Source organism: Pan troglodytes, chromosome 2, assembly GCF_028858775.2.
Source record: "Pan troglodytes isolate AG18354 chromosome 2, NHGRI_mPanTro3-v2.0_pri, whole genome shotgun sequence".
In the NCBI taxonomy this organism is placed as follows: Eukaryota; Metazoa; Chordata; class Mammalia; order Primates; family Hominidae; genus Pan; species Pan troglodytes.
This window is the reverse complement of record NC_086015.1, coordinates 61,763,458-62,051,815: the sequence shown is the minus strand read 5'-3', so window position 1 is coordinate 62,051,815 and position 288,358 is coordinate 61,763,458. Positions and strand designations below refer to the sequence as shown.

At 42.1% G+C, this 288,358-nt stretch overlaps 2 protein-coding genes and 2 pseudogenes across 63 annotated transcripts in view; 1 reads left to right on the top strand and 3 right to left on the bottom strand.

Annotated features, from left to right (window-relative positions):
- Positions 1-24,358, bottom strand: part of FLNB (filamin B) — a 163,653-nt gene extending 139,295 nt beyond the window's left edge. For all 13 annotated transcript variants that reach the window (XR_010155254.1, XR_010155255.1, XR_010155256.1 and 10 more), the window contains exon 1: positions 23,861-24,358. Coding sequence is in view for 10 of the 13 variants with exons in the window: in XM_001174012.7 (XP_001174012.2) it covers positions 23,861-24,152 (292 nt within the window). In the remaining 3 variants the exon portion in view is untranslated. The remainder of the gene's footprint in view (positions 1-23,860) is intronic.
- A 66,558-nt stretch (positions 24,359-90,916) lies between these two features.
- On the bottom strand, positions 90,917-91,604 carry LOC134809449 (peptidyl-prolyl cis-trans isomerase A-like; annotated as a pseudogene).
- A 12,562-nt stretch (positions 91,605-104,166) lies between these two features.
- SLMAP (sarcolemma associated protein) lies at positions 104,167-276,631 on the bottom strand. Of its 50 annotated transcripts, XM_054680702.2 has the most exons (25): positions 276,504-276,627; positions 274,997-276,298; positions 201,706-201,853; positions 191,860-191,932; positions 186,012-186,048; positions 183,456-183,518; positions 175,494-175,589; positions 175,163-175,234; positions 172,481-172,621; positions 171,231-171,368; positions 168,611-168,779; positions 168,470-168,520; positions 168,035-168,085; positions 161,644-161,706; positions 143,270-143,329; positions 136,782-136,862; positions 136,441-136,500; positions 125,356-125,478; positions 124,213-124,287; positions 120,648-120,968; positions 120,074-120,191; positions 116,257-116,428; positions 110,316-110,450; positions 107,406-107,495; positions 104,167-106,045 (listed from the first exon to the last, which is right to left on the bottom strand). In XM_054680702.2, exons 2-24 carry the CDS (start codon positions 275,192-275,194, stop codon positions 107,412-107,414), a joined length of 2,529 nt encoding a protein of 842 aa, XP_054536677.1. In that variant the 5' UTR covers positions 275,195-276,298; positions 276,504-276,627; the 3' UTR covers positions 104,167-106,045; positions 107,406-107,411. The 50 variants fall into 50 exon arrangements, with proteins under 50 accessions (XP_054536677.1, XP_009443979.1, XP_054536688.1 ...); XM_009445704.5 differs by lacking the exon at positions 107,406-107,495; XM_054680713.2 differs by lacking the exon at positions 125,356-125,478.
- Positions 212,452-232,740, top strand: LOC129143452 (pyruvate dehydrogenase E1 component subunit alpha, somatic form, mitochondrial-like; annotated as a pseudogene).
- Positions 276,632-288,358: the final 11,727 nt, after the last annotated feature.

Below are 288,358 nucleotides of genomic sequence, written 5' to 3'. Positions count from 1 at the left end.
ACCTAGCTTTTTTTTGGCGGGGAGGGGGGTAGAGATGGGGATCTCTCAGTGTTGCCCAGGCTGGTCCTGAATTCCCAGGCTCAAGAGATCCTCCTGCCTTGGCCTCCCAAAATGTTGGGATTACAGGCATGAGCTACCACACCCAGCCAATAAAGCAGTTTTTCAAAAATTAAACCCATCTGAGCTCATATATTCAGGTGCCTGGGATACCAGACCACATCCCGCTAGATGGGGACCACCAAACCACAAAATGGACCTGCTTGAATTTGGCCACATTGTAAAGGTGTTCTTAGAATGCAACTCTCTCTTAACACTCATTCCACTGTTGAACCAGTCCTACTCTAGACTTTTACCTACTTTTAGAGACAATGCAACTGATTCAGCAGTCCCTTGAGATGGTACCTTAAGCAATATCTCCTTCTGCTCAGACAAAAAGCTATTGACTGGACGCTCCCAGAGGCAAGCTTCTGAAGCCCTCTGTCTCTGAGAATCCCAAGTCTGCCATGTTCACAAGCAACAGAGGAAGCCTTACATTCTAAGGTAATTAGCTCAGGCGTTTCAACACTTGGGGTGGGGGTAGGGGGAGAGAAATCCTGCTAAGCATGAATGCCTTTGTCAAAATATCATCCTGACACCCTAAGGATGGTCTGTTTTCTTTTCTTATAAACTGGGCCCAAACTTGTCTTTAAAACAAACAAACAGGCCGGGCACAGTGGCTCATACTTGTAATCCCAGCACTTTGGGAGGCTGAAGAGAGGATTGCTTGAGCTCAGGAGTTCAAGACCAGCCTGGGCAACCCTGTCTCTACCAAAAATACAAAAAAAATTAAAAAAGAAAAATTAGTCAGGTATGGTGGCACACACCTGTAATCCCAGCTACTTGGGAGGCTGAAGTGGGAGGATGGCTTGACCCTGGGAAGTGGAGGCTGCAGTGAGCCATGTTCATGCCACTGCACTCTAGCCTGGGAGAAAGAGCAACACCCTGTCTCAAACAAACAAACAAACAAAATAATAAACACAAGGTATTTTTTTTTCTCTTCCCCTGGTCAAGCTTAGTAATGCAGTATGTCAGCATTAAAATGACACTTTTGGGTGGGGGTGCAGTGGTTCACGTCTATAGTCCCAGCAATTTGGGAGGCCAAAGTGGGAGGATGGCTTGAACCCAGGGGTTCGAGACCAGCCTGGGCAACATGGCAAAACCTTTAAAAATGGAAAAATTAGCCAGGCTTGGTGGCATATACCTGTAGTCCCAGCTACTCGGGAGGCTGAGGTGGGAGGATTGCTTGAGCCTGGGAGGTGGAGGCTGCAGTGAGCCATTATCAGGCCACTGCACTGCAGCCTGGCCAACAGGGCAAGACTCTGCCTTAAAAAAAAAAAAAAAAAAAAAAAGGCAGGGCACGGTGGCTCACATCTGTAATCCCCTAGCACTTTGGGAGGCCGAGGCAGGCAGATCACAAGGTCAGGAGATTGAGACCATCCTGGCTAACACAGTGAAACCCCGTCTCTACTAAAAATACAAAAAATTAGCCGGGCATGGTGGCGGGCACCCGTAGTCCCAGCTACTCGGGAGGCTGAGGCAGGAGAATGGCGTGAACCCGGGAGGCGGAGCTTGAAGTGAGCCGAGATCGCAACACTGCACTCCAGCCTGGGCGACAGAGTGAGACTCCACGTGAAAAAATAAAATAAATAAATAAATAAAAGACACACTTTTTATAAGAAAAATATTCCACACAAAAAAGGGGGAGTGAAGAATCATATAACCACCATGGGACTGAAGAAATAAAACACTACAAAGAGTTGAAAGCCCCTATACACCTCTTCATGACTGTATAGCCCTCTCTGCCCATCCCCAGAAACCATTATCCAAAAGTTTGGTATGATCATTCCCCTAAAGGTTATCTGTATTTTTATGACATATGTAAAACTTCATATAAACGGTATCATAGCATATGGAAATCTCTGCAATTTGCTTTTTCTAATTTTTAACTGTTGTGGATACACAGTAGGTGTATATATTTATGGGGTACATAAGATTTTGTTGTTGTTTTTGAGACAGGGTCTCACTCTGTTGCCCAGGCTGGAGGGCAGCGGCGCAACCACAGCTCACCACAACCTCACCGCAACCTCTGCGCCCAGGCTCAAGTGATCCTCCCACCTCAGCCACCCGAGTAGCTGGGACAACAGGCACCTGCTACCACGCCTAGCTAATTTTTGTATTTTTAGTAGAGATGGGGTTTCACCATACTGGCCAGGCTGATCTGGAACTCCTGGCCTCAAGTGATCTGTCCACCTTGGCCTCATGAAGTGCTGGGATTACAGGCATGAGCCACCACGCCCGGCCCCTCCTAGATTCCTGATAGGAGTCTGGATCCATCCCCTCCGGATAGGACCCATGGGCCTCAAAAGAAGCGACTCCATCCATCCCTGGCTCTGGGAAGGCCTGATTGGTCAGAGTGGAGTTCTCACAGGAACTCTACTATGGTAAACCACAGGAGAACCAGCTTTAGGATGAAAGAAACCAACAGAGCAGAGACCCAAAAAACTTGGGTTCTTGATGACATCATTTAGATGCTGGATCCCTGAAACCCATAACTTGCTCTGCATCTAGGCTTGCTAACATGAGCCAATCATTTTCCTTCTATGTGAGCCAGTTTTCAGTTCCTTGCAGCTGAAAGGATTCTAACTGCCCTACTTCCCTCCTTGAAGTCTATTCTTGCTATCCGATTCACCCCATACATAATGTCTCAGCGCTCATGGTGCCATTTGTCTCAAACTCTGTATCTCTTCTGAGTGTCCTGGTGCCATTAGCATGTTCTAACCAAGCTGAAACCTGATATCTCCTTTGCCTCGCTTACTACCAGCCTAGAGTAACATAAACCTGGCCCTTTCCATTGGGGAAGTGTAAGATTACCCATTAGCACATCCTGACTTCTTCCCATGTCTCAGGCACTTTACAACTTAGCTCGTTAAATCTTCACACCCACTCTTTCAGATAGAAACTATGATTATTCCCAGTTTATAGATGAGAGCAGTGAGGACGGAGGCCTCAGAGAAAGCATGTCACTCAGTCAATTCCAGATTCAGTCCCAGAGCTGCCTGACTCCCAAATTCTCATTCTTGGCTGGACGCAGTGGCTCCCGCCTATAATCCCAGCACTTTGGGAGGCCGGGGAGGTGGGGGGGTTGGGATCACGAGGTCAGTAGTTCGAGACCAGCCTGGCCAACATGGTGAAACCCCATCTTTACTAAAAATACAAAAAATTAGCCAGGCATGGTGGCAGGTGCCTGTATTCCCAGCTACTTGGAGGCTAAGGCAGGAGAATCGCTTGACACCAGGAGGTGAAGACTGCAGTGAGCCGAGATCGAGCCATTGCACTCCAGCCTGGGCGACAGAGCAAGACTCTTGAGACAAAAAAAAAAAAGAATTCTCATTCTTAATCACAACTTCCCTTCTCCCGAAAAACCCAACAGAAGAAAGGGGGCCCTAAGCTACCAGCAGAACAGAAAAATCAGACTGAGCTTCATATCCCATTATCCCAAAGAACACCATTCATTCCCAGAGATTAGCAGTATGAGGCTTTTTAGAGGCCTAATTCTGGTGTATATCTTGCTTTGCAGAGAATATAGAACATGCTAATCTGAGGGGGGAAATATGAGTGTTGCAAGAGTATTTCAGGCCATTTTGTTATATCTTATCTATTTACAATTGTCACAGACTCCAAGAGAACCTAAAACTCAAATCAGCTTTTAGGAAAAGAGAAAGTTAGTTACCACTACATAAAGGGTTAAGATGGATCATTGTCATAACACCATAAAAACAACAAACAATGACACAAATTTATTTTAAGAGACAAGGTCTCACTCTGTCACTCTGGCTTCAGTGCAGTGACCTGATTATAGTTCACTGCAGCTTGGAATTCCTGGGCTCAAGGGATCCTCCTGCCCCAGCCTCCCAAGTAGCTAGGATTACAGGCACATACCACCATACCCAGCTAATTTATTAAAATGTTTTTGGCCAGGTGCAGTGGCTAGCGCCTGTAATCCCAACACTTTGTGAGACTGAGGTGGGTGGATCACCTGAGGTCAGGAGTTCAAGACCAGCCTGATCAACATGGTGAAATCCCACCTCCACTAAAAAAAATACAAAATTAGCTGGGTGTGGTGGTACATGCCTGTAATCCCAGCTACTTGGGAGGCTGAGGCAGGAGAATTGCTTGAACCAGGGAGGCGGAGGTTGCAGTGAGCTGAGATCGTGCCATTGCACTCTAGCCTGGGCAACAAGAGCGAAACTTTGTCTCAAAAAAAAAAAAAGAAAGAAAAGAAAAAAAATTTTTTTTTGGTAGAGATAAGGTCTCCCATGTTGCCCAGGCTGGTCTCAAACTCCTGGCCACAAGTGATCCTCCTGCCTCAGCCTCCCAAAGTGCTGGGATTACAGGCATGAGCCACTGCACCCAGCCAACACAACTTTAATGTATTTAGAGCTTCTCTAGAATCATTCTGGAATGAAATAGATTATATATTTCATGGGAAATTTAAATTTAAAAAAATTCTAAACAACTCTTATTTGTAGACCCCATACACACATGACAGAATTTAGTTCTGTGATTTTCCTATTAAACCCCTGCAGCCTGTTCGATCTTCGTTTGTATTCAATATTCTATGACCACCTCCCCACTACTAGACCACAAGCAACCAGAAGTCAGTGAACAAGTCCCAATCCCCTCTATACTCCTAGCCCCTCTACACCCCTGGCACATGGTAATGGCTGCATAAGTATCCAAACAAAGCATCTATACATTACTACTCTGAGCTCTTGGTCACACTCAGGCACTTTGCATCACAAAAAGACGTTATTCTCTTCCCAGTTCTCCTAGTTCTTTCTCAATCCTCTTGAGCAGGTCAAGGAAAAGGCTCAATGTAGTGCTAGGTTACCTTCAACACCTCTCCATCTCTTGCTAATTTCCCTTTTTAACCAAAAGAGAGTATGCCTCATGCTGTGAACAGGCAACAGTGCTGGCTGGAATTTAATAACTGTTTGGGGTTTATTTATGGTTACCTTCCATTTACCTAGTGACGCTGTTTTTCCGTTATTATAGTGACACAAAGTCTCCTTTTCAAATACATTTGTTTTACAAGTGAGTCAACTGCAGGGGAAAATAATATTAAGTGAAAAATGAAATAGAGACAGCCGTGGGATATGGCAAAATAGTGAAGGTGGTTCCTTTACAAATGATTGAAGCTTGGGGGACACAGACCTAGTCTAGTTCTCCCATTTTATAGATGGGGGAAAAGGTTCAGGCGAGGGCCCCAGTGATGGTAGAGGTAGACCTAGGAGTAAGAGCCAGGGTCTGGGCCAGGCGCGGTGGCTCATGCCTGTAATCCCAGCACTTTGGGAGGCCGAGGTGGGCAGATCAATTGAGGCCAGGAATTCAAAGCCAGCCTGGCCAACACGGTGAAACCTCATTGATACTAAAAACACAAAAGTTAGCTGAGGCCAGGCACGGTGGCTCACACCTGTAATCCTAACACTTAGGGAGGCCGAGGCAGGCGGACCGGGCCACCGCACTCCAACCTGGGTGACAGTGAGCCTCTATCTCAAAAAAAAAAAGAATTAGCTGGGCATAGTGGTGCACGCCTGTAATCCCAGCTACTCAGGGGGCTGAGGCAGGAGAATCCCTTGAACCTGGGAGGCGGAGGTTGTGGTGAGCCGAGATCGTGCCACTGCACTCCAGACTGGGTGACAGAGGGAGACCCTGTCTGGAACAAAAAAAAAAAAGAGCCAGAGTCTAAGTCCGGACATCTGCCTGGGACCTGCAATCTTGCCAAATCCAGCATGTCCTACACCTTTCCCAGAAACAGAAACGGGTCTCCAGAAGGGGAGTGGGTTAACATCAGCTGATCATACTGATAATGCCTAAATGACAGTCACCTTTAGTAGCTGGAGAAACAAAAGCCGTTGTGCAAGTGTTTTAAATTTTTGCCCCATCACATGGAAAAAGTACCCAGGCTGACGAATTTCTTCCCATCATTAAAACATAAAGATCTGCATTAGTCACCCAGTGAAGTAAAACCCACACAAATTCTACCTTTGGGAAAGGTGTTGGGCGTTCCCTGGCTACACCAGAGATGGCCTAAAACTGACATTCGGTAGCGCTGCAGTATTAGAAATCTGGCCCAATTATGAACAGCAGGCAGCTGGCGTCCAAGGAGTAACTGGGGGAAGTACACGGTTCATGCAAGACACAGACAGATTCCTTCTATCCATCAGGGCAAAGACTAATACTCGCCAACTCCTCAAGAGAACTGAAAATACTGGCCCCCAACCTCCCATATCCATTCCTGTCCCAGGAGCCACAGAATTCCCTGTTGGCAGCCTCCTCTGTCACCCTAGCCCAGCGACTTTGATGCTGTTTGTACAGGGCATAACCCAGAAGTCCAGTTTCCAAGCACTAACCACTGTAAAAATATTGTCGCCAGCTCCATGACACCAAGTTGGATAGTGCGGGGGTTTAACACCACACCCAGGGCAGCAAAAATTTTGACAGATGGCAGGCGGCCCCACCATGACCCCAGATGCCAAAGAGCTAGGAGGGAAAGTGCTGCCCAGGGCCAAGGCAGGGACGAGTCAGACTCCTGGGGGATGGGAGCAGCTGGCACAGCCACCCTTTACTCCAGGTTGAAAGCACACAAGGCAGTCAGCACAGCCTCAGCCTCATGGAGGATGTAACCCTGGCAGTCCCCCACCTGTCTCTCCATCTCCACCCTCCTCCAAGAAGCCCTGAAAAGAGAAGCGGTAGCCCATGGCATTAACGTGAAGACTTATTTTTCCAAGGCTAAGTGGGAAGTGCAGGGTCTCACAGCAACAATGCTGATACTAACACCACAACAGCAGCAGCTGACGTTTACCGAGCACTTACTATAAGCCAGGCACAGTGCCAAGAGCTTTAGATGCACCTTCTCTTTTATACCTAAGAACTCTATAAGGCAGAACATTTTTTGTTTGTTTGTTTGAGACAGTCTCGCTCTGTTGATCAGGCTGGAGTGCAGTGGCATGATCTCGGCTCACTGCAACCTCCGCCTCCCAGGTTCTAGCGATTTTCTTGCCTCAGCCTTCCAAGTAGCTGGAATTAAAGGCACACACTACCACCTCCGGCTAATTTTTGTATTTTTAGTAGAGACAGGGTTTCGCCATGTTGGCCAGGCTGGTCTCAAACTCCTGGCCTCAAGTGATCTGCACGCCTCAGCCCCCTGAAGTGCATGAGCCACAATGTCTGGCCCCTGTAAGACAGAGCATTTAAGGATCACATTCAGCATATGGACGACAGGCTCCTGGAGGGAAGCAGCTCCCCGGTGTCAGCCAGCTAGCTACAAAGCAGCAAAGCCAAGACTCAGGCCCAGGAGCAAACGCAAGACCAGGACCTTACCGCCGCTGCTGGGAGAGCATCTTTCCAAGAGGGTGGTCTGGGACAGGCAAAACCAGGAAAGAAAAAAAAATGAGAGGGAAGGCCAGGTGCAGAGGCTTATGCCTGTAATCTCAGCAATTTGGGAGGCTGAGGAGGGAGTATCACTTGAGCCCATGAGTTCAAGACCAGCCTGGGAAACATGGCAAAACACTACCTCTACAAAAAATGCAAAAGTTAGCCGGGTGTGGTGGTGTGTGCCTGTGGTCCCAGCTACTCGGGAGGCTGAGATGTGAGGATCACCTGAGTCCTGGAGGTCGAGGCTGCAATGAGCCGTGAATGTGCCACTACACTCCAGCCTTTGCCACAGAATGAGGCGGGCAGAGTATGAGGTCAAGAGATGGAGACCATCCTGGCCAATATGATGAAACCCCGTCCCTACTAAAAATACAAAAATTAGCTGGGCGTTGTGGCGGCACCTGTAGTACCAGCTACTCAGGAGGCTGAGGCAGGAGAATCGCTTGAACCTGGGAGATGGAGGTTGCAGTGAGCCAAGACTGCACCATTGCAATCCAGCCTGGCAACAAAGCAAGACTGTCTCAAGGTAAAAAAAAAAAAAAAAAAAAAAAAAAAGGAGGCTTGGCCAGAAGACCAGAAATGCAGAAATGCCACTCATGATGGTTCCTACTCAACAGTTATCCAAAAACCCAGGTTGCCTCTTCTTCTAAAAAGAGTCTTTTAGGTAGGAGGCGGTACCTTTGACCTATTTCTGGGAGTATTCCCAACCACCTTTCACCTTCCTAGATAATTAGATTGCTTCTTCATCTAGTCTGGAGAGACCACCCCCAGGTCCAGGAATTAGGGGTGTGAAAGACGGGAAAGGAGAAGAGAGAAAGGAGGTTGGTGGGGAGCATGATGACCACCATTCATGGGGCACTTACCCCAGCCCCCACCACCACCTCCAAGGACTGGGTCAAGTGATTTATCAGGATTATATCATTTTATCTTCGATAACGCCAGTAAGGGGGTACTGCTATAGTCTGGGACACAAACTCAGAGAGGTCAAACAACCTTCCCCAAGTCTGCCAGCTAGAAAGCAGCAAGGTCTATCTGACCCATGCTCTGAAGCACTCCGGAAGTGGCTGGATCTGTATCCAGAAGTGGTTTCCATTCCATCTCCTCTGCCTCCTGGCTGAGACAGGATGGCTTCATGGGCCTGGTGTCCTGAGGGCTATTGGGAAATGGTGCCTCCAAAAAAACAATACCATGAAGACCTTAGGGCTACATATAATTTTCAGACTTCTCAAAGTTCCCAGGCCAAGGGTGAACCAAGCTGCCCAAGTACATTGTCAGGCTCACATCTGAAACATGTTTAAACAGCTAATGGAGCTGAGCAACTAAAAGCTAAATGAGTTTCTATGCTGGGCTGCCTATGAGACAAGGTCACAATAGTTACCAAGTATAATAACTATTATTAAGAGACCCTGGCAGTCCCAATAAAAGTAGGTCCTAAAAACTTTTAAGAGACAGAAAGTGGCTGGAACACCTCCATGCCGTGGTTGACCAAACATATTTCTAGACCAAGGGAGACTTGCAAACCACAATGAGACTCAAATGAGACCTTTCATTTTAATGTTGGACAAAGCTCAGCAATAACTCAATTGAAGACGAATCTTGTTATAACCATCAGTATGACCAAAATTATTTCACAAAGCATTTCCAGTCCACAGTCACTTTTTTCCTGAGAAAGGAATCTCTTTCTTCCCTATTCTGATTAAAAGGCAGCTGTAAGCAAAATTCCCTAAAAGTAGAAAAAGATTCATTAAACTTCTTCACAGGTGATTTTTTTTCTTTATATTTTTCTGTGTTCTTGCAATTTTTTGCAAAGAGTAACAACTACAGATGTAACTTTTTAATGCTCCAATAAAAATTTATTAGAATTGAATTTCAGGCTGGGCACAGGGGCTCACTCCTGTAATCCCAGCACTTTGGGAGGGCCAGGCAGGTGGATCACTTGAGGTCAGGAGTTCAAGACAAGCTTGGCCTGTCTCTATAAAAATACAAAAATTAGCTGGGCATGGTGGCACGTGCCTGTAGTCCCAGCTACTCGGGAGGCTGAGGCAGGAGAATCACTTGAACCCAGGAGGCAGAAGTTGCAGTGAGCCAAGATTGCAGTTTGGGCAACAAAAGGAGACATCATTTCAAAAAAAAAAAAAAGGCCGAGTTTGGTGGCTCAAGCCTGATCCCAGCACTTTAGGAGGCCGAGGCAGGTGGATCTCGAGGTCAGGAGTTCAGGACCAGGCTGGCCAACATGGTGAAACCCCGTCTCTACTAAAAATACAAAATAGCCAGGTGTGGTGGCATGCAACTGTATTCCCAGCTACTCGGGAGGCTGAGGCAAGAGAATCACTTGAACCCAGGAGGCGGAGGTTGCAGTGAGCCAAGATTGCGCCACTGTACTCCAGCCTGGGAGACACAGCAAGACTCTGTCTCAAAAAAAAAAAAAGAAGCAAATTTCAAAGACATGCTGAGCTGATGGCTTTCCTTGGGAAAGCAGTAAAATATGAAGATTAAAATCTCAGACAAGAATCTGAGTAATAACCACACACTCACTGGCCAATCTGGGTGTGCCTCAGTTTTCTCATCTGCATAACGGGAATTACAACAATAACTACTTCTCAGAATTGCAATGATGTTTTGTATAGCTATTAGTAAGAAGCGTTTATCACAATGCCTGGTACTTTGTATGGGCTCTCTCTATATTCACTATAACTAATGAAACTGTTACTATGATTGTGACTTTCAGTAATTTCCTATTAAATTCATTTTCTGAGCTTCACCTGGAAAAGGCCTTGTTCTCTAACAGTTGTTGAAGCAAATCACAGATGTCCAGAGAATGAACATGAACTGCTGAGTTCTTTAAGTTCAGCATCACAGTCCAAAAACGAAGTGTTCCACTGGGACCCCAGACCCAGTTGTCTACTACATATAATTCCCACTTCACTAAAGGCAGCAAAGAACCACTGTTTTGCATTTTCTGAATTGCAAATAAGTCAAAGTACCAGACTTAATACTCAAGCTATTATACTAGAGACTGTTTATTTAACAAGTTATTTATTAAATTCCTATTAAGTGCCAAGGTCAGAGCCACAGAGGTAAACAAGAGACACAGCGCCTGCCCCTGGAGCACTGATGACCCGCGGGAGAGTAAGAAGGCCATTTAGAACACCAATACGGTTCAGTAAGAGGGCAGTGTGGCCAAGTGAGGTGGCTCATGCCTGTAATCCCCACACTTTGGGAGGCTGAGGCAGGCAGATCGCTTGAGCCCAGGAGTTCAAGACCAGCCTGGGCAACATAGCAAACCGAATCTACAAAAAATACAAAATTAGCCAGCAGTGTTGGTGTGTGTGCCTGTAATTCTGACTACGTGGGAGGCTGAGGTGGGAGGATCGCTTGAGCCAAGGAGGTCGAGGCTGCAGTGAGCTGTGATGGCACCACTGCACTCTAGCCTGGGTGACAGAGCAAGACTCCACCTCCAAAAAAAACAAAAACAAAAAAACAAGGTGTTGGGTGCCCAGGAGAGGACCTCATGCCCAACTTTGGGTGTGACTCCCCATGGATGTCAGGCAATAGTGCTGAGAAAAAGGGATAGGAGAGACAATTAGGTAAGAGGTGCACACCTGCAGGAAGTGTAATGTGACACCTGGATCACATCCTGTAAAGGACTCCCTGATGGGAGAGCCATCCCCCAGGTGCTAGCTTGCCTCCTTTGGTGGAGATAAGGAATGTGACAAGCCACTGCCTAGGTGCTTTCAAGCCAACTCTGCCAAGGCGCCTCACTCAGAACACATTCTGGGTTCTGCCTCCAGATGGCTAGAAGCTCCACCGAGGGCCCCCATCCCAGCGGCAGCACATTCCTGGTCTTCCAGCAGGTACCCCTCCCTGCCTCTGCTGAGAGGGAATCTTGTAAACAGAACCCTGAACTCTGCTCAACTGATAGCACTACAGACTCACAAAGGCCTTTTAGGGTCTCAGCTCAAAGACCTTGCACCTCAGGTCCCCTGGGAGGCAGGGCCTGGTCCCATACTCTGGCCTGCTTTACCCCACACCAAGGGAACAATCAGTTTGTTCCTGGGCAAGAAGCACCAGGCCGGGCCCCTGCTCCCACAATAGGCTGTAGATGCCAAACCATTCTTGTGTCCCTGGAATCTGATAAACCACTTCAAGGAGGTGCAGGGAAACCAGGGTGATACGCACAAGAAGTGTGGTACAAGCATGATAAGAACTTATTTTCTTGGGACACGGGGGAAACTGAGAAATCCTATTTTAGCCACCAAGAAACCTTTCCTGCCCCGGCCTCCCTAGGAGGCCTGCCTCTCCCTCAATCACACTCAGCACAGGCGGAAGGTAGCACCGCTCCTGCCTGTTGAAGGAAAGCTGACTGCTGCTTGCCATTTTTCGTCTTAAAGTCTGAATTTATGGGCTGTGGCAAATTTACATAGTGCCTGCCACAAATCCCCACCCGTTTCCCTATAGCTCGAATGCCAAAATTCCACCCTGTGTTCCAAATAACTCCAACGTCTTTAGTAGCCTTTTTTTTTTTTTTCTGGAAAGGAAATTCCAGAAAACTTGTCTGGCATGGTAAAGGCTGACAGCCTTATGAAAATACTCAGAAAGGTGACCCATTTAGTCAAAAGAGCTTTCAGATCTCTATGAGAAAAGGAATTCATGCCAGCATAAAGGGCCTTCAGAGAGAGAGAACAGGAGTGCTGTGTTAACACCCAGACCTTTCAGCAAGCCAGCCCTGCGACGGCTGGGGAGGCTGAGCCCTGAATGGGCTGGACGGACCAGCTTTCTCTCTCAGGAGAGGTGCGCCTCAGGAGATGCCCGTGGGGATCACAAGTTCAGCTCTGGCTCACACAACTTTGTGCTGCCACAGCACGAGGCTACCTGCAGATGAGCGGAAAGCCGCCTGCTTGGATTGGAAGCAGGCTGCCCACTTGTGCCAGGGCCATGAGACTGATAAAGGCTGGGTGCTAGGCCTGGAAAGAAGGGTGCAGTTGTTGGGCTCACCAGCAAACACAACCCAGCACACCCTCCCACCAGTTAAACAAGGTAGCAGAAGAAAAGGGTGTGGGTGAACTCATTCCTGACAGAGCATAGCTGTGCCTATGTCCGCTGTCACCAAGGATCTCCTGGCATAGTTGGCTCTCAACAACACTCCCCTCAACACACACACACACACACACCCCTGTGGTGTCATGGTGTGTGCTGTGAGCCCTGCAGCCAGGGGGAGTTCCAGGGACACCTCCTTCCTCACCTCTGGTTTCTAGACCTCACAAACAAAAGCCCTGCCCACCTCCTCCAAAGCAACCTTTAGCTGGTCCCTACTGTCCACACCTGCGGTGACATTACTGCCCCCTGGAAACCAAAGGCAGGGAAAGAACTGGAGCAATGTCTCCAAAAACTGGAAAAAGTCCCAGTCAGAGCTCCACGGTGTGGGAAAAGTAGCCCCCAAAAAGTTTTGTTCTGTAGAAGGAAATTTCAGTTTCACATGAATCAAGCGCAAATGAGTAAAGTTTGGAGCAAAGCAAAACAGGAAGAAAAAAAATCCACAGAAGCAGAAAACAGTCTCTTCTACACCCTCTCACTACAATGTATCTATTTTACTTTACAGAGTGTGAAACTCAGCTTTGACACAAAAGTCCTTTACAGCATGATGCAGGCAGGGATTAGGGATTAAGCCTGACCTGTAAAGTGAGGCAGAGCTGAGCCTCAGTTTTCTCATCTGTAAAATGGAAACAGATGTCAACCTAAAAGAAAGAGGCGGAGGCTTAAAATTTAAACTATTAAAGAGTTTACTTGAGCCAAAGTGAAGACAGCTGCCTGAAAGACTCAGGCCCAAGTAACCTTGGATATGAGCTCTGTTTGGCCTTTGTTACAAGCAGGTTTTTAAAAGCAAAAGAGGGGACAGACAAGGAGTGGGGCTGATACAAAGTTTTTTGTCAGGAATTCTCATTGGCGTACAGAAATAGCATTGATTAGTGGTTGGCCATCCATCGTTAAGCTATAGGGTGTGGATTATGGTACTGCGTGCAGCATTATTAGATTAATTTATAACTAATTGTGACAATAGCAATTTCTTTGTTTTAGAAACGGGTCTCACTCTGTCGCCCAGGCTAGAGTGCAGTGACGCAATCATAGCTCACTGCAGACTCAAACTCCTGGGCTCAAGCTATCCTCCCAACTCAGCCTCCCAAGGAGCTACAACTATGTAGGCTTGTGCCACTGCATCCAGATAATTTTTTTTTTTTTTTTTTTTTTTTTTTTTTGTACAGATGTGATCTCACCCAGGCTGGTCTTAAACTCCTGGCCTCAATAGATCCTCCAGCCCCGGCCTTCCAAAGTGCTGCGATTATAAGACAGGCATGTACCACCGCACCTAGCCAGCAACCAATTTTAAGAAATGAATACATAGGCGGGGCACAATGGCTCACACTCGTAATCCCAGCACTTTGGGAGACCAAAGCGGGCGGATTACCTGAGGTTGGGAGTTCGAGACCAGCCTGGCCAACATGCTGAAACCCCGTTTCTACTAAAAATACAAAAAATTAACTGGCTGTGGTGCCAAGGCGCCTGTAATCCCAGCTACTGGAGAGGTTGAGGCAGGAGAATTGCTGGAACCCGGGAGGCAGAGGTTGCAGTGAGCCAAGATCGCGCCACTGTACTCCAGCCTGGGTGACAGAGTGAGACCCTGTCTTAAAATAAATAAATAAATAAATAAAAATAAAAATACCAAAACTAGCCAGGCAAGGTGGCAGGCGCCTGTAATCCCAGCTACTCAGGAGGCTGTGGTATGAGAATCACTTGAACCCCGGAGGTGGAGGTTGCAGTGAGCCAAGATTGCACCACTACACTCCAGCCTGGTGACAAAGCAAAACTGTGCCTCAAAAAAAAAAAAAAAGTCAATGAATACATAGCTCAAAGAGGGTAGCAGGATGTGTTCGCTGTCTCATTTAATGTCTTCCCAGGCCTGATACTTTAAAAGGACTCACCTTCTTCCGATAAAAGTTCTTTTCTTTTCTCATAGATGTAAAGCCACTAGTTTTGCAGAGTTCACGAGGCTTAGAAGTAGTATAAGTAAGATAGACCAATGCTCAGCAGACGGAAGGTGTGAGAAATACTAGATGTTATATTAGAGGATGAATATCCTCAACAGTGCACACCTCAACATTCAGTACACAGCCAGCATTATTTGTATCTATTCTTGGTACCAAGAAGAGCCAAAGAATAATATGTAGGAGGACAAGGGTCCTCCTTGCCAAGCTTTTTACATGCGCTGCTTAGAAAAGCCAGATTTTGATAATGGGGAAAGGGAGAGAGTCAGCAGCTCTGTCACAATAACTCAGTCTGATAGGCAGTCTTGCCTAAGTGAAAAACCAAACTGCTTCTTTGCTTATAGTACAAGAAAATTTTGGCCAAGGGCATTCTACTGCATGGGATCTGGCCAAAATTGTTCTTTGGTAAATGCTGTACTCAAACAATGGGCATAAGTAAAATCTCATCAAATTGTTTTTAAAAATAAACAGTTTGCAGAAGAGTTACAACAACCATCTACAGTTTATCAAAGGAACACATTTAAGTCAGCTGCTCTAAGGCTCTTAGAGGGCAGGAGCTTCAAACATAGCTCAGTATTTTTCTTTGTCCTCCTCCCCTCCCACAGAATAAATCCTGATACTGGCCAGGCGCGATGGCTCACACCTGCAATCCCAGCACTTTGAGAGGCCAAAGCGGGCGGATCACCTGAGGTCGGCAGTTCGAGACCAGCCTGACCAACATGGAGAAACCTCATCTCTACTAAAAATGCAAAAAAATTATCCAGGTGTGATGGTGCATGCCTGTAATCCCAGCTACTTGGGAGGCTGAGGCAGGAGAATCTCTTGAACCCGGGAGGCGGAGGTTGCAGTGAGCTGAGATAGCGCCACTGCACTCCAGCCTGGATGACAAGAGCGAAACTCCATCTAAAAAAAAATAATAAAAATAAAATAGAATAATAAATTGTGATACTAAGTGGGCCTGATTAAAATACCCAGTAATTCCGTCCTCTGTACCATCTATACCTACTCTCACCTACTGGTTCATCACTTCAGTCATAAAGAGACCCATTTGGTTTTCTAATCATTTTCCCCAAAAAGCTTTCTTCCCAGTACATGGACTCAGTTTCCCATGAAAAGTTAGTTAGGCACCTTAAAAATACAAGATCACTTCTCAAGCTCCTGAAGAAGAAAGTATTGTTGTTTATTATACAATAACCTGAGCCAATTTAGGGATTACTGTGCCCGTTTAATGAATAACTAGATTTACAACAGTAATGTAAGATGGCTTCTAGTAGAATGTCATGAAAAGCAATTGTAATCATTATAAAAGCAGGAAATAGCCCCATTTAGATTAAAATGGCTCATTCCATTGAATATTTTCATTAGTTAAACTTATTGTTGGGGGAAGGTGTTACAATTACAGATCCAGCTCCTTAATTTAGAATACTCAAAGATGAAAATTAAAAGCAGAATAACAAGAATATGGAAAAAAGAAAAAACTAAATGTAGAAACACAAACCTTCACAGGAGCCTCCAAAAGAGGTATGTCCACCCCAAGGGGACATAAGATAATCCGTTAGAGCCAGGAAAAAAACAGATTTTATATTTGGATTTGTCATCTAAAAAGAAACTAAGATTTACTAATATTTAATATACAAATTGACAGTAGAGTATGTTTATAGCTTATAAATATATATAAATACATATATAAATATATATATATATGAGGAAGGGGCACATACAAAACTTTCTGCTAATAGGAATGACTGGAGCAACAGGTGAGACCCCTGAGATAAACGACCCCTTTTGGCTGGGTTTACTACCCTACACTAAACAAGGGGCTGGATGCCGTGGCTCACGCCTGTAATCCCAGCACTTTGGGAGGCTAGGTGGGTGGATCACCTGAGGTCAGGAGTTCGAGGCCAGCCTGACCAACATGGTGAAACCCCATATCTACTAAAAATACAAAATTAGCCAGGTGTGCACATGCCTATAATTCCAGCTACTTGGGAGGCTCAGGCAGGAGAATCTCTTGAACCCGGGAGATGGAGGCTGCAGTGAGCCGAGATCATGCCACTGTACTGCACTCCAGCCTAGGAAACAAGATTGAAACTCCAACTCAAAAAAACAAACAAACAAACAAACTCAAGGAGCATACCCCATAGGCAGCCTCCAGTTTCAGAAAGCCCTTGGTAAGCCAGCCCTGCCCACCCCTCCACTGCCCCTTTGACCTGAGCATCAAGACCTCTAAACTGACACACTCGTCTGCTCCTGTGTAAATGTCCGTTTGCCTGCCTAATTCTAGTCACACTTTAGGTCTTAGCTGAAAGGTCCCTTCCTCCAGGGAACCTTCTAGATTACCCATACCCAGCCTAGGGGCAGGTGCTCCTCCTTTTCAGAGGGCTTGGCACCTAGATCCTTGCTACTTACAGCACGGTGCACAGACAGCAGGATCTGAAGCTGACTGGAAATGCAGAATCCCAACCTACACCCCAGCACCTACTCAATCAGACCTGCATTTTTAACAAAGTCCCCAGGTGATGAGCATGGGCCTGAAGGTTTGAGCAGCTCTCCTCTGCATGGCTCTCCCTGCTTGCTTGTCTCTTCTCCTCTGAGCAGTATCTGAGGCAAGCAAAGGACATGATCCTCTCATTCCTGTTGTCCTAGCACCCAGCACAGGGCCTGGTTCAGAGATGGGCTTTCATGTATTTGTTGAATGAGGAAAGGAAGAAAGGATCTTGGGAGACATCTTCATCAGACGTTCTGGACTTGGAGAAAGGGAACAGCTAACACACCAGATGACAGCAATAGGATTCCAAAAATATCTGGACTGGCCAGAGAATAGACAGAAGACAAGACAAAGTCCTGGACTTGGGTCCAAAAGCACAATATTCATAGTGATAATGACAACACTGTGCTATAACTTAACCTAATCAAATATAATGCTCCCAGCAACTCTAAGATAGCAACTATTTTGCTCTTGCATTTTATAGATAGGGAAGCAGGCACAGAAAGGTTAAAGCAGTGGACTAGAGTTGCACAGCTGGTATCAGGCAGAGTGCGGATTAGAATCCAGACAGTCTAGCTTCAGACCGAGGCCCTGAATCACTAGGCTACATCCAGTTTTGCCTAGGATGTGCTACCTGGAAACTGACGTAGCAAAGTTGGCTGGGTCCGGTGGCTCACGCCTGTAATCCCAGCACTTTGGGAGGCCGAGGCAGGTGGATCACGAGGTTGGGAGTTCGAGACCAGCCTGACCAACAAGGTGAAACCCCATCTCTACTAAAAATACAAAAATTAGCCAGACATGGTGGCGCACGCCTGTAATCCCAGCTACTCAGGAGGCTGAGGCAGGAGAATTGCTTGACCCCGGGAGACAGAGGTTGCAGTGAGCCGAGATCACGCCACTGCACTCCAACCTGGGCGACAGAGCAAGACTCCATCTCAAAAAAAAAGAAAAAGCAAGGTGACTGGCACCCTGACCATGGAGCTACTGGAGGCAGGGCCTAAAGACTCCAGGCCCTGGGTATCTGCTCCCCTAAGGAGCAGGGCAGCCATCCTCAACTAAGCCAGCAGCCCACTCCATGGTACCTGCCTCACAGCACAAAACCAGGACCCAAGAGACACAATTTGGCTCCAAATCAAAGCCCTCCTTTAGCTCAGACTCTCCAAGAACGAAGGCGGCCACCGACTGGCATGCTGGCTCCGCCGTTGCTGGGAGAACTCCACAGAGGCCCAACCACCATCTGGAAGTGATTTGGCCCAGAGATTCCTGAAAGGGGTGGGAGGTTGGAATGACCAGACGCCTGGAGCTCCCTGTCCAGCTTGGAAACAAAGCTGGTGTGAATGGGCCCTGGAGGCAGCCATAACATAGCAGGGGGCAGCCCCTTTCAAGGAGGTGACACCCTCTAGGCAATCCATAGCCGTATTTTAGCAAGTAGGATCAACCTTAGCCAACCAAGCTGTTCTCCCCAGAGCGCGCTGATTTCAAATGCCCTTTCAGTGTGCAAACCTTTCCGGCATGACTTTTGAGATTATTAAACAGTGCCTTATTTAATTAACAGGCATTCACAGAGCACTTACTATGTACCATAAACTGTGCCAAGCACTTTAAAAATTATTAACTTGTTTAATCTTTATAAGGCTTTTAAGAAGGTAGTTATTATCCCCATTTTAGTGATAAGGAAACCAAGGCACAGAAGTTTCTAATAGCTACTTAGTGGCAAGTGGGATTTGAACCAAGAATCCTTGCTCTTAACTACTACACAAGTGACATTGAATGCTAATGTGCCACCTTGTACATGGCCCACAACTTGTTATTAATAATTCTGACAAAGCATGCTACTTTGCTACTTTTTTTTGAGATGGAGTTTTGCTCCTGTTGCCCAAGCTGGAGTGCAATGGCATGATCTCAGCTCAACACAACCTCTGCCTCTTGGATTCAAGCTATTATCCTGCCTCAGCCTCCCACATAGCTGGGATTACAGGCATGCACCACCACGGCCATCTAATTTTGTATTTTTAGTAGAGATGGGGTTTCTCCATGTTGGTCAGGCTGGTCTCAAACTCCAGACCTCAGGTGATCCACCCACCTTGGCCTCCCAGGGTGCTGGGATTACAGGCATGAGCCACCACGCCCGGCCAACTTTGCTACTTTTTAAGCACTCTCTGTACTACCCAAAAGACATGCTGGCATCTGCTAGACGTGCAAGAAAGAGCAGAACTTGAGGTTATTTGGAAATTATTTTGGTAGAAGTAGCACAAAAGGGAGAGGAAGGAAAAGGAGCTGACTGGACCAGTGACCCGCCACCCTGGAAGCTGCCTAGTGACCCGAAGTCTTGGGAACACGCACCCTGCCTGCTCTGGCGCTGGCCTGGTTTAAGTCAGTCAAGTAAACTTTAGGGTTAGACCACATCCTCTGAAAAGGAAACAATTCCTTTCTCTAAAGGCCCAAAACAAAACACACCACCCAAACTTCTAGGCCTTGATCATCATTCTTGGGCTGAGAGACCCCTTTTCCTCCCAGCTGGCTGGACTGCCCCATGTCAGAAAGGTTTTTGGAAAAACAAGTAAATAAAACTGCCAACTCCTGGCAAACAGCTGGAATTAAAGACACTGAGTCCTCACTATGAACTGCCCACCACATAACAAGAAACGTAAGGAAATTTTCAACTTTTGGATGGCGCCTAGGGGCCTACCTTACAATGAACCACAAATGTGAATCAATAGCCAGGGTTGTCTTTCAGTGAATTCTAGGCAGAAAAGCCAGAGTCCTCTGGCAGCTGTTGAACCACCACCTATCTCAGAGCTGGAGGCATGTACACAATTGAATGACTCCACAACTGTCTGGTCTTATCCAAAGCATACAAAACCCTGTATTCATTCAATGATACCTTCCCTGACGATGGAATAAAACATCATCCATTGGGTAGTAGGAAATCTCAACCAACCAACCAAAACACAATGAGAAAAACACAAGAGGCAAACTGATCCCACTTAATTCCCGGCTGACTCTCAACTTGTGAGACCTTCATCACAGCCCAGAGGATTCATCCTGCCAATCATGGAAGGCCCTGACATCCCTATTTTGTCCAAGGTCAGAGGTTCAGAGTGTGGGTATCCAGCCACCACCCTAACACCTAAGACTTGCAAACCTAGTGTTGCAGGGACCCTCTGATGTGGAGAGAAAAGCTGTATTTTACTCATCTCTGAAACTGGAAGGCAAGTCAGTTAAGGCTCCAATTCAACAGCTGGGCAGACCTGGGTTTCAGACACCATTTACTAGCTAGCTGGGTCACCTCCACAAGTGGCTTCACTCCTGTTTCCCATTTTTAAATAAAGATAATAATACTAACCATGGCAAGAGTATGATCAACCAAACAGAAACAAACAACCAGGCTGTTCTCCCCTGATTTTGAACGTCCCTTCGGTGTGCAAACCATTCGGGCATGACTTTTTTTTTTTGAGTCAGAGTCTCGCTCTCCCAGGCTGGAGTGCAGTTACACAAAGACCTCGGCTCACTGCAACCTCCACCTCCCGGGTTCAAGCAATTCTCTTGCCTCAGCCTCCCGAGTAGCTGGGACTACAGGTGTGCACCACCATGCCCAGCTAATTTTTGTATTTTTAGTAGAGCTAGGGTTTCACCATGTTGTCCAGGCTGGTCTCGAACTCCTGACCTCAGGTGATCCACCCACCTTGGCCTCCTAAAGTGCTGGGATTACAGGCGTGAGCCACGGCATCCAGCCCTGGCATTACTTTTGAGATAATTATTAGACAGCACCTTATTTAATTAACAGGCGCCATTTTCTAAGCAACACATGCCCAGGACAGTGTTAAGCCCTGAACTCTCTAAGTGACTTGCAGAAGCAGATCATTAGAGATAGGGCAGTAGTTGCTGTCAATCAATGATTGGCATGAAAATTCAATGGGGTGATCAACAGAACACACTTAACACCCAGTAGGTGCCCCCAAATTGAAGCTAGTGTCATTGTCAGCACAATGTAACACAACCTAAGCAGTGAATATATGAACCTTAGTCCAAGCTGGAGGTAACTTTGCCTTGAAGGATGAAGGACCATTACCCACCCACCTATTACCTACCACCCATTACCTACCCACCCACCATTACCCTAAGCCTCAAGAGCTTAGGGAAGAAGCCTCCTGCTTTATCCCCACAGCAGTCCTGGCACTTGCCAGGGCTCTCTGTGGTCTCCAGAGGCTGGAAAACCTGTTTGTTGCAAGATCTCTCGGGAGAGCAATTAGGCAGCCAATGATACAAGTCATAAATGTGGTCACACCCTTTAACCCAGGAATGTCACTCTGGGGAATATGATCCAAGAAATCATTAAAAAGGAAAAAAATAGAATGCAAGTTGTGGTAGGAACAGGAAGAAGCTGCCAACAGCCCACAGGCCCAGCACAGAGGAAGGGAAGCTAACTAACCCTGGAACGTCGGGACAATGGGAGTAGCTAGGGCCTGAGTGGATTCGAAAATAAAAATCAGGAGGACCGGGCTGGGCGCGGTGGCTCAGGGCTGTAACCCCCGCACTTGGGAGGCCGAGGCGGGCATATCATGAGGTCAAGAGTTCGAGACCAGCCTGGCCAACATGGTGAAACCCCATCTCTACTAAGAATACAAAAATTAGCCGGGCGTGGTGGCATGTGCCTGTAATTCTAGCTACTCAGGAGGCTGAGGCAGAAGAATCGCTTGAACCCGGGAGGTGGAGGTTGCAGTGAGCAGAGACGGCACCATTGTACTCCAGCCTGGAGACAGAGCAAGGCTCCATCTCAGGGCGGGGCGGTGGTGGGGAGGGGGAGCAGGGAATCAGGAGAACCATGTAAAAAAATGTAGACAAAATCTAGAATGAGACCCACAGCCCCGGGCACTGATGAGAGACAGTGCTGGAAGTAGCTGCTGCCTCTGTAAACAGTGGGTAGATCAGGCAGTCTGTGATTTGCTAGTGCTGTGGTTTGGTTTGGTTTTGTTGTTGTTTTAGAGATTTCATGTCGTATCTGGATACTTCTGGTTTACTTTAAGTTTCTTTATTCAGTTAATTAAATAAATACACATTTTTAAAACAAAGAACAGATCCAAATTGAGCCCAGCTGGGCCTTGGGATTCTTCAGAGGGGAGGCTGGTTTCTGAATGGTAAAGAATTCCAGGAGATTCTGAGGTTCTCCCTCCCCAGTACAGGAGATGGACCCCAGAAAGAAGACAACAGTGTGCCATGCAGATTCTTCTGCAGGGAAGCCACCCTTGGGGAGGGGGAGGGCTGCTGGAGATCAGCTGGGTGGTGCGGCTGCCATCTGGGCCCAGGAAGCAGGAAGCAGTCTTACCTGCCAGGACAGGTGTGGGGGAAGGGAAGGGTGAAGCCCTAAGGCCTAGGGGAGGCTCAGCCTAGAGGGAATCCCTTTTCCACTGGAGAAAGTCCTGGCAGCCACACCCATCTCCCTTTCTTCCTGTCACTAGGGTCACTATAGTGACCTGGTTTCCTCAGGAAGAGACCCAAATCACAGGCCAGGGCCAGTCCCTGGTTCTCCTTAGGAAGAGATCCAGACCCAGAACCCTCCTCCGCCCCAACCCACACCCACCCACCCACATACACACACACACATACACACACCCATACACACGTGTAGGTGGATACACATTCTCTGCATACATTCCGTGTACATGCAAACTCTTTGCATATGCACATGCTATACACACATGCTATGTGTGTACACACGTTCTCTGCACAAACGCCCACATGCACACACACATCACAGCCCCTACCATCACAGCCCACACTCTCAGTAGCCTTGTGGCCCTCTGGGAAGCCTCCAACTATCTCAGACCACAAGGGAGACTTCATCCTTATTCTTCCTCCCCAGACCAGAAGGCCCAGTCCAGCAAGAGACACCAATTCCCTCCCTCCTTTCAGGAAGACCCTGGTGTAGGTTTGGGAGAGGAGAGGAAAACAAAGCCTCCTTCTAACTGTTGCCCACTTCCTTCAATTCTCAGCTGGGCCCTACTTGCTGACCTTGGACAGGTCAATTAACCCTCCGGACCACCTTATCTGTAAAATGGGTCTAGCCTCACCCCAGATGGCAGGATGCGTAGGGACGGAGATAACTTAGAAGGCTGACGGTACACAGTGGACGCTAGTTGGGCTCCCTACAAGACAGCAATTACTGTTACCACCACCATCTCTAAATTATAACTTCGTCAGCAAGGAGTGGGTTCAACCTGCGGCGCGCGGCCAGAGCTGAGCTGGGAGCAGAGAGAGCGAGGACACACACCCGCGCCTACCCTTGCAACCTCGGGGCCCACACCCATTCCAGCGACGGCAGGGGAAGGTACCAGGTCTCTGTCTCCACCTGGGCGGGGAGGCCCCAGGCGCAGAGAACGGTTCCTCCTCAGGTCTCACGGCCCGGCCTCCGAGCCAACGCCCATTCAGCTGCCTCTGAGAGCACCAACCTGGGCGCAGCAGGGAGAGCACTCCGCGGAGCATCTGACCCTAGGGCCCGCCCCCGGGGACAGCGAACGAGGGTTTCTAGTCCCCTAGCTCCCATAGGGGCGCCCCAGGTGCAGAGAAATGCAACAACTCCACCTCTCCTCCTGTGACCCCAGCCCAAACCCTCAACCCTTAGCCAGCCAAAGGTGCACTGCTGGGGCGGATGGCGGGGAGCGATCACAACAGGTCCCATCCCAGGGGAGGACACCGGGGAGGGGGTCTAGGCCCCCTATATCCCACCCCTGGGGACGACTCCCCCTTATCTCCGAGGTGGGGGCGCGCTGCGGGAAGTCCTCGACCTCCGCAGGGGTGCACGCGCGGGGGCGGGTCGGCACCACAGTGGGCGCCTGGGCCCGGCCAGAGAACTCACCGATGGACACCAGCTTGATGCTCTCACGGTCCAGGAACTCGAGCGCCACGGACACATTCTCGAGCTGCATCTGGCGAAAGGTGGGCCGCTGATGGTACTTGCGGTACATGCGCTTCTGGCTGAGCACCTCGAGCAGAGCGATGAGCCGCAGCCCGTCGCTCAGGTCGGTCTGCAGGTTGCCGATGCGTTTGTTCACGCACTTGAGGTGCTCGTTGCACCAGCGTGTGAACGTGTTCTGCTGGATCTTCTTCCAAGGCGCGTCCTCAGCCAGATCCTTCTCGGTTACCGGCATCCTGGTGGCGGGGAGAGCGCAATGCGCAACGAGCTGCCGGGGACTGGTGTTTGGAGGCCCAAGGGCCGAAGGAGCGAGAACCGAAGCGGAGCGGGAGCGGGGTTCGAACTTGCTGCTACCGGAGCCACAGCCGGTGCTGCTCTGCGGCCGCCCGCCCCTGGCCGCGCGAGGCGCCTGGCCCCGCGCCTGCGCGCTGAGCCGCCCCGCCCCCAAGCCCCGCCCCGTCCCGACCCTCCCGCGGGAGTTCCTGGGCCACGCTCGCCTCCTGCCGCCTGCCGCAGGCACTGCGCCCCACTGCGTCCTGGGACCCGCGCTCGAAGCCCACCACCCCAGCAGGATGTAGGGCTGCCTGAATCACCCGGTCAGCCCGGGGGTGGGGGGACCCGCGGGGGCTGGGAGCCGGACAGAATGGGTCGGGCCTCAGTGGGACTTGCGGGAGGGGCGCGCGGGGCGGAGGTCTTCATCCACATATAGATTCAATAAAATTCAGTAAGGGCTTTTATTGAGCTCCACCTGTGTACCAGCCATTCTTCTCAGCCTGCTAACCAGTAGTAAATCGGACAAACGTATTGCACAACCTCAAGGAGTTCACAGCCTAATGGAAGAGAAAAGTGTAATTCCACCATAACCAACAGCCCAGCAGTGGTGGTAAAAATGAACAATAAGGCTTGTTGCATGTCTTAGTTTCCAGTTACTGCTGTAACAAGTTACCAAAACTTAGTGTCTTTGAAAACACACACCCACAAATGTATTATCCTTCAGTTCTGTAGGTTCGATGGCCCACACAGGTCTCGCTGAGCTAAAAACAAAGTGTTGGCAGGATGCATTCCCTTCTGGAGGCTGTAGGGAAGAATCTGTTTCCTTGTGTTTTCTAACTTCCAGAAGCTGCCTGCGCGCCTGACTCCTGCCCCTTCTCTCTGTGAAAGCCTGCAATGGGCTGGGCACAATGGCTCACACCTGTAATCCCAGCACTTTGGGAGGCCAAGGTGGGTGGATCACCTGAGGTCAGGAGTTCGAGACCAGCCTGGCCAACATGGTGAAACCCCATCTCTACTTAAAATACAAAAATTAGCCAGGTGTGGTGGCGCGTACCTGTAATCCCAGCTACTGGGAAGGCTGAGATAGGAGAATCGCTTGAACCTGGGAGGCAGAGGTTACAGTGAGCTGAGATGGTGCCATTGCACTCCAGCCTGGGCGACAGAGCAAAACTCCGTCTCAAAAAAAAAAAAAAAAAAAAAAAACAGAAAAGCAAGCCTGCAATGTCAGGTGGAGTCTCTCAGACAGTCCTCTCTCCATAGGCACATCTTCCTCTTTTTTTTTTTTTTTTTTTCCTGCGATGGAGTCTTACTCCGTTGCCCAGGCTAGAGTCCAGTGGTGCAATCTCAGCTCACTGCAACCTCCTCCTCCTGGGTTCAAGCAATTCTCTTGCCTCAACCTCCTGAGTGGCTGGGATTACAGGCACCCGCCACCACGCTCCGCTAATTTTTGTATTTTTAATACAGACGGGCTTTCACCATGTTGGCCAGGCTGGTCTTGAACTCCTGACCTCAAGCGATCCACCAGCCTCTGCCTCCCAAAGTGATGGAATTACAGGCATGAGCCACCTTGCCCAGCCTTTTTTTTTGTCTCACTCCATCTCCCAAACTGGAGTGCTATGACTCAGTCTCGGCTCCCTGCAGCTTCAACCTCCCCACACCTGGCCCTTTTAAGGACTCTTAAGATGACATTGGGCCAGCTGGTTAGTCCAACATGATCTCCCTATTTTAAAATCAGCCGATTAAGAACCCTAATCCTGTTTGCAACCTTAATTCCCCTTTGCCATTTAAGGGAATGTTCACAGGTCCTGGGAGTTAGGATGTGAACGTCTTTGGGGGCTGTTATTCTGCCTACCACAGCATACCTTGAGCACTTACTCTGTACTCATCCAGGTTCTGTGCTAGGTTCTGAGATATGGCAGAGTCTCAGGCCAGCCCTCTGTTGATAAAAGCCTGAATAATTACAACAGCAAGCATTGAATGAACACCTGCTGTTCCTCTGTGCCAAGCACAGTGCAAAGCACTTTCTTTCAAGTCGGGTGCAGTGGCTCACACCTGTAATCCCAGCACCTTGGGAGGCCAAGGTGGGCAGATCACCTGAGGTCAGGAGTTCGAGACCAGCCTGACCAACATGAAAAAACCCTAGCTCTACTAAAAATACAAAAAATTAGCTGGGCGTGGTGGCGCATGCCTGTAATCCCAGCTACTTGGGAGGCTGAGGCAGGAGAATCGCTTGAACGCAGGAGGCAGAGGTTGCGGTGAGCCAAGATCGCGCCATTGCACTCCAGCCTGGGCAATAACAGTGAAACTCTGTCTCAAAAAAAAAAAAAAGAAGAAATAACCGAGTGGTTGAGCGGCTTGCCCAGGCCACACAGCACAGTTAGAACCATAATGCAAGTCTGTAAGAGAGGTACAGGGTGCCCTGATACCAGCGAAGGGGCTCCTAACCCGGTTTGGGAGAGGAGTTCAGAGCAGGCAAGCTTCTGAGGAAGAGAGGTTGACCAGGACAGAGGGCAAGGGCTTGCAACTTTGAGGGTTGCTCAAGAGAGGCCAGCCAGTTTATGGGTAGAACCATTCTGTAACAGGTTATTTGCATACAATCAATGCCAAAGTGCTTTGTTCAGACAGATGAACTGACTCACTGGAAATGGTCACAACAGCCTGGGGGAGAGAATATATTACCCGGCCCTGGCTCACAATAGGGACTCAGTAACTACACTCATGTGTTGCTTAACAACAGGAATGCTAGAGGATTTTGTCATGATAGGAACACCAGAGAGTGTGTTCACACAGACCTAGATGGTACAGGCGACCACACATCCAGGTTAGAGGGGATCACCTGTTGCCCCGGGCTACAAACCTGTACAGCAAGTTACTATATTGATACTGTAGGCAATTGTTACAATAAGTATTTGTGAATCTAAACATTAAAAGGGTATAATAAAAATATGATATAAAAGATAAAATTGGGCGGGGCATGGTGGCTCACACCTGTAATCCCAGCTCTTTGGGAGGCCAAGGCGGGTGGATCACTTGAGATCAGGAGTTCGAGACCAGCCTAACCAACATGGCAAAACTCGGTCTCTACTAAAAATACAAAAATTAGCCAGGCATGGTGGCAGGCGCCTATAATCCCAGCTACTCGGGAGGCTTGGGTAGGAGAATTGCTTGAACCCAGGAGGCAGAGGTTACAGTGAGCCAAGATCGCACCACTGCGCTCCAGCCTGGAAGACAGAGAGAGACTCCATCTCAAAAATTAATTAAATAAATAAATAAATAAAAAGATAAAAATAGTCTACCTGTATGGGCACTTGCCATGAATGGAGCTTGCAGCACTGGAATTTGCTCTGGGTGAGTCAGTGAGTGAGTGGTACGTGACTGTGAAGGCCTAGGACATTACTGTGCACTACTGTAGACTTTATAAACACTGTACACTGAGGCTATACTAAGTTTATTTTTTTAATCTTTTTCTTCTGCAATAAGAAATTAACCTTAGAGGCCGGGCACGGTGGCTCACCCCTGTAATCCCAGCACTTTAGGAGGCTGAGGCGGGTGGATCATGAGGTCAAGAGATCAAGACCATCCTGGCCAACGTGGTGAAACCCCGTCTCTACTGAAAATACAAAAACTAGCTGGGTGTGGTGGCACGCACCTGTAGTCCCAGCTACTCGGAAGGCTGAGGCAGGAGAGTTGCTTGAATCCGGGAGGTGGAGGTTACAGTGAGCCGAGATCGCGCCACTGCACTCCAGCCTGCCAATAGAGTGAGACTCCGTCTCAAAAAAAAAAAAAAAAGAAAAAAGAAAAATAAAAAAGAAATTAACCTTAGCTTACTGTAATTTTTAAATTTTATATATTTTTTAATTCTTTGACTTTTTGGCTTTTGTAATAACAGCTTAAAACACAAACACATTATAAGCTGTACAAAAATTCTTTCTTTCTTTAAATCCTTATTCTGTAAGCTTTTTTCTGTATTTAAAACTTTTTATTGGCCAGGCACAGTGGGTTATGCCTGTAATCCCAGCACTTTGGGAGGCTGAGGTAGGCGGATCACCTGAGGTCAGGAGTTCGAGACCAGCCTGGCCAACATGGTGGAACCCCATCTCTACAAAAATACAAAAAAAATTAGTGGGGCATGATGGCGAGTGCCTGTAATCTCAGCTACTTGGGAGGCTGAGGCGGGAGAATGGTTTGAACCCAGGAGGCAGAGGTTGCAGTGAGCTAAGATGGTGCCATTGCACTCCAGCCTGGGTGACAGAGCAAGACTCTGTCTCAAAAAAAAAAAAAAAAAAAAGAATATATATATATATATATAGACACACACACACACACACATACATATATAAAACATACAGTTATGTACAGTATATAATATTTCATAAACAAGTATGTTGGCTGGGCACAGTGGCTCACGCTTGTAATCCCAGCATTTTGGGAGGTCGAGGTGCACAGATCACCTGAGGCCAGGAGTTCGAGATCAGCCTGGTCCAACACGGTGAAATCCCATCTCTACTAAAAATTTTTAAAATTTTATTATCGACCTCCCTGGGCTCAGGTTATCTTCCCACTTCAGCCTCCTGAGTAGCTGGGACTATAGGGGCGCACCACCATGCCCAGCTAATTTTTGTATTTTTTGTAGAGACGGGGTTTCGCCATGTTGCCCAGGCTGGTCTAAAATTCCTGGGCTCAAGCAATCCTCCTGCCTCAGCCTCCCAAAGTGCTGGGATTACAGGCGTGAGCCACCACACCCAGGCAATAAAAAGTGTTTTTTTGTTTGTTTGTTTGTTTTATTTTTTTGAGATGGAGTTTCACTCTTGTTGCCCAGGCTGGAGTGCAGTGGTGCGATCTCAGCTCACTGCAACTTGTGGAGGTGGCCCTCCACAAGTGTGAGCCACCGCCCCCGGCCTGTGCTATATTTTTACTGGACTGCAGCACAGAAGGTTATGATTACACCAGCATCACCACAAACACAACAGTAATGTGTTGTGCTGTCTGTTGTTGACAGAAATGTCATTATGTGCACATGACTATATTTGAATGCTTGTTCCCCTCATTAGTGATTAAGTGATAAGATTTGCTATTGGTCAGCTGGTAATGACTGGACAAAGCTGGACTTGAACCTGGGTCTAACTCCAAAGGCTGTATTTTGCCCAAGGGTCCCCGTGGTCTCCCCAAGCCTGGGACATGGTTTTGTCCATTCCGTGGGCCCCCTGAGCAGCAGATTCACTCCAGGCAGAGTTGGTAACCTCTTCCTCCCCCACGACCAAGGCCCTCAGTTCCTCATACTTTCCTCCATTCGCACTCATCCATCAAAACTTATCAGCCAGTGTGACTCCCAGGGCCCTCCTCCCTGCTAGGTGAAATGAGCAAATGTGATCAACTCCGCCCAACAGCCACTAATGTGCTAAGGCTCCCCTCTAAGTGTCATTCAAAAAGTAAAAAGGTGCCAGGCACGGTGGCTCACACCTGTAATCCCAGCACTTTGCGAGGCCAAGGCAGGTGGATCACCTGAGGTCAGGAGTTCGAGACCAGCCTGGCCAACATGGTGAAATCCCATCTCTACTAAAAATACAAAAATTAGCCGGGCATGGTGGTGCATGCCTGTAACCCCAGCTACTCCGGAGACTGAGGCAGGAGAATCACTTGAACCCAGGAGGCTGTGGTTGCAGTGAGCCGAGATTGCGCCATCACACCCTGGGTGGCAGAGCAAGACTCCATCTCAAAAAAAGAAAAAAAAAGTAAAAAGAAACAGGTAAAATTAATGACAATTATATACTTAACCCGATAGTAGGGTGACCAAATGACCAGGTTTGCCCAGGACTAAGGTATCTCCTGGGATGCAGACCTATCAGTGTTGCAACCAGTAAAGTCCCTGACAAACCAGAACAAGTTGATCGCCCTACCCAGAAGATCTAAAATGGTATCATTTCAAAATGCAATTGATATTTTAAAGTATTTTTATATTTTTACTTTGTTTGGGTACTGTCTTTGAAATCCAATATGTATTTCGTACTTAAAAAACATCTCAGCTTAGACTGGCACATTTCAAGTGCTCAACAGCCACCTTTGGCTACTGGTGGCTTTCCTGTGGGTCAGTGCAGGAGTAGAGATAGGCTTGATGTTGAAATAAACCAGTGAATAAGTTGGCAACCCATAGTGGTCTCACCAAGATCCTAACCTTGGGACCTCCATTTCTTTCTTTCTTTTTTTTCTTTTATTTATTTATTTATTTATTTTTTAATCTATTTTTTTAAAACAGAATTTCACTCTTTTTGCCCAGGCTGGAGTGCAATGGCATGATCTCAGCTCACCTCCGCCTTCCAGGTTCAAGCAATTCTGCCTCAGGCCCCCAAGTAGCTGGAATTACAGGTAAGTGCCACCACACCCAGTTACTTTTTTTTTTTTTTTTTTTTTTGAGACGGAATCTCTCTCAGCCCCCTAGGCTGCAGTGCAGTGGCATGATCTCCGCTCACTGCAACCACTGTCTCCTGGGTTCAAGCGATTATCCTGTCTCAGCCTCCCGAGTAGCTGGGATTACAGGCACCTGCCATCATGCCCGGCTAATTTTTGTATTTTAGTAGAGACAGGGTTTCACCCTGTTGGCTAGGCTGGTCTTGAACTCCTGACCTCACGTGATCTGCCCTCCTCAGCCTACCAAAGTGCTAAGATTACAGGCATGAGCCACCGCGCCCAGCCTAATTTTGTATTTTTGGTAGAGACGGGGTTTCACCATGTTGGTCAGGCTGGTCTCGAACTCCTAACCTCAGGTAATCTACCTGCCTCGGCCTCCCAAAGTGCTGGGATTACAGGCATGAGCCACTGCACCTGGCCTATTTATTTATTTATTATTTATTTTTATTTTAAGTTGCAGGGTACATATGCAGATGTGCAGGTTTGTTACATAGGTAAACATGTGCCATGATGGTTTGCTGCACCTATCAACCCATCACCTAGGTATTAAGCCCAGTATGCATTAGTTATTTTTCCTAATGCTTGGACTTCCATTTCTATATGTGAAACCCACTTGCACAATTCAGGAATCCCAGCTCTGTGAGAGGGGTCCCAGGTGAACCTTCATTCTGTGGTTTCTCAGTGTCCTGGGGTCCACTATTGTAGTCATTATATTAATGTCAGGATATTTGTAATAGTAAAAGTAGTGGTGGCCATAGTAATAGAAGCTTCCATTTCTGGAGTACTGATGTTATCTCATTTAGTCTTCACAAGAACCCTAGGAGGTGTTGTTATTATCCCCATTTTACAGGTAAGGCAACTGAGGCTGAAAGGGGTAGTCATATGCCTGAGATCACAGAGTGGCAGAGCGTGGATACTAAAAAAGTCCCCCGGCAACAGTTATGATTAACTGCAAGGACCTGGAGCTACCCGGAGTTTGTTTCCTTACAGGTAACCGCCATTGTTAACATGTCTTCCAGGAGTTTCTGATAAATGAGAAACTGGGGGCATAGCACTTAGCAAATAAGTATCAACTGAGGGAGTTAATACTGCTATTATCATGATCATCACTGCACCTTCATGACTGAACATCCAAAGAATGCAGGCTGAAGGTTCCAGATTAAGAAGCCCGCTTTCCAAAGGAAATAGAGATAGAGAGTCAGGACTTGCAAAATGAATTCATGTCCTCCCCAGGGTGGGGCCCCAGGAGTCCTCACCCCAGGGCGGGGGCCTTCTCAGTTGTAATTTTACACCAATGTCCACACCCTGCCACCAAGAAAGAGAAGCAAGATATAAAGAAGCATATTTCCTTTGCCTCCACCCTGAGAGGAAGGAGGAGCCGGTTTCTCAACAGCTCCCTAGACAGGTGGGTGTGCTCACCCCCCAGCCCCAGTCTGGCTGTGAAGGTCCTGAGACCATCTGGGTAGGGTGCTGGGAAGAAGCCCACTCAGGTGGGAAGAAGAGGAGGAGTGCTGGGAGGGCAGGCCTTCCCCCCCGGGTAGCAAAAGATAATGGCATTTTGCAGTTCCAAATTCAAAATGGCGCCACCAGCCAGCCTTGACCTGAGATAAAGCAGGGGCTGCTGGCAGGCAGGCTGCTTGAAGAAGGCATGGGAGTCCGGCCGGGGGGCTCATCCTTGCAATCCCAGCCATTCGGGAGGCTGAGGTGGAAGGATTTCTTGAGCGCAGGAGTTGGAGACCAGCCTGGGCAACATAGTGAGACTCTGACTCAAAAAATAAAAAAGAAGGCACAGGCCTTCTCTCCAACCCTCCCACTCTTAATCCAGCAGCCAAGGTGGAGATCAGAAGGGGCAGGGCAGAGCAATTTTCATGACAGCAATTCTCTACTCTCTGTTTATTCACACAGTGGGCTAAGTGATTGTATCTATAGTCTCTCCTTTGATCCTCACAGATGTAAGAAATGCCACACTAAGTATCTTAACATGGGTTATCTTTTTTCTTTTCTTTTTTCTTTTTTTTCTTTTTTTTTTTTTTTTTGGAGACAGGGTCTCACTCCGTTACCAAGGCAGATTGCGAAGGTGTCATGGCAGCTCACTGCAGCCTGGACCTCCCAGGCTTAAGCGATCCTTCCACCTCAGCCTTGTGAGTAGCTGGGACCACAGGTGCACATCACCACCACACCCAAATATTTGTATTTTTTGTAGAGATAGGGGTCTTTCCATGTTGCTCAGGCTGGTCTCAAACTCCTGGACTCAAGTGATCTGCCTGCCTCTGCCTCCCAATGTGTTGGGATTACATACGTGAGCCACTGCATCCTTTTTTAAATCTCAAGAATACTGTGTGTGTTACTGAGTGTGACACAATAGTCCCCCCTTATCTGTGACACACATGTTCTAAGACCTCCAGTGAATGCGTGAGGCTGCCCACAGTGCTGAATCCTGTATTTCCCAGGCTTTTTCAATCTGATAACTAAGAGGACTATGAGCAGGTGGCGTAGACAGCATGTGTACACACTGGACAAAGGGATGATTCACGTCCCAGGCAGGACAGGGTGGGACAGGGTGAGATTTTATCATGCTACTCAGAACGGTGTGCAATGTAAAACATGAATTCTTTCTGGAATTTTCCATGTTTTTTAATTGTAGTTAGCTGTAGCAAACTGAAACCATGGAGAGTGAAACAGTGGACAAAGGAGAACTACTGTACTAACATTATCATCCCTGTAGCACAAGTTGGGAAACTGAGGCTCAAAGAGAAAGTCCCCTATGCAAGCTCCTGTAGGTATTAAGTGTCAGAATCTGAATTTGAACCCTAGTCTAACCAACTCTAGAAGCCAGCTCTGGATCTTAGAGATCTCTTCAATCCTTCAGAACACACAGCCCTAACTGCCCAAAGCACAGCTTACCTTTCTGTGGTAAGAGAATGAAGGCGGCAGCCACCCTTCACTCCACATCTGCGTGTTGTTCCTCAGCAGAGGTGGGGAATCAGGGCCTGCTAAGGGCCTCGACTTCCTCCCACTGGCCCTTTCCAGCCCAAGGTGGAACCCATGGCCAGAGCATGCCTCACACCCCACCTTAGTCTCACTAGAATCTCACATGTGCAATTTGCAAATGAGTGGGCTGTCTTCCTCCACCGAGTCTTTCACTTCTTTAGAAGATTTTTGTGTGACTCTGTTTTATTTTGTTTTAACTGCAGACAAATGCCACAGAGCACTTTTCTGCTAAAGAAAACTGTCTAGCTACTGCTCACCTGGCAAAGCCAGTCTGCCTTCCAACTGGAACAGAGCTTCCCCTTTGCGAATGGCTTTACGCTGACAAAGCCCTTTTCCGTCCTTATCTCATCTACTCCTCCGCCAGCCAGGGTTAGCAGTATTATTCTCAGAGCACCCGAGAACAGAGTGTTTATTCTTATCCCTATTATCTAAAAGAGTGGAGGCGTTTATGATCACTCACTGAATTGCTATGGAGTGGGGAGAGCTCGGAAAGGTGAAGTGACTTGCTCAAGGTCACACAGTGACAGCATCAGAACTCAACTTTTGCTTTTCTTTCTTTCTTTCTTTCTTCCTTTTCTTTCTCTCTTTCTTTGTCTCTTTCTTTTTCGTTCTTTTCCTTTCTCTTTTCTTTCTCTTTCTTTCTTTTTCTTTTCTTTCTCTTTCTCTTTCTTTCCTTTTCTTTCTCTTTTCTTTCTCTCTCTTTTTCTTTCTTTCTCTTTCTTTTCTTTCTTCTTTCTTCCTCTTTCTTTCTTTCCTTTTTTTGTTGACAGGGTCTCTGTCACCCAGGTTGGAGTGCAGTGGTACGATCTTGGCTCACTGCAACCTCCACCTCGCGGGTTCAAGCAATTATCCTGCCTCAGCCTCCCAAGTAGCTGGGATTACAGGCACCCACCAACACACCTGGCTAATTTTTGTATTTTTAGTAGAGACAGGGTTTCATCATGTTGGCCAGGCTTGTCTGGAACTCCTGGCCTCAAGTGATCCACCCGCCTCGGCCTCCCAAAGTGCTGGGATTATTGGCGTGAGCCACCATGCCCAGCCACCCTTTTGCTTTCTAACTCCAAAACCTATTCTGTAGCACTCCAGAATGTATCTTCAAGGAAGTTTATTGCAGCACTTTTTACAGCAAGCTAAATATCCCTCACTAGTGGACTGATAACATGTGGTCCCACTAGGGCCGGGCGAGGTGACTCACACCTGTAATCCCAGCACTTTGGGAGTCCGAGGTAGGCGGATCACTTGAGGTCAGGAGCTCAAGACCAGCCTGGCCAACATGGTGAAACCCGCCTCTACTAAAAATACAAAAATTAGCTGGGCATGATGGCAGATGCCTGTAATCCCAGCTGTTCGGGAGGCTGAGACAGGAGAATTGCTTGAATCTGGGGCAGAGGTTGCACTGAGCCAAGATAGCACCACTGTACTCCAGCCTGGGTGACAGAGCAAGACTCTGTCTCAAAAAAAAAAAAAAAAAATGTGGTCCCACTAGCAGCCTGGGCGTCACCTGGGAGTGTGCAGAATCTCAGGTGCCACCCAGACCCACTGAATCAGAGGCTGCAGTTTAACAAGACCCCTAAGGTGATCCATGTGCTCATTCAAGTTTGAAAGGAGCTGCATTACAGTACATCCATCAGATGGGCTACTTTGGCACTTTTAAAAGAATTTTTTTTTTTTTTTTTTTTTTTTTAGAGATGGGGTCTTATTATGTCACCTAGGCTGGTCTCCATCTCCTGGGTTCAAGTGATCCTCCCACCTTGGTCTCCCAAAGTGCTGAGATTACAGGGATGAACCACTGCACTCAGCTGTACTTCTTAAAAGAATGTAATGGATCTATATAGGCTTATCTGAATATTTATTGTAAAGCAGGAGGAGGGGAGAAGCAAGTTACAGACCAGCATGAATTTGTATGATTTAATTTGTGTGCACATTTTAGAAACAAAAATAGCAGTTGGGTGCAGTGGCTCACACCTGTAATCCCAGCACTTTGGGAGGCAGAGGTGGGCAGATTGTTTGAGCTCAGGAGTTCGAGGCCAGCCTGGACAACATAGCAAAATCCCATCTCTACAAAAAGTACAGGGCATGGTGGTGTGCACTTGTAGCCCCTGCTACTCAGGAGGCTGAGGTGGGAAGATGGCTTGAGCATAGGATGTGGAGATTGCAGTGAGCTGAGATGGCACCACTGCATTCCAGACTGGGTGACAGAGCCAGATCCTGTCTCAGAAAAATTAAAAGTAAAGTTAAAACAATTTAAAAAGCACTAACAGCCAAGTGTGGTGGCTCACACCTATAATCCAGTGCTTTGGGAGGCTGAGGCAGGAGGATTGTTTCAGCCCAGGAGTTTGAGACCAGCCTGGGCAATATAGCAAGACCCCCATCTCTACAACTACTTGGAAGGCTGAGAGGCTGAGGTAGGAGGATCACTGGAGCCCAGGAGTTTAAGACCAGCATGGGCAACATAGTGAGATTCTGTCTGTAAATTTAAAAAAAAAAAAAGCACTAATATATGTTAATGTATGGATTAATGTATGTTAATGTATGTATGGATTAAGTTGCTCATCAGCTGGGCAGCCTCCCAGGGAACCAGTCTAGGAGGGGAGCCAAAACAGGACTGAAAGAAATGGAAACACAGTGCCAGGTAACTCAGGTTTCCACATGAGGTGGACCTGTAACCCCCGGTGATCAGAGGTATATAGCACCCACTGGGGGAAACGAAAACACCCTCCTCCCCAGCACTAGAGTCCAGCTACAGATTCTCTCAGGACTTGTCAGTTCACGTCAGTTTAGTCTTTGGTCCAGGCTGCATGCTGCGCCCAAGACCTAGTGATTTGTTAGCGCAGCTCCTGATCCTATTCCCTTTAGGACAGCTCCGCCGGGTGCTGTGGCTCATGCCTGTAATCCTAGCACTTTGGGAGGCCGAGGAAGGTGGATCACCTGAGGTTGGGAGTTCAAGACCAGCCTGACCAACATGGAGAAACCCTGTCTCTACTAATAATACAAAATTAGCTGGGCGTGGTGGCATGCCTGCAATCCCAACTACTCGGGAGGCTGAGTCAGGAGAATCGCTTGAACCCAGGAGGCAGAGGTTGCAGTAAACTGAGATCGTGCCATTGCACTCCAGCCTGGGCAACAAGAGCGAAACTCCTTCTCAAAAAAAAAAAAAAAAAAAAAAAGGCAGCTCCGAGAAGCTGACTGGCTTGGAGAACTACAATTCCAAGACAATTCCAAATAAGTCAAAAGGCCAGCTTACATTCTGTGCCTGTAATAAATCCTTTATTTTGAAAAGAAAGAGGAATGTTATTTTTCATTAACAGAAAATTGGTTTCTCCACATTCTGCCTAAATACATTTTGAAAAACTATCTTACAAATATCAGGTTGAGGGGATGCCAACTTTTTAGGCTGCCCAGGGCACCTATATGTCTCAGTCCAGTTCTGTACATGGATAAAAAAAAAAATAAACCCTGAAAGGATTTATAGCAGTGGGCCAAGACAATCATGATGAGGTAAAATGGTAAGTTTTACTTTTTTTTTTTTCAAGACAGTTTCACTCTGTCGCCCAGGCTGGAGTGCAGTGGCTCGATCTTGTCTCACTGCAACCTCCACCTCCCAGGTTCAAGCAATTCTCGTGCCTCAGCCTCCCGAGTAACGGGGATTACAGGCACATGCCACCACACCTGGCTAATATTTGTATTATTAGTGGATATGGGGTTTTACCATGTTGACCAGGCTGGCCTCAAACTCCTGACCTCAGATGATCCACCCACCTCGGCCTCCCAAAGTGCTGGGATTACAGGGGTGAACCAACACACCCGGCCAACTTTTACTTTTTACCTTAAGGACTTTATTTCTACCTTAAATGTTTCTCTAATGTTTTGAAAACATACACTGTTGGTAGGGATGCATCATAGCACACACCCAATTTGGAAAACAGGTTGTTTGTTTGTTTGTTTTTGAGACAGAATCTTGCTCTGTCGCCCAGGCTGGAGTGCAGTGGCATGATCTCAGGTCACTCCAACCTCTGCCTCCTGGGTTCAAGCAATTCTTGTGCCTCAGCCTCCCGAGTACCTGTGGTTATAGGCATGAGCCACCTCACCTGGCCTGGTTTTTTTGTTTTGGTTTTTTGAGATGGAGTTTCACTCTTGTCACCCAGGCTGGAGTGCAGTGGCATGATCTCAGCTCACTGCAACCTCCACCTCCCAGGTTCAAGTGATTCTCCTGCCTCAGCCTCCCAAGTAGCTGGGATTACAGGCACTCGTCACCATGATTAGCTAATTTTTGTATTTTTAGTAGAGACAGGGTTTCACCATGTTGGCCAGGCTAGTCTCAAACTCCTGACCTCAGGTGATCCACCCTCCTTGGCCCCTCAAAGTGCAGAGATTACAGGTGTGAGCCACTGTGCCCGCCTGGCCTAATTTTTTTTTTTTTTTTTTTTTGATACAGAGTCTCACTCTGTGGCCAGGCTGAAGTGCAGTGGCGCAGTCTCAGCTCACTGCAACCTCTGCCTCCCAGGTTCAAGCGATTCTCCTGCCTCAGCCTCCCAAGTAGCTGGGACTACAGGTGTGCACCACCATGCCCAGCTAATTTTTGTATTTTTAGTAGAGACAGGGTTTCACCATGTTGGCCAGGATGATCTCGATCTCTTGACCTCGTGAACCGCCTGCCTCAGCCTCCCAAAGTGCTGGGTTTACAGGCATGAGCCACTGCGCCCTGCCCTAATTTTTTTCTTAATGGGGTATCACTCTGTTGCCCAGGCTAGTCTCTAACTCCTGGACTCAAGCAATCCTCCCGCCTTGGCCTTCCAAAGTACTAGGATTACAGTCATTAGCCTCCACACCTGGCCAGGGAAACAGTTTCTTAAAAAGTTAAACATACCCTACTCTATGATCCAACCATTCCACTTCTAGGTAATGACCCAAGGGAAATAAAAGCATGTGTACTTGGATGTTCATACCAGCTTTGTTTATAATTGCCAAGATGTAGAAACAACCCAAAGGTCCATTAACAAGTGAATGGATGAACAAACTGGAGCATCCAGACAATGGAATCAACCTGAGCAGTGGAAAGGAACTACCTACCACGCACACAATGACACGGACACAGACGAATCTCACAATAATTATGCTAAGTGAAGGGGGCAAGGCCAGTTAAAAAAAAAAGTGCATACTGTATGATTCCATCTTATATAAAATTCTAGAAAATGCCACCTACTCTATAGTGACAGAAGGCAGATCAGTGTTTGCCTGGAGATGTAGGGGGTAAGCAGAGAGAGATGGAAGGAGGAGATTACAAAAGAATATAAGGAAACTTTCTTTTTTCTTTTTGAGGCAGGGTCTCCCGCTGTCATCCAGGCTGGAGTGCAGTGGTGCCATCACGGCAGACTGCAGCCTCCGTCTCCTGGGTGCAAGTGATCTTCTGGCCTTAGCCTCCCGAGTAGCTGGGCCTACAGACATGCACCACCATACCCAGCTAATTTTTGTATTATTAATAGAGATGGGGTTTCACCATGTTTCTCAGGCTGGTCTGAAACTCCTGAGCTTAAGCAATCCTCCCTCCTTGGCCTCCCAAAATGTTGGGATTATAGGTGTGAGCTATTGTGCCTGGCCTGGAAACTTTCTGGGGTGATGAATATGTTCACTGTTTTGATTGTAGTAATGGTTTCATGGATACACACATACATGCATGCCCACACACACACACACACACACATATATATGCTCCTGTGTGTGTATATACATACATGGGTGGGTATCAAAACTTATAAAATTGTACATTTCAAATATGTACAGTTTACTGTATGTCAATTACATCAAAACAAAATTACATCAAAAGGAAGAAGGAAGGAAGGAAGAACAAGTGTGTTTCAATTTTTTTTTTCTTTTTTGAGATGGAGTCTCCCTGTGCCACCCAGGCTGGAATGCAGTGGTGTGATCTTGGCTCACTGCAACCTCTGCCTCCTGGGCTCTGATGATTCTCCTGCCTCACCCTCCTGAGTAGCTGGGACTACAGGCACTCACCACCACGCCCGGCTAATTTTTGTATTTTCAGTAGAGACAGGGTTTCGCCATGTTGGCCAGGCTGGGCTCAAACTCCTGACCTTAAGTGATCCACCAGCCTCGGCCTCCCAAAGTACTGGAATTACAGGCATGAGCCACCGCGCCCAGCCTACAAGTCTGTTTGACTTTTATGAGCAGAAAAAAGGCAATAAGGATAAATTCAAAGGCACACCCACGAAAAAAAAATGCATGCTCTTTCACTACATAAAAGGTTTGTCTTCTAAATCTCATCGCCCCTACCTATCACTGCAGAGGATAAGTGCACCAAGGTGCTCTTTTGTTCAACTCATTTAAGATGATCTATTCCTTTTTCTCCCCCATGTCTTCCCTGAAGAGTATATGAAGTGGGATCCTGCTGAAATGGAGTGAGATAAGGTTTCTTCACCTCCCTTGCTCCACAATGGCCCAGCTTCTCCCTGTGGAGGTTACAGGCTGTGAGGAATGTGATGACATGTTTACTTTGGAGCAGACCTTGGCCAGTAAATACACTCCCAGCTCAGACCAGAATCAGCCCCCGATAGGAGATAGGTCCTTCCAAAATAGCTGGAGGTCAGGCCTTCCTCCAAATGCTGGGCTGGTCTTTAATAGTGAGGGGAGGGGAGGGGAGGGGAGGGTGAGAGTCAACACAGTGCATTTTTCCTGGGTTTCCCTAGATCCTAAACTAGGAGAGCTGTTGGTGCAGAAGCTCATTGATAAATATCAAGAGAACAATTACAACATGGTTGGTCAAGTTTAATGAAGTATTGGCCAGCCCCCCCTATATTTTTAGAGTGATTGGTTCACCATTTTTATTTTAGTACCTTTGTTGGCTTGGATGGCTGACTAGTCACAGGGTCCCAAGTTGGTTAGAACTAGAGGGAATCTACTGGATCAAATGGCTTTCCAGAATGCAAGACTTCTCTAGTAATTACAATAATAATCATAACAACAACTACTCCATGTACTTTATGTGTGTTGCCACATTTAATCTTTTTTTTTTTTTGAGACGGAGTCTCGCTCTGTTGCCCAGGCTGGAGTGCAGTGGGGTGACCTTGGCACTGCAACCTCTGCCTCCCAGGTTCAAGTGATTCTCCTGCCTCAGCCTCCTGGGTAGCTGGGATTACAGGCACATGCCACCATGCCCAGCTAATTTTTGTATTTTTAGTAGAGATGGGGTTTCACCACGTTGGCCAGGCTGGTCTTGAACTCCTGACCTCGTGATCCGCCTGCCTTGGCCTCCAAAAGTGCTGGGATTACAGGCATGAGCCACCGCACCCAGCACCACATTTAATCTTTACATAACCCCACGAGGTAGGAACTGAGGCCCAGTGAGATTAAGCAAGTAGTTAATAGGTCTGACTCCAAAAGCCAAGCTCGGAACCACAGCACCATACTACCTCCCAGGAAACCATGGGAAGTCCAGGCATGGTGAGGTACTGGAGTCAGATTCAAGTTCAAATCCTTATTCTGCATTGATGAGTTGTACGGGAATAATAGTAATATTTAGATCACATGGCTGTGCTGAGGTGATCATGTAGTAATGTCAGTAATGTGTTCTGGGCACAAAGCAGGTAACCAAGAAGTGGTAGCTGTCATCATCATCATCATCATTGTTAAGAAAGATCTTCAGCTGGGTGCAGTGGCTCATGCCTGTAATCCCAGCTCTTTGGTAGGCTGAAGCGGGCGGATCACCTGAGGTCAGGAGTTTGAGACCATCCTGGCCAACATGGTGAAACCCCATCTGTACTAAAAATACAAAAATTAGCCCGGCGTGGTGGTGCCCACCTGTAATCCCAGCTATTCGGGAGGTTGAGGCAGGAGAATCACTTGAACTCAAGAAGCAGAGGTTGCAGTGAGCCAAGATCGCGCCATTGCACTGCAGCCTGGGTGACAAGAGCGAAACTCTGGCTCAGAAAAAAAAAAAAAAAAGAAGAAGAAGAAGAAAGAAAGATCTTCAGCTGGGTGCAGTGGCTGTAATCCCAACACTTTGGGAGGCTGAGGCAGGCAGATCGCTTAAGCCCAGAATTTCGAGACCAGCCTGGGAAACATGGCAAAACCTTGTCTCTACAAAAAACACAAAAATTAGGCATAATGGTGTCTGTCTGTGGTCCCAGCTACTAGGGAAGCTGAGGTGGGAGGCTCACTTGAGCCTGGGAGGACGAGGCTGCAGTTAGCTATGATTGTGCCACTGCACTCCAACATGGGCAAGAGATTGAGACCCTGTCTCAAAAAAAGAGAGAGAAAGAGAGAAAGAAAAGAAATCTTCATTCAAATCTACTTCTGGTTTGATCCTACTGAGTCACAGTTACAGACATTCATATGCTTCACCCTCTCCCTTCCTCTAATCCACACTCAAAAGTCCAGGCTGGACACAGTGGCTCTCACCTGTAATCTCAGCACTTTGGGAGGCTGAGGTGGGAGGACCACTTGAGCCCAGGAGGTCAAGGCTACACTGAGACATGATCCCACCACTGCATTCCAGCCTGGGTGACAGAGCGAGACCCCATCTCTAAAAAAAAAAAGTCCTGGGCTGGGCACAGTGGCTCACACCTGTAATCCTAGCAATTTGGGAGGCCGAGGTGGGCGGATTGCCTGAGCTCAGGAGTTCGAGACCAGCCTGGGCAATATGGTGAAACCCCATCTCTACTAAAATACAAAAAATTAGCCAGACATGGTGGTGTGCGCCTGTAATCCCAGCTACTCGGGAGGCTGAGGCAGGAGAATCACTTGAACCTGAGAGGCAGAGGTTGCAGTGAGCCAAGATCACGCCACTGCACTCTAGCCTGGGCGACAGAGCCAGACTCCGTCTCCAAAAAAAAAAAAAAAAAAAAAGTCCTGTTCTCTGTGAGGCATACACTGACTATCCCATATAAATTGAAAGGTTCTTGTTCCTCCCTTGGCAACTCCCTATCCTCCTTCTCTGCCTTATTTTTCTCCTTGGTACATATCATTTTCTGGTGTGTAGTCTATCACCTATATACACTATATACTTTATTTATCTTGTTTATATTCTGCCTTCTCAAATAGCTGATGAAGATACCACTGCCTACAACATCCCTGGCATTCAACAAGTGCTCAGGATATATTAAGGTGGAATAAATGAACCCTTGCTTGAAGTTTTAGATTGGAGGTCAGGGTCTACTTCTCTTTAGTCCTGTGACATGAATCAAGTTATTCAACCTCAGGGAACCTCATTTTCCTCAGTGGCTGAAAAAGAGCAATAATATTTGTGTTTCTCTTGTCCCTGTTAGAGCCTAAGGGGAAGGCAAGGCCATGCATGGGAAAGAATCACCTCCAAATACTCCAGAGACAGCTATTGAATGTCTGCTCCATGCCAGGCAGGATGCCAGGCCCTGGAGGGTGCAGCCCGCAGAAAGCCCCTGCCCTCCAGGAACCTGCAGTCTACCTCGAGAGACAGACATGTCAACAAATACAACCTAACTTGAGTCACAGTTCTTTTTTTTGAGACAGAATTTCACTCTTGTTGCCCAGGCTGGAGTGCAATGGAGCGATCTTGGCTCACCGCAACCTCTGCCTCCCGAGTTCAAGCAATTCTCCTGCCTCAGCCTCCCCAGTAGCTGTGATTACAGGCATGTGCCACCATGCCTGGGTAATTTTGTATGTTTGTTAGTAGAGACAGGGTTTCTCCATGTTGGTTAGGCTGGACTCGAACTCCCGACTTCAGGTGATCCACCCACCTCGGCCTCCCAAAGTGCTTGGATTACAGGCGTGAGCCACCACGCCCAGCTTGAGTCACAATTCTGATCTACAGCAACCGTTTAACAAGCTAAGCACTTTGCATTGTCTCATGTAACCCTATAAATTAGGTACCACCACCAGCACTATTTTACAGACAAGGAAACTGCAGCAAGACCTTAAGAAACAAAGACTTGAACCCGGGAGGTGGAGGTTGCAGTGAGCCAAGATCACACCATTGCACTCCAGCCTGGGTGACAGAGTGAGACTCTGTCTCAAAAAAAAAAAAAAAAAAAAAAGGAACAAAGACTTACTCCACACCCAGGTATATACCCAAGAAATGAAAATGTATGCACACACAGAAACTTGTACACGAATGTTTATAGCAACATTATTCATACTAGCCAAAACACAGAAACGACCCAGATGTTCATCAATGGATGAATGGATAAACAAAACATGGTATAGCTGTACAATGAAATATTATTGAAATATTATTCAGCCACAAAAAGGAATGAAATACTGATACATGCTACAACATGGATGAACCTGAAAAACATGCTAAGTGAAAGAAGCCAAACACAAAAAGTCACATATTATGTGTTTATTTTATTTTATTTATTTATTATTATTTTTTAATAAATAGGCTGGAGTACAGTGGCGCAATCTCAACTCACTGCAACTTCTGACTCCTTAGTTCAAGCAATTCTCCTGCCTCAGCTTCCCGAGTAGCTGGGATTACAGGCGTGCGCCACCACACCTTGCTAATTTTTGTATTTTTAGTAGAGATGGGGTTTCACCGTGTTGATCAGGCTGGTCTCCAACTCCTGACATTGTGATCCGCCTGCCTTGGCCTCCCAAAGTGCTGGGATTACAGGCGTGAGCCACCTCACGCAGCCATATTTTTTTTTTTTTTTTTTTTTGAGACAGAGTCTTGCTCTTGTCGCCCAGGCTGGAGTGCAGTGTCACGATCTCAGCTCACTGCAACCTCTGCTTCCCGGGTTCAAGTGATTCTCCTGCCCCAGCTTCCTGAGTAGTTGGGATTACAGGCACCTGCCACTACACCTGGCTAATTTTTGTACTTTTTGTATTTTTTGTACTTTTAGTAGAGACAGCCACCGCGCCTGGCCAAATTGTACATTTCAAAATGATTTATTGTGTTATGTGAGTTTTACCTCGATTAAAAAAAAAAAAAAGAAAGAAAGAAACAGGTGTGGCATTGTACATGGCAGAGACCGGAGCCTGGACTTAAACCTGGGCAGTGTGGCTCACAGTCTGTGATTTTAATAACTGCAAATCTTAATTTCAGTATCATATTTTTCAGTTCTGGAATTTCCATATGATTCTTTTTTATAGTTCCTAGTTTTCTGCTGACATTCTTGTCATGTTATTCCCTGAATGCATTAATCATGGTTATTAGAGTCCCACCTCAAAGCCTGAGGTCAACTTCAAATTTCACCTCATCTTTCTAGGCCATGTCTAGGTGTTCTCAGTGCGAAGGTTGACTTGGTATGTCCACCAGGGTGAGAAGCAGGAAATATTTGCCCCAACCCTCTCACCTCTGCCCTAGCTCTTCTGCCTATGTGAGTAAAGACTTTAATGTTTCTGTCTGGGAGCAGTGGCTCACACCTGTAATCCCAGTACTTTGGGAGGCCAAGGTGGGTGGATCACCTGAGGTCAGGAGTTCGAGACCAGCCTGACCAACATGGTGAAATCCCGTCTGTACTAAAAAAACATACAAAATTAGCCGGGCGTGGTGGCGCATGCCTGTAATCACAAGTACTCGAGAGGCTGAAGCAGGAGAATCACTTGAACCTGGGAGGCAGAGGTTGCAGTGAGCCAAGATGGCGCCATTGCCCTCCAAGCTGGGCAGTAAGAGTGAAATTCTGCCTTAAAAAAAACCAAAAAAAACAGTATTCAACATTTCAAAGCAAAACATGAGAATTTAGGTTGGTGAAACTGCAGTTTTCTAAGTTGTGTTATTTATTTAATGATTTTGGGGACATTTCTCCCTATTTAATTCCAAGAGATACTACACAGTATAATTTCTTAAGGAAATTAATGTTTCAGATAATAATAAAAGCCACCATTTGCTGAGTGCTTCAAAAGGGCCTACTTGGGAGGCCGAGGCAGTAGAATCGCTAGAACCTGGGAGGCGGAGGTTACAGTGAGCCGAGATCGCACCACTGCACTCCAGCCTGGGCGACAGAGCGAGATTTCATCTCAAGAAACAAACAAACAACAACAAAAAGGGGCTTACTGCTTTAAGTATTTTACATGTATTAACTCACTTAGTCCTCAAAAAAGGCTAAGATCAGGTTTTGCCATCTCCACAACCATGGTTGAAAGAACCAAGGCCCAGAGAGGTGAAGACGTTAGCCCAAGGACATGCAGCTTGTACAGCATAAAGCAGAGACACAAAGCAGGTCCAGCCAACTCCCAGGCATTCTTCTCGTTGACCTAAGAACAAGGAGTGAGTAATTATAAGAAATCAGAGTATCCAGCCAGGCGCCGTGGCTCATGCCTGTAATCCCAGCACTTTGGGAGGCTGAGGCGGGGGGATTGCCTGGGGTCAGGAGTTCGAGACCAGCCTGGCCAATATGGTGAAACCCGTCTCTACTAAAAATACAAAAATTAGCTGGGCGTGGTGGCGCCTGTAATCCCAGCTACTCGGGAGGCTGAAGCAGGAGAATCACTTGAACCCGGGAGGCGGAGGTTGCAGTGAACCAAGATTGCGCCACTGCACTCCAGCCTGGGCGACAGAGCGACACTCTATCTCAAAAAACAAAAAACAAACAAACAAACAAAAACAGAGTATCCAAATATGACAGGGCAAGAAAGCCAGGAAAAAAAACGCCAACACCAGATGGAAAATGGCTAAGGAGGAGGAAGCAGTGGTTTGGAAGCAAGGATAGAGTTGAGTTCTGTTTGGTGGGCCCTGGGTTTGAAGACAGATAACTTCGGCTCTCTGGCCTCAGTGTCTTCATCTGTAAAATGGGACTAATAAAGGCCCTTATTTCCTGGGCTGTTGCTTTGGACTCTAGCAGCCAGCCTCTTTCCCATCTCCCCTCTCCAAGTGGAGCTGAGACCTCGCTGTTTGGGGAAATTTGGGTCAGAGAGAAGAAAACAGGGATTTGGCCTCCTGGGCCAGGTGCACAGTACCTCCGCCTTCTCTTGAAGGAACCTAGACTTCGATGCCAAGCCCTGCAAGCGGGGAGGACGAAGAGGGCATCTTCCCAAGTCAAATGAAGGATCCCCTGCAAGTCCCTATGGTCCTACAGGAAGGCGAGACACTTACCACACAATCATCCCAAAATTTACTGGGCTCAGGACAGTGCCAGAGCCCTGAATGCTCACTCAGTCACTCAATCAACATGTGTTCATTGAGTCCCTGTCTATCAGTCAGGACTCTCCTGGTTGTGAGTGGCAGAAACCCAGATAAAACTCCTAAAGCAAAAAGGGGTAGTGATTGGTTCCTGGAACCAGACAGTCCAAGGGGTGGTTCAGGCAAGTCTGGATCTAGGGCCTTGGTGACGTCATCAAGAGCTGCCCTGCTCCATCCTGGTCTCCACCTTCCTTCCTGTTGGCTTCCTTCTCAGGCAGGCTGTCCCCTCCTGGTGACAAAAATGCCCGCCATCTTCTCCAGGCCGAGCTCCTCGAGAATCCCAACAAGATCCCAACAGGGAGAGAGCACCTCTTTCCCAGAACTTCCAGCCAAAGTCCAGGGCTGATGTGAGTTGGTTCTGGTGACCATGGCTGATCCCCCAGTCAAGGAGACGTGGGCCTCTCATTGGCCAGCCCCAGATCCCAGCCTCACTCCACCACGAGGGCTGTGGCCAGCCACCTAGCTGCTGACATGGGGAGGCATAAATGACAGATTTACTGAGCCCTTGTAAATTACTCTGTGCCAGACATTGTTCCAAGAGCCATAGATACATATAAACCTCACAAAATCCTGTTATCTCATCAGGCAGGTGAGGTGAGATCCAGTTACTTGGTCCAAATCACACAGCTGGGAGATAGCAAGGCTGGGCCTCAAACCCAAGCACTCAGGACGCCTGTTGCTTAGTGATGTTCTCTGCCAGGCATCAGCTCCACAAGGCTGGCTTCCTCCTTGCTGTTGTCTGGAATCATGCTGCACCTGACCAGGCTGTGGGGACTGGCTCCGTGGTTGTGTTAATTTGCTGTGGCTACTTTAATAAAAAAAATTACCACAAATTTCATGACATAAAAGAACACAACTAGGCCAGGTGTGGTGGCTTCAACACCTATAATCCCATCACTTTGGGAGGCCGAGGCGGGTGGATCACTTGAGGCCAGGAGTTTGAGACCAGTCTGGCCAACATAGTGAAATACTAAAAAATAGAAAAATTAGCTGGGCATGGTGGTGTGCACCTGTAGTCCCAGCTACTCAGGAGGCTGAGGCACGAGAATCACTTGAACCCAGGAGGCGGAGGTTGCAGTAAGCTGATATCACGCCACTGCACTCTAGCCTGGGTGACAGAGCAAGACTCTGTCTTGACAAAAAAAAAAAAAAAAAAAACCTGTAATCCCAGCACTTTAGGAGGCAAGGCAGAAGGATCCTTTGAGCTCAGGAGTTTGAGACCAGCCCTGGCACCATAGGGAGACCCCATCTATAAAAAAAAATTAGCCGGGTGTAGTGGTGTGCACCTGTGGTCCCAGCTATTCGAGAGGCTAAGGTGGGAGGATCACTTGAGCCTGGGAGGTAGTGGCTTCAGGGAGCCAAGATGGACCCACTCACTCCAGCCTGGGTGACAGAGCAAGACCCTGTCTCAAAACAAACAAACAAGAAAACACAACTGTATTCTCTTATCATTCTGGAGGCCAGAAGTCAGCAATCAGTTTCACTAGGCTAAAGTCAAGGCGTCGGCAGGGCTGGCTCCTTCTGGAGGCTCCAGGGGCTATCCTTGCCTTTACCTGCTTCCAAAAGCCACATACACCTCTTGGCTCATGGCCCTTGCTTCCATTTCCAAAGCCAGCAGGGTAGCATCTTGAAATCTCTTTCTCTCTGGTCTTCTGCTTTGTCATCCTATCTTCTTTTGTCTGAAAGACAGACGGGAGGAGGAGTTCCTCTTACGGAGCCTGCTGTGATTACATGGGGCCCATCTGGATAATCCAGGATACTCTCCTCATCTCAGGTGCCCTAACTGAATCACATCTGTGAAGTCTCTTTTTTGCCATGTAAGGTCACATTTACAGGTTACAGGGATTGGGACTTGGATACCTTGAGGGGCCAATATTTTGCTTACCACAGTGGCAGAGTATGTGGGCTCTGAGCCTGGAGATGGCTCTTGAATCTGGGTAGCTCAGCCTCTAAATTGCTGTGTCACCAAGTGATTTAACCTCCCTGTGCCCCAGAGTGCAGAGATCAAGAGGTGTGGGAGCCCAGCATTTTGAGGAAATGAAAGCAATTCAGGCTGATGGAGGATGGGTGGAGTGGAAGAGGCCTTTGGCCTCAAGCCCATGCTCTGAGTCAGTTTCCACGTCTGTACAACGGAAATGATAACGGTCTCTTCTTCATAGTGCTGGCTGTCATAGGATTAAATAAGTTAAGACTTGTGAAATGCTGAGCACGATGCTTAGCACAGAGACAGTGCTCAATAAATGTTGGCAATTTGATATTGTCTTAGTTTGGGTTTCCTCAAAAGCAGACCCAAGTCCAGGATTCAAATAGGAGTTATTCATTTGGGAAATGATTCCAAGAAGTGCTGGCAAGGGAGGTGGGAGGTGAGGCTGGAAAGACAGGAAGCCCACAAAAGGTGCATTCATGAGTGGGCTGCTCCTGCGGGCAGCTGGAGCTCCATCCTGCAGGGGAACCTAAGGGCCAGGTAGAGTGTACCCTCCAAGGCATCTGAAGGGCTGGGGCCTGCATTTACCAGTAGTCATTGGTTGAGGGCTAACTGAGGAGGGGCTGTTAACTCACCACCCTCCGGCCGACCATATGTGCAAGCACAGCCAGCTCCTGTGATCAGAAAAAGTCACGGCTGCATGGCCAGATGTGGTGGCTCAGGCCTGTAATCCCAGCATTTTGGGAGGCCAAGATGGGTGGATCTCTTGAGGCCAGGAGTTTGAGACCAGCCTGGGCAACATGGTGAAACCCCCTCTCTACGAAAAATACAAAAATAAGCTGGGTGTGGTGGCGTGCTCCTGTAGTCCCAGCTACTTGGGGTGCTGAGGCAGGAGGATCGCTTGAGCCTTGGAGGTCGAGGATACAGTGAGCCATGTTCCTGCCACTGCATTCCAGCCTGGGTGACAAAGCAAGACCCTGTCTCAAGAAAGAAAGAAGAGAGAGAGAGCGAGAAAGAGAGGAGAGAAGAAAGAAAAAGAAAGAAGGAAGGAAGGAAGGAGAAAAAAATCAAAGAAAAGGAAAGGAAAGAAAAAAGAAAAGAAAAAAGTCATGGCTGCTGGCGGCTAAGGTGAGTGGTGTAGGCTGAAGGGGCATGGGGGGGCATTGAGTGTGCTGCATACATCACACAGGACCATTCCCACCCAGAAGCCTTGATCGCTGGGACCAGGATCTGGTGACTATAAATAAAGGGACATCCGCAGAAGAGTCTGGCTCCTTCTGTCTTGGAAATGGGGCCTGAGCCTTCTGAACAGTTGGGAGAGGTTTTAAACCAGTTTCATTTCCTTTTTCCAAGATGTAGCTGTTGTCTAGGGAGGCTGAAGTGGGGGTGTTAACAGATTTAACAGAGTCCCACTGGTCCAGGTGAGGTTTTCATGGCAGGTGGCTGGGAGGCCGGCTCTGTAGTCCAGCACCTCAGGGCCTGAGAGGAAAATGGTGTCTGTGGACAAATGCTGGGAACACCAGTCACATCTCTGCTTTGTCCAGGGAAGCAGAGGGGCCATGAGGGGCCATGGACGGCAAGTGATGGAGGGCAGGAAGGAAGACGACCTTTTAAAAGAACACAGGCGGCCGGGCGCGGTAGCTCACGCCTATAATCCCAACACTTTGGGAGGTCGAGGCAGGCGGATCACGAGGTCAAGAGATTGCGACCATCTTGGCCAACATGGTGAAACCCCGTCTCTACTAAAAAAAAAAAAAAAAAAAAAAAAGTGGCTGGGCACGGTGGCTCACCCCTGTAATCCCAGCACTTTGGGAGGCCGAGATGAGCGGATCACGAGGTCAGGAGATCAAGACCATCCTGGCTAACACGGTGAAACCTCGTCTCTACTAAAAATACAAAAAAAAAAAAAAATTAGCCGGGTGTAGCGGCGGGCGCCTGTAGTCCCAGCTACTTGGGAGGCTGAGGCAGGAGAATGTTGTGAACCCGGGAGGTGGAGCTTGCAGTGAGCTGAGATCACACCACTGCACTCCAGCCTGGCAACAGAGTGAGACTCCATCTCAAATAATAATAATAAATAAAAATAAATAAATAAAAGAACACAGGCCAACAGACTATAGTCCTGGGTGGAGAGCAGGGCTGTTGTGGCTTTCTGAGATATTTTGGGCATGAATAATGCTCGGACTGTAGGGTGGACACAAAAAGGGAAGTGGGGAGAGGTCCTCAGAGACAGGGAAAGGTCAGCTACCCTGCACAGCCAAAACCTGAAGAGGCCTTACCCACGTCTCCCTGCAGCAGAGAGGCAAAGGTCGCTTCTGGTTCAGGAAACCTGCAGGGGCCCCGGGCCCCCGGGAACAGGGTTGGTTTGGACATGAGGACAAAACTCTGGGGTAGTGCACCCCCAGCGCTTCCCAGTCCTCGCTCTGCTCTACACCCTGGCGGAACGCTGCTGACAGGATGTGGCCAGAGCTTAGAGCCTGAGATTTGGGACAGACCTTGACTTCATTTGAAGTTCCCAAAACAGGTCTTCCTGGAGGGGCTCCTTCAACCCTGGGACCCCCCTGCCCCCATGATAGTAAACATGACTTCATCTGTCCTATGTGGGGCAGAGGAGGAGAATTCAGTGTCACCTGCCAGTCTCCCTGATCCAGGAGATCCTATGGTCAAGAGCCCATCAGCCTGCGTTCTGGTCCCAGACCTGCTAGCTGTGTGATTTTTTTGTTTTGTTTTGTTTTTTTGATACAGAGTCTCACTGTGTCGCCCAGGCTGGAGTGCAGTGCAACAATCTAGGCTCACTGCAGCCTTTGCTTCCTAGGTTCAAGCGATTCTCATGCCTTATCCACTGGAGTAGCTGGGATTACAGGCGCCTGACATTGCTCCCAGCTAATTTTTTTTTTTTTTTTTTTTTTTGAGATGGAGTTTCACTCTTATTGCCCAGGCTGGAGTGCAACGGCATGATATCGGCTCACTGCAACCTCCGCCTCCCGGGTTCAAGAAATTCTCCTGCCACAGCCTCCCAAGTAACTGGAATTACAGGCATGCGCCACCACACCCGGCTAATTTTGTATTTTTAGTAGAGATGGGGTTTCACCATGTTGGTCAGGCTGGTTTTGAACTCCTAACCTCAGGTGGTCCGCCCTCCTCGGCCTCCCAAAGTTTGGGATTACAGATGAGCCAGTGCGCCCGGCCTAGCTGTGTGCCTTTGCAAGTTATCTAACCCCTCTGAGCCTCCACCATCTTCCTCTCATTAAACGGGCTGATCATAATGGTACCCACCTGATGAAATTGTAAGGCCCAAATAAGTTTCTGCAAAGCACTCACACAGTGCCTGGCACACAGGAAACCACCAACTTCTCTATCCGGTATGTGTTATGCCATTCATCCTGATAATAGCCCAACTGCATGCACCTTGTACCCTGTATGGTCCCCATCAGAGCAAATCATCCTGCTGTGACAGATTACAACATTCTGGTAACTTCTCAGACTCTTCCCTTGAAACTCCCTGTGCCAGGCACTCTTACTGCTCTGCTGTTGTTTTAGAGCACATGGGTGCTCTAAAAATATTCATGTTGAAAGAACTCTTGTTTGACGGACCATGAAGCTGTGGGTGGAGGGTTTCAGGGACATATACATGGTTCCTAGCAATGGGCAGGGGACATTCAATATGCAGAGTCTAGCCCATGCTACTATGTCATTTTTTTTTTCTTTTTTTTAAGACAGAGTCTCACTCTGTTACCCAGGCTGGAGTGCAGTGGTGCGATCTCGGCTCACTGCAACCTCCACCTCTCGGGTTCAAGTGATTCTCCTGCCTCAGCCTCCTGAGTAGCTGGGACTACAAGCGCGTGCCACCACACTCGGCTAATTTTTTGTATTTTTAGTAGAGACGGGGTTTCACCGTGTTAGACAGGAAGGTCTCGATCTCTTGACCTCGTGATCCGCCCGCCTTGGCCTCCCAAAGTGCTGGGATTACAGGCGTGAGCCACCACGCCCAGCCGCTACTATGTCTTATCTGCAATGTTTGAGTGCCTTCTGTACGTCAGGACTTGGGCTGAGCACTGGGGAGACACACAAAAAAACAAGGAAACCCTCAGCTTTGTCTTTGAGGCGCTGAATTTTGCAGGGAGGATAAATTCACAAATGTCTGGAATACATCAGGCATTCTACACAGGGGCCTTGTGGCCCTATGTCCTGGCACATGGTGCTCAAGAAATATTCATTAAATCAGGTAGGGTGCAGTGGCTCAAGCCCGTAGCCAGCACTTTGGGAGGCCAAGGCAGGCAGATCACGAAGTCAGGAGTTTGAGACCAAACTGGCCAACATAGTGAAACCCCCCTCTCTACTAAAAATACAAAAATTAGCCGGGCATGGTGGCGGGCGCCTGTAGTCCCAGCTACTTGGGAGGCTGAGGCAGGAGAATCGCTCAAACCCGGGAGGCGGAGGTTGCAGTGAACTGAGATCGCACGACTGTACTCCAGCCTGGGCTACAGAGTAAGACTCCGTCTCAAAAAAAAAAAAAAAATAGAGATGGGGTCTCACTCTGTTGCCTAGACTGGTCAGAACTCCTGGGCTCAAGTGATCTTCCCATCTCAGCCTCCCAAAGTGTTGGGATTATAGGCATGAGCCACCATACCCAGCCTTCATCCTATCTTTAGAAAGGGCATGATAGGCCAGGCACAGTGGCTCATGCCTATAATCTCAGCACTTTGGGAGGCCGAGGCAGGCGGATCACGAGGTCAGGAGTTTGAGACCAGCCTTGCCAACAAGGTGAAACCGTCTCTACTAAAAATACAAAAATTAGCCAGGCGTGGTGGTGCATACCTGTAATCCCAGCTACTTGGGAGGCTGAGGCATGAGAATCGCTTGAACCTGGGAGGCAGGGGTTGCAGTGAGCCAAGATCATGCCACTGCACTCCAGTCTAGGCGACAGCGAGACTCCGTCTCGAAAGAATAAATAAATACTTTTTTTTTTTAAAGGGCATGATAATTATCTTGCTCAAAAGGCTACTATGGAGATGAAATGAAATCGTGACTGCCAGGCGCCAGTCACAGGGTGCAGCTGAGGAAAAGACTTGGTGAATGGATGCTGGTACTGGTCTGTGAGCCTTTTCTTGTCCCCATTCACCTGGAGTGTCCCCTTTTTTCCCCTGAGCCCCCCAAGCCTAGCTCACTCCTGCTTAGCTTGGTCTTTGCCTCCTCCACAAAGCTGCCCTGCTCCCCAGGGTGGGGAAGTACATGGAGATCTCAGGGCATTGCTGGAGCACAGATGTATGCCCCACACCTGGTTAGTTCTGTACCAGACCTTCCACTCCATGCGGAGGATCTGTATCCATCTCAACCACAGCCATATCCCTGCACCTGCCACAAGGTCAGGCACACAATAAACGCTGAGTGAATAAAGGAAATAAGCTAGTGGATGGATGGATGGATGGATGGATGGATGGATGGACAGACAGGTACCAGGCTGAGGGACAGCGTTCATCCTGCAGGCTGTGAGTAGCACCAGGGTGTGGGGCATCCACAAGTGTGTGGCCTCGAGCCTGACAGTTCAGGCCTGAGGAATCTACATCCTGTCCCTGCCCTGGGTGGGGTGTTTGCTCTGCTCTTATTTCCACAAAACAATTAACTGCAAACACCCTCAATCCAGGGAGACAATTCTAGAAAGTCAAACGGCCCTTCCCTCCCTGACCAGGAAAGGGCGACGGGGTCTTTGCCACCCATATGTGGTTGGCTTCAGGATCCTGGAAACTGCATTCCCAAAAGCTCACAGTCTCATCTTTTAGTTTTTCTTTTACATGTAACAAAACATGCCACTCACAAGCCTTCCACTTTATCTCAGTGATTTACAGTTTCCTGCGGCCTCTCCTGAAAGATAACTTCCACCTAATTGAAATGATTACGTACTCTGCACTCGATTTTATTGTCATTTGACATCTTACTTTTTCATGAGACCAGAAGCTACTTATCTGTGTCACTGCTCCTAGCTGTGGCCAGGCCCTTGCTATACAGAATGTCATTTACTGACCCATCCCCTCAGAGTCAGACATCTGAAACCGAGGTGCTTACAGAATCTCATAATTCAAGCAGCCCCGTGGTTGGGTGCAGAACAGCATGGCCAGGGTACCGCCCTTGTGTAAAAAAGGTGGAGCAAGGTACACATATTTGCCTGTCTGTGCATAAAATACCTCTGGAATGATTCACAAGAAAATGGTAACATTGCTACTTTTGGGGACAGAGATAGGAGGACTTAACACCATGTATGCTTTGGTATCTTTTGCATTTTACCACTAGGATAGGTTTTCTTTTTTTTCCTTTTCTTTCTTTCTTTTTTTTTTTTTTTTTGAGACAGAGTCTCACTCTGTCACCAAGCATGATCTCGGCTCACTGCAACCTCTGCCTCCCAGGTTCAAGCAATTCTCCTGCCTCAGCTTCCCAAGTAGCTGGGATTACAGGTGCGTGCCAGCACACCCAGCTAATTTTTGTATTTTTAGTAGAGACAGGGTTTCACCATGTTGGCCAGAATGGTCTCCATCTCTTGACCTCGTGATCCGTCCGCCTCTGCCTCCCAAAGTGCTAGGATTACAGGCATGAGCCACTGTGCCTGGCCGGGTTTTCTTTTTTAAAGGTAATTAACATTTTAAAAATCAAGATTTCCTCCTGGAGGAGAAGCCTAATTCCTGTCCTTCCTTACTTGAGGGTAGGCTAGACTTATTGACTCGCTTCCAAAGAATAGAGTATGGAAAGTGAAAAATAGTGGCTTTCCAGCAGAGAAGCCCAAGGGACACCTCCTTAACCATGTGATAAGGTGAGCCTCGCCAGTGGTACCCTGTGATGTGGCAGACTCCCTCTCAGGATGTGATGAAAGGGACGCTTCATCTCTGTGCTGTTATTTCTGCCAGGTGTGGTGTCTCACACCTGTAATCCCACTACTTGGGAGGCTCAGCCAGGAGGACTGCTTGAGCCCAGGACATTGAGGCTGCAGTGCACTATGATCGTGTCTGTCAATAGCCACTGCACTCCAGCCTGGGCAACATAGCAAGACTCCATCTCTAAAAAACGAAAATATTCCATGCAGGGAACCACATGGCATTTGATGTCATGTCTCCCCTCCACTCTTTGGCAATTTCTCATTGCTTTTCTTTTTTAAAACAAAGTTTTGCCCAGGTGTGGTAACTAACACCTGTAATCCCAGCACTTTGGGAAGCCAAGGTGGGCAGATCACAAGGTCAGGAGTTTGAGACCAGCCTGGCCAATGTGGTGAAACCCTGTCTCTACTAAAAATACAAAAATTAGCCAGGCATGGTGGTGGGCACCTGTAGTCCCAGCTACTCGGGAGGCTGAGGCAAGAGTATTGCTTGAACCCTGCCTCAGTGAACCTAGACTGTGCCATTGCAGTGAACCTAGACTGTGCCATTGGCCTGGGCAACAGAGCAAGACTCCAGCTCAAAAAAAAAATTTTGGCCGGGTGTGGTGGCTTATGCCTGTAATCCCAGCACTTTGGGAGGTCGAGGTGGGTGGATCACCTGAGGTCAGGAGTTTGAGACCAGCCTGGCCAACATGGTGAAACCCTGTCTCAACTAAAATGACAAAAAAAAAAAATTAGGCTGGGCATGGTGGCTCACACCTGTAATCCCAGCACTTTGGGAGGCTGAGGTGGGTGGGTCATGAGGTCAGCCAGCCTGACCAACATGGCAAAACCCTATCTCTACTAAAAATACAAAAATTAGCGGGGTGTGGTGTTGTGCACCTGTAGTCCTAGCTACTCAGGAGGGTGAGGCAGGAGAATCACTTGAACCTGGGAGGTGGAGGTTGCAGTGAGCTGAGATCTCGCCACTGCACTCCAGCCTGGATGACAGAGTGAGACTCCATCTAAAAAAAAAAAAAAAAAAAAAAAAATTAGCCAGGCATGATGGCGCGCACCTGTAATCCCATCTACTCAAGAGGCTGAGGCAGGAGAATCGCTTGAACCCAGGAGGTGGAGGTTGCAGTGAGCCAAGATCGTGCCATTGCACTCCAGCCTGGGTGACAAGAGTGAAACTCCATCTCAAAAACAAAACAAAAAAACAAAAATGTTTTTTGAGACAGGGTCTAACTCTTTTGTCCAGGCTAGAATGCAGTGGGACGATCATAGCTCACTGCAGCTCAAACTTCTGGGCTTGAGCGATCCTCCCAATTCAGCCTCCAAAGTAGCTAGGATTACAGATGCCCATCATCATGCCCAGCAATTTTTTTTTCTGAAACAGAATCTTGCTTTGTTGCCCAGGTGGGACTTCAATTCCTGATTTCAAGTGATCCTCTTGCCTTGGCCTCCCAAAGTGTTGGGATTCCAGGCATGAGCCACCGCACCAGGCCTCTCCTTGTTTCATGACTTTGATAGTATTGAGAATTGGCCTGGTATCCTATAGAATATTCCCTACACTGGGTTCATCTGCTGGATCTAATTTTCTCATAAATAGGCCTGGCTAATAGCTTTTTTTTTTTTTTTTTTTTTTTTTTGAGACAGAGTTTTGCTCTGTCACCCAGGCTGATGTGCAGTGGCATGAACACAGCTCACTGCGGCCTTGACCTCCCACCTCAGCCTCCCGAGTAGCTGGGACTACAGGCGTGTTTTCATTTTGGTAGAGACAGTCTCGCCATTTTGCCCAGGCTGGTCTCAAACTCCTGGGCTCAAGCGATCCTCCCATCTCGACCTCCCAAAGTGCTGGGATTATAGGCGTGAGCCACCGCGCCCGACCCAGCCTTACCTTTATGACCCCTTTACGGTTTCTCTTATAAACTACCCACATGTCCTCTAGGAAGATGACACCAATATGTGTAGCTACCAGCAATGTACCTCCCTGCCTGATTTTTTGTGGCCTCAGACTAACTTCCTTCCAGGCATGGGCCTATTTGCTGCTGGATTCGACTGCAAAGCCCCATTCCTCTTCCTCACCCTCACCCCCAGTTTGGTTTTCTGGCTCCACTCACTTACTGCTAAATCAGCATGACCATCTTTTATTGTAGTTATTGTAACAGCCGTTTCCCATGTTGAAACGGCTCCACCCAATCCTAGACGAACACCAGACCCCCACGAGACCTCTATCAGCAGAACTGCTGGTGAAAATGTGAGGAATGTCTGTCCTCCCCTGACTCATCAGACCTCAGGATGACCTTCCTTCCTGTGAGTTATCTGCATTGACTTTTGCATCATCTGAGTGTTGGCTTTGGATGATGTCTGGGTGCTTTCTGTAGTGGAAATGGCTGCGGGCGGAGGACGTCTGGAGGTCAGAGCTGGTACCACCTATGCTACTAGCCAGCAAGGTGTCAGCTCAGGGAGGGAATCTCTTTTTCTTTTTTCTTTTTTTTTATTGACCCGGAGTCTCGCTCTGTCGCCCAGGCTGGAGTGGAGTGGCGTGATCTTGGCTCACTGCAACCTCTGCCTTCCAGGTTCAAGCATATTCTCCCGTCTCATCCTCCTGAGTAGCTGGGATTACAGGCGCCTGCCACCATGCCTGGCTAATTTTTGTATTTTTTAGTAGAGACAGGGTTTCACCATGTTAGCCAGGCTGGTCTTGAACTCCTGACTTCGTTGATCCACCCGCCTCAGCCTCCCAAAGTGCTGGGATTACAGGTGTGAGCCACCACGCCCGGCCGGGAATTTCTTTTCTTTTCCTTTTTAAAATAGAGACAAGGTCTTGCTCTGTTGTCCAGGCTGGAGTGCAGTGGTGCAATCATAGCTCACTGCAGCCTTGAACTCCTGGGCTCTAGTGATTCTCCTGCCTCGGCTTCCCAAAGCACTGGGATTACAGGCATGAGCCACCACACCTGGCCCAGGTGGGAGTTTCTAAATCTCAGTTTGCCCAGCTGTAAAATGGGATGATAACTTCTCTCTCATAAAGAACAGCTTAAAGTACTTTGCGAAAAGTACAATCACTTCAACTATGAGACCTCAAACCTTCTACTGAGGGCCTAAGGGCAAGATGAAAAGCGAAGGGGTGAGTGTGAGGTGAGTGTAGTCCAGAGCAGCCCTTCTCAAAATATGCTTTTTTGGGAGTGGAGTGGGGGGAGGGGATGGGATCTCAGACCTTAGCTTTAAAATTCTTGAAAACTTGACATTCTATGTGCTAAGGGCAAGGACAGCTTTAGGGCTTGTGACCCATGCTCAGCTGTCGCCGAAATTCTTTAAAAAAATTTTTGAGACAAGGTCTCGCTCTATTGCCCTGGCTGGAGTGCAGTGGTGCGATCACAGCTCACTGCAGCATTGACAGCCCAGGCTCAAGCAATCCTCCCACCCCCTGCATCCCAAGGAGCTGGGACCACCAGCAGCACCACCAGGCCCGGCTAATTTGTTTGTTTGTTTGTTTGTTTCTTTCTTTCTTTCTTTGAGACAGAGTCTTACTCTGTCGCCCAGGCTGGAGTGCAGTGGAATGATCTCGGCTCACTGCAACCTCTGCCTCCCAAGTTCAAGCGATTCTCCTGCTTCACCCTCCCGAATAGCTGGGATTACAGGCACTCACCACCACGCCCAGCTAATCTTTGTATTTTTAGTAGAGACGGAGTTTCATCATGTTAGCCAGGCTGGTCTTGAACTCCTGACCTCAGGCAATCCGCCTGTCTCAGCCTCCTAAAATGCTGGGATTGTAGGTGTGAGCCACCGAGCCCAGCCTAATATTTTTATTATTTGTAGAGATGAGGTCTCACTCTATTGCCCAGGCTGATCTCTAACTCCTGGTCTCAAGCAATCCTCCTGTTTCAGCCTCCTAAAATGCTGGGATTACAGGTGTGAGCCACCATGCCCAGCTGAAATTCTTCGTAATTTCTGAAAAAGGGCCTCACATTTTCATTCTGCACCAGGCAGATCCTGCTAATGGCACTTAGTTTAAGAATGTGAGGGCTGTGGGCCACAGACTGGGATTCATCTGGAGAGGCAAAGAGGAGGCTGTGATTTGGGAGGAGGGCTGAAGCTGGGGCCCTAGGGAAAAAAGTCCCTGGGATGGGAGGTGAGCTTTTCAGAAAGTCTTGCTAAACTGGGAAGGAACCTTGCCTTTTAAATTCCTAAGAAACCTTCAGTGAAACTTCCGTTTCTGAGGTGGGGGTGGATGTGGTTTTAGAGGGGCAGTGAGTCTGTGTCGGGACTGGGTCCCACTCCATACCTGCAAGGGGAGGAAGGACAGGAACATGTACTGGGTGTGCCTGGATGCCTGCCACAGGCTGGGCATATTTGCTGTGAGAAGAAAATAAACCAATAAAATAGGCTAAAGCCCTCCTCCGACTCCCCTTGTTGCTGGCTCGAGGCTGAATCTGAGCAGGGGGACCTGTTATTTCCTTGGTGTGGAGGAGTCCTGATGAGGGAAAGGGAGTCAGGCTGGTGGGACCGGGGAAAGCAAAAGCAGAAGCAGATGAGCTACAAGTCTGCCTTTCTTCGTGGTCCAGGACACAGCCCTCCTGCGCAAGTAACTCACCATCTTCCTGTGCCCAGCTATCACCAGACACCTGCAGGTGAGCTCACTGCAAGCTTGGCGTCGTGGTGCTGCGCACAGCCCTCTTCAGCACACAGTGTCAGCACCGTCCTATAAAATCTCCAGCCAGCCTTTGTTTCTTTGCAGTCGGCATCTCTCATGCAGGCTGCCCTGTCTCCTTGCAACCTATTTTTCTACTTTCTCCAATAAATCAGCCTTTTTCTGCCTACAACTGTCTTGGTAAATTATTTTACCCCCATGCCACTGGCCCAGAGAGCCATTGCTCCCCTTTGACATTTGGGCCTCCAAACTGGGATTTTGAGGGGGCAGGGACAATAGCTTCTAGTTAAGAGCTTATTCTGTGGGTCCCTGAGGAAGGGAAATGAGGCTAACAGGAAAAGGAGGTGCTCGGCTCCTGGCCTGAGCCTCAGCCCTGCCTTATGCCTCAATTCCACTTGGAAGCTGGCCAGCCGCCCTCCCTGCCCCTGACTTTACCCCAGACACCGCCTCTAAGTGGGGCCCCACCCAGCCCTACTTCCACACCTTTGTCCCCACCTGAAACCACACCCCTCCCAATGCACTAATCCAAGTCTCACCTCCTCTTCAAGGTCCAAGGCCAGACCATGTCCTCCCTGGGTCGTTCCAGCTTTATTCTCTCCTCTGAACACCTACAACACAACTGACATGGCACAGTCAGTGTCTCGTGGGCCACTGCCTCAGGGTCTTATTGTTTTATGAGGATCTATGTATTGAGCTCAGAGCTGTTCCTTAAGTGCCATATATAATAGTAAATGGCCACACATGTGGGCCCTCGAGTCAGAGACCTGAGTTCAAATCCTGGCTGCACCGGTGTGATCTCAAGCACCTTACCCAGCATTCCTGAGCCTCAGTTTCTCCACCTATAGGGTAAGGATAGTGTCTTGGGTTTGTTGAGATAATTTATTTTTTATTTTTATTTATTTTTGAGACAGAGTGTTGCTCTGTCACCCAGGCTGGAGTGCAGTGGCATGATCTCAGCTCACTCCAACCTCTGCCTCAGCTCCCTGAATAGCAGGGATTACAGGTGTGTGCCACCACACCTGGCTGATTTTTGTGTTTTTAGTAGAGACAGGATTTCACCATGTTGGCCAGGCTGGTCTCGAACTCCTGTCCTCAAGTGGTCCTCAGCCTCCCAAAGTGCTGGGATTATAGGCGTGAGCCACCATTCCTGTTGGGATAATTTATAAAGTGAGAGGATAACCAACAGTGGCTGCTGATATTATTGCTGTTGTTATTGTTATGACTGGGAATGGAGGAAGAAGACTCTGGATAGACACAAGTAATACAGATGGTTGGAGCCGTCGCACATGTAGGATTTACCGTGTTCCAGGCACTGCTCTGAGTGTTTTACATAGAAGTCATTTAATCTTCATGATATCCCTGTGAAGCTGACATTACTATTTCCTCCACTGTGGAGAGGAGGAAACTGAGATACACGGAAGGTTATTAAGTGACTTGCCCAACATCACGCAATCTATAGCATAGCTGGTATCTGAACCCACACAGTCTGGCCTCAGAGCCTATACCTTGCCCACTAGCTACGTGAGCCCTCAGCCCCCACTACGCTGCCCCCTCCCTTGAGAGCCTCGGCTGTGGCACTACTAGTTTCGATGGAGCTGGTGATAGGTGACGCTCTACCTAAAGAAAAATGCCCTATTTATTTATTTAGAGACTGAGTATTGCTCTGTCACCCAGGCTGAAGTGCAGTGGCACGATCTCGGCTCACTGCAACCTCCACCTCCTGGGTTCAAGCGATTCTCGTGCCTCAGCTTCCCAAGTAGCTGGGATTACAGGTGTCCACTACCATGCCCAGCTATTTTTTTGTTTGTTTTTGAGACAGAGTCTCGCTCTGTCGCCCAGGCTGGAGTGCAGTGGTGAATCTCAGCTCACTGCAACCTCTGTCTCCCAGGTTCAAGCGATTCTCCTGCCTCAGCCTCCTAAGTAGCTGGGATTACAGGTGCCTGCCACCACCCCTGGCTAATTTTTTCTTTGTATTTTTAGTAGAGATGGTGTTTCACTATGTTGGCCAGCCTGGTTTTGAACTTCTGACCTCAAGTGATCCGCAGCACTCTCAAAGTGCTGGGATTACCGGCGTGAGCCACCTCACTGGCCCCCTTTGCCTTTAAATGCTCTTGCTTTCCAGGTAGCTAATATTTACTGAACAAAAACCATGCCCCCAGGAATAATGCAAAGGATAAAGGTACCTCATTTAATCCTCAAAACAGCCCTGTGAGTTAGGTGCCATTGTTATCCCCATTTCACAGGAAAGGACTGTGCTCAGCTTAAATAACTTGCTCAGTGTGACACAGTAGGAAACAGCAGTGCAGGGACTTGAGCCTAGGTTTTCACCATTTTCCTTCCCAAATGGAGGCAGACAGGTCCCTTCCTACAGTGTGTTCCTGGGGCCAATTCCATTCTTACCCTGCCTGGAAGCCAGCCCACAAATCACAGCAGCAGGCTTCAGGAGGCTGGACCTGGGGATGGCTCACCAGGCTTCCGCTCTCCTGTCCAAGAATGTGATGAGGTCAGAGTGAACCAGCCCCTCGCCCCATCCTCTAACCCAACCCCCTCATCCCACCCTGGGCAGGAAGAGGCAAGCTCTAGCCTCTGGGCTTCCGGAAAGCCTGGCTTTCCTGGAAGGCAGGATGAGGAGGGAGCTGCCTAACTTTCCAGTGAATAGCTGGGGGTGAGTCAGCCTCTGACCTGGATGGGGTGCAGTCCTGTCCCGAGTCAGGGGGCTGAACAAGATGACTTCATGGGCTACTCCTCTCCGGGCCTGGCCTCATCAACAGCCTGAGACCTGAGAGACATAGGGGTGGCTTTAGCCATGATGGTGGGGGCATCCCATCTATTTTAGGGGGCCAATCCCTCTCCAACTTTAGGGATGTTTTAGATTTTGCATGACTATTCTACTCATTCCCACCCCTGCTCCAAATCACCCGAGTAGATATTGGGCTCTACAGACAACTTTGTTAGATTGGCTGTGTTTGTTTGTTTGTTTGTTTGTTTTTGAGACGGAGTCTTACACTGTCGCCCAGGCTGGAGTGCATTGGCATGAACTCAACTCACTGCCACCTCCACCTCCCAGATTCAAGCGATTCGCCTGCCTCAGCCTCCTGAGTAGCTGGGATTACAAGCGCCTGCCACCATGCCTGGCTAATTTTTGTATTTTTAGTAGAGAGGGGGATTCACCATGTTGGCCAGGCTGGTCTCAAACTCCTGACCTCAGGTGATCCGCCCACCTTGGCCTCCCAAAGTGCTGGGATTATAGGCATGAGCCACCAAGCCCGGCCCTGAGTTGCTGTTTTGATTTATAAAGACCAAAGAAAGTCCGGAGATGGGCAGTGGTGATGGTTGCACAATAATACGAATGCCACTGAATTGTACATTCAAAAAGGGTTAAAATGATAAACTTTATATTACGGATATTTTATCACAAAAAATCAAAAAAGAAAATAAATTATTATTAAAAGATTTAAATACACACAATAATAGAAAAAATGATTCAATTAATTCACATATACCCATCAACCCAATTCAACCATCAACAAGATTTGCTGTATTTACTTCATTTATCCTTCTTTTTTCTCTCTTCTTTATCGTGTGTGTGTGTGTGTGAAATATTTTAAAGCAAATCCTAGACATTATTCAGCTCTTTAAATGTGGATATCTCCATATGTAATGTTTAGGGAAAATGCTTAAATTGTGTTTTTACTCTGCTCTCACACCAACACAACAATCAACACAGAAGACTTCCGTAATCCCAAAATATGAGAATATTTCTTCCCACAAGTAAGCAAGCAAGCAGTTCAGCAGCAGACACAAGCTGGGTGTCCTCAATTCTGACACCATCTACCTGGAGATAGCATCAGATTCCAAAGGTTGAGGGCTCGGTCCCCAAGACTGGCCCCGTTTCGGACACGAGTCGCAAGTCCAGGCCTCTGGAACCTCTGACTGAGCAGCTTCAAGTTGGGGTTCCCACAACCCCTTATTTGGGTTCAATTAATTTGCTGGAGCTCACAGAACTCAGGGAAACACTTTTACTGGTTTATTATAAAGGATATTACAAAGGTTCCAGATGAAGAGCACGTAGGGCCAGCTACTGGGGAAGGGGCATGGAGCTCCATGCCCTGCCTGGGGCACCCTCCAGGACCCTCCCAATGTTCAGCTGTCCAGAAGCTCTCCAAACCCAGTCCTCTTGGGCCTTTTTTTTTTTTTTTTTTGAGACGGAGTCTTGCTCTGTTGCCAGGCTGGAGTGCAGAGTGGCATGATCTGGGCTCACTGCAACCTCTGCCTCCCGGGTTCAAGCGATTCCCCTGCCTCAGCCTCCTGATAAGCTGGGACTACAAGCACGCACCACCACGCCCAGCTAATTTTTTTGTATTTTAGCAGAGACGGGGTTTCACCATGTTGACCAGGATGGTCTTGATCTCCTGACCTCGTGATCTGCTTGCCTCAGCCTCCCAAAGTGCTGGGATTACAGGCGTGAGCCACCACACCAGCCTTCTCTTGGGCTTTTGTGGAAGCTCAGCATTCCTTCCCCCAGAGTATGGGGCAGGACCCTCTCTGGAATGAGGGTCTATGACCCAAGTGAGAAAGGTGGGGGAAGATTGGAGTCTTTCCTTGGGGCAGGTGAAAAGGGAGCAGGGAGCGGGAGAAGATCAGAGAGATTCTGTTTCCTGAGGCCTGTCCCCGAGGCCCAACACACCCAACATTCTAACAAAGGGAAGAATCAGGGAAGAAGAGATGCAAGACTCCAGAAGCACGCCAACATATAAAACCCCACATCAAAGGTCAAATCGTGCACTTGATCTCTCAAGACACCTGCTTGGCCCTCTTCCAGGTGTACTTTACTTCCTGTCGTTCCTGCTCTGAAACTTTTTAATAAACTTTCACTCCTGCTCTAAAACTTGCCTCGGTCTCTCCTTCTTGCCTTTTGCCCCTCAGTCAAATTCTTTCTTCCGAAGAGGCAAGAATTGGCGATGCTGCAGACCTATACAGATTTGCCACTGCTAACATGAGGAGGTGACACTTGAGAGATGTAGTGGTTTGAATTACGGCTCCCAAAAGATCTGTCCACCAGGAACCTCAGAATGTGACCTTTTTTGGAATAAGGGTCTTTGTAGATGTGATTAAGGTAAAGGACCTCAAATTGAGATCATTCTACATTAGCATGGGCCCTAAATCCAATGGTAAATATCCTTACAACAGACAGAAAAGGAGAAGACCATGTGAAAATAGACGCAGAGATCAGAGTTATGGAGCCCTAAGCCAAGCAATGCCAAGGGCTGCCAGCAGCCTCCAGAAGCCAGGAGACAGGCAAGGAACAGATTCTCCCTCAGGGTCTGCAGAAGGAATTAACCCTGTCAACATCTTGATTTTGGACTTCTGGCCTTCAGAACTGTAAGAGGAGATTTCTGTTGCATTAAACCACCAAATATGTGATAATTTGTTTTGGCAGCTCTCGGAAGTTAATGCAAGACCTAAACAATGAGAAGGAGCTGGCTCTAGGAGGACCTGGTCATAGAGTCTTCCAGATAGAGGGAACACAGGCAAAGGCCCTGAGATTAATTACTTCACTGATTCTCAGCCCTGGCACAAGGTCTCATTCTGTCACTGAGGCTGGAGTGCAGTGGCACAATCACGGCTCACTACAGCCTCGACCTCCCAGGCTCAAGCAATCCTCCTGCCTTAACTCCCTAGTAACTGGGACTATAAGCATGTGCACCATGCCCAACTAAGTTTTGTATTTTTTGTAGGACAGGGTTTCACCATGTTGCCCAGGCTGGTCTCAAACTGCCAGGCTCAAGCTATTCATACACCTCAGTCTCCCAAAGTGCTGGGATTATGGGCGTGAGTCACTGCACCTGGCCCACTAGAAATGTTTTTTTCTTTCTTTCTTTCTTTCTTTTTTTTTTTTTTTTTGAGACAGGGTCTCACTCTGTTGCTCAGGCTGGAGTGCAGTGGCAGGATCTTGGCTCACTGCAACCTCCGCCTCCCAGGTTCAAGTGATTCTCATGCCTCAACCTCCCAAGTAGCTGGGACTACAGGTGCCTGTCACCACACCTGGCTAATTTTTGTATTTTTAGTAGAGATGGGGTTTCACCATGTTGGCCAAGCTGGTCTTGAACTCCTGAACTCAAGTGATCCACCTGCCTCAGCCTCTCAAAGTGCTGGAATTATAGGCATGAGCCACAGTGCCCAGCCTAGAAAATTTGTTTAAAAGCTCCTGATGCTCATCTCTACCCCAGAACAATTGAATTGGAATCTCTGGAAGTGGAGCCCAGGCATCAGTATTTTTGCTCCCCAGGTAATTCTAACATACAGACAGGAGTCTATTGCTGAGTTTCCTGATTCACAATCTCCTTAAGGCAAAATCAATTCATTAAAAAACACTATTATGCTAGGCGTGGTGGCTCACGCCTGTAATCACAGCACTTTGGGAGGCAGAGGTGGGCGGATCACCTGAGGTCAAGAGTTTAAGACCAGCCTGGCCAACATGGTAAAACCCCATTTCTACTAAAAATGGAAAATTTAGCTGGGCGTGGTGGCACACACCTGTAATCCCAGCTAGAGGCTGAGGAAGCAGAATTGCTTGAACCCAGGAGGCAGAGGTGGCAGTGAGCTGAGACTGCACCACTGCACTCCAGCCTGGGCGACAGAGCAAGACTCCATATCAAAACACAAAAACAAAATACTATTAAATTATTATTATTATTATTTTTTGAGACAGAGTCTCGCTCTGTCACCCAGGCTGGAGTGCAGTGGCGCTATCTTGGCTCACTGCAAGCTCCGCCTCCCAGGTTCATGCCATTCTCCTGCCTCAGCCTCCCGAGTAGCTGGGACTACAGGCACCCACCACCACGCCCAGCTAATTTTTTGTATTTTTTAATAGAGACAGGGTTTCACCATGTTAGCCAGGATGATCTCGATCTCCTGACCTCGTGGTCCACCCGCCTCGGACAAACAAAGTGCTGGGATTACAGGTGTGAGCCACTGCGCCCAGCCTAAATTATTTTAAAAAGAGAGAGAGATAGAGTCTTGCTCTGTCACCCAGGCTGGAATGCTGTGGTGCACTCTCAGCTCACTGCCACCTTTGCCTCCAGGGCTCAAGTGATCCTCCTGCCTCATCCTCCCAAGTAGCTGGGACCACAGGACCAGCTAATTTTTGTAAAGATGCGGTTTCACCATGTTGTCCAGGATGGTCTTGAACCCCTGAGCTCAAGCGATCCACCCCACTTTGGCCTCCCAAAGCGCTGCGATTACAAGCCCAAACCCACTTTCCATTGACAGCAAATGGTCACTCCATGTAGCAGCGGTCTGGGAAATACATTCTGGCTGGTGCCCAAGAAGAGGAGACCATGGATGTTGATGAATACCTTGGGTTCTGCCAGACTATTGCCATTAGAATTCTGTTTTACAGATGAAGAAAGAAAGTAAGGCTTGACTAATAAGTGGAGGAGCCAGGGATTGAACCCATGTCTTTCTGACCCAGAGCCACCCACTTACCTGTAGACTCACAGCCTCATGAGTGGGTGGTGATTCTGCTGCACCTGGCATTTGCCCTTTACCACCTGTGGCTAGGTCACATTATTCATACACTGTCCTTTTCCATGGACCATATTTCCCCTCCAGAGGGTGAAAAGCACAGCCCTCACTCTAATCAAGTCTTTTTTTTTGAGACGGGGTCTTGCTTTGTCACCCAGGCTAGATTACAGTGGTACGATCTCGGCTCACTGCAACCTCCCTTCCTGGGTTCAAGCAATTCTCCTGCCTCAGCCTCCCTAGTAGCTAGGACTACAGGCATGTGCTACCACGCCCGGCTAATTTTTGTATTTTTAGTAGATACAGGGTTTCATCATGTTGGCCAGGCTGGTCTCGAACTCCCAACCTTAGGTGATCCATCTGCCTCGGCCACCCAAAGTCCTGGGATTACAGGCGTGAGCCACTAAGCCTGGCCTCTAATCAAGTCTTTAATGAGGACCAGTATCTGATAGGAGTGAGGGACAGCATCCTTCTATAACCCATCCCCATCACTGGAATTTCACTCCTGTCTGTCCTGGGTTTTGTGGGGAGTCTGGAAACCCTCACACTCTGTCTCCTAACGAGAGAGAGCAGAAAGCCCACCCCAGGACCTTATGCGGGGCCCTGGACAGACCCCAAAAATCACCTTGAATCAGCCAGAGAAGAGCAGATGGCTGTCAACAGGATGGAAGCAGTAAACCCTGGGGGTGCTGGAGAGTGGAAGTCAGATGGACTCAGCAGGAGACCCAGGCCTGGGATCACCTAAAATAGAAATATAAAAAGGGCCAATGTGTAGTATACATTGCCATGGGCTGGGCCCTTTATATGGGTTGTCTGGTTCAATACTCATGACAACCAAGTCAGTGTCATTATATTATCACCCCCATTTCACAGATGGGGAAACGAAAGCACACAAGGAGGCTGTGTCACTTGCCCAAGGTTAGGTAGCTGGAAATAGGCAGTGTTGGGACTTAAGCCCTGACATGTCTGAGCCAAAATTCTTACATATTCCACGGATTCTACCGCCTCCCTGGGGCTGGGAGCTGAGCCCAGGCAGGCGAGGGGCCAGGAAGACATAAGCGTGCACTAGACAGTCCTGCCTCTGTGAATAACACAGACAACCGCAGGCTGAGGCCGTGGGACTTGCCCAGGTCCTACCTGGTTCTGTGGCCTGGAAAGTCACCCCCTACTGTTAACCCTCTGGCACATGGAGCAACTTTGTTTTTTTGCCCTAGCACTCAAGAGATCAATGATTGGAAGAGACCTTGGTGTGGGGTTCAGGAAACAGGGACCCACATTCTGAACTTCCATATCCCCACCTCACTCCCATCCCAGCCTTCCGTCTTTATGGCTCCTAGTTCTCTTTGGGGACAGTTCTTGGTACAGAGTGTACGCTCAATAAATGGATGTGTTAACAAACAAAGGAAAGAGGCAGAGCACGGTGGCTCATGCCTGTAACCCCAGCACTTTGGGAGGCTGAGGCAGGAGGATCGCTTGAGACCGGGAATTCAAGACCAGGCTGGGCAACATAGCAAGATTCTGTCCCTACAAAATTTTTAAAAAATCAGCCAGCCATGGTGGTGTGCACCTGTAGTCTCGGCTACTCAGGAAGGAGGCTGAGGCAGGAGGATGGATTAAGCCCAGGAGTTTGAGACTGCAGTGAACTGTAATTGCACCATTCTACTCCAGCCTAGGTGACAGAACGAGACCCTGTCTCAAAAAAAGAAAGAAAGAAAGAAAGAACGATAAAGGAAAAGATATGGTCTTTTCTTTCAACTTTTTTTTTTTTTTTGAGAGGGAGTCTCACTTTGTAGCCCAAGCTGGAGTGCAGTGGTGTGATTGCGGCTCACTGCAACCTCTGCCTCCCGGGTTCAAGTGATTCTCCTGCCTCAGCCTCCCGAGTAGCTGGGATTACAGGTGTCTGCCACCACAGCCAGCTAATTTTTGTATTTTTAGTAGAGACAGGGTTTCACCATGTTGGCCAGGCTGGTCTCGAACTCCTGCCCTCAAGTGATCTGCTGCCTCAGCCTCCCAAAGTGCTGGGATTACAGGCGTGAGCCACCGCACCCGGCCCTAAAAAATATCTTGGTTCACTTATTTCACCATAGTTTTCTTCTTATGTCACATAGATGGTATGTTATATGATAAAAGAACTTTCTCAGAGAGAAGAAAAACATCATCCTAAGTGACAAGAGCTTTCTATCAGTCTTTTTCTTTCTTGGTGGCACATAAAATAGTGCTGTGTTCTTGTGATCGATGACATCTTAGAGTCGATGAAACATGGCATGTAATGAGCACCCAACTACCAAGAATGAGAAGAGCTAACAAGCACTGAGCTCTTCCAGACAAAGAGCTTTACGTTCACTAATCTAACCCAGAAAATTACACCCGGGATGTTACTACTATTCCCATTTTACCAATGGGAAGATTATGGCACAGAAAGGTCAAGGAACTTCCCCAAGGTCACCCAGCCAGTGAAAAGTAGAGCGGAGACCTGACCAGCAACCGTTGTTCCTGCCACGGCAGGAGTGCCAACCACCAGCCTACCTTCCTCCCAGCCTCCTACTCAATGAGTGAACAGAAGTACTGGAGTTATCATTTCCATTTTCTACACCTGGGGTGGTGATTTTCTCAGTCTGTCAGTGTTTATTGAGCACGTACTGTGTCTGGTGAGGGCTGCTCTCTGATGCCTCGTTGCTATCCCCTCACCTGTGGAGGGCAGAAGAGCACAGGGCCTAGCTGGTTCCTTCCCACCCTTTTATTTGGCACAAATCCCTCCAGGAGGACTCAAAGCCTAATCAGCTCCCAAAGGCCTATCTCTCTACTGTTGAACTGAGGATTAAGTTGCAACATGAATTTTGGAGGGAACATGAATATTTAAACCACAGCACCCCCTAAAGCATGTGTCAGGTATCATCGGCCCCGTTTTATACAGAAATCCAAGCCCTGAGAGGTTAAGAAATCTGCCTGAAGTCACACAGCTTAGACATAGCAGGGTCAGGATTCTAACCCAGGTCCAGGGCTGGGGTGGTGGGAAAGACAATGGCAAACTTGGAGACCTTGGAAGAAACCACTGGAAGGGGTCTGAGGGCATGGCAGGCCCACAGGCCCTCCTCAGAGGCAAATCCTTGCATGGGTACATTGGCTGGAAAGGAAAAAACCAAGAAGAAGGAGTAGGAAACCACTGGGGGTTATTGAATGTGCTCCCATCTTCCCCTGCCCTCCCAGTGTCCACTGCCCACATTTCAGCAGACAGTGTTGCAGCAGGTAGCCAGGCAGACATGAGCACAGCAGGAGAGGCCCCCACCGGGAATGTCAGGTGACCATCCCGCGATGGTCAGGCGCCGTATCTCTAAAATAATTGGTTGCAGCCGGCGCCAGAGAAAGGCAGTCTCCCAACAGAAACACCTGAACCTGGTGAGCAGCAGCTTCCAGATAAGATCTCAGGAGTTAGGCGAGTGGGGTCAAGCATGTGCACTAAGAGGCAAAACATTGGAGTTTGACTGGTATGACCTTCCTCTAGGAACCCTTGGCTGGTAAGGGAAAAACACCTCAGTGAGCATGAGTACGACCCCAGTAAACACACTGGGCATGGGGCCCCGCCCAAGCGCTGGCAGGCTACTGCGCATGCGGAATGCCATTGTATAAGACCCCAAGTCAAAGGTCAAAGTGTGCACTTGATCTCTCAAGTCGCCCACTTGGCCCTCTTCCAAGTGTACTTCCTTTTGTTCCTGCTCTAAAGCTTTTTAATAAACTTTCACTCCTGCTCAAAAACCTGCCTTGGTCGGGCTGGGTGTGGTGGCTCACACCTGTAATCCCAGTACGTTGGGAGGCCAAGGCGGGTGGATCACTTGAGGTCAGGAGTTCGAGACCAGCCTGGCCCAACATGGTGAAACCCCGTCTCTACTAAAAATATAAAAAAAAATAGCCAGGAGTGGTGGCAGGCGCCTGTAAGTCCAGCTACTCATGAGGCTGAGGCAGGATAATAGCTTGAACCCGGGAGGCAGAGGTTGCAGTGAGCCGAGATCGCGCCAGTGCACTCCAGCCTGGGCGACAGAGCAAGACTCCATCTCAAACAAACAAACAAACAAAAAACCATTTACCTTGGTCTCTCATTCTGCCTTATGCCCCTTGGTGGAATTCTTTCTTCTGAGGTGGCAAGAATTGGGGTTGCTGCAGACCCTTACGGATTCACCATCGCCAACATACTTTGGTGGCACGTGAGTCGGATACGTTCTGCTGCTAACCACAGCACCTGCCTTCTCTGAGTGGCCAGGGTCCTCTCTACACCACACTGCAGGCCTCACGTGCCCTGGAATTAACACCCCTCTATCCCAGCAGCTTCCAGTGTGCTCTCTTGTTTGTCGGTCTGGGCAATGCTAAGTTGCATGTTCCAGCATGTTCCCCAGGGCTCCCCTGTGGGATCAAGCCCCAGCTGCCCACAGTGATAGCCTGCTCATGAGCACACCTGCATCAGCTGCCTTCTCTCCCTGTCTCACTTCCCCACTCCTCCTGAGATCCTCATCTCAAAATCTGCTTCTGGGATCACCTAAACCAATATTTATTTATTTATTTATTTTAGACTGAGTCTTGCTCTGTCGTCCAGACTGGAGTGCAGTGGCGCGATCTCTGCTCACTGCAACCTCCACCTCCCGGGTTAAAGAGATTCTCCTGCCTCAGCCTCCCAAGTAGCTGGGATTACAGGTGCCCACCACCACACCTGGCTAACTTTTGTATTTTTTTTTTTTAGAAGAGATGGGGTTTCACCATGTTGGCCAGGCTGGTCTCAAACTCCTGACTTCAGGTGATCTGCCTGCCTCAGCCTCCCAAAGTGCTGGAATTACAGGCATGAGCCACCGTGCCTGGCCCTAAATCAATAGTTCTCAACCAGGGGTGATTTTGTCCCCCAGGGACATATGGCAAGGTCTGGAGACATTTTCGATGGTCACAATGGAAGAGGGAGCAGTTGCTACTGGCTTTTAGTGGGTAGAGGCCAGGGATGCTGCTAAACACCCTACAATGCAGAGGACAGCCCCCCTCAGCAAATAATTATCAGCCCCAAATATCAATAGTGCTGAGGTTCAAAATCCCTGACCTAAACTAAGACACTGAGTGGCTCCTTCTTGGTGATGACCCTCTAGCATCCTTGGCCTGACAAGAATGGCCTAGCAAAGCCTGGGTGTGGAAAGACTGGCTGGGTGAGGAGCTAGCCCCCGGATGGCTGGGGTCTCATGGCTTTTGCCTGCCTCCACCTCTTCCTCTTCCATCTCCACCTAATCCATGTGGGGCTGCTGGCTCGCCCCACAGCAAGATCCACTGAGAGGGTAGGCAGGCTGTGCTGGCTTGGCCAATAGCAAACTCCCTCTCCAGACCATGGTGACTGGTTCAGGGATGGCAGGTGACTCAAAACAAACCAATCAGGATTTTCTCTGAGACTTCTCAGCCAGAGACTCTTTCCACTAGGGCCAGAGCTGGTGAGATGTGAACTTGGGGAGTCTAGTGGACACCTTGGTAGCCATGGAAGAAGCAACATCCAAGCTGACTGATCAGTGCTGAAAGGGCAGAGTCCTGCTGATACATGGCTCAGCGACATGAGTCAGAAACTTCCCTTTTTTGGAATTGCTTTGCTGTCTTGACTAATAGGGTCTCTCCCACTGGGCTGGGAATTTCATGTTCTTTTCTCTTATCCCCAAGCACCACACCCTGCTCCCCATTTAAGAGCCTGGAAGAGGAGCCCGCCCAACTGCTCATTTATGAACTCAGGTTACTCACTTAATAACTGGCTGTGGAGAACACCTGATCCAGTCTCTCATCCCATCACGCAGGTGACGGAACTGTGGCTGGGGAGGAACCATTTTCATCTTGGTAGAATCTCTTGGGCAGTGGTTGGCTCGGGCTCCTTTGAGCACCCGATGTAAGCTCTGCACAGCTCCCAGGGGACTCACAACCCTCCTGAAGCCACCCCGTCTGGCCCTGTTCTCTCTCTCTTTTGGCTTTTCAAGGGAGTGAATTATGATTTTGGATTGGGCTTGAATCCTGATCTGTTGCTTCCTAGCTGGGTGAACCTGAGCAATTTACTTCCTCTCTCTGAGTCTCAGTTTCCTCTTCTGCAAAATGTGGACAGTGATAACACCCACGATGAGCCCTGAGGGCCGTTGTTACTGAGGTGAAGCTGAAAGGAGATGGTGTAGGCAAAGCACTCATTCTAGTGTCTCGCACATTTGGGGAATAATATATTCTGGAAGTGTTTTCTGCTTGAAAAGTAAAGAAAGAGGAGACGCCCTGGGGTGAGGAATCCTCCCTCTGTGGCCAGCTGTCAGGAGGCGGATGTGGAGGCTGGACACACTCCCACGGCGGCCTCCCAGCGGCTGGCCTGTCGGTGATGGGTGGTGCAGGGCCTGGTGTTTGGGGGCTCCCCCAGGCACACCCAGCCCCCCACCCTGGTGAATCAACCCCACTGCTTAAGCCACAGCAAAACCAAGTCACTTCCTGGCGGTCCCAAACAAAGGCCTAGAACCCACAGTCCAGGAACTGGCCCCTTATCGCTCCTCGGGCCCGATAAGAAGGGCAAGAGGGTCTGAGTCGGCCAGGAGTAGCTCTTGCAGGACTCTCCCCTGGCCTTCTACCTGCACCTTAGCCCGCCCTGGGGGTTCAGGCCCTCCCCTTCTCATGGCGCCCCCACAGGCATGCTGTCCCGTGTGCCCACCATGCAGCCCCTGCACCATCTCCAGAAGAAACCAGTTAAAGACTGCCAGGAGCAGCAGGCCATGAAGTGGGCACTCCCCAGAGCTTATCAGATAGGCAGGCTCTTCTGGGCCCCAGAAAGTGGGGCAGGGGACAGAAAAAGAATGAGGAAGGAGGGACAGAGAAAAGGTGAAAGGAGGGTTGGTGCCACACCCTCCCCTGGAGGCCCCACAGAAGGAGCTCCAGCTGCAGCCTCCTGGCTGGTCCCCTGTCCTCCCACTCAACACCACTGGGAGCTGACCATCCTCCACTCCACAGCTACAGCCACTCTTTTTTTTTTTTCCTTTTCTTTTTTGAGACGGAGTCTCGCTCTATCACCAAGGTTGGAGTGCAGTGGCGACCACGCCCAGCCGAGCCACCTTCTTTTAAGTCACATCTGCTTGTCCCACCCTTGTTCAGAACCCTACTGTGAGGCTGGGTGCAGTGGCTCATGCCTGTAATCCTAGCACTTTGGGAGGCTGAGGCAGGTAGATCATTTGAGTTCAGGAGTTCGAGACCAGCCTGGCCAACATGGTGAAACCCTGTCTCTACTAAAAATACAAAAAATTAGCCAGGCATGGTGGCAAGTGCCTGTAATCCCAGCTACTAGGGAGGCTGAGGCAGCAGAATTGTTTGAACCTGGAGGTGGGGGTTGTAGTGAGCCAAGATTGTGCCACTGCACTCCAGCCTGGGCGACAGAGCGAGACTTTATCCCCACCACTTGGCCAGGTGTCTTAGTCTATTGGGGCTGCTATATAACAATAGAACATAAACTGGGAGGCTTACAAACAATAGAAATTTATTTCTTACAGTTCTGGAGGCTAGAAATCCAAGACTAAGGTCCCAGCAGATTCTGTGTCTGGTGAGGGCCCTTCCTCATAGGCAGTACCTGCTTGCTATGTCCTCACAGGTGGAAGAGGCTGCTAGCTCTCTGAACATGATAAGGGCACTAATCCCATCTGTGAGAGCTCCACGCTTATGACCTAATCACTTCCCAAAGGCCCTACCTTCTAATACCATCTCCTTGGGGCTTAGGGTAGGAATTTTGTGGGGACACAAACGTTCAGATTATAGCACCAGATTTTCTTCTTTTCTAATTTTTTTTTTTTTTTGAGATGGGGTCTTGCTCTCTTGCTCAGACTGAAGTACAGTGGCAAAATCACAGCTCACTGCAGCCTCAACCTCCCAGGCTCAAGGGATCCTCCCACCTCTGCCTCCTGAGTAGCTGGAACCACAGGTGCACACCACTACACCTGGCTAATACATATATATATATATATTTTTTTTTTTTTTTGGCTCACTACAGCCTCCACCTCCTGGGTTCAGGTGATTTTCTTGCCTCAGCCTCCCAAGTAGCAGGGATTACAGGCACATGCCACCACACCTGGCTAATTTTTGTATTTTTAGTAGAGACAGGGTTTCACCATGTTGGCCAGGCTGGTTGGTCTCGAGCTCCTGACCTACAGTGATCCACCCACCTCAGTCTCCCAAAGTGTCGGCTAATTTTTAAAAATTTTTTTGTAGAGATGGGGGTCTCACTATGTTGCCCAGACTAATCTCACACTCCTGGGCTCAAGTGATCCTACTGTCTCAGCCTCCAAAATGCTGGGACTAGAGGAATGAGCCACCACGCTAGGCCAGCAAGTGGTCTTCTGACTCCCAAGGCCTCATTCCTTCCATGCTCCTAAATGGAGCTACTCACAGTCCCTGGGTCTCAAGCCTCTGGGTCTCTGCTGCTGGGACCCAGAAGAAGGTGAGTCTCAGCACTTGCTGGGTGAGTGGGAGGTTTGCAGGAAGTCTTCCTGGAGGAGTGGCATTTTAGCTATCCTGGTGTTCTGACCCGATTGGGAGAGGCAGAAGAAGAGAAGGTCAGGTGATTCCCAAATAAGCCAATTTGCCCAGCTCTCACCTGAGCAAGGTGACTGGCCTCTTTGCAGGCAGGGGGGTCTAGTGGAAAGAGCAGGAAGCTCAGTGCTTACCAGCTACGTTACCTTGAACAAATGTCTCTCTGTGTGTGAGCCTCTGTTTCCTCCTCTGTAAAATGGGCTGAGGCTGCCCATCAGGGCTGCATACATTTATGCAAAGTGTGTAAATGCCCAGCAGGTGCTCCATGCATTCCATCCAAGATGGGAGTTTTCTCCAGGGCAGTGTCTTGGCTGCTTCCCTGGTCTAGGTCAAAGAAAGGGCCAGGATTGGAGAAAACGAAGCTAGGCCAATCCAGATTTTCCAGCTGTTCCTGGCTGCTCCATGTGGCTGGAGGAAGGAAATTCTCTGTACAAAGACAGGAAGGCAGAGGTGCTCCTGTGGCAAAGACAAAGCTCACAGTGGTGCCTGGTATGACCTGAAGGTCCAATGCACCTTTGGAGCCGGGCACAGAAACCACAGCAGAGGCTCCATCACCCTGGCATCCCTCATCTCCTCCAAAAGCATCGGGGTATCACAGATGGGGAAACCAAGGCCCAAAGAGGATATGATTCTACCCTAGGTCACATAAAGGCCATGGCTTCCAATTCAGCTCCCCTACCTCTTCTTTTTCAAGTTCAGAATCACTGAGGATGTCCTATAAAGTACCTAAAAGACGGTAATCTCTCACTGATTGTGGTTTTAAGAGAATTCATTTTATATATACAGTCATGCATTGCTTAACAACAAGGATAAATTCTGAGAAATGTGTCATTAGGTGATTTCAACATTGTGTGAACATCATAGAGGGCACTTACACAAACCTAGATGGTCTAGCCTACTACACCCCTAGGCTAAATGGTGTAGTCTATTTCTCCTAGGCTACAGATCTGTATAGCATGTTACTGTACTGGATACTGTAGGCAACTGTAACACAATGGTAAGTAATTGTATATTTAAACATCTAAACATAGAAAGGGTAAAATAAAAATATAGTATTATAATTTTGTGGGATCACCGTGGCAGGTGAGGTATGTCATCAACTGAAACATTTTTTGTTGTTTGTTTGTTTGTTTGTTTGTTTTTTAGTAGAGATGGGGTTTCATCATGTTGGCCAGGCTGGTCTTGAACTCCTGGCCTCAAGTGATCCTCTAGCCTCGGCCTCCCAGAGTGCTGGGATTACAGGCATCAGCCACTGTGCTGGCTCCATTTTTTTTTTTTTTTTGGAGACGGGTTTCACTCTTGTCACCCAGGCTACAGTGCAGTGGTGCAATCTTGGCTCACTGAAACCTCCGCCTCCCGGGTTCAAGCGATTCTCCTGCCTCAGCCTCCCAAGTAGCTGGGATTACAGGCATGCACCACCATGCCTGGCTACTTTTTGTATTTTTAGTAGAGATGAGGTTTCACCATGTTGCCCAGGCTGGTCTCAAACTCCTGACCTCAAGTGATCTGCTGGCTTTGGCCTCCCAAAGTGTTGGGATTACAGGCATGAGCCACTGTGCCCAGCCTGTTTTGTTTTGTTTGGCTTGTTTTTTTGTTTTTTTGAGACGGAGTCTCACTGTCTCCCAGGCTGGAGTACAGTGGCACTATGTTGGCTCACTGCAACCTCAGAATCCTGGGTTCAAGCAATTCTCCTGCCTCAGCCTCCCAAGTAGCTGAGATTACAGGCACCTGCCACCATGCCCGGCTAATTTTTGTATTTTTAGTAGAGGCAGGGTTTTACCATCTTAGCCAGGCTGGTCTCTAACTCCTGGTCTCAAGTGATCCACCAGCCTCAGCCTCCAAAATTGCTGGGATTACAGGTGTGAACCACTGCGCTGTCTGAAACATTGTTATATGGCACATAACTGCATATGTACATTTTTTTAATCTTTATTTTTTGAGACAGTCTCACTCTGTCACCCAGGCTGGACTGCAGCAGCACCATCTTGGCTCACTTGCAATCTCTGCCTCCCAGGTTCAAGCGATTCTCCTGCCTCAGCCTCTGAGTAACTAGGATTATAGGTGTGCACCACCACATCCGGCTAATTTTTGTATTTTCAGTAGAGATGGGGTTTCACCATGTTGGCCAGGCTGGTCTGGAATTTCTGAGTTCAAATGATCTGCCCAACTTGGCCTCCCAAAGTGCTGGGATTACAGGTGTGAGCCACTGCACAATCACAGCTAACTACAGCCTCAAACTCCTAGGCTCAAGCCATTCTCCTGCCTCAGGCCCACAAGTAGCTGGGACTACAGGCATTCACCACTACGCCCGGCTATATATATTTTTTAATTTTTTGTAGAGATGGGATTTTGCCATATTGCCCAGGCTGGTCTGAAACTCCTGGGCTCAAGTGATCCACCCGCCTCAGCCTCCCAAAGTTCTGGGATTACAGGTTCAATCCACTGTGCCCCAACTATATACGTTTTAAGTAGCTTTATTGAAGAATCATTTGCATGCCATACGATTCACCCATAATAAGTGTATTGTTCAACAAGTTTTAGTAAATTTACACACTAGTGCAACCACCACTACAAACTAGTTTTCAAACATGTCCATTTTGTCATTTGCCCATCTGCAGTCAACCCCAACTCCAGGCAAACAATGGTCTGCTTTTTGTCTCCATAATTATGCCTTTCCTAGAAATCTCCACTCCCTTAAAGAAAAGCAAAAGCAACAAAACAAAACAAAACAAAACAGAAAGATGGCCAGGTGTGGTGGCTCACACCTGTAATCCCAGCACTTTGGGAGGCCAATGTGAGCAGATCACCTGATGTTAGGAGTTTGAGACCAGCCTGGACAACATGGTGAAACCCCACCTCTACAAAAATACAAAAATTAGCCAAGCGTGATGGTGGGCGCCTGTAATTCCAGCTACTCAGGAGGCTGAGGCAGAATAATTGCTTGAGCCCTGGAGGTGGAGGTTGCAGTGAGCGGAGATGGTGCTGCTGTGGTCCAGCCTGGGTGACAGAGCAAGACTGTCTCAAAAAAATAAAGATAAAAAAAATAAGTAAAACATACATATACAGTTATGTGCCATATAACAATGTTTCAGGCCGGGCACGGTGGCTCATGCCTGTAATCCCAGCACTTTGGGAGGCCGAGGCAGGTGGATCACTTGAGGCCAGGAGTTCAAGACCAGCCTGGCCAACACGGTGAAACCCCGTGGAGACTTCATCAAAACAAAACAAAACAAAACAAAACAAAACAAAAAACAAAAAGAAGCCTTGTTCTCTTCCAGGCCTGAAAAGGGGAAGACTCGAAGTCAGGGAGGGTGTGTCTGAAAAGGGGCCTAGAGAGTCTGGGCCTGACCCCTCCTGGTTCAACGCAGAGCACTCTCAGATGCACTTAGGGTCAGGCTTGGGCAGGGAATGGCTGCAGCGGTCCCGCCAGCCTCTACCTTTATTCTACAGACAATAATGTCAAAAGCAGCTGCAGCAGCAGCAACAGTCGCCACTCAGGGCCTGGCCTGGCCAGGCCATGTGTGGTCCACCTGAGAATGGAGAAGTCTGGACGCAGATGACAGGAGCCCCTTGCTTCCCAAAGATCAACGTGCAAGGCACTTCCTAAGTGCTGACAGTCTTGCTCCACCCAGCAGGGATGTGGAAGGCCAGACCTGGTGTCTGCTTAGGCCTCTAACCTCAGGGAGGCCTTCTGTTTCTCACCAAGCCAGCTCTAGTTCTAGCTGGAAAGGCTGTTGTTCCCAACTTTTGTTTCTGGGCCTCTAACTGCCCTGTCAAGCTTACCCTGGGTTATGAGTGTTCATAAAGGAAACTGCCACCTGCGTCAACTCAAAAGTGACTGAGAAATTACCTTCCAAACTAGACCCAGGATGAGCAGCTAGGAAAGAGCTCATTCACAAAAGCAGGGCAAGTTGGGAAGTGGGGACAGGAAGCAGGGCTGGCCTCTGCCTACAAGTCACCTGGGCATGTGACCATCAGGGAGGCTTCCTTTATCCTAATCAGGAACTGCCCTTGCCATGTTTTCTGGGGACTGGAAATTTTCCAGTGTGTCCATCAGGAACAGCCTATCTCACCAAAAAAGCGGCAAAGCTGTGTCTGCAGGTGAGAGTGATTCGGATAATCATCATCATCGTCAGCAGGAAACATTTATTCAGAGCTTCCCATATGCTGCTCTAAGCACTCTCTGATAGGCTGTGTACCATTATCACCCCCATTTCACAGATGAGGTAACTGAGGCCCAGAGAGGTGAAGAAATGTCAGGAGTCACACACAGTGGCGGACAGAATTGGGAACTGAATCCTGGAAGTTGATTCCAAGGTCTCTCTTTATACCCTACATGGTACTGACTTCGGAGGTGGAGATGCCCTGTCTTTCACTGAGCCTTCACTGGCTGACACTGAATCCCAGAATGCTGGGGACAGATCAAAGCTGACATCAACGTTGCCTGTTGCTCTGTTCTTTCCAGCACCCCAAATGCCCCTATCAAGCCAGGGGTCTGTGGTGCTGAGTAATGAGAAATGAGTTTGGTAATGTAGGTGTTAAAAGTTGAGTTGTGTCCCCAGCAAAAAGATATGTTTAAGTCCTAATTCCCCAGTACCTGAGAATGTGACTTTATTTGGAAATAGAGACTTTGCAGATGTAATCAAGTTAAAATGAGGTCATACTAGATTAAGATGGCTCTAAATCCAATCACTGGTGTCCTTATAAGGAGAGAGTTGGAGCCTACAGATACACAAGGAAGATGGCCATGTGACCACAGAGGCGGAGACTGGAGTGATGCTGCTGCAGGCCAAGAATGCCGAGGACTGCCCGCAACCATCAGGAGCTGGGGGAGAGGCATGGACAGATTCCCTCCAGTGCCTCTCAGAGGAGCCAACCTTTCCGACACCTTGATTTTGGACTTCTGTCCTCATGAACTGCAGAAGAATGGATTTCTGCTGTTCTAAGCCACTTAGTTGGCGGTAATTTCTTATGGCAGCCCTAGCAAACTAAAAGAGCCACTTTTTCAAATCATCTCTTAAACCAGCTTTGTCCTTTTGTTGGTTTCCTTGTTAATGAATTAAATCAATCTTTGACATGTGGTCACTCTATACTTGTATGAGACCCCTTCTGAAAATTATACTTTGCTGTAGCGCAGACCCAGAGCTACTATTTCAGTTTACTCTGCCAATTTGCTGGCAAGCAACGTCCTCCACCAGCCATGCCTCTGTCCTAGGCACTGGGAAAATCCAGGCTGAGCCCCCAGCTCCCCCTGGATGGTGGTCCAACCAGAGCTTGGCAGGAGCAAACAGCTTTTGCAGCTTGGGCTGTTTTTACCAGCTGGAGGGGCAGAGGCAGCCTGGCAACAGAAAGCTGAGAGGTGGAGGGCAAGGGGAAGGGTGACCTTTTCAAACCTAGCCACATTCGAGGAGTGGAGCAGAGAAAATACTCGTAAATCCATATCTGACATGCTGGGTGCTGGGGCTCAGTGACATGAAGCAGGCGGCCAAACAGCCCACTGAGGACAGTGAGGTCATCTTGAGGCTGAGTCACTCAGATTGGCAGAGCAGTGTGTGCATGGAGGAAGTCAGTTTCCTTTGCACCAGACAGAGCGGGATTCGCAGGGTGGGCCTCAGAGCCCGGGCCTCAGCCCTTTTGTCCTTTGATTCCCCAGGCTTCTGGGAGGAGGCTTAGGTTCCAACCTGGCTCCTTTCTCAGGACAGCTTTAGAGCTGAGGCATGTGGTGAGAAGAGGGGAGCGGGGGCTCAGCAGCTGAGTTTGAACCGCCTCTCCTTCACTTACTGAACTGCATGATCAGCAACACCAATCTGACCTTCAGTTTCCTTCCTTGCAAAATTACTCCTTTTCCATAAGTGGTAATTTTATTTGGGCTTATCATTCTCATAAGGCCTCCATGGGGTCAGGGATGAGAAAGCACAGGGTCTAGCAAGAAACTGGCACATAAACATTAAAAAAAAATTTCCTCATCTTCAAATGTGACTCCCTTGGCTTTTTTGAGGAAATCATTCTGAGCAGGAGAGTGGAATGCAAAAGCAATTTAAATAATTTTTTTCCAAAAATGGAAAATATCTTTTTTTTTTTTTTCCTCTGTCTCACTCTGTTCACCACAATACAATCTCCACCTCCAGGTTCAAGCGATTCTCCTGCCTCAGCCTCCTGAGTAGCTGGGATTACAGGTGCCCACCACCACAACCAGCTAATTTTTGTATTTTTAGTAGAGACGAAGTTTCACCATGTTGGCCAGGCTGGTCTCGAATTCCTGACCTCAGGTGATCCACCCGCCTCAGCCTCCCAAAGTGCTGGGATTACAGGCGTGAGCCACTGCACTCAGCTGAAAATATCTTTTAATTGAAAAAGTTACTTCATTCTGTCAATTCGAAGACGCACATTTTTTTCACATTTCAACATCTCAAAAATGCAGATGTGTCTAATAGATGACACATTGTAGCAGTTTGCTTTCAGGGGAGTACAGAAAATAATTGTCTTTCAATCAATGGCATCTTAGACTCAGGAAATGTGGTCTAAAAGGGATATATGTTCATTGTGTAAAGTTTTTCTAATTATTATTATTATTATTTTATTTTTGAGACAAGGTCTCCCTCTGTTGCCCAGGCTGGAGTGTAGTGGCCTGATCACAGGTCACTGAAATCTCAACTTCCCCAGCTCAAGCAATCCTCTCGCCTCAGCCTCCTGAGTAGCTGGGGCCACAGGTGCACATCACCATGCCCAGTTAATTTAAAAAAATTTCTTTTTTTGTAGAGACGAGGCCTGTGTTGTCCAGGCAGATCTTAAACTCCTGAGCTCAACTGATCCTCCCGCCTCAGCCTCCCAAAGTGGGGATTACAGGCGTGAGCCACGGCACCCAGCACTGTATAAAGTTTAGACACACAGAAGTATACATAATAAAGACTCCCTGAGTTCAGCTCTCCAGAGAATACCACCACCCTAGAGAAAGTCCATTTTGTGTGCAAGAGCATGCTTCTGTTTTTGTTCTAATTGCCCAGAAACTCTCCTCAGACCAGTCACCCACACCTTCTCCTATTTCTGAGAGCCAAATTAATGCTCAACTAAGGATAGCAACACATTATAAATTAGGATTTCATGATTAGTCACTTTCCCCACCCCCAGCCCACGTGGCTGGCACCTTTCCTCACTGCCCAGGCCTGTCTGGAGCGGCAGTGCAGTGCCCTGTGCTGACCAGAAGGTGTGGGGCTGAGGAAGTCAATGATTCAAGCCTTTACAAAAGTGTACGTGCAGTGCAGTTTGTAGTTTTATTATTTGCAGGTGACAAAAATCAGGGTGGTGTGGGGCCTGAAGGGTTTGGAAAGCTGGAAAGTACTGGGAAATTAGAAAGGTATGTCTTGCTCAAGAACTGGTTTTGTTTCTTGTTTTTGAGATGGGCTCACTCTGTCACCCAGGCTGGAGTGCAGTGGTTCGATCACTGCTCACTGCAGCCTGAGATTCCCGGGCTTAAGTGACCCTCTTGCCTCTCAGCCTCCAGAGAAGCTGGGACTATAGGCGTGCACCACCATGCCTGGCTAAGTTTTTTATTTTTTGTAGAGGTTTCACTATCTTGACCAGGCTGGTCTCCAACTCCTGGCCTCCCACCTTGGCCTCACAAAGTGCTGGGATTACAGGCGTGAGCTACCACACCCAGCCTCAAGGACAGTTTTTTTTTTTTTTTAACCATCATACAATTTAGTAGAACCACCAGCAGCACCATGCTCAGCTCTATGCCAACATAACCAAACCAGGAAGAAGGCGTTCACTTGGCCCACAGGAGGTCAAGGGCTGTGTGAGCTTGTGCCGACTCTGCTGAACAGGTACTAGCTATCAGGAGCAAAGCGTTGTGAAGGATTCTGAGATCCACGTCTTTCCAAGAAGACAGAGTCAATGACTTGTCCAAGGTCATTTGACTACCAATCGGTGGAACCAATCTGGAATGCAGTAGTCTATTGTCAAGCAAATCCAGGGCTCTTTCCACCATGCCATGTGGTGGCCTTCCGAGGGCCACCCTCTCCTCACCCCCATCAGCAACATTAAAAACTCTTCTTTGCCCTGAGTCTACCTCTGTGGCTTCATGTGGATCGCAACTTCAGCAGGAGACTGAGATGAGGGGGAAGGGGAAGGAGGCGTGGAAACCCCAGCCTGAGGGACCTCTGGCTATGAATGAGGCTTCTGTCTGCCTGCGCTGTGCGTCTGGAATTTTGTATGAAAACAACGAACTGGAAGGAGGTGAAAGCATGTTCACAAAAGCAAGGCCACCACAGGCCCCCTCCCTCGCTTATAAAAGACTTGCTTTGTTTCAGGCAAAGCAAAGGAGAAGCTAGGGATATGCTGAGGTTTAGGGGCGCTCAGGTGTTTGAGGTTAACGTGCCAATGACTAGGAGGAGGTGGCCATCAGAAAAATCAGGAGCCCAACCCGAACCTGAGGTTTCGGACTCCTAATCATCTTCACAGCCATGCTCATATTTGTGTAATGCTTTAGAGTGTGCAGAATGCTTTCTCAGACATTTTCTCAACAGAAGGAGAGCTTAGGGAGGGATGAAGAGCGCCGATTCATGCAGCCTTCTATCTTGCTGTCTGGGTGACTGTGGTGTGCCAGGCACTGTGGATGCTGTGCTTTGTTCATCACTGTCCCCATCCTTAGGAGTCTGACGGATGGGTAGAAGTCCTGGCCTCCCTGCCTGCCAGCTTCAGGACCTTGCACAAGTTAATCAATCGTTGTAGCAGCTGCAAAAGGGAGAATGACAGTGGCTGCCTAGCAGGGTGGCTGTGAGGATTAAAGGAGCTCTGGGGGTGAGGGGCCTGGCTTATGACAAGGCCTGAATCGATGGTGGCTATTAGCTGTCATGGCCAGTGAGATGCAAACAGTAAGGCTGGGCACAATACGGTCTAGCCTGGAAGCATCTGGGTATGCCTGGATGTCATTCCCACCTAGAAAAACGGTATGGTGGTGGGCAGCAGGGGGTTACAGGGAGTTGCTGCATCGTGTCAGGCAGGCTGTGGACTCCTGGTGGGAGGGGCCCACAGGGCTGGGGAATGCTGGTTAATAGAGTCCAAGGAACTGTGCGGCTTTCCACTTTAACCACAATATACAAGTACTGAGATCGAATGAGGGTCAAATTGTATCATTCCTCTCCTCCATCCCTCCCCTAGGTCCCCATCTCACTCAGAGGAATAGCTACAATCCTCAGAATGACCTACAAGGTCCTACACAATTGGGTCCCCACTACCTCCGTGACCTCTGCTCCTCCGGTTCTCTTTCTTCCTCTCTTTGCTGGCCACGAGGGCCTCCTTGACCATCCTCAAATATGCCAAGCACGCTGTGGTCTCGGGGCCCTTGCACATGCTGTTCCCACTGCCAGATATGTTCTTCCCCCAGATATTTATTTTATAGTTCCCTCATTTCCTTCAGACTTCTCAAACGCCACCTTTTTAAAGAGGCCTTCTTTGACTACTTTATATAAAATAGCAACCCGCTGATGGTGGTCCCTATCCACCACACATGCTGAATCTCCCCCCACCAGAGCACTTATTAACCTATGACATATTTAATTAATTAATTTATTTTGAGATGGAGTCTTGCTCTATCACCCAGGCTGGAGTACTGTGGTGCAGTCTTGGCTCACTGCAACCTCTGCCTCCCAGGTTCAAGTGATTTTCCTGACTCAGCCTCCCGAGTAGCTGGGACTACAGGCATGCACCACGCCTGGCTAATTTTTGTATTTTTAGCAGAGATGGGGTTTTGCCATGTTGTCCAGGCTAGTCTTGAACTCTTGACCTCAAGTGATCCACCCACCTCGGCCTTCCAAAGTGCTGGAATTACACGTGTGAGCCACTGTGCCCGGCCCTGTGACATATTTTATAACATATACAAGCATGTTATCTGTCTCTTTCTCCACCAGAAATGTAAGTTCCGTAAGGGCAAGGATTTTGTTTGTTTAAGTGTTAGGACTTAGCACTATGTTTGGCATGCAACGGGTGCTCAAAAAATATTATTGAATGAATCAATTACTGTTGAGAGAAAACAGCAGGCTGCTATACAGTGGTATAGCGTGAGTCCTTTTTCATCACCTAGAACTAATATTTGTTTGCGATTGCTTCATGTAAGCATTGACTAAACCCTTTACATGCATTAGCTTATTTAAGCAGGTACTATTATTATTATTATTTTTAGATGGAGTCTCGCTCTGTTGCTTAGGTTGGAGTGCAATGGCATAATCTCAGCTCACTGCAACCTCCACCTCCCGGGTTCAAGCGATTTTCCTGTCTCAGCCTCCTGAGTAGCTGGATTACAGGCTCCTGCCACCATGCCCGGCTAATTTTTGTATTTTTATTAGAGACGGCGTTTCACCATGTTGGTCAGGCTGGTCTTGAACTCTTGACCTCGTGATCCACCCACCTCAGCCTGCCAAAGTGCTGAGATTACAGGCATGAGCCAACGCGCCCAGCCCAGGTACTATTATTATCTCATATTTATTTATTTATTTATTTTAGAGGGAGTCTTACTCTGTTGCCCAGGCTGGAGTGCAATGGCGCAATCTCGGATCACTGCAACCTCTGCCTCCTGGGTTCAAGTGATTCTCCTGCCTCAGCCTCCAGAGTGGCTGGGACTATAGGCGCCCACGACCACGCCTGGCTAATTTTTGCATTTTTAGTAGAGATGGGGTTTCACCATGTTAGCCAGGATGGTCTCGATCTCCTGACCTCATGATACGCCCGCCTCGGCCTCCCAAAGTCCTGGGATTACAGGCATGAGCCACCGCGCCCGCCCTATTTTTTATTTTTTAACACAGAGTCTCACTCTGTTGCCTAGGCTGGAGTGGAGTGGTGCAATCTTGGCTCACTGTAACCTCTGCTTCCTGGGTTCAAGCGATTCTCCTGCCTCAGCCTTCTGAGTAGCTGGGATGACAGGTGCCTGCCACCACGCCTGGCTTTTTTTTTCTTTTTACTTTTTAAATTTTTTTGAGCCAGAGTCTTGCTCTGTCACCCAGGCTGGAGTGCAGTGGCGCGATCTCGATACACTGCAACCTCCGCCTCCTGGGTTCAAGTGATTCTCCTGCCTCAGCCTCTCGAGTAGCTGGGATTATAGGCATGCACCATGTCCGGCTAATTTTTGTATTTTTAGTAACGAGATTTCACCATGTTGGCCAGGCTGGTCTTGAACTCCTGACTTCAGGTGATCCACCTACCTTAGCCTCCCAAAGTGCTCGGATTATAGGCGTGAGCCACCGCACTCAGCTGCCTGGCAAATTTTTGTATTTTTTGGTAGAGACAGAATTTCACCATGTTGGCCAGGCTGGTCTCAAACTCCTGACCCCAAGTGATCCGCCTGCCTCGGCCTCCCAGAGTGCAGGGATTACAGGTGTGAGCCACTGTGCCCAGCCTTATCTTGTTTTATTGAAGAGGAAACTGGATCTCAAAGAAGTTAGTTATCTTACTTCAGTTAGTAATGGCACAGCCAGAACTGTGTCTAGTCCTGATGACCCGAGTATGGGCTCTTAGCCATCACACAATGTTCATTCCTGATGGAATCTGAAAGGGTGGATACCAGAACTATAGTAAGTTTACAGGTGATCTGTATCCCTTCTTCATATTTTTCTATACTTTTTTCCCCAAGAAGCATGTATTAATTTTATATTAGGAAAAAAAGTTGTTCCACTTGTCCATCTATCCACTAGGCATAACCAAAAGAGTGGGGACTCAATTGAGGAAGGTTGCCCACAGCTGTTTTGGGAGCCCCTGAATCCCAGAATCTCTCGGAACTTGGTTAAGAGCAGGAAGGTTTGGGGGACCCCAGGCTCAGATGATGATGGCAGGAAGATGATGTCCAGGTAGGATGTTAGGATTGCGACTGTTAGCACAGGCAGCAAGGACTGAGATGGAAGACAAAGCTTCTCTGCAAGTGCAATGGTACGACGTCTTTTCCTTCTCGATTCTTGTGTTGCACAGACCGTAAAAATGCCTCAAGGTCTGAGGCTGGCTGGGTTAATTGATGTCACCTTTCCCAAAATGTGTTTGGCTTTGGACCTGTGACAACAATCACAGTTTCATCCAGAAAGAACAGGCAGACTTATCTTAGATGACCCAGCCTCATACTTCTCAGAGTGGGTTTCTGTCCCTGCAGGGTCTAGTTAGGAGGAAAGAGATGCTGTGACAACTTCTTGACTAATTCCTTCAGATCCATAAGATCCTTGTCCCCCCGACCCTCCAGTTGCCAGTAAACACTATATTAGGGCAAGAAACCAGCACTCCTGGTACAAAGTAAAGAGAATATCCTTCTTCCACGGAAATACACACTAAAGTGTGTAGGGGCAAAGGAAAAAAATGAATGAGTTGACATTCTCAAACAGTTCAGAAAAAAAATACGCACGTGTGTGTGTGTGTGTGTGTGTGTGTATACACACACAGAGAGAAAGCAAATGAGGTGAGGTGTAAACTGGAAAATCTGGGTGAAGGGCAAATGTGAGTTCCTTGTGCTATTCTTGCAACTCTTCTGCAAATTTAAAATCATATCAAAGTAAAAAGTTTCCAAAAAAAAAAAAAGTTTCAAAAAAAAAAAGTATATGTATGCCGAATTAACTAAAGTGCTCAGAGGAGACGCTGAGCAAAGGATCCAAGTCCTTTTCTTGTGTTAAATCAATGCAAGAACTTGAGAAAATTACGATCACCCCATTCTTCCCATGGTTCACTGTGGACTCTCTTAAGCTTCCCGGTATGGAAAATATCCTGCTCGGAAGAGAGCTTTGATCAGAAAAATGCAATAAATGCCTGGAGCCAGAGATCTGAATCTTTGCAAGGGACTGTAGGAGATAACACAGAAAAGGAAACTTGAGTACCTCCCCATGGGAAGGCCAAGGCAGGGTCAACATGGAGAAAATCTGAAAGCCTGCAGGCCACACTTTCCAGAGCAGTGGGGGGCTGGAAGGTGGCACAGGCAAGTAAGGCACAGCCCTGCTGTTAGGGGTTTATAGTTTAATAGGAGAGAGAAATGACACCAGGCAACTGGGTCATTTGGGGTAGAAAATGCCCCAAATGGGGTAGAAAATGCTCAGGGTAAGAGGAGGGTCACAGAAGAAATCCTCCAGGGGCTGAGAGCAGGGAGAGGAATTTCTGACGTAGAATGGGATGAAGACAGAGAGGCAGATACAGCAATACCCTGCACTGTAGCCTCATGATAAGTTCTCTTCCTGCTTAAGCCAGCCAGCTGGCTCATCACAACCAAAAGTGTGAATCCTCTCCTGCAGTGGGGGCAGTTTTTGTACAGTGCAGGCACACACACAGCGAGCTCCCTCTTGCCTCAACCATTTCTTTTGCCTGAAATGTCCTCTTCCTGATGTGCTTTCCAAATGCTGCTCTTCCACCAGGCCTAGCTCCAGCCAGCATGAAACCACTCATTCACACCTGACATGTTCCCACCTTCCCCTTGCAATGTCTTTCTGTTATATCCACAATAAGCCCAAATCTTTCCAGTCCTTCGAGGCCTGCCTCCAATGTCTCATCCCCTTCCAGTTTCTCAGGCTGCTTTCTGGAGAAGTCATTTAATTCCGAGTCAGTGCAAACCATCGATATAACTTGGTTGTTCAAACTTGTTTTTTTGAGACAGGGTCTCCTGTTGCCCAGGCTGGAGTGCAGTAGTGTGACCATGGCTCACTGCAGCCTCAACCTCCCGGGCTCAAGTGATTCTCCTGCCTCAGCCATCCAAGTAGCTGGGACTACAGGCATGTGCCACCACACCCAGCTAATTTTAAATTTTTTTGTACAGACAGGGTCTCATTATGTTGCCCAGGCTGATCTAGAACTTCTGGGCTCAAGCCATCCTCCTGCCTCAGCCTCCCAAAGTGTAAGATTACAGGTGTGAGCCACTGTGCCCGGCCACATGGGAGCCATTCTTGAAAGCCCTGAAGGCACTTGGCATGGAAGGCAAGCTTGTCACATGACAAGGACAGCTAAGGGAGCCAAGCTCATTGGGCCTTATGCCAGCTTGGAGAGGTACATTCCAGAGGAGTCTCATAAAAGCAGGAGTTGAGTTCTGGGTAGCACAGCAATTAGAACTAGGACCAATGCAGCTATGAAACACTAGAAAACAGATTTAGGAACACTTAACATTATGAAATGCTGCCATGTGCGGTGGCATGCTACCAGTTGCAAGAGGGAGTCAGATGAAACTGGGGAAGTTGTATAAAGATTTGCTTTGGCTTAGATCAGACGCTCCTAAATGTCCAACCATTAGTGCAATCTCCAGTGGGCTAGGGTGACCTGAGGAAAATAAGGCCATAGCCCTAAAGCTGGTCCATTTAAAAGACTTTTCCTTTCTTGATAACAGTCCATATGCAAAGGGCTCTGAAAACCAAGTTTTTTTTTTTTTTTTTTTTTTTTTTGGTTTGGTATAAAAACTCATTTTGCAGAAAACTCTGACCTGAACTGAAATAGTTATTTATAGCCTTTACTTATTCCACTTAGTTGAATATTCACATGGTTCACTGGAAATTTTGCATTTTACTATGAAGTGTTACATTCACCATATTAACCTTTCAAAAATGTAAATACATTGCAATTCCAAAATACATCTGGCCTCCAGGGTTTCATAAGAAACTGTGGATTAGGTGTATCCTTTTTTGTTGTTGCTGTTAGTTTTTATTTCATAATCATAAGCTTAACTCTGCAATCCAGCTAGGCATGAAAGGAATAAGGAAAACATGGAACCCAAAGGGAACTGCAGTGAAAGCACAAAGATTCTAGGATACTGCGAGCAAATGGGGTGGAGGGGTGCTCCCCTGAGCTACAGAAGAAATGGTCTGGTGGTTAAGATAAAACACAAGTCAAACTTAGTAGAGCTGTCCACAGTCAGCAATGGTGATCTTCTTGCTGGTCTTGCCATTCCTGGACCCAAAGCGCTCCATGGCCTCCACAATATTCATGGCTTCACCATGCCAAAGGCCACATGCTTGCCATCCAACCACTCAGTCTTGGCAGGGCACATGAAAACTGGGAACCACTTGTGTTGGGTCCAGCATTTGCCATGGACAGGATGCCAGGACCTGTATGCTTCAGGATGAAGTTCTTGCAATCAAATTTCTCCCTGTAGATGGACGTGCCACCAGTGCCATTATGGCATGTGAAGTCACCACCCTGACATACAAACCCTGGAATAATTCTGTGAAAGCAGGAACCCTTACACCCAAATCTTTTCTCTCCAGTGCTCAGAGCATGAAAGTTCTCTGCTGTCTTTGGAAACTTGTCTGCAAACAGCTCGAAGGAGATGTGGCCCAAGGGCTTGTTGTTGACAGCAATATCGAAGACCATGGTGGGGCTGACCATGGCTGGTAATATGGGGCTCCCAGTGGCAGCAGCATCTGCAAACCTGGTGTATCCTATTTTTCAAGTATTGTAATGGCCTTTCTTTAATTAAATGGTGAGTTAATAGTAGCGTTTGGTATGTTTTTTACACTAAAAACTGTTATAGCTTGGTGATATGGTTTGAATACTGCTTGTTTGTCCCACCAAGTCATGGTGAAACCTGATCCCCAATGTGACAATGTTGGGAGGAGAAGCCTAGTGGGAGGTTCTAGGGTCACGGGGGTGGATCCTTCACGAGTGGCTTGGTGCCTTTCTTGCCATAGTGATTGAGTTCTTGCTCTGAGGAAACTGGATTAGTTCTCACAGGAATCAATTAGTTCTGGGGAGAGTGGGTTGTTATGAAGCCAGGGCGTGCCTTGGGTTTTGCCTCTCTTTGCAGGTGTCTGCTTTCCCTTTGACCTTCATGTTGTGACCTAGCATGTGGCCCTCACCAGAAGCAAGAATATGCTGGTGCCATGCTCCTTGGACTTCCCAGCCTGCAGAACTGTGAGCTAAATAAACCTCTTTTCTTTTTTTTTTTTTTTTTTTTTTTGAGACGGAGTCTAGCTCTGTTGCCCAGGCTGGAGTGCAGTGGTGTGCTCTGCTCCCTGTAAGCTCCGCCTCCCAGGTTCACGCCATTCTCCTGCCTCAGCCTCCCAAGTAGCTGGGACTACAGACGTCTGCCACCACACCCGGCTAATTTTTTTTTGTATTTTTAGTAGAGACCGGGTTTCACCCTGTTAGGATGGTCTCGATCTCCTGACCTCGTGATCCACCTGCCTTGGCCTCCCAAAGTGCTGGGATTACAGGCGTGAGCCACTGCAACTGGCAATAAACCTCTTTTCTTTATAAATTACTCAGTCCCAGGTATTCTGTTAAAGCAATACAAAATGGACTAAGACATTCAGTAAAATAAAATGTTTGGCAACCTGAGTCTAGCTCCAAAATTTCTGGAACATTTTATTGGTCTGTGAAGTCCAACCCCAGCATAAGGCACCTCTAGTGCTTTAGAATTCTAGGCTTAATTAGACCAGAGGTTGCCAGTTGGTAGCCCCACTGACCAAACTGGGCCTGCAGGTATGTTTTGCTTGCCTCACACAGGGCCTTCTTCCCCCTTTTTAATCTGGAAAGTGAACATAAAGTCCAGTTTCCAGTTTCTGGGTTTTTTGTTTGTTTGTTTTGGTTTTTTTTTGAGACAGACTCTCATTCTGTCACCCAGGCTGGAGTGCAGTGATGTGATCTCGGCTCACTGTAACCTCTGGCTTCTGGGTTCAAGTGATTCTCCTGCCTTGGCCTCCCGAGCAGCTGGGATCACAGACACGTGCCACCATGCCCAGCTAATTTTTTTTTGTTTGTTTGTATTTTTAATGGAGATGGGTTTTCGCCATGTTGGCCAGGCTGGTCTCAAACTCCTGACCTCAGGTGATCCACCCACCTTGGCCTCCCAAAGTGCTGCAATTACAGGCGTGAGCCACTGTGCCCAGCCTGGTTTCCAGTTTCTCTTGAAAATTCAGAAGATGTTGGCAACAGACTTGCATGGCATACAATCAACTGAAGCCAAGAAGCAGGTGGCCCCCTCTGCTTTCCAGCTGACCCCTTTGTGCTGACTGGAACACCCAGTGTGCTTCACTGCCACAGAACACAGGGCTAGAAAAGGCTGCTTTTCTTAGGTGAGGACTGCTGATCATCGGCTCTATATAGGAATAGTGCCCTACCCAGTAACTCCACACAAAATTAAGAGTCTGATGCTGCTCCAGGGAAGGCCTGCCCAGAAACAGGCCTGCAGCAGACCCAGGGTACCAGAAGACTAGGAGGTCAAGAACAACTTGTTTGACTCAGTGAGCTCCTTAGCTGATGACAAAGAATTTGCTTGATTAGGAATTCCTGCTGGGTGCGGTAGCTCATGCCTGTGATCCCAGCACTTAAAGAGGCCAAGGCAGGAAGATTGCTTCAGCCCAGGAGTTTGAGAGTGTAAATTTCCTTTGCATGTCACGTTGGAGCTTAAAAAGTTTTGGGCCAGGCACGGTGGCTCATGTTTGTAATGCCAGTACTTTGGGAGGCAGAAGCAGGAGGATCACTTGAGCCCAGGAGTTCAAGACCAGCCTGGGCAACACAGCGAAACTCCATCTCTACAAAAAAAAAAAAAAAAAAAAAAAAGCCAGTTCTGGTGGCGTGTGCCTATAGTCCCATCTATCTGAGAGGCTGAGGTGGGAGAATCACCTGAGCCTGGGAGGCCGAGGCTGCAGTAAGCCGTGATCATGCCACTGTACTCCAGCCTGGGTGACAGAGTGAGCATTAGCTAGTTCAATGCTGAGGAGTTGGAATGAGAATGGGTATCTACGTCCAGTCCTTGACTTCAATAAAAATGCTACCAAAGTCATCCCATTAAGTATGATGATTGCTGTACATTTTAAAAAACACTTAAACTATTGTAGGAAATTTGAAACATATGCCAAAGTATAACAAATAATATAATAAACTCCCATTTGCCCTTCCCAGCTTTGACAAATGGTGTTATTTTTTTCCATCTACTTGGGATATCTGTGGTGTTTTTCTTTCTTTGTTTTTAGAGATAGGGTCTTGCTCTGCTGCTCAGGCTGGAGTTCAGTGGCACCATCACAGCTCACTTGCAGTCTTGATATCCTGGGCTCAAGGGATCTCCTCATCTCAGCCTCCTGAGTAGCTGGGACTAGAGTTGTGTACCACCACACTTGAATAATTTTTTAATTTTTAGTTTTGTAGACAGGGTCTTGCTATGTTGCCTAGGTTTGTCTTGAACTCCTGGCCTCAAGGGATCCTCCCACCTTGGCCTCGACTTAGGATACTTTTGAAAAGAAGATATTCAAGACACCCTATATCATGCTTTAAGCATGCTTATACAGCATGCTCTTTTTTTTTTTTTTTTAGAGAGAGAATTTTAGAGGAGTTTTAGTTCAAAGCAACACTGTGTAGAGCCAGCATGCATTTAAAAAGAAGAACCCTGGCCAGGCATGGTGGCTCAGGCCTGAAATCCCAGCAATTTGGGAGACTGAAGCAGGAGGATTGCTTGAATCCAGGAGTTTGGGACCAGCCTGGGCAACACAGGGAGACCCAGTCTCTACAGAATATAAAAAATAAAAAAATAAGCCGGGCATGGTGGCACACATTTGCAGTCTCAGCTTCTCAGGAGGCTGAGACAAAGATTGCTTGAGCCTAGGAGTTTGAGGCTGCAGTGAGCTATGATCCTGTCATTGCACTCCAGCCTAGGTGACAGAGACCATCTCCAAATAAATAGCCCTGATAGAAATTCCTAGCCTTCATATTTTTCAATAATTTATTATTAATTTTATGGACGATGACTTTGGTAACTGTCTAGGATTTTGATTATTAGAAAGTATGTGCAAGGTGGCATGGGGTAATTTTTCCTCCTCAGTCGTGGCCCAATTTTATTTTACTTATTTGGCTCAATTTTATATTCTCTTATTTTACTTTCTTTTCTCCCCCCCACCCCCCGATTTAAGCCATGATATTCTATATTTTATCTAACAGGGTCTCCTTATGTTGCCCAGGCTGGAGTGCAGTGGCATGATCTTGGCTCACGCAGCCTCAACCTCCTGAGCTCAAGTGATCCTTACCTCAGTCTCCCGAGTAGCTGGGACCACAGTTGTGCACCACCACGCGTGGCTAATTTTAAAATTTTTTAAATTTTAAAATTTAACATAGCTCTCGCTATGTTGCCCAGGCTGGTTTTGAACTCAGGGATTCAGCTATTCTCCTGCCTCAGACTCCCAGAGTGCTGGGATTACAAGCATGAGCCACTGTGCCCAGCCTATTCCATATTTTATATATCTGTGTAGGCCACCTTAAAGCTTTACTGAAACGAGGCAGGCATAAATAAATGTTTATTCAGTCTTTCTATCTAGTAATTGGTGAAAACTAGGTTCCGCTTTTCTCATTAAGTGTATGCTTTAAGAAAGTCTAAAATTTGGTAAGAAATAAGGTCCTTTGCCGCAGTCAAATTTACATTCGTGGTAACAATGTTTACTGCCACTAAGTGATTTTATTCCAGACCAGAGGGCACACCATCATACTATCTATGAATGGCCACTGTTAGCAACCAGAAAGTATTGATTCAAGTCCACCTTCAGACCAGGGTTCTACTCCCTTTCTGCAACAAATATTTATTAAATATCTAAAATGTACTAGGCCAGGCATGGTGGCTCACGCCTGTAATCCCAGTACTTTGGGAGGCGGAGGTGGGTGGATCACCTGAGGTCAGGAGTTCGAGACCAGCCTGGCCAACATGGTGAAACCCGTCTCCACTAAAAATACAAAAAATTAGCCAGGCATGGTGGCATATGCCTGTAATCCCAGCTACTCAGAAGGCTGAGGTGCAAGAACAGCTTGAAGTCAGGAGGCAGAGCTTGCAGTGAACCAAGACACCACCATTGCACTCCAGCCTGGGCAACAAGGGCGAGACTCCGTCTCATTCATAAATAAATAAATAAACAAATAAACAAACAGATGTTCTAGGAACTGTACTAGGTTTCAGTTATACTAAAGTGAGTAAAGACCCAGTATTTAGTTGCCCTCTGGGAACTCTGGGAACTTACTATCTCATAGAGAAGACAGAGAAGCAACCAACAATTATAGCCTAGGGAAGGAGGGGTAAACTATGAGGAGAGGTGCACCTAGCCTAGTGCCCAGTAAAAAATGTCCGGCCAGGAACGGTGGCTCACGCCTGTAATCCCAGCACTTTGGAAGGCTGACGTAGAAGGATGGCTTGAACCCAGGAGTTTATGTGACCAGCCTGAGCAACATAGGGAGACCCTATCTCTACAAAAAATACAAAAATTAGCTGGGCATGGTGGCACGTGCCTGTAGTTTCAGCAACTCGGGAGGCTGAGGTGGGAGGACTGCTTGAGCCTGGAAGGTCAAGGCTGCAGTGAGCCGTGATTATACCACTGCATTCCAGCCTGGGTGACAGAGTGAGACCCAGTCTCAAAAATCAAAATAAAACAAAACAAAAACAAAAAAGCAAAGACCACCAAAAAACAAACAAACAAAAAAACAACACCCTGTCCCTGTAGCTTTTCTTTTTTCTTTCTTTTTTTTTTTTTTTTGAGACGGAGTTCCACTCTGTCACCCAGGCTGGAGTGCAATGGTGTGATCTTGGCTCACTGAAACCTCTGCCTCCCCGGTTCAAGCGATTCTCCTGCCTCAGCCTCCTGAGTAGCTGGGATTAGAGGCCTATAGCTTTTCAAATAGTGGTTGAAGACACAGTTTTAAGAAAATTATCTACTTTGATCAATTTTGAAAACAATTTCTAAATTTAAATTGTGAGTATGACAGTAATCCTAAGTGCTCTCTTGTTTTGGACTTCTTATAACTTTAGAATCAGTATCAATGACTTACTGATATTAGGGAATCAATAGATTGGGGAAGTACGTAATTCTTTTGTTTTTGTTTTTTGAGACGGAGTCTCACTCTGTTGCCCAGGCTGGACTGCAGTGGCGCGATCTAGGCTCACTGCAACCTCTGCCTCCTGGGTTCAAGTGATTCTCCTGCCTTAGCCTCCCGAGTAGCTAGGATTACAGGCACGTGCCACTGCGCCCGGCTAATTTTTTGTATTTTTAGTAGAGACGGGGTTTCACCGTGTTAGCCAGGATGGTCTCGATCTCCTGACCTCGTGATCCACCCGCCTCAGCCTCCCAAAATGTTGGGATTACAGGCGTGAGCCACCGCGCCCAGCCAGGATGTAATTTATAGAAGTCATTTAGTTTGTCTGTTTTGATATACTTCATTAAAAGAAGCTTATCAACAATTCAAAAGTTTCCTAATGGGAAATTAGTTGAAGAACCAGTCTGTAACCTGGCTCTCTCCTGCTGCCTGTTAGTATCCATGCCCTTGGTTATTACCTTCCTCACTGTATCAGAGTTAGTTTGTGTGACCAACAGAATTTTGCACAGTGATGGTATGTCACTTCAGAGATTAGGTTATGAAAGATATGGTGGCTTCCATCCCTCTGCCCTTCTCTTGAATCACTTGCTCTGAGGGAAGCCAGCTGCTTTATCTGAGCAGCCTTATGGCGAGACCCACGTGGTGAGGAACTGAAGATTCCGGTTAATACCATCTGAATGAGCAAAGAAAATCCTCCAGGCCTAGTCAATAGCTTGACAGCAACTCCAGGAGAGTCTTTGACCTAGAACCACTCAGCTAAGCTGCTCCTAGATTCCTGACCCTTAGAAACTGTGTAAGATACTAAATATTTGCATGTTTATTTATTTATGTATTTTTAGATGGAGTCTCGCTCTTGTCACTCAGGCTGGAGTGCAATGGCACCATCTCAGCTCACTGCAACCTCCACCTCCCGGGTTCAAGCGATTCTCCTGCCTCAGCCTCCCAAGTAGCTGGAATTACAGGCACCCACCACCACACCCAGCTAATTTTTCTATTTTTAGATGGGGTTTCGCCATGTTGACCAGGCTGGTCTTGAACTCCTGACCTCAGGTGATCTGCCCACCTTGGCCTCCCAAAGTGCTAGGATTATAGGCGTGAGCCACCACCCCCAGCCTATTTGCTGTTTTAAACTGCTAAAGTTTTGGGGGTAATCTGTTACACAGCAATGGATAACTTTTTTTAAAATTTAAAACATTATTATTTTAGAGACCCTGTGCAAGCATAGCTCACTGCAGTCTTGAACTCCTGGACTCAAGTGATCCTCCTGCCTTAACCTTCTGAGGAGCTGAGACTCCAGGCATGTGCCACTACACCTGGCTACTTTACTTTTAATTTTTTTAGAGATGGAGGTCTCACTATGTTGCCCAGGCTGGTCTCAAACTCCTGGGCTAAAGCGACCCTCCTGCTTCGGCCTCCAGAGTTGCTGGGATTTTGAGGACTTTGCTATAACATGAGGCCAGAAAAATAAATGTATTTTATTAATATTATTTTTTGAGATGGAGTCTTGCTCTGTCGCCCAGCCTGGAGTGCAGTGGCAAGATCTTGGCTCACTGCAACCTCCGCCTCCCAGGTTCAAGCGATTCTTCTGCCTCAGCCGCCCAAGTAGCTGGAATTACACCATGTGCCACCACGTCTGGCTAATTTGTTTGTATTATTATTATTCCTTTTTTAAGTAGAGATGAGGTTTCGCCATGTTGGCCAGTCTGGTCTTGAATTCCTGACCTTAGGTGATTCAACTGCCTCGGCCTCCTGAAGTGCTGGGATTACAGGCATGAGCCGCTGTGCCCGGCCAATAAATGTATTTTAGGTATTCAAAGACAGATGACTTAGGCAGAAGGTTCTATTTATTCCAGGTGATATCACAGTACTTACTCATCTTCATTGATAAAAAGGGCTATATGTGCACATAGCACATATGTATTTACCACCTAATTTTGGCAAAAGTATTTAAAATATAGAACTTTATTTGCCAAAGTTGCATGACTGAATAAACTCTTATGGATTTTTTAAAAAATGTGATTAGGTACATAAAGTGCTAAATTAGAATGCTCAACTTTAAAACTATCCCAAATTTACTTCGTAGAAGAAAATGTAAATGTAATGAGCTCTATAAACACTATTTAAAGAAAATAAGGCCTTGCATGGTGGTTCATGCCTATAATTTCAGTACTGAGGCAGGAGGATCGCTTGAGGCCAGGAGTTCAGGACCAGCCTGATCAACAGAACTAGACCCAGTCCCTAAAAATAAAAAATAAAACAAAAATTTGGTTTAAGATATTCAAAACACATTAACTCTTTGAAGATTAGCTATGAAGTGCAGGAGGAGGGGTAATGGGGGAGGCTAAATAAGCATGGGCTAATTATCTCAGAGCAAGTTTTCAACCCAAAACAAAATGACATAACTATGCAAAGATTACACAGTGAAGTAATTTATGGCAGAAGCCTGAGATTCAAAAAATTGAAATCGTTGGTATTTTTAGTGCCTTTGCAGCTCCTCCCTTGTTTGCTTGTAGAACCTGCCATGAGGAAGGATCCTCAGTCTAGCAGGAAGGGATCCCGCCATTTAAGAGTGAAAAGAATGCTATTCCAAGCAGGCACACCTGCTTCCAATTCTATGTGGAGCACGATGCTCATGCTGATGGGATAAATGAGTACACAGACTTTAGGATAAAGAAAAATCCTAGGATGAAATTTCATAAAGTAGAAGTTTGAATCTCTGCTAAATGAAGTCTGGTTGCCCAGATATTCTCTGGCCAGTTCAAAAGGTGAAAATGACAAGGAGCACAACCAGCAACAGTTTCTCTACTTGTTCCTTTCTCCCTCCCCTGGTCCCTTTGCCTTTCTTATTCGTAATGCTCATGATGTCTTTTTCTTTCTCTTTCTTTTCTTTTCTTTTTCTTTCTCTCTCCCTCTCTCTTTCTCTTTCTCTCTTTTGAGACAGTTTCACTCTTGTTGCCAGGATGGAGTGCAATGGCGTGATCTTGGCTCACTGCAAACTCCACCCCTTGGGTTCAAGCGATTCTCCTGCCTCAGCCTCCCGAGTAGCTGGGATTACAGGCATGTGCCACCATGCCCGGCTAATTTTGTATTTTTAGTAGAGACAAGGTTTCCCCATGTTGGTCAGGCTGGTCTCGAACTCTCGACCTCAGGTGATCTGCCCGCCTCAGCCTCCCAAAGTGCTGGGATTACAAGTGTGAGCCACCGCACTTGGCGTCTTTTTCATAGGCTTTATAGGTTTTATCTCAGTGTCCTTGCATGACAGGGTAACAGATCACATAATTTTAAGATTTGGGCTGAAAGGCGCTGAATCTTTAGGGAAAAAAAAAGGTCCTGCTCAATCTACTGAATGAAACAGCACGATAAACACAAACAATAAGACATGGTGGACACTTGCCTCCATGTGCAAGGGATTTAGATCCATCCAATCCATGCCCCAGCTCATCAGTAGGAGACGCCTTTCAAAGAGCCTGTCTGGCTAAAACACTTTTTCTTGGCTTAAAAAAAAAAAATCCTTAGGCCGGGCGCAGTGACTCACGCCTGTAATCCCAGCACTTTGGAAGGCTGAGGCGGGCAGATCACGAAGTCAGGAGATGGAGACCATCCTGGCCAAGATGGTGAAACCTGTCTCTACTAAAATACAAAAAATTAGCCAGTCGTGGTGGTGCACACCTGTAGTCCCAGCTACTCAGGAGGCTGAGGCAGGGGAATCCCTTGAACCCGGGAGGCGGAGGTTGCAGTGAGCTGAGATGGTGCCACTGCACTCCAGCCTGGAGACAGAGTGAGACTCCGTCTCAAAAAAACAAACAAAAAACCAAAAACCTTCACTAGTTACCCATTACTCGCAAGTTACAGTTCAAACCATTTAACAGGGGAAAACTCCAGGAGAGTACACACAAAGCCTTAAAAATGCTTCCCAGTCATAATGCCTTTTTAAAGAAAATCAAGATCAGATCTTAATGGTTTTCAATGACATGTGCTTCAAGAGAAACCAGACCTGTTCCTTAGACGATCTAGAAGGGAAACTTACCTTTGGCTCTGTAGCCAGATATCCCCAGCTTGGAAGGTTGAGTGGTTGAAGGTGAGAGGAAATGCACCCAATGCTTCTATGGTTCCATAGTCTCCAGTGTCTTCTTCTATTACACTGTATTTTAATTGCCAGCCTCCTTGCCTGTATTTCACCTCCATACCAAAAGCTCTATGAAGATAGGGACTGAGTATTGTCAGGATCTGGCACGGTGCCTCATATCAGACACTCAATAAGTATTTGCTAAATGAATGCATATGAAACCACTGAAACCTGGAGACACAACATGGAGTAGCAGAAAAAGAAACAGGCCAGGCGTGGTAGCTCACACCTGTAATCCCAGCACTTTGGGAGGCTGAGGCAGGCGGGTCACCTGAGGTCGGGAGTTCAAGACCAGCCTGACCAACATGGAGAAACCCCATCTCTATAAAAATACAAAATTAGCCAAGCATGGTGCACATGCCTGTAATCCCAGCTACTTGGGAGGCTGAGGCAGAAGAATCACTTGAACCCGGGAGGCAGAGGTTGTGGTGAGCCGAGATCGCGCCATTGCACTCCAGCCTGGGTAACAACAGAGGAACTCCGTCTCAGGAAAAAAAAAAAAAAAGAAAGAAACATCTTGGTTCTCAACTTTATTATTACGATTCCAAGTAAAAAATTTTCTGGATTTTTCCTGGATAAACAAAAAGATGGGATAGGATTGTTAAGGGTTTCTCCAGCATTATAGTTCTATGAATATATGTACAAAGCATTTTTAACATTATAAGACTGACTGTTGAGTGAACACACCAGAATTCCTCAGTGCAAATGAACATTAGCCCCTTTAAAGATGGGGGTGGGTACTCTGACAAGTTAATTACTCATTCAACTATGAAAGCCAATTTGGAATTTATTTTAGCTTGAAAAAATTTATACAAGCAATACATATTTGTTAATTACTAAAAATAAATTAGAAATCACAAAAGGGAGGCTGAGGCGAACAATAGCTTGAGTCCAGAAGGTTCGAAACCAGCCTGGGCAATATAGGGAAACTCCATCTCTACAAAAAAATATAAAAATTAGCTGGGTGCGGTGGCACATGCCTATAGTTCCAGCTACTTGGGAGGCTGAGATAGGAGGATTGTTTGAGCCCAGGAGGCAGAGGTTGCAGTGAGCCGAGATTCATGCCACTGCACTCCAGCCTGGTCAATAGTGTGGGACTCTGTCTCAGAAAAAAAAAAAAAAAAGGAAAATCATAAAGGTGGAAGGGAATTTAAATTTACCCACAATCATACAAAGACAACCACTACTACCAGTCTGGGTATAAATCTTCCTAAGTTCTCCTGTTACAAACATATCTTGTATGTTTACATTTATTTTCCTTTATAAAACCAGGGTTATTTTACTCTGGTAACCTGTTTCTTTTACTTAATATAGTATGAATATCTTTCTACATACTTTGTAACCACAGTAATCTATAGAGTGGTAATACTAATTTATTTAACCAATGACCCACTTAGGTTGTTTATGTCACTATGATAAAAATGCTGCACTACATGTCCTAGTAAATTTTTATGCACATAATTATGTTCTCAAAATAATTATCCAGAAGTGAACTTTTTGGAGCAAGGCTGTAATTTTTAAGTCAGAAGCAAGGCTGCATTTTTTTTTCGAGAAGGAGTTTCGCTCTTGTCGCCCAGGATGGAGTGCAGTGGTGCGATCTCGGCTCACTGTAACCTCCGCCTCCCAGGTTCAAGCAATTCTCCTGCCTCAGCCTCCTGAGTAGCTGGTATTACAGGCACCCACCACCATGCCCGGTTAATTTTTGTATTTTTAGTAGAGATAGGGTTTCACCATGTTGGCCAGGCTGGTCTCCAACTCCTGACCTCAGGTGATCCACCTGCCTCGGCCTCCCAAAGTGCTGAGATTACAGGTGTGAGCCATTGCACCCAGCCAAGACTGCAGTTTTAACTCAGTTGATTTGCATGCAGTTTTTTCTCTTTGGTAGCAGATTCCCATCCTTTTGATAGTAGATAAATAGTCACTGGAAGCAGCCAAGAGTCACCAGATTTTGGTCAAGTGTAGTGATTAAAGTGAGAGATCAAGTAGGCAATACTAGTTTTGGTTGAAAGCCTCTGACTATAGGGCAACGTGAATGGTTTTCACATGTGACTCAAAAGTGGCTCTAAAGGCAATAACAACAGGAATTCCAAAACCATTGTGGGCAATTGGTTCATCACCAAACCAAGCATATTACTTCCAAAAGAGTGAACTATGAAGGCGACAAACAGAGCTAGGTGATAATGCTTTCTCAGGATTCATAATGTTACACACATATCTCACTCATACACAGAAATTCTGAATGGTTGAGTCAATCAACTCATTTAATTAAAGTAGATTAAAGTTTAGGCTTACCTAAAACTTTAATATTTGCAATATTTTTTCAGTATGACATTCTCATAAAAACGTATTCACCACTCGAATGGTACTTCACATACATTATCTTTTTAATGTTCACACTACTACCACAAATATAAGTATTATTCTCCGCATGTTATAAATGAGAAAATGGAGACTCAGAGAAAATGTGATTTGCACAAGGCAACAACATCTGATAAAAGGTAGAACCAAGATGCCAATACAGATCTCTTTTGCTTCAAACACCACGTTCTTTTTATTCTCTAACCCTGCCATGTAGCACCTTTGAATAATTCTTAAATGTATCATTACAGGGTTGTTCAATTTTTAGCTGCAATGCTTAATATTTCTTAATGACTCTATTATTACCAGTGAATAATCCTATTCTTTATTTAACGTGGAAGTGAACTGAACAAAACTGAAGGTATTGCTTATGAACAGACTTATTTCTATTCTTGAGGAAAACTGGAAGTAACTACAAAAAGCCATTTATTCCACTTGAATGAAGTAAATATTGATACTAGACCTTACATTTAAAGAGACCAGTCTAGCAAGTGACTCTCATTTTAACAATAACCATATTAAAAGAGAAAAAAATAGAGCAGTAAGTTAAATAAAAGGTTAATAAAACTTGGAGGAAACAGCTAAGTGTTTTCTTTTAAACCCTGAAGAATACCAAATGTATGTTATGTTGCATAAAGAGTCATGTCAAGAGAAGACTATTAACAACCCAATAGTAGAGTCAGCATTAAGAACTTCAATGATATTCAACTCAAACATGCGTAGGGAGAGTAAAGTTATTTTATTAAATCATGCACGTCACGTGTGTTAGTGCAAATAGTTTAATCTGTACTCCAGAAATTCTATTGTACTTTATATCTTTACAAAATAGATTTAAAACAATTATTTACTTTAAAAAATGTAATTCTGAAGTTAAGCATTTCAGAACAATATTTGCAATAACCTATATACAAGAGGTACTGGGTACCACTGGCATATTAGCATTCTGTGGTGGAGTGGCTTCCTGCAACAGAAAATGATGAAATGAACTATATGACAGTATTTTCTACAAGTCATTTGTGACTAATTCCTCCATAAATCTAGTGATCTTCCCAAAAGCAATCTCAAATAGCTTAAAATATAACCTTTAAAGTATAAACAGTGACTGCCAAACATCACAAGGCAAATTATACCCTAAACTCCTATTTCAATATTTGGCTAGACCTGTGGATTGCCACAGAACATTCAAGCCAATTCACTGACATTCCCTCCCGGTCTTCACTGACTGAAAAATTTAACTATGTGATACTTTAGGATATTCTATGACCTAAATAAACTTTATTGACATAACTATGATGCCGCACAAAACCATGGCTAAACTTTCACTTGTGTTTTAAATTTATAATATCAAGCAGTGTTTTTAGGTGCTTCATTGTGCATAGAACACTATTAATCTTGGGAATAGTGCTTTTCATTAACAGAAAGTCCCAATTAACCACAATAAAAAGAAAATAACCATTTGCATACCCAACCAGGAAATTTGTTGGTAGGTACAACAGCTCACCCTGAACATGAATTAGCTCTGACACATCATAAACCAAATTAGGTCAATACAAGCTTATCTAAAGAGATATTAATACTTTCTTCAATTAAACATGCTTGGAGGAATAGATGATAGAAAAAAAAAATCATGCTTCCTAAAATGCTGTATATGAGAAAGTAACTTGGCTTTTAAAGAAAAATATCTCTTTAAATACATGGTTTAATAAATTACATTCCAATTGACTCAACATTTTGGTTGACTGCACTGAAATTGTGTAATTACTATGTTTTTGCTCCCAGAAATACTTCAGTTTGCTCAAGAAAATACACTCTCATGGAAAGTTTTTCAAAGTTGATGTCCTCCACATCTTCAAGTCACATTAAGGCTGAACAAGCGTGCACATATTCCCCAAATTATCACCATAACAGTTTATTTTCCAAATGTATTTTTCCTTAAAAAAAAAAAAAATCCACGCAAATAGTTGTCTCTAAGTCTTGTTCCCAATAGCTCAGTGGTTTCATAACAAGTAAAAATGGCGTAAGTATGTAAAAAATATATATATATGTGTGTATATATTTCAAACTGATAGGCACTGAGCACACAGGGCCTCTCTTCCCATGTATGTATTGGTTGTTTGGTTTGGGTAGTTATCAAATCAGAAAAATGAATTATCTGGTGATCAGAATTCAGAGTAAAATACTCATAAATTTAATGTTATAAATAATCTGGTGTACCAAGAAGCCTACTTTAGGCCACCATAATATTCAGAATCTTAACATACTAATTTAAAAATTACATGAAAAATTGCAAGCAAATTATTGCTTACAGTAGAATAAAGTCACAATTTTATATCTTCTTTATAGACAGATACATTTTATATAATTTAAAGCAATGACCCTACAGCTGTATTCTTGTACTTCTGCTGTTTTAAGAGGTAAAGAGGAAGAAAATGGTTCTGTTTGTCCCCAGCATGAGTGTGATGCCAGCTTCTAGAGGGAGGACGGTGTACGGACTCAAGGAACGCTCTCATGGAGAAGCTCTGGCCAGACCTGGCACGTACAGCACGATGGCTGTTACTGCAACCAGGGCAGCCAACATGGGCATCCAGGGCCAGGGTTTCTGTGTGGAAAGAAACCAAGAGTCAATATCACATTCTCCCCTCTCTTTCATACCTATTAACCCCTTGGTTCCAGAGAGTCCTGAATACTTAACAGAATATTGGAAAAATCTTATTTTTGCATCATAAATATAAAGTTTGAAAAGAAAAAAAAAAGTGAGGGAGTGCAGGTATAAGGAGAGTCATAACAGCAGGACCACCAATTTGGAAGTCTAACACGTCCCAAGAAAGTCCTGGGAAGTTTTCAACTTTGTTACAGTTGAAACCTAATAGTGACTTCTAAGAAAATTTGTGGGCTCTGCCTGCTTTATTTACTCTGGTATCCATATATTCCAATATAACTGATGTATATAGACACCTGTAGTATGTTTCTGCCTAAAATGTTTATTTCTTGATAAGAACCAGACTCACATGTTGGGATATTTTATGCAAGGGGATAGTGGCTAAGGTGATAATGGTCTAGGCTTTGGTCGTCTAACTTGAAACCACAGAAGACAAAATCAAACAGGGTTCAAGATGGAAAAGTAACATTAGGGATCCTGCCTGTCTGATAATTCTGGTATAGACTCTGTTCAGTGTAATAAAGCCACATGATCACCGCATATGCTCTACTAACATGCATGCCAGTTAGAAACAAGTATGGATGGGCTGTTGCCTGCTAGCTTTTAGAGGGCTTTATAAGATCAACTTGCTTTGGTTGACACTTTTATTTTTACTTGTATTCCAGAAGTGTTATTGAGAAAAACTGGTTTTTAAAGAAATATTCTGATGTTGCAGGTCAGGGCTCAGAAAGAAATGGGATACATTTATATCCTTGCAAGTACACAATAGGGTTGAGATTGTGAGCCAATGGTTCATTATGTTAATCTCATTATTTTTCATCTTCATAGCCATAGTATAAACAGGCAAAGGGTTGAAACAAAGAAAATCTACACTATGAAAAGGAAGAGGATAAGGAGGAAGGGGAAGAAGGCTGGCTGAAAACTTCAAGGAGGCAAACTCTTCATTTCTCATTCAAATCTGATTAAACACATAATTGGAAAGAGGGTACTAATATTGCAGAAATTCATAGTGCACTCCAGTTTGCTAGAGATAAAGACTCAGTTAATGGAAGCATATTAACAACTGGTTAGGTTGGAATTAACTCATGGTTAGCATTACTACAAAGTAAACAAGACAAAAAGTTATGGGATTAGTTGACTGTTCAGTTCATTGGTATGACACAAATACACGGCATACTAAATGAAGGGTTTGCTTCAGGTAACAAAATACCTGTGTGTTCTTGCCATGCACTATATTACAAATATGGCACAAAAAGGTGACGGGGACAAACAGACAAGGACTCAACAATAGTGCTTGTACCTTTCTCTACCACAATGGACCGAAACACCAAAACAGGAAAGCCAGGAATAGGCCGATGAATACGGCTGGGACGGGTTGTAATATGGAAGGCTAAAGAAGGGAAGGCATATTAAAATCATTTTATGCTATGAAAGTAATCAGATAAGAGGATTCAGACCCCAGTAGGGTGGGAGGTAGGAAGAAAGAATGAAATAATAGAAGTATACCACTCAGGTTTTACACAGATTCAAACATTTTAAAGACATCTAACACAATCTGATAGACTGTGGTATGCAAGTTGGGAAACTATCAGTTTAAAAGGAGTAGCTAGGAACCGTTAGGCTCAATGCCTGTAATCCCAGCACTTTGGGAGGCTGAGGCAGGTGGATCACCTGAGGTCAGGAGTTTGAGACCAGCCTGGCCAACATGGTGAAATGCTGTCTCTACTAAAAATACAAAAGTTAGCCAGGCATGGTGGTGCATGCCTGTAATCCCAGCTACTCCGGAGGTTAAGGCAGGAGAATTGCTTGAACCAGGAGGCAGAGGTTGCAGTGAGCTGAGAGTGCCACTGCACTCCAAGCTGGGTGACAGAGAGAGACTCCGTTGAAAAAAAAAAAAAAAAAAAGAAAGAAACAGCTGAAGGCAATGGGCAATGTGGGTGTACCTAACATTCTAATGAAATATAGCACATGAAGACAGAGCAGGCCGAGTGCAGTGGCTCATGACTGTAATCCCAGCACTTTGGCAAGCTGAGGTGGGCAGATTGCTTAAGGCCAGGAGTTTGAGACCAGCCTGGACCACATGGCAAAACCCTGTCCCTACAAAAAATACAAAAATTAGTTGAGCATGGTGGCACACATCTGTAATTCCAGCTACTTGGGAAGCTGAGGTGGGAGCATTGCTTGAACTGGGAAGGTCAAGGCTGAAGTGAGGTGAGATCATGCCACTGCACTCCAGCCTGGGTGACAGAGCAAGACCCTGTCACCAAAAAAAAAAAAAAAAAAAAAAAACCAAAACAAAAAACACTGACAATACTTCACCACCAGCTGATGCTCTCTGCTTGACAGTACACTATTTTTGCTCAATACCTGAAATCCATTATTTGACAATGTACTCCCTCAGCAATGGTTAAGGTTTATTTTATCCCTCTAACAAATTTTTTTTTTTCAACCAAAGCAATTTTGCTTATTAGATGATACTGCTTTCAAGCTTAAAAATAAATGCCCTGTGATAATGCGTGCTTCCTATATCAGGCAAGAGATTTCACATGTAATAAAGGTTTGGTATATAAAGACAGGCAGAGCTGGACACGGTGGCTCACACCTGTAATCCCAGCACTTTGGGAGGCCAAGGCAGGCAGATCACCTGAGGTTGGGAGTTCAAGACCAGCCTGACCAACATGGAGAAACCCCATCTCTACTAAAAAAACAAAATTAGCCAGGTGTGGTGGCACATGCTGTAATCCCAGCTACTCAGGAGGCTAAGGCAGGAGAATTGCTTGAACCTGGGAGGTGGATGTTGCGGTGAGCTGAGATCATGCCACTGCACTCCAGCCTGGGCAACAAGAGCGAAACTCCGTCTCAAAAAAAAGAAAAAAAAAGGCAGCTGAGTCTCAGGGCTTTCAATCATGTTACCAGAATACAATTAATTTTTAAAATGGAAAGAAAACTGCTACAATGAGTGTTATTACAGAGTAATATTTTAATACCATAGGTGCAATATCACAAAAAAAGGAAATTCACCCCTAAGGTGAATGGTAGCTATAAATAATAATAGCAAAGTTACTTTTGAAAAGGTTCTAAATAGTATGGGGAGATCCATTCTGATTATGCTAGATGTCTTCATGGGTTAATTTAGCAGTAGACTGAAATTCCATAATCCCAGGGATATGAATTAACACAAAAGAGAGAAGTAACCAAACCATTATGATCTGATTTTAGAAGAGTTATGTAATCTACATTTTGAAAAGTAAATGCAAACCATTTTTCCTTAGCATAAAGCCTCCACACCCAGTTCATCAACTTCTAAAAGGCTTCTACCTAAGCAGCAAGCCTTTACTGTCTACAAACTAAGACTTTCTTTAGCAAAGGACAGTTGGACACAACTCATGAGCATTCTGTGTGCAAATGAGTAACACGATGGCCATGCAACATCACTCTTTTGTACTTGTGCTGCAAGGTAAGCGGAGTGGCTTCCTCCATAGGAAGTATGTGGCTCACGCACACTGCAGTGTCCAAGCCATGACAGTGGTTTTAAATAAGTCAGAGCACAACCAACCACACTAAACATCTATCAGGGCCCACAAAGGTAACGATCACCAAAACGTACAACACAACATTTATTTAGTATAACATCTTTTTAAAGACCATCTGTCTTTCTAGCAAATGAAAAACAAAAAAATTAAACTCAATTTATACCAAAATGTTCATCTCTCTCACAGCCCTACAGAAACTCACCAAATATTTTCTAATATTTACAGAATGACAAAGAGACATTAAGCTTTTTAGAAATTGTGCCTCAGTGAGAACACTATTGGTATAAGAACAACATGTACTACTCTCTCTTAAATGGATCCCTGGTGGTACAATGCTTCATTTCCCAGCAGGGGAGAAACAAGAGCCAGATGATAGCTTAGTGACAGAGCTTCAGACTCATCTGGGAAAAGCTGACAGTTCTTAAGCAAGCTGCTTTATTGCAAACAAGGCTCTTCCTCCAGGCAGTCCTGAGGCTCTTCTAGGAGTATAGGTTAAAGGTACAAATTCTTACTCAAAAATCTGACAGCACAATGATTCTATCATGGAATTTCATAATGAAAAGCCTATTTCATTTGTACCATTTGCTTCACAAATCAGTGATAAAGTCCTCTGAAAATCAATTTCAATCTCTCATCTGCCTCTCAATCAAAGCTAAGCCAAGTTTGCAAAGACTTACATTATTTCCTTTCTCTCGGAGTAGCTTCAGGTTGTTTTTACACTGTTTGAGCTCATCTGTGATTGACTGCTTTTCCTGCTCAGTCATTTCAAACTTCAACTTCAGTTCTGAGAGTACAGTCTGTGTCTTTTCATACTAAAGACAAAGAAAAAAAAAGTGTGCAGATACAACTTAAAATGGGTATGATGTTATGGTTCTAATCAGGTTTATACGCCAGACCCTATTTAGTTACCTGGAACACCAAAGTCAAGTCTTTTTGTTTAAGGAGGAATAACTTGCACTCATAAGAAGTCTTTCGGCCAGGCGCGGTGGCTCACACCTGTAATCCCAGCACTTTGGGAGGCCAAGGCGGGCAGATCACGAGGTCAGGAGTTCGAGATCAGCCTGACCAACATGGAGAAACCCCATCTCTACTAAAAATACAAAAATTAGCTGGGCGTGGTGGTGCATGCCTGTAATCCCAGCTACTCGGGAGGCTGAGACAGGAAAATCGCTTGAACCCAGGAGGCAGAGGTTGCAGTGAGCCAAGATCATGCCACTGTGCACTCCAGCCTGGGTGACAGAGGGAGACTCCATCTCAAAAAAAAAGAAAAGCCTTTAATGTTGACTTTATTCCATGTAAGAATTTTCTGGCCCTGGAGTTAAAAAAAATTAAGAGTAATCACCATTTTGTCATCTGTTTTTAATATAAAGGATCACTTTTCCACCAAGTGAGTTACAGGAGAAAAGGAAAATTTCAAACTGAGCAAAAGAAAAGTAGGTGAAGAAAAATTCCATAGCCAATGTTAGGAAGCCTGAGTTTATATCCTAGTAAGGAGTGTCAGCCAAGCTATTTTAGTCTTGAAGTAAAAAGTATTAATTCCCAATAGGTTTCCCTTTACCCAGCATTACTGGGTATTAAAGTGTTCTGGATAAGTGAATTTTCTAGGCAAATGAAGCAAAGAAATGTACCTGAAGTACCGACCACTATGATTGGGAAATTTCTATTTCTCCACTTAAAACAGGCATTGGCTGGGCACGGTGGCTCACACCTGTAATCCCAGCACTTTGGGAGGCCAAGGTGGGCGGATCACCTGAGGTCAGGAGTTCGAGACCAGCCTGGCTAACATGGCAAAACCCCATCTCTACTAAAAATACAAAATTAGCCAGGCATGGTTGCGCATGCCTGTAATCCCAGCTACTTGGGAGGCTGCGGCAGGAGAATCACTTGAACCCGGGAGGTGGAAGTTGCAGTGAGCTGATGTTGCACCACTGCACTCTAGCCTAGGCAACAAAAGCAAAACTCCATCTCAAAAAACAAAACAAAAAAACTTAGGTTATCAACTAAGTCATTTTAAAAATTCTGTTTTCGGTAGAAATTTTATTTTTATTTTATTTGTTTATTTTTTGAGACGGAGTCTAGCTCTGTCACCCAGGCTGGAGTAGAGTGGTGCAATCTCAGCTCACTGAAACCTCCGCTTCCCAGGTTCAAGCGATTCTCCTGCTTCAGCCTCCTGAGTAGCTGCGATTACGGGCACCTGCTGCCACATCTGGTATGTTTTGTACTTTTAGTAGAAATGGAGTTTCACCATGTTGGCCAGGATGGTCTTGAACTCCTGGCCTAGGGTGATCCACCTGCTTCAGCCTCCCAAAGTGCTGGGATGACAGGCATGAGCCACCGTGCCCCGCCTGTTTCTAGTAGAAATTTTTAAATAGCAAAACTTGTCATTTTCTGTTCTGGAAAACAATTCACTGTATATACTTTGACTTTCAGATAGAGTCACATCTTTTTAAAGACCATCTGCCTTTTAAAGGTGAGACCAATGTGAAACGTAGTATGGCTTACCCCTACTTTAAATGGTGCCTGGAGGCTGAAATTCTAGACTGGTTCCACTTCTAGATACAGCATCTTACACGCAAACTGGGCTCACAGTCAAAGAACAGAGATTGTTCTGCTACTGGCTGTGCCTTTGTCTCCACTTCCACTACCCCACTCTGCCATCTCTCTTTTTTTTTTTTTAGACTGAGTCTCACTCTGTCACCCAGGCTGGAGTGCAATGGCGTGATCTTGGCTCACTGCAACCTCCTCCTCTTGGGTTCAAGGGATTCTTGTGCCTTAGCCCTCCATGTAGCTGGGATTATAGGCATGCACCACCATGCCTGGCTAATTTTTTTGTATTTTTAGTACAGATGGGGTTTCACCTTGTTGGCCAGGCTGGTCTCAAACTCCTGACCTCGAGTGATCCACCTACCTCGGCCTCCCAAAGTGCTGGGATTACAGGTGTGAGCCACCGCACCTGGCCCTATTCTGCCATCTCTGAAGGTTTTAGAAGGAAGATAGACAAGGATTGAATATAAAATAGATATACCATAGGTAACGTATACCAGAAAGGTTCCTCCTTGTCCCTAAATGTAGCTTATGAGGGTAGAAAGTTTCCAGTTCCTCTCTACTTATATCCTAGAAATTCTTCAATAAAGGAAACCTTTATAAAGGTGCTTCTGAAAAATGTAAACATCTTGGAATGACTAATTAGGAGCCCATCATCATGCTCAAGAAAGATAAATATTAAGAAGGACTATAAATGTATAAAAACATTAGACAGGAGAGATGGGGCTTAGGGTCAACACAGAGGTCACCAGAAAAAAAGAAGAAAGATACAGGTACAGAGAGGGAGGTAAAATATGAAAGAAACTCCCTGTTACCTAACAACATTCCCACAACAAGCCTGGATAGTATGCCAGAGAATGAACTAAAGGAGTACAATTCGTGGACTTTATGATAGCTTTTTTCAGTTGATGTGAAGATCTGTGGACTTCCTTCCAGAAGGCAGAAGATTACTGGCATTCTGCCGAGGCAAAGTCATTGTACCTACACTAGTTTCTGCAAATTGGAACATAATAAATTCTCAATGACCCATGATCTGATTCTTAACAGGGACTAATAAAGAATAAGTAAAGAGTACTTTGTTGACAAGTTTTCCCTTACTTTCCTTTTCCACCATTCTTACATCTAGTCTGCCCTGTGCACCAAAGCACTTATTTCTCCATTGCAGGAGTTGTGAAGCAGAACCACAGGAAGGCAGCTCAACCAGGGGGATCCTGTTGCTTACCTCCAGCATGTGAGGGGGTGGCAAGGACTCTGGCCCCATGGCAAGAAGGTAAAGCCAAATAACTTTCTTGAGTCAGTCTTTGCAGGGTGGACTGTGTGCTCAATGTTTTAGGAATTTTTTTTTTTTTTTTTTGAGATGGAGTTTCGCTCTTGTTGCCTAGGCTGGAGTGCAATGGTGCGATCTCGGCTTACCACAACCTCCACTTCCCGGGTTCAAAGCGATTCTCCTGCCTCAGCCTCCCAAGTAACTGGGATTACAGGCATGCGCCACCATGCCTGGCTAATTTTGTATTTTTATTAGAGACGGGGTTTCTCCATGTTGATCAGGCTGGTCTCGAACTGCCGACCTCAGGTGATCTGCCCACCTCGGCCTCCCAAAATGATGGGATTACAGGAGTGAGCCACTGCACCCGGCCTATAAATTCTTAAATTACAGATATTCCTACTAAATTAAAATATAGTGATGCTTTCTAAAGTCAAATATAAAGATGATATATCATTATTTTCTTTTAATACTGAGGATTAAGATTTACTTTTTTTTTTTTTTCTGAGATGGAGTTTTGCTCTTGTTGCCCAGGCTGGAGTGCAATGGCCTGATCTCAGCTCACCACAACCTCCGCCTCCCGGGTTCAAGCGATTCTCCTGTCTCAGCCTCCTGAGTAGCTGGGATTACAGGCGCATGCCATCATGCCTGGCTAATTTTTGTATTTTTAGTATAGACGGGGTTTCATCATATTGGTCAGGCTGGGCTTGAACTCCTGACCTCAGGTGAGCTGCCCGCCTTGGCCTCTAAAAGTGCTGGGATTACAGGCGTGAGCCACGGCGCCCAGCCAAGATTTACTTTTTGCATGTACTTTTTCTTTGTTAAATATTCATATAAAAGCTGCCACATATATAAATTTTAATTTGTGCAACAAAGGTCACCTATTGCAGCCTTGCTTGGCTATCATTTTTGCTCCATCTTGCTTTCTAACTCTGAGGTGACAAATGAGCTTGGTCCTGATTAAGAGGGAAATACCACACAATATTACCAACACCTTTGGTTCCTCTTCATAAAAAGAATCATATGTGGGCTTGCTTAGCTTGTAATATTTTAGTCTGTTACAGTGCTGAAAATACATAATTAGACACTGTGCATATTAAGCATGATTCTATGACAGAGAGGAGAACAAAGGGGAAATGCTGAAGGGGAATATATGTGCATTAATAAAAGGCAATAACTCATTTGCAGTGGATTACACAGAGATAAGAACCTCATTAAAGAACATTTTAGTTATAGTATATAGCTATAACTAAACTATAGTATATAGTATCCAACATGTTAACATCTGGACAAACAGAAAGAGAGCAATTTCACATTACAAAGGAGTGTGATGACTACACATCATTTCACAATGGAAAACAGTGAACAAGAAAATAGAAAAGAAACATACTGACAAGATCAGACATATTTTTAAATGTGCTGCATTTAATGCAATCCAAGACTATCAACAATTTAGATGCTGTGACAACATGCCACTGCCATTTGTGGCAACAGTTAAAGCATCTTGCACCGATTACTCAGTGACCAAAAACAGGCAAACAAGTAATGCAACAAAATGACTAATGTGTTCATAGTAACATACAACAGAATAATCTTCCAACCACAGCATTCTTCCCAGAGTTTGAAAGAATTATGGCATATGGACTGGAAGGACACAAAGTGCTTACAGTATTAAATACTAAGATATTTACTTTGGCACAAAATTTGTGTTCCAACCAAATAAAATGAGATTTCTTCTAAAACACATATCTTTAGTAAGGTAAAAACGAACACATCACAAAATCAGTATGTCCACAAGAAAATAAAAAATGTTACAGTATTTTTTCATTTGGAACAAACATGAAGACAGAAGAACAATCATTGCCAAATTCAGGACACTACAAGGAAAGAAAAGTGCAAAGAAAAACTGCATTGATTAAGCAGATCTTCTAGAAACAACTTTGGGAAAGTTCATTATTAAAGACAAAGAGTTGTCTTCAACTTCCTTCTAATTCATAAAGAATCCTTTTAAGAAAGTCTACAACTGGGGTGGTCCCTAATCTGTAGATCAAGTTGTATCAGGCTTCTCCATTCCCCGAGCTGGCCAGGAGTCAATGCAGGGAGTGGTATGAGGCCAGCAGGATTGAAGACAGCTCTTACTGCCCTGCTGTCAACTTCAAGGCTTTGGGAAGTGAAATGCACCTCTCTTGCTCAGGAAGAAATTGGGTAGGGTTTCTGTTCCAAAGTCAACTGTTATGACTTCAACACAAATTTTTAAAAAGCCACTCAATTCAAGGTTTTAAGCAGAATGACATGAAAAGTGAGCATGCACATTTATGAATAAGGTGAAAAGGGGGTGGGAGGAAGAAAGTAAAAGGCCACAGAACATGTGTTTGGCTGGCTGCCTGGCTATGAGGTGAATTTTAAGTAACTTTTCAGGCCATATTTACCTGAGGGGTTCAGACAGCATTAGAGTATGGCCTCAGTTTGCTTTCCAAAAGTATGCTAAGTTACATACGATACTCTCTTTGAAAGTTAAACAATAGATCAAGAGACCTGGTACAAAGGATTTCTCATATAAGTAACTGGTAGAGAAAAATTAAAATGTAGTTTTGTATATTATATTTTTGAGACCAACCCTACTGAAGAATTCTCTATATATGGACCATGATATGCAGCTAGAAATCACCAAGCAGAGATGTTCCAAGTATCAATTTTGTGACAGGTAATGTGACTTCTGCTTCCCTTTATTTCTAACTAGCATGGATATCCGATTTGCTTTTGGCTTTAAGTCCAACCATAATTGGGCTCATAATGTCTTTTCGCTTTACCTCTTTCTGCACATCCTTTGCTTGGTTTTCTGCCTTACTGAGAAGAGTTTTTAAATCAGCTGAATCCCGAAGATGCTGTTCTTTCAAGGATCCCACTTGATTCTCAAGTTCTTTCCTAGACATTTGAAGGATGCTGAGATCACTGGTAAGCTCTAAACTCTGCTTCTGAGAACTGCAATATAAATATTGACAGATAGTTATTCACAGGTAGAAACTGGACACAGAAGGAAGTCCAGTTTCTTATACATTTCACTAGAAGGGATAGAGTGGATTTCAGAGAAAAAAAAGAAAAGTATAAAAAAGAATGAAATATTTTCATTCAATAAGCAAAAACCATCAAAACACTAAAAAAATGCAAGTTTAAAGGTGTGTCCCATCAAATATACACAAAGGTTGAAATTTTAAAAACAGAAATAGGAGGTAATTAACTGTATATTTTGTTGTATCAAATTGTATTAATTTCATCATGAAAAGACTCAGTGTAGGTCTTCTACAGGAAAAGAACACACATGTTTCAACAATTTCTTTTAAGTTTAAATACTTGACAAATAGAATGGGGGTCTGAAACTTAAAGCTTAGGAGTCACTGTCAATTCAAGTAAAGATAAACCTGTTCAAATGAGAAGACACACCAAATTGAGAAAAGAGCATAAGACAAAGAAGTAGGAGGCTGAGTTCTAGACCCCTAGCTCTGCCACTATTTAGCTGGGGGATATTAAGCAAGTCACTTAACTGGTACATTTCATTTTCAGAGTAAACACTTCCTCAGCTCTTAGACCTATACCAGATACCACGTAATACAGACATAACTAACACAAGCAGAGTCTCAGTGCCCTTCACTGCCAAATAACAGGATTGAATTCATTAACTTCTGAGGCTGTTCCCAAGGCTAATAAATTCTATGATCACTTTTTTTTTTTTTTTTTGAGACAGAGTTTCGCTCTTGTTGCCCAGGCTGGAGTGCAATGGCGTGATCTCGGCTCACTGCAACCTCTGCCTCCCGGGTTCAAGTGATTCTCCTGCCTTAGCCTTCTGAGTAGCTGGGATTACAGGCATGCGCCACCATGCCTGGCTAATTTTATATTTTTAGTAGTGACGAGGTTTCTCCATGTTGGTCAGGCTGGTCTCGAACTTCTGACCTCAGGTGATCTGCCTGCTTCGGCCTCCCAAAGTGCTGGAATTACAGGTGTGAGCCACCACAGTCTCTATGATCACTTTTATAACTGGATGTTAAAAAAATCTGACTTACAACATATGTGGAGAACAGCTTGATATGTGTGAACAGAAATTCCTTCTTTAATTCCTTCTTCCGTAGCCCAGACAACAGAGAATAAAAGGTCTGTACGGTATAGCTGTGTTAGGGAATTTGGCTCCCATAAATAGCTAAAGGAGTATAAGGTTTTCAAGGTGACAGTTTTACATCTTTCAGAATGGATCATTCAAGACTCAGACTCACTACTGTAATTGAACTACTACAGAGTCTGAATCCCATTTTGATTGTACACTTCACAGATTCTTTGGGGTGGGTCTGATGTTGTCAAGCCAATACAGCTAGGAATTAAATGGCACATAAGACCCTGTAAAGGAAGACTAGCTTCTAAATACTACTTAAATGCTGGGGAGGCTTATCAAGCAAATTTAGGGCATCAGAAAAGTTTAAGAAAAAGAATTAATCTGTCTTAAATACTTTATGTGAGTTTAGGCAGATGATCTGACCAATGACTTATAGGCCCCTTTCTGGGGCCTAATATTTTTAAACCATATGCTTCTACTCACTAGGAGTTTGTAGGCTTGCTTCCCAACACTTAAAATTGGAAATAATTGAAAACAGTATTTAAGAATCTGCCAGATTCCAATTAATCACATCTTAAAAATAAGGGATCTAGCCTGAATCATTAAAATATCAATACTTTCGGCCGAGGGCAGTGGCTTATGCCTGTAATCTCAGCACTTAGGGAGGCCAAGGTCAGGAGTTTGAGACCAGCCTGATCAACATGGTGAAACCCCCTCTCTACTAGAAATACAAAAATTAGCCAGGCATGGTGGCACACACCTATAATCCCAGCTACTTAGGAGGCTGAGGCAGCAGAATCGCTTGAACCTGGGAGGCGGAGGCTGCAGTGAGCCGAGATCATGCCACTGCACTCCAGCCTGGGCAACTGAATGTGACTCTGCCTCAAAAAAAAAAAAAAAAAAAATTATGAGTTGAGTGCAGTGGCTCATGCCTGTAATCCCAGCACTTTGGGAGGCCAAGGTGGGCAGATCACCTGAGGTCAGGAGTTTGAGAACAGCCTAACCAACATGGAGAAACCCCATCTCTACTAAAAATACAAAATTAGGTGGGCATGGTGGCACATGTCTGTAATCCAAGTTACTCAGGAGGCTGAGGCAGGAGAATCGATTGACCCCAGGGGGTGGAGGTTGTGATGAGCTGAGATCGCGCCACTGATCTCTAGCCTGGGCCACAAGAGCAAAACTCCGTCTCAAAAAAAAAAAATTTATGTATATAGCTATATATGAGATATGCATAGATCTCATATATATTTCATATATGATATATATCATATACATATATTTATAGTTTTGACCTTTATTTTGTCCCATTCGTATTTTGGAATTGCTTTTACAAAGTTTTTTACATCTTATAAACAATGTAAAACATTTGTTTTTATTTTTATTCATGTTTTCTTGAGACATGGGACTGGCTCTGTTGCCCAGGCTAGACTACAGTGGTGTGATCATGGCTTATTGCAGTCCCCACCTCCTAGGCTCAAGTGATCCTCTCACCTCAGCCTCCTGAGTAGCTGGGACTACAGGCCAGGCTAATTTGTTGTATTTTTTGTAGAGATGTTGTTTCATAATGTCCACACCCGGCCGGAATAAACCCATTTTAAACTTAAATATGGCAAACTGTGGTGGTAAAATAGGACTTTACTAAATTTGCTGGAATAAATCTAATGCATTCACTGATTTGCTTGTCAAGTATTAGATACTAGAAAGATTTAACTGGTTTCAGAGAATTATTGGTCTTATATATTATTACCCTTCATACAACCCTATTTGAAATTCAGAAGATTAATTTATATCTTTCAGTAGCACAAATTCTTTTTTTTTTTTTTTTTTGTTTGTTTGTTTGATATAGGGTTTGGCTCTGTCACCCAGGTTGGAGTGCAGTGGCATGATCGTGGCTCACTGCAGCCTTGACCTCCTGGGCCCAAGCAATTCTCCCACCTCAGCCTTCCGAGTAGCCAAGACTACAAGCACACATCACTATGCCCGGTAAATTTTTGTATTTTTTTTGTAGAGACAGGGTTTTGCCACATTGTCCAGGCTGATCTTGGACTCTCAGGCTCAAGCGATCCTCCCACCTCAGCCTCCCAAAGTGATGGCATTACAGGCGTGAACCACCGCACCCAGCCTTACAAATTCTTCATTATAGTCACTTCCTGATCACGCTTACTAAAAGAAGAGATCACTGGTGTGAAAGAAAAGCAGTTGATATTTGAAATTTATTAGTTTACAGGGCAAGTTCAACTATGAATTACAGACTTTTGTTGTTTGTTCAGGGTTTCTTTGGGACATTTAATGAATCTGTATTCCATGAGTACAAGGAAAGGACATGCAGGATAATGGTGGTGGCAGGAAAAAAAAAAGCTGAAGTATTTATTCAGTATGGTTAACCTGCCAAATAGCCAAACAGAGATGGGCTGAACATTTGCTCCTGTAAAATATTTAAGTATTAAAATTAAATTTAATTTAGATGAAAATTTAAGATAAAGAAATATTTTATATCTGAAAAACAGAGAGTTCTTGCATACTTGTGCAATTCTTTTTCTTGCCGTTGCAGTTCTGATGATAGCAAAACATTTTCCCTTTTTAGAGAATGGCATTCGGTTTCCAATGCATTCCATTCCTTTCTCAACTTCTCTAGTTCACCTAAAATAGTCCCAAAACATATTAGTTAATACAGAAATATAACTTCCATAATACTTCAAAGGATAAAGGAAAAGATTTCAGAGGAGAACATACTTTTTGCCCCCTTAAAAGCAAGTAGATTTTACATGGTTAATTATTTGATTCCTGTTACTTTGCATGTATACCTCAAGGACGGCTATCAGCTTGTACTTGAACAATAGTATTTTTTTCCACTTCACTTTTATAAGACAAGCAATTTTTAACAATTTTAAAATAAAATATAAAACCGTAAAAAAATATAAATTTAAGTAGAACTTGCAGACCTGAAAATACATTTTTAGCTCCGATTTAAAAACACTGGTTTATACAACTGATAGCTAACAAAGAAAAAAAAAGCCTGCATGTTTTTTTTTTAAACAAGTTAAGAAGTTATCATTGTCAAAGGTTAAGAGCTTTATGTAAAATACATTTATTCACCTTGCAACCTTGTTGCTTCTTCTCTCTGCTGGTCCTCACACTGTTGACATCTAAGCTGAAAACTGTTTTGCAGACTTGTGATTTCTTTCTCATATTCAGACGCTGCTTTCCGCCACCGCTCAAGCTCAGCTCTCACCTTCTTAAGCTCTTCTTGTAAAGAAGCAATGTCAGTGTCCCGCTCAGAGGCAACCTTTTCTGCCGCTTGATGAAGGAGCAAAATTTCATCTCGGGCACTAAGCAATTCATCTCTGGTACTTGTGATTTCACTGTCCTTCTCCTCCCGGAGATTCTCAATATCGATGTGTAACCTCTGCAATTGGGCTGCAAAAGTATATCCATCATTTTCTTGGCCCATTAGAATAAAAGAATAATCCATACAGGATTGTAGCTAATGCATAACCTGGGTTGTCAGAGCTGTTGCTTTTGATTAAAGTGTATAAACAATCCACGTTTGATGCAGAAAGCGTCAAAATACAGATAGCAAAGAGGAAAAAAAAACCAAAGTGATCTTTATCTCCCCAACACACAGAAAATTACTTCTGACATTCCTTCTGGATTTTTTCCTATGCATTTATAAACATGTAAAAACAAACATTAAATAGGGAGTGATCACAATATATGCAGTGTTCCCTATCCTTCTGTTGATGAAACTCTTTCAACAAAAAAATAGTTATAGTATATATAACTTATTTGCCCAACCCTTTATTTTTGACATTTTAGGCTGTTCAGTGTTTAAACACTATATACAATCCTTTTTTTTTTTTTTTTTTTTTTTTTTTTTTTAGGGTGAATCCTATGTGTAGAATTGCTTGGTCAAATGGTAAGCAATAAAAGCAATAAACAATTGATGCCCTTGATTCGTTTTTCTGTTCAAATGTCAATTCTTTAAAGAGGCCTTTTCTGATGACTCATGTGAAAAACAGCTCACTGTCATTCTCTGGCTCTTTACTCTGCTTTATTTTCCTTTGAAGTCCTTATTGGACATCATATTATCTATTAATTTGCTTATTGTTTATCTTTTCTACTGGACTGTACACCTCATGTGTGTAGGGCATTTGTTTTGCTCACAGCTGTCAGGTATTGGGGATACCCCAATATCTAACACAGTAAACAATCAAGAATTATTGGTTGAATTAATGAGTTAATAAAATTAATACTGCCTCATTGAAGGGTTATATAGATTTTTAAAAATACCTGGTTTTGTGCTCATGACCCAAACTGGAAACAATTTGTATAAAATCAAACTTGGCGCAGAACAAGAAAATTAATATTGGTTACCATATTATAAGGAAGTTGTAGATTTAAAAAGTTCCAAAGGAAAATAATTAATTACAAGAGGATTTAGGGATGGGAGAAAGGGAGGTTGCTACATAAGTAAACATTAAGATATTAGACTTTCTAAGTTTGTAGGAAGGACTGAGAGGTAACAAGTTTGGAATCTGAAAGGGCACAATGGCCAGAGAAGATGATCATGATTTGTTGATACAGTCGTGAAATACACATGCTGGCACCAGGGGGCACTCAATGATGCCTGGGCAAGACAGGTTTTAAAAAAAAGGTAGCACTATGTCACAGAACCTTTAGGAAAAATTGCCCCTACACAGTCTACGATGAAAATAGAGATCCAAATCAGATTTATGTAAATTAATGGATAATGACATTAAACTACAATAGGAGTTTTAAGAGCTTTCAATTTAAAAACACATATGACATACCCTAGAAATTCTAATCTGACCAAAATAAAATTCTAATTTTAAATAACTCAAATGTTCCACTCAAAAAATAGGACCCCAAAGACTAGTTTTTCTCTGTGATATTTTTGGGCAAGTATCTTGGGCCTCATACAATGACTCTCCCTTCTCTTCTGAATAGTGATTACTTGTCTATTTAATTTCTTCCCCACCTATCTCTCAAGCTAAAATTTTAAAACAACATTGGCTCCTTCTTTGACAAGAAGGCAAATTAATTTTACTTTAGGAATTTTACAATGGCATGGGAAAGGAAGACCTCTCCTGGGGTATCATATAATTTCCTCATAATATACCAGGAGCTCCAGCTTGAAGTAAACATTCGACAGGCAGGGGTCTTTCTGGAAATTTCTGTAATAACCCTGCAATAGCCCAGACAAAGAAATAGCAAAATGGTGATAAGAAGAACAGCCATTATCAACGAAAATCAGTGCAGAGACTATTATCCTATTCCACATGATATATAATTTTTCTTGAGGCCAGGTGCAGTGGCTCATGCCTGTAATCTCTGCACTTTGGGAGGCCAAGGTGTGTGGATCACGAGGTCAGGAGTTTGAGACCAGCCTGGCCAATATAGTGAAACCCCATCTCTACTAAAAATACAAAAATTAGCTGGGCATGGTGGCATGCACCTGTAGTCCCAGCTACTTGGGAGGCTCCAGAATCACTTGAACTCGGGAGACGGAGGTTGTAGTGAGCCAAGATCACCACTGCACTCCAGCCTGGGCAACAGAGCAAGACTATGTCTCAAAAAAACAAACAAAAAAATATTTTCTTGCAATACAAGTGTGTTCTGAGCATTAGATGTCAATATATCTACACCACCCATCAATATATACATATACCAGCAAGCTCAAAGTGCTGACGCACAGAGTAGCTCAAACAGATTTCCTATCCAAAGGCCCTCTGTAGGAACTCACGACATAACTCAGAAAGTGACAGTCTTACCAACTCCAAATCTTCACCTCTGCTTTTTCCATTCTAAGTGTCTAATACGAGAGTACTGGACAATCTTCCCTTGAATTTTCTTTAAAAAAAAAAAAAAAAAAATAGGCCAGGCGCAGTGGCTCACACCTGTAATCCCAGCACTTTGGGAGGCCAAGATTGGTGGATCACCTGAGGTTGGGAGTTTGAGAGCAGCCTGACCAACATGGAGAAACCCCATCTCTACTAAAAATACAAAATTAGCTGGGCGTGGTGGCGCATGCCTGTAATCCCAGCTACTCAGGAGGCTGAGGCAGGAGAATTGCTTGAACCTGGGAGGCGGAGGTTGCAGTAAGCTGAGACCGCGCCATTGTACTCCAGCCTGGGCAACAAGAGCGAAACTCTGTCTCAAAAACAAATAAATAAATAAAGCTCCACCAAGAGCCGTGTTGAAATGTGAGGTTCTAGAGAATCAAAGCCATGAAAAATGGGGACTCTCTGCCTTCTTACTTTCCATTTCATTTTTTTTTTTTTTTTTTTCTGAGATGGAGTCTTGCTCTGTCACCCAGGCTGGAGTGCAGTGGTGCAATCCCAGCTCACTGAAACCTCCACCTCCCAGGTTCAAGCAATTCTCCTGCCTCAGCCTCCCGAGAAGCTGGGATTACAGGCACGCACCACCATGCCCAGCTAATTTTTGTATTTTTAGTGGAGACAGGGGTTCACCATGTTGGCCACACTACTCTCGAATTCCTGACCTCAGGTGATCCACCCTTCTCGGCCTCCCAAATGCTGGGATTGCAGGCATGAGCCACTGCGCCTGGCCTCCATTCCTTTTGAATCACTAAAAACAAACACACAATAACAATCTCAAAGAGCCTTGGGGTCTTCCATACCTTGAAGAACCTGTATTTGTTTAGTGGATTCCTCAACTTGATTTCGATAGGCTTTTCTTTCTTCTTCCAAAAGAGCTAAAAGTAAAAACACAGTATCTATTAATAGTTTTGTGAATTAATGAAAGTACTCAGAGTTGAGCAGCTGAAAATTTCTTTTAAAATTCTCTCCTAAAAGATTATTGAAAGAAACAAAAGTTAGGCAGTAAGTATTATCAGTATTAGCAGTTAGTTTAAAGATTTTAGGAGCACAGAACTGTAGTAAGTAATAAATCTATTCAACTGAGTAGTGGAGTTTTCTGGACCTGGTATCACCAAGACAATATGTGCTTTTCTTAACATGAGAAACAGTCTTGATAATTGTTAATCGCATTTTGAACTTAATTTTTTAAAAAGACTTAAAATTCTTATATTTACTGTCAAGCACATAGTAAACACTAAACTAAATAATTGCTATTTATTAAATATTTGTTCATTGTAATTTAATATATTAGCCTGGATCCTCCAAAAGGTTCAAGTTAAGTGAATACCAATTCTAATTTCTTTGAGAATTAGGAAAGGAAAGAAGTAGTAACAAGAAGTTCCTAGTTCCCTCCTGGGATGTAAATCTTCCTACTAGGCAGGAAGGCCATCTTGGAGAACATGAGGGCTCCAGAGGTCATTCCCTTTCTCATTTTAAGACTCTTTGAGATACTAATTGTCTGCAACCAGGTAGTTACTATGAATGATACAGAAATGTAAGCTCTAGGGAACTGCACAGACTCCACTGGCTTATGACCTATAGATAAGTGAGCTACTAGAAAAGAATGTGGCCAGGACATTAGCTAACATTAGGCATAACAAAAATTTAGAAATTTGAGTTTTCCTTCTGTTGTACTTAATATGCAATTAACTATTAAGATCTTTCAGTTAGTAAAGATCTTACTTGATTTTCACATCAACAGTGTGAAGGTAGAGCAACTGTAACTCTCCTCATTTTACTGACCTGAAACACAAGTTTAGAGAGGTCAAGTAAATATACCAAGATCACATATCTCATAAAGTTGTGAATCTGGAACATGCCTCCGGACTCCAAGTTTGGGGCCACCCAATTATATTGTGCTGCCTCCACACATCCCTAAAGAACCAAAGTAATCTTGATCTCACCTTGAAGTTCAAAGCATTTTTGTTTACTTGTTCTAGCTAGCTCCTGGGCTTCGATCAATTCCTTTCGAAGATGCTGTATTTCTTGCTTTGCCTCAATTTCTGACTGTGCACCCTGCAAGTCATCTGACAAAAACATGTTTATTTTAAAAGCAAGAGTTAGTATCACACTATAATCTACAATAAAAGACTGGTAATCTCTCTCATGTTTGCACATGCATAAACAACATAGAACAACTGAGTTAAATAAAACTTAGAAGCAAATTATAGTAAGCATTTTAGTAGTTGGGAGAAAATACAAATACAGTTATATATATTAGTAATCATGGTGATGACATTATAAAAATATATTAACATAAATTATATATTCACAATTTTAGCATCAAAATAGACAGTGATAGATTATAACTCATTGCTTATTAAGACTTGAAATTCAGTGAGATGAGCAAAATGCTATACTTCTTCATCAATTTTGAAATTTCTTGATAACCAGTCAGAAAAATTTCACTTGGAACTTAACTGGATATGGAAAACAAAAAGAAACTTTTCTTCAAGTAACAGCTAAATTTTAGCACAATTACCCTAGTTGTGGAACATAAAATAAAAACTAGGCTGAAAGCTCTACTGAGCCTACTTTGTCATCATCATTTCCCCAACACACACATATAACAAATATCTGAGCCGGGCGTGGTGGCTCATGCCTGTAATCCCAGCACTTTGGGAGGATGAGGCAGGCGGATCACGAGGTCAGGAGATCGAGACCATCCTGGCTAATACGGTGAAACCCCGTCTCTACTAAAAACACAAAAAATTAGCCAGGCGTGGTGGCAGGTGCCAGTAGTCCCAGCTACTTGGGAGGCTGAGGCAGGAGAACTGCTTGAACCCAAGAGGCAGAGGTTGCAGTGAGCCGAGATCGCGCCACTGCGCTCCAGCCTGGGCAACAGAGTGAGACTCTGTATCAAAAAGAAAAAAAAAAAAAAACCGCAACAACAACAAAAATCTGCTGAATATATTAAATGATGTAACCTAAGTGGTTTTACCGAAATAAATTAAATCCAGCATTCTATTTCAAATATGCCCCTTCCCCTAAACTCCTTCCTCTCCAATCATTCTGCTTTTTAATTTTTTAAAACCTTCTGCTACTGAACACTGCCTGAAATAAATACATCATCAGGTAAGCCATATTGTTCTAATGAATTCTATTTGAGTATCACCTTGGTTTATAAGTACCTCAGCATAATAACTTCAATCCATCAAAAAAGAGCTAAGAATAACTTTCACAATACAATTACAATAGGTTTTGGAAATTATATATATATATATATTCATATTCATAGATTATATCCTATTTTTCTCTCTAGAAAAATTGTATTCTGGCCTAGGCGCGGTGGTTCATGCCTGTAATCCTAGCACTCTGGGAGGCTGAGGCAGGCAGATCACTTGAGGTCAGGAGTTTGAGACCAGCCTGGGCAACATGCGGAAACCCCATCTCTACTAAAATTACTAAAAATTAGCTGGGTGTGGTGGTGCGTGCCTGTAATCCCAGCTACTCAGGAGGCTGAGGCACGAGAATTGCTTGAACCTGGGAGGCAGAGGTGGCAATGAGCCAAGATCGCGCCACTGCACTCCAGCCTGGGCGACAGAGAGTGACTGTGTCTCTAAAAAAAAAAAAACAAAAAAAAAAAAGAAAGAAAAAAATTTGATTCTGGGTTCAGCTACTCTAGTCAACTTATCAATTCTTCCTTCAAAAGGTCTTCGGGCCAGGGAAGGGGCATGTAGAGAGAGAGATTTTTCCAGTGGCAGAAACACTGTTGCATTAGCTACAAAACTTCTCTCACAGCTCTTTCAACACTATCCACTGGAGTCTGCAAAGGTCCTGGCCCCCGTTTCTGGATTTGTCATTATATAGGATAATGCTCTTTTTTTTTTTTTTTTAAGGAGTATTTAGAAGAGAAGCATCATGATGCTTGCATCTTACATTCAAGTGGTTTGACAAAAACATCGACATTAATTCCTTGTGTAGGTATTTTCCTTGCTCTGTGATCGAGTTTTTCAACCTCAGCACTACTGACATTTTGGGCTGAATAAATTCTTTGCTGTGGGGCTACCCTATGAATTGTAGGATGTTTGGTAGTTTTCCTGGTCAGATATTGCCAAATGTCCCCTGGGAGGTAAAATGTCCTGTGTTGAGGACTATTGCTGTATGTTAATAATTTGATAATCAGAAAAAATTTTATACACAGGTTTCTTTTCTACAAAAGCACTGGCTATTAATTCTGAAACAACTTTCTGTGTATTCTAAAAAGGCTCAAATAAATACGTTGCAGATAAATGAAGCCACTTTTCTCACTGTTGAAGAAGAAAATTACAGATATGAAAACAGGTAAGATAGAATTAATCCCCTGGGCCGGGCACAGTGGCTCACACCTGTAATCCCAGTACTTTGGGAAGCCAAGGCAGACAGATCTCTTGAGGTCAGGAGTTCAAAACCCACCTAGGTAACATGGTAAAACCCGTCTCTACTAAAAATACGAAAATTAACTGGGTTTGGTGATGCACACCTGTAGTCCCAGCTACTTGGGAGGCTGAGGCAGGAGAATCGCTTGAACCCAGGAGGCCAAGGCTGCAGTGAGCCGAGATCATGCCACTGCACTCCAGCCTGGGCAACAGAGTGAGACTCTGTATCAAAATAGAAAAAGAAAAAAAAGGATTAATCCTCTGGTGTAGGGTATGAACTTGAATAGATTTGGAGATATAGAGAAATATATAGAAATAAATATAGATATGTGTGCAACTGCATACACACACATACACACAGAACCACACACACACTTCTTAAGTCTGTCCACTGAGTGGGCCTAGAAGCAATTATACACCAGTAGCCATGAGGACACCAAACATTTAGATCTTGGTTTCTCTTTTTTTGAGACAGGGTCTTGCTCTGTTGCCCAGGCTAGAGTGCAGTTGTGCCATCACAGTTCACTGCAGCCTCAACTTGACCTCCTGGGCTCAAGCTATCCCCCTTCCTCAGCCTCCTGAGTAGCTGGGACTGCAGGCACGTGCCACCATGCCCAGCAAAATTTTTAATTTTTTGTAGAGATGGGGTCTTGCTATGTTGCACCAGGGCTGAATAAATTCTTTGCTGTGGGACTACCCTATGAATTGTAGAATGTTTAGTAGTTTTCCTGGTCTCTATCGACTAGATTCAGTACCCCTCCTCCACCCTGGCCCACACCCCAGTTTACAACAACTAAAATGTCTCCAGATATTGCCAAATGTCCCCTGGGAGATAAACTCGAACTCCTGGGCTTAAGTGATCCTCGGCCTCCCAAAGTGCTGGGATTACAGGTATGAGCTACCATGCTGGGCCATGTCATAAAGAACATTACTGAGACAACTGTCAAAATGTGAACAGGTATTTGGATTTGAGAATAGTAATGTACCCATGTTAATTTCTTAATTTTGAGAATTGTATGGTAGTTACATAAGATAAATAAGAAATGTATACTGAGGTATTTAAGCATAAAGGCTATCATGTCTGCAACTGATTCTTTGTTTTGTTTTCTTTTGTTTCAAGACAGGGTCTGCTCTGTTGGCCAAGCTGGAGCGCAGTGTCACAATGTCTACTCACTGCAGGCTCTACCTCCTGGGCTCAAGTGATTCTCACACCTCAGCCTCAAGAATGGCTCAGACTACAGGCATGTACCTCTGTGCCTGGCTAAGATTTGTAGTTTTTTGGTAGACACAGGGTCTCACTATGTTGCCCAGGCTGGTCTTGAACTCTATAGTGTTTGATCATAGAAGTGGAGATACTAACCAAAAATCTTTTCAAATTAAGCCTAATAAACACAGACATAATAATCTGACTATATTCAAACAAATCGAATAGTTAGTGTGCAGATCCTCTTTCTAGAAAACCAAGTGCCATTTTTTAAAAAATCAAAGACTTAATGAGCAATTCTTTTTGTGCAAAGGTTGATCAAGGGCTCACTGTATTTTATATGGTTGTGTGGGAAAATGCATTATTAGTTTATTATGGCTTGGGTCCATTCTCAAGGTGCCTCGTTTTTGTCCTAGAAATGGAGTTTCTATATCAATCTGCTTCATAACCTTGGGGAGTCTTGTGATGAGTACTGGTGGAAAAGCGTTTAGATGAAGATAAATGAAAGCCTTACTAAGCCAAATTCATTTTATTTAGACATGCAAGTCACATGGAAATAAATGTTATTTAGGAGTAATGTAAGTTGTAAAGATCAACAGAATCTGTTTTTTCCTTAACATGAATTGTATATGTTTAGAACTGCCTGGTGTATAGTCTGGGCCAGGGGCCAGTTTTTCTCAGACTAAGGCTAAATCCTGTAAATTCACACTATAAATGAACTGACAGAATACTTACCTACATAATATCCTAAATTAAATTTGGCATCACCAAATATCTTCAAAAGAGTGACTGGAGATTCAACTTAAACTCTGACCTTTGCTCAACTGAACTCTGACACACTGATCCACTTGGTAAAGGGCCAAATCAAAGATTTTTTTCCCAAGTTCTATTTTGCATGTGCATACTTGTGGAAAGCTGATCTAGCCATAACATGTGGCATGTCATCAACTGATAGAAGTGACCTGGCAAGTGGATGTGTCCTCTTTCCATTGCCATCACTCTTCTCTTTAGAATGTCTAGTCATTGCAGGCTTGGTTGATGAGAACAACCTTCACAATGCAGGAAGATCATCTTTCCATTGTGGGTATGTTTGGCCATGTCAAATAGCCTAAGGTAGCAGCCTCTTATTTTCAATTCTTACCCCTTTGCCACTCTTTCTGAACTGCCAGCTTCCTTCTCAACAGCTGGATCTTTTTGGCTCTTTTACTTTCACCATTGTTCTTTTCTTTCACTAGAAATTCCCTCTGCTACCATTGTTCACCCCTGTGCAGAGAATTTCCAAACCTAGTTCCTATCTTCTGTCTATAGCCTTCTTGTGTATCTTATCTCTGTATCTCTCAGGTCAATAAAACATCTGAGAAATAAATGAAAATGACTTGTTGGTTCTAGTTTCTGTTCTGCACATCCAGCTGCATCTCCAGTTCCTAGGGTGACCGTATAAAATTGGGACAGCTTTGAATATGAAAGAGAGCACTTTTGACGATAATTATGCTGGGACAATAGCCATAAATGGTTCCAGGCAAACCCATGGTCACTCTTCCTGTTTAGCATGTGCCAAATTAAAACCATCCCAGCTACCACCAGGACACCTTTTCTTCCAGAAATAAATATTTCTAAATTTTCAGTCACTCAGGGTCAAATACTGGAGTCATAGCTGACTTCCATCTCTCTCCCATATTTAGTGTCTCAGGCCAATGGATTCTAGATAAGATTACCAAGGCCCCAAGTGGTTTTTGCTATCTGAAATTTCCACAGTAATTACCCTAGTTCAGACTCTCAAATGATTAAGCCTCTTGACTGCCTTACCTGTAGCCTCTATCCACTCCAGTTCATTCAATAAACTTCCCCAGATCAGATCAGCAGATCTGATCATATCATTGCTGTGCTCAGAAGCCACTGAATTGTTATAATGATCACTCTATCTTACAAAACACTCAAAGGATTATGTGAACAAACTTTAATTATACTTATCAATCCTCAAACCAAACCCATTTGATCTAGCTTGTGATTTTTAATATTTCCTTTTTCTAAGAAGGTATTTTTATCTACTCTTCTTGTAATCCTACCCATTTAAAAATATTTTATAGATGTAAATATAAAAAAACTCTAAAATGTTTAAGACAAGACTAAAAAGAAATAATATCTATAATACTATGATCACACTGGAAAAAATGAGCAGTTTCTTAATTGTTTGATATTCAGTCAGTATTAAAATTTTCCATTGTTCCAAATTTATTTTACAGTTGAATTGTTTGAATGAAGATTCATACAAGGTTCATACATTGTATTTAGTTGACATCTCTCTCTCTTTTTTTCTTTTTGAGATGGAGTCTCGCTGTGTCACCCAGGCTGGAGTGTGGTGGCATGATCTTGGTTCACTGCAACCTCTGCCTCCCGGGTTCAAGAGATTTTCCTGCCTCAGCCTCCCAAGTAGCTGGGATTACAGGTGTGCACCACCAAGCCCAGCTAATTTTTTGTATTTTTAGTAGAGACAGGGTTTCACCATGATGGCCAAGCTAGGTTCGAACTCCTGACCTCAAGTGATCTGCCCACCTTGGCCTCCCAAAATGCTAGGATTACAGGTGTGAGCCACCACACCTGGCCGACATAACTCTTAAATCTCTTTTAATTTATAGGATTTCCCCCATCCCCTTTCCTTTTTTTCCCCTTCTAATTTAATTGCTAAAGAAACTGGGTTGTATGTCCTGTAGAATCTTCCACATTCTGGATTTTGCTGGTTGTATCCCCATCACATCATTTAGAATACGTGCCTAGTTCTTTGTATGTCCTGCAAATTGGCAGTTGGAGCTAGAGTCTTGATCAGATTTAGGTTTAGTTTTTCTTAATCACTGAATATATCACATATGGTAAGACACACTATTTATAGAGTCATTTCAAATGACTCTTGTCCCATGAAACTCAAAATGCCTTTCTTCCCTATCCTCTGAAACAAACAAACAAACAAACAAACAAAAAAACCCTGGGCATTCTCTTTTCTTTGACTCCTGATGGCAACAACCACCAATAATCAGCTTATCATCTATAACTCTCTGTGTGGTAAATGGGGGAGGGAGTAAGTCTCCCTGTGGGGTCCTCAAGGATCACTCCAACATAGCTGTGGGAATTATACTTGGAGAGGTAAATGAAATCAAAGGGTTTATTATACTCAAAGGTCCTAGAGAGGGAGGCAAGGTACACCATGCAGGGAACCATATGGGAGAAGCCCAAAGAATGGGTTCAGCCAAATAGGTATAACTGATAGAGTGAGGACCTGTAGGCAAATGCTTGTATTGGGGGTCAGGATACACAAACAAAAGGCACGAGGTGATTTCGTTAAATTTCACTAGGCCACTGCGAGGGAAGGTTATGAAGGGGAACTTGTGGCAGGGACCAGCCTTATCATACTGGTGCATCTGGTTGCCAGGGCAGAGTGTTTACGGCCTGTTTGTGGCGATGTTGAGGCACAAGGAAAATACAAAGTTTTTAAAAATGTACTATCACTAATTTGCCTTGAAATTCCTTAAATCCAGAGGATAGATTTTTGCTTTTGTTTTTGGGACAGAGTCTTGCTCTGTCACCGAGGCTAGAGTGTAGTGGCATGATCTGGGCTGACTGCAACCTCTGCCGTCTGGGCTCAAGTGATCCTCCCACCTTAGCCTTCTGAGTGGCTGAGACTATAGGCATGCACCACCATGCCTGGCTAATTTTTGTAGAGATGGGGTTTTGCCATGTTGCCCAGGTTGGTCTCAAACTCCTGGGCTCAAGTGATCAGGCCGCCTCAGCCTCCCATAGGGTTGGGAATACAGGCATGAGCCACTACGTCCGGCCCGACAGTCTTATTAGACTTTAAAACCACTGCAGTCCCTGGCAAGGTTCCCCAAATAGAGCAAATTTGCAACAGACATGATTTGAAGTGAATTCCAATTTTAAAAAACATTTTATGGGAGATGGTTTCAAGCATACAGAAAACATAGTTTGATCAACTTATTTCTCATTTAAAAGTAACTAAATAGATAGAAATGATTACTATATCAGGGAAAAGGTACTACTGCTATCATCATTTTATCTCATAATGAATGTTTATTATTATTTTCCTTGTCCTAGCTGACTAATGTGACAAGTCGTACACAATAAATCTAAAGAAAAAGATTGGCTATTTTTTAAAAAGGGGGAAAAAAACTTGAAAATAATGGTTCAGGAAGTCAGGCACAGAGTTTGAATGAGGAAAATAAAGAGGCTACTTATATGTAGCTTCCTTATATAGCTCTAAAGGTCAACACTGTTGTCTAGTAATTTACACTTTTAAGAGAAAATTATGTCAGTCTATTGAACCTAATTATACAGATACAAACCATAACCACACATAATCAAGCATAACATAAATGTTTCTAAAAAGTACCAGTAATACATCACTTTTAAGAATTTGTAAAACTCTTACAAGAGAAACTTTACAAAAGAAAAACAATAATGACCATAAAGGGCTATGATAATTATCTCTTGGAGACTCTTCTAAAATATGCCTCCTTCTACCTAGATGATTTTTCTTTACATCCAATCACTGACTGACTTGACAGTCTGTTCTTAAAATCAAGCTGCAAAAAGAGAGAGAGACAGAGAGAGAAAGAGAAACAAAGTGAAAGAGTAAACAAGTCGGGTAGGGTGGTGCATGCCTGTAGTCCCAGCTACTTGGGAAGCTGAGGTGGGAGGCTGAGGTGAGAGGAACGCTTGAGCTCAGAAGTTCAAGACCAACCTGACCAACTTAGCAAGACCCCTGTCTCTAAAAACAAAACAAAACAAAATAAGTAAAAAAATTCATAAAAATAAAATCAAGCCACAAAATCTTTCAGCAGGTATTTATAAAGATACTACTTCATTAACAAAAAAGTTGGCAATCATACAGAAATGTAAAGAAAAATTTTAGAAGTTCTTTCACCTTAACGTAAAGCAAGGTTAGGGAAACTCTGACCCATCTTCATCAATGGCACCTGAAGCAATTACTAATAGCATCTGCACACAGGCCGCCAGCTCCACATGCATCTTGTATTTTCCAATCTTTTCCTACATCTTTCCCCTTTCATTCCCTGTTCCTTGAGTCTGACTTCCCAGGCTATATTGTAAGTACTTTTATAGATACTGTTTGGTGCTACTCATGGATTAAAAATATTTTTTCCTGATTATCTGGCAAGTAACAAACAAATAAATGCATTACTAATTAGAAAAAATCCATTACAAACAAATCCTTGTTCCTAAATACTATAGGAAATAATTTTAAAACTCCACAATCTTATTCAATTAATATGGAGTTACTCAGAGTCCTTCAACAGATAGGCCTGCTTTTATCAATCACCATCATCATCATGATCAGTGTCTTCATTATGGTGGTTAACATTTTATGTTCCCAACACCATGGTAAGTGGTCCATGCACACCCTTTCATTCAATCTTCACAATAATCCTATAAAGTTGGTTTTCGCCAGTCTAATACATGAAAAAACCCTGAATCACAGAGCAGTTAAGCAATTTGCCAAGGACATATTACAAATAAATGGCAAACCTATGACTGAACCCAGAGTTCTTTGGCTCTTAGCTTTGTGGCTAGTGTTACTTTCCTAATGCTCTTGTGGCTTTATAATTTTAATGTAAGAAGTCCATTATCAATTAATTCATCAAATATCTGAGTTTTACTGAATACCTGCATTGTGGTAGGCAATGGGATAAAAATCAAATCTAAAACAGACTGACAAAAATCACAAAAGCACTAATAATAGTTGAATACAATTAACACAATCATAAACACTATACTCAGTCTTAAGTTGGCTATTGAAAAGATTTCTGTAACACTGAATGCCTGTACCAAAACATCTCATGTACCCTATAAATATATACACCTACTATGTACCTACAAAAAGAAAAAAAGAAAAAGAAAAAAGAGAGTTCTGTAGTGCAAAAGACCATAAAGAGGGCTACTTTTGTATGGGTGTGTTCATTACTCATTTACCTCCCTTCTTTTTTCTCCACGTTCCCATAAAGGCCCATAGGGTCTGACATTCTTTCAGTATCAGTAACTACATTTTACACAATAATGGTATTGCATTTCTGAGATGAGAGTTCTGGATCATACCAACATTAACTTATATTTATTATTATGACATTAGAAAAAAAGCATGTCTTATCAACACCAAAGATCACCTAAGAAGAGTACAAATCAGTAAGAGTGCTCCTTCCTTATATAATCCCAAAGCTCGGGGTCTGGACAAGGAGATTCCCTATTAGTCCAGCCAGAAAAATAGGCACTTCCACAAAGAGAAATTTCTACAGGCTGCTACTGTCACTCTGATCCCAGAGAGCTGTCTGGTGTTAGTACACCACTACCAACATTTTAAATAAACCCACTGGGCTGAACTTACAACATATGTCAATTTTTCTTGTGTACAATAAGGCAACATAAAAGAGACTGAATGTTGACAATTTTCCAGTAAACTATCCCCAAGGAACTTTATTTTAAAAACATTTTTATAAATGCTGATTTATTTTCTACCCACTTCATTCTAAACAAGTAAATATCAAGAAATGTACTTCCTGTTTAGAGGTGAGACAGAGTTAATTACATGCATTACTTATCTTATCAACATCTAAAATTTCTTTCTTTTTTTCATTTTTTTTTTTTGAGATGGAGTTTTGCTCTTATTGCCCAGGCTGGAGTGCAATGGCATGACCTCTTACCACAACCTCTGCCTCCTGCATTCAAGCAATTCTCCTGCTTCAGCCTCCCAAGTAGCTGAGATTACAGGCATGCGCCACCACACCCAGCTAATCTTGTATTTTTAGTAGAGACAGGGTTTCTCCATGTTGGTCAGGCTGGTCTCAAACTCCTGACCTCAGATGATCCACCTGCCTCAGCCTCCCAAAGTGCTGAGATTACAGGCGTGAGCCACCATGCCTGGCCATCCACCTAAAGTTTCTTAGCCCAAAATTTCTAGAAGAGTGTCATAAGAACCTGCGGATATTTACTAGAAGATGAAGAAGACCAGAAAATAAGGAAATTTACAACTGCTACCATATGATAACAGAGTAAACCGGTGAGTCTTTCAAGAAAGTTAAGATTTTCACCTTATTCTAATTATGTTAAAAGCGCTAATAAATTCCTATTAGAGACACAAGGGTAAACAAAAAACACAGCTGCATTTCATATTCTACCACTTAACACTTTGTCCCTCGTAATCTTGACTGATCCAAATTATTCAACAATAGTTTGAAATATTGGGTATAAACACCAAAACTTTAAATTTTTAGTCCCTGCTACTTTACAGAACCTATCTTAATCTCTTAACTAAAAATTAAAACTTCACATAATATCTAGAACAGATTTTATGGCAAAGGGTGATTTGATACCCTGGTTTACGATGTCATAAAAACATGTTAAAGTACCTTTTAAAAGGGACACTTTGGCAAGAGGCTCATTTAGGTCTTGCTCATCCATTTGGGCGTCTACAGAGAGGAAAAAAATACATATATAATTACAGACAGTATTCAGATCTATCAGCAAGCTATTGTTATCAAAACAAACAATTGGAATTGATACAGCTATTATATTCGGGTAGTTGAAAGTAGTTTTAACAAAATATCCAGCATTCAAAGGGGATGACTTGATAAATGGAAGCGTTTTTTTTTCCCCCAAACACATACTTTGAAATCTCCACTCACATTAACCTATATAACTAAACTGCCATTAACAGCTGCAGGTCTGTAAACATTAGGTTAAAACTCACCTGTAGTGTCGTCACTGCTTTTTTCCTTGCTTGGACTCAGAGTATCTGAAAAATCAGATTCTTTTGCTCTTGTCTGATTTTCTACCAAGAAAAAAATAGAAGTAAAATCTTATTATAGTTAAATATCTTATATCAATAAAACTGCTTCAGGCTATGAATGCTCAAAATCTACAGGTACGCAAAGTACTTTTAAAATAGGTCAGGTCACTGAATCTCTTACTTCTTCACCACCCTTGTCCAAAATGGAATGCTGGTTATTACACGTAGCTCATATTAAATTATAATGTGGATCATGTCTGCTTTGCTGAGGGCTGGGGCTTTTGTTCAAGGCTGTCCACTTGCCAACTGGAAACAAAAACGAAGCAAGCTTTGCTAAAGTATTCAAAGAACTGCAACAAATATAGTACAATTCCCAGGACAATGTGGACACTGTATAAAGATGATTAAAGGAGAAGGCTCTGTTACATAAAAACACTAGTAAGAAGGCTGCTTTAGTAAGATTTGTACTCAAATAATAAAACTCTTAAAAAAAAAAACCACGATCAGTTCTTATAAAAAAGTGCCACTTAAAATAAGAAAATTAACAGCCTTTTATTTCTAAAGATAACTGTCCCTGAATCACAGTAAGAAAAAACTTTTTTTCTTTTTTTGAGACAGCGTCTTGCTCTGTTGTCCAGGCTGGAGTGCAGTGGGACAAACACAGCTCACTACAACCTTGACCTCCTAGGCTCAAGGGATCCTCCTGCCTCAGCCCCCTGAGCAGCTGGAACTTCAGGACCATGCCACTGTACCCAGATATCTTTTTTAAATTTTTAGTAGAGATGAGGTCTTGCTATGTTGCCTAGGCTGGTCTCAAACTCCTGGGCTAAACTGATCCTCCCGTCTCAGCCTCCCAAAGCACTAGAATTACAGGCATGAGCCATTGCACCTGGCCAAGAAAAAACTTTTTAAAAAGTTTAGGGCCAGGCGCAGTGGCTCACGCCTGCAATCCCAGCACTTTCGGAGGCCGAGGTGGATGGATCACGAGGTCAGGAGTTCAAGACCAGCATGGCCAAGATGGTGAAACCCCATCTCTACAAAAAATACAAAAAATTAGCTGGGCATGGTGCTGGGCACCTGTAATCCCAGCTACTCGGGAGGCTGAGGCAGAGAATTGCTTGAACTCGGGAGGTGGAGGTTGCAGTGAGCCGAGATTGTGCCACTGCACTCCAGCCTGGGTGACAGAGCAAGACTCTGTCTCAAAATAAAGAAAGAAAGAAAAAAAAAGTTTTGAAATTGTTTACAAGAGGTCTTCTGCCTGGTCCAATGAAGCCATCTTAGGCCTAATTTTCAAAGAATTGTCCTCAGAAATCCTAACTATAGGCCCAATAGTTTATTAAAGATGACTGGCAATTAATTAGGCCCCAGATCCTCATCTGTAATGGCACATCTGTACATAATATGGAATTCCTTTCTTTTTTTTTTTTTTTTTTTTTAGAGGGGGTGTCACTATGTTGCCCAGGCTAGTCTTGAACTCCGGGGCTCAAGTAATCCTCCCACCTCAGCCTCCCAAGTGCTAGAATTACAGGTGTGAGCCACCACACCTGGCCTATGGCATTCTTTAGGGTAGCATTTGCAGAAAATGTCATTTCTCTGAATGAAATCCTATATGGAAATCCTATCTCCCCATTCTCCACAAGGCCTCAGTCAAGCTTTACATAGCAGAATTTAGCCGTAATCTGGTCCCTACATTATTTCCCACAGGAGCTCTGCTCTGGTCATGCTAGCTTCATTATAGGGCTAATACATGCCTGCATTATGTCCTGCAATTATTTGTTTGATTCAATATTTCCCTAACCTCAAAAGAGCCATTTTCTCTACTTGGCCTATTCATTCTGTAATATACAGTTTAAGTCCCATCAACTCTAAGGAAGTCTTCATTTCTCCACCATGGTGCTCCTTTTAATTGTATCTTTGTGTCTTTTGTTTCCTCAATTAATCATACTTTATTTTGTATTATTCTGTGTATGTGTATATATCTTCTTTCCTTAGTGAGATTATAAATTTATAAAGCATATATTTTTATAATGTTACAGACCTGATTTCACTGTTTGTACATGCATGCCCACTTCTAGTACTTTTCCTAAAGGAAGTAACACAGCACATATCCAATACATAATGCTCACTGAAGTATTGTTCATTATGGGAAAATGAAATACATATATTATGGAATGAAAACTATTCAAGATATATTTACTACTAAGTAAAAAGCCTAATAAAGAGCAGTATGTATAATATGACCCCATGTAGATTAAAAATAGTTATACATTTATCTATGAATTTTTAATTGCATATATTTATTCAAGGTCTGGAAGGATCTACAACAGAGACATCATTAGTTATTTTTGGGGATAGGGACATGGTGGACATTTACTTTTTAACTTCACATAGTCATACACTGAAAAATTTGTAGATATATATATATTGTTTTAAAATCAAGGAAATTAAAATATATTTTCTATTTTGAAAGAAATTAGAAACACATCTAAAACCATTACTGTCAAAATATTTAATACAACATTAAAATATAACTTGTTATGGCTATTCCATATAAGAATACCCCCAGAATTTGTGGCTTAACTTATGAAATGGGTGATGAATTTCAAGAAGTCTTTGCTTCTTTTCTCACTGCCATTTGTAGTCAAAGGTCAACTGCTTAGCGACGGGGAACTTAGATTAGAAGTGAAGTCACTGGCCATGGAGGCCCATGGGAATCTAATCTGTGACCGCTGCTGCATTCATAGTATGCTAAAATCAGACATTTCTGAATGTTCTAGTTTCGATCACAAAGTTACATTCTCAAATAAAAGAGGCTAATACATCTAATCTCCATATATGGTTACAAAAGGAACCACTCTGGAAGAACAAAAAGGAAAACAGGAAAACAGCTCTCCCTGATTTTAATATTTTTGGCAATTTTAGGATTAAAATATTAGGTAAATAGGAAGTATATTTGCAAAAGTATTCTTCTAGCCTAGAAGGAACTCTTACTCTATATTTAGAGTATTAGCTGGGAAGGTAAAGTTGCCTTAAAGGTAGGGCCAAATTTTCCATCAAGATCTCATTGGAATATAACTCCCTGATGGCAGAGATTGCCTGTTTTTTTTTTTTTTCTTTTCTTTCTTTTTTATTTTTCAGACAGGGTCTTGCTCTGTTGCCCAGGCTGGAGCACAGTGGCACAACTGCAGCTCACTGCAGCCTTGGCTTCCTGGGCTCAAGCCATCCTCCCACCTGAGCGTGCTGATTAGCTGGGACCACAGGTGTGCACCACCACATCTGGCTAATTTTTTATTTTATTTTTTTGAAGAGATAGGGTCTCCCTATGTTGCCCAGGCTGGAATGTCTGTTTCATTAACTGCTATATTCCCAGTGCACAGAACAGTGCCTAGTACCTAGTAGGTATTTTTTTTTTTTAAAGGATGATTGAAAGCATATATCTACTCTGAATAAGAAAGCAACTTTGGTAATCCCAGCACTTTGGGAGGCCGAGGCGGGCGGATCAAGAGGTCAGGAGATCGAGACCATCCTGGGTAACACAGTGAAACCCCATCTCTACTAAAACTACAAAAAATTAGCCAGGCATGGTAGTGGGTACCTGTACTCCCAGCTACTTGGGAGGCTGAGGCAGGAGAATGGCACGAACCCCAGAGGCAGAGCTTGCAGTGAGCCGAGATTGAGCCACTGCACTCCAGCCTGCGCAACAGAGCGAGACTCCATCTCCAAAAAAAAAAAAAAAGAAAGAAAGTTTGTTTGTGTGTGTGTGTGTGTGTTTTAAGAGACAGTGTCTTGTTACGTTGCCCAGGCTGGTCTCGAACTCCTGGGCTCAAGCGATCCTCTTATCTTGGCCTCCCAAAATACTGGCATTACAGGTGTGAGTCACCAAGGTTGGCCAGAAAGCATGTTTTTAGCAAGTCAAGTCATGGATCCTCAATGTTGTGTCCTGATACTATAGTTATATAGAGGCAAATCAAATCTATTCAAGAATGAAACACAAGACCATGAGTGGTGGCTCACATTTTGTCAATCTCACTTCACAAGTGAGGGAACTGAGGTTTAAAGAACTGAAGTTGCCTGAGGGCGTACAGCTAATTAGTGGTAGAATTATCTACACATATTCTTTCTACTTCTACCTCCAAAGCTATATATAGACATGTAATGACTGCAAGTTGAGTTAGAGATTAAACAGAAAGCACATTTTGCATTAGGTGATACATCTTCTAGAGGTAAGAGAAGAGGTAAGACTGGTAACAGTTGGTAATTGTTCATTTATGGCAACTACTATTTTCAGTCCAAACAACAAAATTCCACCAAAAACATTGCCAATTAAAGACAATTTAGCCAAATCCAAAAGAAAACACTTTATAGCTCGATTTAAAACGTAACTTATTTCAGCCATCTGGTTTGTTACAAGGATTAGCATATCTTTGCCTATTAACTGTGAAAGGTGCTAGTAAAATGTTCACTACTGATAGAAAAATCCCTGAGTATTTAAAACTTATATTTGTATTATTCTTAAAGAATATATTCTATTCATTTACATGGACTTATTTGCCATAATTTATTTAATAAATACCCTTATTAATGGACCCTAATGCTTTCCTCTTGTTGCTTTTAAACAACACTGAAATAAATATTCTTGCTCATTAGTCCAATTTGTTCTTTAAGATTAAAAACCCAGGCCGGACACGGTGGCTCACACCTGTAATCCCAGCACTTTGGGAGGCCGAGGCGGGTGGATCATCTGAGGTCAGGAGTTTGAGACCAGCCTGGTCAACATGGTGAAACCTCATTCTCTACTAAAAATACAAAATTAGCCAGGCATGGTGGCATGCGCCTATAATTCCAGTTACTCAGGAGGCTGAGGCAGGAGAATCACTTGAACCCAGAAGGTGGAGGTTGCAGTGAGCTGAGATTGTGCCACTGCACTCCAGCCTGGGCAACAAGAGCAAAACTCCGTCTCAAGGAAAAAAAAAAAAGGGTTAAAAACCCAAAAGTGGAATTGCTGGATCAAAAGGCATGTTCTTTAAAACTTCCAATAAACAGTTTATAGCCAGGTTTAAAAGGAAATCATACAAAGATAAATATTTAAAGTGATGATATTTTAATTACCCTGATTTGATCTTTATACATTAAATGTATCAAACTATAAAACATATCCTGAAAATATGCACATTATGTATCAATAAGATAAAAACAATAAATTAAAAAGGGAAATCAGTAATGCACAAAACTTTTCCAATAATGATAAAACATAATTTCAAGAAAATATTTTCTAAGTTAGAATGCATTAAATATAAGTGATAAGATAGCAAGATATTTTAATTAAAGAAGCATTGTTTTTTTTTTTCCTAAGGCTCTACTTCAAAGTGCTGGCTATTCAACCAACTAATCTGAATAGGTATTTGGATGGTGAGGTAAAAGCTATTTTAAGGTCTGTTCTCATCTCACTTTAATAAGGTGAAAAAAATTGCCATATGTACTAAAAATAGTTCACTGTTCTGAAACTCAATGCCTGTTTGCCAAAACAATATTAATGATGCATATTCTATGCATTTTTTCCCCAAATATGGCATCTGCCGTGCACAAAATTCAGAATGGAAACCACGAGATATTTGAAATAACACCATCCTCTTACATGGTTAAAAAAGTCAAATGAATCCAGTTACTTTAATAAAATAGAATGTACTAAAATTAAGTATCTCAAACTTTTGTTAACTCAATGTTTTAATTGGCCAAAAGGACTGTGAATCTAGTTTTAAATTTTATACTGGTATAGTCTAATGAAAGTTCTACTATGATAAACACATGCCACCAAATTTATTTGCCTAATTTCCCTATGTATAAAAGTGACTTGACAATATGGTGCTTTAAAACTCACTTTTCTTCTCTGACAACTGTAACAGAATTAACACAATAAACTACTTTGGGCAATTACTGGACTACTCATAAAATATAAGAAGATTCTACATTCACGAAAGTCATTAATTTTGTTTAAATCAAACTGAGATGCCAAAAATTAAGGAAATATTAAACATCATAAGAGATTTTAAAGGTACTGTAACCCCCAAAATAGAAGTGCAAGCATGTTTCACTTAAGTTGTATCACAAACGACTTACATTGTGTTTGATTAAAATTTGAGATCAAAGCTGAAATTAATGCTGGGAATGACAGAGATTGCAACAAATCTTTAATACCTAAAGAAACCTATATCAAGTACTAACATTCAAAAAACCAATACATCCACTTAAAAAGACACATTCCAGTTACGATACCCTTCTTAAAACAGAAGTCTGATTATTTTATATATTATCTGATACTGTTACTGGCTTGCTATTTTGTGAGCTATAAGAAGTAAACTGATGGTTAAAACACTATAACCTTGAAAATATACACTAACCTTCATTATCCAAAAGAACTGTCAAAAAACATAGAAAAACAGAAAACAAACCTTTTGAAAGCTTTGTTTCTTCTACCGCTTTGGTTAGATGCCCTTCAACGATCAGCTTCTCTGCCAAGGAAAATAAACGTTACCATCCAAGCCCAAACTGAGCAGCATTTCCCTGAGCTGGGCAGTGTAACACATTCCATGACCAAATTTAAAGATGATAACATTACTCCTATGACCAAGCTTGAATAAAAACTTGAATCTGGAAAGGGAACTAAGAGAACTGGAACTATGACGGAGCAATCACGTTAATGCAGAAAACTAGGGGCAGGCAGACAATTTGCCTTTTATTTTCACCTTATTTTAAAAGCCTAGATCTTTTTATAAAAAGGGCTCAGAAGAAATAAAGCAATCCTCTTTAGATCAAGGCTATTAAGTTAAAATAAAAGATTTATGAAAAGGTATTTATTCAAATGAAGTAATAAAAATTAAGTTATATCGATAGTTTACTGTTCTCTGCTGACATAATTCAGCAGAGATGCCTATATAATGTATTTCAGTAAATGAATCATTTTAGAAAAGCTATTCAAAGAAATAAAAAAATTTTGTTTTGTTTTATGGGGGATTCTCTGTAAATGTATAATGCTACTTTTTTATAATTTAAAGTCATATTTTCATATTCCACATTTCATTGAAGAGGATGTATCTATTCTGTGTCCCCTTATTTACTCCTGTATGTCAGTTGGTCTCCTTCAATTTATTCATTTGTAATATATGTGAAGAAAATTTTCTATTCTCTTGCTTTACAACCAACTGCAACTTGGTCTACATCCACCACTCAACCATTGAAACTGCTCCAATATCATTATAGCCTCTAGTCTCCCAATGCCCATGGCTCCTTTTCTTAATTTTCATTTCTCATAGGCTCTTTGCAGTATGTGGCACTTTGTCTCTGACTTTTTAAAATCAGAAAGAGGGGCCGCACGCAGTGGCTCACGCCTGTAATCCCAGCACTTTGGGAGGCCAAGGCGGGTGGATCACGAGGTCAGGAGACAGAGACCATCCTGGCTAACATGATGAAACCCTGTCTCTACTGGAAACACAAAAAATTAGCTGGGCATGGTGGTGGGTGCCTGTAGTCCCAGCTACTCGGGAGGCTGAGGCAGGAGAATGGTGTGAACCCAGGAGGCGGAGCTTGCAGTGAGCAGAGATGGCGCCACTGTAGGACAGAGCGAGATTCCATCTCAAAAACAACAGAAAAAAAGAAAAAAAACCAGAAAGTAACAGATTTTGATTAAGATGTATAATGTAAGCTGTCCTACCTGTCCTCTGTCCTACTTCACTCCATTCCTAAAATTCACTTCCTACAACTTTTAGCCATTTCTTCTGATACTTACATTTATATTTCTAAATAATACATTGATTTTATTTTTCCATTTTAGATATTTATTGAGAATCTATTTTACACGGTTAAATTTTGCCATTTTCTACTACCATCCTCAAGAGTTGCATTTTGTCAATCTATAATCACTTTTTTTTTTTTTTTTGAGACAGTCTCACTCTGTCACCAGGCTGGAGTGCAGTGACACAATCTCAGCTCACTGCAACCTCTGCCTCCCGCGTTCAAATGATTCTCCTGCCTCGGCCTCCCAAGTAGCTGGGACTATGAGTGCGCACCACCACACCCAGCTAATTTTTGTATTTTTAGTAGAGACGGGGTTTCACCATGTTGGCCAGGATGATCTTGATCTCTTGACCTCCACCCGCCTCAGCCTCCCAAAGTGCTAGGATTACAGGCATGAGCCACTGCGCCTGGCCTATAATCAGTATTTATATTGAAAAATTATTTTATATAATGAGTCATATAGTATGCTATAATTATATTTCCTTTCTTGTATGGCCTTCAGTATACTCAGAATTTATAATGCTTCATTTTTTTGTTTTATTAATTTTTATATATCTCAAACATAGCCCAAGTTCTCACAGAACCATACAACTTTCAATATTGTCAAACACACCAAGTAATTTATCGCATTATATATCCCCACCTTCCTCTTTCTGTTTTCTTATAACATATCCTCTTATAATTTCCTGAAAAGGGGTGGACAGAAGGTAAATACTTTGTGATTTTGCTTCTCTGAAAATGTTAGCATTCTACCTTCACATGTGATTGATGCTTTGACTAGATACACAAATCTACAGGAAATACTTTTGCGTCAGAATTTTGAAAGCATTGTTCCACTGTCTTCTAGCTTCCAACCAGAAGGTGAGTCTAATACAGCTTGAATCCTGTTCCTCAGTACACATAGTAGGGATTTCTTGCGCTCAGTAATACCTGGTTTGCCTGTTCTGTTTGGGCATCAGGGAGGACTGCACATCCCAACTCCCTAGCACTGAAGAAGATTCATAGGACTGATGCTAGCCAGGACCAAAGCATTTAAGAGAAAGTTTAAGTTTTTTACACCTTATCCCACCACAGGAACTCTAGAAACTGTGTGTTGAGACAGCAACATCATAAGATAGTAAAGACTCCATCTGTCTAGATCTCTGAGTGACAATATGGAGCAGAGTGGTCTTCCTCACCATGGACACGTAGTGTGAATGAGAAATAAATGTTTGTTTAGTTGAGCCATTAAGATTTCATGGCTTGGCTGGGCATGGTGGCTCATGCCTGTAATACCAGCACTTTGGGAGGCCGAGGTTGGCGGATCACCTGAGGTCAGGAGTTCGAGACCAGCCTGACCAACATGGAGAAACCCCAAAATTAGCTGGATGTGGTGGCGCATGCCTGTAATCCCAGCTACTCAGGAGGCTGAGGCAGGAGAACCGTTTGAACCCAGGAAGCGGAGATCAAGGTGAGCCGAGATGACACCATTGCACTTCAGCCTGGGCAACAAGAGTGAAACTCAAAAAAAAAAAAAAAAAAAAAAATCTCATGGCTTATTTATTACTATATTATAAATTTAGCTTATTATGACTATATGATATCCTTTGTTTCTCTCTAGAAGGTTTCGGAATCTTCTCTTTATTCCTGGTGCTCTTAAATTTCATATTCCTCAGTGTGTAGTCTCTTTTTTCTCTTTTTTTTCCTTAAATGAGGTGAAATTCACATAACATAAAACAACTATATGAACAATGCTGTAGAATTTAGTATATTCACTATGTTGTGCCTAGTTCCAAAACATTTTCATTACCCAACAAAAACCCTATACCCATTAAGCATTTACTCCCCACCTCCACCTCACCGGTCCCTGGCAGTCCCACATCTGCTTGCTAGCTCTATGGATTTACCCGTTCTAGATATTTCATATAAATAAAACAATATAACACATGACATTCTGTGTCTGGCTTAGTGTGTGGTCATTTAAAATATATTGTGCTAAGTACTCGGTGCATTTTTTTTTTTCAGTTTATAAGCTCGTATCTGTCACTTCTGGGGAATTATCTTGTATTCTACTTAATTGGTAAATTATTCCATTCTCTCTCTCCCCCTTATTCTCCCCCTCTGGAATTCATTATTAATATATTAGCTCTCTAGGATTAAACCTCAAATTTTCTTTAATTTTCCCTCTTGAAAAAAAAAAAAAAACCTCTTGCCTTTTTCTTATATTTTCTGGGACATTTCCTCTACTTTCTCCTCAATCTTCCTACAGTTTTTAAAAATCTGGTATCATATTTTTAGCTTTCAAAAATTCTATTTGCATTTTGCTCCTTTAAAAAATACCATCTTTATCTTGCTTCATCCATAAAACTTCAAAAATTATACTTTTAAGCTGGGTGCAGTGGCTCATGCCTGCAATCCCAGCACATTGGGAGGCCAAAGTGGGTAGATAACCTGAGGTCAGGAGTTCGAGACCAGCCTGGCCAACATGGTGAAAACCCGGTTCTACTAAAAATACAAAAATTAGCCAGGTGGCAGGCACATGTAATCCCAGCTACTCAGGAGGCTGAGGCAGGAAAATTGCTTCAACCTGAGTGGCAGAGGTTGCAGTGAGCTGAGATCATGCCACTGCACTCCAGCCTGGGCAACAGAGCGAGACTCCATCTCAAAAAAAAAAAAAAATTATATCTTTAAAAAAGTTTCTGCTTCTTGGGCGCATTGGCTCATGCCTGTAATCCCAGCACTTTGGGAGGCCAAGGTGGGCGGATCACGAGGTCAGGAGTTCGAGACCAGCCTGACCAACATGGTGAAACCCCCATCTCTACTAAAAATACAAAAATTAGCTGGGCATGGTGATGCGCGCCTGTAATCCCAGCTACTCGGGAGGCTGAGGCAGAAGAATCGCTTGAATCTGGGAGGCAGAGTTTACAGTGAGCCAAGATCGCACCACTGCACTCCAGCCTGGGCGACAGAGCAAGACTCTGTCTCAAAAAAAAAAAAAAAAAAGAACCAAAAACCGAAAAGCAAAACAACAATAACAACAACAACAAAAACAAGATGGCCGGGCACGGTAGCTCATGCCTGTAATCCCAGCACTTTGGGAGGCCCAGGCAGGCGGATCACCTGAGGTCGGGAGTTTGAGACCAGCCTGACCAACATGGAGAAACCCCGTCTCTACTAAAAACACAAATTTAGCCAGTCGTGGTGGTGGGTGCCTGTAATCCCAGCTACTCGGTAGGCTGACGCAGGAGAATCGCTTGAACCCGGGTGGTGGAGGTTGTGGTGAGCCGAGATCGCACCACTGCACTCTAGCCTGGGCGACAGAGCAAGACTCTGTCTCAAAAAACAACAACAACAACAACAACAAAACAAAACAAAACAAAACAACAACAACAACAAACAAGCTGGCTGGGTGCGGTGGCTCACGCCTGTAATCTCAGCACTTTGGGAGGCCAAGGCGGGCATCACCTGAGGTCGGGAGTTCAAGACCAGACTGACCAACATGGAGAAACCTCGTCTCTACTAAAAATACAAATTTAGCCGGGCGTGGTGGTGGGTGCCTGTAATCCCAGCTACTCAGGAGGCTGAGGCAGGAGAATTGCTTGAACCTGCGTGGTGGAGGTTGCGGTGAGCCGAGACTGCGCCATTGCACTCCAGCCTGGGCAACAAGAGCGAAACTCCGTTTCAAAAAAAAAAAAAAATTTCTGCTTCTTACCTTTTTCCTATTTCTTCCCTACTCACATTTTTCTGTGTGTGTTTTTTTGTTTGTTTGTTCTTTGGTTTGATCTCTGTCTTTGTCAAGAAAGAATTTCCTCATAAGTCTGATCTTGGCTTTCTCTTCATATCCAAGGGTGAGGCAGTAAGAAGCTGACAAAGTCTTACATGCATTTGCAGGGCTTATTACACCCACTGGGCCACACAATGGCAGTTTGTTGGGAGACTTTTATTTTTTTATTTTATTTTTTTTTTGAGACAAGGTCTGGCTCCATCACCCAGGCTGGAGTGCAGTGGCGTGATCTCTGCCCACTGCAATCTCCACCTTCCGGGCTCAAGCCATCCTCCCACCTCAGCCTCTCAAGTAGCTGGAACTACAGGTACACACCACCATGCCTGGCTGATTCTTTGCATTTTTTGTAGAGAAGTGGTTTCGCCATGTTGCCCAAGCTGGTCTCGAACTCCTGAGCTCAAGCAATCTGCCCACCTTGGCCTCCCAAATTGCTATTTAAGTTATTTAAACACTTTGGGACAGTTTAAATATCAGTATCAATATGTGTTTCTCTTTGTCTGATTGGTTTCTCTGGAGTAGAGCCCTGCAGCTGCCTTTCTGGGGAATATAAGCCTGTTGACGAGCATTCTGATTCAGTACAGAGACTTTCATTTAACTCTCCCACTTTTCCCCAGTGAGATGCTCATACCTACCCCCTCAGACATATCTGAAATACCCCAGTCTACAGACTCTCCATTTCAGCCTCCAGAGAGCAAACCTTCAGTCTTTCTGAATAAAGAAAGAGATACTTGTCTGTCTGCATGGACAAGAATACGAAATATCAGCCTGGTGTGGTGGCTCATGCCTATAATCCCAGCACATTGGGAGACCGAGGCAGGCAGATCGCTTGAGCCCAGGAGCTCGAAATCAGCCTGGGCAACATGACAAAACCCTGTCTCTACTAAAAATAGAAAAATTAACTGGGTGTGGTGACGTGTGCCCTTAGTCTCAACTACTTGGGAGGCTGAGATGGGAGGATCGATACCTGCGAGGTTGTGGCTGCAGTGAGCCAAGATCATGCCACTGTACTACAGCCTAGGCAGCAGAGATCCTGTCTCCAAAAAAAAAAAAAAAAAAAAGAAAAGAAAAGAAAAGAAAAAAGAAGAAGAAAAATAAGAAAATAGTTCAAATTATTCCTTATATAAACTTTTAATCCTGTTTTTAGCAACCATGCATTCCTGCCCTACCTGACAGGTATTAAGTGCCCCTTAGCCACAGTTTTAACTTGGTTTTCTGAAGTTTCCTTTACCCCATTGCAGGCCTTCAGAAAAGAGAAAGTGGAAACCCATATCTCTTACTACTCAATTGTATGTTTCACATTTTCCAAAATTTTGTTGGCATCTATTATCCACTGTAGTCTTCTCTCCCATTCTCTTGTCCTTGTGACTTATGCTTTTTATAATATTTTACTATGAATGGGTCCATTCACCGTATTTAATCAAGTTTACTGCCTCCCTTTGGAAACACTACTACTTTAACTTCTAGGATACCACTCACTCCTACTTTTATGTGCTTGTTCATTCCTTCCTTCTTAGGCTTTTATTGCCTTTCCCTTTCTCTGATTATAATCTAAATATGTGCATTAGCCTTTAAGATTTCTGTCAGCAACAACAACAACATTTTTTAATGGCTTTAACTACCTTGAGTAATTTCTAAATGTTGATGTTAAGTCTAGCATTCTTTGGCCCCAGGACCCTATTGTCCATTGTCCAACTACTTTCCAAACATCTTCACCCAGAAATACCACTGGGACTTAAATCTCACCATGTCTAAAACTGAAATTATCTTCTCTTCCTTTCTCCTAAATATGTTTGGAATCTCTCCTCACTAAGCCTCTATTCCTATCTCTCTTAAGGTATATTGCAACTATTCATTATGTCTACCTTGCCCAACTTACTATGAATTCCTTGAGGGAATATACTCATTCTTTCAAATATTTACTATGCACCAGGCACTCACTGTGGATTACCAAGATAAATGAGAGAAATATAGGAATTTAGGGTCTGGTGAAAGTAGAGAAGTTTTTTTTTTAATAATTTAATTCCCAACACCCTTCTGACACATAATAGTTGTTTGCAAATGCCTGTTACATGAACACAGCAGATAATAAAATAGTATAAACACAAATAGCTTTGAAAGCTATTCTAGTCTTTCTCTAGTATGTTGAAGATCTACATACTGACATGTTTAAAAATTATAAACACATATCAGAAGATTGTAATTTATTGCTCCAAACTCTCTCACCCTTAGAAAAAAATCTGAAGTTCCTATCATGGCCTACAAGATCCCTTGTGATCTATCCCAGGGGTCAGTCAACCATACCCCCACAGGGCCAAATCCAACCTGCTGCCTCTTTAGCAAATAAAGTTTTATGAGAACACAGCCAGGTCCATTCATTTGCATATTGTCCATGGCTAATTTCCCTTATAATGGCAGAACTGAGTAGCTGCCAAGAGACCTTACAGCCTGCAAAGACTAAAATATTTACTATCTGGCCTTTTATTTTAAAAAGGTGTTTAAGTTCTTCTAAAACTCCAATCTCAGTCTTAGGGTTTCATATGGTTTTTATTTCACACACTTTCTCCAGACACACATACAACTCAGCTTAGTCCCATATCTGTTCAGCCACATTACTACCTTTATTGTTCCCTATCCCCTTACAGTCTTTGTTTTCTTCAGTGGACTCATCATTTCCTAACATATTAATTTTTTGGTTTATTATTTTTTGTCTCCTCAAGAGCATGTAAACTCCATGAAGGCAAAGCCTTCTTTGTCTTACTCACTTCTAATAACCCCAACAGTTAAAATAATGCCTGGTACATACATGTTTAATTAATCTTTGTAGAATGAATCAATTGAGCATCTATGTTTAAAGGGATCAAAAGAAAAAATTATTTGAGTGTTTCCTCATCCTAAAAAAAGGATTAAATAATATATATAAAAAGTTTGAACAGTACTGGTTTATAAGTACTAAATAATGATTAGCTGCATTTATTTATTTATTTATTTATTTATTTAAGATATGGCATCTTGCTACATTGATCAGGCTGGAGTACTGTGGCTTTTCACAGCATGATCACTGTGAACTGCAGCCTCTAACTCCCAGGCTCAAGCGATCCTCTGGCCTCAGTCTCCCAGTTGGTTGAGACTACAGGCATTAATCACTGCTCCTGGCTAATTAGCTGCTATTATCACCACTGAAATTATTTAAAGTTATATTTTCAAATCTTGTGAATCACTACAGGCCTGTAAATAAAGAAAAAATATATTTTGGCCGGGTGCAGCAGCTCATGCCTGTAATCCCAGCACTTTGGGAGGCCGAGGTGGGCGCATCACGAGGTCAAGATCGAGACCATCCTGGCCAACACTGTGAAACCCTGTCTCTACTAAAAATACAAAAATTAGCCGGGCATAGTGGCACGTGCCTGTAGTCCCAGCTAGTCGGGAGGCTGAGGCAGGAGAATCGCTTGAACCCAGGAGGTGGAGGTTGCAGTGAGCCGAGATCGCACCACTGCGCTCCAGCCTGGCTAACAGAGCAAGACTCCGTCTCAAAAAATAATAATAAATAAAAAATCTAGTTTAAAACAGTCTGTAACCACTGAGTCTCCAACTTGGTGTAGAGACCTCAATGCTTTGGGAGTCACAAGTGTAATACATACAATCGAGGTGAGATCAGAGATCTCTGCCTCTCACTTTACCCCTTCAGAGACTCAAGAAAGAACTTTCCTGTCATGATAACTGCAGGTCTTGAAAGACCTATCTAACTTGGTGCAACTCAAAGAGCGACAGAGTAGAAGGCTTTCTTTCTTCTTTTTTAAAACTTTTTTTTTTTTTTTGAGATGGAGTCTCGCTCCGTCATCCAGGCTGGAGTACAGTGGCATTATCTCAGCTCACTGCAACCTCTGTCTCCTGGGTTCAAGTGATTCTCCTGCCTCAGCCTCCTGAGTAGCTGGGATTACAGGCGCGTGCCACCATGCCTGGCTAATTTTTGTATTTTTAGTAGACATGGGGTTTCATTCACCATGTTGCTCAGGCTGGTCTTGAACTCTTGACCTCGTTATCTGCCCACCTCGGCCTCCGAAAGTGCCGGGGTTACAGGCTTGAGCCACTGCGCCCAGCCCTAAAACTCTTTTTTTAAAAATTCTGAGACAAGGTCTCACTCCGTCGCCCAGACTGGAGTGCAGTGGTGCAATTATGGCTCACTGCAGCCTCCCGCTCCAGGGCTCAAGCGATCCTCCCACCTCAGCCTCCCGGGCAGGTATGACTACAAGCATGTGCCACCATGCCCAGCTAATTTATTTTTATTTTTATTTTTGTAGAAACATGGTCTCACTGTGTTGGCCAGACTGGTCTCGAACTCCTGAACTCAAGCGATCCTCCCACCTTGGCCTCTCGAAGTAATACGATTACAGGCATAAGCCACTGTACATGGCCTTAAAACTCTCTTTTTTGAGCAATACTCTAGAGAGGTGATTATTCATTTTCCACCATTTTAAAACCATATTTATTATAAAAAATGACATACAAGTCTGGGCATGGTGGCTCACGCTTGTAATCCCAGCACTTTGGGAGGCTAAGGCGGGCGGATCACCTGAGTTCAGGAGTTCGAGACCAGCCTGGCCAAAATGATGAAACCCCCATCTCTACCAAAAATACAAAAGTTAGCTGGGCGTGGTGGCATGCACCTGTAATCCCAGCTACTCAGGAGGCCGAGACAGGAGAATCGCTTGAACCCGGGAGGCGGAGGTTGCAGTGAGCCAAGATCGTGCCATTGCACTCCAGCCTGGGCAACAAAGTGAGACTCAGTCTCAAGAACAAAACAAAAATGGCATACAAAAAGGAACATAAAACACAAAGGTATAAGTTAATATGTTTTCATAAAGCAAATATCTATGTGACTGCAGCCCAACTCAGGAATAGAACCACCCCACCAACCCCTAAAGCCCTCCACAGGGAGGAAGCCCTTCCCTCCAATAAAAATCCCTTCTCTCCCATAAAGGTAACTACTATTCTGTGTGCTTTTTTTTTTTTTTTTTTTTTTTTTTTGAGACAGAGTCTCACACTGTCTCCCTGGCTGGAATGCAGCGGCATGATCTTGGCTCACTGCAACCTCCACCTCCTAGTTTCAAGCAATTCTCCTGCCTCAGCCTCCCATGAAGCTGGGATTACAGGTGCCCGCCACCCGCCACACATGCCCAGCTAATTTTTTGTATTTTTAGTACAGATGGGGTTTCACTATGTTGGCCAAGCTGGTCTCAAACTCCTGACCTCGTGATCCACCCACCTCGGCCTCCAAAAGTGCTGGGATTACAGGCATGAGCCACTGCACCTGGCCTATCCTGACTTTCATGGTATTTAATTTCTTATATTTCTTTATAGTCACACTACCCAAATATACATGACCAAATAATATGATTTTAGTGGTTTTGAACTTTATATAAATGGAAAACCATATAGTGTGTCAGGCTTTTTTTCCGCCCAATATGCCCCAGTGTATTTGTCCATTTAATTACTGAGGGTCTTTTTGGCTGTTTCCAGTTTGGATCTAATGTGAATAATGCTGCTATGAACATTCTTGAATTTGTACCTGATGCACAGGCATCTCTGTAGGGAACCTACCAAGGAGTAGAACTGAGAGTATAATATGTTTGACATGTAAGTACCATCATCTAAGCATTTAGTCAGAAGACTATCAAATCTTGTCAAAGACTGAACAGAGAGAACCAAATTTACTTCTTGATTGACAGAAATAAATTATGTACTAACCATATTACTATGTGGCATAAAATTAAAAATGAGAAACAATACAAACAATACACTCAAAAGAAGTTCAAAGGAGGCTGAATATGGTGGCTCATGCCTGTAATCTCAATGCTTTGAAAGGCCAAATTGGGAGGATCACTTGAGCCCAGAAGTTTGAGATAGCTATGCCAAGATTGGATTGAGTTCTTAAAGCTAAAGAGCCATTTTCCTTACTTGACAGCTACAACTAATTGAAACTAAAGCAGAAGATAAACCCAAATAGCACAGACTATCTGATACTGATGTCAGTTTCCTAGGGATCTGAAACAAATTGACTGGAAGAGAGGAGGGAGTGAATATAAAAGAACCAGACAATCTGCTGCTGTAACTGCCAACCTGGAAAATATTTCTAAGTCTCAAAATTGGGTTTCATTAAGAAAATGTTATGACTAGGACATCAAAATAATGTGCTTGACACCAAATTTTTTAAATAGCATGCATACTGGTAATTATGCACAGCTTCTACACCTCTCCAACATGTTTTCTGCCTGCTAACTAATGTACATTTCAGTGTGTCATGCATTACTTAGAGCACTTAGTAAATACGATCTCAATTAATTTTCATAATTCTATGAGAGATACTGCCATCCCACTTTATAAATGAGGAAATCAAGGTTTAAAGAGGTAAATTTGCCCAGTATTGTCCACAATCATACTGCCAGTGAGAGAGTGCATCAGAATTCACATCAAGATCCCTCTGATTGAATTCTAAACATCATAAACAGAAATGAGTTAACGTTACCTAAAAGATCACCAAGAGCAAATATGATGAAGAAACTGAGATTAGAATATCAAGACACAAATTGTTATAATCGGTATTCAAACCAGAAAATTATTTCCCTTCTGAAATAATTAACAAAACAGAAATAGAGACATAGAACCTCATAGGAGAGGCTCTGTGAGGTTCCCAATTTTAATAATACAGACTTTCATAAGGTTATTCATTTCTGCAGCAAAATTTAATCAGTTAAAGTAACTCTTGCTATAGAAGATGTTGTGCCTTTTCATAAAAACAGTTCCAGAAGCTATTTGTTCTAAAATTTAAGAAGGAGGCTGGGTGCGGTGGCTCATGCCTGTAATCCCAGCACTTTGGGAGGCCAAGGCGGGTGGATCACCTGAGGTCAGGAGTTTGAGACCAGCCTGGCCAACATGGTGAAACCCCATCTTTACTAAAAATACATTAAAAAAAAAATTAGCCGGGTATGGTAGCAGGTGCCTGTAATCCTAGCTACTTGGGAGGCTGAGGCAGGAGAATTGCTTGAACCCAGGAGGTGGAGGTTGCAGTGAGCCGAGATCACGTCATTGCACTCCAGCCTGGGCAACGGAGCGAGACTCTGTTTCAAAAAAAAAAAAAAAAAAAAAAAGAAGGAAAAAAGCATTTAGAATTCAAGGATAGACTGAAAACAAAGTGAAAGGGACCAATTTCAAGAATATGGAAACAGATCTTTTTTAAAAAGCAACAGTACACATACCAAAACACCATTGGCATGTACTTAAGATTGTCACCTGGGCAGTTATAATGGGAGAAAATCTGGTAGATATGTTAGAAAGTGGGCTGACTAGGGAAATGATCAGTACAAACAACTCTCTAATACATCTTAGATTGAATAAACCACTCTGAGAATAAAAAAATAAAATTAGCAGCACCTAGCTGACACTCAGAGTTTTCCTATTACAGGGACATAACATATTATGAGCAGGGAAACACAATACATGTTTTCTATTATTTGCCATAAACTGCTTTGGCTTAGAGAAATAAAAGTTTACAAAATGAAAATCTAAAAATCTGTTTCGAGTAGAATATGTAATCAGAATACTGAGACTGTTCAGAGAGGCTGACCTCAAAGAGTGATGAAAAATAAACATTCAGTCACATAAGCAACATCAATTCAATACATTACTCCAAATAAGGCAATTTCTATGTGAGAGCAAAGCCCTAAGGGAAAGGAGGGAATGAGAAAAGCATATACAGATAGTGACTATAATTTTTCCTAGTTACGGGGGTGGGAGGCAGAGAGAAAGATTTTTCTGAAAATCAGGAAAAAAACAGTAAGACATAAAATATTAATTAAACTAATAACAACAAAAAGTTAAGTCTCATAATAATAACAAACACGGATTAAGAATACATCCTCAGATCTCAGGTGTTAAAAAAAGAATACAAAGGCATGAGGTCTACTTTAGGGCACTGATTAACTCTACCATCGAGAGAGATGCCCTTGGGGAGTGGGCAGTTTGTCTCTACAAAGTAGACCTCAGGAAAATTTCTCTGGCATCTGGCAGTGATGCCTCTCTCCTCATTAGAACAGACAGTAGCAAAAGAAATCAAAGGGGCAGGCAGCAGTCCAGAGAAGGCTATCTCTCACTCTATGCCCACCAAGTGATGGCAGTTCTCCATGTCCTTTCACTCTTCATCTTTCCACCACGCATACAAGTTAATCAAGTGACAGAGTTCATGGATATGTATGAAACAGATTTAGAGATACATTATTTCTTAATTTGGAAAGCATCTTTAGCAGAACACAAAAAGTTTCAATGTATCCATTAAGTTTATATGGTAAACTTTAAGTAACTAAAATTTGCAGAGAACACTAAATGTGGAGTTTTGCCTAAACCAAGCTCATGTCTGAATCCCTGAAGAGGAAAATATTGCTGAAGCTTTTTTTAGCAAGTTTTACTGAAGTGACTTCCTAATTCTAGATTATATGTGGTAAAGATCTTCTAATAGAGAATATTTACTTTACAGTTCTGAAATTATGCAAAACATTATTTAAATCTCTGTTCAAAGTCCAATTTCTTTGTCTGGAATTTAAAGTTTTTCTTAGAAAAGAGAAGTTTTTCTTTAAAAAGTCTGTTTTACCATAAAAGGAAAACAAATTGAAATGTGTTTCAATTCATTTATTTTCTACAACTTTTAAATGGAAAGAGCCAACAACCAAATTGTTCTCTTACAGATTCATACACATAAACTGAAAAATCTGTCATCATATTAAAGACAGACAAGGAAAACCTTATGGAAATAAATGATTTGCTTTCTAATTTTTAAAACACAAGGTGAATTATACTATAGAAGCACTAATAAATAACGAAGGCTAGGTATTTAACATTTGCTTTTTAAAAGACTGGAAACAAGAAATATGAAGCAGCACTGCACACAAATATTTACTTCATATTCAAAATTATAAATCAGTTCAAGATACCTATCAATGAAAATAATGGCAAAAAACCTTGTGTGCACTTGTTAATACGTAATCCAAAATTGTTTTAAAAGTGCTTGAGTATAAATTTACTTAAGATATTTGCTGAATTTGTCTTGCTTATAATATTAAAAATACTTATTAAACACAACAATTTTTACAATGGCAGCATGTCCCTTCTGACAAGTCAAACCAGAGTCAACCCTCACTTTCCCAACTCTGGTTACCCAAATTTAAGGAAACGAACAGATTTGGAAAGTTTTGAAATACCTCTGGAATCACCAATAACCAAATTCTTACTACTTGCTACCTGAAACTCAGAAACCAAACAGATTTCAATAGTAGGCCTCTCCTTAGCTACCTGAACTCATAGCCCAAACTTTCTCTGTTTGCACTCAGGGACTGAAAGGATTCAGATGTCTGGGAATACTTATTTTCTTTTGTTTTGTTGTTGTTTTTGTTTTCTGAGACAGGTCTTGCTCTGTAGCCCAGGCTGGAGTGCAATGGTGTGATCATGGTTCACTGCAGCCTCGACCTCATGGGTTTAAGCGATCCTCCTGCTTCAGACTCCTGAGTAGCTGGGACACAGGCAGGTTATCACCATGGCCAGCTAATTTTTTGTAGAGATGGGGTCTCACTATGTTGCCCAGGCTGGCTGTAAATTCCTGGCTCAAGCAATCCTCCCACCTTGGCCTCCTGAAGTGCTGAGATTACAGGTATGAGCCACTGTGCCTGGTTTTTTTCACTGTTCTTTGGTCCACCCTTTGTACACAAAAATGGGATTTTATATTTTGATTTTTTTCTTGTATGTAGGTACTACCTGTTTAGTATTTTCTCATGCTATTACACAGTCCTCATAAACATCATTTTAATAACTTTCTAACATTCCCACTGAAGGGATTTGGTGTAATTTATATAAATTCTGTGCTATCTCTGCATGTTTATTTGGTCCATTTTCCCCCAAAACTATGATGCAACAAAAATCTTCAAACACCTTTTGTATATTTAAAGCAAACTTTATTCTGTGTTACAAATATAGCTAAGTATTTTATACTATTTTAAGTGAAATGTTCAATAATAAAATAAACATTAAAAAGTAAAAAGCTTTTTTTTTTTTTTTTTGAGACAGAGTTTCGCTCTTGTTGCCCAGACTGGAGTGCAATGGCACAATCTCGGCTCACTGCAACCTCTATCTCCCAGGTTCAAGTGATTCTCCTGCCTCAGCCTCCCAAGTAGCTGAGACTACAGGCCCCTACCACCACGCCTGGCTAATTTTGTATTTTTAGTAGAGATGCGGTTTCAACATGTTGGTCAGGTTGGTCTTGAACTCCTGACCTCAAGTGATCCACCAGTCTCGGCTTCCCAAAGTGTTGGGATTACAGGCGTGAGCCACCTCACTGGCTTTTTTTTTTTTTCTTTTTCCCCAAAGAGACAGAGTCTCAGTATGTTGCCTTAGGCTCGAGTGATTTTCCCACCTCAGCCTCCTGAGTAGCTGGGACTACTGGCAAAAAGTTGTTTTGTTTTAAGTAAGCCAGTAATAATAACAAAATAAAACAAGGATTTTTGCAAATTGTAACTGAGTAGACATTCTTTTGATAATTATCTGCTCTCATTAGGGTTCAAAATATAAATCTTAAAAGTTCAAAATAAAAATCTTTCTTCTAAAGATTTGTATTTTATTTTATTTTTTAGAGACAGGGATTTGCTCTGTTGCCTAAGTTAGAGTGCAGCGGCACAACTATAGCTCACTGGAGCCTTGAACTCCTGGGCTCAGGGGGTCCTCCCACCTTAGCTTCTTGAGTACCTAGGGCTACATACATGTGCCATCACTCCCGGATAATTTTTTTGTTGTTGCTGTTGCTGAGACAGTCTCGCTCTGTTGCCCAGGCCGGAGTGCAGTGGTGTGATCTTGGCTCGCTGCAACCTCCGTCTCCCAGGTTCAAGTGATTCTCCTGCTTCAGCCTTCTGAGTAGCTGGGATTACAGGCATGCATCACCACGCCCCAGCTAATTTTGTGTATTTTTAGTAGAGATGGGGTTTCACCATGTTGGCCAGGTTGGTCTCAAACTCCTGACCTCAAGTGATCAGCCCGCCTCAGCCTTCCAAAGTACTGGGATTATAGGCATAAGCCACAGCTCCCAGCCTCTCCTGGATAATTTTTTAAAGTTTTTTATAGGAATGGGTCTCACTATGTTGCCCAAGCTGGTCTTGATCTCCTGGCCTCAAGGGATCCTCCTGCCTAGGCCCACGAAAGAGCAGGATTACAGACGTGAGCCATAGCACCTGGCCTAAAGATTTGCATTTTAGATTAGATATTCTTTTAGTTGGTATCAGTGGACACCAATTATTTTGCCCCAGGTCCCTGTGCCAATTTCCCATAAAAATGAGATTTAGTAATCAGAAGGTAACAAAAAGATGTACTAATCTTTGCTTTATAAATATTGTTTTATTTATTTATTTTTTTACTTTTTAATTTTTTTTTTGAGACAGAGTCTCACTCTGTCGCCTAGGCTGGAGTGCAGTGGCACGACCTCGGCTCACTGCAACCTCCGCCTCCCAGGTTCAAGCAATTCTCCTGCCTCAGCCTCCCAAGTAGCTGGGATTATAGGCACGTGCTACCACCCCTGGCTAATTTTTGTATTATTAGTAGAGATGGGGTTTCACCATGTTGGCCAGGTTCATCTCAAACTCCTGACCTCAGGTGATCCGCCCACCTCGGCCTCCCAAAGTGCTGGGATTACAGGTGTGAGCCACCATGCCCGGCCAAATATTGTTTTAAAAGGACAAAGAAATATGTCACATTTATTAAATAAATTGTCTCTAAGTAATACTCAACTTATACTTAATATTATAGTATCGAAACTGCAAAAACAGAAGCTCTGTGAAAACTATTAAATGAAATTCTCAGTTTCTTTGAAGGATCTCTAAGGAGTATAACATTTGATTTGTTGAATTTGTGTCTGTTTTAATTACCAGGCATGACCCATAGAACCCCCAAGCGCTCCTGAGGTAGTGGGGCAGGGTAGCGGGGGGCACATATGCATGAATATCCACAAAATGAAATTATGAGCATAAAAACTTGGGAAACCACATTTCCAAGAAAGGAGAGCAGAATGAGAAGAATGCCTGAGAAAGTATTTGCTTGATGGGAAAAACCGTAGACATTATCAACAAATCTTTACCACATACAATGACCTTTACTTAACAAAACCAAGAAAATATCATAACCTTGCAATTGTTACAGATTTAAGCAGCTTTTGTGACTTTCAAGTAAAAAGGAATTAATGACATCTTTGTTCAGAATTCAGCAGAGGTCTAAATCACTTCAAAAGCCAATTTATCGTTTTGTTTGTTTGTTTGTCTGTCTTTGGAGATACAGTCTTGCTCTTGTCATCCAGGCTGGAGTGCAGTAGCACGACCTCGGCTCACTGCAACCTCCACCTCCTGGGTTCAAGCAATTCTCCTGCCTCAGCCTCCCAAGAAGCTGGGATTGTAGGCGTCTGCCACCACACCTAGCTAATTTTTGTATTTTTAGTAGAGACGGTATTTCACCATGTTGGTCAGGCTGGTCTCAAACTCCTGACCTCAGGTGATCCACCCACTTCGGCCTCCCCAAAGTGCTAGGATTACAGGTGTGAGCCACCGTGCCCAGCCAAGCCAATCCATCTTTAAAATATATATATTTTTTGAGACAGAGTCTTGCTCTGTTGCCCAGCCTGGAGTGCAATGGTGCGATCTCGGCTCACTGCAACATCTGCCTACCAGGTTCAAGCGATTCTCCCACCTCAGCCTCCCACGTAGCTGCGATTATAGGCGTGCGCCACCACACCTGGCCTCTTTAAAATATTCTTAAAGATAGCCTTTTACAACTTCCCATGGATAGGCAGTGGAGGTCAGATTGTAGGACAATCTACTGCTACTACCTCTCTAAAAAGCTCCTGCTACTCTGAGGGCCATCTTCAGAATGGAGTGCCCAAACTAAATAATTATTTTTCTGGCTTCATTTTCTCTAAGAAATTTATTTAAGAACCTCAAATTTAACAAGCTTGAAAGTTTCCCTCTTTTTTATGGTAGCTATTATGAAATGCTCAGCTCCATCTGTGAAGGCAAATGCAACAGAAATACTTTTCTCAAAAGACAAATAGTTATGAAAAGGTTTGCTGCTGTCTAAAGATGCCCCTTTAAGCACTTCTGCTATAACAAACACATTGAGATCCTCATTTTACCTCTCACTTTTAAGTTTTAGCCCCTGACTTCATTAAAATCAATGTGAAAAATACTCTGTACTCACTCTGGCATTCTATGAATTGATGAATAAAAGTGCAGTCCCCGCCACTCTTTGAAAGCAAGTGCTCTAATAAAGAAAGAAACACCTTTAAGGATATAGTTTGTTGCTGTCTTTGAAAACCAACAGCAAAGGTAGGAAAACTGAAAAGTATTAACATGGGTACTAAGTAAGACTAATAAAGGCTTAATATATTTTGATACTAAAGCAGAAATATTTTGGAGTTAAATGACTGAAAATTATTATTAATTTGTACACTGAATGGTTAGCTTTTAAAGGTGTAGTTTTTATCCAAAGAGCTCAAGAAAATCACATAAATATATTGCTTTAAAATGGTTCTTCCACTTTAATGGTTCTTCTACCTTTTGTCCACTAGAACTCAACAAATACCCTTAAATAATTTAAGTTTGTCATTATTAAATTAAATTAATTTTCAAGTGATTGTTCTATCATACTCCCTCTTCAAAGCTATTCATCTTAGTTAAGAGGCAAAAGGTAAATACTTTAAGAATATCATAAAGTAATACCATAAAATTTTTAAGAAATTGATGTAATAAGTTTTACATATTCATTTCATAATCTTCCTGTACCTCATACAGTATTAAAACATTAAATTGTTTATCTCTGCCCAAATGACCAAAATCAGTGCCTATTCATTTCAAAGTAAGAGCTTGGTAAATGGTTTTGCTCAAGTCAAACAGAATTTATTTTTCATTTAAAGAAATGAATGGAGACAATAAAAATGTAACATAGTGGTTAAATAAAAGTTTCAGTTCTTTTCTTACAATAATCTTTATTGTGATTTAAAGAGTTACTTCTGAATCTGGATAATGTCCTTTAACGTGTATTTATATCTTTCAAAATGACCAAATCGATTTTGGAAGTTGAAGTGTTAAAAACATATTCTGACATAATGACTACTTGGAAAGTGTGAAAGCATTAGAATCTGTCAAAGGGGACACATGAGTTGGCACCATTCTCTCTATAAAAACCTCCTTCCCCTCTCGTCCACCTCAGGCCACGTTACTCCTCAATCGTCTCAACTTTGCATGAGAGGCAGACACTACCGACTTAGATCATGCCTTACCTCTCTTTACATCCTTCCTGTTGGCTACCTTCTTTAATTCTATACTAAAATTTATCATTATGCTTTAATAAGTTACATGGTGTGCAGAGCCTCTCATCTATCATCAACATCAGTGTAAGACAAAAACATGGAGGAAAAAGGTTGATAAAACTTGTGTTCTGGAGAGACCAATGCACTACATACCTAGAATACTATATAGTGATACAATATAGCCTCAAAAAGAAAAAAATACTAACAGCAACAGAAATTTGAAATTAAAAAAAAATCTAATAAATAAGAATTTGACAACTGGATCCAGGAAAAGCAAAACGGGAGCCCTCAGTATAATAGTAATTGCCAAGATAAAAAGTTGTTTTTCATAAATCCTATTTTAGCTATGGTAACACTTTAAAAACTCTAACTACATCATCATGTTACATATATATAAACTCATTTGGAATGATATTTTAACTAAAGGACTTTACAAAACATATTTGAAACATATTTCAGACTAATATCAAAGAACTTAAGATGACATTTATTAAAGAGGGACATCCCACCATTACTTACAAAGCTAACAATCACACTTTTATCTGAACTCTACATTAAAATATTTACTAAACTGGTTTAGATAAAATCCGATATTAATATAAAAAGATAGAGAACCACTCTACTTAAAATACATTTTATTTATATAAATGAGTTTCCTATGGATTTTTATTTATATACCTGTGTTATCTAATACTATAGCCATTAGCTACTGTAGTTACTAAACCCTTCAAATGTGGCTAGCTCTAATTGAGATGTCCTAAGCATAAAACAAATGTACAATGATTTCAATGAATTAGTAAGAAAACAGTGATATGAAATATTTTATGAATAATTTATTAATCATTTTAATATTTATTAATATTGAAATATTTTGGATGCTGTAGGCAAAATAGATCATTAGAATTTGTTTTGTTTATATATATTATATATATGTATGTAATAGAGATGGGATCTTGCTATGTTGTCTAGGATCAAGTGCAGTAGTTATTCACAGGTGTGACTGTAGTGCACTACAACCTGGCCTCAAGGGATCCTCCTACCTTAGCCTCTCAAGTAACTGGGACAACAGGCATGTACCACTGCACCCAGCTTTTTATATTTTTAATGTGTGTGGTGGTTAATACTGAGTGTCAACTTGAATGGATTAAAGGATACAAAGTATTAATCCTGGGTGTGTCTGTGAGGTTGTTGCCAAAGGAGATTAACATTTGAGTCAGTAGGCTGGGAAAGGCAGACCTACCCTTAATCTGGGCGGGCACAACCTAATCAGCTGCCAGTGCAGCTAGAATATAAGCAGTCAGAAAAATGTGAAAAGAGAGACTGGTCTAGCCTCCCAGCCTACATCTTTCTCCTGTGCTGGATGCTTCCTGTCCTCGAACATCAGACTCCAAGTTCTTCAGTTTTGGAACTCAGACTGGCTCTCCTTGCTCCTCAGCTTGCAGATGGCCTATGTGGGACCTTGTGATTGTGTGAGTTAATACTTAATAAACTCCCCTTTATATATATATATTATATATATATTATATATAATACACATATATAATATATATTATATATAATACACATATATAATATATATTATATATAATACACATATATAATATATATTATATATAATACACATATATAATATATATTATATATAATACACATATATAATATATATTATATATAATACACACATATAATATATATTATATATAATACACACATATATAATATATATAATATATATTTTTATATATAATACACATATATATATTTTATATATATATATATTCCATTAGTTCTGTCCCTCTAGAGAACCCTGACTAATACAATGTGGCTGCCAGAATTTTTTTAAATTAAGAGACAGGGTCTTACTGTGTTGTCCAGGCTGGAGTACAGTGGCACAATCATAGTTTATTGCAACCTTGAATTCCTGGGCTCAAGGGATCCTCCCTCCTCAGCCTCCCAACTACCTAGGACCACAGGTGTGTACTACCACACTTGGCTAATTTTTAAATTTTGTGTAGAGACAGAGGTCTCACTATGTTGCCCAGGCTGGTCTCAAACTAATGGCCTCAAGCAGTCTTCCCTGCTTAGCCTCCCAAAGTGCTGGGATTACACCTCACTAATTAAAAAAAAAAAAATTTTTTTTCTTTTTAGAGATGGGGTCTCACTATGTTGCCCAGGCTGGTTTCGAGCTTCTGGGCTCAAACAATCCTCCCTTGCTGGGATTACAGGAGCAAGCTACTTTGCCCAGCAGAAAATTTAAAATTATGTATGTGGCTCTCATTATGTTTATTTTTTATTTTTTTGAGATGGGGTCTCACTCTGTCACCCAGGCTGAGTACAGCGGTGTGATCATGACTCACTGCAGCCTTGACCTCCTGGGATCAAGTGATTCTCCCATCTAGCCTCCTGAGGAGCTGGGTCTACAGGTGCACACCACTATGCCCAGCTAATTTTTAATTTTTTTATAGAGATGGGGTCTCACTATGTTGCTCGGGCTAGTCTTGAACTCCTGGACACAAGCAATCCTTCCACCTTGGCCTCCCAAAGTGCTGGGATTATAGGTGTGAGCCACCACACCCAGCCTTATGTTTATTTCGGACAACACTGTCCTTTACTCTCTAAGATACATTCAGCTTATGCTTATTAGATAAGACACACAAAAAATTTACAGTACAAAACCTGTGCTTTTAGTAGCTACATTATATTTAATTTTTAAAATGGGATTCACTGAAAGTATTAGTATTACTAATTTTAACATCTTCAGATATTTAAAAATATCCTCTTACAACTATATTTGGCTCTCTCTCTACTATTTAAAGAATAACTTAGTTAAAATCATATAATATGGGTATGGACATTGGTAATACTGGGATACTTGAAAATTGGTTCATTATTATATTACAAGTGATTTGGAATAGAATTAAGTGACCCATCTTATTCCAAAGTCCACCCTTAACTAAGTTTTCGTGTACATCTAGAAATTTATTGCTTAGTTTCTTTTAAAATATTCTATTAGTCACTATCATACCGTAACTCAATATATCACCACCAAAAAAGCAAGCACACAAATAAGGAAAAAATAATTATGGCAAGGAGTTACCTTTAAGTATCTAAAATATTTATTCTTAAAATCAAGGAGTCTTTAACAATTATATTAATACAATATGAAAACAGTCTACTATTATTTTCATCTGAACCAACTGGAACTGGAAAAAAATGAATCAGTAATTTTACAACTCTAAATAGTATAAAGACGGTTCCATGTACATAAAACGATTCTCTTAACTGAAGGAATGAATAGCAGGTTCCCAGCTTGGGTTAATACTAACATTATTAATAAATATAAAATCAAGAGGGTGATGACTGATTGACTGTTTTGTTTTGTTTTGTTTTTTGAGACAAGAGTCTCACTCTGTTGCCCAGGTTGGGGTGCAGTGGCACGATCTGGGCTCATTGCAACCTCTGCCTCCCAGGTTCAAGTGATCCTCCTGCCTCAGCCTCCTAGAGTAGCTGGGATTACAGTAGCGTGCCACCACGCCCAGCTAATTTTTGTATTTTTTGTAGAGACAGGGTTTCACAAAGTTGTCCAGACCTTGGTGGTCTTCAACTACTGACCTCAAGTGATCCACCCGCCTTGGCCTCCCAAAGTGCTGGGATTACAGGTGTGAGCCACTGCCCTGGACATGATTTTTTTTTTTTTTTTTGAGACAGGGTCTCACTCCCATCGCCTGCAGTGGCATGATCTCAGTTCACTGCAGCCTCGACCTCCTGGGCTCAAGTGATCCTCCCACCTCAGCCTCCTGAGTAGCTGGGATTACAGGTGTGTGGCCACCATGCGTGGCTAATTTTTGTATTTTTTGTAGAGATAAAGTTTCACCATGATGCTCAGGCTGGTCTGAAACTCCTGAGCTCAAGCGATCTGCTTGATCGCAATGAATATAAACTACACCTTTAAAAATTCTCAAATTTAAATTCCATCAAATTGGAATTTTAAAAAGTCAATGCATTTTACAAAACATACGTAGAATAGTCAAACAGCAATGATTAATGAACATTTTTCTTGAGAGTTTAAAAATTCATTACATATGCAAATAAGGTTTTGACCTTGCAGCTAACATACACACAATTACCTGAGCCTATACTGCCAGCTCTTGATTAAAACCTGACCAAACAAAACCAAACAAAAAAAGAACCAAAAAACCCACCTCCTAACTCTACCAGTTTGATTGCTGCCCAAGAACTATTATGATATCCCTTGATACATGGAAAAAATATTTTGTCTTTTCTTTTTTTTTTTTTTTTTAAAGACAGGGCCTCGCTCCGTCACCCGGGCTGGAGTGCAGTGGCACAATTATGGCTCACTGCAGCCTCAACCTCCTGGGCTCAGCTGACCCTCCCACCTCAGCCTCCCAGGTAGTTGGGACTACAGGCGCACACCACAATGCCTGGCTAAGGGAAAAAATATTTAATAAGTTCTGGGTATCAACTCTGATATCTTCCACTAACTTCTGTAGAAAACTGAGATGAAAGGCACACAGATTGGTAAACACAGAAAAGAGTTTAATTTCTACTGTACTCCAAGCACCTAGCGCAGGGTCTGGCACATAGTTGGTGCTCAATTAATGTTAGATGGAAGGGGAGAGACGGAGAATGACTAGGGATCTTCAAGACTGAAGGATAATAGAGGTCACTGGGTAAAAAGTACCCCATGTAGTGACAGGAAAACCAATAGTGGCTATATGTTTTTGGCAAGAGAGAACCCACGCTGTCCAGAAAGAAGGGTCACAGAACCAACAACTAATAAAAGATTTTTCTGATGGCAGAAAAAACTGACCCTGTTCTCTCTGATCAGTGAAACAGATGGATAAACAAAGTAGTTTCTACGATATGTCCAAGGGCTCAATAAGCTGTTAAATAAACTCGAACGTTTTAAATGGGGGTCAAGTATCACTGGAGGCAGAACTTGATGAAACAAAATGGTAGTACAGCTCTTCGAAAAACAGAGTGGGGAAAAAGATCTATATTATATATTGCTAAAGGTGAACTTAATAATTTTCTTATTTGAGTAATTGAAATTTCCATATAACAAGGGATATCTAAGAATTGATCACAGCATCAACTCTTACAAAATAAAGGAAAGCTTGATTTTTAAATGATGGGGTTCAATGATCTGTGAGAGCATGCTTTTCATTCCAAACACTTAAAACCCTGAACTCCTTATCCTGCTTAAATACTAAAATGATATCATAAAAAGTATATATATATTTAAGTTTTTTACACTACCTTTTTCTGTGCTCCCATTTATTTTAGGTAAGAAGTCATCAACTTGTATCCCTAGGATTAAGACAGTATATCATTGCCTGATCAAAGAAGTATTACTTTAAATGTGGTCTCAAGTGTAACCATGGCATTCTGCATTCCTAAGATTAAGATTGTATAGAACACTTTAAAAGGGATCCTGCTGTTCATGTACTTTTCTTATTTAAATATCCCGAGGTAGAAGATCTCAGAGCAGAAATTTCACTCATCTCAAGGAAAACAATGGTGCCCACTGGTGGCAATCAAGCATATTTTTAAAGAAAATTTTCTAAAAGAATATAGATACTTTATACCTAATACATAAAACATCCCTTAAAAAATGCAGTGTGAGACAGTAAACAAGGTCAAAAGTTTAAGGATAAAATTCAGGTTTAAGTAAGAAATATGGATGCCACCTACCTAAGCTGCTGCATTCTTTAAGAGTTTTCTCCTGAAGATGTTCTAACCGTACTGTAAATAAAAGTCCAAAAAAAAAAAAGATATTTCACAGAAAAAAAGAAAAAAAATAAAATAAAATCAATTTCTGGATTAGCTACTTACCTTGTAAAGCTGTTAGCCTTTCATTGGTGAAATCATTATCAGCTTGCAAAGCTTCTATTTTTGCCTGGAGCTCCTGTTCTTTTTCTTCCATTTCATCTATTTTATGTTGTAATTCTTTTTTCTCAGCCTGTCCTTTCTGTTGGATTTCCTCTTGTTTTCCCTCTGCTACCTAGAGAAATAAGAAAATTCAGTTATTTAACAAACCTAACTTTGTTTTAAGAGCGAGCCCCAGGAATGCCTTTATTCACTTAAACTTCTAAGAAAAGTTTGTTCTGTAGAAAAGAAATGTTCTACAGAACATTATCTGTAAACCTGACATTTCTTTCTTTCTTTTTTTTTTTTGAGATGGAGTTTCACTCTTGTTGCCTAGGCAACCTCTGCCTCCCGGGTTCGAGTGATTCTCCTGCCTCAGCCTCCCAAGTAGCTGGGATTACAGGCATGCGCCACCACACCCAGCTAATTTTGTATTTTTAGAAGAGACGGGGTTTCTCCATGTTGGTCAGGCTGGTCTCGAACGCCTGACCTCAGATGATCAGCCCACCTTGGCCTCCCAAAGTGCTGGGATTACAGGCATGAGCCACTGCGCCCGGCTAACCTGACATTTCTAAACCAGTAAAGATGATAAAGACAAAGGCTTGATGTCAAAAATTATCTGCATTGGGTTATTCCTCCATAACACCCAGGAGAGAGAAACTTGGAGGAAGCAAGTAGGCTCAGTACACACAGAGGTAAAGGGTCAATGTGGAAAAAAAAAATCATATTTTTAAAGAGGGAAGTAAGATTTTTCCCTAAAATTACTATCATTTCAATTTTGAAGTTCTATCATGTTAACATTCTGAAATTTTAAACAAAATTATTTAGTAAAGAGATGACAGTACAATCACTATTCAAAAAGACCTCTCTGCCTATAGTTTGGATGTTCGTCCCCAAGCCTCAATGTTGAAATTTGATCCTCAATGTTGGAGATGGGGTCTAATGAGAGGTGTTTGGGTTATGGGAGCAGATCCCTCATGAATGGCTTGGTGCTGTCCTCATGGTAATGAGTGAATTCTCACTCTATTAGTCCTATGAAAGCTGGTTTTTAAAAAGAGCCTGGCACCTCTCCCAGACCCTCTCTCACCATGGAACACGTACCAGCTCCACTTTGCCTTCTGCCATCAGTGGAAGCAGCCTGAAGCTTCAGCCTGCAGAACTGTGAGCCAAATAAACCTCTTATCTTTATAAATTACCCAGGCTCAGCTATTCCTTTATAGCAACAAAAATGGACAACGACAATCTCCTTTTAACAAGACCAACTTTGAAAACTATCATAGGTTAACCAACGGAGGTATGCTCTGGTCTTCTCTAACAAACACATATCTTCTAGGCACTCAATCCATAGTCTGAATTAAACCAAGATGGACCTTCACAAACAGTTATAAGACTTTTTTTTCCTCAGTTATAAGATTCTAAAGGACCAACTAGACATTACCCTATCATTACCCTATGATCTGATCTGTCCTTATCCTAGATGTCTCATAGATAGAGGGAATGGCAGCTAAAGCAGAGTTAACAGCATCCCTGAAAGCTAAAAGGGAGATCATTCCCAGATTCTCTCTGGGCTTGTTCCAGCACAGCACTAAATAGCTGGGCCCTGCCTTTTAGATGGCCTAATGATAAGCAGTTTTAGGTTTTAAAACATCTGAATATCATGGGTTTTGCTGATTCTCATCTACTTCCTGTTATATATTTTAAAAATGTCTATTGTGAAGCACTGACTACATATTCATCCAGAGGAACTATGTCAGCATTTACAGGCTTTCAATTATCTATAGTAATGGAGGTTGGGCTAAATGGAATACAGACACCTTATTTTCACTATAAATTTCAACTGTTACCAAATTTTTACATCAATAACTATTCAGCAATACCTAAAATCTTTTTTTATAGAAATCTTATTTAATATGTAGTACCACCTACATCCTGCTTTCATACTTTCAGCATAATTTAACACATTCAAGGAGACTATGCAAATCAATTCAAAATATCTATCTATACCAGTGGTTTTCAAACTGAATTTTTTTTTTTTTTTGGTGAGATAAAGTCTTGCTCTGTCGCCAGGCTGGAGTGCAGTGGTGCAATCTTGGCTCACTGCAACCTCTGCCTCCTGGGTTCAAGTGATTCTTCTGCCTTAGACTCCCAAGGAGCTGGGACTACAGGCATGTGTCACCACACCCAGCTAATTTTTGTATTTTTAGTAGAGACGGGGTTTCACCATGTTGGCCAGGATGGTCTCAATCTCTTGACCTCATGATCTGCCCGCCTCGGCCTCCCAAAGTGCTGGGATTACAGGCGTGAGCCACTGCGCCTGGCCCAAACTGTTTTTTGTTTGTTTGTTTGTTTTTCCTTTGAGATGGAGTATCGCTCTGTCGCCCAGGCTGGAGTGCAGTGACGTGATCTCAGCTCGCTGCAACCTCCGTCTCCTGGGTTCAAGCAATTCTCCTACCTCAGCCTCCTGAGAAGCTGGGATTACAGGCGCCCGCCACCCCACGCCCAGCTAAAGCAATACCTAAAATCTTAAGCTATCTAGTGTGTTAGGGATTATTAGCTTAACATACTTTCAGGCAGAGTAAATACATACCTTTAATTTATCAGATAAATCTTTAATCTCATTAACTGCTCCATTATATTTGTTGGCTAATTCTCTTAATTCTTCCTGAGTCCTTTCATTCATTTCTTTCAGATGGGTACATTCATCTTCAGTATTACTCAGACTTCGCTGCGATTCAAGTTTACAGGCAATTTAATTAGAATAAGTGTATATTTGTTATTTAGAATTCCTTCTAAATGAAATTTATAAAAAGTATAATTCTATGGACTATTCTAAATCAACATCTGCCCTGGACTTTAAATAAAGCTGGATCAAATAACATAAGAATTTCAATTTACACTAAAACAGAAAACATAACTAAGAATTAACAAAAACAACAAAAAAATAAAAGTGGAGGGAGAGCAGGGGCAGGAAAAGGATGCTGCCTTTATATAATTACATTTTTGAAAGGCCAATGGGTATGACTTTTAGCTGTGAAAATATTTTAAGCCTATCAATCCTTGAAAGCAAGTTTAATAATATCCAGCAATTAATTTAATAAAAAATTAAAAGACACTTAGTAACTTTCTTTATATATCAAATTAATCACACAACAGTGAATCAGGCACTATGGGATGAGGTAGCAATACAAACTATACCTGTAGTAAGGAAAGGTATGTTTACCATTTAGTTTCTGATGAGCATTTTAACTAATTCTAGTAATACATTATTTATGTGGTAATTTTGCAGTGGTTCAAAGAAAAGATCTATATTATGAATTAGAATTTTTTTCCCCAAAGCAATAAAAACTGCATTTTGATTGCTCCTCCAAGACCTAGAAAGGACCTTGGAGATGATTTCACCTTTGAACTTCCTAAATATATGACACAGCTAGTTTTCCTCTCTGCAGAGTGAATTTAAAAAGAACAAGTAGTGTAGACTCTTGGCCTTACACTGACCCCCCTCAAATAGAAGCAAAGCAAAACCAAGTGACAGGAGATCAATTCCCCAGCACATATCATGGTCTGCTGTATGGAGGGTGAATCCTAAGCAGAATGCAAACAATAAGATTCCCTGGTTACGCTTTTATTTCCTCAGCCATTGACTAGGGAGCATAAGTACCAAAACTCACATGGAGAATTGCTGTCAATGAAAGCAGCGTAACTGTTCCTTCCCACCTGACAGACAGAAAATATTTCCTAACTATATAATAATACCCAAGTTTAAAGTATCCTGGAATGCTTGAGATTTTTTTGAACACTCATAATACTATTTAGTATTTTTTTTTTTGATTGAAATACCTCAACTTCTGAAAGTTTTCTAACCACTTCAATTTTCTCCTGAAGAACCCGCCTCAGGGACTCTTTGGCTGTTGTCTCATAGTTATGTTTATCCTCTTGTAATGCTATAAGTTCCTTTCGTAAACTATCTTCTGTTTGATTCTACAATAAAAGATATTTATAATTATAGACAAGTTATTTTTTAAAAGCATTTATTGTTTGAAAAAAATTAACACATTATGATATACTTTAAATTGTATATTAAGGTACCTCCAAACATAAATGATTCTGGCCCTGTATTAACTAAAGATGTATTTAAAAGTTGCATAAGTAAATTATGCCTTCACAAACTTATTAATTTCCACTTCCTATAGAAAAAAAAAGTTATAGGCAATTGAGAATTTCCCTAAAATATACAAAATTAATTACTTTTATATTTGTCATATTTTCTGCAAGCCACCATATTCACATTTGTAGGCAAAAATAATCAATTACCTTCAAAGGCACCAAGCATTCTAAAACAATGGTTAAAACAAAAGGAATAAGAGTACCATGGGGGAAAAGCAGACTTCATGTCTGGGGCAGGAAAAGTACAAAATGAGCCTGAAACATCTTGTCTGAAATGACAGCATGAAGCTATCAATCTGAAGACATTTACACAGACCAAAGATGGGATAATTTGAGCATCAATAAGAAAAATAGGCTGGCCGCGGCACTTTGGGAGGCCGAGATGGGAGGATTGCGTGAGCCCAGGAGTTCAAGACCAGCCTGGGCAACATAGCAAGACCCTGTCTCTAAAACAAGAAAAACAACTGCACCAGATTTAAATACATCAAATATGTTTAAATCTAAGTGGAGTGAGAAAACACTTCATGGCCAGTCTTTGGTAGATGAAAAACCACCAATTCATTATTCTGAAATCTAATAAATAAGGGGAGAAAATCACTTATCTTGCTTTCCCCGTAGAAAACATACCTCAGGGTTATTTAAATTTTTTTATTCCAATAGCTTTAGAGATACAAGTGATTTTTGGTTACATGGATGAATTATGTAGTGGTGATGTCTGGGATTTTAGTGCACTCATTACCTGAGTAGTGTATATTGTATTCAATAGGGAGTTTTTCATCCCTCACTCCCCTCTCACTTTCCCAACTTCTGAGTCTCCAATGTCCATTATAGCACTCTATATGCCTTTACATACCTATAGCTTAGCTTCCACTTATAAATGAGAACATGTGGTATTTGGTTTTTGATGCCAAAGTTACAAAAAATAATGGCCATTGTTTTTTCCTTTTTTCGTTTTTTTAGAGACAGGGTCTCTCTTTGTCACCAAGGCTGGAGCGCAGTTCTGCGATCATAACTCACTGTAATCACAAACTCCTGGGCTCAAGCAATCCTTCCACCTAAGCCTCCCGAGTAGCTAGGACTACAGGTTATGTACCACTATGCTAAGCAAATCTTTAATTTTTGGTAGATACTGGGTTTTGCCATGTTGCCCATACTGGTCTCAAACTGCCTCTGCTTTTTTTTTTTTTTTTTTTTTTTGAGACAGTCTCGCTCTGTCGCCCAGGCTGGAGTTCAGAGGTGCGATCTTGGCTCACTGCAACCTCCACCCCCACCGGGTTTAAGCAATTCTGTCTCAGCCTCTTGAGTAGCTTGGATTACAGGTACATGCCACCATGTCCAGCTAATTTTTGTACTTTTAGTAGAGACGGGGTTTCGCCATGTTGGCCACGCTGGTTTTGAACTCCTGACCTCAAGCGATCCGCCTGCCTTGGCCTCCCAAAGTGCTAGGATTACAGGCATGAGCCACTGTGTATGGAAGGAAACTTCTCTTTATAGAAGTAACCCAGCTAAATAAGTGAAGGAATAACAGAATTACATCATTATTTTTGTAACTTTTTTGTTGTTGTTGTTGTTGAGACAGAGTTTCACTCTTGTTGCCCAGGCTACATTGCAATGGCACGATCTTGGCTCACTGCAACCTCTGCCTCCTGGGTTCAAGGGATTCTCCTGTCTCAGCCTTCTGAGTAGCTGGGATTACAGGCATGTGCCACCATGCCCGGCTAATTTTGTATTTTTAGTAGTGATGGGATTTCTCCATGTCGGTCGGACTGGTCTTGAACTCTCGAGCTCAGGTGATTCGCCCGCCTCATCCTCCCAAAGTGCTGGGATTACAGAAGTGAGCCACTGCGCCCAGCCTTATTTGTAACCGTAATGAAATAATGGATCTAGGCTGGGATCATCAATGATTGATAAAAATCTCAAAAAGAAAGACAACTAGACATTATGTTGTCCCTTGGTGGAAGAACACAATACCATCCATAAAGTGTTGTTGACAAAAAGAAAAACTGAACTTAAATCACATCAAATCTCTAGCTGGAACTACTAATTTATGGAGTGGGAGGGGGAGCTAAAAAATGTTTAAATAACAATGCAGACTGAGGGAAATTCTAGAGGACAAATGACCCAGTTTTTTCAAGAAATATTAACTGCAATAGAAAAAAGACAGACTTGTACATGGGTATTCATTATGTAATTATTTTTATTTACATGGATGTCTGACATTTCTCAGCACAAAAGATTTAAAAGAATTGTGGAAATGTATGAAGTTTTTAGCATATACTCAAAATGATAGTCAAAGAAATGATGTTACATAAAAAACTATGCATTTCATTTTACACATTTGAGGTTAATACCTACTTTGGAGCATGCCTGTAATTGGTTTCCCATAACTTCTAACCGTGATAAGAGTCTATCTTCATCTATTAAAGCCTATTGAAGAAAAATTAAATATAAGTAAAACCCGAGTAATTATAAAGTCACGTGTATATAAAAAAAGGTTGCTACTGACAACAAAAGATATAAAAGCGTAAAACTGACCAGCATCCACTGTAAAATGCTAAATCTTCAACAACTTGTTCATTAGTTAGGAAATAACTTTGTCTTTGTTTGCTACATTTTAGTTTATTTAACATGTATGGAATATTAAACTATGTTTAAATGTTTCTTAAATATAAAACAACTGGAATACCTGCCAACTGGTATCTGAAGCCTCTTGGGTGATGGCTAGTAGCCGCTGAAGCGTGGCTAACTTCTGTTCCAACATTTGTTCCCGATGTAAGGCCTCCTAGTATTACAAATCACAAAACAGATTCTAATAAGCTCATCATGATTCTTTTGAGGAGTGATCAATTTTCAGCATATTCTAAAATATTTTCATATTACATCCCACTTGATGTATTTTAAAGTACGTGAAACTTGATAGTACTTTGTAAAACATACAGCAGTCCCCGCTTATCTCTGGTTTCCCTTTCCACAGTTTCAGTTATAGTGCAGTACAAGATATTTTGAGAGAGACAGACAGAATGTTGACATTCACATAACTTTTATTCACATAACAGTATACTGTTGTAATTGTTCTATTTTATTATTATTGTTAATTTCTTACTATGCTTAATTTATAAGTTAAACTTTATCATAGGTATGTGTATATATAGGAAAAAACATAGTAGATATAGGGTTTGGTACTATCTGTGATTTCAGGCATCTAGTGGGGGTCATGGAACATATTCCCTGCAGATAGTAAATGGCTACTCCATGTATATGGGCCACATCATTTTAGTCTCATTTGTTGGGCTGAAAGTACTGCTATTAGAGGTTCTCTAACTGCAACTTCTCCCATAATAGAAAACAAGTCACCTGTTTTTGTTTTCTTTTTATTCATAATTTGGAAGAGCAAGTTTTTAAAAACATACAATAGAAAAAGCTAACAAATGTTTCAGGTTTGCATTTTATACACACACACACATACATACACACTGTGTGTATGTAGACATATACCTATGCATACACACATACACAGTCATGCACCACAAAACAACATTTCAGTCAACTATAGACTGCATATACACAGTAGTCCCCCAAAATTACAATGAAGCTGAAAAATTTCTACCGCTTAATGACATCATAGCCATCCTAACATTGTAACACAAGGGGGCATTACTCGTGTTTGAGGAGATGTTGGTGTAAACAAACCTACTGTGCTGCCAGTTATATAAAAGTATAGCACATATAATTATATATAGTACATAATACATAATAGTATTATATGACTTTATCAGTTTATGCATGTACTATACTTTTTATTGTTAATTATAGAGTGCATTCCTCCCGCTTATTAAAAAGAAAAAAACGTTAACTGTAAAATACCTTCAGAGAGGTCCTTTAGGAGGTATCCAGAAGAAGGCACTGTTATCACAGGAGATGACAGCTCCATGCATGTTACTGCCCCTGAAGACCTTTCAGTGGGATATGATGTGGAGGTGGAAAATACTGATAATGATGATCTTGATACTGTGTAGGCCTAGGCTAATGTGTGTGCTTATGTCTTCATTTTTAACAAAAAAGTTTAAAAAGTAAAAGCAAGTTTAAAAAATTTTTAATAATAAAAAGCTTATAAATTAAGAATAGAAACAATATTTTTGAACAGCTGTACTACGTGTTTGTGTTTTAAGCTAAGTGTGAATACAAGAGTCAAAAAGGTTTTAAAACTTGTAAGTTTATAAAGTAAAAAAGTTACAGCAAGCTAAGGTTAGCTTATTATTGAAGAAAGAAGAACTTTTTTTTCTTTTTTTGAGACAAGAGTCTAGGTCTGTCACCCAGGCTGGAGTGCTGTTGCATGATGATGTCACTAAGTGATGGCTCACTGTAATCTCAAACTCCTGAGCTTATGATCCTCCTGCCTCAGCCCTCCAAATAGCTAGGAGGCAGACACACACCACCATGCCCAGTTAATTTTTTTTTTTTCTTTTTCTGAGACGAAGTCTCTCTCTGTTGCCCAGGCTGGAGTGCAATGGTACGATCTTGGCTCACTGCAACCTCCGCCTCTTGGGTTCAAGCAATTCTCTCACCTCTGCCTCCTGAGTAGCTGGGATGACATGCAGCACCACCACGCCTGGCTCATTTTTGTATTTTCAGTAGAGACGGCGTTTTACCATGTTGGATAGGCTGGTCTCAAACTCCTGACCTCAAGTGATCCGCCCGCCTCGGCCTCCCAAAGTGCTGGGATCACAGGTGTGAGTCCCCGCACCCAACCTCCAGCTAATATTTTTATTTAAAGTTTTTTTTTTTTTTTTTTAACAGATGGGGCGTTCTTATGTTGCTCAGGATGGTCTTGAACTCCTGGTCTCAAAGATCCTCCCACCTTAGCCATCCAAAGTGCTGGGATTTCAGGCATGAGCCACCATGCCTGCCCCAAAAACTTTTTAAATGTATATTTAAAGCAGCCTAAGTGTACAGTGTTTATAAAGTCTACAGTAATGTCCAGTAATGTCACAGGCCTTCACATTCACTTACCACTCACTTAATGACTCACCCAGAGCAGCTTCCAGTCCTGCAAGCTTTATGCATGGTAAGTGCCTTGTACAGGTATATCATTTTCTATCTTTTTCTTTTCTTTTCTTTTTTGAGACAGAGCCTTGCTCTGTCATCCAGGCTGGAGTGCAGTGGTGTGATCTCGGCTTACTGCAACCTCTGCCTCCCGGGTTCAAGCAATTCTGGTACCTCAGCCTCCCAAGTAGCTGGGACTACAGGCATGTGCCACCATGCCCAGCTAATTTTTGTATTTTTAGTAGAGACAGGGTTTTGCCAAGTTGACCAGGCTGGTCTCGAACTCCTAGCCTCAAGTGTTCCTCCTGCCTCGGTCACCCAAAGTGCTGGGATTACACTGCCTCCAGCCTTTTCCTATCTTTTATACTGTATTTTTACTGTACCTTTTCTGTGTTTAGATATGTTTCTAAACACGAATACTATTGTGTTACAACTGCCTTCAGTATGCAGTACAATAACATGCTGTATGGGTTTGTAGCCTAGGAGCAATAGGCTACACTATATAGCCTAGGTGTGTAATAGGCTACGCCATCTAGGTTATATAAGTACAATGTATAATGTTCGCACAAAGACAAAATCACCTAATGAGATCATATGCCTGTTAAGTGATACATGATAGTATATACATGTATACATGTGTATATATACAACCACATACACATATATGTGAATATATGTGAAATATATACATCTCAGAACAAACTCATTCCAACTGAAGCCAAGATAATCTGGTCATCAGCAAAAATACTTTATAATGGCTTAATTGCACAAGTATGATATCTAAAATAGAAATAGCTTTTAATTTTTCCTTTTAAAAATGTTGTTTATATAAACGTATACATTTTTGTTTTATTTCTGAGACAGAGTCTCATTCTGCAGCCCAGGTTGGAGTACAGTGGCATGATCTTGGCTCACTGCAACCTCCACCTCCCGCGTTCAAGCAATTCTCATGCCTCAGCCTTCTGAGCAGCTGGGACTACAGGTGCACACCACCATGCCCAGCTAATTTTTGTATTTTTTGTGGAGATGAGCTTTCTCCATGTTCGCCAGGCTGGTCTTGAACTCCTGGTCTCAAGTGATCTGCCTGCCTTGGCCTCCCAAAGTGTTGGGATTACAGGCAAGAGCCCCCGTGCCCGGCCAATATATACATTTAAAAAGAGAGATTGCTTCACTCGCACAGCCTATTGCATTTTCAGGTGTTCTGATTCTCTCTGACTATATAACACTTAGCAGTAATTAATATACCAAAATAGGTAAGAGTCCACTGAATATTGGTTCAATGTAATGAAGGGACTTATAATGGGAGAATTAAATAACTATTTGGCAGCTCCAAAGATATATATATCCAAAGATACATATATATTTACACATAATATATATATATTATGTGTTATATATATAATGTGTATATATATACACATTATATATATTATATATAATATATATGTAAATATATATATATATATATATTTTTTTTGAGACAGAATTTCACCCTTATTGTCCAGGCTGGAGTGCAGTGGCATGATCTCAGCTCACCGCAGCCTCTGCCTCCTGGGTCCAAGTCATTCTCCTGTCTCAGCCTCCCGAGTAGCTGGGATTACAGGCATGCGCCACCACGCCCAGCTGGTTTTGTATTTTTAGTAGAGACGGGGGTTTCTCCATGTCGGTCAGGCTGGTCTCGAACTCCTGACCTCAGGTGATCCGCCCGCCTTAGCCTCCCAAAGTGCTGGGATTACAGGCATAGCCACCGTGCCCAGCCCAAAGATATATTTTACACAGAAAGACATTGGTGTACAAAGTCTAAACTTTAGGTGGCTTGTTAACAGTTAATAGCTGTTAAGCGAGACTCCTTCACTCAGAATCAAGGTGAAATGCTCATAGCACTTAGTTGTGGTTTTGGCATACCTTCTTCACCTTGTTCTATTCCTGTCATTATCCAGAGGAACACTTATGACCCTAACGCCTCTGAGACACCTCAACAGAGAACTATACACTTCAAACATAGTACTTGAGGTTTAAAGCATTAATTTATTGCTCTCCACATCCTTGATAAATAATGACTATGGAAAATTTTGTCTACTTAGAGGTACTACATTTTAATATAAGCTATAGGTTATAATAAAGCTATCGGTTAAAGAATCTAATAAAAAGCCATACACCTCAGAATCCATATTAAAACACAGCTTCACTTAAGAGACTATTTGCCAAGTTTAAGTTCCTAAAACATTCCTAACATTCAGGAAATCACTCAGATGCTGCAAAAAGTTTTACTGAAAAACAAAACCATCAACCAACCATATCTTTAGAATCTACTTCCACTAGATGGTGTAATTTCACCTTTTTAATTCAATTCCATTTAGAGTTTAACTCCATGAACTATATCCTAACAGAAATCTAATATGTCCAGGAATGGTCTTTTAGTTAGTTCTAAGGTATAAAATGCATCTATTCCAGTTTTTACTTAAAATGTTCACAAGTTACATTAGAACTTTAGCAGTTCAGTAAGAACATATACAGAAAAGACTGGTATAATTTTATCTCAAAGAGCTAGAAAAGGAACAGCAGAGGATTAGGACACTAGGGATATTCACAGAACAAGAAGGTTGGAAAGAGTGAGAGAGTGAGGGAGTGAGATTTGCTATCCACGATGACTAGTAACAGTAGTATACATGCCTGGGCAAATAATTTAACCTATATGAGCCCCAAATTTCTCATATGAAAAATGAGGTTTAAACTACATTAATCTCAAAGTTTTCTTCCACCTCTAAAAATAAGCAGCTTAATTAATGTGCCTTCCTATTGAATGGTAAACTACTAACATTTATGGCATACATTCTATGTGCCAGGAACTGTTCTAAGTGCTTTACATATATTAATTTTTTTATTCTTCACAATTCTGTGTAAGTTAAGCGCTATTACTATATCCATTTCACAGATGAGGAAAATGAGGCACAAAAGGGTTAAACAACTTTTCCAGTAGGTCAGAAATTAAAGCCAAGGATTAAATCAAGGGAATTTTGGCTTAGAATACTCTTAAATACTCTATTAAAATCCAAATGTGTAATGTTTTTCTATGCATACATTATGCCTGGTGGAAGATAAGATCTGATTAATACATTGATAATTTTCTGTTCATTTTCATAGATGTGTACATTCTTAACTAAGATGAAACTGTTCTCACTGATTGATTCCTATAAAAGAATGTAGGGGGCCGGGTGTGGTGGCTCAGGCCTGTAATCCCAGCACTTTGGGAGGCCAAGGTGGGCAGATAACGAGGTCAGGAGATTGGAGACCATCCTGGCTAACACGGTGAAACCTCCTCTCTACTAAAAATACAAAAAATTAGCCAGGCGTGGTGGCACATGCTTGTAGTCCCAGCTACTCGGGAGGCTGAGGCAGGAGAATCGCTTGAACCCGGGAGGTGGAGGTTGCAGTGAGCCAAGATCGCGCCACTGCACTCCAGCCTGGGCAACAGAGCAAGACTCCACCTCAAAAAAGAATATAGGGACCCAGGATCACAGGTTTGGTTCTATTATTTGAAACAAAAGACAACTGAAGGCCTACCCACATAAAATGACTCACTCAAGGTCACAAAAGTGGGTTGAGTAGCAGAACTAAGATAAAAACCTCAATCTTGCCTGGTGCGGTGGCTCACACCTGTAATCCCAGCACTTTGGGAGGCCAAGGTGGATGGATCACTTGAGGTCAGGAGTTTAAGGCCAGCCCGGCCAACATGGTGAAACCTAAAAATGTACTCTACTCTACTAAAAATACAAAAAATTAGCCAGGTGTGGTGGCACATGCTTTTAATTCCAGCTACTCGGGAGACTGGGGCAGGAGAACTGCTTGAACCCGGGAGGTGGAGGTTGCAATGAGCCTAGATTGCGCCAGTGCACTCCAGCGTGGGTGACAGAGCGAAAGTCCGTTTCAAAAAAAAAACAAAAACAAAAAAATACCTCAGTCTCTAATCTCCTGATCCAGGAGTTTTCTTTAACCATGCTCCCTCACCAGAATAAGAAACATAATCTAGCCCAAACCCACAAAAACCAGAAAAAAAAAAAAAACAACCCAAAACACTTGTTTGCTTTTTAAAGATTTATACGGTTCTTTAAATATGGCATTAACTTGAAGCAGTATCTGCTCTACACCAAGAAATTATTCTGTGAATCCAGCAGCACAGCACAGTGGTTACACAAAGCAGAAAATCTGAGGTCTGGCTGTCCAGGTTCAAATCCCAGCTCTACCATATACTTGATATGTGATACTGTATAAATTATTAAATCTTCCTGCCTCTCAGTTACTCTATCTGTAAAAATAGGAATAAAATATGCACCTTGTAAGACTGTTGAGAGAATTAAATAATACAGGTAAAGTGCTAGAATGAAGCTTGGTATATAATAAGTGCTATATAATTACTTGCTATTAATATTATTAAGCAATCAAAATCTCTCCCAGTTATTTTTTATTTAAAAGTCATCTATGGGCCGGGCGCCATGGCTCATGCCTGTAATCCCAACACTTTGGGAGGCTGAGGTGGGTGTATTGCCTGAGCTCAGGAGTTTGAGACCACCCTGGGCAACATGGTAAAACCCTGTCTCTACTAAAATACAAAAAATTAGCCAGCTGTGGGTGGTGGATGCCTGTAGTCCCAGCCACTAAGGAGGCTGAGGCAGGAGAATCGCTTGGGCCCAGGAGGCAGAGGTTGTAGTGAGCTGAGATCGTACCACTGCACTCCAGCTTGGGCTACAGAGTGAGACTCCATCTCAAAAATAAAATAGAATAAAATAAAATAAAACAAAACAAAATAAAAGTCATCTATGGATAAAGAATTGTTTTGGGGCTCGGCATGGCGGCTCACACCTATAATCCCAGCACTTTGGGAGGTTGAGGCAGGAAAAAGACTTGAGCCCAGGAGGTTGAGGCTGTAGTGAGTTCTGATCATGCGACTGCACTTCAGCCTGAGAGACAGAGCGAGACCCTGTCTCTAAAAAAATTTGAAAACAGATTTTTAAAAACTGTTTTGGAACCTCCTCATACTTGAACAAAAAAATTCCTCTTGTACAAAGGCTTTTCTCTAGATTTAATGTTGACTCTTTTATCTTTCTTCATAAGATCTACTTTTAATCCTTTGTTCTTTTTTGAAAAGACAGTATTTCTTTTCTATTTGCATCCAGCCATTTTTTTATCCTATATTTGTGAATTTGCAAAATAAAATATAAGTTGTTTAATTCTGCCCTTCTTTTCTTCAGACAGGGTCTTGCTCTGTTGCCTAGGATGGAGTGCAGTGGTGCCATCAAAGTTCACTGCAGCCTCGACCCCCTGGGCTCAAGTAATCCTCTCACCTCCACCTCCCAAGTAGCTGGGACTACAAATGCACGCCATCACACCTGGTTAATTAAAAAATTTTTTTTTAATTAAAGGGGTCTCACTTTATTGCCCAGGTTGGTCTCAAACTCTTGGCCTCAAAGAATCCTTCTGCCTAGGCCTCCCAAAGTCCTGGGATTACAGGCATTAGCCACCATGCCTGGCCCTAATTCTGCTTTTAAGAACTTTTAAAAGTTTAAAAGAAATTCTGCTTTTAAGAAGTCTCAAGATGTACTTTTACCTGTAGATACTGAGAAAGCTGGAATAGTTCCTGAGAGTACATACTTGGAGTGTTAGCAGCAACCTAGAAACAAATGACACAGTATCAACAGAAAACACTTCATAAAGAACATTAAAGACAAACCAATTCCTTGAAATGTCTACTTACTTAAATATGCAAAATAACTGTTATTAAAATCACAAATTTATAGCACAAAGGCAATATAGCCTTTTAAATTTTTTTCTTTTCTGACGGAAATATAGCCGTTTCTTAATCCAGAAATAAAACCTCCTAATCAACAGATCCACATATTTTCCCTTTAAAATTCATCATTAAATACTTCTTTAATATTTTAACAAGCCTCATTCATTTAGAAGTAGCCATCTTCAAAATGGTATTTTTTTGTGGTATAGGTAGGGCAGGGACATGAAATACAACACTTTGTCCAGTGGCCTGAGGCAATGTTTCTTGAAATCCATAGGTAGGTTTTAAGAAAAAAGATGGGAAGTAATGGTGTTTAAACACTGTAAGTCATAGTCAAACTATTTAGAACTCAAGAGTATTATAAGGAATATCTTCTATAAGGGTTTTTTCAGGGCTGTAGAATATAGAACTATGGCATTATTAAAAAGAAAAACAAACAAAAAAGGGCCGGGCGCAGTGGCTCATGCCTGTAATCCCAGCACTTTGGAAGGCCGAGGGGGATGGATCATCTGAGGCCAGGAGTTCGAGAGACCAGCCTGGCCAACATGGTGAAACCCCGTTGTCACGCTACTGCACTTCAGCCTGGATGACAGAGCGAAACTCCATCTCAAAAAAAAAAGAAGAAGGGCCAGGTACAGTGGCTCACGTCTGTAATCCCAGCACTTTGGGAGGCCGAGGCAGCCAGATCACCTGACGTTGGGAGTTCAAGACCAGCCTGACCGACATGGAGAAACCCCGTCTCTACTAAAAACGTAAAATTAGCAGGGCATGGTGGCACATGCCTGTAATCCCAGCTACTCGGGAGGCCAGGGCAGAAGAATCACTGGAACCTCGAAGGCTGAGGTTGCAGTAAACTGAGATTGCACCATTGCACTCCAGCCTGGGCAACATGAGTGAAACTGTCTCAAAAAAAAAAAAAAAAAAAAAGGAGTAGGAGGAGGAAGAAAGAAGAAGGAAGGAAGAGGAAAAAGAAGAAGGAAGGAGGAGGAGGAAGAAAAGGAAGAGGAAGAAGAAGAAAAAGAAGAAGGGGAGGAGGAAGGAGGAAGACGAGGGAGCAGGAAGAGGAAGAAAAAGGAGAAGGAGGGAGGAAAAAGAGAAGGAAGGAAGGAGAAAGAAGGAAGAAGAAGAAGGAAGTAGGAGGAGGGAGGAAGAAGAAAAAAACGAGTAAGAAGAAAGAAGGAAGAAGGACAAAGAAGAAAAAAAAAGGAAGAAGAAAGAAGGAAGAAAGAAGAATAAGAAGGAAAAAGAAAGAAGGCAGAAGGAGGAAGAAAGAAGAAAGTAAAAGGAAGAAACAGGAGGAGGAGAAGGGGGAGAAGAAGGGAGAGAAAGAGGAGGAGAAAGAGGAGGAGAAGACGGAGTAAGAGGAGGAGGAGGAGGAGAAAAAACCAAGAAGGAGGAAAAGGAGGAGGAAAGAAGAAAGAAAAGAAGAGGAGGAGGAGGAGGAGAAGAAGAAGGAAGAAGGACTACTGGGTTGCTGTAATATTCACCCCTATGTGTTAGCTTATTAATGATGTTACAGCACCAGTCCTTATTAAGCTTGGAAACTATACTTTAATTAATATGCTGACGAGACAGCAGAGAGTTGGCATTATTTTTTAAATTTAGTTCTAAATTAGCAGGACCATTATTTACTTCTGAATAATTTTTGGTATTGCAGAAGTTGATGATTAACCACTTTTACTTTTAAAAAAGGAGTCTAACAGAGAACTTCAGTTTTAAGCAGGCTTTCATTCTTCATTCAAATGGAAGAAAAACGTAAAATATTTTTTCCACTAGTTTAGTTACTGCACTAAGAAAACTAGACTCTCACATTAATGTCAAAAGATGTATTTTGGGGGGCTAATTAGCAATGAAACCTATAATTGAATAAACCATTATTTCTGAACAAAAGAAAAATGCTTTCTAGCAAGCAATTATTGCAAAGTTTCTGATCAGATCAGGTAAAAAGTAACCTTCAAAGACAATAAAAGAACAATTTTTGTAAGCCTGTATTTCTGTATTACCTCCCTGTATTGGTAAATGTTGAGTGAACTATTTAGGCAGAAACTTAAACAAATTTCTAGACAGACTTGTATCTCAGAATAAAAAGTAACAGCGAATACTCCTTATCCCTGGCTAGACACAAAACAGGTACTCCTAGTTTACACAGTGAATAATTTAACTGAGATAACAAAGCCTTTTTCTGAAGAAACATCCATCTTAGATTCTCCAGATATTGAAGATCAGAAGATTATAATAACTATATAGCTATATGCATTCTACATATTTTGTTACCAAAGAGAAATAAATTTCTAGGTAAAGCATATTAAAAACAAACATTTTCAAAGCAACACAGCTGAGTCAGTTTGGAAAAAATAATCATTAGCAACTTACTTTGTCAACAGGACTTGGTAATGGTGCATGGATGACACTGAAAAGTAAAATTTAGAAGTTTTATCTAATATCCGGACAATAGAGGAAACAGAGTATGAGAGCACCAGAATATCTTACACCACAAAGTTTATACATTTGCCTTCATGTAATTAAAAAAAGGTGAACTATTTTTCAATCCTTCATAAATGTATAAAATTCTTAGAAAACAAAAATATGTAAACCTACCTTGTACACATCAATATAGTTCTAAAAACAAATTCCAAATCCAAAATGTATTAAATGCTCTTTGAGGAGCCACTACTTTTTGAGGGATATGATGAATTACTTGATTATACGAATTTCTATACAGAAAAGGAGTACTCTTTATCCATTTTCGGCTAGGCATGGTGGCTCATGCCTGTAATTCCAGCACTTTGGGAGGCTGAGGCGGGAGGATCACCTGAGGTCTGGAGTTCAAGACCAGCCTGGTCAACATGATGAAACCCTGTCTCTACTAAAAATATAAAAAAATTAGCTGGGCGTGGTGGCACACACCATTAGTCCCAGCTCCTCAGGAGGCTGAAGCATAAGAATCGCTTGAACTCAGGAGGTGGAGGTTGCAGTGAGCCAAGATTGTGCCACTGCACTCCAGCCTGGGTGACAAAGTGAGACTCTGTCTCAAAAAAAAAAAAAAAAAAATCCATTTTCAATTTTGAAATATGTAAATTATGTTCTTTTAAAATTAAACATTTCTATACAGAAAGTCTTAAAAAGCAAAGTTCTGGAAAGCAAGGTTATAATTTGGAAACTTGTTCCAGTGAAGAACAACTTTAATCAAAACACTACTATTCCTCTTCTCTACCCAGCCACCTCAGAAACTAACTGAAAACTTAGATGTATGTATGAAACTGAACTCAGCATAACACTTTAAAACAAAACATTAAATAGATGGCATTAATTGGCACCAGTTGCCTTGTTGGCCTGATAACTACTGCTGACAAAAAGGTAGTATAGCAGCTCAGAAATTATACTGGGTCCAAAATCTAGCTCTACCCACCAGCTGAAAGGCAAATTGCCTAATCAATATAGGTCTCAGCTTCCTCATGCATAAAATGAGATAATCGAGTCAGGCACGGTGGCTCACACCTGTAATCCCAGGACTTTGGGAGGCCAAGGTGGGCGGATCAGGAGGTCAGGAGTTCGAGACCAGCCTGGCCAACACAGTGAAACGTCATCTCTACTAATAATACAAAAATCAGCCAGGTGTGGTGGCATGTGCCTGTAGTCCCAGCTACTTGGGAGGCTGAGGTGGGAGAATCGCTTGAACCTGGGAGGCAGAGGTTGCAGTGAGCCGAGATCATGCCACTGCACTCCAGTCTGGGAAATAGAGCAAGACTCCATCTCCAAAAAAAAAAAGGTGGGGGGGAGATAATCATACAACCAATTCCATGGAGTTATTGGGGATACTAAATGTATTCATATGAATAAAGGGCTTAAAACAGTGCTTTGGAAATGGACTTGATCACTACTATTACTCTCATGAGAATACAGCAGCTAAGGAAGCTGGAGTCCCTATTTTACAAGGCCCTGTAAGATACTGTTTATGTGTGTTGGGGGTGAGTACAGGGGACTCAAAGCAAGGCTACCACGCATGACCTCTACCAGCTGCTAATCACTCCACATCCTAGAGGCCATTCTTATAATGGTTAGCTTGAAGGTTGACTGGGTAAAGTTCTTAGCTTGAACTGATAAATCATATGTAAGCTGCTGAAAAACTGATGAGACGTGAGTTAAAAATAGGAATAAATTTTTTTATTCCCACCTTAATAACTGCAAACACTGTAAGAACTGGTCTAATTCAACTAGTCACAAATACACTAAAATGCTGAATAAAATGGAATATTAACTACCAGCACCCACCTCCCTTCTGAGCACCCATGATACAGACTTCATTGAGCCTACATAAACTTTACTGTCCTTCTTTGATTATACATCTGTGTTCTCAGGAACTATGACCTATTCACCTGTATATCCCCAAAGCCCATCAGCAGGCCCTAACAAAGTTGGTGCCTAGTAAAGATTTTTTAAAAATTATGTATAAGTTTACTCCAGAACATTGAAATAGGCATTTTAAACAATAATTTATTTTTCTTGAATATAACAAATATTGATTATGGAAAATGTGTGAAGTAAATCATGAGGAAATACATAAAAATTACTCAATACCAGCACTCAGAGATAACCATTGTGGGTATATATCCTTTTCTCTGCAGATATGCACATATAGTGAAATGAACTTAAGAATGTCTAAATGCCAGATGATTTGAGGTTAGGAGTTTGGGAACAGCCTGGCCAACATGGTGAAACCTGTTTCTACTAAAAATACAAAAACTAGCCGGGTGTAGTGGAGGGCACCTGTAATCCCAGCTACCTGGGAGGCTGAAGCAGGAGAATCACTTGAACCTGGGAGGCGGAGGTTGCAGTGAGCCGAGATCACACCACTGCACTACAGCCTGGGCAACTGAGCAAGACTCCATCTCCAAAAAAAAAAAAAAAAAAAAAAAGTCTAAATAGAAACAAATGGTATAATAGGGATTTTTTTTAATTCACCTTTCTTAGTGACCCAAGTATAAAATCTTCTCATAACAATCCCATTAATAAACAAATGGCTAAAAATCCGGCAACACATTCCATAAGTGATATACATCTGTATTTTACAAAAACTACCCTGGATATAAGTATATTCTGAAGTATGAATAAAGTTCATATGCATATACAAACCATAACAAGGAAATGTGGAAAATGAAAATAGTTACTTAGTGTTAGAGTGGTGGGATTATATGCAATTTTTTTTTTTTTAATTTAAAAAATTTTTTTGTGTGGAGACAGAGTCTCGCTCTGTCACCCAGCCTGAAGTGAAGTGGTCTGATTTTGGCTCACTGCAACTTCTGCCTCCGGGGTTCAAGCTGTTCTCGTGTCTCAGTCTCCTGAGTAGCTGGGACTACAGGCGCTCACCACCACGCCCGGCTAATTTTTTGTATTTTTAGTAGAGACGGGGTTTTGCCCTGTTGCCCAGGCTAGTCTCAAACTCCTGAGCTCAGGCAATCTGTCCGCCTCACAGTGCCAAAGTGCTGGGATTACAGGCACGAGCCACCTGCGCCAGGCCTCTCTGTTTCTAATCATTAGAAAATGGTTGGCCCAGGTGCAGTGGCTCATGCCTGTAATCCCAGCACTTTGGGAGGCTGAGGGGAGCAGATCACCTGAGGTCAGGAGTTTGAGGTAGCCCGGCCAATATAGTGAAACCCCATCTCTACTGAAAACACAAAAATTAGCTGGGCATGGTGGTATGCACCTGTAATCCCAGCTACTTGGGAGGTTGAGGTAGGAGAATCACTTAAACCTGGGAGGTGGAGGCTGCAGTGAGCCGAAATCATCCCACCGCACTCCAGCCTGGTTGACAAAAGTGAGATTCTGTCTCAAAAAAAAAAAAAAAGAAAGAAAAGAAAGAAAGAAAGAGAGAGAAAGGGAGAGAAAGAAAGAAAGAAAAAGAAAGAAAGAAAAGGAAGGAAGGAAGGAAGGAAGGCAGGAAGGCAGGCAGGCAGGCAGGCAGGCAGGCAATTATTGGCTGGGCCTCTCTGTTTCTTATCATTAGAAAATTATTGGCCAGGCGTGGTGGCTCAGGCCTATAATCCCAGCACTTTGGGAGACCAAGGTGGGTGGACTGCCTGTGCTCGGGAGTTCAAGAGCAGCCTGGGCAACATGGTAAAACCCATCTCTACTAAAAGTACAAAAAATTAGCTGGGCGTGGTGGTGTGCACCTGTAGTCCCAGCTGCTCAGGAGGCTGAGGCACAAGAATTGCTTGAACCCGGGAGGTGGAGTTGCAGCGAGCCGAGATTACTACACTCCAGCCTAGGCAACAGAACCAGGCTGTCAAAAAAAAAGGAAAAGAAAGAAAGAAAAAAGAAAACAAAACAAAAGGAAAATTATTTGTGCAGTGTAATAAAAATTAAGGAAGGAAAAAAGTCAGCTTGTTGAGTACTATCTTCTGAAGTTCTTAAAAGCAATAAATGCTATGTACACAATGGAACTTAAACTCTAGGCTTTCTGGCATACCCAAAAGCATCTCAATGCTTTTAAAAATTAGTTTACAGTAATAGAAACAGCTAATGTTTATTGTGTGCTTATTATATGCCAAGTACTATGCCAAGTTCTTTAAGTACTAAATCTTGTTTAATTCTCATAAAATTCCTGTTAAATAGGTACTATCATCATCTTCATATTTCAAATGAGAAAAATGTTGCCTGATCAAGTCACAGAACAAGTGGAGTCAGACTTTAAACTGGACTACCCAACTCTAAAGGCCATTCTGATCTTCCTCCAGCTCTGGAGAATTGCTTGTTCAAAATTCATCTTCTCCAGAAAGTTAGATTATGTATAACTACATTGGCAGCAAAAATTTAAGTGATACTAGTATTTAACCACATAAGAAAAGCCAAACAATAAGAAAATGGGCAAAGATGAAAAGAATTAGAGAAACACAAAGGATAGAGACACAATACATTCCAACTGACTTTGAAAAAATTTACAAGTTCTACTAGATGGAACCTGAGAACACAGATGATTCCTTACGTAACTGTTCAAAGTTTTCAAACTGCATGAAAGAAAAATCTCATTATCAAATACAAACATCAAGGTCTTTAAGAAGCAATATATCATTAGTTGATTAATAGTTACTCATTTCTAAAACCTTAATTCTTGACTCTTAAAAGCTAAGTTACATTAAACTTCCGAAAGTTTATTTTAATTTTAATAATTAAGCTGTAATCGCAAATAGAAAACACATTAATGTTTTAAATTTATGATATTACTTCATATGCCAAGGACAAAAAAAAAGGAAAAAAAGAATTAAAATGTTTTAAAACCTATGCTATTTTGCTTCAGATATCTTGAAAAGTAAACAAACAAGGAAAAGTATGTGACTTCTAAGAAGCATAAAATAAATGATTCTACTGAAAGCACAGACAGTAATGGGAGGGCCTCGCTCTGCTTAATCTTTCCTTCTCACTTTCCTATTCAATGCTCTACTTTTCCTTCAATTTATTGCTTCTCTTAACCTCCTACCCTCAGGTCACTGTCTCTGTTTTTGAAAGACAGGAAAATATTATGTTGGGTATAAAAACAAGCTTCTAGCATATTCAAGGCTTTTCCCACAAATAAAAAATGTTAAGTTTAAAGATTGCTCAACTCCCTTCAACACTTCATAATAATAATCTCTGAAAACCCCAAGATCAAAATGTACTTACATATGCTTTTAAAAATCTAGATTTTATGGGTAATTTTCCCTTTCAAATGTCGGCCTTTAAATGACCTTTACACTCCTTCATACAAAAAGTAAATAGGACATTGGAAAAATCTTCAAAAACCTCCCACCAAAATAAGCTACCAACTATATTGGTATCCTCAAGGTCTTGTAAGATTGTGACACTGGCATTAATACCAGAAGTGATCACAGTTTAAGAAGTCCTATATTAAATGAAAATAAAAAGGAATGAAGCTATCACTTACCAGTAACTTATATACTTGAAACATTGTGAAAAACAACTAATTATCCATCAAAATATAAATTAAATTTGGAAACAAAATAATCTTTGCCTTTGATACATTATTATTTACTAGAATTGTAACTAAAGCAAAAAAGCAATTTAAACTGAAGTGTATTATATTCCAAAAAGTACTAATCAATTTTCTAACATTATTTAAATAGTCCTGAAGCAGGTATTAGCAGTACACCATCACCTAGAATATTATTACTAAATTCTTTACAGTACTAAACTTCACAAAAACTTCACAGTACTAAATTATACTCACTCTGAGCGGAGCCGGGCTTCCATACCATCTGGTAGAAAAAGTTTTATTGTGGAAACAATACACCCATGGGTAACTGGTTGAAACAAACAAATAATATGGATGAAATAATTGTTTAAAAATATAAAACTTCGCACCTCTCATATGTAAACATAGTTTATTCTTAAAAGTAACAATTTCTCAGAAAGAAAATAAAGCTAGTGGTTTAATGACATTATTACCCTGGAGAAACTCAACTTGTCCATAATGAATCACAATTTCAAGGTAGAAATAAGTATAGAATCATTTTGAAAAGTGTCTTAATCTCCAATTCTGTAATAATAGTCAATAAAAAGTCAGTTGAATATATGGAAATAAAATTGTGAGGGGGAAATACACTTTTCCCCATCTGCCAGTATCAAACATAAGGTCTGACTATTCCCAAATTTAAAATATAGTTCTTATTCCAAATCTTCCTTTCCCCAACCTATTACACACCTAACCACACCTCACAAAACTCTAAAGTTCTGCATAATACAGTTGAGAAATGCCACTCAATCCCCCATTTTATGGGTGAGAAAACCAAGACCTCAGACAAGTGAAACTGCTTCGACAATTCTCTGCTATTAAGTATCAGAATTGTTTGCTAGTGTCTCATGTTTCCATTTCAATATTTAAAATTTTGTTTTGTTTTCTTGATAGTTGTTTCTTCCTCCACCCCCAAAATGACATCAGTACAGTCCCTTTGTAGACAGCTTCTCACTGTTGCATCTTACTTCCTCCTTTTCCTATTGAAGATTTTAAGAGACAAAACTCCTGAAAGTAGCACTTGTACAGAGTTTCTCTATATGTGGGTTTAATTTTAAAAAATTGTTTTCTGGCTTGAAGGTTGATGGTTTTTTATTTCTCTTTATTCTTCAAATACTGTATTACATTTTCCAGAGTTCAAAGAATTATTTATTTCACTAAGCTCTGATTAAAAACTAATGCAGGCTGATGAGAATACACTACATCACGATTAGGGGAGTGGTGGTTATGAGACCATATATATTTGTCAAAACTCACTGAATTGTACATGTAAAATTGTGTTATACGTAAATTATATCTCAACAAAACTGAATTTTAAGAATAGAGCTAATGTTGGCCGGGCATGGTGGCTCACGCCTGTAATCCCGGTACTTTGGGAGGCCACAGTGGATGGATCACCTGAGGTCAGGAGTTTGAGACCAGCCTGGCCAACATGGTGAAACCTCTCTACTAAAAACACAAAAATTAGGCCGGGCTCAGTGGCTCACGCCTGTAATCCCAGCACTTTGGGAGGCCGAGGCAGGTGGATCACCTGAGGTCAGGAGTTTGAGACCAGATTGGCCAACATGGCAAAACCCCTCTACTAAAAATATAAAACTTAGGCTGGGCACAGTGGCTTACGCCTATAATCCCAGCATTCTGGTAGGCTGAGGTGGGCAGATCACCTGAGGTCAGGAGTTCGAGACCAGCCTGGCCAACATGGCAAAACCCCTCTACTAAAAATACAAAAATTAGGCCAGGCATGGTGGCTTACGCCTGTAATCCTAGCACCTTGGGAGGCCGAGGCAGATCACCTGAGGTCAGGAGTTCAAGACCAGCCTGCTCAACATGATGGTTGGTGCCTGTAATCCCAGCTACTCAGGAGGCTGAGGTGGGAGAATCGCTTGAGCCTGGGAGGCAGAGGTTGCAGTGAGCCAAGATCGCGCCACTGCACTCCAGCCTGGGCGACAGAGTGAGACTCCATCCCAGAAAAAAAAAGAAATAGCCGGTGTGGTGGCAGGTGCCTGCAATCCCAGCTACTCGGGAGGCTGAGGCCAGCAGAACTGCTTGAACCTGGGAGGCGAAAGTTGCAGTGAGCCGAGACCATGCCACTGCACTCCAGCCTGGGTGACAGAGCGAGACTCCATCTCAAAAAAAAAAAAAAAAAAAAAATAGAGCTAATGCATTTGGGGATATTAAATGATCAGGCCGACAAATCATCAAGATGATATTATAAACATGAAGTAATATGACTGTCATCTGGAAATGCACATTAAAATTAAGGAATTTAACACCATGCATTCAGTATTGATTTTCATTACCAATTGATTATATAAAAAGTGCTAACACAGATCAAGAACCATCTATTGGCAGGGCACAGTGGCTCACACCCCTAATCCCAGTGCTGTGGGAGGCTGAGGTGGGGGGATCACTTGAGTTCAGCTTGGGCAACATAGTGAGACCCACTCTCTACAAAAAATTTTAAAATTAGCAGGGTGGGGGTGGTGCACACCTGTACCCAGCTACTCAGGAGGCTAAGGCTGGGAGATCGCTTGAGCCTGGGAGTTCGAGGCTACAGTGACCCATGATCACACCACTGCACTCCAGCTGGGCAAGACCCTGTCTCAAAAACACAAACAAACAAACAACAATAAAAAACAGAACCATCTATTGGCAGTCTTCTAAACTCTGCCCAGCACAATAACCATGGCCATGAACCACTGGGCTTCTTCATTCCTGTCTGACCTCATCCTCTATCCTGCTACGAAGGATATCCTATACAAAGCCAAGCTACCTGCGATCTCCAAGCACTTTACCTTTCACAGCCCCATGCCTTTTACACAGGCTGTCCCTTCTGTAAGCAATGTTTTTATCCTCTCGCCTGCATGACCATGTGCTACTTAGTCTCCAGGCTCAGATTTTCTAATTCCTTCACCAAAGCTCAGTATCTGGGTAAGATGTCCCCAGAGCCTCCTATATCTATTTCTTAAAACATTAAGCACATTGCATTGTGAATATTTACGATTTACAGAAACTGTTGTCTCACCAATTAGATTCAACTCTTTGAGGGCATCAAGGATTATCTGCTTCTCAGTTTAAAAACCTGTGTACTTAGCAGAGTCATCTGGTACAGAAAGCATTTTACTGAAGATGTTGAGGAACATGCCTGCTTAGTATTTTATAGCTCCCATTACTCCTGTGCAAAGATGTTTCTTGCTTTTAAGACATTAGGGTTCATCTCTATTTGTAGGAACCACCTAGCTTTCTCCTTTCCCAGGCAAAAGACAGAAGAGATAGATTTCTCTCTCTTATGATAAATGAGTTTCTAGAGGATGGCTCCTCAAGACATTCACTATAAATAGCCTATAATAAATACAGGAGCATAATACAACATGAAGATCCAGCAATACCTACACTTTAATTTGGTAGAAAGTTGTTTTTTTAAAAAAGAAAAATAGGTAGAACAAGTTATAGAATAAAACTAGTTCCAGAGGTGACAACCTGTGATATACAACATCAGTAATTCTGTTGTTCAGACACATTACCCTGAAAGTTCAGCAAATGAGCTGATGCGCAAATCTATGAGATGAACCAAGGGCTAATATTGACTGGGCAGTACAGAGTTGCTGCACAGTTGAAGGCAATTTAAAAAACAAAAACAAAAATAACCCACGTCTGACTAAGCTCATAATTTAGTCCAGTCAACGATGCCTTTAATGTGATTCTCATGACAACCAGATACACACATGCATAGACATGTTATCCTTTTGATTTGCAACAGGCAAGTAATTAAAGCAACCTGATGAAAATATTTTGTTCTAATACTTATATTAATCAACTACACATAGCAGCATTTCCCAAAATGCTAGCAAGTGTTACAAAAAAGGATCTGAGGGTCTGATGAGTTTGGGAAATGCTTGGTTTAAAAGAGATTTAGGGGCCAGGCACAGTGGCTCACGCCTGTAATCCCAGTACTTTGGGAGGCCGAGGTAGGCAGATCACGAGGTCAGGAGAGAGAGACCATCCTGGTTAACATAGTGAAACCCTGTCTCTACTAAAAATACAAAAAAATTAGCCGGACGTGGTCGTGGGTGCCTGTAGTCCCAGCTACTAGGGAGGCTGAGGCAGGAGAATGGCAAGAACCCAGGAGGCAGAGCTCGCAGTGAACCGAAATCGTGCCACTGCACTCCAGCCTGGCCAACAGAGTGAGACCTTGTCTCAAAAAACAAACAAACAAACAAACAAAAGATAGATGAAGATTAATGGGACATTCTCAAATTTACTCAACCAATATGTTCCAGGTTGTGTGTGGAGATTCTACAGTGAAGACAGACACACTTCCTATAGTTGCACAGCTTACAGTTTAGTGAGGGCAGTAAACACATAAAAGGGATGAGTACAGGGTACAACAGGGGCATGGAGTGGGCACCTTGTCCAGCCCTGAGGATCAAGAAAGGTTTCTAGGCATAGGAAAAAGCATGTGCAAGGGCTTGAAGGCCATGTCTATTAGGGGGAGTAAAAGTAATTCAGTGCAGTTGAAGCACAATGCCAAAGGAAGATACACCATTGACTTTGCTCTTTATAGGCCCTTTGTTCACAGGAGCTTAACTAAGAAAAAGATATTGGTGATGAAGGCCTGAAGTAATAAGCTGACTGAAGTTACATGTGTTCACAGAACTAACTGGCCCCAAGCTTTGCAAGAGAGGGTTACTGTAATAATGTGTGACCCAGAAAACTCATTCTTTAAGCAGTTTGTGGGTCCAGGAAAAGAGGAGTGGCCAGTGGTTAGGTTGGTAAACCTTGGCTTTCTCACTTTCTTCCTTTCTTTTAAAAAATCTATTAGAATGTCAGCTCTTTGTTTACAATAATATTTTATCAGTATAGAGCAGCTTATGTGTACATGCCTGACCATTGAGTTTTCTCCTTGAAGCCATACACAAAGAATGCCAAACATCAAAATCAGATTGTTGGTGGGGTCCAGTGGCTCAAGCCTTTAATCCCACCACTTTGGGAGACTGAGGCAGGAGGATCACTTGAGGCCAGGAGTTCGAGACCAGCCTGGGTAACACAGTGAGGCCCCATCTCTATAAATTAAAAAAATTTAAAAAACAGATTGTTTTGGATTGCTAAGAACAGAAATGACACTAATATGAACCGATATGTTCAGTGGCATTAGGCTCATGTTACCTTTTTAACAAAATCCTGATACACACACATACAATCTTACATATTATACATATTCTTTTTCTGAAAATTTTTAACATATACACAAATTAGTTTATATAAATACATAAATGTGCTACATACTGGGTGATTTTTTAATTGTAGTTCTAGTAACCTCTCCCTTTTAATTTGGCTCCCTCTTCTCCTCTATTCCTTCTTCCCTCCCACCCACACTCCTGGATGACTCACATTAAAGATCTAGAGATATATATGTCTAACATATAGGTATTTATAGGGATTGGTGAGACTATTTTAAATAATGAAATTATTAAAAACAACTGATTCTTTCTTTACTCAACATTATATCTTATAGAAATCCCTGCAATTAATATAATTTTTCTTTTTAATACCTGTCAAATGGGGAGTTTTAAAATTATGCTTCCATTGTTTTTAGTATGATACACACTGATGCCAAAAACATCCTTTCATAAGTCCTATTTATCATTCACATGTATACAAATGTACTTTATTATAAGTGTATTCAAAAGCACTATATAGTATTGTTTTGCAGGCATTCATGCTTTCTGTAAATGGTTACACTATACAAATCCTTCGACAGTTTGCTTGAGATAAAGTTTGAGATTTATCTTGTTTATATATGCAAATTTAGTCCATACATTTTCATAGCTGTATAGTATTTTGCTATTTTTTATTCTATTTTACTTAACATTTTTATTTTACTTAGTTTTCTTTTCATCCTATTTATTTAGAATTTTTATTAGGGGTAACTTCTAAATTTGATCAAATGCCTTTTCAGTATCTCTGGTTATTCAGCGACACAACTACTGATTATACAGTTACATGGTCTTTCTACTTTAGTCTGTGGATTATGTTGATAGACTGCCTGATACTGACTCATCTTGGCATTTCTGGAATAAATCCTACTTTGTTGTTTATTCTAGCTTTATTTCTGAATTTAATTTGTTAATATCTTTTGTTTTTAGAGACAAGGCTGGAGTGCAATGGCATGAACAGGGCTCACTGCAGCCTCAACTTCCTGGGCTCAAGTGAAGCGATCCTCCCACCTCAGCCTCTGGAGTAGCTGAGACAAGTGCAAGCTGCCATGCCCACAGCTAATTAAAAAAAATTTGGGGGCAGGGGAGCGGGTAGAGACAGTGTCTCCCTATGTTGCCCAGGCTGGTTTGAACTCCTGGGCTCAAGGGCTCCTCCTACTTCAGCCTCCCAAAGTGCTGGGATTACAGGTGGGAGCCACTGTGTCTGGCCTAATAGCATTTTTTTTTTTTTTTTTTTTTTTTGAGACAGGGTCTGGCTCTGTTGCTCAGGCTGGAGTGCAGTGGTGCGGTCATGGCTCACTGCAATCTCTGCCTCCCAGGCTCAAGCCATCTTCCCACTTCAGTCTCCCGAGTAGCTGGGACTACAGGCGTGCACCACCACGCCCAGCTGATTCTTGCATTTTTGGTAGAGATGGGGTTTCACCATGTTGCCCAGGCTGGTATCAACCTACTTGGCTCAAGCAATCCACCTGCCTCAGACTCCCAAAGTGCTAGGATTACAGGCATGAGCCACTATGCCAAGCCCTGGCCTAGTATCTTAATTGAAATTTTTCATCTATTGTTATAAATAAAATTAATTATAGTTTTCTTTTTTGTATCTATATCTTTATCAGATTTTCACATTAATGATATGCTAGGTTCTTTAAAGGATTCTGAAAGCTTTCCATCTTTATGTTTGGAATTACTTAAATAACACAGGGTTTATCTGTTTTTTAAAATAAGATCAAATTCAGCTGTAAATCCCTCTGTTTCTGGTGTCTTTTCAAAGGTGAATCTTTAATAACTTTTTAGTCTCTTTCAAAAACAATCAATTAATCAATTTTTTCCACTTCTTGAGATAATTTTGCTAGGAAAACATCAATTTACTCTAATTTTTTCTTTTCTCTTTGCCATAGATAGCCATATAAGATTCTCTTATTATTCTTGTAGTATATCCTGTATTTGTGTTTTATTTCTCCTTTCTCATTTCTCATCTTGTATATTTTCGCTAGTATTTTTAACTTAATGCATTACGGTTTATTAATTACCTTGTTCACTGTTTGTTTTCTTTTTATTAATAAAAGAACCAGCATTTGGGTTTGTTTATCCCTTGTAGAATTTTTTGTTTCATTAATTTCTGCTTTTATTTCTCCTTTTCAGATTCTTTTACTTATTCGTTTTCTAATTTCTTCTGATTAGTGTCAGATTTCTTAATTGTCTTTCTTCTTTAACATGAATGGAATTTAAGATTATTAATTTTATCTGACTAAAAGACTTACTGTATTTTGGCATAAAAGTCTCCTCTCTTTTCAATACAGTGTGAAATTTCCCTTTTGATTTCCTCTTTGATGCAGGGGTTATCTAGTAGTGTTGCATAATTTCAGGAGCATTCTCCAAGTGATACAAAAGTTATCACAGCACTGTTTAGCATAGGATAAAAATCAATACTTTTTTTCTGGTATGTCCTTAAACAGGTAGTACTCAACTGGTGACACAGCTGTATCCCAAGAGCCCGTGCTTAACATAAGTCAACTTTTTGAAGCCAGTAAGTACCAAAAGAAACATTTTAAATGATGCAAGTTTTTTTTAAAAAATCTAATCTCCTTAAAGTTAGCATAAAAGATAAATCAAATTTCCCAGAAGACTGTAAAAATCTAATGTTACTGGCCAGGCGTGATGGCTTAGCCTGTAATCCCAGCACTTTGGGAGGCTGAGATGGGCAGATCACGAGGTCAAGAGAACGAGACCATCCTGGCCAACATGGTGAAACCCCATCTCTACTAGAAATACAAAAATTAGCTGGGCATGGTGGCATGCACCTGTAGTCCCAGCTACTCGAGAGGCTGAGGCAGGAGAATCACTTGAGCCCGGGAGACAGGTTGCAGTGACTGGAGATGGTGCCACTGCACTCCAGCCTGGCAACAGAGTGAGACTCCTTCTCAAAAAAAAAAAAAAAAAAAAAAAAACTAATGTTACTAAAATAAGATTATACTAAGAGGAACCTTGAATCTCAGGGTCATCTTCTTAGCTTTCTATAGCATTTTCTAAAGAGTATCCCTCACAGATAGACCCTCACAGATAGATGGGAAAAAACAGTGGAAAGGAGTTTGGAAAGAGTTGCATTCTATAATGGCCACCTCCTTGGAAATCTGCATATATGTTAGCATATTAAAAGCTCCAAGAAGTCCTGCTTATCTTACCTAAGTATTCTCTAAATGTATTTCATTACCTCATCCTTTTTATCAATCAACACCTAATAATTCCCTTTAGGAAATGCAAGCCAAGAAAACAGACATTCCTTGGAGAGAAAGACAATGTAATCAAATTCTCTTTTTCTCTATGGGTTACTCGCAGTCGGGGTTCCATTTAATGAGCTCGGTTTACTGTTTGCTGAATGACTTGTAGGTGTGATATGGCAACAGCAGATATAGGAGTGTCTAATGCAGCTGTTCCCAGTATGGTCATATAAAAGTTGAATTCTCTTAGTAAGAAGTGTCAATATTCTTTACCAAAATACAAACCTTTCTTTTTTGGTTTACAATTGTAAATGGAAATTCCTAAGATGTTGGCCCTGCCCAAATTCAAATATCAAAACCTAACTTTCTGAGGAGGCCAAAAAAACCCATTAAAAATAATACTGCTGTTGCAATACCAGTGAAAGTATATGCATAAATATGCATATGAACACACACACACCAGCATCATCAGCATTATCATCATCACCACCATCACCATCTCTACTATGCAAAATTCTGACCAGTATCACCAGATCAGCGTATGTTCAGACAAATGAAAGGAAAAACTTGCCAAATGGTTGCACTATCCATATTAAACTAATGAAGTGGAACTAAACACTTATGGTTTTTATCCATTTAGTTTTATGATTTAGCTATATAATTTCATGGTCATAAAGAAGACAGTGAACTAGGTAGAGGCAGGAAGCTTCTGAATTGTAAAAACAAAGATCAATCTACATTTATTTAGCTAAAGAACTTTCAATTTCAAAAATCGTGAGACATTAAATTTTATTTTATACTTGTGATAGCTACTATTAGCTGCCTACCTCTACTACCTTTCCATCTTCTTTCTTGCTAAGAGAGCTCTAATTTTGTTTGGGGTAACAATGTACACACAACCTGAAGGAATAAATCAAAACTGATCTATGTCAATCATAGATCTTCTTGCTCCCTTTCACGAGATTAAGTAACTTCACCAGACTTCTTTGTATCTGCAGGTAACTATGTATGCGATCTACCCATGTGGCCAGTGAGACCTAAGGAGAAATCTGCTGGGAGGATTCTGCAAAAGATTGTTCTTTCAACATAAGAAGAGAGCCACACAAGAAGGCATTTTATCCCCGCCTCATCCTTTTTGCCTAGGATACTGGTGTGAGGAAAATGATGGCTGGGGCTTGCAGCCATCATCTTATGACCATGAAGCAACAACCAAAAGCATGAGAAACTAAAATGTTTAAGACAGTAGAACAGGAAGACAGTAAGACCCTGGATCCCTGATGATCTCATTGAGTCAACTGAACAAATGAACCTATCTGCCTCCAGATCTCTCATTAAGTCTCATCATCAATAATAAATATCCTGTGATTTAAGCTTGTCTTGGTGGGGTATGCTGTCATTGCAGCTGACTGGTCCCTGACTGTGATGAAGAATATAAATTACTAAATAACACTTCAGAATTTAAAATTTTAGAAGAGCAATACGGAAAGTATGAGACTTTTAACTTTTCACTGTATATAATGCTGTATTTAAATCGCTTTCACAAGCATGTAATGTTTCATGTCAAGTAAGAGAATAAAAAATTAAATAACCTTTAAAAGACAAGTAATAAAAAAAGTGATCCATACCCGTACCTTTCCGTGTATTCTCTGTCACGTCTACTCCAAACTGGATAATGTCACCGGAAAGAATTTCACATGGTGGACTTTCTTCAGAGCCTCGACTCAATCTCTGGCTATTTATAAAAGTACCATTACTACTTTTAGTGTCTTGAAGATAAAACTGCAAAAAAAACAAAAACAAAAAAGGGCCAAATATTAATAGTAATAATTCCAAATGTACTTTTTAAAAAAATGCTTCCAGCTTTGCCAACCATTGCACGTGAATTTTTCCCCTATTAATTCAAACCACTCATTTCAGCTAAGGTTCTCCTTTAATATATATGAAATTAGAATCTGAAAACTAGGTGATTTAAAATTCAGCTACATAAAACAGTACAACCTCTTTGGAAAAAGAGTTTGTCAGGTCCTCAAAATGTTAAACATAAAGTTAGTATACAACCCAGCAATTCCACTCCTAGGTATACATCCAAGAGAACTAAAAACATGTTCTCATAAAAACTTCTACACGAATGTTGGCATTATTCGTAATAGCCAAAAAGGGAAAATAATCCAACTATCCATCAACTGATAAATGAATAAACAAATGTGGTAGACATTCATATAACTGAATATTATTTGGCAATAAAGGGGTGAAGTATTGATAACATGCTATAACATGAATGAACGTTTAAAACATTATGTGAAGTAAAAGAAGTCAGTCACAAAAGACCGATGTATTATAATGATTCATTTTATATGAAACATCCAGAATAGGCAAAGCTATACAGACAAAAAGTACATGAGTGCTTACAAAAGGCTGAAGTGGCAGGTAGGAATGGGATGGGTATAAGGTTTCTTTCTGAGGTGATGAAAATATTCTAAAATTAGTGGTGATGGTTGTCCAAATTTGCTTCTCATCACTTGGGTAACCCTCCCTCTTTAAAAACAGAAAGGATAGCAGGAGGCACAAGAAGCCTACCTATTTATCACTTACAAATCCTTAAAAATTTCAGCACAACTGGGATCACACACAATAGACTTACTAGGAAGAGAACCACCAGTAAAAAAAGATGTACCTTTCTTTTTCGATTTTTCCACACTCTTCAGCCCTACTTATTTTAGTAACACATTTTCGCTGAATTTCTTCCTAAGGAAGAAAGGTAAAAAGACACCTAATACACTATATATCAAAATATACTTTTGCCATCAGGCCCTCATTTAACATTAAAGCTATGATAAAGATATTACTATTTTAGGCCAGGTGTGGTGGCTCACGCCTGTAATCCCAGAACTTTGGGAGGCTGAGGCGGGCAGATCACTTGAGGTCAGAGGTTCGAGACCAGCCTCGCCAACATGGTGGTGTATGGTGGTGTGGTGGCACGTGCCTGTAATCCCAGCTACTTGGGAGGCTGAGGCAGGAGAATCACCTGAACCTGGGAGGCAGAGGTTGCAGTGAGCCAAGATCGTGCCCCTGCACTCCAGCCTGGACAACAGAGCGAGACTCCATCTCAAAAACAAACAAACAAACAAAAAAAGATATTATTACTTTCATTTATAAAGGAAAAAAGTGAGATGCAGGTATATTAAGTATCTTTCAAAAGTCACAGAACTGGGGAACACAGAAGCAAGAGTTCAAATAAGAAAATTAAAAGGGCCATTTTTCCTCATTACTTCACAGGGGACACAACCTTTATGTTTCATTTATCCTTCACCCCTCCCACAGCTCTCTTCCAAAATTAAATACAACTAAAGACTAAGAAGCAATCTGCAGAAAATGTTCAAATTACATTTCATTTCATTAATTGGTAGCTGACAATATAAAGGCCACTAGGCTGTCTATAAATGACTTATTCTCTGTTTATAATTCAAAATAGACCAACTGTTACTTTGATTAGCAGTTTGTATATCTAATTACAGACCATTAATTAGAAAATTGTGTTGATATTTTAAATACATTTGAAACTTACAGGACTTAACATTTCACCCAGGGAGATAAGGACAGACAATACTTTCAAGTAGGAATATTTACCCTCAAAATTTTTTCTACACTGGAACTTAATGTTACATTGTATAAGAGAGTTTTTTTTTTAAATAAATATATTCTTGGGAAATGTGGTAATGTCTGGATTCTGGTCAGGTTATTTTTAGTAATATGTGCCTGGGCAAGTTAAATAAGGGGATTATATGATATTTACAGTGGTTTTCAAACTTCAAGTTCTGATACATTAGTGGGTTACTAAGCCAATTTAGTGAGTTGCAACTAGCATTTTTTAAAAAAACATAAAATGGAACAGAATAAAAATAAAGAATACATGAAAAAAGGTTCATTACTGTTTAACAACACTGTTGAAAAACAAAAAGGAATATATGTACATATATATACAACTTATGTATGTATATCAACACCTCATGTTTGTAGCTTCTATATAACTCTAAAACCACAACATATTTTCAAATTTAAAAGGTTTTACATCAGGGCCCAGACACAGTGGCTCATGTCTGTAATCTCAGCACTTCGGGAGGCCAAGGTGGGAGAATCACTTGAGCCCAGGAGTTCAAGACCAGCCTGGGCAACAAAGTGAGACCCCATCCCTACAAAAAAATACAAAAAATCAGCTGGGCATGGTGGTGCAGGCCTGTAGTCCCAACTACTCGGGAGGTTGAGCTGGGAGGATGGCTTGAGCCCTGGGAGGTTGAGGCTGCAGTGAGCCATAATCATGCCACTATACTCCAGCCTGAGCAACAGCATGAACTCCTGTCTCAAAAAAAATTTTTTTTCTTACATCAATATCAACCCAGGTTCTTTTCATTCTGACATGTCTATATTACCGTCCAAAGCATACCATGGTACCTTTGGCCTCCGTTTAGCTTGAACATATAATTTATATTAGTTGCTCATTCTTCTTCTGCTTTCAACCTGCTAATGGCTTTCAAACACCTTAGAATAAAATCCAAAGTCCTTACCATTGTAGCCCTACAGGATCTGGTCCTGGTTCCCTCACAACTCAATCACTCCCACTCTTTTCCTTCTGCATCCTTTTCAGTTACACTAACTTCTATTCATCCCCCTAACGGTTCTCTGTACTTGTATACAGCTACAGCACATTAGTTTAGTTCTCTACAGAAATATTTTCATTTATATAATTTAACCTTTTGCCCTTGGCTGTTTTGAAAGATTGATATATAAAAAAAAAGATTCTGTACCTCCTGTAAAACAATTTACCATTAATCAGTCTACATTATGTATAGAAGTTATTCTATTTACTATCAGGTTAGGTTTCTAAGGTATAAAAATGTTAAACTAGGCTGGGCATGATGGCCTACGTTTGTAATCCCAGCACTTTGGGAGGCCAAAGCGGGTGGATCACCTGAGGTCAGGAGTTTGAGACCACCCTGGCCAACATGGTGAAACCCCATCTCTACTAAAAACACAAAAAATTAGCTGGGCATGGTGGTGCACGCCTGTTATCCCAGCTACTCGGCGGCAGTGAGGGGCTGAGACAGGAGAATTGCTTGAATCTAGGTGGCAGAGGTTGCTGTGAGCTAAGATCGTGCCACTGCACACTTCAGCCTGGGCAATAGAGTGAGACTCTGTCTCATAAATAAATAAATGTTAAACTGTTTGCAAGGGCCTAGAAAGGGAGTATGCTTATAGTCCCTGGGTACATTTCCAGCAAGTAGATATATTACTTGATCCTTTGTCAAATTCAAACCAGAAATATCCTTCTCCTCTATGCTGATAAACCTTCTTCTATCAGGCTTTTATTCTCTCCTCTTAAAAGAAGTTTTGACCACATTAAAAAAGAAATAAAGAATCTGCTGAAGTCTTAACTATCTTTCTTTCCCAGTAGCCTAAGGAATGTCCTAGCAGCTCTAGTATTTGCATTAGCCACCAGACATTCACTTTGATGTTGAGCAGGTGAGTAAGGAGCTCTGAATTTAAAAACCCTGTGTGGCTTAAGGTGAAAGTTCAACAGCAGCACTTTCATTGTTTTAAGGTTTTAATTCTTTGATCAACTCCTTGCTTTCCCTGAATAAACTTTAAGTTCCCAACAATCAGGCATTGATGGTGATCCTTGAATTGAAAGGTTTACCCCTGTCTCATCAGTCACTTTTCCTTGTCTCTTGCTGATTAACTTCAATGACACAGGAACAGCACTTCACAGGTTGCACAATTTGCTCTTTGACCTTCAGAAAGTTCCTGCTGTAGATGAATTCATTCCATAAATACATACATTTTGCATCACTTTCAACTTTGCTACAATCTGTAAATATTTTCATTTCCATTATAATGATACACTGATTCTTTTTAACTCTTTCTACATTGATAGGTTTTGCAATATCCAAACACCAACAGATTAATAACATTTGAACTAAAGCTTCAGAACAAAGCACAAATATAGTAGACACACCACAGGCCAGGGGCCACAAACTCTAAGTCCATATAGGGGAGTTCTTAAGATATGAATGCAGAATGGATTCGAGGTAGATAGCAGATACTGCAACAAAAATTTTTAATCTCCTTGAATCACCACCTAAAATCAGAGTGACTAAGATAGCAAAACCAAAATCCCATAGGAAACATTTGTAACAAAAGTAGGTGACACAGTACCCACACAAACCCCAAAATAAGAGTGGGGAAGACCACCAAAAGCCACAAGACCTGCATGGAATCAGCATCTGTGCAGAAGGATATGTAAGGAAACAAAGGGGGCATTTGGGGGACTTGAGGACAACACCAAAATAGCTATTAGGTGTTCACTGGACAGTATGGAGGCCAACTGAAGAAAAGCTGGAAATGGGAATGGTGTGGCTCAATCCAATAACAAGTGAGTGCAGGGTAAGTTCCTAAAAAGGCTGGAACAGTCTGAGCCATATAAATTCTTAAAACCAACCTACCAACCAAAGCTACCTTCCAGGAATGGGCTCCAAACTGAGGGAAAACTGCTGGGAGTGGAACCAAAATTAAGCAGAACAGGGACAATAGAGACAAGGAAAGAAAAGGTTCAGATAAAAGTGGAGAAGGGGAAAGGAAGCCACCATATTTTTAAACATTTTACAAAAACAACAGAAGAGGGAGCTCTGTGAATTAGAAAAGTTATCCTGAACCATGACCCCTTTTTAAAGTTCAGGAAAACCAATTTCATATAAAAATTAGCAACAGAAATGTATCAAGGTCATATCCATACAGTTATTTTAAGAAAAAAGAGAATAAGGAGCAGAATAGTATCTTTACAGATAATGAAAAACAGACCTTGGGAAGAGATCAAAACTGTAAACTTCTATTTCAAAACAAGCTAAAAGACATTAGAAAAATAATTCAAGACATGAAAGAGCAAAATAAATCACAATTATACAACTCAAGAAAAGGTGAAATAACTCAAAAGAATAGAAGTAAAAGGAAAAATTCATTTTAGAAATGAATACAAATTAGAAGGCTCACAAGAGTGATTAAATATAACAAATAATGCCTTAGAGTAAATAAAAGGTTTTAAAAAGGGTAAAATTTTTTAAAACCATAAAGAATGAAGAAAGTGACATCAGCAAAATGCCAGAGTAGGCAGCTCCAAGCTCCCCATAGAAACACTGAAAAACAAGCAGAAACTATCAGAACCAACTTTGTTAAAAGTCTCGAAAACAGTCAAAGGTTTACAGCACCCAAGTAAACGCTGAATCAAGAAAAAGGCAATTAAAATATAGGAAAGCTTTGTGGCATTACTTACCCTAGTCCCATCCCCCTCTCCAGCACAAAATAAGTCTTGGAGACATCAGCCTGCATTCCCAGCGTGGGACACCCTGGTACCTAGTTCCAGAGGGAGCAGAGCAGACCTTAATCACAAATTATTTTGTCTAATTTTCACCTGTCTGGGGCTACAGGAAGAACTGGTGCAAGGCTTTCATCTTTGTTTTGCCTAACTCAGAACTCATCCAAGCTGTAAAAGTGGCTGGCATTGCTTTGTTAAGTGGGATCTACCCTAGGTGGTTCAACTTTAAAAAGGTATTTTATACTATAAAAATGTTTAAATGCCCCACATTTGTAGAAAATGAAAAAAAAAAAAAAAGAAAACACACAATCATCTCAATGCAGAAAAGGCATTTGATGAAATATAAAATCTTTTCACAATAAAAGCACTCAGAAAGCTAACGTTAGAAGGGAACTTCCTCAACATGATAAAGGGCATTTATAAAAAACCCACAGCTAACATAATACTCAATAGTAAAAGACTGAAAGCATTCCCCATTGAGATCAAGAACAAGACAAGGATGCCGGCTTTCACCACTGCTGTTCAACACTGTACTAGAAGTTTCTTGTCTAGAAAGAATTAAAAAAAAAAAAAAAGGCATTGAAATTGGAAAGGACGAAGTAAACTATGTTTATTCACAGATGACATGATCCTATATATAGAAAACCCCATAGAATTCACATGAAAACTATGAGTTAAACAAATCCAGCAAATTTGCAGCTTACAAGGTTAACACACAAAAAACAGTGTTTCTACATACCAGCAATGAATAATTCAAAAAGGAAATTAAGAAGACAATTCCATTTCCATCTAGAAGAATAAAATACCTATGAATAAATTTAACTGAGGAGGTAAAAGACTTTTACATTTAAAAACTGTAAAATATTGCTGAAAGATATTAAAGATGGTCTAAATAAATATAAAGATGTCCCCATGTTCATGGACTGGAAGTCTTAATACTGTGAAGGTATCAATATTATCCAAAACAATCCACAGATCCGGCACAATCCCTATCAAAATTCCAATGACCACCTTTTCTGCAGAAATGGAAAAGTCAATCCTCAAATTCATATGGAAATTGCAAGGGACCTTGAGTAGGCAATATAATCCTGAGAAAGAAGAACAAAGATGCAAGATGCATATTTCCTGAATTCAAAACTTACTACAGAGGTACAGTAATCAAAACATTGTGTTACTGGCATATGGACAGATATAAAGATCAATGGAATAGAACCTAGAGTCCAGAAATAAATCCAAACATCTACAGCCTAGTGATTTTCAAAGTCCATTCAATGAGGAAAGAATCATCTCTTCAATAAATGATGCTGGGAAAACTGGAGAGACACATGCAGAAAAGTAAAGTTGGACCCCTGCCTCATACCATACACAAAAATGAACTCAAAATAAATTAAAGAGTTAAATATAAAAGCTAAAACCATAAAATTCTTTTCGGCCATTATTTCTCTGACTATTTTTTCTGTCCCTTTCTCTCTCTCCTTCTAGGATTACCACAATGCATATGTTGGTAAGCTTGATGTCTTCTCATAAGTCCCTTAGGGTATGTTCATTTCTCTTCAAATTTTTCTCTCTGCTCCTCAGACAGAGTAATTGCAATTGCTTTGTCTTCAAGTTTACTTATTCTTTCTTCTGCCTGTTCAAATCTGCCATTGAACTCTCTACTGAATTATATTTTTTATAATTTTCATCTCTCTACTATGTTTCCCATTGATACATTGTTTTCCTGATTTCCTTTAGTTCTTTGACCATGATTTCCTTCACCTCTGTGGGTATATTTAAGATAAAGTTTTTTTTATGCAGCCAAAAGACACATGAAAAAATGCTCATCATCACTGACCATCAGAGAAATGCAAATCAAAACCACAATGAGATACCATCTCACATCAGTTAGAATGGCGATCATTAAAATGTCAGGAAACAACAGGTGCTGGAGAGGATGTGGAGAAATAGGAGCACTTTTACACTGTTGGTGGGACTGTAAACTAGTTCAACCATTGTGGAAGTCAGTGTGGCGATTCCTCAGGGATCTAGAACTAGAAATACCATTTGACCCAGCCATCCCATTACTGGGTATATACCCAAAGGATTATAAATCATGCTGCTATAAAGACACATGCACACGTATGTTTACTGCGGCACTATTCACAATAGCAAAGACTTGGAACCAACCCATATGTCCAACAATGATAGACTGGATTAAGAAAATGTGGCACATATATACCATGGAATACTATGCAGCCATAAAAAATGATGAGTTCATGTCCTTTGTAGGGACATGGATGAAGCTGGAAACCATCATTCTCAGCAAACTATCACAAGGACAAAAAACCAAACACCACATGTTCTCACTCATAGGTGGGAATTGAACAATGAGAACACATGGACACAGGAAGGGGAACATCACACACCGGGGACTGTTGTAGGGTGGTGGGAGGGGGGAGGGATAGCATTAGGAGATATACCTAATGTTAAATGACGAGTTAATGGGTGCAGCACACCAACATGGCACATGTATATATATGTAACAAACCTGCACGTTGTGCACATGTACCCTAAAACTTAAAAGTATAATAAAAGAAAAAGAAAAAGAAAAAAATAAATTACCCAAATCAGAAAAAAAAAGATAAAGTTTTTGTCTGATAAGTCCAATGTCCGCATTTCCCCAAGGATGGTTTCTGTCCATTTTTCCCCCCAGCAATGGGCCATACTTTCCTCTTTCTTGTATGCTTTTTAATTTTTTCTGGATATTTTGAAAACTGTAATGTGGTAACTCTGGAAATCAGGCTCCCTTCTCTCCCCAGGACTGCTGTTGTTACTTGATGAGGGTGGCAGCCAGCCACTTGTTTAAGTGAATTTTCCAACCTATTCTTTGCAAGGATTATACTCCCTGCCATATGTGGTCACTGAAGTCTCTGTTATCTCTGCAGTCATCCAGTGACCTAACACAGATTTCCTTAAATGCCTGGATCCAATAAGAAAAGGAGTTCGAGGGAATGTTCTGTCTCTTTAAATCTTAAATGGCTAATGCCAAGTAAGTCATTTCAGCTTGTGGGGGTTGAAACAGCTGGCACCTCAGCAATTAAAAATAGCAATCATAATACACAATCCCAATTTTTAAAGGTCCCAAATGCCCACCTGGGGACCAGCAAGTCATACCAGGAACACAGGCAACCATCACCTGGCTGCTACAGGATTGAGGGATGGGAGATGGTAGCTACTATGCCAAACACCAAAACAATGAAATTCTTTGAAACTTACCAGCCTCTTTCCTCATCAAGTACTCCCTTGGATGCTGCAAATGTTCTACTAGACTCCAGAGTTCCAAAATAGTTGCTTCAGACAGTTCATGCGAGCTCAATAGTTCTTCCGGTGGAGGAATCAATTCAGAGATTCCTACTCTACCTTTTTCCGTGGCATCAGATTAAGAAACTGAGCCTCAGGCATATTAAGCAGAGTGCCACGGCCTCACAGCTATTGCAGATTTAACACTGTTATTCCTGCAAAATTTCCACACTGCCTTTCTTCCCTACTTAAACACTCTCTGATCTTTGACTCCAAACTTAAGAAATCCCATTTCATGTATAAAGACTTCCTGAAGCAATCAGAATACATAGAGCCAATTTCAACTCTACCTCCATCATTAAGGCAAATCACTTAGTCTGTAACATCTACTTGGCACCTATCTTGGAGAGACTGCACATCCATAAAATCATATGGAGAGCAACCCTAAACTGAGAATAAATTAAGACAGGATGAATTAAGTACCAAAATCCTGAGAGCCTGGTGGGAAATACAGTTAGGCATAATCAGTTGCTAAGGAAGCATTTATGAGTGAGGGTGGTAATCAGAATGAAAAGGCAAGGAGAAAGAGGAGGAGGAGGAGGAGGAGGAACAGGTATTGCAGCAAATTTATATATAGCTAAGGCCCCCAGAGGGTAACAAAAACCAAACAAAGGAACAAGTGGAAAAATGCAAGATACAGCTGTAAAGAGAGGGCCTTTGGCACTGGACTAAGAAGTTGCAATTTCTTAAGACAGAAGGCACTACTGACAGAGTTGATGAAATATTGTTTTAGGGAGATTAATCCAACAGCTTTGATGATCTAGCAGCTGTGTGTAGGATGAACTGCAGTGGGAGTCACCAGAAATAAGGAGACCCATGATTTGTTCACTTTTGCCACAAACAATTTAGTCGCTTCTTAGAGTATACAAACTTAGTAATTATATGCATGTTCAACATTAATTAATTTATTTATATAACCTTTCTGGCTTCCTGGCTAACAAAGCATCACACATTTCAGAGGCTGGGATTTTTAATTGTGCCACTGAAGGGAGAAATAAAAATCTTTATTCATATTCTACAGGAAAATATATAGAAGTGGTGAAATGTTTTCACCAAAATGAAATCTCACATGTAAACTAGAATGAAACTTGCCAATATATTACCCGAACGTCTTACAAATGATGTTAATTTGCCAAGATTTTTTCCACCTAGTGACATTCTAGATGTGTTCACTGTACAATAAATCTTTCTTTTGGGGCCAGCTCACAAGGAAAAGTGGAGAAAGAAAAAGTATTTCTACATGGGAACTGAGATAAGTCTCTACATGGGAGCTGAGATAAGATTATGAAAGACAGAAATAGGGAAAGTGGGAAAGATAAATTTTTAAAAGTGTAATCAAAACAGTATAAAGCATATAAAACCCAACTAGAATTATTACATATTTCTTAAATATGCTTTCAAATTAAGACAATCCTTCACTGAGAATTCAGGACAAAGTAAATTAGATTTCTGAATCTCAGACACCTATGTTGAATTCTGGAAAGCCTCTATATACCTGTCAGGGTCATCTAAAAACTTGTAAGATCCCCCTTAATTTGCCTTAAGTCCTGTAGATAAAGGAGGGCCTGGACCTTAATGGGGCAATATTCACCAGGCAGTAGGGGCAGGAGTGAGACTGGGACTTGCCTAAAATGAGAATTTCTAAGATGAGGTAAGCTTGAAAGAAAACCTGGATATGGAGGACGAAGTGGACCAGGAGGAGCAGGACCAGAGAGAGCTGAGTCCCCCGCTGGAGGTATCTCTAAGGTTTGCTTACCTATCTCCCTGGAATTGCCCTTTGCAGCCTCTCTGAGATGGTCGCTAGGAGGGCAGAATCAATTCTACAATGTTGGCAGAGGTCCAGATTACCCTGCAAGGCAAAGAAAGCCTGCATGTATGGAACCTTGGACCATTTGCCCTCGCGTTTACAGATACAGTTCTGAGAGATGGGGTGGTAGTGGGGGCGGGGGCTGAAAGCCTACAGCAAATTCTAATTTGGCAGTGATTAATCTATTTCCCACACCCCAAAACTGATGGGTTGACAAGAAAATTCTGATTATTTTTTCCTCTCGGGGTGTGTTAATCACAGCAAAGAAGCAGCTGTTTGTCTTTGAGGCTCCTACTTAACTGATACTAAAGAACAGATAGTGATCTCAAACTCAATCTTTTAGACATCAAAAAGTCTCTAATTACCTCAAAGGATATCAAAATTATTAATAACAATATTTTAAATATTACATATTTTACCCAAATGTCATGTATTTTAGCATATTAGGAACAGAACGAGGGGATATTGTGATATTTTAAATATGCAATACTCTCACTACACTTCATGATTTTCCTCACAAAATGCTAACTATCCTGGGGTCAGCTGAAACAACAACAAAATAATTGCACCACCACTCTTTATCTCTGTTAAAAACCCTCACACAGACCAGGCACAGTGGCTCACACCTGTAATCCCAGTGCTTTGGGAGGTGGAGGGGAAGGATCGCTTGAGCCCAGGAGTTCAAGACCAGTCTGGGCAACATGGTGAGACCTTGTCTTTACAAAAAATCCAAAAACTACCTGGGTGTGATGGTGTGTGCCTGTGGTCCCACCTACTTGGAGTCTGAGGCAGGAGGATCACTTGAGCCCAGGAGTTTGAGGCTGCAGTGAGCTATGAGGCACCACTGCACCCCAGGCTTATGACAGAGTGAGACCCTGTCTCAAAACAAACAACAACAAAAACAACACCTTACCCATAGAATAACAGCCATGTTTGCCACAAAAGGAAGTACCCGTGATCACATTTGTGGGAAAAAAGAACAAGGTCACTAGGTTTAAAGCCTTATAAACTGTTTAATAATGCATACAATGGGCTCCATCTAAGGATAGTTGATATTGATCTATACAGTCATTAAGAGGTAGGAGAGAGAGAAACTAAAATAAAAAAATTTCCATTAAAGATTGGTAAAATTGGAAAATCATAGGACTATGCATCTTATTTGTGGGGGGGGGGGAACCTGCCCACACACAAAGAATTTATTTGGCAAACAAATTCAGTGGAAATGTTAAAAGACATAAATAGTACACCTGCCCAAAAAAGAACATTCATAGCTTTTAAAAATGCTTTAAATTTATGAGGTAATGAAAATAATTATGATGGCCTTTTCATTCTTTAGGCACAATCATTCAAGTTGGCATATAACTTTGTTTCAAACATCTTGGTCTTTACTCATATTTCTTCGTTTTTAGCGATAGTTAATTCTTTGAGAGATTTATCTCCTCAAGGCTTGGAAAATTTAGACATCCACAGGTAAGTTCTTTAAAAATTATAATAATTCTACTTTGAAAGACAAAGCAAACAAACTTTCTGGGGACCATAAGTGAATAAATGGAAATAATAACAATGCAACTTATGAAACAGTCATTTTGTCTGAGATGGGAAATGACTATTTGGAAGAAGGAAAATAAACTCCTTATGTGAGTTTAGTATAGTGGCTCTCATTTTTCTGCTGCCACATGATTCAGCTGTTCAAACACCTCTCATGATATCCAGTACTTCTCAGAATTAGTAATGCTCCCAGTTAAGAATCACTAATTCTTTTAAAATTTTGAACTGAAATTTAGTAATAGAAAGTATCACATTCAAATTCTATCTCTATTTATGACTTAAACATAAGTCCCTAGACATTTTTCCCTAGGAAGTTTTTGGAGCCAAAGCTTATGAAAGTATGAAGTTTTCTTTTAAAAGCATTGCTGATTTCTTTCACTACCATCAAAGGTAACACCACTTATATCCAGAATCACTTATATACATCACTTATATACAGAAGTTTTAACAAGAGAAAACAAGATCAAAGAAAATTATTCTACAGTGACAAAAGGGTACCACATAATTTACAATAATCATTGCCAGTTTTTGAGTGCTTACCATGTGCTTGGATAAACTACTCTGCATGCATTTTTTCACTTAATCTATATAACAATCTCATGAGGCAGATGTTATATTATCCCCATACTTCAGATAAAGAAATCAGGACTATGGCCAGGTGCAGTGGCTCACACCTGTAATCCCAGCATTTTGGGAGGCCGAGGCGGGTGGATCACCTGAGGTCGGGAGTTTGAGACCAGCCTGACCAACATGGAGAAACCCTGTCTCTACTAAAAACACAAAATTAGCTGGGTGTGGTGGCGCATGCCTGTAATCCCAGCTACTAGGGAGGCTGAGACAGGAGAATCGCTTGAACCCGGGAGGCGGAGGTTGCAGTGAGCCAAGATTGCGCCACTGCACTCTAGCCTGGGCAACAAGAGTGAAACTCCATCTCAAAAAACAAAACAAAACAAAACAAAAAAGAAATCAGGACTAAAAGAGGTTAAGTAACTCGCCAAAGGGTCTCCTAAGCTAGTAAACTTTTGATCTCAACCATTCTGTTATACTACTTAATGTTTATCTGGCAATTTTATATCCACTATCTCTACTATTTCTCCAGACCTCCTATAAAACAGCAAGGATTCTGTTCATTTTATAAATCAGTAAATTTAGGCTGACAAACCAAGTGACCTATCTATAGTCACAATGGTAAGAATAGTAAAATAGCAATCAGACCTTCTGATGCCAAATCATCAGGAAAGGTAAGCTTTTAAAAATTTCTTTCAGAAATTCATTCACTACCTGCTACCACCTATTTGACACACAATCCTAATAAATTTGGGTTTTCCAGTTTCTGTGTCCATGACAGAGTAGAAGGGAACTAGCTTTTGCTCATGCTAGGAGCTATACTAGGTACTTTACATACACTACCTCATCTAAACTTCAGAACACTATGAAATAAGCAGCATCCCACATGAGCCAACAGAATGAGGAGTTAAAACATAAGTCCAAAGATTATACAGAAAGAACAGCAAACAAGGCCTCTTAGACTCCTCATGAATACGGCAAATTCTTTGAAGATTGGGATATTCCCAATCCTAAACAAAATGCCTTCTGAGCAGGAACCAAATAAATATTTTAAATAAATATTACATGACTGTAACATCTACAACCTAGACTCATCTCATCATTTACCCATCATTTCCTGAGCATCTCTTAACAGAAATTCAGTCAGCAGCCACTAATAATAGAATGGATTTGTGACCATCAGAAATCACTTACAGTAAGTGCATAATAACGGTAATAATACTATCAGTAATAATAAATAATATCAATAAAACCTCAGGGCATCTAATGTGTCACCAATTCCTATGATTTCTGATTCAGTAAAATCTCTCAATTGCATACTGCCTTTCCCTTCTGATTACAGTTCCTCTTACCCTAACCATTGCCAAGATAATTCCACACTCTACACCCTCCACACTGATGCTAGACTTATTTCCTAAAACACAAACCTGATCACATTGTTTCACTTTATAAAAGGACTGTTGACCCTCTGCTGACTTCAAAATCAAGTCCAAGAGCTGTGACTTTCAAAGTCTTTCAAAATGACCCTAATCACCCTATCTAACCTAATCTTCCTCTTTTTCTCAAAGTACTATCCATTCCACCCTTGCTTAACTACTAGCAGTGCCCCTGCACAAGCCCCAGGCCTCTCTGTCTTTCCTTATGCTGCTCTTGGACTTCAAAAGCCCTTTGCTTCCACCCACTCATACTCTCTACCTGTTAAAAGTCACCTTTTCTTTCTGAAGTTCAGCTTAAATAGCTTAACAAATAAGATTTCTTTCAGATAACATTTCTCACAAAATAAACACTTTCCCCCAACTAAATCCAAGACTCAGGCTTTATTCCAAGTTAAGCAGCTAACTCTCACATCTCTATTTCCAAACCACACTTTGAGTAGCACTATAATCTGATCTTTTCCATGTTTCATTCCCTGTCAGTAAATTCCAAAAGGCACAAGTCACATATGACTTCTTTAAATGTAGAAGCAATAAATGATGTAATTCATACTATAAAATGGAAGCTATTAAGTTGTGATTTAACATAAAGTAGGCCATACTGTATTACATCCAAATAATGGATGCTATATGGAGCAGAGCATATATTAAAGGTTTAAATTCGGCTGGGTGCTGTGGCTCACACCTGTAATCCCAGCACTTTGGGAGGCCAAGGTAGGTGGATCACTTGAGGCAAGGAGTTCGAGACCAGCCTGGCCAACATGGAGAAACCCCATCTCTACTAAAAATACAAAAATTAGCCAGGTGTGGTGGCACACACCTATAATCCCAGCTGCTTGGGGGGCTGAGGCAGGAGAATAGCTTGAACCTGGGAGGCAGAAGTTGCAGTGAACCGAGATCACATCACTGTACTCCAGCCTGGGGGACAAAGTAAGACTCCGTCTCAAAACAAACAAACAAAAATGGTTTAAATTCAAGCTGTATCACCTTCTAACTTATTGTGTGACCATGAGCAACCTACTTAACCTCTTTGAGCCTCCCTTTACCTATATTTAAATCAAGGATGGCATCAGTACCTACCTCAGAATGTTTGTTGTAAAGGTTAAAGGATATAAAGCATTAGCACAGTATTTGTACATACTAACTGCTAAACAAATGGTAGCTATTATTATTAAGCTCACAGAATATGTGTAAATACGTAATCACTTTGATTTTTTTCAGTCAGGGAACTGATTCAGGACTTTCCTTTAATGGTTAAGGTTTTTAAAAATAAGGTTCTTTGACAATTACTTAAACAGCTGATAGAGAAATAAAAAGGCTGGCACAGTGGCTCAGACCTGTAATCCCAGTACTTTGGGAGGCTAAGGTGGGAGGATTGTCTGAGTCCAGGAGTTCAAGACCAGCCTGGGCAAGATGGTGAGACCCTGCTCTAATTAAAAAAAAAAAGATATAAATAGATCAGTAACAGCTGAACTCTAATATATACAGGTGATAAATATATAACATATATAATATTTTATGGTTATTATCAGAATGATACGGTTATAATAAATGGTTATCATAAATAACCATATTTATTATAAATAACCATGATATTTATGGTAATATTCACAGTAATATTCATGTGTGATGGGGGCAAAGGTGTACTACTGCATAGAAGGAAGTCACTAAGCCTTTGTCTCACAGCATGGACAGAAAACCAATTATAACAAATACAAAACACTGTGATATGGATTAGGGCAGGGGTCCCTTATCCATAGTTGGCATTGGTATTGGTCTGTGACCTGTTAGGAAATGGGCCGCACAACAGGAGGTAAGCAGAGGGCGAGTGAGCATTACCATGTGAGCGCCACTTCCTGTCAGATCAGTGGTGGCATTAGATTCTCACAGAAGTGCAAACCCTATTGTGAACGATGCAGGTGAGGGATCTAGGTTGCACATCTAACCAATGCCTGATGATCTGAGGTGGAACAGTTTCATCTTGAAACCATTCCTTACCTACCATCCATGGAAAAACTGTTTTCCATGAAACCAGTCCTCGGTGCCAAAAAGGTTGGAGACTGCTGGATTAGGGAATCCCAAATTTTGGGGGGTTTTTGAGACAGAGTCTTGCTCTGCAACCCATGCTAGAGTACAGTGGGCAATCACAGCTCACTGCAGCCTCAACCTCCCAGGCTCAAGAGATCCTCCCACCACAGCCTCCCGAGTAGCAGGGACTACAGGCACGCATTCACCACACCCAGCTAGTTTTTTTGTTTTGTTTTGTTTTGTTTTTGTAGAGACAGGCATCACTTTGTTGCCCAGGTTGGTCTCAAACTCCTGGCCTCAAGTGATTCTCCTGCCTCAGCCTCCCAAAGTCCTGGGATTACACCCATGAGCCACTGCACCCAGCCCTAAGTGAAGTTATATCAAGAGGAAATTACTAGTCAGCTCTCATGTGTATGTAAGTATGCTTAGAATATATTACACAGACTAGGAGATCTGTAACTATTCAATTAACAGTGTGAACCAATTTATGAATAAATTAAGCTAAATAGTATTTAGCAGATGTCATAATTCCTTTTCTAAACCAGGGTCCTACTGCACTCCTGGCCCTAAGTAACAGGGCTAGAAACCCAGTCAAGCCACAGAATAATGCTCAGAGGACTGGGCACGGTGGCTCACACCTGTAACCTCAGCAATTTGAGCGGTTGAGGTGGGCGCATTGCTTGAGTCCAGGAGTTTAAGACCAGCCTGGGCAACAAAGTGAGACCCTGTCTCTACAAAAAATCAAAAAATGAGGCATGAGGACCGCTTGAGCCCAGGTGATTGAAGCTGTGATGACCCATGATTGTGCCACTGCACTCCCGCCTGGGTGACAGAGATGGACGATGAATGGAAAGAAGGCAGGCAGGCAACTGAAGGACACCCTGGGATGGGTTCACCCCAAGAGAGGGGCTTGTGACTTGGAAAGTATTGCGGGGAGAAAAAATAAAATAGAAAAAAAAAAAGAATAACGCTCACAGAAGGTCATAACTCACTCTATTCAAAACTCAAAATGCTACTTGGGACACCGTATAAGGATAAGGGCCTTCCCATTATACCTTCCTCTATTATTTGAAATTTCCATTAAAAAAAAAAAGACATGTATGGGAAGGTACAAACAGGCACCTGACGCCAAAACTCTCAAGCCTAAAAGCTCAGGAAGATAGGCAACTAACAAGATGTTTAATATAAGTTTGGCAAAGACTAAGATTAGTGATAACTGGCTCTAGCAAGAATGTGGAGGAAACAACATTTTCATATACATCATCTCTCAGTATCCATGGAGAGGACTGACACCAAAGCCACCATGGATATTCAAGACCCTTTTATAAAATGATGTAGTAGTTGCATTAACACCTACACACATCCTTCTATATACTTTAATTCATCTCTAGACTACTTAGAATACCTAATACAAATACTCCGTAAATAGTTGTTATGATGTATTGTTTAGAAAATGACAAAAATAAAATTCTGTACATGTTCAGTACAGGCGCAACCATCCTTTTTTTTCCCCCAAATATTTTCCATCCAAAATTGGTTGAATCCATGGATGTGTAACCCATGGATACAGAAGGCTCACTGTCCTGGACATGAGACTATAAACTGATACAACTTTTTTGGAAAATGATTCAGCAATATTTATTAAAATTTTAAAAGCTTATACCCAGCAGGGTATGGTGGCTTGTAATCCCAGCACTTTGGGAAGCCAAGGCGGGAGGATCTCTTGAGTCCAGGAGTTCGAGACCAACCCGGCCAACATGGTGAAACCCCATCTCTACCAAAAATACAAAAATTAGCTGGGCACAGTGGCGCATGCCTGTAATCCCAGCTGCTCGAGACGCTGAGGCAGGAGAATCACCTGAACTCGGGAGGTGGAGGTTACAGTGAGACGAAATCACACCACTGCGCTCCAGCCTGGGCAACAGAGCAAGACTCTGTCTCAAAAAAAAAAAAAAAAAAAAGCATCCAAACGGAAAGGACAAAATAAAATTATCCGTTTATAGATGATATAGTCTTGTATGTAGAAAACCCTAAATGGTCCAGAAAAAAACTGTTAGAATAAATGAATTCAGCAAAGTAGTAAGATACAAAGACAATACAGGAAAATCAGTTGCATTTCTATACACTAAACAATGAACAATCCAAAAAGAAAATTATAAAAACAATCTCATTTTCAGTAGCATCAAAAAGAACTAACTTAGGGAGTTGGGAAAGGGGTTAAGGGAAAAAAAAGGAAAATTTAAAAAAAAATTTTAATGAATTAACTTAGCCAAAGAGGTAAAATATTTGTACAATAAAAACTATAAAACATTACTGAAAGAAATTAAAGACATAAATAAAAACACATCCCATAATCATAGAAGTCTTAATACTGTTAAGATGCCAATAATACCCAAAGCAATCAATAGATTCAATGCAATCCCTATCAAAATTCCAGTGATGTTTTTTACAAAATTAGAAATGCTCATCCTAAAACTTATATAGAATTTCAATGGCCAAAACAATCTTGAAAAAGAAAACAAAACTTGAGGATTCACACTTCCTGATTCCTACTACAAAGCTACACTAATCAAAACAGTATGGTACCGGCATACAGACAGACATATATCTCATATTCAAAAGAATATGAATAGAATAGACAGTCCAGAAATAAACATTCACATATACAGTCAAAAGATTATGTCCAAGGGTGCCAAGATCATTTAATGGGAAAGAATAGTCTTTTCAACAAATGGTGCTAGGAAAACTGGATATCCACATACAAAACAATGAAGTTGGAGCCTAACGTAACACTATATACAAAAATGAACTCAAAATGGATCAATGATCTAAATGTAAGACCTGAAAGTATAAAATTCTTAAAAGAAAACATAGCGCAAAAGCTTCACAACATTGGATTTGGCAGTGATTTCTTGGATATGACACCAAAGGCAAAAGCAACAATAGAAAAGACAAAGGGGACTTCATGAAAATTAAAAACGTTTGTGTGTCAAAGGGCACTATCAACAGAGTAAAAAGGCAACCCACAGAATGGGAGAAAATATTTGCAAATCATACATTTGATAAGGGATTGGTATCCAGAATACATAGAGAACACCTAAAACTCAACCACTAAAAAACAAAGAACCCAATTCAAAAATGGGCAAAGGATTGGAATAGACATTTGTCCAAAGAAGATATATAATGGCCAATAAGCACATGAAAAGATGCTAAACATCACTAATCATTAGAGAAATGCAAACAATGAGATACCACTTCACACCCATTAGGATAGCTACTCTCAAAAAAAGTAGAAAATAAGTGTTGGCAAAGATGTGGAGAAATTGGAACCCTTATGCACTGTTGGTGGAATGTAAAATGGTACAGCTACTGTGTTAAACAATATGGCAGTTCCTCAAAAATTTTGAAAAAGAATTACCATATGATCCAGCAATTCCCTTTCTGGGTATATAGCCAAAAGTAGGGTCTCAAAGAGATACTGGTACATCCATGATCATAGCAGCATTATTCACAATAGCTAAAATGTAAAAGCAACCCAAGTGTCCATCAACAGATGAATGGATAAGCAAAATATGACATAAAAATATACATACAATAAAATATTATTCAGCCTTAGAAAGGAAGGAAATTCTGACATATGCCACAACATGGATTAACCTTGAGGACATTATACTGAATCAAGTAAGCCAGTCACAAAAAGACAAAATACTATATAATTCCACTTATTTGAGGTAGTTTCAGGGGTCCAAAATCATGGAGGCAGAAAGTAGAATGGAGTCTGGCAGGGACTGGAGGGAGGAAAAAATGGAGAGTTACTGTCTAATATTTAAAAACCTTCAGCTTTACAAGATGAAAAGAGTTATGGAGATGAATGGTGATAATGGTTACAGAACATTATGAATGTATATAATACCCTGAACTGTATACTTAAAAATGGCTACAATGATAAATTTTATGTTACATTTATTTTATCACAATAAAAAATTTTTTAAAGGCAGCTGGATATATGAGCCTAGAGTTCAGGGGAAGAAGTCTCAGCTTGAGATATAAATTAAGCTGTCGTCAGCATATAAACAGAATTTAAAGCCAAGAGACAGAATGAGATCACCAAGGGAACAAGTACAGATAGACAACAGGTCCAAGGACATGGAGCAGTTCAAAGTTTCAAAGTCATGGAAAACAGGACCAACCAAAGGAAATTGTAAAGAATGGCCAGTAAGGTATGAAAAGAACCAAGAGAAAGTGATATGTCCTGGAAGCTACGTGAATAATGTTTTCCAAGAACGTGGGAGAGATCAACAGTCAAATGATGCTGATAGATCAAGTAAGGTAAGGGACAAACGCTGACCACTGGAAATAATCTGAAAGCCACCGACGACCTTGGCAAGAACAGTGTGGACGTAGTGGAAGATGAATGCCTTACCAGAATGATTCCAAAGAAAATGGACACAGAGGAATGAGAGGCCGCATATATAGATAAATCTTTTAAGAAGTTTTGCTCTAAATGGAAGCAAATAAATGAGGAATGCTAATAAAGTGAAATCAACAGAATTTTTCTAATAAGAGAAAAATTGTTGCAGGATCCTTGGGGTGTCGCTTTTCTGGCCAGAAACCTCTGTGGCTGGTGGTGCCCTTGCCTGAGTTTTGCTCGGGTCTGTTGGGCTCATTCTGCCTACTTGGGCTGGCAGGCTGCACTCGGTTCATGCTACCAGCCTGGATCCCATGCCTGCCAACGGCAAGCCAGGCATGGAGTGGCAAGGGGTGTGTAAGCAAGCGAGCATGGGGTCGGACCACTGTGCACAGGCATGCTGCCTGCTGCAGTGGGGCGGGCAGCTCCAGGTGCCAGCATGGGTGCTGGCTCTCTGTAAGGCTGTGGCTAGATCAGGCACACCGCAAGCAGCTTCCATGGTTGCCACCAGGGAACATGGTGGCACCTGGAAGCTTGGAGCCTCCAGGAACCACAGGGAACCAAAGAGTCACAGCCCTGGCTTGGGGAGCTCCAGGTCTGAGCTCCCTGAAGGGCTGCAGCTCTTCTCTCCTCTTTATCTGCAGTATGGCAAGCAAGGGGTATGTTTCAGCCCTGTTTGTGTTACAGCTCTTTCAGCCTTGCCTTTCGGCAGGTCCCAAGTTCTTGTGCTGTGTCCAGGAAGAAAGGGGTAGGAAGACAAGTGGAGGGTGAGCGAGGCAAAGAGGAGCTTTACTGAGTGACAGAGTAGCTCAGAGGAGGCCCTGAAGTGGATAGCTCCTCTCTACAGGCAGGTCATCTCAACGTCTGCTCAGCTCTGGCTGAGCCCGAGGCTTCTACGGGCCTCAGAGGGGAGGAAATGTGAGCCAGTTGGTCTGTGAGTGGCCATGAATGGGACCGGAAAAGGCACCACAAGTTCCCGCTTCTGTCTGTAGGGCTGGCCCCCAGCCTTTAGGCCCTCACTGGTCTGAAGGCGGGGCCTCACCAGGGACCCAACCCCTTCCACCCAGGAACCTGTCTGCCTCCTGCTGCTGTTCGTGGTGCCCAGGCTGTAGGTGCCAAGGGGTACCTGTAGGCCAGTGCTGAGCTTCCCTCAGCCCCTCATTGGCTTCCTTCCTATGTTTGTCAGCACCCAAAGTCCAGAGTGGGCTGAGGTGACAGGAGGCTGGTATGTCAGCACTGCCCTGAGCGTGTGCACACCTGGCTGGTCTGTGACAGCACCTGGGCTCCACTCTGACTTTGCTCTGAAATCAAATGGGCGCCAACAGCAGGGAGAGGCCAGGAAGTGGGAGCAGGCACTTCCAAGCCTGCGAGGGCAGGGGGGCCTTTCTTCCTGGGCCCCCAAGAGTGCAGGGATGCCTGGGTCCACAGCCACAGTTTGTGTGGCTGCAGCTGCACCTGGGGGTGTGAGGGGTGGGCTCCTGCCTGCTCCATGGAATGGGAGGCCTGGGTGTGCAGCTGAGACTTGGGTGCCTGCAGCTGTGCCCGGAAGGGCAGGGCTCCTGCCCGCTCCCTGCCTCCACCAAGAGCACAGGGAGGCCAGGGTCCATAGTCATGACAAAGAAGGGCATTACATAATGGTAGAGGGATCAATTCAACAAGAAGAGCTAGCTATCCTAAATATATATATATGCACCCAATACAGGAGCACACAGATTCATAAAACAAGTTCTTAGAGACCTACAAAGAGACTTAGACTGCTACACAATAATAGTGGGAGACTTTAACACCCTACTGTCAATATTAGATCAACGAGACAGAAAATTAACAAGGATATTCAAGACTTGAGCTCAGTTATGGATCAAGTGGACCTAATAGACTTCTATAGAACTCTCCACCCCAAATCAACAGAATATACATTCTTCTCAGTGCCACATGGCACTTATTCTAAAATTGACCACATAATTGGAGGTAGTAAAACACTCTTCAGCAAATGCAAAAGAACAAAAATCATAATAAATAGTCTCTCAGACCACAGCGCAATCAAATTAGAACTCAAGATTAAGAAACTCACTAAAAACCACACAACTGCATGGAAATTGAATAGCCTGCTCCTGAATGACTCCTGGGTAAATAAAGTAAGGCAGAAATCAAGAAGTTCTCTGAAACCAATGAGAATAAAGAGACAACACACCAGAATCTCTGGGACACAGCTAAAGCACTGTTAAGAGGGAAATTTAAAGCACTAAATGCCCACATCAGAAAGCTAGAAGGATCTCAAATCGACACCCTAACATCACAATTAAAAGAGCTAGAGAAGCAAGAGCAAACAAAATCAAAAGCTAGCAAAAGACAAGAAATAACTAAGATGAGAGCAGAACTAAAGGAGATACAGACACGAAAAACCCTACAAAAAAAACTATGAATCTAGGGGCTAATTTTTTGAAAAAATTAACAAAATAGATAGACTGCTTGCTAGACCAATAAAGAAGAGAGAATAGACACAATAAGAAATGATAAAAGGGATATCACCACTGACCCCACAGAAATACAAACTACCAACAGAAAATAAACAACTCTATACAAATATCTAGAAAATCTAGAAGAAATACATAAAGTCCTGGACACATACACCCTCCCAAGACTAAACCAGGAAGAAGCTGAATCCCTGAATAGACCAATAACAAGTTCTGAAATGGAGGCAGTAATTAACAGCCTATCCAACAAAAAAAGCCTAGGACCAGATGGATTCACAGCCAAGTTCTACCAGAGGAACAAAGAGGAGCTGGTACCATTCCTTCCAAAACTATTCCAAACAATTGAAAAGGAGGGATTTCTCCCTAACTCATTTTATGAGGCCAGCATCATCCTGATACCAAAACTCTGGACACAACAAAAAAAGAAAACTTCAGGCCATCGATGCGAAAACCCTCAGTAAAATACTGGCAAACCGAATCCAGCAGCACATCAAAAAGCTTATCCACCACGATCAAGTTGGCTTCATCCCTGGGATGCAAGGCTGGTTCAACATACACAAATCAATAAACATAATCCATCACATAAACAGAACCAATAACAAAAACCACATGATAATCTCAATAGATGCAGAAAGGCCTTCGATAAAATTCAACATCCCTTCACGTTAAAAACTCCCAGTAAACTAGGTGTTGATGGCACATATCTCAAAATAAGAGCTATTCAGGACAAACCCACAGCCAATATCATACTGAATGGGCAAAAGCTGGAAGCATTCCCTTTCAAAACCAGCACAAGACAAGAATGCTTCTCTCACCACTCCAATTCAAATAGGAAGAATAAACAGGCAACCTACAGAATGGGAGAAAATTTTTGCAATCTACCCATTTGACAAAGGTCTAATATCCAGAATCTATAAGGAACTTAAACAGATTTACAAGAAAAAAACAACCCCATCAAAAAGCAGGCAAAGGATATGAACAGACACTTCTCAAAAGAAGACATTTACGCGGCCAACAAATATATGAAAGAAAGCTCAACATCACTGATCATCAGAGAAATGCAAATCAAAACCACAGTGAGATACCATCTCACACCAGTCAGAATGTTGATTATTAAAAAGCTAAGAAACAACAGATGCTGGTGAGGCTGTGGAGAAATAGGAACACTTTTACACTGTTGGTGGGAATATAAATTAGTTCAACCATTGTGGAAGACAGTGTGGTGATTCCTCAAGGATCTATAACCAAAAATACCATTTAACCCAGCAATTACATTACTGGGTATACACCCAAAGGAATATAAATCATTCTACTATAAAGACACATGCACACATATGTTTATTGCAGCACTATTTACAATAGCAAATACATGGAACCAACCCAAATGCCCATCAATGATAGATTGGATAAATAAAATGTGGTACAGGCATGGTGGCTCATGCCTGTGGTCCCGGCACTTTGGGAGGCCGAGGTAGGTGGATCACTTGAGGTCAGGAGTGCGAGAACAGCCTAGCCAACACGGTGAAACCCTGTCTCTACTAAAAATACAAAAAAATTGGCCAGGCATGGTGGCATATGCCTATAATCCCAGCTACTTGGGAGGCTGAAGCAGGATAATTGCTTGAACCCGGGAGGCGGAGGTTGCAGTGGGCCAAGATTGTGCCACTGCACTCCAGTCTGGGTGACAGAGCAAGACTCTGTCTCAAAAAAAAAAAGAAAAGAAAAGAAAAGAAAATGTGGTACATAAACACCATGGAATACTACGCAGCCATAAAAGGGAATGAGATCATATCCTCTGCAGGGACATGGGTGAAGCTGGAAGCCATCATCCTCAGCAAATACAGAAACAGAAAATCAAACACCGCATGTTCTCACTCATAAGTGGCAGCTGAACAATGAGAACACATGGACACAGGGAGGGGAACAACACACACCAGGGCCAGTTGGGGGGCAGGGGGCGAAGGGAGGGAGAGCATTAGGACAAATGGCTAATGCATACAGGGCTTAAAACCTAGATGACAGGTTGATAGGTGCAGCAAACCACCATGGCACATGTATACCTATGTAACAAACCTACATGTCTGCACTTGTATCCCAGAACTTAAAGTAAAATTTACAAAAAACAAACAAACAAACAAACAAAAAACCCTGTTTTACCTACTAGCAAGAACAGAGAAAAGGAGCACTTGGCCCAACCCTGAGAATTAAGAGGATTCCTGAAGGAGCTGTCCCATGCTGAATCATTAAGGCTGAGTAAGAGTGAGTCAAGGGAAGTAGGGAGGGGACTTGAAACATCATGAAAAACAAAGGTAAGACATAACATAGTGTGGGGTTGGTAGGGGGAGTCAAGAGGACTAGTATGTGATGTATGAGACTGAGAATGACAGGAGATGAGGCTAGAGAGGTAAGCAGTCACCAAGCCTTTTAGGACATATCATGCAGTACAACCTTTATCATATGGAGAACTTGCGACTATAGGGTTTAGGCAGGGACATACTGAGATCAAACTGATATTTCATTCAATGAAGAAGTACCTTGAAGAGTACCAGACTAAAGAGTTGGAGACAGTTAAGAGGCTACTGAAATAAATAATAAGGCCCTGAATTATGACAGTGTTAGAAGTAGTAAGAGGGGCTCAGTGACAGAAACTATGTGTTCAGTGATAAAGGCAGCAGTTGGTAGCCTGGGCTACTGGACAGATAATACCAGTATCTGTATTTGGAAATACTGCAGCAATGGTGGATAGTGAATGAATCACTTCAGTTTTGGATATGTTGCTTTTAGATTCACTATAAGGACATCTAGTAAGTAAAGGTAAGCAGACAGCAGAAAATTCAGACTCCAGGGTTCAATATATCTAAAAAGTATCCACATTTGAATGGTCACCAAAATTATTCTAATATATAAAATGATCCAAAAATAACACTAACAGGGAAAACAATGACTGAACATTTAGGAACACACATTTGAGGAAAAACCAGTGGGAAAAAAAATGCTTGAAGGAATTTCATATAGTCAAAAAGGTACAAGGAAAATCAGGAAAAGTACCATCCAAGAGGCCAGGGAAACAGTCAAGGGCTAATACCTCCAACCAGTATACAAAGAGAAACCATAATGACTTGAAAAAGCCAACAGAGATCACAAGAGATCAAAAAAAGTCACATCAAATAACAATCTAGACTCTCTAATTCTGTTGTATTAACTTTTTGAAAATTAGCAAAACCTACTGGGACATCTCTTTCTGAGGTCTTAAAGTAGTGAAGTCAATCTAGAGTACAAAAGACTAAAAGGATCAAACACAGATGTATCCCTACCTATAGGGGAAGATCATTTACAGTGATAGGAGATTATCTACAGTGAAGAAAATTATTAATATTATTGTAAGTAAATTGGTACTATATACTTTTTATTTTTATTTTTTTGATTCAGGGCTTCACTCTGTTGCCCAGGCTGGAAAGTAGTGACATGATCATGGCTCACTGCAGCCTCGACCTCCCAGATACAGGTGATGTTCCTACCTCAGCCTCCCAGGTAGCTGGGACTACAAGTGCACAACACTACACTCAGCTAATCTTTTGTATTTTTTGTAGAGATAAGGTTTCACCATTTTGCCCAGGCTGGTCTCAAACTCCTAGGCTCAAGTGACCTCCTGCCTCAACCTCCCAAAGTGCTGGGATTATAGGCGTGAGCCACCACACCTGGCCAATGTATTTTTAATAAGTCAAAACTTATTGTCAAGCACGATAAAACAAATAGAAAATTTTTATTTTATCATTCCTGACTTCTTAATCATCACACATTACCTTCTCACCTATGACTTCAAGTAAACTCAACTACTGACAGTATAAATGTCTTACAGCCCTATGTAACAAGGAAAAGCATTTAAGCATGGATGATGTAGAAACCTAGGCTAGTAATTAGACAAAAATAATACAAATACAATAAAAATGTATCAGAAATGGAAATAATCTTTGATGTTAGATGAAAAAAGATGAGAAAAGGTGAAAATAAATAGAGCAAGAGTCAATTTCTGTTCTTGCTTTTGGCTCTACTTTATCACTTTTTGGCAGACAATCTGTCAAATTAAAAAATCACTTACTCTTAAGATGACTGTACTATGCTATACTAACTGGGAGCGACTCACAGATGTTTGGTCCCACCCATACAGAAGAACTCTACAAGGAACTTTTAAAAAGTCAACAGGAAGCATATTTTCAGATGAGCACCTAAAGCAAAATCGGTAAAGAGTAGAAACCACGTGACAGAATTATTTACTTGAAATGGAAAAGTTAATTGCATTTTCTTGGAGTGGGGTGAGGGAAACTCCCAAGGTGTGAGTCATTGGATTAAAGAACAACTGGATTCAGGATTTAGGCGAGCTAGAAACAGGATTCAAAACACAGCAGAGCAAGCATGCAGCTCTCCGGCCCAAAAAGAAAAAAACCCATGTTGGATTTGTGCCTCCAGAGTTTGAGTCAGACAGACAGAAAGAGAGTGGAGAGGAAGGCATGACCAGATTTGACTTCAACACATGGGAGAATCTAAAACTGTTTTATCTTTTGGTTTATTTCTTCCTTTATTTATACAGTACTAAAACATTTAAATTACATTCAAGGAAACAAAAATGAAAGTTATTTCAAAATTTTACATCTACAAGGATCTAGATGGCTTTGCCACAATGCTTGGCACACAGACTAGACCAACAAAGTTAATGTCATCACAACCTCTCTAGCATTAGCACTAATTTGATTTTGTTAATTTAGTATAACCAACAAATGTATAAAATATTTATTGCTATAGTTACTAGTAAGGAGGAATGCCTGTTTATTCACTAGAGTACATGCATTCATCTTGAATAAACTGACTACTTAACTCCTTGGCCTATTTATCTATCATAATCTTGATGGCCTTTTTTAATACTGGAAACATGAGTATATACTCATGTTTCTATCCTAATGAATGCAAACATGCCCAATTTCCATTTTTGTCATTTTTCATGGAATCAAAGTTTTCAATGTTTATTCAGATGCTCACTGTTTTTATTTGTCTTCACTTGGTTTTAGACTGTAGTAGTTGCTCATTTACCAATAAATTCTGAAGTAGTTTTCATTATTACACTCATACTGCATAGTTTAGAACTTTTCATTTACCTGCTCCAATCACTGCACTTTAACTCTCTTACACCATTTAATTATGTATTTCTTCTCAAGTATAGTGCTATCATCCATTTTTTAAAAGAAACTTTTTTGTGGCTAAGTAATTACATAAAATTAAATGGGCTCCAGGCAATTCTACTCCTAGAGAAATTACCCAAGAGAAATGAGAGACACAAAGAATTGTACACAAATGTTCCTGGCAGTACTGTTCATAATAATCAAAAACTAGAAGCAATCTGAATGTCCATCAAACACTATATAAACAAAATATAGTCTAGCTGAAATAAAAATGAATTAACTATTGATAGATTCTACAACATGCATGAACCTCAAAAACATAATGCTAAGTGAAGGAAACCAGCCAGATAAAAAGACTACATATTATATGACATTATTTGTTTGAAATTTCTAGAATATGCAAATCTGGTACAGACAAAGAGCAGGCTGAGAGCGGTGGCTCAAGCCTGGGAGGCCAAGGCAGGTGGATCACTCAAGGTCAGGAGCTCGAGACCAGCCTGGCCAACATAGTGAAACCCCATCTCTACTAAAAATAATTTTAAAAATTAGTCAGGCTTGGTGGCACATGCCTGTAATCCCAGTTATTCAGGAGGCTGAGGCAGGAGAATCGTTTGAACCCAGGAGACGGAGGTTGCAGTGAGCTGAGATCATGCCACTGCACTCCAGCCTGGGCAGAAAGAGTAAAACTCCATCTTAAAAAAAAAAAACAGCACACAAAGGGCAGATTAGTAGTTGCCTAAGGCTGGGGCTGGGATATAGAATTAACTGCAAATGGCATAGGGAATTTTTTTTGGAGTGATGCAACTGTTTTACAGCTGAATTACAGTGATCGTTGCGTAACTGTATAGAATGACAAAAAAAATTGACTTCAAGTACTTGACTTACATTTATAATAGGTGAATTTTATGGAATGTAAATTATATCTCAATAAAGCTGTTTTTAAGAAGCCAATGAACAGAGGAAGGATAAAAACAACAAAATATAAATATACACATACACATATTTTAAATAACCTTGAAATATAAAAATTTAAAGGATTCAATTTGTTACTGTCAAATGTAGCAAAAAGTATTTTAAATAATAAATATTCAGTGCTTCCAAGAGTACCATAAAAGAAACTTTTCACAAGCTGATCATCATGAGAATGCAAATTGGCACAACCTGTTGTGCCAACTGGCACAAACTACTGGAAAGTAGTTTGGCAAGGCATACCAAGAGAGCATTAAAAATGTGCCCTTTGATCTACTTCTGAGAATCTACCCTAAAGAAATAATTTTAAAAATGAATAAAGATCAGGGTATTAAGATACTGAGCAAAGCATGATTTATAATAGTTAAAAAAAAAAAACAGGAAAAACAGTAAATATTCAACAATGGAAGAATGGATAAGAAGATTACAGCCTATCCATGAATATTATGTTCCCTTAAAAAATGTGTGTGGGCCTGCAGCCTGGTGCAGAGTATAATAACATCCTGGCCACTGCTGCTTGCATTAGAGAGGAAGATGCCCACCTCCATCTCACCCTGTGTGGTGGGCTCACCCAGAAGCCAGCTAGCAGAGTGCTAGTAGCATTCTGCAATTTTGCAAATGAGGCAAACTTGAAATTAAGAAATGTAACCTCAATGGCTGGAAGAGGGCTCGCCTATCACAATAGTGCTCACCAGGGAAGACGGACTCAAATATTACAGGATGACGCAGACTGTTCATCAAATGGAATTTTAAAATGGACCTTTCTGTTTATACAGATTTGCTATATTTATTTCTGTATATAGCTGATTTGCTATATATTGTCACCAAAAATGACAGAAATTATTCACATTTCTGTCATTTTTGTGATGTCAGGAAGACTGCTGGGATGAGGAGGAGGGGAAGGACTTGAAGCCAGGATAAATCCCACAGATCATCTCATCACAGCCTATTAGGCTCTGGCTTTAGCTTTACTCATGAACTTTCTGTCCCAGAAATTCTTGTAGAGCTTACAAGACAAAGAGGAGGTTGTGTTAAAGGAAAAGTAGGGTCAATGCATATGTATGCCAAGAACTTCTACAGGAGCCATGGCATTGTCAGAGCTCAGGTCTCCTGGGAGCTGGTATTGGCTTGGCCTGTGAGTATAACGGAAAAGATGAGGTCTGAATGACTTTATATTTGAAGCCTACAATATAGCCGCTTTGTGGAAATTACCTCCTATTTTCATCTGTGAGAATAAAACTGCTATGGAATAAGAGCATCTGTTGAGACAGCAGCACCCAGCACTGATTACTATAAGACAGGCAATTTTGTACCCGGACTAAGGATAGACAGAATGAATATTCTGTGTGTTCATGAGGCAACAAAGTTTGCCTGTTGTATATTTGGAAAGGGGACCATACTGATGAAGCTGCAGACTTACCATTATCAAGGCACAGTGTAAGTGATCCTGGAGTCAGTTGTACACAAGAAGAAATTCAAGAAGCAAGAGGACTGACTGTATTACGCTTCTCAAAGATAAAATGGTAAATAGCAATCTTGCCAATGTTAAAGAATAAACGGACAGCCGGGCAGGGTGGCTCACAGCTGTAATCCCAGCATTTTGGGAGGCCAAGGCAGGCAGATCACCTGAGGTCAGGAGTTCGAGACCAGCCTGGCCAACATGGTGAAACCCCATCTCTACTAAAAATACAAAAATTAGCCAGGTGTGGTGGTGGATGCCTGTAATCCCAGCTACTTGGGAAGCCGAGGCAGGAAAATCGCTTGAGCCCAGGAGGTGGAGGTTGCAGTGAGCCGAGATGGTGCCCCTATACTCCAGCCTGGGCTACAGAGCGAGACTCTGTCTCAAAAAACAAATGAAAGGAAACCGATGTTGATACAACTGATCCCAAACTACCTTTGGAAGAATTAGGCCGTTACATTTATTGCATTTTGAAGTTTATGATGTAAATCAGTGGATCCAGTTTAAGTAGATTTTTATTTTTTTTAAGACAGGGTCTTACTCTGTTGCCCAGGCTGGATTGCAGTGGTGCAATCACAGCTCACTGTAACCTCAAATCTCTGGGCTCATGCAATCCCCCTGCCTTAGCCTCCAGAGTAGAATCAGGTAATTTTAAGGGGATACTGTAAATTTACTATTATGCCTCAATGGAACATCCATGGTCAACTGTAAGAAACTCTGTATTCTTAACTTTGTTAAAACAAACAAGCAAACCAAAAAGCTCGCAAATACGTTTGTACTATGGCATAAAATAAAGTTTTAAAAGTTGGGGAAAAAATTTAATGAGTTCCAAAGGTCCAGTGGTGCAATAAAAAAAATACATCATCCTGATGTTCCAGAGCTTCCCCATTTTCCTCCACAGAAGCAAACATGTTATCAGCCTCTTATATATTAAAAAATGGAAATTTTAACTGAAAAATAAAAACAGCAAACACAAAAAGCTCAAAATGTTTAAAGGAAAAGCTCATAAATTCTTACTTTCAGAAAGAAAAACATGTGGAGAGAAATATAAATACTAAGTAATTAACAGGACCCAAGTTCTTAGCAGAAGATACAAAAAGTAAACGTGGGGAATTTGGAGGCACTGAGTTAAATCTCTGCAACACATAAGGTAGTAATTCTTTGACCTTAGGCAAACAACAACCTAAAATAAAATCCAGTCCCTAAGGCAAAAGCCTTTTCCTCCATCAGTAGGTCACAAAGCTGTCTTGGGCTGGCTTTACCTAACTGTCAAGCCAGAAGACACACTACCTCTCTCCTGTAATGGGTTAGCTAGGTATATTTAATGAACAAAAGTTATTAGGATTAGCAAAGAATATCCTTTAACATCTGTTATAAGTATCCCTTAGCATCTGTTATTGTATCCCTTAACTGTGGCAAACTCCTACCTTTTGCTTCCTGGTAATGCTACTCTAACTTACACTCTTAACACAGAAATGATGACTGGACTCCTGCATTGGGCTGCTTCTGCAGCTACATCATGCAGAGATGGGGAGAGCTTCTAAAGATCTAAGAATAAATATATTAAAATATAATTTCCATTCTTACCCCATAAGGAAATAATATAATCATTTTTATTATGACTGCAACTATAAACTGAGTGAGGTACTCTAGAGTGACTTGCTCACCGACAACATTTCCAAAGCAATACAATAACTGAGTCAGTATTCACTGAAGACTTATCTCATATAGACAGTGAAATAAAATAATATTATAAAAGTAACATTTCTGCAGTCTTTGTTCAGAGTTCCAAAAGTGAATTTCAATATGGTTGCTGACTCTGAAAGTGATTTTCAGATTTATCTCTTAATAGCATTTGGCTACATTTCTCTTTCTGGGATTAAGTTAAATAACATCTATGCATCAATTGAGTTAAACTAGAGGTCATGCTTTACCAACTTTTAGCTGAGTTTATGTCATAATGTTAGCTTTTCCTAGAATAGGCTAGTCAACTGAGCTATAATATATATTCTCTTGGGTTTTATGCCATTTCCTAAATTTAAAATTAAAACATCAGTTGAGGAAAAATAGCTACAACCTAACAGCCCATGCAACTTAGATTAAGCTGCATACAACATTAGTTTCAAAACAAAGAGAGTCAGAAAACACACTAGAAAATCAAGTATGAGATTTTTAGTGATAAAAAGGACTACAAAATACCCTCATCAATGAGGTAACTTAGGGCCCCAAAGCAGCCGCCTATATAAGAACAAGACAAGTAAACAAAGCAAGTCCAAAGTCCAAAATATTCTACTTCACAAACAGACAGCTTCAGCAATCCTGAAAATACCTAAATAAAAAATTAGTTAAACTTTCAAATGACAGACAAATTTAAGAAACCACCCACCTCACTAAAAATATTCTTGGTAATAAATGACTGCTTAGAAAGGAGCTTACATACCAATAAAATTAGTTAACATTTATTTAGTCTTTACCGTGTGCCATGCCATGTATGCCTTCACATATATTAACTCATTTAATTCTCACAGCCCCATATGAGGTATTATTATTATCTGCACTTTACAAATGAAAAACACCCTGAGGCACAATGAAGCTAAATTTCTTGCCAAAAGTCACCAAGGTAATAAGAGGTGAAACCAGGATATGAACCCATTGCAGTGACCTCCACAGCTGTCATCCCTAATTCCTCACTCCTGACTTCCAGATCTTTACCGCTCTACCATACTGTCTATTTTAGCCCAACTCATCACTTTGCAGATAAGCAAACTGTGCTCCTCAAGGAAGAGATAAAATTAATCCAAGGTTTCTAACTATTTAATAACATAACTGGTACTAAACTCAGGTTTCCTATTCACATTATGAGGCTTTTCATTTAATCTTTTTCAAAAATAATTTATTTTGTTTTTCCAAGTATAAAATACTCATTGAAATCAGAAGAATATAATAAAGTACAGAAGAAAATTGAAATAACACCTCCCAGCTTCCAAGAATAACCACATCAACAGTTTAACATATTGCTTTATATGCATTACACGACTAACATTCCACTCTCCTGCCTCGTATTTTTTTTTTTTTTTTGAGATGGAGTTTCATTCTTGTTGCCCAGGCTGGAGTGCAATGGCGCGATCTTAGCTCACTGCAACCTCCACCTCCCGGGTTCAAGCGATTCTCCTGCCTCAGGCTCCCAAGTAGATGGGATTACAGGCACCCACCACCACGCCTGGCTAATTTTGTATTTTTAGTAGAGACAAGGTTTCTCCATGTTGGTCAGGCTGGTCTCAAACTCCCAACCTCAGGTGATCCGCCTGCCTCAGCCTCCCAAAGTGCTGGGATTACAGGCGTGAGCCACCACACCTGGCTTTTTTTTTTTTTTTTTTTAAGATACAGGATCTCACTCTGTCACCCAGGCTGGAGGGCAGTGGTACAATCATAGCTCACTGTAACCTCCAACTCCTGGGCTCAAGTGATCCTTCTGCTTCAGCCTCCCAAGTAGCTGGGACTATAGGCACATGCCACCATGCTCGACTAATTTAAAAAAAAAAAATTATAGAGACAGGGGTCCTACTACATTGCCCAAGCTGGTCTCAAACTCCTGGCCTCAAGTGATCTCTCACCTCGGTCTCCCAAAGTGCTGAGATTACAGACATGAGCCACCATATCCAGCCCCTTGCCTTGAATTTTTAAAAAATTTTAGAGACATATTCTACATATAGTTGCATTTTTGACATTTTCACTGATATCTTCCCAAGGCATTAAGTATTTTTGACAATGTGACTTAATGGTTATATGACATTTCATTAATTTATTTAACCATATGTCTACTGACTATATGTGGTTAATTTTATAATCAGTCTCTGTGATGAAACTGTTATACACACAGCTTTATGTAACATCTCTGATAATGTTCTTAGATTAGGTCTCTAGAAATGACATTACTGTGACTTAAAGGGTATAATAATAGCTAATACTTATATGGTGACTGTTGCCAAATCGTTCTAAGTGCTTTGCAGATATTCTAAGTGCTTTACAGCTATATCCTAGCTAATCCTTGCAACAATCCTATGAGGGAGGAAATGAAGGTCCAGAGAGAACAAGTGACTTGTCCAAAATCAGCCAGGAAGTGACACAGCCATGATTCACACCCAGGTAGTCAGGCTCCACGATCCATGCTCTTAATTACTAGGCTAGACCATCCTAATTCCACACTCTTTCAACCACATCATGCAAAGTCTCCTGGAAGTTTATTACAAATACACAAAACAGCTGAGGGACTTTTATTTTACTAAACATCCCAGAAGACTCTACCATTTGAAAACTACTATTCTGATCTTAACAACAACAAAAAAGAGCAGAACACTTAATAAAACTCCTCCCATAAAACCTTTGATAGTTATATTGGTGGATGTTTTAAATATAGAAGGGAGAGCCAAGTAAGAGAGTACTCAAAATGGTTAAAATACATGTTTATGGCCTTAAATTAGGCAATGGCTTCTTAGAAATGACACCAAAGGCACAAGTGACAACATGAATTTAAAATGTTTTAATTACTAAAAATCACTTATAAAAATAAAAATAGATAAATTGGACTTCATCAAAATTAAAAATATTTACACTTTAAAAGATACTATCAGGACAAATACTATATGATTCCACTTATTTGAAGCACCTAGAATAGGCAAAGTCCTAGAGACAGAAAGTAGAATAGAGGTTACTAGAGGCTGGGGGAGGGGGAAAGGGAGAGTTATTATTTAATGGGTACAGTGTTTCTGTTTGGGATGATGAAAAAGTTCTGGAAATGGAGGTTACAGTTACACAACACTGTGAATGTACTTAATGCCACTGAAATGTACACTTAAAATTGTACAAATGGTACATTTTACGTTATGCATATTTTACCACAATCAACACCACCAAGACAACCCACAGAATGAGAGAAAATACTTACAAATCATTTATCTGATACAGGAATTATATCCTGAATATACAACTGATAATCCAATTTTTCTTTTCTTTTTTTCTTTTTTTGAGACGCAGTCTCTCTCTGTTGCCCAGGCTGGAGTGCAGTGGTGTGATCTCAGCTCACTGAAACCTCTGCCTGCCAGGCTCAAGCAATTCTCCTGCCTCAGCCTCCCAAATAGCTGGGACTACAGGTGTGCGCCACCATGCCCAGTTAATCTTTTGTATTTTTAGTAGAGACGGGGTTTCACGATGCTGGCCAGGCTGGTCTCAAACTCCTGAACTCGTGATCCGCCCGCCTCAGCTTCCCACAGTGCTGGGATTACAGGCGTGAGCCACCATGCCCGGCCCCAATTTTTCAAAAGGATATAAATCAATATTTCTCCAAAAAAGATACATACAAATGTCTGATAAGGACATGAAATGATGTTCAATTATTAGTCATTAGATTATCAGATTATTAGTCATTAGAGAAATACAAATCAAAATCATTAGATACCATTTCATACCCACCTGATGGCTACAAAAAAGACCAACATTAAGAAGTATTGACCAGGAAGTGGAGAAATTCCTGGTGGGAATGGTATAGGCACCTTGGAAAACATTTTGGCAGTTCCTCAAGATGTTAAACACGGAGTTACCATATTACCTAACAATTCAATTCCAAGGTATGTACCCAAGAGAGCTGAACACAAATTCACACAAAAGCTTGTACACAAACTTTCACAGTGACATTATTCATAACAGCCGAAAGTAGAAAACAGAAACTCAAATGTCCATCAGCTGATTAATGGACAAATAAAATGTGGTAGCTATCTCTAGAATGGAATTTTATCCAGCAATGCAATACCTACATAAACTAGAACTTAGATGAAGCTTGAAAATGCTAAATGAAAGAAGCCAGACACAAAAGACCACATGTTGTATCATTCCATCGATATAAAATGTCCAGATAGGCAAATCTAGAGAGACAGAAAGCAGATTAGTGGTTGCCACGGTCTGAAGGGAGGAGAAAATGGGGGGGTGACTGCTAATGAATACAAACTTTCTTTTGGGAGTGATGAAAACGTTCTAGAATTAGGTAGTGGTAATAGATGCGCAATTTTGTGAATATACTAAAGACCACTATAGTGTACACTTAAAAAGTAAAAACAAACTAAAATGGTTGAGAAATTCATAAAAAAACATAAATTTTGAAACGAAGTGCTTATAAGTGTTACTATAAGACTGTAAGTATGTGAATTTTGAAAGAGACTCAGGACAGTAAAAGCCAAAGGATAAAGACAAAGTCTTTGTGGTAACTACAGACCATGGAGACAAAGATAGAAATGCCAAAACTGTCAGAAAATTAAGAGAGTATAGTGTACGAACAGAATTTTGGAAAGTTCTATTAAAATGCACACTAAAGAAGTTAGGAAAGTGAGTTTCAGAATAGGGAGAAAATAAAAAGAACAGCCACCAAAACTAAATCACTGAATGACTCATCTAAAAAGTTTCCTGATGACTTTAAAAAACTGTTTTTTTGTTTTTAAGAAAGGGTCTCTCTCTCTGTTACCCAGGCTGGAATACAGTAACTCGAACACATCTCACGGCAGTCCTAACCTCTTGAGCTAAAATGATCCTCCCATCTCAGAGTCCTGAGTAGCTGGGGCTACAGGAACACACCATCACACCCAGTAATTTTTTTTTTTTTTTTTTTTTTTTTTTAAGATAGATCTCACTTTGTTGCCCAGGCTGATCCTGAACTTCTGGGCTGAAGTGATCCTCCCACCTCAGCCTCCCAAAGTGCTGGGATTACAGGCATGAGTCACTGCACCAGCTTTAAAAAATAAGCGAAGGTTTACCCATCAGAAAAGAACAAGGTTAAGAAGGTACGTATATTATCTAAATTCATAAAACTGAAGGAGATATGGGCAGATTTCACCAAATGCTAGTAGTTGAGGACAAAACTAAAATTTAACCAGAATACTCTGGAAATGTATGAAAGTATTGCTATTACACAGTAAATTAATAGGACAAATTAATTATGCTGGATTTGCTGCCAATATTTCAGAAGCACTCTCATTTGTTCTAAATAGGCTGAGGTAATGATGAAAGATAGATGATGGTATACTGAACACTAGAATGTCAGCTCCATACGGACAGAAACTTTTATCAATTATAGAATTGAGCTCAGCACACAAGAAGTATTCAGTGTTAGCTAAATGAATCAATAGCACTTTGAAATCTATAAAATATCATACATGTTTTAGAAATTCATATCTAGAAATGAAATGTTAATGAATTTAAAAAGTCATTGATATCTGAGATCTAAAACTAGAGTTTCAGGGAAGAAAAGAATTAACCTCAAAAACTGGAAGGACATAAGAAGCCTATAGGGTGTAGGGGTGTAAGCCTGTAGTCTGAACTACTTGGAGGCTGACATGGGAGGATCACTTGAGCTCAAGAGGATTTTTTGGGTTTTCTTATTGAGACAGGGTCTTACTCTGTCACCTGGGCAGAGTGCAGTAGCACGATCTTGGCTCACTGCAACTTCGGCCTCCTGGACTCAAGTGATCCTCCCACTTCAGCCTCCCAAGTTGCTGGGACCACAGGTGCACACCACAACGCTCAGCTGATTTTTGCAATTTTTTGGTAGAGATGGGGTTTTGCCACGTTGCCCAGGCTGGTCTCAACTCCTGAGCTCAAGCAATCCACCCCCCTTAGCCTCTCAAAGTGCTGGGATTACAGGCGTGAGTCACCGCACCCGGTCAAATCCAGGAGTTTGAGTTCAGCCTGGGAAACATAATGTAGCCCAGACTTTTTATATCTCTTTAAAAAAAATTAAAAAGCCCACATAACTTGCTTGTGTTGTCAAATGTTTAACATATTAATAAATTTCCCATATTTTTTACTGTCAATATTATAAAAAATATAAATAAGTCCATACATTTCTAAAGAGTTAACGACTTAAATGGTACAAATACCTACACACTCAGAATTCATCATGGTCAATTTAAAGGAACACACAATATAGAATATAAAATCCCCTATAGATGAAGATATAATTTAAGTGAAACACAATAGACAAAACCAATACTGAGGAGATCTAAAGAGAAAATATAAAACCTAACTGTTAAAACCTATTCAATACTAATTAAACTAAGAACGATAAACACAGAAGCAAATAAGACAGTCCCCTGACTTAAAATAATTCAGGCAAATGTGACAGCACATTAATTATGTGCTGTCACATTTGTCACTACTGTAGTTTTTTAACTATGTTTTTCTTTAAAATTTAGGCAAGGATGATTTCTAACAATGACTGTTTCAGCTAATTTACTTATAAGTTTACATGGAGAAGAAGATAGACATTGCTCTTACTTAAAGCATTTATATATAAAAAGTATAAATAGTAAAATCAATACCATCAAAATAAAGGTGTTTTATATAAAAATATCACTAAGAAGGTCGCATCTAAATATTTACTCAACACAATTATTACAAAATTTTGTTCTTCAAATCAAAGTGCTCTGTTGTTAAAGATAAATGTCACTAGTTAGCTTAATTCACATATTTTCTTTTTAAGTAAGATACTTGCAGATAATTGACATGCAATTAAAGCTGTAACTTAAGTTCAAACAATTCCCTTTGAACACAATAAAAAGACAGGCCACTAAAATATCCTGTTATACTTCTTACATTTTAATACTGTTTTCGATTTATCTGTTAAGTACTGCTTTTTCATCTAAAATATCAAGCAAAATTTGAGATCATTAATAGATCATTAATAAACAGATCTATTAAAATTAATGAATCAGTTTCAACTCTAAAGTTTAGTAAAAGATATAAATTGGTTCAAATATGAGAGATTTCTACTATTCATTAAAATTATAATTTTTAAATACTTAATCTGAGCCAATTCAGATGCTATGCAAAAAAAAAGCAATTTTTGGATTTTCTGTTGAAATAGAAATTTATTTGATAGTTTATTGAAATGAACTTTAAAAGAAGAGTCATAACTGAGAAAATTATTCATACCTTAACTTTTTTTTCCCCCTTCTCAAACTGTTTTTCAAGACCCTGAGAAATTTACACCCTGTTTCAGGGATGTTATCTTAGTAGCAGAGCCATATTTACAATAAGGAAGTGACAGTGCAGATTCTAGGTTTTGACATACATGCTTTACAATAGAAAACATTGTGCAAGTAAAGAGTACAAAGGCTCAGAGCTACTACATATACTAAATAAAATGATCCTTTTTTTTTTCTTTTTGAGATGGAGTCTCTGTTGCCCAGGCTGGAGTGCAGTGGTGCAGTCTCGGCTCACTGCAACCTCTGCCTCCTGGATTCAAGAGATTCTCCTGCCTCAACCTCCCAAGTAGCTGGAATTACAGGCATGCTCCACAATGCCCAGCTAATTTTTTTTTGTATTTTTAGTAGAGATGGGGTTTCGCCATGTTGGCCAGGCTGGCCTTGAACTCCTGACATCAAGTGATCTGCCCGCCTCAGTCTCCCAAAGTGCTGGGATTACAAGCGTAAGCCAACGCGTCCATCCAATTTTTTAAAAGTAAGACTGCTGCTATATTTATACTGGGCTAAAACTCATAAAAAGCCATTCCTCTTCCCCCATCCCCTGTCCAAATAAGTTTTTCCATCCTAGAACCCAGAAAGTGTATCTAATACATATATATTTCAGTATATCCTTATCATCTTTATATTCATGGATATTGTTTTCTAAAATTGAAATTATTTTATGTGACCCCTTTGCTCCAAAGCAACTTAATTATGTTCTTAAAATTTACAGTGAATATTTAATAACTTATCTTCTACTTAAAAATAACTACTTAATTTCTAGCTACCTAGTTTATAAAATACTTCCATATACATGACCTTATTTTATATGGTATAAATTCAGGAGAATTATTAGTCTTACGTGTTTAATAATTGCTCGATGGGTTCATTTTTACTTAATGTTGAAAGTACATTTTAACAAACTCACATATTTAGCACCTATTATAAAAACAAGAATGCAAAACTAGAAAACTACAAAATTATACAAATAGAAAATAAGTGATTAAAATAACAAAATTAGGTAGAATTTGATAATTCACAAAATATATATCTACTGCAAAAAGATTAATATTTTACCACAGTGTTCCACTTTTTTTTTTCCTTAACCTTGGTTTATAAGCTCTTATAACCCTTCTTTAAAAGTCAGGTGTTCATCAGGATCAATACTAAAACATTTAATCCTTTTGTTATAAGATCTATGATCTTGGCCAAATGTAAAGTAACAATCATTCTTCCCCATAGTAACCAGTCCTTAGCCTCTCATTCATATGCTTTGGACATAGTAAGAGCTGAATGTATACTTAGCTATCCACATACATATTTACACATATACACACACAAACTTTTCATAGAATTAATTTTTGCTATCATCAGAAATGCAAAGATAAGTTTCTGGCTTTAAGAACTCAGAACATGATTGGCTGGGCACGGTGGCTCATGCCTGTAATCCCAGCACTTTGGGAGGCTGAGGCAGGTGGATCACCTAAGGTCAGGGGTTCGAGACCAGCGTGGCCAACATGGTGAAACCTCGTCTCTACTAAAAATAAAAAAATTAGTCAGGAGTGGTGGCGGGCACCTATAATCCCAGCTACTTGGGAGGCTGAGGCAGGAGAATCGCTTGAACCCAGGAGGCGGAGGTTGCAGTGAGCCGAGATCATGCCATTGCACTCCAGCCTGGGCGACAGAGTGAGACTCCATCTCGAAAACAAAACAAAATAAATCAAACAAACAAAAATAACTCAGAACATGACATTTTGGACTTGATAAAGAAAAAAAGAACTCAGAACATCAAAAAATCTATGGGAATATCATCTATAGCTGCTGAATTTCTAATTTGTGTTGAATTACAGAGTTTTAACATTTCCATATATTTTTAACAATGTGACTCATGTTGACAAAGATTCTTTGCTTGGCTAAACTTTACTCAGGCTTATGAACTTTCTTCTAGGCTCATCTGTGTACTTCCTTGTAAAATCCAGTTTTAGCCAAAGAACCTTGCTAAGTCAGTTTAGCCAGAACCCCCTCAACCTCGACAGCTGATCATCCTTGATGTATGATCAGGTTCCTCATTATCTACCATCCCTCAGGTGATGTCTGAACACCCTGGCCTGACTCCACCAAGAATCCTGTTAAGTCGGTTTAGCCAGAATCCCCCTTACCCCTGATGTTTCCTCTTAGTAATTTTCCAACCACTTACCCTCACACTGGTCCTTTGCTATAGATTCCCAATTGCCCATGCTGTATTCAGAGTGAGCCCAGTCTCTCTCTACCCTCGCCCCGCAATCCCCACACCCCACTGCAGTGGTTTCTATACCTATCTCAATGGTCCTGAATAAATCTTCCTTACCATGCTTTAACAAGTGTCATTGAATAATTTTTTCCTTACCAACATCCCATTTGCACAAACTTATTCAACTCAGTAAGATTTCAATTTACACATAACTCTATTGAGAAATTAATCTGGACAGAGAGTGCCTGACCTGTACTGCTTTTTTAATGCCACATTTCCCCCGACATACAAGGGCAGAATCACCACAGGCTCCTTGGGAGCAGCAACAATTAAAACTGGAGAAAAACAAATGATCATCACTGAAGTATACAAACACTACCTTTCTTATGGAAATAACTTAATTACTCTCCGGATCCACTTATAGTAATGCATGTACAGAACTGTCACACTCCCTAACTCACTGCCTTCTTAACCAACTGCCGGCGAGCTTCCACATTCATCACTCTACTGAACAGCCAGCCCTCAAGCCATTGATGAGACAGACCCCTACCTGACAAGTCCAAGGACTACTTTCAACTCTTATAATGTAGCATTTGAGGGCTATTCACAACTCTCTTCTCAAAAACTCTCCCCTGCTTTGTACTTCACAAATCTAATCTCTCCTCATCCTCCTACTTCTCTGGATGGTCTTTTAAGTCTGCCTTCTTTTTTCCCTGCCAGCTGTTCAAATGCTGGTCATCCCCAGGGTTCTTCCCCAGCCTCTACTTTTCTAGCGATATACAAACTTCCCTGGGAGTGTATTTCCTGTAACCTTCACTACATGGACTGATAACTCCCAAGTCTATCTCCCTCTATCCAGATGATTTGGCTACACACCAAGAATTTACCTCTAACTGTCCTCTTTACTGAATCACTCTACCAAGTTCCCTTGCCTCTAGGCACAAAGCCAATGTCTTCCACATTATCACCATGACTGCTATTCTAAAAACAAAGATTTAAGCATGTGATTCTATTACTTAAAATCTTATCAAACTCCTCACCACCTGCTCCTAAAGGAAAAAGCAGCATTACACTAAAGTCCTTCAAGACTTGGTCCAAATCTACCTTTTCCGCCTCACCTCCTGTCCTCTCTCCTATATGATTCACAAAAATCACTCAGTTTCTATAAACCACCACTGCTTTTACTCCTTCATGCTATCACTCATGATATATATTAGTGCTGCCTAGAATGTACTTCCCCTCATTTGCATGACAAAGTCTTGCTCTTCTTTCAAGACTTGTTTCAGCTGTCACCTGTGGAGAAACCATTCTAACCACTCTTTCTTCACCATCTTATCATTGGTCATTCCATCCTAAACACTTCAACTGCGGATCATTTGACTAGTACCTCTCTTGGCAATTATTTCCCAGTATTGGTATTATCCAGAGACATGTCCACTTATGTAGAATCCCTAAAAGCAAGGATCATATCTTTCACTCCTATATCCCAGTCAGCTGGCAAATATGCCACATAGGAGATGCTCAATAAAGAGATGCCTAGCCGGGCACGGTGGCTCACGCCTGTAATCTCAGCACTTTTGGGAGGCTGACGTGGGCAGATCACTTGAGGTCAGGAGTTCAAGACCAGCCTGGCCAACATGGTGAAACCCCATCTCTACTAAAAATACAAAAATTAGCTGGGTATCGTGGCGCATGCCTGTAATCCCAGCTCTCAGGAGGTTCAGGCAGGAGAATCACTTGAACCCGAGAGGCAGAGGTTGCAGTGAGCGGAGATTGCGCCACTGCACTCCAGGCTGGGCGACAGAGTGAGACTCTGTCTCAAAAAAGAAAGAGATGCCCAATAAGCAAATGCTACATAATTCATGTCATTTCCTATTTTAAATATGCTAATGTTTGACCCCATGAACTAATCTACCCCAGATTTTAGCTTGAAAATATGATTGTATAGATTCAGTCCATGACAAGGCAATCGATTAATGGGTAACATAAAGTAGATTGAAGAGATGTGAAAAGAAAAAAAAACTTATTATTGAACCTCATAATTCAATGTCAGAGTTATTCAAAAAAGATACCAAGTAGTGTGTCAATGATATAGTCCTCCATCTCCCATAAAAAGAACATTACTTCAAATTATAATTTCTTTACAGCTTCTCTCATCTTCAAGGGAGACACAAGCAATTTAACTTATAGATATTAGAATGCTCATAAGGGACTGGAAAACAGCTTTATTTCTGCTATAATGCATTTTTACTTGATGGCTCCCAAAACTACATAATTTTCGGCAGGGTGCGGTGGATCACGCCTGTAATCCCAACACTTTGGGAGGCCAAGGTGGGCGGATCACAAGGTCAGGCGATCGAGATCATCCTGGCTAACATGGTGAAACCCCATCTCTACTAAAAAAATACAAAAAATTAGCCAGGCGTGATGGCAGGCACCTGTAGTCCCAGTTACTCGGGAGGCTGAGGCAGGAGAATGGCGTGAACCTGGGAGGCGGAGCTTGCAGTGAGCCGAGATCACACCACTGCACTCCAGCCTGGGCGACAGAGCAAGACTCCAACTCAAAAAAAAAAAAAAAAAAATACAAAGACTAGCTGGGAAAGGTGGTGGGCACCTGTAATACCAGCTACTCAGGAGACTGAGGCAGAAGAATCGTTTGAACCTGGGAGGCGGAGGTTGTAGTGAACCAAGATCATGCCACTGCACTCCAGCCTGGGCAACAGAGTGAGACTCTGTCTTTAAAAAAAAAAAAAAAAAGCTATATAATTTTCACTTGGGAAGTTGGGAACGAAGCTGAGTGTAGTAGAATGTATTACTGTACTCAATTATTCTACTGCTTCTCCTATATGAGTATTAATTATACTTCCCTAACCAATTGCATTATGCATGGCCACGTGACTTGCTTTGGCCAATAAAGTGTGTGTTGAATAACATGTTCCCCTTTTTTAACTATAATTCCATGGTTCTGTTCTGGATAGCTCTTTTCCTTCAACCACCAGAACATACATGTCCCAGATAGGAGCTGCTCCTTCAGCCTGAACCCCTGAAAGGAGAACAACTATGGACAGAGCTGTCATCTACCTAAACATGTAACATGAGCAAGAAATAAATCTTTGCTGCTATAAGGCACTGTGGTTTTGGAGTTATTACCACAGTATTATCAAACTGATATGCTGAATTAGATGATCCTCCTCTATAATATCATTTAACACCAGGTATACACTGCTACTAAAATATTATACTATACTTAACAGTTTTTATTGTCTTATTCAAATAGACTTTAGGTTTCAAAAATTCAGACACCTGTTTTTTCATCTCCGTCACCTAGAAAAGTAGTAGTAGAAGGGGTTCTTTTACTTAGTAGTAGAAGACTGATAAATGGTTGCTGAAATAACTATAAAGGTACTTATATTTTCCAATAAATGTAGCTACATAGTTAACGTGAAAATGTTATACAAAAATAACATATGGTAAAGAACAGGTGAAGAGATTTCATGGCCATTTGTGACCTGGTCTTTATATAAAATCTCTTAACATTTTTCTAAAAGGTTTCAGGAATATATTTACCAAAGACCTCAATAATACCACTTCAGGTGGTATTCACTTGTTAACCAAGAAGGAAAAAAGAGAAGTGTGGTAGCAGAAGCAGATGGGCAAGTTCACGTAATGTAAAATTCACATGCTTCCTCACAGATCTGTATTTACATGTATGTTGCTATTTAGTTTCTATAGGAATAGCTGACACAGAAAATAAAACCCAGAAGAATCAAAACATTACAAAATTCATATATCAGGAAACTTTAAATCATGATAATTTAGTCATTTAGCCCCGGGGCACAAACTTTATAACCTCTAATCCCCTTAAATGCATAATTATATTAGTAAATGCAACTAGGTCACTAAGAGAAGGTTATGCCCTTTGTTCTATTTAAGATGACAGGAAATGTTTAACTTTCTGTCCAAAACTGATTTGGGCATAAAAGGTAAAAATTTTCAACTGCTCAGAAAATCCTATTTGTTAAAATGGCTCATTCTCTCAGGGTGTAAGGCAACTATGGCATCATTATGACTGGTGTAATCCCTAACCTATTACAACATATTTGAGTTTTAAATTTTATGTAGATTAAGAAATGTACCTCAAATTCTCTAAAACCAAGTAAACGTTTATGTTTGCTAAATCTTGCAAACATTTTATTCTATAGCTGAAATACTTGTTTGTTTTGTATTGCTATAAACAGATTACCTTAGACTGAATACTTTATAACTATATATATATATAATCTATCTATCTCACAGTTCTGAAGGCTGAGAAGTTCAACATCAAGTTGCCAGCATCTGGTGAGGGCCTTCTTGCTGCATCATACCACATACCATGGCAGAAGGCAAAAGGGTAAGAGAGCACAAGAGAAGGGGAGAGCAAGACAGGACAGAACTCACTTCTATAACAAACCCACTCCCAAGATAACAACATTAATCCATGACCTAATAATCACCTCTTATTAGGCCCCACCTCCCAATGCTGTTGCATTGGGGATTAAGTTTCCAACACATGAACCATGGCAGACACATGCAAACCTTAACATTCCATCCTAGCACCCCAAAATTCATGTCCTTCTCACAATGCAAAATGCAAAGATTCCATCCCAATAATCTTAAAGTCTTAACTCATTCCAATATCAACTCAAAAGTCTAAAGTCTCATTTAAATCAGATATAGGTGAGACTCAAGGCATGATTCATCCTGAAGTAAATTCCCTCCAAGTGTGAGCCTGTTAAAACAAGTTACCAACTTTCCAAAACACAAGGCACAGGCATAGGACAGACACTCTCATTCCAATAGGGATGAGGAAAAGAGGGGTAACTGGTGGTCCCAAGAAAAACAACAATAAGTCTTAAAGCTGGAGAAGAATCTCCTTTGACGCCATGTCCAAAATCCTGGGCACACTAGGACAGAGGCTGGGCCCACTGGGGAAAGGGTTGGGCTCACAAAGGCCTCAGGCAGCCCTACCTCTATAGCTTTCCTAGACTCAGTCCACCCAGCAGCTCTCACAGGTTGGAGTCTTATGCCAGCAGCCTTTCCAGGGTGCAGTTATATGCTGGTGGCCCTATAGTTCTGTGGTCTTGGGGGCTGCTTCATTCCCACAGCTTCACTAGGCACTGCTCTAGTGGGAACTTTCAGTAGTGGCTCTGCCTCTCCTACACATCTCTGTCTGGGCCCCCCGCCTATCCATGACATCCTTTGAAATCTAGGTGGAGGCTGCCATGGCCCCACGGTTCTTGAATTTGGTGACAGAATTATCACCAAGTGTACACCACCGAAGTTTATGGCTTGTACCTTTCAGAGCAGCAGGTTCAGCAACACCTGGGCCCACTTGAGCCACAGCTAGGGCAGTGTTGCAACAGAATGCAGGGAACAGAGATAGGGGCAGCCCTAGGCATCAAGCCCATGAAAGGTGCCAAAGGGTGCCCTGGCCCTGACTCAAAATTGTTCTGTCTTCCTAGAGGTCTGCACCTGTGATGACAGGGATAGCCTTGAAGATCTCTGAAATGGCTTCAGAGTCATTCTCCCATTTTCTTGATGATAAGTACTTGGCTCCCTCCTATCCATACTAATCTCCTTAGCAAACAGTTACTTGGCCACACCCTTGGCTTGCTCTCTTAAACATGCCTTTTCACTCTTTACATAGCCAGACTGCAAATTTTCCAAATCTTTCCTTTCTGTTTCTCTTTTAATTATAAATCCACCTTTAAGTCATTTTTCTCCTCTCGCATCTTAATGTATGCAGTTACAAATAGCTATGTAGCTCTTTCAATATTTTGTTTAAAAATTTCTTCCACCAGATATCCTAGCTCATCACTCTTAAATTCTGCCTTCCATAAAGACCTAGGGCAAGGACACAGAACAGTCATGTTCTCTCCCACTTCATAACAAAGATGACCTTTACTCCTGTTTCCAGTAAGATATTTCTCTCTTCCATCTGAGAGCTCATCGGAATGGCCTTTACTATCCCTATTTCTACCAATATTTTGATCATGAACACTTAAGTAATCTCTGAGGTTTTCAGATTTTTTGATACACGTCTCCCCTTCTTCGGAGCTCTCACCAGAATCACCATTAATGCTCCATTTACCACAACTGGCTTTTTCTAGCCTGCTCCTCCAAATTCTTCTCTACCCATTACCTAGTTCCAAAGCTGCTTTAACATTTTCAGGTGTTTGTTACAGCAACACCCCCACTTCTTGGTAGCAATTTTCTGTCTTAATCCATTTTGTGTTGCTATACCACAATATCACAGATTGGGTAATTTATAAAGAAAAGAAATGTATTTCTCACAGTTCTGGGAGCTAGAAGTTCTGTATCAAGGTGCCATCATCTAGTGAGGTCCTTCTTGTTGCAGCACCGCATGGCAGAACATGGAAAGGCAGGAGAGCATGAGACAGGGAGACAGCAAGAGGGGGCCAAGCTCACTTTTATAACAAGCCCACTCACACAATACTAACCCACTCCTAAGATAATGACAAAAATCCATTCATGGCTGGGCATAGTGGCTCATGCCTATAATCCCAGCACTTTGGGAGGCCAAGGTGGACAGATTGCTTGAGCCCAGGAGTTTGAGACCAGCCTGGACAATATGGCAAAACCCATCTTTACAAAAAACAAGAAAATTAGCCAGGCATGGTGGTGCACACCTGTAGTCCCAGCTACTTGGGAGGATGAGATGTGAGGATCGCTTGAGCCCAGGAAGTGGAAGTTGTAGTGAGCCCAGATCATGCCGCTACACTCCAGCCTAGGTGACAGAGTGAGACCGTCTCAACAAAGAAGAATAAAAGGAAAGTTTGGCCACCTAAACATTGGCTTTTCCTACTTTTTAACTAAATGATATCAGAAAGCTCAGTCACAGTAACAAAACACCTTTTTAATTCCAAAACTGTTTAAATATAAGGTCATATTATTAACATCTCATTGGAAAGGAAACTTTTGCCTATAAATGCACAATATCCAAAAGAGCAAAAAGTAATTTTAAAAAGAATTAAAATGGTCCTGGAAACGGGGAGATGCTGGAAAGATTTGGGGAATTTAACTGAAAAAGTCCTCTTTGAACATAAGCCCTTATAATGATATAGTATCCCCAAAATTTCTCTATTTCAAGAGATTATATGACCAAATCTCAAGAAATGGAAATATCCTATATCCAACAAATAATCAAATGTAAGTCCCAAAATAAAAGAGTATAAATCTGAATTTACCTAACGGAGATATGCTAAACATGCTTTCTTTTAAAAATCATGGCTCACACCTGTAATGCCAACACTTTGGAAGGCTGACATGGGCAGTCACTTGAGGTCAGGAATTCGAGACCAACCTGGCCAACATGGTGAAACCCCACATCTAGTTAAAAACACAAAAATTAGCCGGGTGTGGTGCTGCATGCCTATAATCCCAGCTACTTGGGAGGCTGAGGAAGGAGAATTGCTTGAACCTGGGAGGCAGAGGTTGCAGTGAGCTGAAATTGCGCCACTGCACTCCAGCCTGGACAACAGAGTGAAACTCCATCTCAAAAAAAAAAAAAAAAAAAAAAAATCAGTCAATATTTATTTACTTAGAATAGCTTGTATAGTTACATGGTTTAAAAAGAACTAAAATGGTAAATACAGTGAAAAGACTTCCTGCCATCCCTATTTCATATCAACACAGTCTCCATCCCCACTACACTCCCAGGTAACCGCAGCTACTAATTTCTTATGCCTCCTTCAGAGTTTCTTTAGGCATAAACAAATAACAAACATAGATTCTTATTTTTCTCTCGTTACAAGAAAGGTAGATTATCATACACATGGTGCTGTCTCCTGTTTGTTCTTTTATTAACCCAATAATTTATATCTTAGAAAATCTCCCATATCAGTATATAAACAGCTTCCTTATTCTTTTTACAGCCTTTTCAATGAAGTAACATCTCAAAAAGCCAGCCAATCATTTTATAACCTATTTTATATCCCTTTAATCATCCCAACAAATACATACATAATGTGGCTGCAATAAGAAACCTTTGGAATTTAAGAAAATCTTATCTAATATTTTTAGTCCTTTTTTTTGAGAGGGTCTCACTCTGTTGCCCAGGCTGGAATGTAGTGGTGCAATCATAGCTCACTACAGTCTCAAACTCCTGGGCTCAAGCAGCTGGGACTACAGGCATGTACCACCATGCCTCGCTAATTTATTTTTATTTTTTTATTCTATTTTTTGTATCTTATTATTTTATATATATGTGCATATATATGTGTGTGTATATATATGTATATATATGTGCATACATAGGTATATATATGTGTATGTATATATCTTATTCTATCTTCAAAGAATTTTACTGGGCAAGGTGGCTCACACCTGTAATCCCAGTACTTTGGGAGTCCGAGGCGGGTAGATCACTTGAGCTCAGGAGTTCAAGACCAGCCTGGGCAACACAGCGAGACCCTATCTCTAAAAAAAATTAAAAATTAGCCAAGCATGGTGGTGCGTGCCTACAGTCCCAGCCACGAGGAAGGCCTAGGTGGAAAGATCGCTTGAGCCCAAGAAATCAAGACTGCAGTGAGCAGAGATAGAGCCACTGAGTTCTAACCTGTGCAACAAAGCAAGACCTTGTCTCAAAAAAAAAAAAAAAATTATTTAAGTTGAAATACCTACAAAGAATTGAACAAATCAAAAGTGTATAGCTTGATGAATCACCACCAGATGAACACACCCTTGTAACTACCACCCAGATCAAGATATATAAGATTAATAACACCTCACCTATCCAAGTTTTTAATATTTCATGCTTTATTAGTATTATCTAGGAAATATGTTATAGAAAATTAATAGTGTTGAAGCTGGGCATGGTGGTTCTTGCCTGTAAACCTGGCACTTTGGGAGGCCAAGGCAGGCAGATCGCTTGCTTGGGCCCAGGAGTTGGAGACCAGCCTGGGCAACCTGGCGAGATCCTGTTTCTACAAAACACAAAAATTAGCTGGGTGTGGTGGTGTGCACCTGTAGTTCCAGCTACTCGGGAGACCAAGGTGGGCAGATGGCTTGAGCCCAGGAGGTCAAGGCTGCAGTGAGGAGTGATCATGCCACTGCACTCCAGCATGGGCAACAGAGCAAGACCCTGTCTCAAAAAAAAAAAAAAGAAGGGAGGGGCAGGGCAGTGTGAAAAAAAAAAGGGAACATTAATAGTGCTGATGTCCTAAAATTCCATTTAGAATGTAAATATAGTTAGGGAGGTTATGTTCTTACATTCCTTCTCAGGTGGTTTAACTTTTTTTATTTCTCTTTTAAAATTTTAATTAAGTTAAATATAAAACTAAATATAAGCATATAAATATGAATGAAACAATAAAAAAAAAGTCAGTGTACCCAACTGCCGGCTTGAGAAACTCCCTGCCCCTTCCATCATGGCAAGCACTAAGACTTAGTCATTCAGAGCACAGACTCAAGCCAGACTTGCTTGGATTTGATGATAAGGTCTACCACTTATTAGTGGTATAACTTTAGGAAGTTAAGGTTTTTCTGCTTCTTTATTTATAAATGAGAATAAAAATAGTGCCTGCATCACAGAAGTACTTGATTATGAGAATCAAATAAGTATTCATTTATAAAGTATTTAAAACATCTTGCAACATGTAATATATAAATTTAGCTATTTTTATATTAACTCTGCCTCCCCCACAAGGATTGCTTATCATCCTATTACTATATTTATAGCAAAACAGATATATCAGTACGTATGGTGATTTTTCATTTTTATTTTATTTTATTTTTTTTTTTGAAACAGGGTCTCACTCTGTTGCCCAGGCTGGAGTGTAGTGCAGTGATCTCAATTCACTGCAGCCTCAACTTCCTGGGCTCAAGCAATCCTCCCACCTCAGCCTCCTGAGTAGCTGGGACAACAGGCACACATCAGCATGCTTGGCTAATTTTTTGTATATTTTGTAGAGATGGAGTTTTGCCATGTTGCCCAGGCTGGTCTTGAACTCCTGGGCTCAAGCAATCTACCTGCCTCAGCCTCCCAAAATGCTGAGAATACAAGTGTGAGCTGCTGCACCCAACTGATTTTTCAAATTTTATCTTAAATGACATCACAGTGTAAGTATTCTTTTGCACCTTGCTCTTTTTATTCAACATTTCTGAGATTGATCTGCATTGATATATGCAGCTATTGTTCATTCGCGTTCAATACTGTATAGTATTCCGTGGTGTAATTTAACAGAAGTATGTACATATTCCTGTCAATGAACATTTGGATGTCTGCTATAATGAAAAATCCTACTATAAACATGCTTGAACATGTCTCCTGGCAAACATATAAAAAAAATTTCCTAGAGTATATACCTAGGAGAAGAACTGCTGGGTCAATAGATATACAGAAATTCAGCATTGTAACCATGTCACACTGTTTGTCAAAATGGTTATAACATTACATGATTCATTAGAAGAGAAGAAAGCCTTAACTCAATTACCTAAGATTCTAATTTGAGAAACTAGACAGCCTGGGCAACATACAGAGACCCTATCTCTACCACAAATTTTAAAATTAGCCAGGCATGGTGGCATGCACCTGTAGTCCTAGCTACTCAGGAGGCTGAGGACGGGAAGATTGCTTGAGCCCAAGAGTTTGAGGCTGTGGTGAGCTATGATTGCACCACCACACTCCAGCTTGAATGACAACACAGCAAGGCCTGGTCTCAAAAAAAAAAAAAAGAAGAAAAAAAAAAAAAAAGAAAGAAAGAAAGAAAAGAGAAACTAGAAAAAGAGGAGGAAATTAAACACAAAGCAAGCAGAAACAAGGAAATAATAAAGAACAAAAATTCATGAAATAGAAAACAGAAAAATAATAGGAAAAAATCTACCAAAAAAAACCCTGATTCTTTAAGAAGAACAATAATGTTGATAAATCTCTAGCCAAAGTGTAATGGAAAAAAAAAAAAGGCACACATTACCAATATTGAGAATAAGAGAGGTAATGACACAGCACCACAGATTCTACAGATACTAAAAGTATAACAAGGTAATATTATGAATAATTTTATAATAAAGTCAAGAACTTAGATGAAACAGACAAATTTCCTGAAAGATACAAAATATCAAAGTTAACTCAAGAAAAAATAGATGACTAGAAAAGCTCTGTTTCTATTAAAGAAATTGAACTTATAGTTTACAACATTCCACAGAACATAAATAGGTCCAGATGGCTTCCTTTGGTAAATTCTCACAAGCATTTAAGACGAATACTTCATGAACAGAGATACAAAAATCCTTAACAAAATATAAGCAAATCAAATCCAGCAATATATAAAAGGGATAATACATCACAACCAAGTGTAGTTTATCTCAGGAATGCAAACTTGGCTTAACATTCAAAAATCAATCAATGAAATTCATCATATCAACAACAAAGTATGAGAGTTGCTACTGCTCTACGGTATCACTCACACTTGATATTATCCAAGTTTTTAATTGAGTAGAAACGGCATCTCATGGTTTAAGTTTACACTTCCTTACTTATGTTGAAAGTTGAGCATTTGTTTATTGCTGCATCTTATTTCTTCGGTGAAATTCTTATGTGTGTCTTTTGACTGTTTCTTTTCTGTTGGGTTGTCTTTTATTTAAACAACTTATTTCTATTTTCTGAATACTAACCTTTTGCAAGTGATATGTTTTACAAATATATTTGCCAATTTTTTTCTTCTGAACTTTTCTTATTCTTTTTTTTTTAAGCTGCCTAGGCTGGAATACAGTGGTGATTCACAGGCACCATCAAAGCACATTACAGCCTCAAACTCCTGGGCTCAAGCAGTCCTCCCGTCTTAGCCCCCAAGTAGCTGGGACTACAAAGCAAGTGCCACTGCGCCTGGCTATTCTATCTTCCAATGAATAAAATTAATTTTTAATGTATTTGAATGTATTAATCTTTTCCCTCAATGTATGCTTCCTGTAACTTACTTATTATAGCCTCCCTGAATTCAAGGTCATAAGGATGTTATCCTATATCCTCTTCTAAGAGGTTTTTTTAAAAAAGTCAAATTTCTTTTTTTTTAAATTTTATTATTATTATACTTTAAGTTTTAGGGTACATGTGCACAATGTGCAGGTTAGTTACATATGTATACATGTGCCCTGCTGGTGTGCTGCACCCATTAACTCGTCATTTAGCATTAGGTATATATCCTAATGCTATCCCTCCCCACTCCCCCCAAAAAAAGTCAAATTTCTTACGCTAGTACTTCCATAATTTCTTTGGAGAAAGGTATTGTGTTGGCAATAATTTTTTTTAACCATCTACTACATGACAAGCACTATACCTATACTGTCGGGCCACAAGGTAGCATAGTCTATTACAGTTACTTTTAAGGAGATTTTAAGCTAATTAGGGCCATAATAATCAAATAATTTACCCAGAACCATATATAATTAAGGGTTAAGTGAAGTGTTAAACATGATCAAAGTTCAAAATATTAAGAGAATAAACAAATCAGGCCGGGCACAGTGGCTCACACCTGTAATCCCAGCACTTTGGGAGGCTGAGGCAGGTGGATCACCTGAGGTCAGGAGTTCAAGATAGCCTGACCAACATGGTGAAACCCTGTCTCTACTAAATACAAAAAATTAGCCAGGAGTGGTGGCACCCACCTGTAATCCCAGCTATTTGGGAGACTGAGGCTGGAGAATCACATGAACCTGAGAGGTGGAGGTTGCAGTGAGCCAAGATTGCGCCACTACACTCCAGCCTGGGCAACAAGAGCGAAACTCCATCTCAAAAAAAAAAAAAGAGAGAGAGAGAGAAGGGACAAATCAGGGAGAATTGTGGAAATTGGTAAAATTTCACAAAGAAAGCATTAAACGATCACTTATTTGATCTATCACTCAATTCTGATTTAGAATAAAACAAAAATCCATAGAATTTGCCCAAAACATATCCACACTTAAAACAGCCAACAGATAAGAACCACAAAGTCTGAATTAGTACAAAACTCTAATGTGAAAGCAACAGAAATGGGAAATATAATGAAGGTAACAATGTTAAATGTATAAACATTATATAAATTTTCATTTTCTGTACCTACAGCACTTAATAACTAAGATTTACCCAGCCCAACCAACTCCAAAGACAACCAGAAAATTCAAAGTTCAAAAGTAAAGAAAGCTTAAGTGAGTGGAATAACAACTAACTGCTACTATTATCAAAGTAGCACACAGTCATAAAACTGAAACTATGGCATTGATTCCAGAAGGGAGAATGAGTATCCTTTTCCACAAATCTATTTAATTTTTTAAAATTATTTTAAAAAATTGGCCCGGCGTGGTGGCTCACGCCTATAACCCCAACACTTTGGGAGGCCGAGGCGGTTGGATCACCTGAGGTTAGGAGTTTGAGACCAGCCTGGCCAACATGGTAAAACGCCATCTCCACTAAAAATACAAAAAGTAGTCAGGTGTGGTGGTGGGCGCCTGTAATCCCAGTTACTTGGGAGCCTCAGGCAATAGATCACTTGAACCCGGGAGGCAGAGGTTGCAGTGAGCCAAGACTGCACCACTGCACTCCAGCCTGGGCAACAAGAGCAACACTCCGTCTCAACAATAATCATAATAATAATTTTTTTGAGATAGGGTCTTGTTCTGTCTCCCAGGCTGGAGTGCAGTGGCGCGATCATAGCTCACTGCAGCCCCCCATCTCCCAGGCTCAAGCTATCTTCTGCACTCAGCCTCCCTCAAGCAGCCGGGACTACAGGCATACACCACCACGCCCGGCTCTTTTTTTTTTTGTACCAACAGGGTTTCACTTTGTTGCTCAGGCTGGTCTTGAATTCCTGGGCTCAAGTAATCCTCCTGCCTCAGCCTTCCAAAGTCTTGGAATTATAGGCGTAAGCCAATATGCCTGGCCCAGCCACAAGTATTTTTAAAGTGGCTGAACTTGAAAAATATAAAGTTTTCGCCGGGCGCGGTGGCCCACGCCTGTAATCCCAGCACTTTGGGAGGCCGGGGTGGGCGGATCACAAGGTCAGGAGATCGAGACCACGGTGAAACCCCGTCTCTACTAAAAATACAAAAAAATTAGCCGGGGACAGTGGTGGGCGCCTGTAGTCCCAGCTACTCGGGGGGCTGAGGCAGGAAAATGGCGTGAACCCAGGAGGCGGAGCTTGCAGTGAGCCGAGATCGCGCCACTGCACTCCGGCCTGGGCGACAGAGCGAGACTCCGTCTCAAAAAAAAAAAAGAAAAATATAAAGTTTTCTTATCCAATCCCAACATTCAGATACCAAAACTCCAAATATTTGGTTTGGGGAATAATATTTTGGCAGCAGGACTTAAATATCAGGAGTAAACATTTTTATATACAAAATGTTTAACTTTGCATTTAAGTATATATATGAATACATATTAATGCTTAAATATATGAAACACAATCATCAGACCTACAACAAGGCAGCCATGTTAAAAATAATTGTCTGTTGGCCGGGCGCAATGGCTCACACCTGTAATCCCAGCATTTTGGGAGGCTGAGGTGGGTGGATCACAAGGTCAGGAGTTCAAGACCAGCCTGGCCAACATGATGAAAGCCCAGTCTCTACTAAAAACACAAAAATTAGCCGGGTGTGGTGATGCATGCCTGTAATCCCCGCTACATGGGAGGCTGAGGCAGAAGAATTGCTTGAACCCAGGAAGCAGAGGTTGCAGTGAGCCAAGATCATGCCACTGCACTCCAGCCTGGGGGACAGAGTAAGACTTCGTCTCAATAATAATAATAATAATAATAATAATTGTCTATTAAAGTCTGTAATTTCCCTTGTGCCTAAGACTACATACCACTATGACAAAGCAATAATAATAAAGATTAGTGAAAGGAGACAGCAATAACAACTAATTTTCATAATAATACTAACACCTAATGTTTGAAGTACTTTTTAATCATTTTTTCACACATTATTCAAAAAGTTTACCTATTTTTATATCAGCTTTCAAAATAGCTGCAGCTAAAATAAAGGATAAAATTTTAATACAGTTCTCAAATCAGGGAAGTGGGTAAAAAAACTATTAAAACCAACAAACTTAACTGCTGCTCATCTTAAAACTCTGCCTCCACACAACTGGCAATTATAAATAAACCTCAGTTTAGAGTATCAGTTTAAAATGGTAAGACTAGTACTACTACATAGGTGTTATGTTTTAAAATATATTTCATACTGAAGTTCTGAAGCAGTTTCTATCATTTAATACCTACCTTTTGCTTGGACAATTACATACAATATTTTCATCATAATCCTTTTAACTTCTTTCATTGTTTTATTCAAAGTATTAAATCTATACTTCTGGCAATATCAGAAATAGTATTTAAATGAGCTTACTGCAGTATTTTAAATGTTAAAAAAAAACCTTAAAAATGCACACAAGTGCAGTCTTTTAATATGCCAAGATAAAAATAATCTTGAAAATAAGAAACATCCTATTTTCCAATACGTAGGTAGTTTCTAAAAATAAAAGAAAATAAATTATATTAATACTTTGGAATCTTCAAATCTTGTCTGCTCACTATACTTATGAAACAAATCTTTATCATTTTACAATCACTCTAATATGAAGTCAGAATGCTAAAGCAGACAGGTGTTTCATAACCCACCTTAGGACATACTAGTTTAGTTATTGGGTTATCGAGATGAATTAAGTGGAGGCATTGCTTTCCCCACAGTTGCAACTCCAAGATTCTTAGCCCCCAAAGTTTATGCCTTGATTTCCTAAAGGTTTTTGCCCTATGGTCCCATCAACCCTGTACAGAAAGTCCTCACTTAACATAGTCATGGATAGGTTTTTGGAAACTGTGATTTTAAGTAAAATGACATATTGTATAAAGAAACCAATTTTACCAATTTTACCATAGGCTAATTAATATAAACAAGAATTAAGTTCCTACAGCATATAGTACATGATGTGGCTTAGTCTCACAGTTTCCAAGAACCTATTGATGACACTGATGTTGAGGACTTACTTATCTCCACCGCTTACCTGAAATGCAGTCTAACTGAGGTTCAACTCTGTCATTTAATCTAAACCATCTGGTGGTAATCCAGTAATAGGGCTCCTTAAAATACAAACTCTACTTGGAGGAAACACTGGTCATTTTCTTGGATGCTGGCATCTCAACCCGCTGGCTATTACTGGATAATTATCCAACTTGGTGGGAGGCAAAGCCTATCCCCCAACTAAAAGCTGAAATGACACATGCTGTCGTTTATAGCTTCCTTTGAAGCTAAGTCATGGTCATGTACCTAGGCTCAACCAAACATACAAGCTTAGCACTTTACATCAGGAGTTAGTGCCACAAAGAAACATGATGGTAGGCTGGGCGTGGTGGCTCACACCTGTAATCCCAGCACTTTGGGAGGCCGACGCGGGCGGATCACCTAAGGTCCGGAGTTCAAGACCAGCCTGACCAACATGGAGAAACCCTGTCTCTACTAAAAATACAAAATTAGCCAGGCGTGGTGGCGCATGCCTGTAATCCCAGCTACTCGGGAGGCTGAAGCAGGAGAATCGATTAAACCTGGGAGGCAAAGGTTGCGGTGAGCCGAGATCATGCCACTGCACTTCAGCCTGGGCAACAAGAGTGAAACTCCGTCTCAAAAAAAAAAAAATTAAAAAAAAGAAACATGATGGTAGATTTATCTGGTGGCAGAGCAGAAGCATCATCACCCACTTTCCAGAAGCAGCAATAACAACAGTGCCAAAGGCATCATCCAATATCAAATGTCAACATTATAAGCTGAGGTATAAGTGCTCAAGAAATGCAGCAGCCATGTCTGCACAACGCCACTTCTGTGGCACGATTTTGGCTGTGACTCCAGCATCGGTTTCCAAACTGGATCCCAGCCTTTCAAGGATTCTGAAAACAACCCAATCCCCTTTCAACATACTGCTATTCTTCTTAAATCAGCTATCAACAATGTCTGTGGCATATAACTAAAACCTCAACTGATAAACTGTTCTTCCAGACTCAACTGCCTCCTGACTGTTCCTCTGGGGAATGCCTTTCAATACAGACCTTTATACACCAAGGACATATACACCAAGGACATCTGTTATTCTCTACCCTAAATCTTCAGGGTCCAATTCAAGTCCCCCTTACATGACAAACAAGCCTTCTCAATCTTGATCACATAGTGCTCTTAATTCTTCCTTAATTCTTTATGAGAGTTAGCTTTAGCTTTCCAATTAAACGAGAAACTCCTTGAAGACTGAAGTAATATCGTAATTTCACCATGTTCTATGGTGCCTGATAAGAGCATTATAGGTTCTTTTATATTTTTCCTAACTGACTGACTAGATTCTTGTAATTTACCCAACTTCTTTAATTTCAAATCTTCAAGTAAGGCGGATCTTAACTATGCTACTGATTTTATTGCTTTAACAGGGAAACTGTACAAACTTAGTAGAAGTGGGTAACACGCATTAATCAACAGATGATTTCTTTAACATATTCAAAAAAGTTTCACGCATTCAAAAAAGAATTTACTTAGTTTAGGGAACTCAAAAGATATATTCAAAGAAGAATTTTTTTCAACAATGAAAAAGCACATTTACAAAAAATAAGGCCAAGTACAGTGGGTCATGCCTATAATCCCAGCAGTCTGGGAGGCCAAGGTTGGGGGATCATTTGAGCCCAAAGTTCAAGGTTACAATTAGCTGTGACTGCACTGTACTCCAGCCTGGGCAACAGAACAAGACCCTGTCTAAAAAAAAAAGAAGAAAAAGGCCAGGTGCAGTGGCTCATGCCTGTAATCCCAACACTTTGGGAAGCCAAGGCAGGGGGATTACTTGAGCCCAGGAGTTTGAGACCAGCCTGGGCAACATGGCGAGATTCCATCTCTATAAAAAATTTTAAAGTTAGCTAGGCATGGTGGCATACAGCTGTGGTCCCATATACTCGGGAGGCTGAGGAGGGGGGATTGCTTGAGCCTAGGCAGGGTTGGGTTGAGGCCGTAGTGAGCTGTGATCCACCACTGCACTCTCTCCCTCTCTCTCTCTCTCTCTCTCTCAAAGGAGGAGGAGGAGGAGAAAGAGAAGGGAGGAGAGGAGAGGAGAGGAGAGGGGAGGGGAGGGGAGGGGAGGGGAGGGGAGGGGCGGGGAGGGGAGGGGAGGGGAGAGCAGAGGGAGGAGCAGGAGCAGCATACAGGAGAGGAGTTTGCGTAAGTAATACAGGTTGAGCAACCCAAATCTGAAAATTTGAAATCTGAAATCTGAAAGGTTCCAATGAGCATTTCCTTTGAGTACTATGTCAGTACTCAAAAAGTTCTGAATTTTGGAGCAAATTGATTACAGATTTTTGAATTAGGAATGTTCAACTGGTAAGTGTAAGTATAATGCAAATATTCCAAAATCCTAAAAAATCTGGAATCCAAAAAACTTCTGATCTCAGGCATTTTTGATAAGGGATATTCAACTGGTATTACTATACAAACACACCAACCAAAAAAGAAAGAAAAATTCTAACAGCCACAAGCTATTGACTGCCTATCCTGTGCCAGGTATTCTGCTAAGTGCTTTACAATTCTCATCAAATGTTTACAAAAGTCCCATGAAGTAAATACGATTATTAGCCTCCTTTTACATATGAGGAAAACTGAAAACACAGAGACTCCCCAAGGTCACATATCTGGCAAGCAATGGAGCCAGGATTCCAATACCAGTAGTCCAACTCCAAAATCTTTGACTACACTGCCTCCCTTAAGGCATCTGCCTTCAGTTCTCGACTACCCCCAAAGAACTGACAGCAGCTCTGTTTTCTTCCCCCCAATTTTGTCAACTTTTGGGTTTGCATTCCCAGAATACATCACTCTCTTTCAGGCTTTTCTGCCTTAAACATATGCTTCCAGCTAGAATGCATTGCTCTTTTTTATCCAGCTAGCAAAGCCCTACTCACTCCTCAAACAGTGGCTTAAAAACAACTTTCTCTGTGAAGCTCTCTTCTTTGCTCCCACATTTTCTGCCCCCAATCCTGGGGGAAGGAATACATCACTCTCTTAGCTCCCTGGAAACAATGATTCACAGATGCTACTATTGTTTGACTTATTTGTATCGTAATTATATTTTTCCAGGACTATGTGCTGGACACCACACCGCACTGCAAGAATGAGACACTCAGATACTAAAGACTAAGAATGCATAATGGCCCCAGTTTGGGTTCAGCTACAATTTAAATGAATACTGTCTTCTAATCAAACTAGTACAGTTCATCCTAACAATACTGCTTCTATGTATGTGCCTGCATACATCAAAGATTCCTTGGTAAGTAAAATCAATCTTATGCTGAACTGATTGAGGTGCAGATCGAGACTTTTAAACTATATCTTAGCCATTTCTCTCAATTCTCACATTAATACTCTGGCACTACAACTTCTCAATAACACCAAAATTGTGCCTAGAAACAAATATTTCAAGATTGGAAACGTACTATCTATATACTACATTTGTTAAAACAAAGGTCCAACCAAGAGTAAGACATTCACAATAAGGAAGCAGAGAGAAAAATCAAACTATATGGTACTTCAAAAGTTGCTCTGTTAATCCTACCTACCTTGAATACTCACTCACTGTCTTCTACTTCCTATATCCCAAGCTGCTTTCACTAAGCTATTACTTCATCTAACATTCCTTTTTGGGCCTAGGTGTGGTAGCTCACCCTGTAATCCTAACACTTTGGGAGCCTGAGGTGGGAGGGTTGCTTGAGCCCAGGAGTTTGAGACCAGCCGGGCAACATAGTGAGACCTTGTGTCTTAAAAAAAAAAATCCAGCCGGGCGCGGTGGCTCACGCCTGTAATCCCAGCACTTTGGGAGGCCAAGGCGGGCGGATCACGAGGTCAGAAGATCGAGACCATCCTGGCTAACACGGTGAAACCCCATCTCTACTAAAAATACAAGAAACTGGCTGGGCGTGGTGACAGGCGCCTGTAGTCCCAGCTACTCAGGAGGCTGAGGCAGGAGAATGGCGTGAACCCAGGAGGCAGAGCTTGCAGTGAGCCGAGATCGCGCCACTGCACTCCAGCCTGGGCAACAGAGCAAGACTCCATCTCAAAAAATAATAATAAAATAAAATAAAAATCCTTTTTGGAGATATAATTCAAACACCATACAATTGCCAATTTAAGTATACAATTCAGAGTTGTGCAACCATCACCACAATCAATTTTACACTTTCATCATCCCAAAAAGAAACTTGTACCAATTTGGCAGTCATATCCTATATTAGTCAAGGCTCTAGAAAAACAGAACCGATTGCATGTATATTTATATAGAGAGATTTATCTAATGGAATTGGCTCACGCAACTGGGGTGGGGGGTGCTGGCAAGTATGAAATTGGCGGGGCATATCATTAGACTAGGGATTCAGGGAAGAGCTGTTGTGTAGTCTTGAGTCCAACAGCTTTGTGAGGGCAAAATTCCTAACTTCAGGGGGACCTCAGTCTTTTTTTTTAAGGCCTTCGACTGATTAGAGAGGCCCACCCACATTATGGAGGGTAATATGCTTTACTCAAAGTCTAATGGTATAAATGTTAGTCACATCTAAGAAATACTTTCACAGGAATATCAGGTTGGTGTTTGACCAAAAGTTGGTCAAGTGAAAAACTGATACCACAGCCTAGCCACACTGACATAAAATTAACCATCACATTCCTAATTACCCTCAGCCCCTAGAAACCACCAATCTTTGTTTCTATGAATTTACCTATTCTACACATTTCATATAAACAGTTGCCCAGGCTGAACTTGAACTCCTGGCCTCAAGCAATCCTCCTGCCTCAGCCTCCCAAAGTGCTAGGATTACAGGTGTGAGCCACCACACCTGGCCTGCTTGACTTTTTATGAGAATGTATTCCTGTTATTTGTATAAGTAAAAAATAAGAAAAGCTTGAAAGTCTATATTGGAAAATCATTTCTGCTTGGCTCAGCTAGAATAAGTCAGTACTTATATATAAATAAAACTGTAAGCCTGAAAATATTGAGAAAATCTTAACACACAGTTTCTATGTGCTTAAATTTAAAATCCAACCCAAATTGTATACTTGACAAAAGATACAGTACTAACCACCAAACACATCCATATTTTCAAGTGCCTATATAAGCTTTCCTTCTTTTCTTTACATTTGTCAGCTACTCTCTTATAAAGCATGAAAAATGTACATGGCCAAACAAGTTTTTCCAAGGCTGTTTCATTCATTTTCATATATACCCAAAGCCAAATCAGTTTGCCTGAATGCAAGCCCAAGAAAAAATATTGTATTGCTAGGAGTAGTAGAGGTAAGTTTTTAAAAATGTTAGCTGACTCAGAGAAATAATTAACTTGAGTTATTTCAGTCTTTGAAAGTCCGTAATATGACAAGTTTCGGTTATACATCAAAAAGCAATAGCTTAGATTACCTTTCAAGAGAGCAAAAGACAGATTTTCATAATAATTGCTCAGTCCCTAAGAAGACAGTTCAGAATAAATGTCTAATAGTTGGCTTTTATTTCGGGGGGAAAAAAACTCCCATAGTTACTACTAGATGATCTTGTACAAATAACCTCTAAACATCAAACTCTTTTTGGACAAAAGGGAGCCAGACTGCAGCTGTTTTACTTACCTTCTAAAAGTGTTATATAGACCAAATGAAACAAGAAAGCACTCTGATTATTCTAAAACCTTTTAAAATTATTTTGTGTGAAATTGTAATAGTTCATATATATAATTTAATATCACCAATCACAAGATTTGGATCTACGATCCAAAAACACTTAGCAAAATGTTTTGCAAACTGCAAGCTCTCAATAAATAATGACTTATACAAAGACTACATATTGATAATTGAGTCCATGATCTCAAATTGAGAACTAACTTGAATGACTTTCTGCCCTTTAACACTGCACAGGTTTGCAGAAATACAAACCGCTCCATTGTTCACATTTCCCTCATTAAAACATGAATATAGTGCCTATTCTCTTGTTCTCAAGAGTTCACATCTGATGGGGCAGTAGTACATTTGCATCATAGTTATTTTGTTGTTTATGTCCCATAATGAAATTATATACAGGCCGGGTGCAGTGGCTCACACCTGTAATCCCAGCACTTTGGGAGGCTGAGGCAGGTGGATTGCTTGAGGCCAGGAGTTCGAGATCAGCCTGGGCAACATGGTGAAATCCCATCTCTACTAAAAATACAAAAATTAGCCAGGTGTGCTGGGGGGTGCCTGTCATCCCAGCTACTTGGGAGGCTGAGGCAGGAGAACTGCTTGAATCCATGAGGTGGAGGCTGCAGTAAGCCAAGATCACACCACTACACTCTAGCCTGGGTGACAGAGAGGGACCCTGTCTCAAAAATAAAAATAAAAATAAATTTAAAAAAAAGAAATAAAGAAATTATACACAAAGTTAAATGGAAGTATAGAGGAAGAAGCAATTAATTCTTCAGTTAAAGGGAGTCAGGGAAGGTTTCACATTGGAACTGAGCCTTAAGGGATGACGAGAAGAGGTCATTCTGGAAGACAAAACAGCAAAAAAAGGCACTTGTTCTAGAAACAGTGAACACTGTTATACAGCTAGTACACAAAGTTTGGGGTGAAGAAAAAACAGTAATAAAAGAGAGAGCTAGAAAAAAAGAAAATAAGATATAGATTTTAATGCTAAAAATTAATGAGGCAACGTCAAAGATTTTTAAGCAAAGGTGTAACTATTTATCTACCTATATCGTGTCAGTAAGAGAAGCATGTACCTGAGAAGAGGAAAGAGTCTGGACTGTAAACTTAGAACGTTTCAGCCGCTAATAAATGCCACCATTTTTCTTGATTCAAGTAACTATGAAGTAACTGACATATATTAAGAGTTAACTTCACAATCTTTTCACTTAAAACTCTAAATGACATTCTCTTCCCTACTTACCAAAAAGAATAAATACTAAGCTCTAGCAGAAATATCACTTAAGAAAACCAGACAGGTAGACTGGGTGTGGTGGCTCACGCCTGTAATCCCAGCACTTTGGGAGGCTGAGGCAGGCGGATCACGAGGTCAGGAGATCGAGACCATCCTGGCTAACACGGTGAAACCCTGTCTCTACTAAAAATACAAAAAAAAAAAATAGCCGGGTGTGGTGGTAGGCGCCTGTAGTCCCAGCTACTCAGGAGGCTGAGACAGGAGAATGGCGTGAACCCGGGAGGCGGAGCTTACAATGAGCCGAGATCGCGCCACTGTATTCCAGCCTGGGCAACAGAGCAAGACTCCGTCTCAAAAAAAAAAAAAAAGAAAGAAAGAAAATCAGACAGAAGCCTAAAAGGGCAAAGAGTGAATTTAACCTAAGGAGTAATGTCAAAGAACTAAGTGGGAAAAAGAATGCTTTAAGTATATACACCGTCGATATTTTTAACAATTTGAAATCACAGATAAAATATTTTATCAATTTCCCACTATTATGAAAAATAATATAGAAAGAAATGAACATGTGCTTTAAATATATAATCTGGCTTCCTATACATGTTCACATTATGTGTCTTAAATACAACTTGTCAAGTAAAAGACTTTCTCACAAACACCAGCACCCCTTAATGATCTTTATACTTCTGTCAACAAAAAACTTAAGTATCTGTTAAAACAAACATACAAACAAATAAAAAGTAAAAGAATGTATGACCTGCCATTCTCCCAAAAGCTGAGGCTAGGATCTTTGTGGTCATGTTTAGATGTGTGGAGGAAAAAAGAAGAAACAATCTTGGTTGTCAAATTCAGCAGGCTCTTCACAATGACTTCCTTACAATGTCCTTGGAACATGCCGTATCATCCCTGCTTCTTCCTCCCACCCAAAACTCCTTTCCCTGACTGACCCTAACTACAATCTATCCCTTAACCCCATATTTTTTTTTTTAAGATGGGTCTCACTATGTCACCCAGGCTAGAGCAATCATAGTGCACTATAGCCTTGAACTCCTGGCCTAAGTGATCCTCCTGTCTCATCCTCCCAAATAGGTGGGGCTACAGACCTGATGCACCCCTGGCAAATACAAGTTTTTGAACTTTTTGTTTTTTAGAGACAAATTATTGCTATGATGCACAGGCTGCAGTGCAGTGGATTTTCACAGGTGCAATTTTGGCATACTACAGCCTCAAACTCCTGGCCTCAAGCAATCTTCCAGACTCAGCCTCCCAAGTAGCTGACATTACAGGCATTTGCCACTGTTCCTGGCCATTCTTCCTCTTTTTAAAAGTCCTAAGGTCTAGTTTAAATTGGATTTCATCCATGAAACTGTTTCATCCATTAAACTTTCCCTAAAGTCTTCAGTTCACATAGGACCTTGCGCTTTGCCGAAGTCCTAATGTGCAAGTTAATTTAATACTCTTATCTTTTTTCATTTTCTGGCATTTAATCATTTTCATTCCTACTGTTAACCTGGTCTATGCCCTCACAAAATCACATCATATCTAAAGTGTTATAAAGCCTTTAGAATAGCACAGTGGTTATGAGCTTGAGTTTAAATCTCAATTCTACCATTTAATAGCTAGGTGAACTTGACCAAGATCTCTCTGTGCCTCAATTTCCTCACAGGTCAATGCGGAAAAAACAAGCACCTCAAAGAGTTACTTGAAGATTAAATAAGTTAACAAGTAAAGCATTTAGAATAGGGCCCAGTATATAGTTAGTACAAAAGTGTTATTTAAGCTGTTACCCATTTTTCCTTGCTCCAGGCAACTCTACATACTGCTATTGTATCACTATTGTGTCACTCTTTCTTTCTTTTTTTTTTGAGATGGAGTCTCCCTCTGTTGCCCATGCTGGAGTGCAAAGATGGGATCTCTGCTCACTGCAACCTCCGCTTCCTGGGTTCAAGTGATTATCCTGCCTCAGCCTCACAAGTAGCTGGGATTTCAGGTTCATGCCACCACACTTGGCTAATTTTTGTATTTTTCGTAGAGGTGGGGTTTCACCATGTTGGCCAGGCTGGTCTCAAACTCCTGACCTCAGGTGATCCACCCATCTCGGCCTCCCAAAGTGCTGGGATTACAGGTGTGAGCCACCGCACCCGGCCCACTCTTTCTTAAACAGGGGTTTGGTATGTCAGTGCTCTGCTCAGAACTCTCGTAGGCCTTCCATAACCCAAGGGTCCACATCCTTAGCTTGGTAAGCAAGGCACTTCACAACCTGGCACCACACTATCTAGTCAGCTTCATTTATTCAACAACTACTTTATACAAGATAGTAGGAAAACGTTCCTGTCTTCCAGAGTGTGAAAATTAATTACAAAGACAAGGCACAAACAAGAACATCACACAGAATAGATGTTCACCCTTGGCTACTCTTCAAAGAACTCTTTAATCCAACAAAGTCAGTTTCCTCAGCATTTGGAAAATGCAAAGCTCATTCAAAATTATCTGCTTTTTATTCCATCCTCATCCCCACAAAAAAATAAAAACAACCAAAAAAACACCTTTTCTTATCTATCCACCCCTAATTTTAAAGTCAAATGTCATCATTCTTTTGCCATTGAAACTTATATAATATCATCTATCTCAACTATTTTCAAAGTGCACTGTCACCCTCTCTATCCAATGTAAAAGTTCCTAGAAAGAAGAAATAACAAATCCTTATCAGTTTGTGTCATTTTCTCCCCCTTTACCACTATGTCCTTCACTAAAACAAATCATGATAGAACACGTGCTCAAAAAGATGCACTAGGCCCGGCGCGGTGGCTCACACCTGTAATCCTAACTCTTTGGGAGGCCGGGGCGGGTGGATTGCCTAAGCTCAGGAGTTCGAGACCAGCCTGTGCAACATGGTGAAACCCCGTTTCTACTAAAATAAAAAACAGTAGCTGGGCGTGGTGGTGTGTGCCTATAATCCCAGCTACTCAGGAAGCTGAGACAAGAGAATTGCTTGAACCCAGGAGGCAGAGGTTGCAGTGAGCCGAGATCACACCATTGCACTCCAGCCTGAGTGACAGAGCGAGACTCCATCTCAAAAAAAAAAAAAAAGATGCACTAAGTTTAAATTAAACGTGAGACTAGAAGTAGACAACTACTACCACTAGTAAGTAAACTTCAGTGAGACTGGAAATAGACTACTATGTCAACCACTAGCATGTCACCGGTACCCCAAAGCCTCAAATCAAATAGGGCCATCCAAATCACAAGAGTCCACTCACTATCCTTTCTATGTAACCACTATATGGGTAGATCTGCTTGCTCAGTGGTGCCTTGAATCAACAGAGGAATTAATAACCATTCTAGGCTGGACACCGTGGCTCACACTTGTAATCCTAGCACTTTGGGAGGCCGAGGCAGGCAGATCACCTGAGGTCAGGAGTTCATGACCAGCGTGGCCAAATGGTGAAACCCTGTCTCTACTAAAAATACAAAAAATTAGCCAGGCATCTGGGCATGGTGGCTCATGCCTGTAATCCCAGCTACTTGGGAAGCTGAGGCAGAAGAATCACTTGAACACAGGAGGGAGAGGTTGCAGTGAGCCGAGATTGCGCCACTGCACTCCAGCCTGGGAGACAGGGCAAGACTCCGACTCAAAAAAAAAAAAAAAAACCATTCTACTATCTGCCATCTAATTTGAAGAGCTTGACTTCCGAAAAGGATGAAGGATAATACACAGGGCCAGCATCCAACAAGGCAATATCCAACTGCTACACTACTGAGAAGATGATTTGGTAAAGATTATGAAACTCTGCTTTGTGCCAAACCTGTCACCCTTCAACATGCAGATTTAAGTATTATACAATAAGATATTCCATGAGTTTAGCATTAAAAAGTGTCACTTAGATTTCCACCTGCCTACATTTTGCAGATATTCTAAAATGAACATGTATCATTTGAATAATCATAAAGTTTCAAGTGTTTATTATTTCTTCCAACTTTTTTTTTTTTTTTTGAGACAGAGTCTCACATTGTCACCCAGGCTGGAGTGCAGTGGCGCGATCTCAGCTCACTGCAACCTCCGCCTCCCGGGTTCAAGCAATTCTCCTGCCTCAGCCTTCCCGAGTAGCTGGGATTACAGGCACATGCCACCACGCCCAGCTAATTTTTTGTATTTTTCGTAGAGACAGGGTTTCACCGTGTTAGCCAGGATGATCTCGATCTCCTAACCTCGTGATCCGTCTGCCTCAGCCTCCCCAAGTGCTGGATTACAGGCATGAGCCACCAAGCCTGGCCTATTTCTTCCAACTTTTAATGAGCCTCCCATAATGGACAATGCAGAATGCAACAGTCACCACAAAGTGAAAGTCACCCAAAGCACATATTACCCCAATTGTCGACCTCCCAGGTAAACTGCCAATTTAGACAAAGTTATCAACTACATCAGTTTCAATTTTAAAAATTTCGTCTGGCCAAGCACAGTGGCTCATGCCTGTAATCCCAGCACTTTGGGAGGCCGAGGCAAGTGGATCACCTGAGGTCAGGAGTTTGAGACCAGCCGGGCCAACATGGTGAAACCCTGTCTCCACTAAAAATACAAAAATTAGCCAGGCATGGTGATGAATGCCTGTAATCTCAGCTACTTGAGAAGCTGAGGTAGGACAATCCCTTGAATCCAGAAGGTATAGGTTGCAGTGAGCCGAGATCGCACCACTGCACTCCAGCCTGGGCGACAGAGCCAGACTCCGTCTCAAAAAAACAAAAAACAAAAACAAAAAAAAAATGTCTTCTACATATGCCATCACATTAAAGAAAATAATTTCTCATCACCTTCCTAAGACTCCATAGCACTATAGCAAATTGCACAGTGTTGTCTAAATAGTTCCCTCTTTCCCACTAAACACCCTCTCTGCTGAGTATTGGGTGCTTAGTAAGAGCCAGGGACAGGGTGCTAAGTGATTTATATAATTACCTCAATTCTCAAAACAATAATAGGTACCATTATCATCCCCAGATGTTTAAAAAAAAAAAAAAACCTGGCCGGGCGCGGTGGCTCATGCCTGTAATCCCAGCACTTTGGGAGGCTGAGGTGGGTGGATCACCTGAGGTTGGGAGTTCAAGACCAGCCTGACCAACATGGAGAAACCCTGTCTCTACTAAAAACTCAAAATTAGCCACGCGTGGTGGCGCATGCCTGTAGTCCCAGCTACTCGGGAAGCTGAGGCAGGAGAATCACTTGAACCCAGGAGGGAGAGGTTGTGGTGAGCCAAGATCGTGCCGTTGCACTCCAGCCTGGGCAACAAGAACGAAACCCCTTGTCTGAAGGGATTCTTTTTTTTTTTTTAAGAGACAGGGTCTTGCTTTGATACCCAGGCTGGAGTGCAGTGGCATAATCACAGCACTGCAACCTCAAACTCCTGGGCTCAAGCAACCCTCGTGCCTCAGCATCCCGAGTAGCTGGGACTACAGACACTGCAAATTTCATACGAGAACTATTTGGTTGCACTGTGGGTTTTCTTTGGAACTGTATCCCTCACAGTGTCTGGCACATAATAGATGCTCAATTAAAACCTACTATCTGTCCAAACCAAAACTTTAAATAGTTAATTCCTAAAACAATTCAATGACATGCTAAGATCTGACAGAGCATCCGCTATAACTAGATTAAGTGGTATAATAATCAATAATTACATCTATATCTAAAGTAGTGATCTCATAGCCTGCATGTTATTTTAGCTAATAAAGCAGAAGGAGGAAAAAAGTGAAAATGGTAGAAATAAGCCCTATCTACCATTCAAAGATAAGTTTTTCTGAAGAACTAATTTCATGGCCAGGTGTGGTGGCTTATGCCTGTAATTCCAGCACTTTGGGAGGCCGAGGAGGGTGGATCACTTGAGGTCAGGCGTTCAAGACCACCCTGGCCAACATGGTGAAACCCAGTATCTACGAAGAATATAAAAATTAGCTGGGCATGGTGGCATGCGCCTGTGATCTCAGGAGGCTAAGACACAAGAATCGCTCGAACCCAGGAGGCAGACGTTGCAGTGAGCTGAGGTTGCGCCACTGCACTCTAGCCTGGGCCACAGAGCGAGACTCCATCTCAAAAAAAAAACACAAATATTAGCATGTCATCTCAATTCATGAAACAGTCACTATTGACCTATTCTTAGTTATCTCAAAATAACCTATTGTGAGAGTTTTAGTACAGCCATGGAAAGCACTGGGCATGAAATCAGTATTTTTCAAATAAGTAAAACAAAAAATGGGAGTCCCCTTCGAGTGTTTCATCAAAGAAAGTGCATTTGCAGAGTATGTACTGTAAGCAAACCTGTTGTCTGATTAGTTTAGACCTGTTGCCCAAGAACATAAAATGGTGAAAATGTAAAAGCTGGTTGAGTTAAGGCACTACTTAGTAGTAAACTGATGTTTGAATTCAACTGCGGAAAAATGAGTTCTATGAATATTCATTTTAAAGAATTATGAGGGCCAGGTGCAGTGGCTCACGCCTGTAATCCCAGCACTTTGGGAGGTTGAGGCAGGCGGATCAACTGAGGTCAGGAGTTCAAGACCACCTGGCCAACATGGTGAAACCCTGTCTCTACTAAAAATATAAAATTAACCAGGCATGGTGGCGTGTGCCTGTAATACCAGCTACTTCGGAGGCTGAGGCAGGAGAATCACTTGAACCCAGGAGGCAGAGGTTGCAGTGATCTGAGATAGCGCCACTGCACTCCAGCCTGGGTGACAGGAGCAAAAATCTGTCTCAAAAAAAAAAAAAAAAAAAAGGATTACGAGTAATCTATGAAGTATTTTAGGCACCCTAACTTCAGCTTGCGGGGAGCGAGTGAAGGGTCTGTTCCACAGGTAAATGAGGATCTGGTGTTAAACAGAAAAGTTAACATACTCTTCAGTTCTCATCCTACACGTAAAGTATAGATATTATGCAGCACACAGCACTTGGACAATCTTTTCCTCCTTTCTTTAAAAAATAATTTACAAAATAATTCCTTAAATCAGTAGCTGCCGAAGTATCATTTTTTTCTCTTCCTTTTGAGGCTCAGGTTTCTTTCATTTCAAAACATATTCTTGAAGACTTAAGTTCTTCCTTTAAGAAAGATTTAATTATTTAACTCAGAAAGAGGGGCAAAAAGTCAGGAGGTGAAACCTGAGACAGTCCTATTAGTCTTACATAACTTAAAGTTGGAACTGATTCAGTAGCTCAGCTAAAAACCTGAGGTTTAGGCACAAAGATGAGCTCTTTAGTATACTCTCCACAAACATAAATAAACAGTTTTTAAAAATGGAAAGGATCTTAATTTCTTTCTTCACTTCTTAAAATAAAAGCACATACATGTATAGTAACTTACGATACTAACATAAAAATACTAAATTGGTTACGCTTAAAATGAAAAGCACTGAATTCATCGTATCACATTTAAGTAATGCTATAATTGACAGAATAGGGTATAATTTCAGAAAGTAAGCTTATTTCCTAACACTAACTTTTGAATAGCACCTCTGTAAGTATGCATTAAGTACTTAATAAGTGCTGCAGGGAACATCAAAAAGTGATTTTCAAACGCAATATGTGTATGTTCTCCAACTTGTAAAAAAAACTCTGAAAATATATAAAGTTACAGTTGTTCATGCTTAATTAAATTAGCTTTGATTATTGCAAATTACTCCTCCAAGGGCAAGTATGTATCAAACCTTTCAAAAATCTTAGGTTTATATCAGCAATTATCCTTACTAGAAAGGTCCTGATCTGAACTCACCCAAAGCTATGTGTTAACTACATTTCACCACTAAGACACTTGAGCCCCGGGCTAATAATGGCCACGGATTCCCCGAATTGCTTCGAGAACTGCTGCTTGCTTAATAAAGCGCTGAACTGTGAATTCACCTTTCTAAACAGACTAAAAGCAAGACGCCAAGTTTCACTATCTAGTTTGGGATTTCACTGGGAATGACCACGTTATCAAGATGCCATAGCCCTCCTGAGGCTTTTAATTACAATACCTTCTCTGTTTTCCATTCAACCACCTCAATCAAATTTCCACTAGAACCAGGCACACAAACAGTTGATTCGTGGCTTTGCGCAAAGCCTCCTCTGGATGCAAACCCTGGGATCCTGCATACATTAGGCCTCTCAGGGAGGGCAAAAGGGGAAAAAAAGTTTGTTAAACAATGCCGCTGGACAATGTGGTGACATTACCTTGCCCGTCTTGTGATCAAACCAGACAAGAGCGTGGTTCCTTGATAGCACTTTGCAATCAAAAGTGGCATTATTCTGCGCTGGTCGACAGCGGGCCACTGAGCGGCCGATTTTGATGGGCTCGTCCAGGTAGACATGACGCTCCTGAAACGGGTGCGAGTTCGGGCGGCAAGTGAAGATGGCCAAGGCTGACGGCATCGAGGATAGACTGGGGGTGTCTCTCCTACCAGGGACAAAGAGGAGTTCCTCCGGATCCGGACTGCCCTTCACAAGCCTATGCCCCTATCCCACCCAAAATTTTAAATTAACACAAACTGCACATTGTCTAAGCATAACCAGTGAACATCAACTCTTCACTTGGGTGGGAAGACAAGCCAGCGCAAGCCCCATCACCTCCTTTAAAACCCTGCAACGCCGTGATCACAAAAAGTCCCCAACTGGCAGCTTTCAGTCCATCTTCTTCTCTGGGAAGAAAAGGCTCAAACATCGGGCAGCTTCGGCCAAGAAAACTCCTGGAACACAGTTTGGGGACTGGAGGTATCCAAGCAGATGAGTCACACGCCAATTCTTGTGTTTGGTTTGAGATCGCGGCCGCTTTTCCCCCTTGGTGGCGGAAACGTTGCAGCACTGCAGCATGAAGGAAGGGTCGGTTCGGCGCGGCCAGGAAAGTCCTTTTGGGCCGAAGGAAGGTGTGGCTGGGCACCTCTGGGCAGCCACCGCCAGTCCTCGCCCGGAGTGAAGGGGCGAGAGGTGACGGAGGCGGAGGGGCTCTAGACGGCCGGCGGGACAGTCTGCATCGCCCCTGCTGAGCGGAGGCCGCCCCGGGAAGGGGGACGCGGTCCCCGGCCTGGCACGATCCGAGACGGCGGTGGCTGAGGTCCTCCGCGCGAGGCGTGGAGGCCGGCGGGGCGCGGGCAGTGGCCAAGTCGGGACTCCTGGGCACCTGGCGAGCGTCCCCGCGACCAGGGCGGGGACCCGGCTCCGCAGGCCGGTGCGGACCGAGCGAGGCGCGACACCGGGAGGCTCGGGTTCCCAGGCGGCAGGAAGTTGGTCCCCGGACGCCTAGGCTTCTGGGCCGCCGCTCAGCACATGGGCCGCCACCCCTCAGGGTCGCCCCCGCGAGGGTCGCATCTCAGGGACGGCAGCCGCAGTTCCCGGCGGACGAGAAGGTGGGGGAGGGAGACTGGCCCGGAGGTTGGGGAGAGGCCTTGAGGCCCCGGGCTGGATCCGCCGCAGCCTCCACCGATCGCGGCCGATGGGGCAAGCTCAAGCTGCGCCCGACGAGGCAGGAAACTTTCCGACCTGGTGGGGAAAACATCAAAACAAACGGCCGTCAGGCGCCTCAGCCCGCCCGCCTCAGCCGTCGCCCCCTCCAGCCAGACCCCCGCCAGCCCACACCGCTAGGCACGACCTCCGCCGACCTCTCCGCAAGCAGGCTACGAGGATTTGGAGCCAGGACGCCACGACGGGTCCTACCTGCCTACCCGCCACCACCGCCTCAGCTTACCTTGCCAGCGCCGGCCGCCATAGTGACTCTGACTGAAACCTACCCGGTGCACCGCCACGGGAACGCGCACCCTTCAAGGGCCCTCCTACCCCCTCTCCCGCGCCGTAGTCCAGGAATGTCACGTGAACGACGCCACGGAAGCCGTGTTGGTAGAGGGCAGAAAAAAGGGCAAGGTAATTTTTAACGGGCCTCCAGGCGCCATCTTAGTTAAGGGCTGGAAGCTTCAAACCTCGGGACAACCTTAACGACCATTTTGGTTAAGGGCAAGAACAATTTGCGCCGTAGAAGGTTTTCCAAACAAACAGTGCCACCTTTTTATTTTATTTACTTATCAAGGGGGTGCCAACTTTTACTAAATTTTATTCTGTTTGATTCTCGATGAAAATACTAGCGAGCAAAAGAACAGACCCAGCCAAAGGAGATGGTCATTAGCAGCCATCTTAGCTGTGGGCAACACAGTCACCCGCAGCTACCTTAAGTGTGAGCCGCCAAACTCCCTGAAGTCTCAGGATTTGTGCACCTAACAGAAGGACCATTCTCCCCTCTGCTAAATTCGTTATGTTTTCTTCCCGGAAAAAAAAAAAAAAATCTTAGTTCCCGCATTCCATTTCGAATGACAGTCTTTCTCACTGAACCTATTATGTGCCCCCAGGGCTCCTGCGCGGATTCTTCCACAGAAGGAGCGTCCAGAAAGTTTAAAATCATGTTTCTTCCAAAGAGAGATTGAACAATTTCCAAAGTGAAAAAAGAGGGTATTTCCCCCACTTACAATATCAAGATGAGGAGTCATTGGTCTGAAGAAGGAAGACTTTGCAAGGGCTAAATGAAAACTTTAAGAAAAAATAGTGAGAAGGAGACTTACTCATTTAGAATCAAAGGTGACTTCATTCTTCAGATTCCTGCAATAACAGGCTCCACCACTGTGTGACCTTAAGCAAGTTTCTAAACTTTTGCAAGCCTCTTTTTTCTCATGGATGACATGTTAATAATAGTTAATTCACTTGATGTGGTGAGACTTCAAAATGTTAATCCATGTTGTTCAATAAAGAGTAGCAATTAGGCCGGGCGCGGTGGCTCACGCCTGTAATCCCAGCACTTTGGGGGGGCCGAGGCAGGCGGATCACCTGAGGTCGGGAGTTTGAGACCAGCCTGACCAACATGGAGAAACCCCGTCTCTACTAAAAATACATAATTAGCCGGGCGTGGGGCGCATGCCTGTAATCCCAGCTACTTGGGAGGCTGAGGCAGGAGAATCACTTGAACCCGGGAGGCGGAGGTTGCGGTGAGCCAAGATCGCGCCATTGCAGTCCAGCCTGGGCAACAAGAGTGAAACTGTCTCTCCAAAAAAAAAAAAAAGAAAAAAAGAAAGAAAGAAAGAAAGAAAAAGTAGCAGTTATTCATTTCAATACTTATATAGACAGTTTGGCCGTGTCCTAGGTTTTTGCTGGGCCCTGGGGACACATAACTGAACCAAACTTCAATTCCTGCCTTCTGAGATCATAACGGTATTGTGGGTTAGAAATGAGGGTAGGGAGTGACAAACATGAAATTGATGTAATCAGGGCTAAGATAGAGGCAGGCACTAGCTGCCCAAGGGGTCAGGGATGGTCTGGGAGAAGTAACTGAACTGAATGAAGGAAGATAGGAAAACCACAATAAATGTGGTATTCGCTGAATGGTTTCATGAATTTCCACAAACACGGATAGCAAGGAAAAGAAGGAGCCTACTTGAAACAGTGCACCAATGTGCCGGCACATAATAGTGGATAAATAAGTATTTGATGCATGAATGAAAATTACATACTGTTACTCATTATTAGAGGATAAAGTAGGCGGGACACAAAGTGAGTCTGGAAAGAATAGGCATTATATAATAAAGACGTTATATTCGTTTTTCAAGCTCTTCATCAATTCAACAAATATTTGTCAAGCTACCACTGTGTTCCAGGTATGCTATTCAAAATGAGGATATGCTTTCTTATGAGAGGATGAAAAGTTTTCACTTCTGATAACTTTTAGGCTGTTATGGAATAAAATAAGATAGGACCCTCCACAGATCCCTAATGAGTTTTTTTTGCACGAATAGCAAGTCATTTATGCATTCTTTCATACATTCATTCTATAAACATTTAATTGATACTGTGAAATAGATATTTTGAAAGGTCCTGGAAATACAATAATGAAGAAACAAAAAGACTCCCTCAAGTTGCTCGATTTAGGTGATGACACAGAAAGATCCTTGCTGTAATGGAGTATGTCAAGAGTAGTGGAAGCATGGCAGAGTAGTTTAAACTGAAACTTGAAAGGATTAGAACAGCTAGTCTGATGCTATTGGGATAAAGAAATTTTAAGCTAAGAAGCAATCCCAACAAAAGTCCAGAGACTTGAGAGAACAGGACTTTAAGGGAATTGCAAGTAGGTTCGTATCACCAAAGCATAAGAGATAAGGGAAAACGAGGAGGAAGAGTGACAGAAGTGAGGTTTCAGTTGCTGAAGGACTTCTAGGCAATGCACCAGACTTCAGAACATTTCCATCTTCCTCCTAGAAGATCAAAGAGAAGTAATGAAAGTCAAGGTGTTGGAATCAGACATGGCATACTTTTACCAGCACCATAAATGGTAAATTATTTAGCTTCCCTAAATTTCAGCTTCCTTATCTGAAAAAAAAAAAAAAAGCATGTATCTACTGCACTTGACTAGTCTTTTTTTTTTTAAAAAAAAGGGGGGGTTGGGAAGGGGGAAGGAAAAACGTAGATAATACCTTACAGAGTCTTCTTAGGATTAAATAAAACAATGGAATACAAAATGCCAACCATGGTGGCTGGGAAATAGTAGACACTCACAGAATGTTAATATTTATCATTAATGCTCATAGAAAGAATTCCCCCAGCCTTCCACATATAGTAAGGGGCAAGTCGTTTTATCTCTAGTTTGTATATAGAGAAACTTAATCATACATATGGAAACAAAAAAAGTCTGTTTATATTCAGTTCTACTATAATATCTCTTAAAATTAATGTTAAGCAGAGTGGACTTTCTTCTACAAGAAAAGCTGGGACTACTATAACATGTCAGGATAAAGAATCCTATCAAGCTACACAGGGTGCTAGAAATGCCAAAATGGCATTGAAGGCATTCTTCACCCACTGGTATTCAGCAGGCACAGAAAAGGCTTAAATTAAGAAATCTCATACATGAGATACTTTGAATTCTAAGTCATGTGGGAGTTCCTCTCTGTGATTCTGTATCCACACAAAATTTTTATTAAATAAAAAACATGTCATATTTTGAGAAATTGGGAATGGCAATGTTTCCTGATTTTGTAGTTCTCTCCCTTTTTAAGTTTTTGCCTTTTTATAGTCTGATGAGTATTGCCACTGCTATGATCCAAGCCACTTTTCAATCTTATAAAAGCAAAGACAGACTTGTAAAATTATCATCCTAGTACCATCAAAGATGGGCAATTATTAGCATTTCTGATGGTAGGAGACAACTCTGTAAACTCTACTAATATGCAGCCCTTTCTAATTAATAATGATCTAATTGGACTTTGACCAATGACATACACTTGGTATATAATAAATTATGGAACACTTGCATAACTGTTTCAGCAGAGTATCTGGATTGCAAATATAGGTAAGCAAACCAATTAAGAGAAAGCTGGGAGTACTCAAAGCCCAAAATTGAGAGTATATAACATTTTTAGTGGCACACACTGGCTTATTACAACTGAAGTTAGATCCTCTTCCCACTAAGGAAAGCTCTCCTCATCAGGGAGATTCTAATGAGTGGAAATACCCTGTCATTTCCCAGGTGCCCAGGGTGGAGTAGCCCAGACATTCCAGAGGCACTGCTCATATGTTTGTGGCTTCCTGGTTATTCAGGAAATAAAAGAAAAATAACTACCTGAAGAGAAATGAAGACATTAAGTTCATTTAGCAACCTTTTTCTGTGAATATAAAAGGAGGGAATCACAATATTATAACTCCAGAAAGAATCATAGACAACAAATCCAGCTTCCACATTTTACAGGCAAGGAAATTGAGGCTCAGAGAAGGAACTTTAATGATTGTGTATTTACCATGTGGTTAGCATTTTCCTCATGACATCTCTGTGTATTAAGTATTAACCTTATTTTATAGGTAAGGAAACTAAGGCTCAGGCTCAAACATTAAGAAAACATTAAGAATCTTAATATTCGATTGAGTGACTGAAAATAAGTCACCATGCTAGATCCGAAGTACATGCTGGGGTTTTTTCTTTCTAAAAATTATCTTTATTTTTATTTATTTATTTTTTGACAATATCTTGCTCTGTCACCTAGGCTGGAGTGCAATGGCACAATCACGGCTCACTGTAGCCTCAACCTCCCCAGCCCAACCAATCTTTCCACCTCAGCCTCCTTAGTAGGCATGCGCCACAGGCATGTGCCACCGCCATACCCAGCTAATTTATTTTTGTTTATTAATTTTTTCTTTTCTGTATACCTCGGATCCCCTGTGTTGCTTAGGCTGGTCTCAAACCCATGGGCTCAAGTGATCCTCCTGTCCGGCCTCCCATAGTGCTGGGATTATAGGCATGAGCCACCATGCCGGCCCCGATTGATTTTTTTGATTGATAAAAGAAACACATGCTCATTGCATATATTCAGGTAAGCAAAAATGAGGAAAGTAAAAGTCCTCTCTAGCCCCATCACAAATACTTAGTCTAATGCTACTGTTAACAATTTGTTAGCTGTATTCTTCCAGATGCTATTCTAAGCCACATGAAGCATGCCCTTTTAAAAATACCACGTTTATTAGAAGTGGGAAGGTCAACACTAAGGGCCTTATTCTCAAAGTGATAAATAATTTATATCAATAGCAAAAGGCCTGTATTGGGGCAGGCAGACGACGAAGGGAAGAAATTATGCTATTTTTTGTCACTCTTGTATAAGTCCCCTTTTGATTACTGGAAGTATCTGCTTGTTTTTTTATAACTAATTTGAGAATGTTACTTGGAATGTAGCAAATGCTTAAGAGTAAAAGGGCTGGGTCAGAAAACCCCATGAGGCATTTTCTTTCTGAATTTTTATTGGTATATCTGGATTTGTTTCCAAATAACTTAGTTACCAAGTAAAATATCAGAGACTCTATATACGATGGCTTTGCTCATCAAATGATTTGTAACATATGTATATATAATAATTCCCTGCAAGTGTGGCACTTAAAAATATATTTTAAGTACATACTTTATTCTAAGAAAACTATGATATTTTGGCCTGGCATGGTGGCTCACACCTGTAATCCCAGCACTTTGGAAGGCCAAGGCAGGAGGATCACCTGAGGTCAGGAGTTCAAAACCAGACTGGCCAACATGGTGAAGTCCTGTCTCTACTAAAAATACAAAAATTAGCCGGGTGTGGTAGCACACATCTGTAATTCCAGCTACTTGGGAGGCTGAGGCAGGAGAATCACTTGAACCTGGGAGGTGGTAGCTGCAGTGAGCCGAGATCTCGCCATTACACTCCAGCCTGGGTGAAACAGCAGGACTCTGTCTCAAAAAAAAAGAGAGAGAGAGAGAAAGAAAACTATGATATTTTGAATAATTGTTTTTGAATGTAGTTATTTGTGTTTCCTTTTAATAAACTTTATTTGGGCTTTTGTTTCAGAAAAATGCCTTGTTGCTACTGTATAATGTCATACATCAGCATCTCACTAAATGCCTATGTTTTAGAAAACTAATAAATATCTCAGGGGTCTTTGGTCTTAAGGATTTCTCAGAAGATAGGTTGAAATGGATTGAAGAGACCTATACAAGGAAGTGACTCTGGAGTGCCTGCTCCTCCCGCACCCCCACTCCCTCAAAGCGTGTCAAGCATACAAGGCTGGGAGGAGGAGGTCTCATCTGTGTTTTTTTTTTTTTTTTTTTTTTTGAGACAGAGTCTCGCTCTGTTGCCGAGGCAGGAGTGCAATGTGTCAATCTCGGCTCACTGCAACCTTTGCTTCCGGGGTTCAAGCAATTCTCCTACTTCAGCCTTCTGACTGAGTAGCTGGAATTATAGGCACTTGCCACCACACCCAGCTAATTTTTTTTTTTTTTTTCAAGTAGAGAAGGGGTTTCACCATGTTGGCTAGGCTGGTCTCATACTCCTGACCTCAAGTGATCTGCCCGCTTCTGCCTCCCGAATGGTGGGATTACAGGCATGAGCCACTGCACCTGGCCAATCATCTGTAGATTCTTCACTGGGTTTTGTACAGAGCCGGTTTCATAAGCGTATGACCTTTACGTAGGGCCCCGCTTGGAAGGACTATATCTAGTTGTACTCTGCTGTCTTGAAATTCTCGGTAACTTTTGAACAGATTTCTCATTTTCATTTGCACTGGACCCCTCAAATTATATAGCTGTTGCCAAGCGTGGTGGCTCATGCCTGTAATCCCAACCCTTTGGAAGGCCAAGGCTTTTGGATCACCTGGAGTCAGGAGTTCAAGACCAGCCTGGCCAACACGATTAAATCCCGTCCCTACTAAAAATGCAAAATTAGTCTGGTGTGGTCGATCACACCTGTAATTCCAGCTACTCAGGAGGCTGGGACAGTGAGCCAAGATCGTGCCCTTGCACTCCAGCCCAGGCTACAAAAGCGAAACTCTGAATAAAAACGAAAAAATTATATAGCTGTTCCTGCTTTGAACATATGGCTCAGGAACCCAGTCTCCTCTGTGCAAATCTAGCATGTTAACGAGCATGACACGTGAAATGCTGTAGAAGAAATTGGTGGGCTATTGACACTGAAAACGCTTCTCTAGAGAAATGAGGTGCTTTAAGTGCAACCAGACAGGTCCGTCTCCCCATTTTCTGGTTATATGATAACTCAGGATCAGTGGCAAAGATGGTGGCAGAAGAAAACTTGATTTTGTAACTTCTCACTCTAGCTTAGACTCTGAAGTTAGTCTTGAAGACGATAATGAGAATAATATTGAATCAAGGTAGAACCTGTGTCCACTAAAATTGTTCATTTTTTATATTTTCCTAAACTTTTTGTTATAAAAAATTTCAAATGTACAGAAATATTGAAATTACAGTGAACACACACAGAGTTCCTTGATTCTAAGTCATAACCATTTTGTCATATTTGCCTTACCTGTGTGTTTTCTGAACTTTTTGACAGTAAATTGCAGAAATAGATCAACATGCCTTTACTACTAGAAACATTTTCCTAAGTAACCAAAATATGTGGAGTTTTGATGAGTTTTTTTGAGACAGGGTCTTGCTCTGTCACCCAGGCTGGAGTGCAGTGGCGAGATCATGGCTCACTGGAGCCTTGACCTCCTGGGCTCAAGGGATCCTCCCATCTCAGCCTCCCGAGTAGCTGGGACTACAGGCATGCACCACCACACCCGGCTAATTAAAAAAAAAAAATTTGTGTGTGTGGAAACAGGGTCTTGCCATATTGCCCAGGCTGGTCTCAAACTCCTGGGCTCAAGTGATTCTCTGGCCTTGGCCTCCCAAAGTGCTGGGATTACAGGTGTGAGTCACTGTACCCCACTTGATTATGCTTTTATGGAGATTTTTTTTCCTGAGGATAGATTCATATTACACTGTCTGAATGTCTTTTGGAGACATCAAAGTGTTCTTCCATATGTGTGAGTTCCTAGAAGTCAGGAACAGATTGTCAGGAAAGACAATAAGTGGCATCTTCACTTCCTGCTGGCAGCAGGCCCTAGAGTCAATCAGGCAGGGAGCCCCCTGTGATTTTGTGTTCAAGGCAGATTGTATTTCATCATTCTGCCAACCAGATGGATCAGTTTGGGGGTGACAAGAGTTAAAATAACCACTGACTAAAGCAGTGCCCCTTTGCTGGAGACATTTATAAAAGCTGCAAGTAACAGAAGAGCTGCTCTGCTTTTCCAGGAATGGTCACTTCTGGGAGTGTGAAAACAGGGTGTCATTAGTTAGACTGAACAGCAGAGCCATAAGTCTATAAGGCATTGCCACACTAAGCATTAGGGAAGGGTGTACCCAGGGCGAACTTTTTTCTATGCAATTCAAGTCACAGTTCCATTTGGGCAAGTGTTGCTGAAAGCAAAATTTTTTCAAGTCAGCTGTTATTGATTAGGGTCCTGTGTTTGCAAGCAACAGAAACCAGCCAACCTAAGCCTATGGGAATTATTGGAAAGACATGGGGTGGCACTGAGAATGAAAAGAAATGCTAAAGAAGCAAGTCACAGAGAAGCAGAGCTAATAAGTAGCAAGAGCCATTAAGCAGCCTCTTCAGGGCACTACTTTTAGGAATCAAGTCACCCTTTGTCAATCTTTAAGCCCCTTTCAAGATTCAAACACCCCAACTGATTGACCTAGGTTGCCTTACATGCCTATTCCATGGACAGAAAGGGGGTTCGGGTGGGGGATGAGGACTTCAAAGGACAGTTCCACTAACTCTGTATCCAATGGAAAATGGATGGTTTCCTAAAGCTGTTGCCAAAAGGAAGAGGAAAGATAGCTGGGCAAGCAAAAATAGTAGATGTCTATGCATCAGCTTTTTTTTTTTTTTTTTTTTTTTAGAAAGAGTCACCCAGGCTGGAGTGCAGTGGTGCCATCTCAGCTCACTGCAACCTCCGCCTCCTGGATTCAAGCAATTCTCCTGCCTCAGCCTCCCTAGTAGTTGGGACTATAGTCACACACCACCATGCCTGGCTAATTTTTGTATTTTTGGTAGAGACGGCTTTTCACCATATTGGCCAGGCTGGTCTCAAACTCCTGACCTCAGGTGATCCACCCGCCTCAGCCTCCCAAAGTGCTGGGATTACAGGCATGAGCCACCGTACCCAGCCCACACTGAAGTATTAAGGGATGCAGAGGCATAATGTATGCAATTTATTCTCAAATAATACAGAAAAAATATATGGGGGGAAGAATGTGGCAAAATGTTTAAAAATAGTGAGTTTGGATAAAGAATGTGTGGCAGTTCTTTGTGTTATTCATGGAACTTTTAAATTTGTAATTATTTCAAAATGAAGTTCAGAAACAAAAGTCAATGGGAAAGGCAAAAGGAAATGTGCTCCTCTGCTTGCATGTACAAAAGCCTTTTGATGAATTATGTGTGACAAATGAATATTTGTATGTCCACATTGCTAGATCCAAACTCTCTAGGGGAAGTTCTTAGTGCCAAGGCATGGACTCTACAAGGAGCTCTCACTGTTAGTGTGACAAAGCTCTACTGTGGACCGCTAAGACCCTGGGTAAGGCCTATATATTTACGCACCCTGAGGAGTCTAAGTGTGTGGAGATTTCCTCTTGGCTTTTATGCTTTTCTTTTGTTTTAACAGTTATTTGGGAAAACAGATTTCAAACATAGTGTATATATTTAATGCTTTGTACTCTATTTTATTTTTAATTGACCAATAATAATTTTATATATTCATGGGGTAAAATGATGTTTTCATACATGTATACATTGTGGGATGATTAAATCAAGCCAGTTAACATATCTGTCACCTCACATACTTATCATTTTTGTGGTGAAAACATCTAAAATCCACTCTTTAAGTAATTTTGAAATATACAGTGCATTGTTATTTATTATAATCACTATTCTGTGCAATACATCACTAAAGCTCATTCCTCCTCTCTAACTGAAATTTTATACCCTTTGATCAAACATCTCTCCTTTCCCCAATTTCCCTTGTCCCTAATGCTTTATACTTTTTTTTTTTTTTTTTTTTTTGAGACAGGGTCTTACTCTGTCACCCAGGCTGGAGTGCAGTGGCATGATCATGGCTCACAGCAGCCTCAACCTCCTGGGCTCAAGCAATCCTCCTGCTTCAGCCTCCTGAGTAGCTGGGACTATAAGCGCGTGCCATTATGCCCAGGTAATTTTTTATTTTTTTGGAGAGACAGGATCTCACTATGTTGCCCAAGCTGGTCTCAAACTCCTGGGCTCAAGTTACCCTCCTGCCTCAGCCTCCCAAAGTGTCGGGATAACAAGCATAGCTACCATACCCAGCCTCTACTTCTTTTTTTTTTTTTTTTTTTTTTTGAGATGGAGTCTTGCTCTGTTGCCCAGGCTGGAGTGCAGTGGTGCGATCTCTGCTCACTGCAACCTCTGCCTCCCCGGTTCAAGCGATTCTCCTGCCTCTGCCTCCTGAGTAACTGGGATTACAGGTGCACGCCACCACACCTGGCTAATTTTTGTATTTTTAGTACAGATGAGGTTTCACCATGTTGGTCAGGCTGGTCTCGAACTCCTGACCTCATTATCTGCCCGCCTCAGCCTCCCAAAGTGCCAGGATTACAGGCATGAGCCACTGCGCCTGGCCCCAGACTCTACTTTTTAATATTCATCTATAACCCAACAATTTTGTCTCTCAAGTAGCTTACTAACTTGATTTGAAGCCAAACATTACTAACATCACATAGTCATTTCTTATTACAAAAAGATTTTAGTATCTAGAAAGATAGTCATTGCAGCATTCTATTAAAAAAATATTGGGACCAACCATCAATAGATTATTGGTTAAATACATTCATGCAATGGAATATTGTGTAGATGACACAAAAGAATGAGATAGATTCATAAGACTGGATATAGAATGATCTCCAAGTAAAAGATAAATGAAGCAGCTCTGTATGAATGGATATAGAACAATCTCCGATGTATATTTTTATGGTTCATGTGCAAAACTGTGTATAATACTACTGTGTAAAAAATTGCTTGAATGAGTAAGTGATGAGTGGACAATTAGCATATGTCTGGTCAGCATATGCCTGGATACATAGATACACAGCATTTTCTGGGAAGATATACAGGAAATTGTTAATATTGGTAGCTTCTGGGAAGATATGCAGGAAATTGGTAATAGGGGAACTATGGGTGGAAATAGTGATCTGGGGCACAAGAATAGAAGGGAGACTTTCTTTTCACGTATATCTTCTGAGTTTTGGTTTTTTTTTTTTTTTTAGACAGGGTCTCATTATGTCACCCAAGTAGCAGGGACTACAAGCATGAGCCATGGCACCTGGTTAATTTTTTTGTATTTGTAGAGATGTGGTCTCACTATGTTGCTCAGGCTAGTCTCGAACTCCTGGACTCAAGCAATCTGCCCGCCTCGGCCTCCTAAAGCGCTGGGATTACAGGCGTGTGCTACTGCACCCTGCCTATCTTTTGAGTTTTATATCAAAAATAAGGTAGAAGTCAGTGCTCCTTTAGGAGCAGTCCCTTGGGGTCCATTCTTGTCATGTAGGCTTTAGTGAGAATAAAGCTCTGTAGCCAGGAAAATTGTCCTATTAGACTGTGAGTATTTTGAACTTGATTGGGCCCTTGGCTTCTCACCTTTCTACTACCAGGAGCTAGTCCCATCTTTGAATATAGTAGGTGTTTAATAATTGTTTATTGAATCAAGTTCAACTGGATTTATTTGCAGTGTTTATGAGGTACCTTTACATACATTTTTGCTTGCTAGTTTAAATATAGGCTTTTTATCCCCTCATGTGTCTCCATTTTTTCTATCCTGAAGGAAGAAGATAAAATAAATATTTACTTTCTTATCTAAAGAGTTTAGAACTTAGCCAGTCAGTGGATGTAAGTTGTTGTCTCTTTTTTTTTTTGGAAGGCATTTTAGTATAATAAGCCAGCAGGTACAACATGGTCATGTTGTAACTGAATAATCCCACCTTTGGCAATTTACCGTAAGGAAATAATTATACAGCTCAGAAAATGCTGCTGTATAAGGATATTTATTAATTACAGTATTGTTGATAATACTGAAATTTTAGAAATAATCAAAATGATCATTGATAGGTAACTGGTTAATTTTTTTTTTTTTTTAAGACGAAGTTTCATTCTTATAGCCCTGGCTGGAGTGCAGTTGCGCGATTTC

Excerpts from the sequence above, each read along its gene's own strand:
- SLMAP (XM_009445703.5), bottom strand. The coding sequence starts at position 275,194 with ATGCCGTCAGCCTTGGCCATCTTCACTTGCCGCCCGAACTCGCACCCG. Across the intron at positions 171,369-172,480 it reads GAAAACTTTCAGAAGTTGAG|CGAAGTCTGAGTAATACTGA; the intron begins GTATTTCAATCA and ends CTTGAATCGCAG. Across the intron at positions 120,192-120,647 it reads AGAAGCAACAAGGTTGCAAG|GTGAACTAGAGAAGTTGAGA; the intron begins GTGAATAAATGT and ends GGACTATTTTAG.